Source organism: Cuculus canorus, chromosome 2 (genome assembly GCF_017976375.1).
Source record: "Cuculus canorus isolate bCucCan1 chromosome 2, bCucCan1.pri, whole genome shotgun sequence".
NCBI lineage: Eukaryota > Metazoa > Chordata > Aves > Cuculiformes > Cuculidae > Cuculus > Cuculus canorus.
The window spans coordinates 34577523-34838114 of NC_071402.1; the positions used below are offsets into that span (position 1 = coordinate 34577523).

General features: G+C 39.1%; 1 protein-coding gene across 1 annotated transcript; it reads right to left on the reverse strand.

Moving 5' to 3' along the window:
- Window positions 1-5257: 5257 nt before the first annotated feature.
- Window positions 5258-197219, reverse strand: KCNB2 (potassium voltage-gated channel subfamily B member 2). Its single transcript, XM_009570903.2, has 3 exons — window positions 196942-197219; window positions 181218-181912; window positions 5258-16314 (listed from the first exon to the last, which is right to left on the reverse strand). Exons 2-3 carry the CDS (start codon window positions 181794-181796, stop codon window positions 14152-14154), a joined length of 2742 nt encoding a protein of 913 aa, XP_009569198.2. The 5' UTR covers window positions 181797-181912; window positions 196942-197219; the 3' UTR covers window positions 5258-14151.
- Between the last annotated feature and the right edge of the window lie 63373 nt (window positions 197220-260592).

Here is a 260592-nt window from a genome sequence, read left to right on the forward strand (position 1 = left end):
TGAAACTGAATCTGGTGCTGTTATAAACCCAAGCTTCCAAATGAAAGGGAAATCACTTACTGGTGTTTAAAAGTGGGAGGTTGGTAGACTTTTTTAGATTTCTAACAGTCTGTTTTAAATAGCTATCCTGACAGGCAGTATCTCTGAACGTGTGCATGGTAACAAATTTTTATTAGGTTTATCCTGATCAAAGATATAACAATGAATGCCAAATTAATTTGTAACATTAAAATGCTCCCAGAATTACAATTTTATTCATTCAGAGCTCTAGATACATCGCTGACAGTCCCTGTGATTTAATTCTGCAGAAGTCACAAATAGCAATTCCAAGGAGAACAAGACATGCTGATTATCCAAAAATCGCTTTCATTCTTAACGGTGGGGAAATACTGAAGTGAAACTTCTCACAGAAAGCAGAGGTAGCTGCATCTTTATGCAGCGATGCCTCTTTTAATTAGTTTTTTCTTTGTTCGTTTTCATGCTGAGAACAAGGGCTCAGACATGAAAAACAGTAGCTACTCTCTTCTGTTACTATTTAACACTAAAGAATTGATTTTTTTTTTTTTATATACAATAAGGTCTTTATTTCTTTTGATTACTGGGAATCCTATTTTGTCCTACCCGAGAAAGACAGTAACTTTCAATTTAGTTTTGAATTACTTACAGAAAAATTAGAGCTTTACTCCAGTTCTTACTGAGGTAAACGTGCTTGTGGAGCATGCTTGAAGTGATTAAACAGGGCTTGCTTATGTGGTCCTGGTGAGAAGAAGGATCAAGCAAGCAAGAGCGGGTAATAATTAAAGCAGTAGTTCTACCATTGCTGCCATAATAAAATTTTTGTTTTGGAAATGAAACATTTCATGCCAAAATGAAGTTACTCTAGTCTACATATGCTTTAATTTACTCCCAGGTAAATAAGCTTCATAGCTGTCACAGTTAACACTTCCAATTTTTCTATGTGCATGGAAAATGATGTCCTGGTGTACAACTTCTTTTGGTTCAACTATCAATTAAGCCTTGAGAAGGGTGAGATTCTCCATTCCGCTGTGCCTTAGTGAACTGAAAAATCTCTTCAACTTGCAGCTGTCTCATACACATATATGAGGTATGGCAGGGTTTTGGTTTGCAGACTACTGTGCTAAGACAGTGCCAGGTTCCATATATGCCCTCTGTGTATTTATGGGTGTTTGTATATGTATGTATGTGGAATCACTTGCTCCCATGGTCATCAGACTTGCCACTGGAAGTTGAGTCACAAATATAAGGTGTTTCTATCATGCAGCATCCAGGTGAGGGACTGGAGAACTGAAGACACATTTCCTTTCTAAGAATGGTACAATTATGCCTGCTTCTTTATGTATTTTAATTAAATCATTAAACCAACAACAGTAAGAGTTTAAAATGGAAAAGGTGGTAAATGCAGGCAGTTCTGTGAGTGTCTGAGTTAATGAATGCTACTTCTTTATATATCCGTGCTTTTTGGTTGGATGCTTTAGTGTTTAATAAGGTTGAAACGTTTCCTGCATTTGACGCATTCATAATGTCTCTTTTCACTGTGGATTATGCAAACTCTAATCAGTGTAAAGTTCACTTTGAACCCTTTTCCCTAATGAATGCACCGAGTTGTAATAATCTCTTAAGAAGCTTTTTTAACTTTAACAGCATGGGTATGGATACTGTACTGATACCTCACAGTCGACAGCTCATCTCCTGCCATCTAATAAAACCAAATCAATATGGGAAAAGATTATGAAGAATAACTGCAAATGCCATTTGAAAACTGTACCATAAGAGACCAAATCATAAAAATAGATTTCTTTTGTGAAGCAAAACAATAATTTCATTAGTAGTTTAAATAACAGTGAGTGATAACATAACTCAACCTGAATTTTTTTTTGCAGTAGGAATACCTGAACGGTAATTTAATAGAGATTAGTCATAAATTGTTGCTTTGCTGATTTCCAGTAGGAAGGATAATTTTGTAGAAAACAAGAGGATAAAGAGTGAGAAATAAAACAAATAATGCTTAATTTTAAAATTTATTCCTTTTGGCATTGTTTATGTTTAGTTTGTCTTTACTTCCTGCAAGTAAGATTTATTTTACAGTTACAGTAGTTCAAGATAATGCTTTTTAAGATACAGATTAATGCATTTGAAGGCACATTGGTGGTAAATATTTTTGTCTTTCTGGCCTTGCTTTTTGTGGTCATGTCTTCATTAGGGAGAAGAAAATGTGTGTTTAACTAGATATTAGTTCACCTGTAGCAACTAATGCTAGATAAAATCATCATTAAGACAAAGTCAGTTTGAACATTTAAGCCAAGTTAACAGCTATGAGTAAAATCTTGTTCCCTCTGGTGCTGTTGGCTAACAAAACTGCAGACTGTTTTTTTTCTCATCATCTGATTAATAGTGTCTCTTTTTCACTTTGTCAAGCATCACTAACTTTGGGTGTCTAAACAGTGAAAATCCTCTGATAAATTAGTTGCCATGAGACGATAATGCAATTATTTTATATTTTCATGAGGATTATGTAGCCTTCTTGTTTGTGCAGCTGAAAAGAAAGAGTTTTGTAAATGTAGTGTTCAACTTTGAATCATTTAGCTACTCAAAACTTGCATTAAATCAGGTTCTCAATCTTCATTTGCTCATAGTGCTTTGTTCAGTAATAGGATTTTATTTACACGTAATGACAAAATATCAAAAGCCCTGGGGTGGATAACAGAGCTGTAATTTTCATACATATTGAGTCATTATGATTGGATTTTGGGTTGATCAGGGCTTCTTGTATAATGTTAGTTTTCTATAGATGATAGCTTTGGGAGTAATTTCAAATCTTTGAGTAGAATTAAGTTTGGATTTAAAAACAAGCATTGGGAAATGCCAAGATGGCCAGGTCTGTGCTGGAGAACAGGCTGTGCTTCCCTCTGATTGAGGCAGCATGCTACAGATTTCTGATAAGGGCCGTGGACCCTTAGGTAATCCATGAGGACGCAGGAATAGGCTCAGTCCCTTCCAACACCAGCCAACACCCAGATAAGCCCTTGAAGGAAAGGTAGTAACAAAGGATAGCATTTGATGCCTGCTCTGTGGGCTTTCAGTGGCAATATGAGAGTTCCCACTTTTTGTTCTAGTAGAGAACAGAAATATGAGTCAAAACAACTATGTTTTTTTTTCAAGATGCAGCTATGATTTTGATTAGTGTTTTCATCATGAACTGATGAAGAGAAATTAACTTTAGATTTTGTAATTCTGGAATCACTTCAGTGTACAACTGAGGAGAAAATACTGCTGAAATATTTAAAGGTGGCTGCTTACCGACCTGAAATTAGTTTGAAAATTCAGTGCCTGTTTATGAAGGTAATATCAGTTGTGGATTCTGTTATGCCCATAGATTAAGTCTGCTGGTATATCAGTGCTTGGATGAAAACAGGAAAGTACTAGAAGTGCTCTTTAAAAGGTAATTTCAATTATTTTACCAGGGTAACGTTTATTGGCTGACAGTCTAAAAATAAGTCAGCTCTATTAACAACTGATCTTGAATATATCCATTAAAAGTTGGTATTCCATTTGAAGAAAGCCACAGTTTAGAGAGGTAAGTATGAAGACTCTTTTCAGAAGACCAGGGCCTGGAAATGGGCTCTCTGTCAGGTAGTTCATTACAGGTAAGTAATGAGGTTTTTTGTAGATATTTTCACTACTTGCTTATGCAGGTAATTGAGGCCTCTGGTCTGTGATGTACTCTGAAACCTTTAAAAAACACCCAACCCACTACAATTAACTGTCTCTATGACAGAAGAATGGACATGGATTTCTAGAGACAAAAAAATGGTCTGAACAAATTTTACTCAACTTTTGATTTAGTTTTTTTTCTACACTCAGTGAAAATTTGCATTTAGAGAGTCAGCAGAAACAGAATTTAATCCTATATGGTAACATGAGGTTTAACATAATGATATCCTGACTACTTAGGCTGTTTTATTTCCTAATATTTATATTAGAAATGCTTGACGTTTTCCTCTGAATAGATTAGGGAGGGGTACTTTTATGCTAACCTACTGGCATCTCAGTATTTTTGTCAGCATGATCTCTATCTGGTCTGCCAAGAATAATCCCAACCATATATCACATTTGCAGCTTTGCAGAAAATAGTTTCCCTGCTTTCCATCTACATTGTGTTCAGCCGCAGGTCAGATTGTACCAATAAAATAGTGGAGATTTTCTCTATTTTATTTCCTTGCTAGCATCAATTCCATTCCTTTCTTAGGCTGCTATGGAGCTGGGATGAGATACTGGGGCGCTAGATATTTTTTTAAATGAGCTCCACAAGAATAGAGGGGGAGGAGAAGATTGGAAAAGATGAAATAGCTAGAACAGACAAATCTCCTAATCTCATGTCGTGATCAAAGAGATTTTTAGCTGTGTCTGAACTATGGTGGTGTATCCTTGTCCCTTGACTGTCCAGACTTAGCGATAACTGGATAATGTTCCCATTCTGTTTCTCCTGTGTGGCTTCGTCTCCTTTCTGTGCAGTCAAAATTCTGAGGCTCAGAGGGCTTGCTGCAGGGTGGGAACATTTGGGCAGCTGGAATGTGCACCTAGAGCTGCAGTTTTGGAGGTAACTTTTGGGTACTATGGATAGATGTGTGGGCTGCAGACTTGGTTATTCAATAATATATAAATATCAAAATCCTTTCTTTCAAATGCAATTATTCAGATCAATGCCAAGCAGAAGAGACTGGGAGAAGCAAGAAGAAGGATGTGGTGTTTGTTTTTAAGGAAGGAAGAGGTTGGGAACATGTTTGAGGTAAAACAGGAAGGCGGAACAAATTAAGATTTATATACTGTGCTTCACATTAAGGGAAGAAACCCTCTAGATTAAGAGCTGAAGGGGCAAAGTTCTGCAGTGCAGTCAGCTGTGTCTTGAGGTATGTATAGCACAATGGGATTGTGAGGCTAAAGTGTGCCACTAAGTTTTTTCATAATAAATATAATCAGCATGCTCACCAAAGGGCCTAATTTGGTCAATTTTTATTTCATTTTTATTCATTTTTATTTCATTATTTAATTGCAGTGCCATTCAGATGTAGAAATTGGAAGGACATGACTCATCTTGAAAGAAAAAGAATAATTCCCAGTATAAAAATATTTGCCCACTTTAGGCAAAAAGTGCTAGGTTCCATGCTAGATTGTTGCTTACTAGTAAGTTGAATAAGACATTGCTTTACTGACTGCATCTGAATATTAGGCTGAGGTACCTAGGCTTGACCATCCAAAAAAAGACCGCTGAGTGTTTTCATGCTTCTGGCTTTCCGTCCTGTAGGCAATAATGTTTACTCACTTTTATAAAGTCTTTTGAGGTTTTTTATCTACATTGTGAGGAGTAATTAGCAGTAATGCTGAACAGAGAGAGGGAAAAAAAGGCTTAGAAGCATTGTATTTAATTTTTTTTTAAACATAATGGATTCTGACTTTATTTGCATGGTCAAATGATTTATTTCTGTAAACACTATCTGCCAGAGATCATGAAATCTAAAAGACACTATGGATTATTGTTTTTGGTATATATGCAATGTTCAATGTAAAGTGGTTTCATGCAGAGAACTGAAATGAGACACAGATGATTCATTTACACATTTATTTACTATCCTGCTTATTAGACTGAAATGGAGAACAATGCAATTATTTTACAGACATTTGACATAAATTAAACAGATATTTTGATGTTGAACAATTGTACAGACTACAACATGCATATTAATATGTAGATTGGTGCAGAAATATTTAGTTGATCAGCAAAATCTAGTATGACAAAAATAATAATCACATTTCCTTTTTTATGAAGTTAAAATGTAGCTGATATGGAGACATTGATACGAATACCACTAGATGTGAGAAGTTATTAGTCTAATGGAATCAGATGGTTAGCTGAGAAAATAAAGCTATTGTCAGTCTTACCTACAAAAAGAAATTAAATCAAAATGTTTCGAACAAATACAATAATAATGAAACAAAGCATGTTTGATGTGGTTACCATTGCAAAATGCCCTATTATTTCCCTGCCCCACCCCCAGATACAAACAACACATGAAGCAAAAGCAGTATGTTCTCCCACAAAATGACTGGGGCATTTTGTAAAGGCAGATGGATGATATTAGACAAGACTTATCACATATGCTTTTATCTCCTAGTGACAGTTCTTTTAAAGAAAGATACATTGTTAATATAGCATTTTATGATGAAATGTTGCTAATTCTGTAAAATTGAACAATAGTGAAGACACTGCTATCGCGTCAAGAGAACTTGAAAAAATACTGTTGTGCTTTTTTTGTTTGCAGCATTCAGAGCATTCACAGAGGAATACAAAGTAAAGTTCATTAAACTCAACAGAACTAATAATAGTCATGCTACTGTATCTATGAAACTAACACAGTGATAACTTATAAACATGAATTAGTACATATTTTTAGTTGATATTTACAGTGATCTTAAAGCAATAGGCTATGTATTCAACTCTCAGGTTCTTTGTGCACTAATCCCTCCATTTTTCAGCTTATCAGCGTGGCTCCTTTGACTCTTGAAAGTTATATACATAAAACTCTGCATAACTCTTTGAAAATTAAGAGGTATAAATCCAGAACTCTGCATCCTAGCAGAAGTACCCATGATTGTCCCCAACAGTGTTTTTTTCTTTTTTAAAATTTGTAGTATGTGTTAGAAACTGTTCCTTTTGCCTAAAGCTATAATATATTGCTCCATCCTTCAGTTTTATACAGGCAGAATTCCATTGGCCTTCTGCTTAAGGACTTCAAGAACAGGCATAAATGTTTTGTATTCTGAACCTCCACTGAGAGATGCTATCTGAGCAAAACATAGAGCAAAAATATCAATGTAAGACTTTCACCATGAAATCATTAAAAAATGTAAAAAATTGAATAGACTTTTTGTTCCTTGCATTACATTTTACAAGATATGTTATAGACATCAGAGCAACTAAGCACATGTTCAAAACCCTATTAGCCCCCCAATTTAAATAAATTTCAACTGGTGTTCAAAGTGGCAGATTGACACAAAATACTGAAGCTGGGCCTCTGATGCTCTGTCAACGCTTGGCCGTTGCACAGGCACGTGCTTTTATTTATACCAGTATAAACTAAGAGTCACTGTTAAGTGATACAGGGCTACTTGCAGCAAGTTAAATCCTTCCACTGATTTAACGATTTTGAAGTAAGAGTCAATGTAGGGCTGTCTGCACTGTCTTAATCAAATGTAACACCAACTTTAGAGTTAACTGACTATAGAAATATGCAGCATTTAAGAGTGTGGTCCGAGCTGCAACCCACAACTATCCAGGGCTTATCAAGAATTCACTGTTTTACTGTTCCACCTGGGTTAAGTTGGAGAATACACTGGGGACTATTTAATCTTTGGCTATATTTTACTCTTTTTATGAAATACCACTGGTGGCAATGGCAGAATTTCCTTGAGTAAGGGATTTAGCTAAGACTACATGGACTGGAGGTAATAAAATGTGATGGAAATAATCTATGTCTACATTAGCAATCAGTACAACACAATAGAATCAGATTTGTTGAGGAAAACAGTTTCTGCTGACATTTTACTCTGTGTATATCAGGAGTGCTATAATTTTGGACTAGCTCTAGTCTGATGCCAAGGCCTGAGTGCTTTGTGCTGGTTGCAGCACAGGAGATGGCCCTACGGAACAAGTTTTTCTGGTTCAGCTTCATCTAAAAGTAATCCAGTTTGCATGGTCCAATATTGCTTTCTGATGCGAACCAAAGCATAAGAAACAGGGATAGCTGAGAGATTGATGTCAAGAGAGCTCTCCCAATTTCCATCCAGATGCCAGTGTAAACATAGCCATAGACTTCCAGATATAGAAGTGTACACTGTTCCTGCTGATGTTATTTATGTATAGTATGTATTTAAATGCTTTATCTGAGGTAAAAAAAAAAGAACCTAATGAAATTAATTACCTAGACTGCTCTTAGATTCGGGGTTTACATTAACCACAGGATTACAGTCAATGTCTAAGGTAACGAGATACTACTCTTCTGTTTGGTTCACAGGCATAATCAGGATAATCATACCTTTTTGAATTAAATGCTAGCTAGTATCAAGTTCTTTGCTCTTTAAAATGAGCAATAATATTTGTGTGCTACTTCCTTGTTCTACAATGGGATCCATCTGGTTCTTTGTTAGGTGTCATAAAAAAAAATAAATAGCAATCAATAATAATATAGGACTATAGGGTATCACTGCTGTTCTGGAAGAAATCTGCATTGCACTAAAGGGTAATGCTACTTAAATATCATAACACAACATTTCCAAACAATATTATTAAAACCTGCATCAGAAGAAATACAAAGACAAGTGTGATAATCCATCTGCCAGGTATCACCCATATATGATTACTGAACAAGAAACTTCTACACCATGCAAACAATTTTGTATCTGCCTGCCAGTCACCTAACCTTCGTTTGTTTAGGAAACCAATAGAGTAGCTGTGAAGGATTTGGCTCCCAGAACACCTGATCTGTTTTAGAATATGAAAGCATTTCAGCTGGAGTTTAAACTGAGTACCTCTTAGTAATAAAAATATATTGGACAAGAGAGAAATGTTCACACTTATGCTGATGGCTTTTTTAATAGCATTTAGCAGTCAACTGCTTTTACAAAAGCTCTTGCAAAAGCACTGAACAAATGCACTGAAACATCTTGCAGGTTGAGGGGGACGCTGGAGAATTCAGAGCATTTGAAAACTAGAAAACGTGTGAAGCTGTGATATTGTATGGCTGCAACAATAGCAGAGAGAAATAACACTCAGTTCTTCTTGCTCCTTGATTCAAATGCAATGGAGTCCATCTGGCGATTGGCACCAACCAGACTACCAAAATGCTTTCCTGATAAACAAGACACACACAAGACACGCTATCATCTTGTTTGGTGGGTTGTCTTCTAAGCATTCCCAAGAAGAAGAAAAGCTTGGTGTTTGGAGGGCAGTGGGAAGAGATCCAAAGATTGATAAAGATAGGAACACACTATCTTTTTCAGTAAAGTCTTCTGAGAAAATGATTACAAATCAGATGTTCATGTGGCAGGAAAGTAGGTAACAGCATCACTGAAAACCTCAGTAGAGACCTGTTGATACTAGGGTAAAAATTAAGATGGAGTAGGACTGGAATGAAATCTTTTGCTACTCACATTTTGACCTCATTAAGTGTGAACAAGGATTATTTTATATATATTTTACTATATTTCCTGTTTATATAGTATATTAAAACATACCTTGTTTACTTACAGTTTTCTGCCTTTCTTCCGCCTTTGCAGTATTTGCATTTCTTGCTCGATCTGTGCTGGCTACTTTGAAAAAAACATATTTCTTGCATTTTTTTGCTTTAAAAATATTTTTGCATGATCAAAACATTACTTTTCTGTCCAAATGAATCAAAAATATATGAATGAATCAAAAATTTTATGAATGAAAACCCAGTCATATAGACCCTGGATGACTGTATTTGTGATAGCGGTTGAAAGACAACTGTCTTTTGTACTGGACTGTGGTTTGCAGATGAGATTGGAGGAATGAATTAAATAATGTGAAGGTAAATCTTGTTTGAAATAGATCTAAGGAAACAGAAGGTCAGTCCGCATGTACAGGAAGAGACCTGCTTTTTAAAAAACTGTTTTTTCAAGGAATAAAAATCTATTGCCCAGTGTTACCTGTTAGGAAAAGACTCAAGAAGCCAACTGTTGTTTTGATTTATGAATGCTATAGGCAAAAGTTTTTTACATTTTTCTTTGTACAATTTTGGTTAAGTAATATTGTGCTAAAAAGCTCTTGACGTCAGTTGCTCTAGTGTTAGATCAGATATCACCTCTCTAACATCACTAGCATTTGAATTTTGAGACCAATTTTGAAGTGAGGACACAGTGCATTAGATTGCTGCATTAGCACAGAGGCTCCTATATTCTATACAATGAAGCATTAAAAGGCCTTTTGTGTTTTTATTTAAAAAAGTGGTTTTTATATAAATTCTGTAGTGCAATAACTTCCTACACCATGTTACATTCTTTGCATTATATGCTTCCCCTGTAAACAGCTTTCTTGTATGAACTTCCTTTGCAGTTTGTGCGATATATTATTCCCCCCACCCGAGATTTGGATTAATGTGGCTATTCGGAAATTGTTCTGATCACTCTGTGAACATGTTTAAATGTGTACATTTGGTTTCATCATTGAAAAGGAATTAAAACATTAATTCAGGATTCTGCAGTTAGTATAAAATATAAAAAATAGACTGATTGCAAAGCTATCTCCCTGAACAATCTTCAGTTTCCATCAATACGAAGAGTCAGACTCCTTTCAGGTGCACAGGGGAGTAACTTCATCTTAAGACTCCTTAGGTTGTTTTGAAATTCCACAAGCATTGGAGACTGACTCCAGAACTCAAAACAAGCCCTCCCCTTACTGTGGTAAATGGGTACTAAGTCTGAAATGGCTTCAAAGTTTTAGAAAAACAGAAAAATATACCCAGGTAATTTTGCATAATTTGCTACATGGCAATTCATGATGAATGAAGTGATCCTGGACTTCACTTCTTACACCTCCTGTACTGGAATGAAAGCTAAGTCCAGTCCTGCAACTGCTTGAGTAAATGTTCTGATCAGATACTATACATGAGATAGGTGTTCAGGAGTGGATCCCGCGTACACAGTCAAGACCAGAAAATCCAACTGTCTAAACCTGTGCTTCTGGAAATAATATTCAGCATAGTCAAAAATATATAATGAAATTATACCAAAAGCACTTCTAAAGCTTGATCCTTTCCAAAAAATACATCTATTAATAAGGAAAATTGCATTTCTTTGCTTGTACAATTTCAAAATAAATGTGCTTCTCTGAAAACATTTAAAATATGGCAGTCATTAAGGGCTTGGTCTTCTCATAATTTATATAATTAAAGCTCCTGTTGATTTTCATCAAGAGAGAGAGACTCTTGCCATCCTCATTTATATTTCAATCAGTCCCTTTTTCCATCAGACTCCCATTGGTTTCAGGGGAAATTCATCTGCATAAGGACTGAGGCTTTGTTTTTACCATACTGAATTTTTAGTGATTTTAATAGTGCAGAATCAGGTTTGCACAAAGTTTAGCTCAGGTGAGCTTTAGGAATTGAATTGTTTCTCCTGCAACATGTTCCCTATGGCTGGACTCCTCCCTTTCCACCAAGTGGCATGGACCTGAGGGGGCTTTTCCAAAGCATAAGGGTCACCTGGGAGAAAAAGCACAGAGAAGGAACACAACACAGACCTCAGTCTTGCCAGAACAACATCATTATCTTGAATGAGATTTTTCTGTGGATCCAGAGCATGGGATCAGATCCCATTTGGACTTAATTTGGTCTTCGTTAGTTCACTAGGATGTAAAGGCAGATCGAACAGGCCCATGTGATTTCATAAAACTGCACATAGAAAATACAGACCAACACTTTAGGCATATAAAAATTGACTGGCATTTAGTTTTAGTCACTGAAAATATCTAGGAAGAAAAAAAATAAATATAGAAGATTAATGACTATAAAATACTTGAGCTAAGTTTTGAAACAGTCAGACACATCATGATTGAAAAATGTTAAGCAGAATGCCATATAAATAGGTAAAACAATGCAGCAACAAGTAGCAATGAACTGCAAGTAAGGACCAAAAATGTTAAAAAATCTATTTTGAGAATTAATGACCAGACATTGTTCAGAAAAACTAACATTCTATTCCAAGATTTTCAAATGACTGAAGAGAAACCTCACTGTTATCTTGTTATGGAAATCAAAAAACTGTTAGAAATATAGACTTTTTTTTCATTTTGTTTTTTTAACCAACGGATTGCCCTGTGCTCACTGTTTTACCCAGCCACCACAACCCATATTCTGGGGTTTCAAACTTGCCTCTTTTCCATGGGCCAGGCTTGAGTGAGGTTTGTGGCATCAGCCCAGTCATTTCAAGCAGAGGGTAGTGTTGCAACTAAAATGATTGTTCTTTTACATTAAATGCAGTAGGTGTCTAACTTTTACTCACTTAAGTGACAGAAAATGACACATAAGTAAAAATTAACCTAGGTCCACCATGGGAAGTAGAAGCCTGCTGTTACAAACCACATGTTGGTTGGTCTAAAGTGCTTTTAAGGCTTCCATTCTTGCTGTCTCAGTATTCTTGCAATGCTTGCTGCTACGGGGCTCACTTGGAAGAAGCATTCGTTCCCTTCTGTGCATAGGTGAGAGGCGCAATCTCTGCCACGAGCCTGTGGAGGAGTGGGGAACTGATGCTAGAATTTCTAAACACCTCCTCAGACTTCTAACTGCTGGACCCTCTGGCTATTAGCTGCAAGGCTGGACTACTGCTCTTACAAAACTGTTGTAATGGAGCAGAAAATCAAAGGACAGCAAAAAAACCCCCTCCACCTATATTCTGTTTTCCTAAAAACTACCCCAAAAGAATATTTTGTAGGAAATGCCTGTGGAGCAGCATACCTTTGCTTATGATTAGGATTAATTAACTGAATAAACTTCTTATGATTTAGGGAATTAAAGTGATCTATGGGCTTTTTATATTATAGCATGGTTACCTATTGGTACCGGAAAAACTTAAGAGCTTTTTTTCAGGCAATGGTTAGATGGGTACTTTGTAAGGAAGGCTTTGGTTCAGCATGTTTCTTTTACAAAGCTGAAGAATATCAGAAACAAAGCTGCTTTGGCAGGATTGACATTTCCCTTTATTTAAGTATAGGGGAAAGCCTATATTCTGCTTTTGGAACAGCCATGGGTGTGTGGGCTGAGGCAAAGTTGTTAAGTCAGGTGATACCTTCTTTCAGTCCAAATGATTGAACTGAAAAACACAGACAAGCTTTGGGGCATGGAAGACGTAGGGCAAGTTACATGTACTTGAAGCCTATTTTTTTCCAGCTATGCGATTTGTGATAATGATAGGTACTACTTCCTCCTACAAAGCTTGTCTCTTGCCTCCTTACACCATAAGCTTCAACAACATTGCCATTATTTTCTTTATATGCAATGCCATGTATAGGCATTTCATATAAAGAAAAGGGAAAGAGAGCTCAAAGATCATGTAGAAGCAAATATTGTTAAATCAAAAGGAAAAAAATAACATGGGTAATATATTTTTTAATACCAAGTTAAAAGAAATATTCTAAGAGATCGAGAACTTTGGGATATGTCTATGTAGCCATTTGGCACTATTTATTGCCACAGAAATAACTCTATGGTTATTTTATCTTAAAATGGAACATTTTTTTTTTTCTCAGTTATGAAGTATTGGCAGTTTTCTATAAAAATATCAAATGCTTCAAGTTCTGGTCATTAAATCTTTGCTTTTCCTCACAGGATCAGTAATTAAACTGACAAATGCAGTAACTAAAGTTATGCAAATAAAAAAAACCCTTCATGATTTACAGCACAGATAAACTAAAATACTGCAGTGCATAATTAACAGATATACTCATGAGCTTTTTAACAGAAAGCAAGATATGTGAGATGCTTTAGGTAGAAGTTGCAATTTTGCAACATAAGTCTGTACAAACCCTCCAGGCAGCATGCTGTGAAGGAAGTACCTGTGTCCCAGGAAATGCTTTTTCCATAAATCCTTGTTAACAGTACCTTTCCCCCCAACCCCAAACTATTTACAAATATATGCATTTTGCAAGCTCAAAGCACCTTGTTTCACATCTTTATGAACACATGCATTGACATTTCATCCTTTCATGTGCAAATTCTAAAATTCATTGTAACCAAGAAAAGAAAAAAGTTAAAAGAGATCAAATTCTGTCTACAATCATAAGTGAAAGGATCAAAAATGTCAGATGTTGCAGAACACTGGCTCCTAACAGAGCGCTCTTTATTTTATTCACTGTTCTTGAGTCATTTTTTTCCTGTTTTTTTTCAGTTTGTTACAAAAAGCGGTCTTTTTTTTTTAATTAAACAGTATTTAAACTAAACAACTCTTCATGCCACGCAAAAATAATATTTTATGCACTTTTTTGAGGCTTTCCTTGTTTTAGTTCATAGGCATTACTAACTGTGTTTTAAGAAAAGGTATTTTTATTGCTTTTGTAACTAGTCACATGCTAGTTTCACGTGTGGGACAGTAACCAGTTTCTCCGGGACTTGAATGGATTTCTGGGGCAAATAAATGGTTTTCCATTCTGTGGCCTTCTTGGTTACTGTCTTTCTTTACCTCACCCACAGCATGGTAAATGTCTTGAGTACAGTTGTGGCTGACGCTTTTGGGTGAAGAGCTGACCTGTGGCTCCTCTGTTAAATGGTTGCCATCATTGTGTTTATCCCCACAGCAATTTGTCTTGATATCGTGTTGCTTTTCATGTTTTATACCATGTAACTCCATAAACTCTTCTTCTTCTCCAGTGTCTATTTCAGTGAAGCTCCTCCTCTCTTTTGAAGGGAAAGTGAAAATCTTTTGTTTGGGAAAGAGAGGGGATGATTTTTTAACAGGTCCCTGACAAAGTGCAGATGCATCAGCACCAAGTAAAGGTCGTTCACCGTGGGGTGAATTTTCTTCAAGGAGAATAGTGCTGATATGCTGAGGGGTGACCTGTGTGAAGTCTGCTCCTGCTGTTACAGGCAGTGGCCTTGCAGTGCTCGGTGGAGTTTGTGGAGCACCACCTCTATTATCTTTAAAATTAACTTTAAGTGATCTAGATTTTAATGGGTTGCTACCTTTCATGGAACTTTTGGGACTATCCATGGCAGTGTCTAAATGCAAATGACCATGCAAAACAGTTTGGGATCCACTGCCGTCACTGATAACAGCTCTGTCAATTGGATTATAGTCAAAGGTGACATCGGTTGGAGAAAACATTTTTTCTTTTGTGAATGGTATAAACTGAGAACTCCTTACTCTTTGGTTATCTTCCAGGCCAACAGCATCAGCTGGAAATCTCATTTGCAAGCGCGAGACAGGAAACAGAGAGAGGGGAGACCTCTCAGTTTCTGTGAAGTCGGTCGCACAACTGGCAAAACTGTCGATACTGGATGTGCTTCTCATGTCTGTTATCATGTCTGTAGGTCCAGTTGCCATTGGATCTCTCTGACCTGTAACTTCTTCCATTTCTATCTCTTCTTCATACATAGGTGGCTTTGCTGACTGGTCTTGGTAACCAGCATTAAGATTAGGCTGAGACTGAGTTTTAGTAATTTCATTATACAACATCTCCAGTTTTTGGGCACTAAGGTGCTGTGGGCTGGAGGATGCTGCGGCGTTGTTTAATTGCTCATGAGAATCTTGTTGACTAACTTCTTGGTATTTGTTCTCATAAGACTTGTTTGAGCTTGTTTCAGACATTGTCCTTCTGGCCCATTTCCACCGGCTTGGGGACAGGTGGTTGTCATCAGGTGTCTCCTTTGGATTAGCTGCTTCTCCCGGCTTACCTGAATCTACTGCTACATCTATCATTTCCATACTGCGTGCAAAGGCATCTTTCAAGTTCATGGAGACAATGCTGCCATTTCTTTTAGCTCTCTCAAGTGCTTCTCTTCTCTTAATTGCCTTCTCCTGTCTTTTCTGCTCCTTGTAAAACTCTGAGAAATTGTTCACAATAATTGGTATAGGCAGGGCTATGACCAGCACTCCAGCAATACAGCAAAGTCCTCCAACTATTTTACCTAATAATGTCTTCGGATAAATGTCACCGTATCCTACAGTAGTCATAGTGATTGTTGCCCACCAGAATGATGCAGGGATACTGGTAAATTTTGTAGCATCTTCATCCTTTTCAGCAAAGAATACAAGACTCGAAAATATCATTATTCCCATGGCTAAAAACAATATCAACAAGCCCAATTCATTGTAACTCCGCCTGAGTGTAAAACCTAAAGACTGAAGGCCTGTTGAATGTCTGGCAAGCTTAAGAATCCTTAGTATCCTCATAATACGAAATATCTGAACCACACGTCTGACGTTTTGGAACTGCAGGACACTTTTGTTGGACTCTGTAAGAAAAATAGTAACATAGTATGGCAAGATAGCCAATAAGTCAATGACATTTAATGGGCCTTTGAAGAACTTCCACTTATTTGGTGAGGACAGAAAACGCAAAAGGTACTCCATGGTAAACCAAGCAATACACACAGCTTCAACGTGTGCTAGCTGAGGGTTGTCATTTGGCTGCCCGAATTCATCTATTTCTTGAAGCTCTGGCAGTGTGTTAAGAGACAAAGCAATAGTGGACAGTACGATGAACAGAATGGACACAATGGCCAAAATCTGTAAAACAAAATAAACAATGTTTTGGTTAGACTGATAGAAGTGTATTTGTCAGGGCTGGCTTAAATCCTTTCAAATATGCATGTGTCAAGTAAACTGTGGATGGTGGAAGTTGTTTTGGCTTCTGCACTCATTATTCTGTTTTAATGTTTTGATTTTTGCAGAGAGGAGACATTAGAATCATCTTAGACATGGTCAGAACATGATGGTTTTACTGACTGCAGTAAACGATTTCATTTCGGAAAGCAAGCCATGACTGGTCTTAGCGATTTTAAATTACAATGGGAGGTGATATGTATTATTGCAAGCTGCCAAGTGAAAAATAGTTCCTGCTAATGTGCAGAACATTATTGGTTTTCTGCATGAAGTGTAATTATATAAAACATAACACCGTGCAGAGTAGAGACAGAAATACCATGTGTAAACTGTCAATTTAGTAGTAGATAGTGCATACCTTCCTAAATTATGAGCCAAATTGTTCAGGAGACAAGTCTGGCTGAATTATAATGTCTAGACAAATTTTGGGTGCTACAGGCATTGAAGGTACTGGCCCTGAATTAGGTTGAGAGCAAGACATTAAAAAGTAAGCAGTAGTATCAAGGTGAACCCAGTTTCTCATCATGACTAAAATGCACAAGTGGATGAATGCTTCCTAGAAATAATGTTCCAGTTTCTGTCTAAGGAGATAGGTCTGAAATATTTTGTCATTCATTTTGATAAAGTTCAGGCACCTCCATACCTCACAGCCTTGCACTTTGCCTGGACTAGTGGGTCATTCTCATTTACAGGACCAATATTATGGAAAAGAATTGAATCTATCAGAGAACCTAATGGTTTTACTACAAAGTTTATTTATTTCTACTCAAAAGAATATAGGCAGCTTTGAGGTGATGTGAAGTATTCAAGCGATGCAAAAATTATTATAACACTTTACTTAGAAAAATATATTGTGTTGGTTAGAAGTCCCAAGTAAATTCATGTTTCTGTTAGAAATACCAAAATAAATTGTTCTATTAGTAATACTAAAGTAAATTGTTTTCTCTTTTAAAGCTCAGTTTAAGCTTATTCACAAAAGCATTTGCTCTCATTTCTCAGAAATGGTACTGTTAAATCCATTTGGTGATGTTTGGTATGCTTCCAAGGACAGACTAAGTCTGACAAAATAACTGTAATACCCAGGAAGTGTGAAATGCAGCTAAGCAGAATGCATGGGTGAGGAGCATAAGGGGAGAAATTGGTCACAGAGGTGATAACGGCTCCAGAGATAGAAAGGCCACCTCACTCTAACTTGGAGAAAAATAGCAATAAGCCTGTTTCAGCTATGGGTTACTAAACACAAATTGAGTTCTCTAAGCACTATCTGAAATTGTTCATGGTATGAGAGTGCATATTTGGCACCATCTCATACTTGGCCTTTTTTCAGGTAATAATAGTACAGAACAGGTAGCACTTTTCATATTTTCAAGTACTCCAAACAGATTTGTATCTCTCCCTACTGGGGCTGCTTCTGTTTTTCTTTCTTTTCTTTCTTTTCTTTCTTTTCTTTCTTTTCTTTCTTTTCTTTCTTTCTTTCTTTTCTTTCTTTTCTTTCTTTTCTTTCTTTTCTTTCTTTTCTTTCTTTTCTTTCTTTTTTTTTAATTTTTTTTTTTATTTTAACCATTTTTATTGGAGGAGTAAGATCCATTTATTTCTCCTGCCAAGTGAGTTGTGTACCACCTGTCTTCATCCTTCATACAGTCTGTTCAGAAAGTATACCTTGGCTAATCTATCCTATTTAGAAGGACTATGCATCCCTTTAAAACAACAGCAAAAGAAGCCATTCTTAGTAGAGAATGAAGGCAATAAAACATAAGTAGGCAGGGCTGATTAATGGAATTAGTGAAGTCTTCTAGCTAGGACAGAGGCAGACAAAAGGCAACACTATTGGAGAGCAATAACTACCTTTCAAACTGTGAAATTTTCCTGTATCAGATTTCACTTTGAAAAAGTTTGAAGCTTAAATAAAGCATATTAGGTTCTCCACTTCACTGAAATTACTATGAAATAACTAATGCAAGCATGAGTTCTCCAGCATACTCAGTAACGTAATTACACTTTCAGAATTCCAAGAACAAATAAACATGGCACACATCTGAATTGTTGAGCTTGCAGTTTCTGTCAAACTGATTGCTTCCTCATTGGGCCCAGCATCACAATGTAAATAACAGCATAGGAAAAGCTATACAGTACCAGGACACAATTACTTGACGTGCGTTGTTCTTAAAATAATAACATATCTGCCCCAAGATTGTCATCGAACTGGTTTTAATTAGAAAACACTGGCATTTTGGTCTATCACAGGGATTTTATTTTATGCCTAAATGTTCACCAGCATACAAAAGCTTCTGGGAAAAGAGGTGAGTCAATGTATAGCACGTCTTCTTGGACTGTGTGACAATGCTAAAACTCCATGCATTTCACAGGTCTCAAATACAAAACTTTCCTATTCAGACCTATCACCTAGGGCGTTTTATTGACAACAACCATCTATCTGTTTGTTACAGCCATTCATTCACATGCTGGTAACATGCAAGCCTGAACTCTGCCAGCTATTTGAATAAATTCTACAGAATAGCAGGGCTGGAATTGTTAATGCTTTATATATATCACTATAGGCATAAGTCTTTTCTCAATGAAAAAGATTCAATGCAAAAGAAAGTATTTTGGTTTCTTCTCATGTAAGAATCTCAAGCTTTTTTTTTTCTGTCTGAGACTCTGTTATGTAATTAAAGTTGTGCATCATTCCACACACAGTATGTCTTAATTATTGCAAATGATTAGATTTTACAACTCATTAGGCAAAGAATGGCAGGGGATCACCGGGAAGAACAATGAGAAAAAGAAGTAGAAAGAAACTCCCTGTTCCGCGTCTACATAAAGCACACTTTGCAGATAGCATTATCCTGGTAAATCCTCATAGACCAGATGTAGCTTATATTAACAGAAGTACTGAGTATGTAAGAAAGCCATGTAGCAATCAACTCAACTAGCTATGCTGATAGAGAAGAGTAAATAACTCCTCTGCTTTACCAGCAAAACTTCCTGTGTTCTGGGCATATTTCTGGAACTGTATTCTGGACTGAAATGCCTGAAAAAAAATGCGTATTCCAGGTAGCAGTCTATGACCACAGTTTAGCTATGTAATACTTGACATGCTATAATAAATATATATACTGCATTTCAGAATATAAACAACATTCTGTTTAAATGAGAGATTCTGTCAGTTTATGTCAATTAGCTATGGTTCAACAAAACCACATAAAAATCCAACTCATTAAAATTTAAAAATATTTCCTTATAAATTGCAAAATGCTTCTAAAAGAATAGATATATTTAAATACCTTTTCTATGGGCTGGATATGAGACATCTGAATCTGCTGCTGATGCAATGCATAATAGAACACTCCTCCAGTTAAAGATGCAGTCTTAACAGGCTTCTCCACATACTATTGTTCTGATTTTTGTGGGGGGAAGAACTGGCAGCAATCTGAAAATTTAGTGATTTCCTAGTATGAAATTGCCACTAAAATCTGTATTTTTAACTGTGCATTCATCTCATTACTTACTATTGCCAGGACTGTGAGGATTTCTATGTAGAATGAGCATATGATTGAGGCAGAAAGTACAGGTGTAATGATTAATATAACTTTCAACCTGTAATCAGCTAAAACTGTATCAGCATTGTTGTTTCCTTAGTTTTTTTTGTTCCAGGGTAGGATCTAGATAATTAAAATAACAGATAGCAGTACAGTCTACTTTTCAAATCTCTAGCCTCTACAGGTTCTGAAATTTATCAGACTCTTACATAGTCTTCTCTTTCTGCGTTTAAATGTATGGTATTATCTATAAATAATACCTTCAAATACTGCTCTGGCCATATCTTTAGTTCTGACTTTAGAGAAAAACTCAGAAAAAGTAGTCAATTTCCAGCTTTTCATGCATGATGAAAAGTTTATAGAATTCAGTTTGAATCAGCAGCATCCTTTGCTGTCAACAGACTTCATATTGTGATGTTGAGTTTGCAACAGAAAAGGACAAAAAGTTCTGCTCAGCAGGAGCAGTCTTCTAAATCTGCCTAAATCTCTGTGTGTTCTGTTCTTGACACCTGAGACTGTCCAAATGAGATGCTCACTGGAGCAGCAAAGATGACACTATAAATTAGCTGCCTTCCAACTATAAGCATTATCACATAAGGAATTTCAAGAATAGCCAGAACATCAGTCTGAAGATATTTACGGAAAGAGGCCATAATACTTCCCTTCAGTAATGCAAAGGAGATGCACATTTTTTATGTTTTTATAAACTGGATAAGTAGAAAGGATATTTTACTGGCCTATAATAACACTTAATCAGCACAGCACCATGGCACTACCTTCACTAGCTGCCACCGCTATTCCATGATAGACACTGCAGAACAAGGTCATGAGATAGCATCTCTGTCCCTGGTCTCTTCATTGTCTCTCTTCAGTGTGTCCCTGAGACTTCTCAATTACAAGTATCACTTCTTGCTTTTGGCCCATGATTCTACATTGTGCCATTCTGCAGAGAGGACTGTACTCAGCTCACACATGCCTGCTGGCAATTCTGCACTCAAAATCTGTACTGGTGTGTCACAGCTCAAATCAGGAACAGTCCTGCAGGCTTAGAATTCTCTTAAATTGAATCTGAGGTTTCAACAAAGCACACTGAAAAAGTTCAACAAAGCAGCATGACATTTTGCTGATAACAAAGTATGGCCTTTACTGTCTAGTGCTCTTTATTAACATAAGGTCCTTGGCCAGATGACATGAAAAAAGAGACAAATGGGGAAAAACCCTGCTTGGATTTGGTTCAAACTGGAATGTGATGTAGTTATGCCAAGCCTTAAGCATGTCCAATCTAGTAATTCTTGGAAGTTCTTCAATACTGAAAATTATGTTAGAATAATAGTGTTTTACACGTTTACAAATACTCCTCATCTTAAGTCATAGAAAATGTCATTGCTGCTTACAAAAATTAGGCCAATTTAAATTTATCCTAAAACTATTACTGAGAATTAAATGAAACATCAGCCTCCAGTTGGATCAAGTACTCTGACCTCAGCCTCTGCTTTCTTATCAGTAGAGCTGAGTCAGTACTTGCAAGAATGAAAACAAAATTTCATGATATAGTAAGAAAGAAGTTGATATCATTCTGCAATATAATCTCAAAACAGGCATCCTCCGTAGTTATCTCACAGGGAAAATTAGCACTGCTTATGCACATCTACCCTTTCAGACTACACATTTATTCTCTTTATACTTCTCTAGCATAACCTCTGACTACAGACTCCTAGAATAGGTCTAACAGTTCCACATAGAATAGAATGTTTAATTTTTGAAAAATAAGATGGAGGAGAGGGAAATAATTTAACAGAATAACATAAATTTACTTCAGTTTACAGCTCTGTCACAGTTGCCCTTTCAGGAACACATCTGATAATGCTTCTGACAGGCTGTTTAATCACTGAACAGCTTCTCTCTGCTACTCTTGATCTCCTTCCTTGATGACATCGTTTAGTATTCTGACCTTTCATTTCCACTTTTTCCTAGGTAATTTTTATTAATACTTTTAAGGACTCAATTTGAATGTTCTTTATTGATCTTTCAGGGATATTCATTAAGCCTGACATTAACCTCCATATATGACTCTTAAGCTCTTCGTATTGTACTTACTATGATACTTAAGTGATGAAGAGTCTTTTCTTTTTGTCTCTTGGAACCGGGATGAATGTCACCTCAAAAGCTTAGTCTAGAAATGCGCATTTAGGAGATTTTCACCAACAATGTCACGACTACCTTCATACATTCCCTATCTTATTTTTAGATATGAGAAGTGGCTACTAGTTCATGAGTAGATGAGCAGCCACTGCTCCATCTTCAGTTCAGCTTGACACACCTAGGTTCCCATTAAGGTAGTGAATACAAGTACTTCTAGATATTTATTCATGGTTCTATGAAGTTCAGTAGATACTCTACCTAAGCAGTCATTTCTAAAGTGGTATATGTCCAGGAATGTGCTGTTCTATCAAGATCATCCAGACTGAGAGCGACTACATGTAGTGGTGAAGCTGAGTGCAGGTAGTCAAAGGGACTGCCTTTGCTTCTGCAATGTGATGCCCTTCAGGTCTGTCCCTGAGGAGGCTCAAGGAGGGTAGTAGTTTGCTTCATACCAATGCCAGTATGCATAGGAGAGTAATGATGATAACAGCAGTTTGATCATAATGATAATAAGTGTAGCAGGAGGAGTAATAACAGGTAGTTAAAGCTGAGATTTTACCCGTAGGTCACTCAAACTTCTTCAGGCATAGCTATAGCTAAGCAATGTATTTTGAAACTGGCTCCGGTAGGTTTACCTGACCTGAGTAACTACGACTGTCTTTGGTACATCCTTCACTTCAGAAGTTCAGCATAAAGACTTTATGTATAATTGATATAATTCCTGCTTGAGAGCCCTACATGAACTGCAGTTTTTCACAAAACCTTTCCATATCTATCCCTCTTCCGCTTTGTGCTGACCTTCCCATTTCACAGACTTAGATTTACCCTGGAAGACCTAGAATTTCAGAGGAGATAAATCTGCTTGGGAAAGGATCTTATGTTCTTTGAAAGCAGCCTGATATACTTCTGCTTTTAATTAACAGCAATAAAGTACAACTCCCCTGCTTTCTGTTACAGGTAAATTACTGGGGTTTTGTATTTATGCTCTTAGGATAACAATAATAGAAAATATCCCTCCTGCACTCTGTGGTGGGCAAACTGCATTTAGTTAATGACTTGATTATTGCTTTAGGGAAGGATGACCTTGGGATTTGCGCCATTTAGAATTTCAGCATCAGGATTTAGTAAAATGTGGCTTTGAGCATTTGATTATGGCTGAACATAGAGATGGCTTGGTATAAGGCAATCTTCCAGTTGATAATATGGGAGAACCCTGGGAATGTGGACTGCGTCTCTGTAAATCTGAACACAGGGGCCATTAAAGTCTATTAGAACACTAGTGGCACATTAGCTACATAGTGGAAAATCAAGTACAACATTGCTAAAATTTGCTGGATGTATTTATTAAAGTTTGTGACCAAAAAGTGGTGATAGAGATATTGGAGACCAGAAAAATTGCACTAGGCACAAGTAATAGGCAATGGATTGCAATTGTGACCATCAGCTGGACCTCCCGCACTACCCCGAAAAAAACTTCTGTAATTAATTAGAAGCAAAGTTGAGGATGACACTGGGAGTATCTGTTAGACTGGCAAAGATGGGAGACCTTAAGTCATCACAGATGAAGGCAGTCTTCATAGTTTGGAAAGAGGCATGTGTATTCAGTTTGGCATCAACGGAGACAACCCTGAATACTGTTTATTTGGCACAAAGCTAATGAGCATTAGTTTGGCCTTGTTAACAGATGAAAATCCATATCAAGTCAGTTCTAATATTTTTTGTTGGAACAGCAAAAGTCTATCTCAGCAGGAGACATGAAGTGAATTATTTAATGATAAACAGCAAACTCCACACTAGTACTTAATGTAGAAGAAAGGCAGATCCAAAGTCAATGTAAGCAAATAACTTTATTTTTTTTCGCTAGGAATTGTATAAGCCCATGAATTTGTCCGTCACATTATTGACAGAAGTGGAGCTAGTACCTGCTTGAAATTACAGTGTAACTAGTATAATGAATTAAATCATTTAATGTAATGTAGGGTACAATGAAAACAAAACTTATATCTAGCTAAAGCTTTATTTGCTCTATATGAATGGGAGAAATTAACTCCACATCACAGATAACTACAAAAAAATTTCCAAGAGTCATGTTAAAGGCTTCATTTATAAAATAGCTTCATGTCTGTGGAGTTTTTTGACACCCCTAAATATTTTTAGATGAAACAATGTGCCCGTGTGTGTAAGGAAAGTCAGCTAAATTTATCAAAAATAAATATGATGCCTTTAAGGAAGTCCCAGCATGTCCTCACTAAGAAGTTTTCTAAACCTTTTGATGATCATAAGTGGCATGTTTCTTATGATTAGCTTGTGTTTTGTATTAGCTGTCTTAATCTTCTAAAAGTGAAAGCTGACTATTGTTACTGAGATGAATGTAGTAGAATCTTCAAAATTTCCATCTAAGTCATGACAAAGAGCTGGCTATTTCCAACTCTTTTGCATAGCAGACCATATGCAAGTTCTGTTCTGCACACCTTGCATGCACAAAACTTTGGCTTCATTACGAGGAATTTCACCTTCCAAAAAACCCCAGAACACACCCCACCCCACCTTCAAAATCCCACACAAGGTTATATTCAGCAAGCAGCTGGGCTGATGGTCAGACTCAAAGGAAGCTAGGCTGGAGGCGAGGAGCTGGGCGGTGGGACCGAGCACGGAGATGGGACTCAGCGAGATGGGAGAGGGATGGTGGGACCCAGTGGGATGGGAGAGAGGGGCAGTAGGACTGAATGGGATGGGAGAGAGGGACGGTGAGACCCAGTGAGTTGGGAAGAGAGGTGGTAGGACCCAGTGGGGTGGGGGAGAGGGGCGGTAGGACCCGGCGGAGCAGTCCGGGCCCGGGAGCTGTCCCCCTCTCCGGTGCTGAAAGCGGGACGCAGCTGCACGCTGTTGTGCTGCACCTACATTCACTGTTAGAACTCGTGTCCTATCAGCTTAAATACATGAAGGTATGGAAAGTATACAATTTATAAATATAATACTGGAAAAATAAAGATAATGCTGGCACAATATTTGTTTCTCAGACAAAACACCATTTAAGTAAGCTGGAAAATATGTCTATTAAATAACTTATGAGAAACACCTGACAAATCATGGTGGAGGTAAACAAGTAGGGGGAATGAAAAATCACAAACCAATTATTGAGCTCTGAGAAGTTCTAGTGCAGGCCGTTAAATGGATATAATGGGGAGAATCAACACACCTGATGTACAGATTCATTATGACGCTACTAATTTTGACACTACCATTCAACTAGTGCAGCCTCAGCAAGTTTGCAGATGACACCAAGCTGAGTGGGGTAGTTGCCACACCAGAAGGACGAGATGTCATCCAGAGGGACCTGGACAGGCTGGGGAAGTGGGCCTGTGAAAACCTCATGAGGTTCAACAAAGCCAAGTGCAAGGTCCTATACTTGGGTCAGGGCAATTCCCAATTTCAATACAGAATGGGGGATGATGTGCTTGAGAGTGGCCCTTAGGGGTGCTGGTTGATGAGAAGCTCAACATGAGCTGGCAATGTGCGCTCACAGCCCAGAAGACCAACCATATCCTGGGCTGCATCTAAAGAAGCGTGGCCAGCAGGCTGAGGGAGGTGATTCTGTCCCTCTATTCCTCTCTTGTGAGACCTCATCGCGAGTAGTGTGTCCAGTTCTGGAATCCTCAACATAAGAAGGACATAGAACCTGGAATGGGTCCAGAGGAGGGCTACAAAGATGGTCAGAGGGCTGGAGCACCTTCATATGAGGACAGTCTGAGAGAGTTTGGCTTGTTCAGCCTGGAGAAGAGAAGGCTACGAGGTGATCTTATAGCGACCTTCCAATACCTGACGGGGGCCCACAGGAAAGCTGGAGAGGGACTGTTTACAAAGGTTTGTAGTGATAGGACTAGCAGCAATGGGCATGAACTGGAGAGGGGTTAGATTTAGACTAGACAGAAGGAAGAATTTCTTCACTATGAGAGTGGTGAGGCACTGACACAAGTTGCCCAGGGAAGCTGTGGCTGCCCCATCCCTGGAGGTGTTCAAGGCCAGGTTGGATGGGGCCTTGAGCAGCCTGATCTAATGGGAGATGTCCCTGCCCTTGGCAGGGGGATTGGAACTAGATGATCTTTAAGGTTCCTTCCAACCCAAACTTTTCTATGATTCTATGATTCTAACTTAAAACAGAAAGCTGGTGAACTCTTTTCAAAAAGAAGTGCCTTGGAAATAAGAAATGAAATTTCTTGGTTCTCACTGTTTCTATCTGCCATTTAGTTTTAATGGAATTTGTTTACATCTGAGTCCTCAGATTATTAACCAGGACCATTTGCTGACAACAATATTAAGATTATTGTTTAGACTATTCTCATTTATCATCTTTTTACCATTGTTTAAGACTATCTTTTAGTAATATAATACAGTGAGTAAGGATGACTTCCCACCTGAAGACTGCTGATATCTATCAGAGAGATTTGCTGCTCTGCCTCACTTGAAATTATGACAGGCACAAAATTCAGACATAATCTTTACTCACACTTTTAAAATGATTTTTCTGTCTTGGCTTCATATAAATCTCTACATATATTGCAGAACTGCAGCTCTCTATAAAACATCTACATCAGCCTATAAGTTTATATAAAGTTTATGCCAATATTTCCCACACTTGTGGAATCAGAGAAATTGTTAGGGAAATGAATCCAGTCTGTTTTTTCCTCTTCTGCAATACAGTCATGTGTAGTTAAAGGCCTGCATATCTTTAACTGTCATCTTTTTTTACTAACTCTAAGGTGACTTTCTTTCTTCTTTTTCCCTGTTTTAGACATCTGCTGGAAATACATGCAATATGATACTACACAGGCTCACATTTATAACATTTAGAATATTAACTACAGATTCAATAGAAATATAGGAACCTTTCATATCATACCATGTTCTAGCAGACATTTATTAGTTATGCTTCAAAGACTATACCCATAACCATGGGGACTAGGGAGTTACTTGACATAAAGGAAAAGAAAAAGAAAAAAAAAGAGAAAAAAAAGAGAGAGCTCAAGCTGAAGAAAACAGATGGACTTGTTTATCATCCTTTAGGGTTTTTTTGCATTTCTTGGAGGGAATTAATCCTGTCACATTGGGAGAAATTGCCATCTATACATTTTTCTTTCACAACATAAAGGACTTAAGGGTTTCAGCTCCTTGAATTAATAAAATTTACTACAAATATGTCTAAAAAAGAATTTGCATTTAACTTTTGAGTCAAGTCCTGATATATAATATTTTTATTTTATGCTTATCATGTTATAAATCATTAAAGAATATTAAATTCCCCATCATTCTTATTTTCTCTTTACAGTATGTTGTATTAAGAAGATATTTAATATGCTTTAATTTCCTTTACAGTAAGTTTAATTATTCTAACTACACAACAATCCTGCCAAAGCATACTGATAACACAGTCATCAAATAATACAATGATCACTTGATAAACCATTCCCTATATCTTCCCTATAAAAGAAGGAACTGCGTAATTGTTCTATCTCCTACTGCTGTTTTAAAGATTTTTTTCTGTCCATGGTTAACTGCATATTGCTCTGCATTAACTTTTGAATTTTATAATCTCTTCTTAAGAAAAGGATGGGAACCGATGGGAACACACTGCTGGTAGAGCTACTACGACAAGACTGATTGTATGAATCCGGGAACAGAGCTACATATTTTGAGCAGGCTTCCTTGCCTTCCTTTTCAGGTTTGCCTTTCAGGTGGTAAAAGTGTTTTTCTCCAGTGACTTTGAAAGCTATGCTGCTATGAGTTTTACCTCCTGCTGTGGCTACACAGACAAACTTTGCAAAGGTAGGCCCTTGACTGAGAATAGTTGTTCGGTGGGGTTGAATATTAAGTGACAGAGTTCACATCCAGAATTTGGGTAAGAAACTTTTCCTTTTGTTAGATGCCCCTCCAGAATTCCTTTTGAAACTTCATCTGTAACACTCCAGTTTCAAGCTTTTATTAAGGTGTGATCTATTCTTTAGCATATTGACAGAATACCAATGCTTACATCGTATTTATTATAGAAAGGTGTCAAACTGTAATTGAATCAAGATCTGATGCATGAAATATGTTCTCTATTTTTTAACTACTGAAAGGTGCTTTTGTAAGCTCTAGCACACTAGATAAGAAAATGCCTGTAATTTATGTAAACCTTCTAGATTAGGGCTGTAATTTTGGCTCAGCTTTTAGCAGGAATGACTTGAGCCGGTGCTGAATAGGGTGTTCACACAATGACCATCTCTCCTAAACTGTGAACTGGCCAAAAGAAGGGCTTGAATATTCACTTCTCTACAGAAACGACTGATTTTGTCTGGCCACATATAAATATCTATTAGGCTTCAAACACTCATGGTCACAGGTTCTGTTCTCTGTAAATCAAAGTGAATTTTGCTGTTGCCTTTAACAAGAGTGCTCAAGCAGATTTTGAAGATCATGGTAAGCTTTATTTAGAATGGCCTATCACCAAGGGAAGAAGACTGTGTGAAAAACGCAGGTTTTGGACCTCAGCTGTGGAGCAAGGAAGCAAAGGAGATAATTCTGACAAGCCTTAGTCTAGGGTTCCACAAAAGATGTTTTGATATTTTTCCTATTTCGTATTTTAACCTGTAGATGTCTCTGTTTTATCATGCAGTTGTTGACAAGGACACACTATTCCTGTTGTCACAACACATAGTCAGTATAAAAAATTTGTTTCCCATGGAATGAATGTACTTGAATATAAAAATTGGAACTTACTACTCTTGGCACAGCCTGCTGATTTTCTGACCAACCTAAGCCCCTGGAAGATATAGTGAGAGCTTTAGCTGCTAAGCAACTCTGAAAATCACCCTTACAGAAATGTCCTATAGAACATTAAACGGACAAAAGAAGAACTGGTGAGGGTCTATAGACATTGACCTGAAAGTGTAATAAATTTAGTACATCTTTCTTTATCACATGGAAAGGCTCTCAGAAGCAGCTTGCAGAACGGTATGGAGTATTCGATTTCTACACAATGTCTCAGGAAATTCCAAGTTGTGATAGATTAATTATCTTCTCTGCTTCACAAATGTGTAAGATAATATTATTTCTGCATCTATAGCTATCAAGACTAATAAAGTAGATGATTTGAAACACACCTAACTGAAAAAAATGAATGTGATGCAATTTTATTCGGAGATTTGTATTTTCCTCATAATTTGAGAAACATATAGGATATATACAGTTATTCTAAAATCTTTACAGAAGAGATTGTTAGTTTTTAAGTATATTCAAATTCTATTTCTTTAAATATATATGAAATGAAGATATATGATTTCACAAATTAGAAGTTCTTGAATTTTAGGAATTGCCTAAGAACATTTTCTTGGCTTTACCCTTGTTGTCCTTTGGCAGTAGTCCACACATTTAATAGCAGGACTTAGGTTTTCTTCGCTCTGTTTTTCTAGGTATATTGATATTTGAGATCTGGATTATCTCATCAGAGAGGAAAAAACTCTAGACTGGATCTGCACTGAGCTCAGAGTTTCTTGTTTATGGGTTGTTCCATCCTAGTCAAGTGCTCCCTTGGTAGACATCCCCACAGGAACTGATAGGATTTGTGGTTATGCCTTATACTAATTAAACTGTGTAAGTGTATTATGCTAGAGAAAAAAAAATGTTTCCTAGTTTAGATAGTACCTGTGCCCAAATGAACCAAAGCAGTATGTTGTGGCTTTTTTTTTTGCCATTGAGACCAAGTCTGCATTGGAAGCAGGACTTCTCCAGCTGGAGAGAGCACTGCATCAAGGACCAATATGCATTACAGAGTTCCCCTGCATGTTCACATTTCCACACACTGTGCCTATTTCTCCTACCGTTAAGAAGACCCATAGCTGAGCTACTTTCTAGTTCATGTTTATGCTCCGAATGCACTGTGATGAGGGCTGCGGATGGCCAGTCTCTAAAAGTCTTTAGTCCAGTATCACAGGCTGCATCTCCTCAGAAGGTGCCGATTTCTAGGAGCCAAGCAGAACATGAAGTGGTAGATTGAAATATCAGGCCTTACCCTGAAATGACTTTATAATTAGACATAGCTGTTCACCAAATGTACGGACAATAAGGAGCTGATTGTAGAAGGGGAAATCAGTGTTGAATAGTTGCAAAAGAAGGACCAAATTGTCAAATCTTTCTGTTTGTCAAACTGATGGTCACAAACCAGAAAACCCAGGGGTTTCCATGATGGCAGCTATACAGCAGAGTTTCTACAGCTCAATCAAGCTTAAGTCAAGAAACAAACTGGAAAATAAATTTGTCAGGTATAAATAGCTATAATGCAGCTATTTGCAGCAAGGTTATGGACAGTAAAATCAATCTTCAAAGAACCCTTGCACATGGAACAAATACATTATACTTTGGCTGCTCCTCAGGAAGTATCTATTGTCACTGGCAGTTTCATAATATATTTTTTTCTCTTAACTGCCAGCATCCAGTAATTTATGATAAAGACTTGGAATGGAGGCTTTGGGGTATTTTCAACTGCTTCTATCTACACACTGATTACATGTACTTCTACTTATCAAAGCCACATAAAAACCCCTACCACTATCAGAAAAACAAAAATCTGCTGTACGGGCAATGTAATTCTTTATTTTCCATAATCTTTATGACAAGGTATAGCACCTCATTCAGCAGTCATGAAGATAAAAATTTTTGCTATTATTCAGTCAGAAATGCTAATCCAAGCAAATATTTTTGAAAAATCTTTGGCTATGGAACGTATATGAGGAAAACATGTGACTTGTAGTAGTTTACAGAGAATCACGGCAGTACTCAGAGGACAGCATAATTCAGGCACCAGTCAGTTACACCTGGAATAAACTGGAATCACTATGTAAAAGGAACATAGGTAATACTAATATATACTGTTAGATATGGTTTCTCTGAGGTATAAACATACACCTATGTTCCTTCAAAAGGTTTATTTGTTATTGATCTTGCAGATCATAATCACTTCTGCTTTATTCTGGGTCCTTCATGACCAATTATTTTGCAGTAAATAATCTAACAAGAAACACATTTTTATGTGAAAATACCTATTTCATCATACCTATAACCTAACTGAATTGATGTATTTCACTGCTATTAATAGAAACATGGAAACCGTACCGAGGCTGTGGTTTGGGGTTTTTTTGAAAATAATTTATCTTAGTAGTCATGCAAATGCATGCTTCTATAATTGTCTCATGCTTCTTTGAAGAATAAGAAATGGGAGAGAGGTGATTGGTTGCTTTCAGTACAATACATTTGTATTATGACAGAAAAGTTAGTGTTAGTCTGAAAGCAAATAATTGGCAATACTGCTTTTGCTGTGATACAAGATGCAGACGTGCATGTGATATGGAGATTAAGGAGTCAAAAGCACAGGAATATTTGAGGTGATTTTAAAAAATTGGGATCTTGACTTGTGAACGGATTTTTTCAGCATCTGAGAAAACACTCCTCAACTTTGAGCTCCTGTTTATATTCCCCTCTAACAGAACACATAACATCTCATCTTCTGTTGATACTAATATTTCAAAAGGAAACTAATTTGACAACGAAACTGGGATTGTTTAGTAATATGGTACTATATTAACTCACAGTGACTGAGGGAAATATACCATCCTCCATCAGCCCTAACATCATTTGTGGATACATTTATGCTTGGATTATTAACTCCCTGCCTAATTTCCAAAACCTGGTTCACTTCCAGGCTCTTTCTGTCAGTAGATAATCACCTGTCTCTGAGATGAAGACAATATTCTTGATAATATACTCCGGGAGAGCAACATGGGCAAAATATTGAAGTCTAAAAGTAGGCACAAGGATGTTTACACCAGATTTGCCCATGACCTCCACTTCTTCACAGAGTCCTTTGCTGCAGGAGCCCCCACTGACACTTCTAAAATGGGAGGGACTGTTGAGTGACCTGTGTATGTGCTCCAGCTGAGCCAGGACAGACTTTTTCATCACTGTCACAAACACGTTTTCAAATGTACATAGTATAGCTACAATTTGACGGTGAATCTGATTTATGAGAGAAGCCACTCATATAGCAACTGTGGGATGTTACTGTGCGTATTTAATACATCTGTTTGGGGGAAGCAAGTTACACGTAACTCAACAAGATAAAAACCAATTTCTATGGATTTTTATCAGCAGGAGGCTTGTTTTAGAGCAGCATGATTTGGGTAAGAAATTCCCCTAAAGGCATGTGTAATCGTAAAAGAGGGATACAGTTTCCAAAGGACTCTCAGTGGAAATCAGTGATCCAAACAGTAAAATGGTGCCAGTAGAAAAAGTGAGTAACAGATGCATTTTCATTGTTTGATCCTTCCACTTACAGTTAGTCTTTCAATATGATTAACATCACTGCTAACATGAAAACATGCAAATAAAATCACATTGAAAGTGTTAAATGTCAGCTACGTTAGTAGGCTCACTGCTTACCAAATCAGGAAACTGGGATGAAAAGGATTAAGTTCTTTTTCCTTCACTTCAAATGAAAGCGTGTCTCCCCTGAAATATTCCATCAAACAGAAGAAGTTGCATTCCCTTCTCTAATACAAAGCATTGTTCTTAAGGGGGCGTGCAAGAAAGCAGCAGAGGGACTTTCTACAAAGGCATTTAGTGATAGGACGAGGGGCAATGAGTATAAACTGGAGACGGGCAGATTTAGACTAGACAGAAGGAAGAATTTCTTCACTATGAGGAGGGTGAGGCACTGACACAAGTTGCCCAGGGAAGTTGTGGCTGCCCCATCCCTGGAAGTGTTCAAAGCCAGTTTGGATGGGGCCTTGGGCAGCCTGATTTAGTGGGAGGTCTCCCTGCCCATGGCGGGGGGGTTGGAACTAGATGATTGTCAAGGTTCCTTCCAACGCAAACCATTCTATGATTCTATGATTCTTTTATTAAAAGTCATTTAATTTCTAAGTCTGTAGCAGGAAAGAAACACAATGTTTATTTCGGAGTTCCCAATTGCTTTTGAACTTGACAAATGACTTAAATTATTTGCTTATCAGATTTAGTTTAGGAATGAATGGTACTTTTTTCCCATAGGGCGTTGCAAGTGCTAAATGGTTTCATCAATTTTCCATTAATATGTAAGTCAGTATTAGTGATAATTACTAAAGCAGAGGCATCACATTAACCTTTTGGTACCAGAAGTTGGGATTACCATATTAGCACTTAAGCAACATAAGCCTTGGTCCATTGGTGACAAGAGATTAAACTGCAGCATGCTGTGCCTACTGTGAATGAATTTACTACACCTGGTCAAATAGATTTTCTGCAGTGCACAAAGCCTTATCCACATCCACAGAACTCAGCTGGAATATCCTCACTAACATCATGAACCAAAGGCCCACATAAAGCAAGTGTCAGGGATCAAAACCTACCTCAATTTGCAGTACCGTGGAACAGCTCAAAGGAGTGATCCTGCAGCTGTTCCTTAAATTTTCCCTTCTCCTATACTACTGTTTTTTTGTACAGAGTGATAAATGTCATGTTATTTAGATGCACTGAAGGATAGAAGTTAGGGGTAGATAAGATGCATTAAGGCATGTGGAATGCCGGTCTGACAATATCACATAAATTAATATGCTTTTTCCAGGCTGGCAATGCTGGAATTGACCCAAGTAGAGAAAAAAAGAATATATTTGTGTGGCTGTAATGTTACCATCATAATATATATTTTTCGGATAAATAATTAATACATCAAGATATGCTTCAAAACCTGATCACCACAGTAATCCTGCCTGTAAAAGCTCCATTGCTTTAAACTAAAAATCTTAAAAAAAAAAAAAATCTTTAAAATTTGACTTGCTAGAATTATGGTAGCAGCAGTACAATTTTAAATCCAGTGACTGAATACTTTTTTTTTTCAGTGAGATATCCGGCTTAAATGGTTCTCATTCATTTTTTCTTCAAATAGTACTTAGACATTGCGAGCTAGAAAAGATGCAACAAATATATAGGCGTAGACATCTTATATAAAATACTAACATTCCCTATTATTTATCAAACTCGTAAAAAATGTAATAGGAATAAAGTTATGAAAGCAATTTGTTGCTCTGAATTATTATTGCCTTAGGCTTTGATGACCTGTGAGTTATCAAAACTTACAGTTACATCCTGAAATTGAAAACCAGCTGGCCTTCCTGATTAATTTTCAACAGAATCAAATGGAAAGGGCTCAAGAAGAAGGCTGTGGAATATCATGTCTACTGCCTCACTTCTCCCTCTACATTTCCAGTGCATAAACCTTTTACATAAAGACTACCATGCAGTAGCTGCCAACTTTACATTGGTCTTATAAGGATCAAATAATTATTTGTGGCATTTGATAAACTTTCAGAGATCGGTTCCCATTTCAATCACAGCATCTTGCCAGCTCTCTTTCTTACACTGGAATAAAATACATGGTTATTGTTACTCTTCATGTCCTGCCACACAGGTGCTTGGGGATGTGCTGGACACAGTCAAAGGACCTGCATTGGTATTCTGACTATCAATTTTTAAATGGTTCTGGAATTGATACCACACTGGACCACAACAGCACCACCTCTCCAAACTACTGGTTTGCTTGAAAGTATTTTGTGGCATTAGATAAGTTGTTTTCTTTACAATTCATTATTTATCATGTTACAGTGCATTGATGGAAGAATGTAGTGGGCTCTTTACAGACAATTGGCAGACTCTTGTCTAGATGTAGATTCAACCTTGATATTCAAGGACACAATAAACAAAATGGAAAGACAAGAAGATGGGGAGTCTATTTTTACTAATCAAATCTTAGCATCACATATTATCCACTTTACATGGTTCTTATATGAGTGCCTTTAGAGAGAATGAGGGCCTTTATGAATTCAGGGCACTGTGTAGCAGTACATGCTCTTTACATGGTTAAAAAATACAATTTATTAGTTTCAATGATCACTAATTTTACATGCAATTTTTATATACAAGGGCTTTTTGCAACAGTAAGAAAGGTAAAAAATACCCTTTGATTAAATGAGAATAGGGTTATCATATTAATAATAATTTTCATTTCTGCACAGTGAAATAAATACAATCCTCAGAGACAAACGGAAGGCTTGAGATGGGTAAACTGGTCTAGGGGTCCTGGAGTGGCTAATATTAATTCTGTTTACTTTCTCCCATATCTCTAACAAATATCAGATTATACTTCCAACAAATTGTTGGCCTTCCTTCTCCTCCCTCCTGAAAGGCACTTGTTTGCAGTTCTTCCAAAACGATGAAAATATGACTAATGTATTTATTTTATACATCTTACATGGCAGAAAGAAGCTGATCCCATTTGAATAAAAGCCTGTTAACAACCTGGAAATGAGAAAAAAAAAACCCCACCTCTTTCCTCTGCTCTCTATTAGCCTGAAAAGCTGGAAGACTGGCTTTATTAGTTATCTCAATGGCCCATCTTTTCACTACATTTTGTTAGCTCATTAAAATTCCTGTTTACCAATTTATTAGCTTCCTTCTCAGAAATTTATATGAAGACATAACCTGTATGTGCATGTATTGGTGTGTGGCTATCTATCTTAACTACAGCATCTACAAAAGAAGAAACCTTAATGACCTTAATGCAATCAGGAAAGGAACTTCTGATTCTTTTCAATACAAATGCCTTATTAATGGCTTTTACAGCTGATCTGCTGAATGCTGAGTTGAAACACATAAGAACAGCTGATATCATGCTGATAGACAAGAGGTCAAATATCTACAGGGTCACATATGTTACTGCTGAAAGCTTAAGCAATTGCTTGCACGAGTGGTTATTTATAGTGTTGAACAGTGAACCAAGAGTATTGGTATCTGATCCATATCTCTGATACATAAAGCAAATTGTATGCCAACTGAGGGAACAACAGATGCCCACGAAGCTCATCTGGTTGACAGATGTAATTTGAATAAAGTTTATTAAATATTAATGGCCACTTAAGCGGATTTCCTCTGCTAGTTTCTCCCTGGAACAGTCATCAAATCCCAAATAATCTGGGCTGCATTATAGTCTGTGAAATATGCCTATACTATTTCAAGGTCTACAGAAGGTTGCTCCTCATTTCTAAATGTCCACAGCTGTGGAAGATAACTCACATTTGAAGCAGAAAGAGATCCTAAGTAACTGTGGAACAGGAATCACTGGCTGTAAGAATCAAAACTGCACAGTAAGAATAAAACCAGTGCCAGACCATAAGAGGTCCTGGTTAGATCAGAAGTTTGAGTTCATGCATTACTTGTATCAGATCCCCTTTAGCACATTTTTAGAGTTGATAATCCTACTTTAAAAATTGTTATTGGATGCAAACACATGCTGCTTGGTTATGAATAAAACAACAATCAAAACACTATGCCTGGTTTATGAACAGTACAAAAAGGACTTTGCTTGGTCGAGGGGTTCTTAATCTGTGTAACACTAAACTGCCATAAAAGATGCATAGTTAATGCCTAGGAAGCCAACAGCTTCTTTCTGAGCACAAAGATCACTGGAAACTGCTGCTGTTCCTCCCAGGGTTACTATAGAGGTAGTATATAGGAAAAATAGTATTGGGGACTTCCAGAAGCCTTTGTGCTTTGTTACAGATAAAACTATGCAGTTCAGAGCAATGGGCAGTGCCTCCCCAGGACACATGCAGGAGGTTTTGCAGTGTAGAAGCAGGAATTTTGCATACAACCACCCACTTAGCATAGCATATTTCGTGGTATCCTTTCATAGCAGAGAAAAATACATTCCCCAAGTGTGAGCTTAATTTTCATAAAATCATAGAATCATAGAATGGTTTGGGTTGGAAGGGAACATGAAGGTCATCTAGACCACCCCCCCTGCAGTGAGCAGGGACATCTTCAACTAGATCAGGTTGCTCAGAGCCCCATTCAACCTGACCCTGAATGTTTGCAGGGATGGGGGGGGTCTACCACCTCTCTGGGCAACCATTTCAGTGTTTCACCACCCTCAGTATTAAAAATTTCTTCATTACATCTAGTCTAAACCCCTCCTCTTTCAGTTTAAAACCATAACCCCTTGTGCAATTGCTACAGGATCTGCTAAAAAGATTTTCCCTGTTTTTCTTTTAAGCCCCCTTTAAGTATTGGAGGCAATACTTAAAGGGAACATTTGAATCACAAGTAAGAGACTGGAGTATTGGCTGTGACTACCTGCAATTACCATTTCAACTCTCTCTTGCAAAGATTTCATGCCAGATCTTCACAGCTTTTCATATATTTGTGTACTTTACAGATAAGGAGGACAAAGATAGCTGCTCAGACTACTTACCTCTCACTGTCTTTTAGGTACTTAATCTAAAATGTGCAAAGTGTACATCTAAACCAGCAGAACATTGTCTTAAGATTAGACTCCACAGCAAAGTCACCAAATCTCAGATTTACTCGTACAAAACTGCAATTTACAAATCCCTAGATTTCATGAGAACAGCAGATGGTGAAAATACATTTCTAACTAATTTCTGGTTTATGCAGAGGGTTGAATTCTTTTTGCTCTCTGTATAAATACCCTTTCAATATGATTCTAACATTATTTCCAAAAGCTGAAATTGTTCATGATGTCGTTTTTACCTCCGTTTAATTTTGTATTGTTTTTGAAGTGAAGAACAAGTAAAGCTTATCTTCACATATTTCAAATGCAGCACCTGTCAGCATTCATGTACATAAAATACGTATATATAAATCATAGAATCATAGAATCACTAGGTTGGAAAGGACCCACTGGGTCATCGAGTCCAACCATTCCTAACAATCCCTAAACAATGCCCCTCAGCACCTCATCCACCCGTCCCTTAAACACCTCCAGGGAAGGTGACTCAACCACCTCCCTGGGCAGCCTGTTCCAGTGCCCAATGACCCTTTCCCTGAAATTTTTTTTCCTGATGTTCTGGTGGACTTTGAGGCCATTCCCCCTTGTCCTGTCCCCTGTCACTTGGGAGAAGAGACCAGCTCCCTCCTCTCCACAACCTCCTTCCAGGTGGTTGTAGAGAGCAATAAGGTCTCCCATCAGCCTCCTCTTCTCCAGACTAAACAACCCCAGCTCTCTCAGCCGCTCCTCGTAAGACTTGTTCTCCAGCCCCCTCACCAGCTCCGTTGCTCTTCTCTGGACATGCTCCAAAGCCTCAACATCCTTCTTGTGGTGAGGGGCCCAGAACTGAACACAGTATTCAAAGTGCGGTCTCACCAGTGCCGAGTACAGAGGGAGAATAACCTCCCTGGACCTGTTGGTCACCCTGTTTCTCATACAAGTCAAGATGCCATTGGCCTTCTTGGTTAGTTTGGCAAGATCCGCCTTTCGTGAACCCATGTTGACTGGGCCAGATCATATGTGCACGCACACACACATATACATATGTATGTACGTATGTACACTTATACAGAGTAAGATCGCTGTAAAACATCTTCAAATCTGAAAGACAAAGGCTTAATTTAGGATCATTTGGAATTGTGGGCTACATTGCTGGCATGGTGCTAAATGCAATTTACTAAGCCCTTTATGCAATGTTTTATTATACAAAAAACTGCAGATGTGCCAAAAGTAACAAAGCGGATTGGTCTGGAAGATTTAATGAATTTATGTCAGCTCTGAAAGCCTGAGTCAAACATCATATTCCTGGAGCTTAATTTGGATTGTTAGTGCTTTTTAAAGTAATTAAGAGCATAGAGTTAGGAGACATTTAAACCGGAATGGAAATACTCTACTGGAAAATACAGTTTTGTCACACGTCTTTTCTGCATTGTGTTATGTTTTGCAGTCATTTGCATGTAGAACTCTGAAGCACTGCAGTAAAAATGTGGGGCTACCAACCTCAGGATACACAGCAACTTTGAAGGATTAGTTCTTTTGAAAACCAAACCCCATGCTACCAGATCTTCAGTGCCGTTAGTTCTGAACTAACTAGATTAAACCCAGCAATTTCTACACGTGACAATAAATTCTACTATTTTTCAGAATTCCCACAACATAGAGATAAAAGGAGGAGAGGGGCTCATAAATAACATGTGGAAAGCAGTTACTATAATTTTTGTTTTTTGTTTTTTTGGGGTTTTTTTAATTTTTTATTTTAGTGCTGAAAAATTTCCAGTCTGAAGATCAGTTTTATGTTCCATGTAGAAGAACATCTTGTTACTACCAGGTACTGAAAGTCTCATCCTCTGACTTGCTAGACAAGGCAGAAATTGATTTTAGCACAGAAAGTAAAAAGCCGGAGCATAATTATCATAACTATAAAATGTATCTGAAGACCACTATTTCTTTTTTTTGTGCGTCAAGTGGTAATAAAGATAATAAATTCAAATGCACTTTGGAATGAAACAATTTAGCAGATAAGATGAATAGCTGGGTTTCCTGGAACTGAGAATGGCCAGAGTGAAAATAAGAATGAAACACAATTATAATAAAAAAGACTACTCAGGAAATATCTACTGTTTGGAATTTCCTGAAACTCTTTTACACCTTTTTCAATGCTGTGCCAGGCTGATGGCTAATAACATTTTCCTTTTTCTCATAGACATCTTTCTCTCACTCTTGTTACCTGAAAACTGATACGGAGAATACATTATATCAGTCAATGAAAAGTCTCTTTAACTAAATATATTTCCCAAACATTTGTAATGGGGTTTTCTGAGTTTAAACAAGAGAACAAAGTCCTATCATAATAAAATAAACTTCCGCATGCTAATTTTTCATGGATTTTATTGATATGGTGAAAATAAATCAGATAGGCAAACCTCAAAAAGATTTGAGGCCATATCCAAAATAAAGTCACAAGAAAATCAACCAAATGCAGACTTTTCATTAGGCAGAGCTGTGACGGGGATCTGGGGGAACCACACTCAAAGTGGTTGTGCAGCAGGATTGTCTCACTGCACCGTCACAGAAAGCTTTTCCCTTTCAGTCCTGATGTCTAGCGACAGTGCTTAATGCCAGCAAGTAACAGCTATTAACGCAGCCCAGGATGGGCACAGGGATTGACTGCGTGTGCCGAAGTGCAGAGACAGGTATAAGCCAGGAACAGATGAGGCTCAAAAGAGGAAAAAGAAAATAGGAAGAAATATGCTGGGACAGAGAGATGGGGTCTTTTAGAACAACATGCTGTTTATCTTTGAGATATAGACAGAGGATCTGCTAGAAAAGTTGGGAGACTTTGATTAACTCTATTTGAAGCAGGGATAAAAGCTATTTGCTCACCACTGTGTTCACTAAACAGTTCCTTTTTAGCAAGTTCTGTTTAGAAAACAAATAACTGACATTTCTGAACTGCCATTGGTGCAGTATGATATTTCCCCATGGCACGTGGTTTTAGAAATGAACTTGCTTGCCATTGGCTTGAGCATACACTTCATTTTCTGAGTCTTATATATATTTACATTGCAGGACTGTCACTCTACAGCACATACCTAAAGCCCCAAGGTCATTAATCACCTGATATGAAAGATTTAAGGTTACTGGAATAGAACATTGTCACCAGACAAATTACAGTACATTTCTGACCTTGTGTCTTAAATATTTATCATTGCTGTAAGTAGATTTGCTGGGCTGTTCTTTTTGAGAATATGAAGAAAGCTGCAAAGAAGGAAAGCTTGTAACTTGTTCTATGAATAAATAGGGCACATCAAGATCCATCAGTCTGATGCCTTCCCAAAGCAATAAATTCAACTTCAAAAGGAAAAATCTTTCCACCCTCAGTTGCTGATTTAATTTTTCATCATTGTACATGTATGATTGATTTTATGGTTTAAAAGCAAATTCTTAACGACATAATTTGGCAGTCAGTAGCATTAAAAAAATATCTTTACAAAATATAATGCTGGGCCTACTTTGAAATCTATGTTGTTATGCTCACATTTATTTCCAGACTTTATTAAGGCGCGTAGTTAAGAAATCCCATCAACTCAACCAGAACTTCTGAACATAGATTTGTCACAGTTGTCTTTCATCCTGCCCAATTTTGACTGTGTTTCACATACGCCAGAGAAAACATCCTAACCCTAGAATGAAAATATCCTCACACTTTTCCTTTTGGTTGCTTCTTTCAGGAACAGACACTATGTTGTACTTTATGCTATACAGTACATCTCAGATATGAAAGATGTTGTGAGACAATACACTGCAGAGGTCAGTCCCCACGGAAAGAGAGTGGTAAAATAATTAGAAAGGGTAGTGTATTTTTTCCAAAGGATTGTCTGCAAGAAAGCCGGGTCTGAGCTGAGGAAAATGTGGCATGAAACCTAAGAGATTTTCTCCTTTCTCTGAGTTGAGTGACTAATTAATCAGAAAGCTTCCTCACCGGCTTGATAGCTATTTGGACTGCTACTTGAAGCACATTGTTAACATTTGCCAGAAGAGACACGCTTAGAAAAACCTTGTTGATAGCATTAAAAGTTTGAATAAAGCTGTGTAAGTGTGTTGCATACACACACAGACACAGACTCTGCTTTCAGTCACACTGCAGCACAGAGGCTGTGGATATTAACAGAAGCAAAGCTTGGCCCTTGATTACAAACCAAAAGAAGCAGTTCCAATACTGTACTTATTCTCATGCCTTTGCCTGATCATCATTGCCTCTTTACATATCTGCAGCACACATGCAAAGCTTGCACCCCTGCAGTGGCAGCTACCTAGTCAGCTGGAAGACTTCTGAACAGCAGCAGCTGGTATTTAATGCAACCCTCAGTCCTGGGAAGGTCTGGAACTTAAAGCTTGACTGGCCACAAATATGACAACATAAGAGAGAGAAACTGGAATGGCATATTACTACACACACCAAAGAAGCATTTTATCTGATTTACATGTGATTGATGGAAGTATATGCTATTTTGACAGCCCATGCAAATCAAATGGATCTTCCTATGTCATGTAGTTTGCTATTCAAAAGCACAAATAAACAATGTAATGTTAACAATCCTGAAATACTTTTATGGAAAGGACAGGCATCCAAACATCATCCTTTATAACATAACACAAAGAAAAAGTCCCAGCCCTCATGTCTGTTTGATTACTCCCTCTGACAGTTCCCTCTAATGCTGAGTAGTACCCAAAAAAACCATTAGTTGATGCTTTTTTTGGTATGTGTTTATGTAAAAAAGCAGTCAGTAAGTTATATATACTCAGCATTGACACCAGTGAAACTCTTATCCTCCTGTGCTCTATCGTAACTTTAAGGTGCTGTGCTTCATTACAATTTTAGTGTCTTAAGATCAGCAGTTGACCTTTTCCTACGGAAAAGGAAAAAAAAACATGCTTATTCCAGAAATTATACAAACAAAAATCGCCTAGACCCTAACTGGTGCATGTCACTCTCCATACTAAATTTTCTAAAACCACAACCTGCTCCTAGGTATTCATTACTGTTAACAGCCACGATCAAGCCATAACCCAGAAAAGATTTGTGGAAGGATATATTTTAAGTATTTGAGAGTAAATACATGAACAACTTAATTTTCAGGCTTGAGTAAGAGAAAAAATAATCTACATAAATCTTGCTCTATCTCTCTAGCTCTACTTCTATTATTTTAGGATCTGTTTCTTGAACTTCCGAAATTCAACCCCATATCCAGATCTGTGCTTGTTTTAATGGCCTAGTATCTAATACATGCCATTTAATAAAGTGATAATCTAATAAAGCCTAGAAAAGGTTCTCTTCTAAAATGCTCTTGAACAAACATCAGACAGTTTGTCATCCTGTACCAGGAAAGAATGAGTAAGTGCTAAAAGTGGCTTCACATCCTTACTATATATAGAAATCCTATTACAATTACCCTTAACTGTCCTTTGCCTTCCTGTAGTAGTCTTCTCTGTGTCCTCTGTACCTCCATAGGTAAATACAATAAGGTGCCAGCTTGCCTGTGTATGTAGAAAGCAGAGGCAATCCCCATCCGCTTTCAGTGTATTAGTTCATTTTGAAGTACTGTCCTTATTTTCACCTTTGTTTCACAGTTTGTATGTGCAGTAACAGTTCTTTATGCTCTACCTATTTTTACATTTTGTCAGCTGAATCGTTGCTCAGAGTATCCCCCATTGACGCATCTTGTATTTGGAGTACAAAGTACTCGGAGAAGAATCAGGCAGCATTAATACCTTCACAAAGCAAGTCTGTGAAGAAGTCATGGCCTGCATAAGGAGTGAAGGTAGATATTAGTGAAGGCACATGCCACAGATGGATAATGGGTGTAATAATCATCAGTGCATCTAATCACATTTTTAGCAGTTCTTTAAAAGCCTTCTTTGTTGCCAAAATTTTTTCTTCCCCTTGCTCTGAGTACAAAGCTTGTCCCTTTTCCTTCTGAAGATTAATGGTCAGTTAAATGCTCATGGCTGAGCAAGGCTCATTAGAACAATATTCTCTAATCATCCCAAACACTGCCAATCTCTCCTTATTCTAAGCATATAATTTTGTGGAAACAAGATCAGAGATTAATTGAGTCAATTAGCAGCTAGATTTGCAGACAGTTTGGAAGACCTGAGATTTCCCACTTACTGTATTGATTTGTGTGCAAAATGGTAGCTAATTTTCCACACTTCTAGGACTGGCAGGCATCCAGTCTGTTCTTTTTCCATTCTAATGGCTAAGAAAATGTCACTTGATCTTTGCCAATAAATTCCATTTTTCTAATCTTCTTTCTAAATCCAGTCACTCTGTTCAGGTACTTGGGGTTTGTTAAATATATTTTTCAAAAATCAAGCTATGCTGCTAATATACATGCCTGCCCAATCTTAAATCTAAGACATTAGCTGTAAATCAGCAAGTTGCATTGGTTTTCCAGCTTAAAACGGGCCAACGTTTGTACTAATCGCTAACCTGTAAATTTCCGGTGAATCACTGCTTTTCACAGAAGCAGATTTACTAATATAAAATTCCCCGATATATACATATATTTTAAAAGCTTGGGCTTGAATAAAAGATGCTGGTCTTTTTCCAACCTTCCCTGTGCTCTCTTTCCCCACATCTGTTCTCTATTATTCTTCATCTCAAGGCAGAGCTGATGCAACTGATGGAAAGCTTTTGGCCACTGACACAAATCAGGACCTGGGTTTTGAGTATCCAGAAAAGCACTGCTACCATCTTCCTGGTGTGCCTAGACATACACAGGGAAAATTTAATGAAGCTAAACACTGCTGCTTTAAGGGTGAAAACTGCAGCAGAGAAAGTCTTTTCTATTTAATCCTTTGTCTTCCATTCTAATAGTGCTTAAGTACTTCCCAATCATTAACAGTAAAAAGCTCTTATTATGTCTCTACAGGATGCAGCACAAATCAACCATTTAATTTGTAGGCCTGTTTGTGAAAATAAATGATGGGGAGCTTTCACTTGGCAGAATAAATAGCTCCGTGGCCAGCTCTGAAAGCAATAAGGATATGGGTTCCTCTCTTATGCGGTTGATGCTCTTGGGCTGTATGGGGCCTTCATGTACCTGTACCTCTTCTTGGTCACTTCCAAGTGAGGGTGGTTGCTGCAGGAAGTCAGGGATACCCAATCACATCTTATCTTTGGTTCAGACTAGAAACCAGACCCTGAAAGTACTAGTAAGCTAGCACAGCACTTCGTTAAACTGCTCCTGCTGGCCGATGTGGCCTCCCTTATTGCTTCCTTTCTTCTTCAGCCACACATTGGAGACATTCTGCTCTGCCCTGTCCATCGTGTCACGCAAGCTCTGCTGTCTGCTTTCTTTCTCCACTGGGAATCAGTTGCTCTCTTTTCCTTCCTCTGGGGTCCTTTTGCCTTTTCCTGCTGAAATTCAGGGGCTTCCCTCAGCTCTATTTCTGTTGTCTCCTGACACGAGTTGCCACCTCTCTCCTTCTTGCCTTTGCTCTCCTCACTTCCCACTTTTCTCTGCTCTCCCACATTTTACAAATGCTCATTTTGCTCTGTCACATAACCAACTACTTCAGGAAAACTGAAGACCGTTCCCAGATCTCCACAATCCAGCCCCATGCTGTTTCAAGGACTCTGTTAATGCTGTTGCACATAATCTACTAACAGGTAAGGTGAGATGTCCTCACTGCTGAGGAAGACCATCAAACCGTATTCTCCTCTTGCACAAGCAGAAGGCATACCCTTACTGCAGACTCTCTGCATTTTTGTAGACTTGTTTGACCTGAAGTGTCAGTAACAATGGTTTTGGACGCAACTTTTCACGTAAGCAGCCGACTATTGTGAAGATCAGCTTCTTATGCCAATGAGTAAAGGAGTGGACATTCATGTGTTTCTACAAAATGCTGTCACACTGCTCCATTCACTTCTGTCTTAAGACAGAAGCTAGTGAAAGAGAAATGAAGGAAGGAGGAGAATAAACTTCAGTCTGATCCAGATAGCATTTAAATCATTGAGAAGTAGCTAACTAATCTGAATGGGCTTTCATAGGGATGAAGGAAACTTGACTACCGAACTGCAACGCCTCCAAAGTCATAGAGCATAGCCACCTGATACTTCTAGCAAATGGGACTACAGTTCACGAGGGCATCAGGCACCACTTACACCAGGTCATTCTTTGTTCCCACTGCTCCTGCTGGGAGGATATTCCTGAGCATTATAGCTCTGACAGAATTGTTCTCTTAGTTTCCTGTTTAAATTCATTGTTAACAAGTGTATAGCCATGTGTTCTTGAGCCAATGTGGTTAAAGCAGCTTTCTTCCTCCCCGATACTTATTTCTGTTGTTTGCTTACAGATAGTGTTCAATTTGGAAGGCTGAGACCTTGTGAAGCTAGGCAAGTCCTTTAGTCTCTTGCAGTAGAATAGGCTCTCCATTGCCCATATTCTAATATTAACCCTTTCTTGCCCTTACTTCTATTACTCTTGCTTAAGCAAATAATCAGATCCTCAGTGTCCAACATTTTTGCCTAGAAGCATTTTGCTGTTCATGTATCTTCAGCCTAAAAAGAAACTGAGAGACTTAATCCGCTTGTTTAGTATGGTTCCCTAACAGCCTTATTATCCACCTCCTCGGTTTTCCATTGTACTGGCAGGTACTACAGAGCTGATTGCTTGAAAGAAAGAAAGAAAACACAAATAATGCAAGACTGCATGAGCTGGTTTATTAATGAGTTTCCTCCTTGCTTTCAAAGTGCAATTCAAAGCTCTGGTCTGGTTATTCATGTAAGTTTTTATTCCTAGGGATTACTAAGTGAAGGTGGTGGGAAATATGCTATTGTAAGACAGCACAGCTTTCATTTACTTAGTGAAGATAACAGATTCTCAGCTACTTTGTGTAGCCAGATTTGCTTAATTCTAAATTATCTATCACATTAGCTTTAAAAAATATGCGAAACCTTGTTTCAAACCCCAGCAGTTTTCTGCCTTTTCCTCATCTGCTAGAAAAAAATACATGCTTGCCATTTTCTTTTCAGAAAGACAGAAGAGCATCCTCTGTGCTGGTTTCTTTGAAAGAAGCATTTGCAACTGACTCTTTGTCTCCTCCTGGCCTCCTGGCCTCTGTTACCAACTGCCCTTTTGCTCCATGGCAGGCAGATATTCTTCAAGGTGAGAAAGCAGTGTAAAGGACCATTAGGGAAATGGGAAACTTCCAGTGGGATGAATGAACCAGGGTCAGGTACAGCAGAAGTTGTGGTGAAAGTTGACCCCACAGTTGCTATGTGACAGATAGTTGAGTAGCCACTTACTAAAAACAGCCTGATTAGCCTCTGTCTTTGTCAAAAGAGAATCAGCAATTGTATGAAGGAGACATTTTAAGTCTTGACACTATACAGAAGAGCAGCAAACCTTTCAAAAATTATGCATCTTGTAATGCAAAATAAGTTTCCTACTCATTTTAACCTCCTAAGTCATATTATATTTTTCAGTACACAACAAACTTAGAAGTTTTCTGTTTAGTGAAGCTGACTATTTTGCACACAATTAGGCGTTCTAAGGATGAGGAATAGTAAATTCAATTTTTTATAATATCATAGTAGACATTCAGTATTTCAAGTACAGAAGAGATGCATCTTCAGGTAAAAAGACCTTGGTTTATGAATAAAGGTTCTAAACAAAGTACAATTTCCCCTTTTGACTTCTTCAAAATACTCACACCCCCTGAAGTTGTAGCAAAGACCACAAGCCTAAGGTTTGTACCTATCTCTTGAAGTAGTATTTGTCTTTTATTTCTAATCTCTGCTATTCTGCTTCAATGCTAATGGGATTTCAAATCAGTAATACATTTGAGTCCATCTGGAGTGAAGAGCATAACCCTCTCTCGAATCAGTGGGATGTGAGGAATTTTCTGAAGTGAAATGAATTCACACGTTTTACCCAGCTGTACTGTGTATAGGAGTGAATATTAGTGGTGAACTAGAGCCCATGGTCAGAGGCAAAATAAAGTGCCTGCAACTGGATTTTGGTAAATATTAGTCATTTAAGTCCAAAATTATATTAAAAATATAAAGCTTAATGAACTACCTGGAGTCACCTAAACTGTACAGGTGTCTTCCCTTTGAAGTCTCCTTGGAGAGACTGCACATGGGCAGAATGACCCTGTGTGAACTGCTACACTAAGCTGCCTCTAAAGAAACTAAGTAGACCAAAGCTTAAGACCAGCAAGATCAGGATGAGTGTGTTGCAATGTGCCCTGCTGTTCTGCCCTGCTGCCAGCCCTCACAGAACTTCCAGAAGTTTTCTTCTGGTAGAAACCAAGGCATAGGGGACCTGTGATGCAGTGGGAGGGAAGGCTGCAGTCACTCTGGTCTCATCCTGATAAGCAGCCAGGCTGTTGCTGTGGTGCACACTTAAACTTCAGGATAGGACAGTGCTTTTGCATCCCACAGCTGAGGTGCAGTCTGAGGTCTGGAGCTGCCAGACAGCTTTTCTTTATTCTAACAAGATGTATCTCCTTTGATATTAAAACCCTATAAAGCAGCAAATGTGTCCCCTTTGTTGTGATCTCTGTTTAAGAACCTCCTGTTTATAAGGTGATGAAATATTTTTGGGTTACTTGTTTCAGCTCTGATTGTCTAAACTGAACCAACCTCTTAGCAACATAAGGAATTAAAAATTCCGCTGCATTTATTTGCCCATCTTAAAAACTATGCTGCTAAACAACACACTGTAATGTAAATGAGAGGACAAATTAGCATATCAGACCACAGACAGCCATTCTCCTAAGAGCAGCATGTTTAGATACAAATGATTACTCAGTAATGAAATAGCAGCAGTAGTGATGATTTCCTCAGTTCTTATAACACAGGCTCCAAAAAAGTGTAAGCTATGTTCTCTGAAAAGCTAATTATCCTAGCAAGAGCACTTTCTGCACTACAAATAACTTAATCCCTACAGAAATAACTGAGCAGAAGTGAATGTGACAATGTTTTTCCCACAAAGGCGTTCACTCCAGATTTTTTTGACCATTCAAACACTGGAAAAGCTTATTTTGCCCCCTTGAAAATAAATACATGTTGATAAACACTTCAGATTTTGCAAAGTTCTTGACCTCTCTATTTAGTTATTCATTACAAGGACCATTTAAATCCCTTTCAGGTTTTCCAGGAGACAATGCTTCTGATTTTCTGTTTAAAGTTAGTTACTCATTACCTTTAAAGCACCTTAATAAATGCTTATAAAAGGTCTTTAAAAAAAAAGTCCTTAAATCACAACAGGTACTGGACTGAACAGTTCTTCATATAACCTTAATGCAGTAATAAAAATTAATAAAATAAAAATGATCCAAAGTACATTGCTGTGTAATAGCCCACTGCCTAGTAGTAAAGGAAATGCTTACAGAGAGCTCAAAGGCTTCCCAAAGTCAAGAGGTACAAAAGGGAATCTGGCACTTGTGCACTAAGCTTTCTGGTCAGAGACACGCTGCACAAGACTGGACAAAGTGTTGACTGCCACTTTCCAAAGGCTGCTCAAAGGCAGGATGCTGAAGCACAGAAACGTGTTGGAGGTCATTGGGAAGACGTTGACAAACCAGTCTGCAGAAACTGAAGAAGGTTTTTGTCCCAGCTTGATTCAATCTTGAATGCTAAAATAAGATGTAATTGATTTTATTTATAAAGATATCCTCCCTCTTTCAGCTTGCTCTAGACCAGGCACTCAAACAGCTGGACAAAGTGCCATTATGAGAAGAGCCTGAGTACCCTTGTGGTGCATGCTGAGAAACAGCCCATCAGCCTCTTCCAAACAGCAAGAATAGTTATATATAAATCATCACCACACCCAAATTCTTAGAAAAGATGCCTGCCAGCCTACAGAGTGAAGTTTCCAGTTACCACAAAGGGAAAGAGAAATGTTTTCTAGCGGTGTGAGCTCAGCATGATTCTATGAACTACGCTCATCTCATTGAGTAGCTGCAATTAACCAAAGTCTCTAAGTATTATTCTGTTCCCCCCGGCATTAGCTCTGGTTTTCACCAAGCCACTCAAACAGCTCACAGATGTATCATTGAGATGCTGAAATGACTAATTAATAAAACTCTTACCCATCACATATTTTTCAGGTGAGGAGCACAGTTGGCCCTTATTCACCCTCTCGGCTATACATCTTCTTAAGTTGTCTGATTAATTTATATTGCAAAAGATGAGTAGAGACTATTTTAAAATTAGCAAACTAGTTTGTCTGCAACTTTTCTCCCCAGAGTAATTTTCTTCCTACCTCACCTCTTTCTGAGACTAGCAACAACACAGGTGGAAACCGAATGAAAGGGCAAAGTCCTTGAGGCTTGCGGTAGCTCACATTTCCACCTCCTGTCTTACTGTTAGGAAGACAAATGTACTTTGTCCCCACATATCAAAATGGACAAGCCAACATATTCTACCAGGGTCGAAAATAATTGTCACGCTCAGCTCTAGCAGTTACTTAAGAGCCCTTCTTTCTAGTTGCTGCTTCTTTTGCTTCTTGGCTTTGTGTATTGAAGGAACCCATCAACTTTGGATTTAAGTATGACAGTCACAGATGCCATTTTCTTGTATCTAAAGGGCTAGCTTACCTTAACATAAAGCTAAAGAATTTCTTTAAACACCCACCAATCCACCATGCAGCTAAGAGAAAGGGAGCAAGCAAGACGCTCTTTTGACTTGTTAAAGAACATATTCCCATGGAAAAAACAGAGACATCTAAAGTAACACTGTACCGCACTAATTACTCACTAAAAAGTTGCTATAAAACATTTCAACTCGGCAAGTTATAATATGATCAGAAGGGTAAAGGGATTCAAATATTTAACTTTCAAGTGGCAGATTGAGGAAGAGGAGATATTCACTGGATGTGAAGGCTTCATAGTACGCAATTTTCATACTTAGTGTTATAGAAAGGATTGATAGAACTAATCCAAACTCTTCACATTGAATTAAACAACATGAAATGAGAGGACATATGATTTATAACTATAGAATTATGGATAAGGTTAGAGCTTTATGCCTAGGGCAATGAGTACGAGAAATCTTAATTTCAAACGAAAGAGATCAAAGGGCATGATGGAAAAAATAAGATACTGATAATAGTTGGTAAAAGAGTTTGGTGCTCCTTTGTTCCTCAGACGTATAGGTCTTACAGATCTGCCTGTGATATTTGACATAACTGCACCAACAGAGAAAAGAAATAGCACTTTGTTGAGAGTTTATAGCCTTTTCATAACACTGGCATGCTGCACTTGGTTTTCAGTATGGCAATTAGACCAACATAAAACTTGAACTGAGATGGATAAGACTTTCATTTAGTTTTCTCTTGTAAAATCTGATCCCTATTTCTTAACTGAATAACAGAAAAAATAAAGAAAAACAGAGTAATGTAATTGTTTTGCAACCCATTAGATGAAGAAATATGCATGCCATTGGCTAAGTAACAGCTTTCTGGGAACTAATGAATGCTCAATTTCAGTCTGGTTGTAATGCATCACAGGAATATAGCAAAAAAATAAAATACTAAATACAATATGAAAATCAAAGATTTGAAGTGAAAGCAGAGGGAATTCTAAAAACAGAATATGTTAGTTGAATGGCAGATGCAGCCTCCTGTGAAAACAAACTTTCATTGGTTAAAGTTAAGACTGCATTTTAATACCACTTTACTTAAAACAGTGAAAACCTGTGGGCAAAAACATACTTTGATGTCTTTCAGACTTAATCCAACAAGCTGTTTAGTTAAATCAGTGCAAGTTTTTCAGCAAACCTAAGCACCATGCTTATGATTTACAGCCCATCTTCAGCTTTCAAGACTTCATTCCCCATGGGCCTTGACCATGGAAATGCCTGATACCTCCCCAACAAGCTTTAGCACTGAAGGATGACAGCTAAAGCAGGGGGCAAAGGCATGTTTTCCTCAGTATCACAGCCACTGTGAACGTGAAGCCTGGCTGCTGTGCTTGACACTGTTCCCTGTACAATGCAGAACCAAATGAAGGTCACAGTCTTCATCTTCAAGCCATCTCCTCACTGAAACTGAGTATTCAAAAGTTGAGTTAAGCACAAGGATGTAGACCACAGCTGACGACTCTTCTCCTCAAGTGTATATAGGAATACAAGGAATAATATGGATAAAACTCATCGCTACAAAGAATAGGGCTGACACATTCAGATGTTTGAATAGGAGCATCAGAGACCTCCGACCTGAAACAGAAGGTGTATTTATTTTACCTTGTCTTCTTACATGGCTGTTAACAATGTCTCTCTATGTGTTTTCAAAACAAAGCTCTCAAGTACTCGCTTTTGTCTCTGGGGAAAGGGTAGGAGAACAAACACTGCCCGTCAAGCATTAGATGTCTTGCTTAATGCAATAGAACAAGGTGTTTCAATATAATGACAAACATAGCCTGAAAACCTATAGAGAGACAAGAGAGAGGAGGTTAAAATGTAAAACTCTTGAAAGAAAAGAAGAGGTAAAACTATTGGGATGGAGGAGGAGGCAGGAAGGGAGGGAAGAAAAAGAGTGAAGGAAGGGACTGAGAAAAACATTTTTAAATAGCTTCCCTGTATGTCTCTCATTTTCTGTTTTCTCCATTCATTAGCCTTCCTCTTAACTGACATACGAAGCGTTTGACTGTGCAGGACATGGAATGGGAGGAATGAAGAGAAGTGCCTTTGAACCATATTCAGATGCAGAAATCACCTATGTCTGTCTTCTGTTTTTCCATATCAGTTACCAAGAACAAGTAGGTGGGTTTTTTTTGCCATCTCTGGTTCCATGGTTCTATTAAAAATGTTTTTTTTCTTTTCATAATGTGTAGTCCACTTGTATAAGAAAGTGCCAGATGGCTCTGGACAGTTCATAATGCCCTTGAATGTGTTTTGTTACCAGGGCAAGGCAGATTGCTAGTCTATCAGGACATGCAAACAAGGAATTGTTTGACAGAAGAAGTCACCTTTTTTTCCCATGGTACTTACAAGGGTCCAGCCTTAATAATTAAGGAGACTGCAACCATCTCCCCATTCCCAGAGCTACTGGTAGAATTACTCTCAAAACCCCATCTTCTGCATGGCCATCCAACAGTGTGCCCAGGGGCTGGGAGCTTGGGACTGATCTTCTGCTGAAGATCATATTCTTGTGCTTTGGCTCTTTTTGCTATGAGGGCATGTAAGGTGAACTTTGGCTTTAGCCAGTGCAGACTTAGAAACTGATCCTATTACTGATAGAGAAATGACAGTGGATGCATGTAAGATTTATTGTAGGTCATTAATTCACTTATATTTGACTGTGTGGAAAAGGTGCTCAACAGTTTTTAGGAAAAGACCAGTTGTTCACCATTTGGAAAGATCTATGGCATCACACTGCATCTCTGAAGACTGGACAGATAAAATCTAAAGTGATGAGGATTTCCCAAAAAGAATTTATCATCTGAAGCAACAGTTACTGAAGAATTAATGGTGAAAGAGAGAAAATTATATTGATTCATGAAACAACTTCTTTGGAGGGACTTGTGATTCTTCAGAGGTTATATCGGTCAAATAACAGGGAATTTGCAAAATCTTTATTCCAAGTGCTTGCTCCCACCAAATTGTGATAAAAATCTGATAGTTAAAAGATTTACAGGATGGCTTTAACGGAAGAATAGCCTCACTTCTGATGATCTCAGCTTTTAAAGTCAAGTTCAAAAGTATACAAGACAGAAAATATATTGCCCACTTCAATAAGCTTACATTATAGTTTCAGGATGCACAAGATGAGAATCTACTTGTAGCAAATAAGATTGTAGCAGATTTTAAACCATTCTGGCTAAATTTAATGAGGTTTAGCAAGCTTTTCAGTCCATGTTTTTTCCAAAAAGTAGCAGCAAAACTGAGGGGAAACAAAAGCAATAAAAATACTTACTGAGCATCACTTTAAAGTGTTTTGGTTTCTTGCCTCAGATGCTGGAAAAACATGGAAACCATTACATAGGGCAAAAGAATAAACTATGGAGTTGCTGGAAAATTATTTCTGATGATAAGATGTCTTAATCTCTCCTCCCCATGTGAATCCAGCACATACATGCTTTTTACTGCAGTAGCCATTTCTTTGCTTTGACTGATTTCAGCAGAACTGAGCTGCCAAGAACTTTTCTTCAGATAACTGAACTTGCCGTTTCAGAGTGTCATTCATCTGGGCACGCACTTTGGCTTTATTGCAGAGGACCAGTAGGACTGACAAGTCACATAAACATCAGGGAACTGCTGTGGTCATATTGCCTGGGCACATTTCTGCCCAACACAGTCTGCTCTAGAGAATGTGCTGGCTCCATCTCTGCTCACTCCCGGTCCTATCACCCACTGCTGGAGTTTCCCCAAGAAATTCCCCAAGCTTCCCTGCTAGCACCAGCTGCTGGGGAACCAAACATATTCAGACAGTCTGTTGTATTACCAGAAACTATGATTCATTTAAAAGCACAGGGGTGAAAGGCAATTAGAATTCATGGTGACAGTAAGGTAAAATTCTTCGGGAGAGGGAACATTAGGAAAGACATACGTTTCTCTCTGATGTGTTTAAGCTACCAAGACTATTTCTAGATAAAAATAAATGATTCAGCTTAAGAATTTTTTGCCACTCATTATTTAAAGGGCATTAGTTCTGAGGTATAATTCACAATGTTTGACATAATAAATTAGTAAGATCCTCTTGGAAAACAGACCCATAGAAAAGGCATGCAGATGGAGGTCTGCATGCTGCATTGTTGTACATCCCGCATTATTTACACTTGGTAACTACTGAAACCCTTAAGCTTTAAATCTGCTCTTTCTCTTATAAAATACTGTGAGATTAGGAGAGCTGCACTAATCAAGTGCTAACGTTAAAAAAAACAACACTCATTGTGAAGCATCCCATTAGGGCCAAGTGAAAGATGTAGGAATCATCCCAAGTCCTCAAAGGCAGAGCTTAAGTATATTTTTCTTAGGTTAATATGACTTCTAAAGTATTAAGGTAAATATGTTTCTCTGTACCTTAGTAACTGTTGCACAGCAGAATAATGCCTTAGGTAACATTAACAAAAAGACCTAGTTCATTTTACCTCTTCAGAGTCTTTGGGATTCACACTCATTTTATCTCTAATGCATCGTGAAAATAAATATTAGTTTTATTTTTTAAAGCTTCTTCATCTTACAGTGGGGTAGACTAAGGGACCTGGGTGTAGACGCACAATGAAGCAGAAAATGACATATGAATCTCTAATTTTCAAAGTTATCTATTACAAGTCCAGTTGTGAATTGGAGACATAAATTGTTCACAATTTTTTTAAACATAAAGAAGTGTTCATTTACACCCTTCTGTGCCTAAATACCTTTGCTAGTTTCCTTATTTGCCAAGAAAAACAGCAAAGTTACTTTTGAAATATTCAGAGTTGTACTAGTTTTGTAAAAAAATCAGTTTTCATTTCTTGAAAACTTTTCTTGCTGATATTTTCTAGGGAAATGCATTAATCTGATATTTGGAAGTTACATTCTAAAACAATTAAAAATATACAATGAAGTCCATCTTTTTAAGCAAAACAAGACATCTCTTTCATTCAAGATGACATTTTTCACTTTAATATTTTAAAACATGATATTGAAAAACCTACAGTTTCTAAATTAACATATATATTTATATATATTTTCACCAAGCCCCAGTGACTGTAGTGATATATGTTTCTAACTTGTTTGGTTTAGTGGAAAATCTATATCCTCTTTCTAAGTTCTCCAGAGATAATAAGAGAATATTGCTTAGAGAACTGCTAATGTTTGTTCACCAGAGTCTTGTGACTGAGGTCCTTAACCTGAATATGTGGTACGTTTTACCCTTGAAAACAGAATTTCTAAACATACTAATATTAATAGCATTTCTAAACATACTTTAAAGAATATAACTTCTATCACTATTATCTTACCTCTTTATCGAAGGCAAAGTCCATGAGTGTTTAAAATGAGGCCAATTTTGCTACATTAAGAATAATGAAGATCAGCTATATTGAGGGTAAGACTATGCCTCCTCATATTAGCTACTTAAGAAGGAATAATAGAATTAACAAGGTTTCCTCTTTGAGCCTAATTATGTCAATATAATATAAATTGATTTTAAATTACCAGATGGCTGGGTGGCTGGAATTTGGAAGGAAAATTTTACCATAAACAGGATGTGCAGAAGCCAACAGGAGCTCTGTTACAGATTCAACTGAGAAGTATGCTCCAGTTGTGCATCAAGTTCAAGGTTTTTTACTGGTCTCCTGACTAGTAAACATTAGTTGGATTCTGCCATGCAGCAGGGCATAACATTCAGAATATTGAAGGAATCCTCAAGGAAAGGAAGTACAGCACAGAATCATTCACTGATTAAATGTTCATTTCAGTTTTGGTTTAAGCATGAGCACGATTAAGATGTAACTATAAGAATAAACAACTAGAAATGGAAAACAGAGATCTGCGCTCCCTTCACTAGAAAATGTTCTTGGACTGGAAGTCAGTGCTAAGTAAAAGTTACATAACAAGAACTGGTTTGTTTTTCTTCTTGTTTTGGTGTTTGCTTTCTTTTTGTTTTATTTTGTTTTTTTCCCATGTGAATAATCACGAAGACATAATGGAGAATTCCCCAGAATATCTCCAGCCCTGACATACTCATTTCAGCAGAATGCCAGAGGGCTAATGGAAGCTAGAAGTAAATGGGTTGGTACGCCACTGCCGATTTTTTTATGTCTTTTACAAAGGTTGAAATAGAATTCAATGGAAACTGCAAAAGCCAAGAGTCATCTGAAAGGCTAACATTTTGAAAGCAGGAGTATCCATACAGTATAGTATTTTAGAAGCTCTAAGTATAAAAGCATATTTTCAGTCCCCCATAAAAAGTACTAATTTTAAGAGGCAGAAGCACTTTCATTTTGCCTTTGCAGTTAAGAGACCTCGGCAGGTCTGAAATTCAGAAGAGTGAATTTCATCTTGGCCATAAAAAACACATGAAATGAATATTTCACATGCAGATTCAGAAAAAGATCTTAGCAGGGATGGACCTAAAACCCTTTTACCTCAATTCCCAATTCAAAAACACATCTGTAAGGCTGTTGTCTCATTTAAAACCAAGGATTTAGAAGCGTGTGATGGATATACCAGAGGAATAGTTACAGAAAGCTCTCCAGAGAGGTCAGCTTTCGGGCCTAACAGTCTTTAAACTGTTGCTTTGAGCAGCAGGGATTATCAAACAACTCAAGATATTCAGTGTGAAGATACAGTTTTTGATGCCAGTCAGATATATGCAAGTGTCAGCTTTCTCTAGCTTTTAAACTTTACAATTATAATGAACAGCTTGGAAATGTGACAGTCAGAGCATGATTCAGTGACCTAAACACGGATGTTATTTTGGATGCCCTACAGGATCCCGACTGGCCTCCAGCTGCTGCTCTAGAAGGGCACAGGTCTTCTGTTGCTCCAATGTCACATCTGCGAGACTGATGCAGATGCTCTGGACACCCCCGCAAGGCAACTCAAATGACATTAGATATCTTTATTTAGGCAACTGAATAGAGTCCTCTATGCAAAAAGAATGCAAGCAAAGGGATCCAAAACAGATTCCCCAGATCCATAATTATTTTTAAATTGTTGTAATTACAGGATGCTCACCAGTGAGTTCAGAATGCTTCAGCTGGCAATACTGTAGTATGCAAAGTGCTTTTTCAGATGTTTGCAATTAATTAGGCACTGGAAGTATTCAGTAAAGTCTTCCCTCTGATGAGCATTTACAGAGAGGGTGGCATTTTGGTGCAACTCTTCCACTAACAGGCTGCTTGGGAAACTGCAGTGTTTTGTGAAAATTTTGGACTGACTGCTTCAAAACCTTGACAATATGTTTAGTCTGCATAAATGAGGGAAAACATATTTTGTTTTGTTCAGCATGCTCTGAACTTTCACAGTTACATAATTATCCGCTCAGATGGTCCCACAGTCTTATTTTGACTGAAAAGGAAATTGAAATGTTGGTAAAATAAACCCAGGCTGGAAGCTTGGCAGCTCTGCCATTTGTTAGCGAGAAAAAGACCCAGGTTCAGGACTTTACCGTGGGATATTTTTCACTGCAGACTATCCCCTGATACAGGGATATAATAAATGGCTGGATTATGCTTTCGCGGTCTTGTCTTGAAGACAGAGATTATGAGAGGGTTGAGTTGCAACCTTGGGGCATGCTGAGATGCTGGTATTTCATACTACCCAGAATCTGAATCACAGTGCTTGATCTGACTTTTGAAATGAAAAATCCCAGGGCTTTGTTTCCAAACTTTAACGTCTCAGAAAGTCTCATTCTCTCTTGCCCGGTACCTTGTATGTAAAACTATGGTGACAACGACTTCCTTTGCAAAGCACTTAGGTGATAATAATGTTCTGGGCTGTTTAAGAGACAGGTATGATGAGTCTAGAAGGACAAGTATGATTTCAGCAAAACCAAATTAATAAAAATAAAAGTAAGTGAAAAATTTCAGATGCTTTCCTGTCATATATTTGGGTAAACCCAGTCTATGCCCATGAAATGGATTTCAGAGTTGCCATGTGGGAAACTTTCTGCTGGGAATTCACTGAAAATGACTGTCACTTGTTTGTTCTGCATAAGCCCATACGTTAAGGTGTACCTCTCTAAGAAATGAAAGCTTTTCTTCTTCAGCTCTTTGCCTCAGGACTGGGTTACTACAGATATGTCTAGTGCCATATCAGCCAAAATAAATATGGTCTAAAAGTATAACTGCCCTGCATCTGTAGTCATTTTATGCCCATCCAAAGAGTGAAACCTATTTCTGAAACTCCACCTGTAAAAGTATTATCTTGCATCCCTTGTCCCCAGCTGTGAATGCAATAATTGTGCCAAAGGCAGCTGAGGCTCACATAATTATTTTTTTGTGTGTGCACCAACATGTCTGGTTTTGCTGTTTACCATTTCATTGATGGGCTCTTGACAGACAGTTTATTCACCAAAAAATCCAAAATGTTTCCTAATGAAGCAGCAATATAGAAGTAGGCTTTAGGCAAATCTAGAAGGGAATGTAAACACTGTATTTTTCCTTGCACATACACAGTGGTGTGACTGCTCAGTATCCATGGATGTGGAAAATGCGATTTGCTAGAGACTTCTTAACTTCTAGGATTGCTAAAGAAATGCATAACTTTTGGCTACTCACATCTTAAGTTTCACAGCGTAGCTTTACTGCTTACTTCTGATTCTGGTTTCATACTTCCCTCCTTATCAGAGGGGCGGAATAAAAACTGTCAAGCCCATGAGGTGCTGAAGCCCTGCCTGTCCCTGCTCAGCCTTCCCAAGACTCTCACCTTGCCACAGCCCAGAAAATTATTTCAGCCCGCCGGGCTCCCTCCACCCTGCCCAGGACCCCTGGGGTCACCAGCCTCTGCCTCAGCAACGTCGCAGCAGGGATGATCTCCAGCTCCCCACAACCCCACCACCGGCTCTGCTGAGCCAGGTCCACTTGTGGGCCCACAATCCACCCCAGCCTTGGCTCACCACTGTTCCCAGAAAGATGCCCGATGCCCAGGGCTGGGGATGCCATGGTGCCCCTGGCTGCCCTGCTCCTGGCTAGGTGGGAAGGGATGAGCTGCTCTCTTGCAGTGCCCTCACAAGAGCCTCTAATCTGTTATTAATAATGGAAAACATGACAGAGAGAATCAACACATTCATATGTCATTTATTGGGGAATTCCTAGTTCTGAAAATGGTTTAAATTACTGTAGCCCCAGTGGATAATCACATCAGTCGCGTTACTGAAATACTACCTTTTGTACCATTACTCCATGTCATTTAACTGAAGCCAGGAAATAAGTTCACTTTCTCACAAAATGCCCTGTGCATCCACGGTCTCAGAAGAACACTAAAACCTTGGTTAAAACTACATCACGATCCTGTATAAAGAAAAATAAAATTGAGGGGAACAGAGAAGAGCAGCGTCTGGGGCCCTCTGCATATTCGTTGAACACGAATTTTCAGAGGCTGGCAGCCAGGTGTACACATGGTGTATCTCCCAGTGGCTTTCTCTGGTGTGTTGACTCTTCATCATTTCTCTGTCCCAGTGCAGACCGTAAACTGGCCTCAGCAGCTTTTTTTATGCCAGCTATTCCGCAGGTCCAGTGGTGGTGTTTCTGGATTAAAGACACTCTTTTTCTGCTATAGGTCTTGATTTGAGAGATAAAGGCTTTAAAATTCTCACCTAGAAGTTTTTCCGCCAGTGGGACACAAACATCAGGGCTGCAGGAACACATCAGGATATGCTTTTGCATGACACTTCCCTCTCCTCAGAGCAGGATAAAGTTAACTTTAAAAATATAAACTGTTTTTATACTACATAATGCTCATTATTAAACATGAATTGCAAATAGCTGTTAGAGCCTGGGGCAGTCACCAAGCCCCAGCTGATAAATGTTGCTTGAATGAAAAGACATTTTATGTTATGCTCCTGGCAATTAAATAATGATGTGGACAAATCTCTTGCAGGGTTACTGCCAGACTCTACAGAGTTGCACATTTTTTTCAAATAGCAAGTTATCAATAGGTCAAATCACTATTTTTTGGCCTAGAATCATATCCCACAAGGATAAAGCTTATTTTCTTATAACTCCTACATGACACCGAAAAATTTTGTTTGATTGAACACGCGGAGCTGAAGTAAGAAATAGATAAATAGACCCTGATATACGGTATGACTGATGAGTGATTTTGTTTTGTGAAAATGCCCCAGGGCCTTTGATGGGACCAGATCCTGCGGTGCTAGATGCTATGAACATGTCACAATATGACTCCATCTCCTCAAAAATTTTGCAGTCAGAAAAGGAGTTTGCAGCCCAAAGCACGCTATAATCCCTGTTCTACATCCTGATGAGTTAGGCCAAAGATGTGCTGTAGGTAAAGGTGAGAGGGGAATAATCACTCACTTCACTTTTGTGGAGGCTCTAGTATTATATTATAAATGCCACGTGATGACACAGGATTCTATGTAGGCAAGTTTGCTCACATATCCCGTAGCTGGAGCTGGGGAAAAAAATCTTCTCAATGAGTAGGTTAAATTCTTTAGCAGTTTCAACTTGTAATATTAATCATAATGTTAATGATAATAAAGTTCATGCTAATAGCAGCATTCTATAATTTAGGGATCTAAATATAGCAATTTCCTGAGGCTCTGAACAGTGTGAGGTATTAGTCTTTCCTGACTGGTGTACTGAAAGGGACTTTCTGCTAGAAGCAGTATGAATCATTGATTTAATATATGTAAATTCTTTAGTGTAAAATCTTTCCATGGTTTACAAACTGGCTGCTTAGACTTGCAATCTACATTTGATGCAGCTATAATAAGGAGCTACGCAATACTTTTCATGGTGGTATACCATAAGGGGAAAGGGTTACATGCTGCAGGTGAATGGTAGAAGTTAAGTGTTCCTCTTTGTAATGTGATATTAATGAAAAACAAAAGCAATCTCTACAGCACTCTGATTTTACATTTCTGAGTCATTAGTTTTCTAGTACAATAAGCAATAAACATCATTGAATAGGCAAAGCATAACAAAGAGATTTGGCTGAAAGATTTTTAAGTGATTAAACAGCAGTGATCAGCAGGTTTCAAAACGAGAAATCATTTTAAATAATAATTTGAACAGAATTGCTTCATTTATTAGCTTAAATTTTCTGTTCCCAAGAAATGATGTCTCACTTCCCAAAGAATACTTATACATGCTGTTTCTCCTATGGTGAAAACTAGGAAAAAGAAGATGCCCAAACATCTGCCTTATGTAAAGGCTATTACCTAGCCAAAAAAAACCAGAACAGACTGTTTCTGTTACAGCTGTAATATGCTGTTCCTAGAGAGGCGACAGGAATATGTTTGCAGAGCACACAGCATGCCTGTGGAAAACAATAATCCCCTTTACTTCTTAATCTTAGCGAGAAAGGCTATAGCTAAGAAGACAGACATAAATTTAGCCAGATTCAAGAATTTAATCAATTTTGGGTAAGTTTAGATCTCCCTTCACGTAATCTAGCAGCAGGGTGGTGAGACGGCAGTCTTATAAAAGGACATGGACTACTGAAGAAATGAGTTGGTGACCACAACCTGACCTCAAATTGCTTCTACATAAGCAACACTCTCCTGGTTGCTGGTTTCTGTAAGGCAAAAATTAATCCAACAAATCTTAGCTCCAGCCTGCTGTTCACTGTTCCTAATCAATGGCAGCACAGGGCTTCTCAACCTTTGATCGCGGGGAGGGACACGGGCACCACCGGGGCATGCTCCCTGCACTGCTACCCAGTAAACTGCTCAGAGGCATTGACTGGTTCTGGGGTCCTGGTAAAAACAAACTTATAGACATCAGCTCTGGAATCACATGGCTTTCCTCTCCTTTCTTACATGCAGAGAACAATTTCTCCATTTCTCTATATCCCTTTTTTTCCAAGAACTTAACCCATCTTCACAGAGTATTTATGCTAGTAATAACAGCAGGCATTAGCAGCTTTGCCTGGATGCTCTCAGGGTAACAAACAATGTATGAGACTCCTGCTGGCAGGCTTTTACTCATTAGCCAAGTGAAGTTTGTTCACAGTAGTCTAGAGAGAGCAACAGCACAAATCCCCAGCTAGTAGTATGAATTCTAGATGAAGCAAAGCACAGACCCTGCAGCTTAGTCAACCAGTGGTATTCTGATACCCAGTCCATGAAGCATTAGGAAAGAGAACAAAGGAGCGAAGGGAGAGTAGATGTTACTTTGGTGAACATATAAATAAAATCTAGAAAGCATTCCAGTATTTGCTGGGGAAGGGTGGACAATTAATGCCAAGATTATGTCTATTACTGTATGTATATACAAGAATGCAGCCTAGTAGCCTGGCTGCTCTCCAAGACTCCCAAGGTCTGTGGGTGATTAAAATTCACACAGAAGTGTGATCATAACTAAGGGTTCCATAGATTATCCTGTTGCACAGTTTGATTAATATTTTATTTATTTTATATATATACTACACGCAAAATTATAGGAAATATATTTATTTTATACCAGTATTTTACTAGAAGAAAGAGCAGAAAATAGAAGAAAAACATCAAGATCAAGAACAATTATTTTTGTTATGATTTACCCATATTCTCATATTCTCCCATACTGCCCTATTTAAACTTTAAGCTTAGCTTTCCTGGATGTCTGTACACTGCACAAATGTACCTGTTTCCTCAGTTCTCCGTAGGAAATCTAAACTACAAATTTCAAAAGCTTTTTTACTTCTGAATAGTGGTGGGTCAAGTGAAAAGTTGAAACATTATTTTAGAGTGACTGAAAAGCAAATGTAGAGCTGGACTTCTGAAAACTATCAAATTTGAAGAAAATATGAACTATTAAAAATCCTGATCTAGAACTGAGTTTTGAGTTATGAGACAATTTATAGAAATCTCTATTTCTCATCACCATAAGTGAATTACAAATTTCCATTTATTTAAAAAAAGTTTTTGGCGTGTCATTTTTGGTTTGGGTTTTTTTTAAGAAAGTGAAAGTAGAAGTGGCACACAGCGCTTTTCTTCTTTCCAACAAATTTACCAGAAGTTACAGAGAACAGTTTAGATGGAACTACATTAGTATGCACAACCTTTTTCTATCAATCATAATCACTGTCCCCCCCATAAAATACACTGCTTAGAGTCCTCCTGAGTAATAGCATGCAAAGTTTGCAGGACATAATAGCGCTGCCTCAGTCATAACGTCAATACAAATGTCAGAACTCAGTCTTATCTAAATTGTCTGTTCTAATAACATAGCCTGTGACATTTTGCCTGAGCTATACCAGGAATCTGTTCTTTATGGTTCCATAACAAACTGTTTTTTTCTCTTCCTTTGTCAGTGATGGGCTAAAGTGCTTGATGGATAGACTAGAAAGCAGTTTCTACATCACTGAAAGTACTTCAGTGATGTAGCTTGACAGATAAGCTGTGGAGTGAAGTCAAGATCTAGTGAAGAGTCTATAAATCCAGTAGATTTCCAACTTCATATTAAAATATGTCAGTTCACAGATCAGGGCTAGCACACCTTCTGAAACCATGAAGCTTTGTCTTCTTCTGTAGGCAGAAAATGTGTGGGAAGCGAGCGCCTGAGGGAAAAGTATTCTGGAGAGATAAGGCAAGGTGGAGAAAGTGGGAGGTTTGGGACAATGAAACAACTGACTTGCTAATTCAGGAATGAAGCTCAAAGTACAATCATTCAGCTTGACGTCAGTCTTCAACTATTGCTTTGTGAATGGTTTGAACTTTACCATATTCATTGGTCTATGTGAATCCCTATCAAAGTCTTCTCAGCAGGTGTGGGGATCTAAAGTGATCAAAAGGAGCCCAACTATGGGAAACATCAACTCTATAGTCCATTAAGAATGTACACTTCTGCCCTGTGATCTAACACATGGTTGAACATGTCACCCTTCACTTTTCTAATGCTGGTTTTAAGTTTTAATTTTAATATCATTAAAATTCTTATGCAATTTACTTCAGATATTCTTAGTAGCAATAGTAGCAAAATGAGGTATAAGAACGATGATGTCAATGTGCATTTTAAATTGATAATAATGAGTTGCTGTTGTATCAGTCTAGCAGCAATAACAAAATAGTAACCAGTCCTTAGTACAAGGTAGTTGCAGATCTGTGCCATCTATATCACATTAATCACTTCTCTGGACTAGATAGATTGCTTTTACTTCTTCCCCTTTAAAAACTAACAATTCTTACAGTACACTTTCTTGTTGTAAGCAATTTTTCAGTATGTCTTGATACTGCAGCTATCTGAACTGCTCTGTGGATGCCATTAGCCAATACTGGTAAGACACTATACTCATTCTCCTCTCTTTCAAGTCATATGGGTGATTAAGAATGTGTCCTGATGGTCATAGGCCCAGTAAAGAACCGGGAAATTACAAATACATTTCTTTAGTTTGTCTCATAAAGACCTGTGGCAGGACAAGAGAAGTTCAGTCCACATGGTTGCTATGAAAGCTACATCTCTACAGACTGCACAACTGAAAATACAGCACAACCTGTTATATCCTGGAGATAGGATTTTGTTCTAGCATTGCTCTTTGAAGATATTTTGTGAAAGCAGCTTCAGCAGCAAAGTGATTTTGCTTCTTCTAAACTACAACAAGCAGTTTGGGGATGCAACTCATGCCTTTGTTAACACACTTGCTTAAACCCCAGATATTCTTAATTTTCTAGAACATTTTAGAAGAAAGTACTGTAGTACCAATGCATCAGCCCTGTACCCATGGAAATGCATGGGAATCCTGGCCGAATCAGTCTTAGCTGGATCAACGTGTCTCTGCAATACCTGCAGAGAAGACAGCAAATACCTATGGAACTTCTAGTGCACTCACCACAACAAATGAGCTAACAATCACTACCCTGTGAAGCAAAAGGCAAGCCTGAGAAAATCATTTTTCTTTGAGCAGGGTGGCAGTGTACCACATGAGTGTTCCAGCACTCATAGCCGTTAAAAGGGGCTTTTAGGATTTAATTTCAAAATTAATATGTGCTTCCTTTAAAGATCAGTTGGGCTTTGCACGATTTCATCCAAAGCCAAAATCCCCCAGCCCAATCTCCCCTTTGGTTCTAGCAACAATATATTTCTCACATTTTCTTTTAGGCAGACAAAATGGAAGTGTTGGACAATGATCTTTGGAAGGAAGCAGTACTGCCTGGTGAGAAGAAAAAATTCAAGGAGTGGCATCTCTCATCATTAAACCCAAATAATCTTCTACCCAGTAAATGCTCTAGATTCCTAGTGAAAAAGGATCACCACCACTACCACCACACACCCCACCACACCCCCTAGATCCACACCACTAAATCACTTTCTGTCTTGGGAGAGTTTATTCTAGGGTATTACAGGCATGAAATCATTAATGCTCTACATGACAAAGCAGTGGTGCTACTGTAGCTGTGACAATCTAAAGATACAGGACACAGGGTTTGTGGAGAGAGACGGTATCTTCTACTAAATCAACCAACAGTGTGAAAAAAACAGATAAGCTACTGGGAGTGAAAAAAATTGCTTTTTCTGATGACGTTATAAAACCTTCTTTCCAACCCTTAAGAACTGCTATAACTGAAAAGTGTTTGCCTAAGGATGATCACCATTTCTTCATATTTGATTATTCAGTGGTCATAGATTAGCTGTTTCTACAGATCATTTAGTAATACATCATGTTTTAATTACAATGATAAGAGCAAACATTTAATAAAACACGAAAAATCAAAGAGAGTGTTGACATTTATCCTGGTATTGCCAAGATTTGATCCAGTTTTCCACTGTTCTTGCTAATTCCAAAGGATTTGTTCCATTTTTCATTATTTATTCTCTCAGACTGTGGTTCATAACTGAAAGATCCATGAAGAGAATAAAAGAACAAAAGGCGGAAGATAATCCTTTTTGAAACAGGGGTCAATTATTCATTGGGTCAGCTGCTCTAATGAATGATGCCATGTATATCTCACTTACCAACATAAGACTAATAGCAAATATTTTTTCACTCAGTGCAAATACTGTAAATTGTGTGGATAATGAGTTTTTAATGATCAACTTCATTTGGTGCAAAGTCTTTGAAATGTTCCAGTAAATGTTGTTTACATCATGAAAAGTGCACATTAAGTACAGTACAGTTTACTACTCTGTACTCACTCCCTGCACTTACAGGAACACCATTTGAGATGAGATTAGGAGATTTGAATCCTGTTGTAACTACCTCACAGGAAAAAGAAGCTTTATATCAACATCCAGTGAAAAGGAAAATTTTGGTAACAATATAAAGTTAAGGTGCTACAAAAGACCCTAGGATTTCTTAAGCATTTTACCCTATGCTTGAATGTAACAGGCTACAAATTAATTCCAGGTTAAAACTGAAATTGTATCTATACGAAACCCAAAATGTTTCATTTTGCTCAATTTGCTGTTCTAGAGCTAATCATGAACATTTGGCAGATTTTTTTTCAGAAGGGGAAAAAAAAGAACGTGTATATATATGTATAACATAAATAGACATTTTGTTAAGGATAAGACAGAAACATGGAGAATGAAAGTCAAATTTTGAGTCACCTTCCTATGAAAGGAATTTTTAACTGGTTCAGCCAATTTTACATGTGACGTGACCCCCTGACTATGATGGTTTGGTATCCACACCTGCTTTCATTGGAAATCAGGAGCATTTTATGCTAATTTTAAGGGGATCCATTGTATCTTCCATTCTGAAAATGCTGTGTGCAACCTGCATAACTTAAATTCCTTGTTTCCAACAGTGTTTGCTGACAAAGTAAATTGTAAAAATCTATCAATTACAGCAATGTCAGGGTCAAAGTACTAATTATACCCTTGACTCTTGTATGGGGATTTTATAATTGCATGTTGTTAAATATAGCAGTATAATTTGAAATGTTTTATTTAGACAGAATTAAACAATTTTGTTTTCAACTTCTTAGTTTTATAGCTTATTGTGTAAATCTTTTTTTTAAAAAAAGAGTAAATTCATTCTGTATGAAAATTTTTCCATTACTAAAATGCTAAAAAGTTAATTTGGGTACTTTTATTATGTTTTTTATAAATATAAATTTTTCAATGGAAAAATATTGTCTGAAATGTCCCAAGTAGCTCCAGCATTAGACACAGTAAATAAAAATTGCATGGCAATTAGTACTCTTCTTCTAAGGAAAATTTTGCATGACATGACTTTTTTATATTTGCTAGTACACTGAAGAAAATCAGAGAAACAAAAGTAATCTGAATTATATCTCTCCCAGTAAATTACCTTAAAGTTTACAAAATACTTATTCTTGGTTCCTATATTAAATGGTTACAATTCTTCCCAGTGTCATGGCTTTCCTGATCCTGGTTTCCAAAAGTTGCTGTTAGTCTGTTTTCACATAGCCTTGCTATCTAGTGATCACAGGTTTCCTTTGCTGTGATTTTTCTCCACTTCCCCACCAAGTGTGTTTATCCTTAGACAACACCTCACCAGTGCTCATTGCCACTTTGTCAGCAACTTGCAAATGCCCATTCCAGTACTTAAAAGAAACCCGGAGAGTCTAATATTTTGAATGAAAGTTTCTCAAGTAGCTTAAAATGAGCAGTAAGGTGCCTACCTGGCTACATAAAAGAAATTGAGAATTAACTCTTTATTGATTGCTAACACATTGATTAAATGTTTGCTGGCTGTCCTTTCACTTCCACTCTATTCCTTTGGCTATGGCTGATTACTTACTCACCAACCTTTTGAACTCAATCAGCCAGCACAGTAATTATCAGCAGTCCTCATAAAGCCCCACTAACTTTCTAACAACACACTACGACTATTTTTTATGGGCCTTGCAATGATGAGCAAAACACACAGCAGTTTCCCCCCACACTTGAAATGTTTCTTTTTGAATGCAAACAATCTGAGCCACAAAAGCAATTTTGCGTTCAAATTGATGATATCTCCTAACTTGTGCGGAGAGCTAGGGTTGCAGCAAGGATTTCATCTCTGTTCCTCTGGGTGACTTGGAAATCACCACATCCCTGCAAAAACAAACTCAAATGTTGATCTGTTTTATACTAGGTACTTCGAAGTCTGGCAGGTTGAGAAATTACAAATTTGAATTGATCTTTCTACTCTTTCTAAAAAGCCAGGAGTATTAGTGTTATACCGTCTTTAAATTAATGACATACTAGTTTTTATAGCCTGTTTCTATCACCAACATAAAAAAAAAGACCACAGACAGAGCAAGCCTGTTTGTTCTATACTAAAGAAGAGACTGTAGTCAATATTTTGACTGGGCCTGTGAAGCATAACACAAATAAGATTATAGAATAAGCAATGATGCCACTGGACAAGAAGGTGGGTTTGTAAAACAATAAACAATAGGTGAAATCCATTAGGAAGACAAGGAAGTCATAACAGTTGGCTGGAGTGAAGGCTTAACAGCATTCATAAATTAGCTGATGTTTAAGAATGTTATTTATTATGCTCTGTTTACAGCTTGTAACAGCTCCGATTTAATTTATCGTAACAGTCCGCCTCAGTCATCACCCTTCTGCTTCCTTTCATTAGATTAGAAAATTCAGTTTTGTATACCTTGTTCTCCCATGGAGAAACACAAATTTATTTTCCTCCTTACCTTTTGACTACAATATGCATTCTTGCCTAGATCCTCCTGACTTTTAGTAGTGTAATATTTTACCGGACAGCTCCCCACCACCTCAAGCATGTGCCCATGAGGAGCGTAATGCATCTTGATTTTTCTTCCTGACAGTAGGATATTGAAATCAATTTCAAAGATAAAAATGCCATCCAGTTTGATTCATCAAGTGGAATAAAGCCCTCTTGCTGAGAAAGCCATTTGAATGCGGGTTAACCGTGACCTGTGCTCCTCCACAGTCCTTGGAACATCTGGCCATATGGGCTGTAAGCAGATTAATCCAGGGCTTTGCACTCTCCTCCTTTAAACAGCTTAAAGGTTGCTGTTTAAATAGCACGGCATGCATTTTTTTTAAAAAAAGATCAGTAAATATCTAAAATAACTGGGACCAGATGAATAAACCCTCTTCACAGGAAATTTTCAGAGGGCCTGAAGAAACAAAATATTTGAAAATTACTTTTTTTTTTTGTAGTTCTGTGTTTTAACTTGATATATTTAAATTTAATCTTTTGCAAAGTTGTCAAATCCTATCTAGCTTACATGATTGATCCAGACATACCACTTCCACTATTCCTGCTTCTGACAATTGTAATAGACAGTTTTAAAGTAAGGTTAACCAAGGAGCTGTGGGTAAGAGGCACCTGTAGTAACATCAGCTTGTCTGGATGAAGCCTTTATGCCTAGATGAAGCATCCCTCCCAGGGTGCTGGTAGCAATATATTTACTTGTAACTTCAGTTGTAGCTCCAAAAAGCTGCAAAATAACCCCTCAAAGCATCAACCACCCAGCTGCTGTCTGTTAGTGCCCAGAGCCATGTCAGCATCTCACTTGACATGGCCTCTACGGAGCAAGCAGGGGGACTAGGCTCTGGCTACCTTCCTCACACTTGCTGATGCTTTTGGCTGCAGGAGCACTTGCAACCGGATTGTACTGATGTGCTAGAGGTCATGTGGAGGACACCGATGCAGAGGCTTTTTTACTACTTTTTTTTTTTTTTGCAACAGCATAATAAATACTGTGTTTGCTCTGACAACTTGTATCTTAATTAAACTGCCTTAAAATTTGTGTTTTCTTCTTTTTCCACTGAAAATGGCAAGCTCTCCACAGATGAAATGTTGATTGTTCTTGAAAACAGAAGCAGAAAATAAATGTTATATCTTTTAAACTCTAAGGTTTTCTACAGAAATAATTATTTTAAAAACAAGTCAGGTTGAAGGCAAGTTCCAATAAATGTCAAGTCAATACCGGACACCTTTTATAGTCATCTCTGTTTCTAGGATTTTATTTGGGAAAAGCAGAAGCTAAATCTCCCAGCAACAAGCCCTTGACTTGTTTGACATTATACTTCCAGGTTTTGCACTGCATCTGAATTCATATTTGTCTGTTGATTTTCAAGCATTTCACTCTCAGATGTTGCACTTCACAGTTACTGCATTAGTGATTTAGCCTCAGATGGCTATGCTTTATGCGTGTAGTGGTACGAGTCTCGGCCAGAATAGCTGTTTCTCTATGTGAGTTTGAAGAAGTCATCATCTTCTTCACAGGTGCTGGTGATCTCTGCTGCTCTGCAGACAGGCTTAAGTCTTATTATCTTAATTTTGAATAGCTACTAATTTTAACATTGCCCATCAAGATTAGTTCTGAGACTAAATCCTGTCAGTTACCAACCACAGTGAGTTTAAGTGTCTCAACTTTTAAGAGAGGAACATCCTTGTATAACAGTAGCTACTGGGAGGAACCTCTGCTGATAAAATTTGAAACAGTACTACGAAACAGCTTTTAAAGTTGGAAATCTTATTAACATGCAGAGCCACACATTGCCTATTACTCTGCATTCCTAGTTAGAGTGGGAATTATTAGCAGATAGCACTAAATTAAGAAAAATAATGATATTCTGATTTAGTTATTGAACTGTCTCTATTGAAGAAGACTTCATCATTGCACTGACAATCGCTGCTTCTCATTGTGTTGTGCATCTTCTAAGAGGAGACATGAGTGAGAGTTAAGTGCCAGAGTATCCACCTGAAGCAGATTAAAGGAGCATTACCACAGCTAAGGTAGTCTTTTAGGGACTAGATCTCACCTCTTGCACTGTGTATACCAAAAGGCCACCTTGAAACAGAAAACTGGCAGCAATTCACAAAATTTTGGCCTGATCTTGATACTGACAATTCTCTATTAGCCAGCTGAGATCAGATGAGAGGGTAATGCATGATCTTTGTTGATGATTAACAGTGGACTTTGTGAAACAATGAAGTGGCAAGCAATTCTTTATTTTACATAAAACATATGCAGCATTGATATATAAATTCTCTCTTTCCATATAATTTGAATATGATTATCCCTGGAGCATGGTGGGAGATAATTTTCCCACACTTTGGAAGTTTCTGATTTTATATTTTTCCCATTCCATCTGGGTAAAAACTAAGACCTTTCCAGTGAAAGTACAAATCTCAAGACATAAGAGGTTAAGATTCTCCTCTAAAATGGAAGATAACACAGATGAACTTCCTTCAGCTCCCAAATTCTGCCAGAGATTTCTATTTTAGCAGCTCAGTTGTGATTCCTGATTACTAGATTACAGATTTGGTATCTCTTGCTGTGCCCTAGTAAATAGTCAATTATTTAAACGTGGAATAGTTCCAACAGATGCTATTGCAAGAACCACAGTCTACAGTGGTGCATTCAGGCATCTGGGACATTGGAAACCAAGGGTCAAGTCCTCGTACCACGGAGTTTTAAAATCATTATACAAAGGATTAAATTTATGCTAGGCAAACAACAATATCACTGGGTCAGGGGAAGATAAGTTCAAATGCTTGTTCTGGGCTATATCCTATCCTAGAATGGAATTAACTCCATCTCTGGTTATTGAGAAAATATATTACCTTTTGAGTTTCGGCAGAAGTGAACTCATATCTTACATTACTGCATCCTAAGAAGCAACCGAGGTCCTTTCAATTTAGTAATGCAAAGGTTCAATTGACAGTGTTACAGACACTCTGAAAACGATGAGGTATTTAAAACAGCTATTTTGTGGAAGGCTTCAAAATGCAAGTTAAAAAGAAAGCTGCCATGGAGCTAGGTATTAAACCCAGAATTTCTGTTGGGGAAGAGACTTCTCAGCAGTTAAATCCAGAAAAGGTCCATGTAGGTCAGCAGAGCTTTCTAGCTTGATACCTGCATGGAACCCAGCATGTAATAGAACACAATGGTTCTGTTGGAAGGCACCTACAATGATCATCTAGTCCAAATACCTAAATCCCTTGGCAACTACAATCAACACTCTAGAAATGTAGCCATAGTTAAAGTATCTTTGATTGGACATGATACTGGGGGAAAGGCATTTGCCTTCAGCTCATGATGTGACTGCCACCATATTTACAAGGCTGCTAGAAGGCAGACTGTTTTGTAGTGTAACTCCACTCATTTTGGTAAACTGTCAGCACACTGATGTTTGACCTGCAGGCTACAGGCTTTATGTGACTTTCAGGGTCAGAGGAGTGATGGTAGCAATGGATGGGGCTTGCCCAGCGTTCAGGGAGCTGCCAACCGTCAGCGCAGCCACTGCCTGCCTCAGCACAATGGGGATGCACTCGCCTGGCTACACCTGGGGGCCCTGCAATCTGTATGAGTTTAGCAGAGCAGGGGGATGGAAAGCACAGGATTATCCCGTACAAAAAGCAATGATTCACAACAATTGGTCTTGATTTATTCTTTCTGAAACACAGTGATTCTGCGGTATGAATAATTCTTTGACTACTGTGAAGATAATGTCTTTGTTCAAAGTGATATCCTGCAATAATTTATATAAACACCGTAAATTACATATTTGCACTGTATGACAATTTTATGTCTGTGCCCACTGATTTCTCTCATAAAGCAAAGAAATAAAACTTAACATGCTTTTCAGATACATCACCAGCTGCCTGCCTAATTTCTTAAAAGAGAACAAAAACATTGTAGGTGACAGTCAAGAAAGGCAAACTCAGGCACTCCCAAATCATATTTACCTTCCATCACTGCCTTTTCTTTTCTGATTCATCTATAATGAATATCCTCCTCTCTTCATTAGATTCAGTTACTGTTTCTTTGCCTACAGTAACATAATCTGCATGGTTTAAAAACAGACTTCATTTCCCTCTCTCTACTCCTTTCCCCTCACCATTAGTATAATTGGGATGAAACTTTGCCCACGAGACCTACAGATAGAGTTCCCAGTAATTAGTTGTCAGAGGAGGTTAAAAGTGAGAGACTTTTAAAGCAGAAAAAAATTAACCATATCAGCTGTTCAATAAACAAACCTGGGTTTTGTGAGGCTTTGAGTGCCTGCCGTGGCCATGTTACACATGAAGAACTAAATGCAATGCCCAAAGGCAGAGTAAATGCATTTGACAAGGCAGGATGCCTTCATTCGGCCTCCCCCTTGATAGTTGCTTGCAGAGCAGGAGCAGGGCCGTCTCCTGAAAGCCACGTTGCAGTGGCTTCTCAGCAACTGCTGCTGCTGCTGCCACCAGTTTTCAGGAGAGGATGACAGCACTCACTGAGCTCCTCATGGTTCCCAAAAATATCACCGTAAGTTGCTCGAGTGCCTCTAGAAAGACAGAAAAAAGATTTGGACAAGAGGCAAATTGCACGACTTCTGTACTGTTTAAAATAAATCTGCCCCCCCCCCCGTGATTTATCTTTCCCAGGATTATTTTTACAGCCATGGATTTCCCTCACTTCCACCCCCAGTGAATATCCAAAGTAAGACTTTAGTCCTAAGATATTTGGAAATCAAACAAATCAAGATTCCTATAAGCTGGTGTCCTCTGGTTAACCTGTCATGTGCAGGAAGCAACTTAATCCTCAGCTTTTGGAGTGCATCCAGTCTATAGAAACATGTGAACTGGGAGGAGCAGACTGGGAGGCAGACTGAAGTGCAGGGGGTAGGTGCTGCTGCTGCTCAGCAGCGCCTTCAAAGAACAAAATCCCCCCAAGTCTGTGGGTGCTGCTTCTGGATGGTTTGGCTTGTAATGGAGAAAGCATTATCACAAAAGGAGCAACTCCGTGTGCTGTGAGATTAGGAACTGCCATGGATTTGCTTTAGTTAATGGTAAAGAGGTCTTGTTTCTGACGCTGAGGGTTAGCAATGACAGAATAGTCCAACAGCACATTTAATGGTATTTGTTTCTGCCCGAAGCAGTCCATTTTGTATTTGGGGTAAAAAAGAGCAAGCTTCTAAGTAGTGGTTATTCCAGCTTCCTTGTCTTTCTACAGCAGAATCAAATATGAACAGTGGGCACCATCTGAGGAGTATTTCATAGGAACATATGACAGTAAAGCAATCAAGTGATCCCTTCTCAGACTAATACTGCCTGCTATTTGTCAGTATTTCATATGGCAGTAGCTGCCCCTGCTCTGTTGCTATATATGTGCCTATATCCTATCATGCTATTCCAGATAGAGGGGACAACACTGCCTCAACCTGTTTTGACCGCTGACTCTGCCAGAATGAACCGAAATGCTGCTGAGAGCAACAGAGGAACATGCCAGAGATTAGCAAAAGGAATCCTTTGTAAAACAGCAGTACACAAGTCCTCTGAATCCATCTTCAGCAGTACCAAGCAAGTCTGCCCTGTGAGCTAAGAGCACCAGCACCATGAGGTACATCTGCTCTTTGAGCTGCACAGCTTGTCAGCAGCTCTTTCTCAGCCCACGGGCCATCAGGCACAGAAACCGGAGCCAGGCGCCAAACACAACTGAGCCAGAGCTGGCAGCTGCTGAGGGATGCACTGGTCCAAAGTCCAGAAAGGCAGGAAGACGCAAGGTCTGGCAGTCCTTCCCCCAGGAGAAGGCAGGGCAAGGATCAAGGAGCAGAAGCGCGTGGGCTAGGGGAAGGATGAGGAACAAGGGCGCAGCAGCAAGAGGGGCACACAGCTACCGCCAACACAAAGCAAGCTGAGGTGATTGCATCCTGCCGCTACTGCAAACACACAAAGCCAGCTGAGGTGATTGCATCTTCTGCCAGATGAGTCGGGCACACATTTTAACTCCTTGGTACATTTTGCTGAAGAGCTGTGCTACTGGGCTACTAGCTTAGGCAGAAACTGTTACCTGACAGTCCATGATGCATTAGCAGAGAGCTGATGAGAAAGTGAGGGAGAAGGAATACAGCCCGAACAACTTGGCTCTCCTCTGCTAAGCCTAGCCTTGCTTATGGAGAGCTGGAACTTTTTTTGGCAGAAAATGGATGAGATTTATATTTTTTGGAATGCTAAAGCAATGTTTTCACAGAGCGATTACTGCAGGATTTTAGGAACACAATCAGAAAGTTGGAAGGAGGCCGAGGATAAAGCACATATGGCCAAAGTCTTCTGTAAATAGGCAGGTCTGGACTGCGGCCACAGGTAAGCAAGCCAGCCTGTGCCGCCACCACCTCCAGTTCTCATCCACCTTGCTCCGCAGCCTGGCAGCATGGTGAGCATGGTCTGCCATAAATGAGGGTATGGTACCATGGGGTATTCAATGAGGCCATGCTGCTATTAGCTGGTGTCCAGACCAGTAGCATACAAACGCATTAGGACCAGCCTTTTAAATAAAATTCACTCGAACTTGTCACGGCCCGCTTTAAAAGAAAGTGAGCTCTTTATCCCGACACAGCATCACAGCAATTCAAAATTGCTCAGAGGGAGTGGTGTAAATTATATCTTTTTAACTAAATAAGATGCATACCCTTAAAACACCGTATTCCAATGATTAAACAACCCATAAGGGACAGAGCACAGACAGGAAAAGCTGCAGCCACAAAAGTTACCGGAACAGTCCATTACTCTTGGCAGCATCATAACAATTTGCTTAACCCAAGAGTAAAAACAGCAAGGAGAGCCCTAATGCTACCTGGAGTCAAACCTGACATCAAACCAAAACCACTGCAGCTGCATGTATTGCAAAGAGAAAAGGAGAAAAGAGAGGAAAGGAAAAAGGAGAGAAATAGTTACAAGAGAAATAGGACAGATGAGAGATAGTCACCACCTTAGGAACTCGGCATGTGGCAGCATGTGTTTCTTTGTCCGTCGGGTCCAGAAGATGGTAGATGTCCACACACAACACAAACAGACGACAAAGACAAATAGAACAACAGAGGACAGAGAGAGAGAGGGACTCTCTGTCCCTGCCCCTCACCAGATCAGGTGGGGAGGCTCAGGCATGTCCCTCCTCCCTAGACAACTCCAAACATGCTCTCCAGCACTTCTGGCCTTGCCACTGGGGCCGGGGGCAATCACCTGCTTTGAGACATTCAACCCATGCCATGCCGGGTCCATACAGGACTCACCCATATTTTTTGCCTCTTGACACCTAACAAAGCTTGCAAACTCCTTTAAACCCTCATTCCTGGTCTCTAATCTCTTGCAGGAGAAGCAGAAGAAGGAAAAGGTTTTTTCATTACAGAAATCCTGCATAAAACACTACACTTTAAATAGTTTTTAGGTAAGATACTAATGTAGCTGAAAATGACTGAATTACGTAAGCTCTAGTATAAGATTTTTCACATTTCATGAAAACACAAGTACAAACAGCACATTCGTTATTCATGACATGAATCTCCATAAAATCCTAGTCTTGTAAAATGTAATGTCAGGAAAAATCTGATTAAATGGCACTGTCCTCCCTCAGGGAAAACCGACTTCAATTAGAAGAAATTGTGTTAAAATCTGCATTTCCTGCTCCATTTCATCTTATGTATCATTTCAATAACTTCCTTTATGTTAAGCTAAAAAAAAAGGCAAAAATCAGTGAGTGGCAGGTGAACATTAAAAAAGATATAAGCATTTATTACACTTACCCCTTTAGACTTAATGTTATTCAGTTGCCTAGTTTCAGTGCTTAAGTGCTTTCTTTGGGCTTAGTTTTGTCAGCCTAACATTTTTATTAATCTGAATATTTAGTTATGTTAGTTTCTGGCATGACTGGAGGTAACTGCTTTATTTTTGAGCCATACATTTGGCCAAGAATAGCCCTTGATCTGGACAGTCAAGGCTATTTTGAAACTACGTTAAGTTTTCTCAGGTATTAAGTGAGGTATCTGGCTCTTGATTAATAAAATTCTTTGGTGAGTCTTCACATTAATTGCATCAATATTCATTTAGCTTTGGTTTAGGAAGACAGTTGTTGTATTATGAGTGATTAGATGATTACTGAGAAAGTATTAGAAGATTATAAACTATAAGAGATATTTTGGGTTTTTTCTGCCTCTGATTTGAATCTGTCTGTTATGCAGTTGTGAATTCCAGTCATTATGTTCCTATTATTCAAGTGAATATAGTTGCTACTGTTTGTCAACATACAAACAGCTTAAAAATCACTAGCTAAATTCATGCCTTAGACCACTGACACATATGGCATAGGTATCAAGAACTGAAGCATGCCACTTGCCTCCTTAAAATACTGATGCTGACTGCTTATTTTTTATTGCATATGCTAGACTGCAAGGGAATATGTTGCACCATATGAAGTGCGTGACATCTGCTATCGCTAAAAGATATTAATGAGCTTGCACATCTGTTCTCCTTCAATTCATTGGGCTCAATGCAAAACTGTGAAGGCTGATGCAAAAGCATCTTTCATTGACTACTTTATATTTTCTGTATGCTGGAGTCATCTAGGGACAGATATGGGAACAGCTCAAGGAAAACTCAGGTGAATATATCAGATAAATGCAGCACAGCACCAGATGAGCATGAAGAATATATAGTTACATACATGGCATGACAGGAGCAGATCAGTAAGTGAAAAGACTTGGTGCTGAGTATCGTACAGCCTTGTCAGATGTAGTTGAAGGATTTTATTTCAAAGTAGAGTTTGTCTAGTTCCCAAGACTGAAATTCTTCACCATGCTGGGGCTCAAAGCTCTTCAAGGCCAGTCACTGCTTTGGACTCCCCCCTCAAAGCTGGCATGCATTAATGAACACTTGGAGGGGACTCATTAGAGTACCTTCCAGTTTAGCTTCCTCCAAAAGAAATTACAAATCCTATACTGTTTTCCAAACTAACCCAGAAAATAGTAAAAAGAGATGATACAGTGATTTGATTCAAACCAACCAAACGAAACGTGGAAGCATTTTTCTAAAATAGCAATGTTCCTGGCTATGCCACCATTCATGCCTCATCTCAGCTGATTCTACTCGAACTCTCTCCTGTATTTAAGAGGGATAATTCATAACAGAATGAGAACGTTGCAAGAAAAAAAAAATATTCAAGTTACATCACTGTACGTCTCCTGAAGTTCTCCAGAGGATTAACTCTCATTTCGGCAGTGTTTGTTCCAGTTAGCACCCTGTCAGCTGCTAGGCTGAGTAAGCAGTTGTGAAGGTATCATGTGGCATGTGTTCTGCAGCTAGAACAGGTGAAGGGGAGAGTAAAAACTACAAATTGTTTTGTAAGGCTATAGTATTGGAGTAATGGCCAGTGCTAGAAAGCTTTACTGCCTGAGAAAAAAGCAGCAGGGCATGAAAGAATCAAAAGCAGGAACTTACACAACTTCTTCAGGGCTAAAATGGTATCTTGTATTTAGGAGCTCTTGGCATCACATATCCTTAGTTACCCATGGAAACTAGTACTGTGTGAGTCAAACACACACAGCTGAACAAAAATAAACACAACTGAAAATTTTCATTTGAGTTGATGCAGGCAATCATTTTTCAAATGTGTTTTCTTTGGCAAACTGAGAACACTATAAGAAGAATTACAGAAGGACTGTAATAATTTTGGGCCATTTATGATAAAAATAAGGAAAGTAAGGAAATTCTGAACTACTTTAATAACAAGATTCAACTGCCTTTCAAGTACCAGGGAAGATGTGGCTATGCAAATCATGCACGGTACCACCACACTCTGTAACTCAAGCAATAAGCAGGCCATTTCCCTGTCAGATGGGAGCTTTCTGCTCAAATCTTGTTTGACTCATTCAGTGCAGTAATTGCAATTTAGATCTCTTCTGAAGACAGGACTCTAGCCATCAGAATGTATGTGCAGTATTGGCAATGAGGAGCATCCCTCAGTCTTTCCTCTTGAAGCTGCCTAATTTTGGTTAAATAGTTGCAAGTCAAGCTAAACTGAGTGTCAGTTATCATGGAGAGAGAGGATGATGCTGACCCTGTTGCTCATGTGCTAATAAAGATGGGCCATCACATTTTCAGTTAAATCTAAGAGGTTTTAATTCATTTTCCTGCCAGCTTTTAATGAAAATAAGCTTCAAGCAATGAGAAAGTAAGTTTCCCCCCCCCCCCGAAAATGTTCATTCTTCCACATCTTTTCACTTGTCCACTGGAGACATGGATGTCAATTTCTTCATTTGCACCTTCTATGTAACAAAATCAGAATGAAGATCCTCCAGTCAGTAAAGTCATTGCATAGATGCATGTGAAATGGAGTAAGTAAATTACAAATTGAACATCTGCAAGGTGATCATTTAGTGAAGCTGAGTAAGCCGCCTCAGGAAAACACAAGACGTTTGGCTAAATTACTCTGAGCTGCAGTACTTTATACAGAAATGGGCTCTTAGATGTCATGTATGTGGTTCATATAAAGACACATACCCATCACAATCCCGGTTCTAGTAAGGTGAATATGCAGACCTTGTCTCATTACTCTGGTTCGTAAAACCAAAATAAAGACATATATGCCACATTCCATTTACTACCTTTCCTAAAGAACATTTACTTACATCCCAGTGTGGACTATCTTTAAATCCTGGCTTGGAAGGAATATCCACCTTTCTAAAACTCTCACCTGTTTTACCACTCTTCATGGGAACAGCTCTCAATTCCCGTTCATGTATGAGAAGCACACTATTAGGAATAATTCACCAGTCTATCAGCAAAACGTTCTTATACAAAGAAATCTTCCACAGGTCAGTTCTGTAGCATGAAGACAACTCTTTGAATCAGCACTGAAGACTTCTTCTGTGTGTGACTTTAACGGCTTGATGCACTAGCATCTTCCATTTTAGAGACTGTACTTCATGATATATTTATTATTGGTTGTTGGTCAGAAATAACTATTAGGATATTTTTAGACACTTCAACCTGTGTATACTGTATGTAAAGAAAATAGCTTTAGGTTTAACTTAGCCTTCATAGTTCACTTTTAGTCCTATATTCTTTTAATACAGGATGATTTGGCATATTTTTCCCACTATATGAAATTTCATGTTATGACTTGCCAAGTTATTTTAAAGAGATTTAGAAAGACAGATAGTAATATCTTCAGAGGCTGAAAACTCATTATGTCTGTAGGAGGGAAAGAAAGAGAATCTGAAAACCATTTTCCGGAAGGGACTAATGGTTGTGAGCATGAAGAGAACTTCAGAACACTTTCAATGATATTTACAAGAATGCATTTTGCATTTAGCTCTCGGAAGAGGCTCTCACATGGGTCAAATGTGTCTTGGCAATTTATCAGCAAAATGCAATTTGAGTTTGAAGTACTCTGAACTAAGGTTCCCAGAGTCTCAGTTTTGGCCTGAAGAGAAAGGCTTCATTTCAGTAACCACAGACTTGATTCTCTACTTCCTTTCCGCTAATGTCACTGACTCAGTGACTATACTCCCAAAGTGATATAAAAACCAGTTCCTGAATGTCAATACTACTGCAACTATGACTAGGACAACAGGTTCTAGGAAAATAGGAGTAAATGGTGTCTGGACTTCTGTCATGTCTACATATTGAAGAAGACAGAGGCAAAAGCAGAGATGAGAAAAACACTCCTTAGACAGGGACTTTTACTGTACAACCCCTCACTGTGGCCTAGGGCATTTTGCTCAGTTTCAGGCTAATCTTCAAAGGCAGATGAAGTTTGTGGATGAACAACCTCTGCCAGCTGGTCAGAAGAGTACTGAACAGGCAGTACTAAGCAATGACCAGAAACAACAACTAATATAGCTGCTAGGCATGCTGAGTTGGATGAAGTCCAGAAGCATTTAGATGCTATGAGGAAATAAAAACTTAAAAAAAATCCTACTCACAAAGTTGATAAATCTCTTTACAAATTGCAGCGTACAGTTGGGGACAGTTAGTGGTCCAGTCACTACCCCTGTTTATACATGTGCTTTTAAAACAGCTGCTTCACAGTCACAGAGGTTGCTGTCCATACCTGTCACTCCTCATTTTCTGAGGAATCCGTATGGCAATTTTAATGTCTGAGACCCAGTTCTGGTAAAACACAACTTCTGTTAAGTTCTAATGCTCAAATCCTAAAGAAAGACACTGCTTCCTGTTCATAGCAATTTTGAGGTATTCTTCTATACAGATAGAAGATATGTGGATCTGCTGGAGGGTAGGGAGGCTCTGCAAAGGGATCTGAACAGGCTGCACTGCTGGGCCGAGACCAATGCATGAGGTTTAACAAGGCCAAATGCCGGGTCCTGCACTTGGGGCACAACAACCCTACGCAGTGCTACAGACTGGGGGAAGAGTGGCTAGAAGGCTGCCTGGAGGAGAAGGACCTGGGGGTGTTGGTTGACAGCTGACTGAACATGAGCCAGCAGTGTGCCCAGCTGGCCAAGAAGGCCAATGGCATCTTGGCTTGTATCAGAAACGGCGTGACCAGCAGGTCCAGGTTGGTTATTCTCCCTCTGTACTAGGCACTGGTGAGACCGCACCTTGAGTACTGTGTTTGGTTCTGGGCCCCTCACCACAAGAAGGATGTTGAGGCTCTGGAGTGTGTCCAGAGAAGAGCAACGAAGCTGGTGAGGGGGCTGGAGAACAAGTCTTACGAGGAGCAGCTGAGAGAGCTGGGGTTGTTTAGCCTGGAGAAGAGGAGGCTGAGGGGAGACCTTATTGCTCTCTACAACTACCTGAAAAGAGGTTGTGGAGAGGAGGGAGCTGGCTGCTTCTCCCAAGTGACAGGGGACAGGACAAGAGGGAATGGCCTGAAGCTCCGCCAGGGGAGGTTCAGGCTGGACATCAGGAAAGAATTTTTCACGGAAAGGGTCATTGGGCACTGGAACAGGCTGCCCAGGGAGGTGGTTGCATCACCTTCCCTGGAGGTGTTTAAGGGACAGGTGGATGAGGTGCTGAGGGGCATTGTTTAGGGCTTGCTAGGAATGATTGGATTCGATGATCCAGTAGGTCCTTTCCAACCTAGTGATTCTATGATTCTACCAATGTGGCTTGATGATGTACACTGATATACATAAACTCATACTATACTTTACATACATCCAACCAAAAATAAGTGCCATTGTTTTATTTGTTAAATAGAAAGAAATAAAATGTAATCCTAATTTAAAGAAAGAGCACATAATAAAGTATTGTTTCTACTAAGAGAGTACAGCATTTATGTTCTATTTCTTTTTGCTTCCAACAACAAGAAAGGACAAAGACTCCATGAAAGACATGGTATGTTTTAATTTCCATATAATAGTCCTTATCAAACTGAAAATTATTTTGCACTGTCATTGAAAATGATAACGGTCTGCCTAAACCTCAGGTCCTTAAAAAAAAAAAACCAACTATGCAGTGGAAAGGATATAGAGGTAAAAATGCTATATTGGTAAGAATAACATAAGTAAAATGCTATTGTTTAGGATAAAGACAATCTTTGTTAAAAAAAAAGTAGAAAAAAATGCCTCTGCATGTTCCTATGTTACTACATAGGCATTTGGTGAAGAAAAGTATCTAAGTCTCAGTCAAGCACCACTAGTAAACACATCATTACATGGAACTCTGCAATTACATAGAACAGTGACTTCCACAAAATTTGTTTTAGACTGGTCTGTTCTAGTAATATATGTCTACTATCACCATAAGCAACTGAGATGAAGAATTCATTTTGTGATTGCTAGCTGAAAGAAGATGCAAGAGTATAGGAAGTAATTGTCTGGATCATTACTTTATTTATTTTTTCTTCTTTTATAAAATGGGTCTGCAAAAACATAAAACCAGAATAACACAGTGCATTGACTACCCAATGTTGGCAAATGCTAAGTTATAGAAGAATTCTATTAATGTCTATATATCTCCAAGTAGTTAACTGATAAAATGCCAATAGAAAGTGCTAAGAATAAGTAGTGGATTTTCTGGGTTTTGTAAAATCAATAAAACTCCTCATTGCGTACTGGAAATGGGTTCTTCTTTGCAGTCATCCACCTGGAACTCTTCTCATGCTCTCTGTAGAAGTGAACAGTTCGTATAAGCTCACCCACAGAACCATAAAGTGGGAGGGCTGGTGGGAATGTCAGTGAGATGTGTCAGCAAAGAATATGGGGACAGTTAGGAAATATGAAATGTGGAAAGTAGGCATGACTGCACACTCTCACTCCCTGCTTCATTGAAACCAGTGATACACAAACAGCAGTCATCTTAATCATACTTAAGACTCCATTTGAGTAACTGGTAACACGAAGTAACAGTCCTTTATGACAGTCCAAGAGAATTGATCCTCTTCCAAAGCTTATGAACTCAGTAGAGCTGGTTTGACAAAAACTACAAAACTGCTTTCCATTAAAAATACAAAATAAAAATAATTTGAATGAAGTATTCTAAATCTTGTATAAAATACAATTAATACAGGGCCTGATTATCTTATGCAGTTCAGGGTGCATAGAGGAAGGGAATAAAATGGCAGACATTTGCACTAAACAAAGGATGTGTGGTTCTTACATCTATTTTGACCTGTATATTTAGCTTCCAAATATGATACCCAATATATCCAAAACCAGCTAGATTAATTAGTTCTGAGCATCTGAACTGACATATTCACCTCAAATTTATGATGACGCTAAGCAGTTGCAGTTTACAATTCACTTCCAGAAATTTCACTACTTAAATAGCAAAAATTTTTTTTTTAAGCTTTCTAATATAAATTCAATATAACATAGAAATAATGTTTTCCTTTCAAATAATTTAGAGCAGTTGAAGACTGCTGCCAGCGTGGCTCCCAGTGTCTCACAAGGCATGAACGGAACTATTTCCTGAGCCTCACACTTCCCTGGTCTTAACAGTGTAAATCAAATTACAAACTCAAGAATTGCAATCACAGCTTTGGTAGCACAGCCTAGCTAATTTTCTGTGACATCCTTCTGAGAACATTGTGTTTTCCTAAATACTGGTAGCTTATTAGACTTATCAGGTAAATGAGCTTCTTTTACATCATGAGATGAATATTACTCTGGAAGTAAATCAATACCAAGCCTTGAATAGTCAACAGCAAAGATCCCAGAGTATTCCTTTCTTTCTGCTGCAGCATTTTATTCTGAAATGAACGCAACAACTTTCACAGTTAATGGACTGTGTTGGTGAGCGCTGCTCTGCTCCTGTACAGATCTGTGCATAAGGCATTGCAAATAGGGCTGATCAGAGCAGGTGAAGTTTGTCAAGGGCAACTCATTTCAATTGACACTGTATTCTGGTGCTGACAACTGAGGGCTAACGTTCTGATTACTTAATTTTCCTTTCATTATAAACACCTTCTTTCCCCCCTGAAGGTCCATTCAATCTAGAAAACCAATGACCCTTAACAGTACTGGTGGGTTCTATGTGGTCAATAAATATGCAAGATGGCTTTGACTCGTATCTTCTCCCTGAAGTTTCAGATCTTTCTGGACTCTGCTCAATGAGTGAGCAAAAGTACATGGCTTCGGCAAGCCAATAGCTGACATATTTACAGCGATGGACAATTCTGTTCTCTGATATGTTTTTTTGGCCTCTGCACAGCAAACAAATATCTTAAGTGGGAGTTTTTCCCCCAGCTATCTGCAGCGAAAGAACAGAGATGAGACTGAACAACAGAATTTGGATCTGGATTCAAGTTTCAAATCACCAGTAGAATGAAGATACTCTGGTACAGTTTATTTCTGACCTCTTGAACCTGCAAAATTAGATCTAATTAGGAATGAGGACATCATTACTTTGTTTAATGCCACAATATCCATGGTGGGGCCCACAATTTAAAGTAAGACTCTGGTCAGCACTAACCACGTCAAGCCAGTGTTTTTGTGCTAATAAATGATGTTAAGAAGCAGAAGTAAAGAGCCCTATTCATGCAGGTATTTGACCCCAACTCTGGCAGAAACTGTCAGTGCTGTGCCACACAGAGAAGCCCTCCACGCTGAATGTGAACACACGTGCACACAGTCTTCAGCAAGTAACCTCCCCATGATAAACTTCATGGGGAGGCATTCCACAGTTTGTAACAAGCTTGCACATACCAGCCTTTAACGGGATGACTGCTTAAAGCAAGAATTTGATTGTTTGGAACTAAAGCTTTTGGCCCAAACTGCATGAGTCTGTTCATTTACAACATGTAATGCTATGTTCAATCTAAGAACATATTACCTCATCCATCGAGCAGTCTCCTGTTAAGTGTGCTATGAACTAATCAGGAATATTTGAAATAGTGGCACTGGAAATAGAGTAGGCCTTAATTTTACAGAGTCCCGAGGGACATTTGAAATCTCTGTGAGGTCAACGCTCTAAACAACAAATATTGATCTCAATGTGACTTATAAACATATAACCTCATAAGAGCTCTGTTTAACAGACAGATTGGAATATTTGGGACCTGCATGCTTGGAGTTTATATGCCAAAATACAAATGACAATGTGTGTGGCAAGTGCTAACAAGGCGTTTAGGCATCATAGAATCATACAATGGTTTGAGTTGGAAGGGAACTTAAAGATTATCTAATTCCCTGCCATGGGCACGGACATCTCCTACTAGATCAGGCTGCCCAAGGCCCCAGCCAACCTGGTCTTGAACACTTCCAAGGAGGTGGCATCCACAGCTTCCCTGGGCAACCTGTGCCAGTGCCTCATCACCCTCATTGTGAAGAATTTCCTCCTTATATCTAGTCTAAATCTTCCCTCTCCACTTTAAAGCCATTCTCCCTAGTTCTATCACTACAAGCCTTTGGAAACTGTCCCTCCCCAGCTTTCTTGTATCCCCTTCAGTTACTGGAAGGTTGCCATAAGGTCACCTCAGAGCCTTCTCTTCTCCAGGCTGAACAACCCCAACTCTCTCAGCCAGTCCTCGTATGGGAAGCAGGGATCCTTTTCTCTTTCCCAGCTACATATTCTTAGGCTGGCTGGGTAAAGCACTAATGTGCTGTCTAGACATTTATATAGAGGCTGATTGTTTGTACAATGATGTGTTACATAAATGACTAATTACCCTGTATCTTACATGAGCCATCTTTGACTGCCATATATTTTATTGAGATAGGCATGTTAAGAGGCATAAACTCTATACGGTAAATCCTGAAAAGTCCCGTGTAACTTGATTTTCATAGATAAGAAATGCAAAACAGTCTTTTCCATGTACGATTTTTTTCAGGAAGTAAGTAAATCCATTAGAGAAAGAAAGCTTTCTAATGCAATGACAGGGAGCACAGTCTAGTCATTTGCACGTGGGACTGAGACGCATAGATTTTTGTTTCAGGCACCACTGGGCAGTTCTCTTTATCAGATCTAATTTACTCATCTTTTATCAAGCCTTATAAGAAACGTCTTAATCAGGAAGGGAGGGATTCTTCCTACCTAATGTCAGCTATCTGAAGTTAGGCAGATGATACTATCCTCAAGGCGAGAAGAAGGGTGCCCCCTTGAATTACCTGTGGCAGGATTGCATTCATGACCCTCCAGAACTTCCCGTCTCTGGCTGTTGACTATCGAGAGACCACAGACATCTGGCTTAGAACCTGGTTTTAGCTTTCTGAAGTGCGATGGGCCGAATCCTGTATTTCTTTCACAGACTACTAATGACAGAGGCTAACCAAGGATTTAAGATTTGGATTTGGAGACTAAGTTTTCCACCAAAACAGGACTACGTGATGCCTTTGATTTTGTTCAGTTCATTACAGAGAAAGGATCTCACAGGTATTTTGACTAGTACAAAGCTTAGTCAGGACAAACGGTTGAAAATTTCCCTGCGAGATAGAAAACATGCAGCTGATATGACTGATCCTGAAGGCAGCTGAAAACAGGAGACACTTAACAAGGTCGGCAACTTTGCTGTCCCAGCATCTGGTAAGCACAAAACCTGACATGAGAACAAAGCTATCAACCTGCAAAAACCAGATTTTCCTTATTGTCAGCAGGAGGTACTCCAGACTGGATACCTCACATTCATCTGATACTCTGCAATGCAATTTTGAATCAAAATAGAATGAAACAATAATAATAGGAAAGCCTTCAGACAGTTGTCTAGATCATGCTCGATAACTCAGAGTCAGCAAAGATAATGAGGAAATGAGAATATGAAAAAATGTTTAGTTTAAACAGTAGCATTTTTTTTTTGTTTTTTCAGTAAGAACTCCTTGAAGTTACATTCTCATTTGGCCTTCCTTAAACAATCTTGAACTTTGTCGTGTCCTTTAAATCAAACAGATTGAAAGCTTCTTTAAAACACAAAGAATCAATAGCACTCAGAGATGCTGTGGTTAAGATGGAAAGCAGTGCAGGGTACATAATGTTACATCACCCATCTAAATTGTTTAATCCTGATTAATACATATACAAAAACATAAGGTTACATTCTATAATACTGGTTAGGCTAAATATACTGAGATCAGGTTTTATTATTCCCAAACAGAAAGCTCTGTGTATTAAAAGAAAAGTAAATGCGTGTATTTTACTAAAATGTATTTGGGAGCATACTGACCAGCTTTAGTAAAATTACAGAGATTGACCTCGATGTGACTCAAGCCAGCTCCACAAAGTGTTCTTTTCTTATATTTTCCATTTTCTTTCCATGTAGATCAAGTTAATCCAAATGTAAATAGTGTAAAATATAATGAATAACTGCTGTGAGGTCACAACTGGGTCAAAGATGGATAAAGAAGAAAAGAACTAACCTGAAGACCAAAGGCAATTGTATTTCCAATACACTGGTTTAAAGGTGGAAGAACTCTATAAATTGCAAATGAAATTTGTCAGGTTGAGGCTGATATGACTGGCATCCTTTTCTGACCATCACAATCTAAATTCAGTTTGCTGCTATGTGCATCTACCTATGTGAGAAACACTACTGAAGTGAAAACACAACATGCTATATGGGAATTGATTTATTGTCATCATCCACAACAAATGCATTAACTCATCCAGTTTAATGAATTAGTTTGATTCAGGTTCATTGATTTTCCTTAGTTTTCTGGGCTAGGTAGTAGTGTCACTTCATTATAACATACCAGGAAAGTACAGCTATTCAAAGACTGGTGCCGTATAATATTCTCCAGTTCTGAATGACTGAAACACCTACCTTTAACACAGTAACAAAAAAATACAACTGCTTTTACACATTTCAGTGTCAGGAATTCCTAATATAATTCATCTACAAAGTGTAGCTTTAAATTCCTGCTGATGAAATGCATAAAACAGAAATTCGATTAAACTATGTCAGAGGTGAGTCTTACTTTTCCACAAAGTTATCGAAGTCTAGTATTGTCTGCCTTGCTAAATATGATACATCTTCCTCTCAGTTTGTTGTTTTAATTTTCTTGCCATTTAGATAGTCAGTCTTCAGACAGTAAAATAGCAAATACAATGAAAGCACAATACTGCTGGAAAACTGCTTACAGGGTCTGTGCAGGGGACAAGACACAGCAGGCTATTTTACTCTAAGCCAATTGCTGAAGATTGATCCTAAGAAAGAACATAAAGGGAAAACCGGTAGTAGGCTAAAAATCCAATCTGATGCTCCAGTACGCGTCCAAATATCTGCACTTTAATGACTTCAATAATGGAGGAAATGACTGCATCATAGGTAATGCTGCCCTGGCTAGTACAGCCTCTTCTTCCTCAAAAAGGCATGCAATTGACTTTCAGGACTTTCAGATTTTTTACAAGAGTTTATATCCTGTGCTTTACCTCACAAATCATTGTACTGGATGAGATCTACATCCTCTGATAAAGAGCTACCTCAAGCTTTGTGACTATCAGAAGAAACTTGCACAAACTCATCTACTTTAAAGCCTTCCTTTGATATTTCTTCTGCTTGATTTTAAACCCTTAGGTTTTAGAGGCTTAGCCACCTATCTAAATTTATTGGTAATGGATTATGATAATTGTCCCTGAAAATGAAGCCCCACATGAATGGACCTCAGCACACACATACTGTAACTTCAAGTGACAAAAGGACTACTTCAAAGCAGTGGCCTGATGTTACTGCTGTCAGGCATCTCCACAATGACCTACGTGCCAAGATCACTTCTTTTTTTTTGCAGCTGAGACAATCCTTTTCACTTGGAATGTCCTTCCAGCACTGAAGGAGTGCAGCCATGAGTAAAGCACAGCATGCCAATGTTTGTCCAGAAGGTGAAGATATGGTGCTTTTTTTGCAGATTATGCCACAGACAGGCAGTGTGGAAGATGAGCAGGAACAGTTTGGTGCACCCACTCCAGTTTGAGTAGCCAGACAAGTCTCTGAGGATCTGAAATTCCTCTGTCCAAGTTGTGTGAAGAGGGAACCAGTATTTTGTCAGCAATTTTATATGCTTCATATTACTGGACTGGATCTTCAACTGGTAAAAGTCAACATTAACCAAGCTGATATATTTTGACCAATGTACATCCCATGAGTATACGATCCATTGTATTTTCCAGTGTTGAAATATTCAAAGCAAAAGCATTAAAGTACTTATTATTTTAGCATCTCAGTTCAATTTGCTGTAGAGTAATGACAAAGTTATAACTTCTCCTTGATCATTAGGTAACAGAGAAAAAATCAAGTGTGTCTTTGAAAGGGAAGATAAAAATATAAATATAAAACTTTTTCTGAGAACTTATACAGTATCACAGAACATTTATCCTGAATTTCTATTTAAGAATCAGGGTTTGCTACAGTGAGTGAGCCCAGGTGCACTGGCTGATGTCCACTAGAATAATTACATCCAACCCAATATGCAGTCCTCTCTTCAGAGAAGCAATGTATTTTCTCTTCGTTCTGACACATTGAATGGTGGTGGTGCCTATTATTTCAAAGCTGCACCTTGCCTCAGAAACAGCTGCACTTTCCTGATAGCTGAGGTAATCCTTGTACCCACAGTTCGTATTGTCTTTCAGACTCTGCTTTGCTTCGTAGAACAAACTTGCATATTGCATATCTGTTATAAATGTGCTTGCTCTCTTTTGCAAACGGCTTTGAGAAGCACAGAAGAGCAAGTAAGTAACCTGGGTAATACTAAGTCCTTCCAGGACTGTAAACAATGAGAAAGCATAAAGGGGGAGGAAGATCTCAAGATCCTAATAGCCAGCTTCTGTGTCCAGACACACCATTATAATATCTGTTTGTAAGCTTGGCTGAAAAAGTAGATAATAGGTCACATTTCATCTGCCCCAGCCATCAATCAGTGAGATGTGCACAGACCTTAAAAATGCATAATTTTCCCTGAAGACAACAAAATTCCTTCAGTCCTTTTTCAAGTCTAATATCCCACCTGTAGTAAGTACAAAATAGCATCCTTATTACTCAGCCTACCCCTACATTAGGCAAACTATGGTGTCACTAATTACAGGTTAATATCCTTAACTAATGTGTGAATACCTGCAGGGACTTAACTTGAGCAAAGTGAAAGGGTAACACAAGACTATGATAAGACTATGATACAAGAATGATCTAACCATCCACCAGTGTTCTCTTTTTTTTAAGTCTTCCAATTTGATTTGTCATCCTCCTTCACTTTTTCCTTCATCAGCTAGAGCTTTCTGTCTCGATGCTATAATTTCTTAAGCTGGTTTCATTATCAAGGTAGGTTTGGTTCTAAATCCATTAAGCGTCTTAAGATGTTTAGCCACATGGTGTGGAACAGGGTACTTTGTTTCGCCATGGAAGAAGTGTAATTGTGCACTGGTGTCTGATGCCATGCTATTTAAAACCACGGGCCTGCCTCCATTGTCTTCTTTAAATCAGTGTCTTCCACTTTTTAAAATTTTCTTTCTTTTAACTCATGTCTGAACCTAGTTCACATCTTTAAAATGACACCAAGACAAAGCCAAATTCACAGAACCACAGAATGACCTGAGCTGGAAGGGACCCACAAGGATCGTCGAGTTCTACTCCCATCCCAGCGTAGGACAATCCCAATATTTACACCGTATGTCTGAGTGCGTTGTCCAAATACTTCTTGAATATTGGAGCCGTGACTACTTTCCCGGGGAGCCTGTAAATCCATGGTTACGAATTCTATTCTGGTACATGACTGGCTGCTAGTAAATTGTGCCATTCTTAATTTTTATGTCATTAGGATTTTACTAGACAAGCTGTTATCACCCATGATGCCATCATGAGGCAACAAAAGCTTTTTATGAGAACAGTGTACAGGAAAAGTTGTTCCTACGTAAAAAAAACATTAACAAATATATTTAATCACTATTCAACATATGTGAGGGAAAAAGAAACCCAGACGCCTGTTTGCCAAATGGAAAAGGACCAAGTAGGTTACAGGGGAAAAAATATTTTCAAACTTCTGACAAGATTTTACAATTAACAAAGAAATGTGACATTAAATTAAGCAAACAAGAAAACTATTCAATTGTTCTCCTTTTACCATCATTGTTTATTCCTCCTAATAGTCCTGTTTACTCCTTTTCTGCCTCTCTTGATCTGATTCGATTGAGTTGCCACCCCTTTCTTTGGTTTTCATTGTAATCTCACACTTGGCCAAGGAACTGAACAAAGTTGTTGATATGTAAATAACAGCTTTGAAGATAGAAGTACCAGATTGTTCCTAAAAAGAAAAAATGCAACTGCTGCTTTTTTTTTTTGACCAGAATGAAAAAAAAGTCTTGATGTATAATTCAAATGGAGCCTGAAATCAAAGATTCCATTATCTCTGAAAAAAAATAACAACCCAGGTATTTCCAGAGAGCTGTGGAAATCATAATAAGAGTGCAAAATGTTACAGTGTAAACGTTGTTGACAAAATTGCTCATTTTAACCCTATTTCAGTTTCCATATATTTCATTATGAGTAATTTTAACAGGATATTTTAAGAGATGGGATGATTTTCTCCTGCATAAAAACAACTGAAGGCCAGATTCTGATGCCTTGGCTCCCAGTAAGTGGTATCTGAGTTACAGAGTCACAGAGCCAGAAGGCACCTCTGAAGGTCACCCGATCCAACCTTCCTGCTCAAGCAGGGTTACTTAGAGCCATTTGCCCAGGAGTTTGTCCAGATGACTTTTGAATATCTCCAAGGATGGAGACTGCAGCATCTCTTCCGGCAACTTGTGCCAGTGCTTGGTCACCTCCACAGCGAAAAAGTGTTTTCTGATGTTTAGACAGCAACTTTTGTGTTTCAGTTTGTGCCTATGCACAGTTCCTCTGATCCCAAAGAGATTCTCCGCTGAATTACAGAATTTCTGACAGGTAGGTTCCAAAGCTCACTGAATATCTGGTAACTTCTACACGTCTGGGCTTTGACCAAGACCCTATCCGCTCTCTGACAACCTTGGTGTAGTCTAGTGTGCATTATTAAGGGCGTATTTCTGTATGAAATCTGAACGGTTCAGAAGGATAGCCACTTTCACTTTTCAGTGACACACTCTAATGCTTTAGTCCAAGCATGCATTTGGTGTGTAGATAACATGCAGCTTATAAGTTGCATTTGCACAAATGTCATGAAATGAGCCTTAATAACGAAAGGGGCTCAATATTCCCTTAAAAGGGAGTAATTGCTGCTGATTCATGCTGGCTCCAGATCTTGCTCCACAATACCCAGCTTGCCTGTGAAAGCTATCACTTCTGATGGAGAAATATGTTTACAGGTAAGGAGGGACCATTTGCAATTATCTACACTGAACAAAGAGAATGCTTGTGTTATTTCAATGCCAAGAACACTTCAGTTTAATGGTGTTGCCTTGATACTGTGAGTTGGGGAGTATTCATGGTGCCTAGTCACAGGGACTTAAATATGGTCCAAAATTATGGCTGCCAATCCAGCCACTCTGAAGGGAAGGGCACCACTCTTGCTAATATTGTCTGCCTGAGCACTTTGTGTCAGGATTTACAATTTTCCTGATGTTAGGCAGGACAGATTGTTTGACATGACAAACAAATAGCTAATGCACATATATGGATCAACTGCAGTAAAACCAGAAAGTCCTGGATGTATCAAAGTTGGTTTAAATACACAGTACATAGCACTTACCACCTTTAGACCAGCTTGTTTTGATCAGTTTTCTTGCACAGACAAGGGACAAAGGCAGGGCTCTCAAGAGGCACATGAAGAGTACGACTGTTCCCCTTCAAACTAACAGACAGTGAGCTTTGGGTATCAAACCTAGCTGTGAATCTACTTGCATTAGGTTCTTTACTTTTCCTGAGATCGCAAATATTCCCACCATCCTAGTCTGTGGCTTCAAGGCTGAAAATGACTTCTTAGTTTCTTAATTTATCAGGCTCAAGCTGGCAGCCAGATACTTAACTTATGAGGCACCTATGCCAGGTGCTCCCATATATCCTATGTCCTACACCTCTACCCAAACCCATCTATGTTCTTTTTCTTGACATCTCTCACTGAGTTCTTCTTTTTCTTGCTTATGAGTCTTTCCAATTCACCACATCTTTTAATGAAAAACGGCACTCGTTTTCTTTCTGAATATGCATCTTCTTCATCTACTGGTGCGGAAAGACTACAAAGATATCTTGTTTTCCTATTAAAAACAGCATTGTGAAAAACTTACAGCGTTGCTAATCATGATAATGCTATAGTCTCATGTTGCTGGTAGTCACTAAGAAGAAAAATCAGATTTTAAGCAATATTTAACTTGTTTTTTCTACAGCTGTATTTTAGAAACAAATCTAGTTAAACAGCATATGCGCCAGACAAGAAAAGGTGTCTTTATGTTCTTAATTTTGAATTAGTGCCAACTTCATCAGACAATATGAGCTATTTATTTTTATTTATCTTTTGAATATCAGGCATCTTGACTGTTTATTACAGGTAATCCTCACCCGTAGTTTATCATCATGCAGAACTGTAACCCTTTGGAAAGCAGAAGTCAGAATCACCACCAGTTTTCAGAATACGGATAGGATCAATAACAGGTCGAACTGTCTCCATCAAAGCAACTTGAAGAGGCAAAGCGGACTATTTAGCAGATGCCAGTACATAATTTGTGAGCTACCTGAACACTACCTGAGATCTTTCCCACAGTCTTCTCTGAAAGGTGAATATTTAACTGTTTCTGAACACTGGAAAGGAGTCTCTGACACACACTTTCACACACTAAGACTCTTTACGCAGCTCTTAGACAACAGATGGCTGCAATAGTGGATGTACTCATTTCCACTCATTTACCAGTGGGTTGCAAGATTTAAAACCAGCACATTTTATTCATTTTGGGTAGTTCAAACAGAAAAATTCTGAATCATATTAATTTTTATTCATAAGGAGAATGAAGCCACCCAGAAGCCACCAAGTTTCTTTTCCCTTCTTCTACAGAAACTCAAGTGTTTTTCCTTCTGGCATATCTAGGGCACGTCTTGCACTAGCACTGGCATCTAAGAAAGTTGTGCTTGTTTCAGGCAATAAGATTTTCATTTAACTATGGACTTCCTTGGCCCTCTGTGCCCATTGACTGAAGCAGCTCAGAAGGACACTCCATCCCAAAGCATGGGACAAGCACAAGGCGGGAACTACCATATGCATATTCTGCAGGAGACTGTTTGGACCAGAGCATCATATTACGTCTGTCTGAAACTGCTCCAAAACTATGTGCTCAAGTGCCAGGCTGAATCAGTACCTGAAATGAATTCTCCATCTGAAGCAATTCAGGCACTCTCTAGTGGGGTGTTGGGTTTTCTCATCTTGTCCTTGTGCTGCAAGAATGCCCTTGGCCACTACCAAGCAGTTTAGAAAGGAGCAAACTTCTTCTCACAGTGTTCATTTGGCTGAAATGAGAATTAAATACTCTTCTCATCTCACAAACCCCCTCTTTGTGTCCAAGTCCAGGATAAGAATAAAGAGTCTGAAGTTTATGCTCTTCAGGGCAGACTACAGCTAAAACATGTGAAGTTTGAGAAATTTCAAGCTGCTTGCTTTTTTTTCCAGCCTGAGTTGAGTTAAAAGCGGCTTAAATCTCTGGACTTTAAATTCATCCACTCCTAGAACATATATTTATATATTTAATGGCATATAATAGCAATAATCCCATCTCTGAGTAGACTGGAAGATTAAAGCTTCTGCCAATCTACTGAGCAAACAGTCAGGCTGCAGCATCATACGTGCCCTCGTATATTCCAAAGCAAACAGAGCTGACTTTTGATTAAAGCACAACTTGGACAAATAAGTTATGGAGCCAGTTATAGTCACATGTTAGGTTGCCTCTAGAAACCACAGAAATTAACCTGAAGAAACACTGGGTTAATTAAAAAGAAACTATACAACATTAGGCACAGAATGTATTTTTTCTGTCTGAGGATGCATAACACAAAAGAACCTAAATCTTGATGTAGCCTTCCTTACTACTATGAGGTAACACTTACTACTACCATAAATATAATTTTACATGCATTGATTTTGATTCATCCCAAAGCGATCTCTGTTATGGAGACTGGGGTCTGGATTATCAACTATTAGTACCACCATGATGTTATCATGCGGGGAGCATAAAGTGATTTGCACTGAAAGATCTCAAAATACTCATATTGCATTCATCACAAATCCTTAAATGTTTTTAACTGCTTATCTGCAGCTGCACATCTGTAAGATTTTTATCCCTGATTAGATGGATGTCTAGTGTACCTACCATTCTTAAATTGAAAGAAAAACGTGAGTGAATCTAACGTTATAATTGTACTTTAAACTTAATCTTTCACAACAAGGACTTACAAGGATGAGAAATGTGAATTCTTATTTATTTAATCTTATCAAATAAGTGCAAAAAAGTGGGTGCAAGCCCACTAGTGCCACTTATCATTCGAGGACAGCCTTTTGTGAACCTTGCAATTAAAATGGCCACGCTAGTAGGAAGCAACTATAATTTGTCTATGAATCATAGAGCTATTCACAGGAAAGCTCTTAGCTAAGACAAAAGCCCTGCTGTCCATTATAAACCCATGAATTGCCTTCAGATAAATGCAGCTTGTCCTTCGATGTAAAGCTACTCATCGCAATCCACCCATCAGCCTCTATTGTTCGCCCTAATGAAAAAGCACTCTGTAACAGAGAAGCTGTCTAATTCATTACAGCAGAGACCATTTTTTCCAACCAACTGCTTTGTACTGAAAACCATAAAAATCCCCAAAGCAAGTAGAAATAGATTTTTTTCCAACACAAAATTTAACCTTAACTTGCAAATGGTAAAAACTCCTTTTTCTTTAAAAAATAAGTAAATAATAGTGGCATTCCCTTTGTGTGTATGTAGCAGAAAGGTAAATCTTAAAGAGATTTCCTCTGTATCATCTTTAAACAGAATAGGCTCATTCTAGCTTTTATGTATCTACAGAGGCTTTGAACAAGAGGAGGCAATCTCTTTGGCTGCATTTATCTTTCTCCTGGCTCTGTTCAGTTAATATTTGTCCAGTATTTGTTAATTGCTACTAAAGATGCTGCATCAGGTAACGCATTCAATTTACCTACTGCATTTGAAACCACAGGATGGAAAATGTATCTATGGATATGCCACTGTAGAGTAGCAACAGTAGCTTTGGGCTACAGCTGCTAAAAATAACTTGCTCTGTGTTGCAACTCAGGTATGAGAGAGTCAGACCATTCACAAGAACTGCAATTAAAAGCATCAAATGCGATGGAAATACCCTCCTTCTTCACTCTGGCAATTCATTTTTGATGAGTATGTGCAGTGGTGGAGTTTTTATCTTGTTTTGAATTTCATGAAAGACAGAATAACTCTTTTGATTTCTTTGCTGAGAATCAGTATTTTTAGAATTTAAACAAAAATGGATGTCATTTTTATTCCAGACAGACAGCAAGGAAGAAGAAAACACAAATTTTAAAGGCGAAACAATGTTAGACTGTTGGCATTTTTTTAACAAAGCAATCAAAACAGTAATTCTCATAATAAATAAGATCTTTTTAGCATTTATATAAAATGTGGCCTACTGCAGAAATTTAAGTAGCATCTTTTCTTTCACATAGTCTTTAGGGGGAGTTTCATCTACTCTTACTTGTACTGAAGCATACATGCTTGGCACGTAGTCCTACTGAATTTGAAGAAATTCATGCAAGTAAACCTCTCATCGACCGGGCCTCATAGTAAATGCTGAAAGTGACAGTCAAACGAAGAGCTGAAACCCTGCCTGAAGATCTTTCTGTGAAACCGGCCTTTAGGAAATCAGGTTAGTCAAAAGCAGTAACTCATATCAAATGCTCGTACGATCTTGGAGTGGGGAAAGCAGCTCTGACAATATGGATGGTTGCACATCGGCAGCCAAGGGTTTTCCTCCACTTCCTTCTTCTCAAAGAGCAATCCCAAAAGGCACATGGTTAACATGGAAAATGAAGCAGATTTGGCTACAGACTTTCCACGAAGCAGAGCCTGGCCATATTCCCATATTTCAACAAGCAGAGGCACCAGCATTTGAGAGGGAGTTGCTTTCATTACAGAACATGCAGGAGCATGTAGGGAAGCTGCCAGCCGAGGACTACGCTGGGGCTGGTGGGGAGCTTAGCCCCAGGTCCCAGGCAGAGGCGAGTGGCACAGCCGTTCTGCTCGTTTGACCGGCCACGAACCTTCCTGCAGTCAAGGCTAGTGCCCGTTGCTCTATGCTCGAAGGAAGGAGCTTAAATCAGCTACAGCCCTGCACAAGTTATTTGCCCCAGTGCTCAGTCTCCTCTTTACCTCTTTTACCAATGGTTTGGCCTTTCTCTGCCTCTCATGAAAGGAACCTGGATACTGCTGGTGGCTATTGCTCTACTGTTTTCTTTCTGGGGATATTCACACTATAAAAGCGGAAGGGATCTTTGCTCCACATTAAGCAGCAGCAGCATAGGCAAAGGCTCAGCTGTCCCATTAAAACCAATGATCTAGACAAGAATTAAGAATGCCAATACAAACACAATTCTTTCTCTTTCCAGTTAGAACAAACTAAGTAATATCTTTTCCCTTCCCATCTTGTACTGCAAAGTAAAACAAAAGAACTTTTGTATCAAACTGGTTTTGCAGCAGAATATCTCTCTAACCTGCAAAAAAAGTTTAATCTGTGACAGACACGCAAGAAACAAAAGGGAACAAAGACCTGTCTGCAGCTATATTGCTGCTTCCTTTCCCTACAATCACCCCTGATGGGGACTCTGCTGAGACCTGAGCTCCAGTCTACAGTCCCAGCCCTGCCTGAAGAGTTTTCAATTAGCATCTCCTGCAAAAGGAGACACCACTGCACTATGCCAGTTCCTTACTCTTGACAGCTGATGTTTTAGTATTTATAAAAATGTGTTTCAGAGCTCTAAATGCCAAGGAAATACATATTGAGATTTTTCTTACCTTGACGTTTAAGGCACTCAGTTGAGGTGAGAGAATTATGGTTTAAATCAATGCAGGCAGCACTGAACATAGCTCTTCCATGTTTTGCTTGACAGAGTTAATTACTGGACACTGAAAAAGCAGAAGGGACATTATCTGTCCCCCTGTGAAGCTACGTCTCCTTCTTAATAGCCTAAACATGCTTCCAGATGAAAGAACTTGAAAAATTTGATCCAAGTTCATGTAGTTTTTGAGCTGTACAAAATAATGTTTTGGCAAAATTTCCATTTGTACTACCTGTGAATTTAAATCCCACTTTGCTATACTGTTGTGAAGGAACAATTACTTACAAGGAGTCATTAAAAAATAAGCAGTACATTTTTTCATATTTTTGTGAAAACTGAACACATTTTTCATGTGAAATATTTCCTGTGTTAAATTCATTCTCACAGTGTTGTTTTCTACCTAAGTTCCTCCATACTAATCAGTATCCACTACATTCAACATATTCAAGCATATATTCTGGATGATAGTGGTTTAGTTCAACTACTACATTATTCATGTGAAAACATATGTTGCATTAACACTGCCGAAGTGTTTATAAGCAATATGTCTGGGAAAAAAAAGAAAAGAAAAAAAAAAATGGCAGAAAAAAATGATCCACAAATTAAAAACAAGACTTTTTGTAAAATTACCATTAATAAATTTGGCACAAAATGTAGTAGTGCACTAATGAAATTTCTGATTACACCAAAACAGAAGGCAATGTCCATAAGTACAAATCAAAACATCATGTTGGAGGAAGAAAATAGGTATTGTTAAAAAAACAGGGATTGGATAAAAGGAAATATGGCAAAGCCAAAGGTTGCATTCACAGGTTGTCTGTACAGCTGAATGAAACATGTGGCAGGTAAAAGAGTGTGACACTTAGAGGCAAGAAAGAGAGTCGGCAGAAGTCGCAACACTAAGTAATGAAGTCACACATCCAAGCTTGCATCCTAAGCCTGAGGAAGCACCAAGAACACAGACCTATGCAGCATCAGGCCAGTGAGCTAGGATCGCAATGCAGTGCCTTTTCTGCTATGAACAGACAAGCAGACTCTTGTAGATGGCACCACGCAGTCAGGGACTTCCTGCTCAAGAACTGTTCTTATACAAACATATCTTACATTAACTTCAAGAGAAAAAACACTGCCAGGGTCGCCTATTCTTCATAGCTATCATGTAGTCAGGGGTGACTGCTGAGGATATTTTGTGCAGCTTCTAAACTCATCTCCGATCCATTGTTTTTCAAGAACTTTTGAGGTCAGCAGAGAGCAACATGTGCAGCAAGAAGATTTAGTGGGCAGATTAGCCAAGTGACCTCAGAAAGGGAACAAAGTGTGTTGTACTTTCAATCAGCATCTTTTTAAATCTCTGTTAACTAACATTGAGATATTTGCTTTGACATGAGAGTTTGCTGCAAGAGTTTCCATGGTAATTCTTGGCCTTTCAATGGTGGGGACAATTTCAGCTAGTCACAGTGGGCAGGATGGGGCTAAGGATATCTTCCTCCCCACTCCAGTGCCACTGTAGAGAGGAATATTTAATATAGAAATTCCCTCCATGTGTTTAAATGACACTACACTAGGAAAAATACTGGCCCCACAGGTTTGGGGTTTTTTTCAACTCTCCAGACTACTTGCTGAACAGACCCCAGGAAGAGCTATTGTCCACCTTTTTGGCCATATGAACTACATTCACTAGTATTGCTCCCTGAATACCTCTATAGTACAACTATATTCAAATCACATTTGGTCACTGGTTTGTGCAACTGATCTGATTGTATTTCATACACATTTTTATTATTAGAGTGTTTTACTTTCCTGCAATTGGGAAGAACTGTAAACAAAACCAACATGCCTATAAATATTATGCAGATAGTAGTACTAGAATGTAAAAATTGCACCTATTTTGCAATATATATGTTAGATACGATATTATACATCAGTGGGCATACCATATATACATGTATAATGTATACACCTGGGTATGCCTATATGAGAAAATTATGGAAAGGCTATGAATTGTTTGTTGTAATAATGAAGCAAGTAAACACTCCCTTTAATTACATCTGTGATGCAGAGCAGCACAGGAGTGAAGATCCTCCTTAATAAGTCTGTAAATGTTAATGATATGAACCATCTCTCTGCACCACTGAGTGGTTTTATAGCCGTGTATCATCGTGACATATAAAACCTCCAAATTTCTATCAGCATATTTCATACTGATATATGCTACTTGCTAATTGGTTTCTGAACTTCCATTGGTTTCTGATATATAGTACTTGCTCCTTCCTTTTTATTCTATTGTATTGAATTGAGTGAAAGAAACTCAGAACAAAAGGCCAGGGTCAAGTTCGCACAAATATTGAGTGTGTGCTGCAGAGAGAATTTCCATTTTGCTGTCATCAAGGCTGCTGTCAGTTAGCACAAAAGCACACTGCAGGGTACTTATAACAGTCAGCCCAAGAAGGCTTTAAGCACGCAAGCTTACAGCTCTGACAGGTTCAAACCACAATTTTGTGTGATGGGATGTTATTCTTTGTGGGGTTACTCACACCCTTCATCTTTGGGATGGATACTGAGAAGTACCATGCAGTAGGGGAAGAGACAGGGATCCACACCAGACTCCCAGCGAAGCAAAATCTGCCCCAACACATTTACCAACCTGAGCAGAACCACAGTATTGTCAATCAGAAGACAGTAATTGCTGTGAGGCTAACAAACCATTCCATGTGGTTAAAACCGTAAGAGAAACAAGCAGTCTTCACTCAGCTCCTCACGGTGCTATCCAACGCCAGCCCTCAGGGAAGGCACTCAGGATGCCCAGGGCTGCACCTGCCTGACTCCTGCAAACTGCAGAGATGCTTGAGGCTCTTGCGGAGTGACGATGCAAGGCAGACCAAACCTGCCTCTCACATACCTAATGAACTAATGAAACAAAAGGAGGTTGTTCCCAAAAGCTTACCTTTCTTTGAGATTTTTCTCTCTGATCTCTTTAATTCTACTGGGAGTGGATGAGCTGTGATTTTCTTGTGACCTTCACAGGCTGTCTTAAATAATGTATTTATCTGAGATATAATCAAATATGGCAGCCAACACGACTCTCTGGCTCCCTAACAACTTGCTCTGGTTTCTTTTTTATTCATGAGGTAAATAGTTTATTTGGGTTCTTTTCTTGAAACAAAGGTAGTTTCTTCTGTTATTCATCTCCAAACATGAGCTACCACATATTCAATAAATATTGAGTCTTAAAGTCTTCTCTGAGACAAATCTCTTGTTGGCTTCAGTATATATATACAAATAGAATGGTTAGAATATGAGTAACAAGGAAGACTGAGGGGAGGATGATACAAACAGAAAAAACTCTCTGTCTCAGGAGCTCTAGTATCTCTCTGTAAGATGCATGGCTCACTGAATCCATGGGACTGAGAGAGACAGAGATAGCTCCCTGAAAATGGAAAGAAAAGACAATTTGGTAAAAAAGGATTCGACAAAAAAATAAATACAAAATCTGTCCCACAAAATATCAGAATCCAAACCAGTTCCATGTGTAAATAGCATATGTGTACTATTTGCTCAAGCTTATTTAAGTTTTCATGAGGGATTTCATCCTTAGGCTTTTCTGTTCAGATCCCTGGAAGCTCAGTCAACATGCATTATTGGATGGCACTTGGTTTAGAGTCAGGCATGTCTTCTGCAGATATAAACACCTTATGTAAACTTTTCAAAGAAGGGGGAAGAAAGCACCCTTACTTATGAAAGCAAGCCTTATTTAGTTGTGGACTATTTCTAATAAAAGACACCATAAGATTTATTGAATGAACACAGGATACAGTTTTTTTCCCAAATCTGTAATTTTGGGGCTCTGTTTTGTCTTTGAACACAGCACATGATTAATCTCACCGTAGGATTTACAAAATCCGCTTTTAGCCATAGGATATACTAAAAAAATTAAAAAGAAGTGAAATGTGGCTTGCGCTAAACTTAGCAGTTCTGGCAATTAATCAACTTTATCCATTGATTTAGTCAAGTAAAATAGTTTGCTAGATAACCATAAGAACTGTTACCGCAATTTTTAATACTGATACATATTCAGCTAAATGGGCTTTAGAATAAAGAGGCCAGTGCGATTTATTTGTAATCCCGTTAGTTGCTTTTTTATTTGTTCTTTCAGATTGCAAAGACTAACGAATATGATACTTACCCAAACCCTTGGATTATTTCCATGCAGAAGATTTGAACTTAATGCTCTATCTGTGTAATAAAATCAGATGGGTTCAAATGATCCTGGTACAATGACGCATTCTTGACACTGTCTACTTATTTGAAGCATACAAGTGTGGTAACTTATGCCCACTCTTTCTCTGCCTGCACATGATTCGGTTCATGTCAGCTTTTAACAAAGGCCAATATTATGCTTATCCTTTGACCATGATCAGCAGTGAATTGAGTTAGTCACATTCCCTTTACTGCTCTCAAGGTGTCTTAGCTATGCTTTTATTTCAGCATCTGCTTCTAGATGTATTTAAATCAAAATTAAAGGAGGAAGGGGCCCTAGAATCCCACATCATATATTCTTCAGCAAGGAGGAACCCAAGTTTTCATATCCTATGGAGAACAGTCTCCAGCCCAGTTCAATCCCTAAATGAGCCTTTGTCTGCTTGGATTCCATCTCCATTGGCCTCTCTTTTCTCATGCCATTGTTTTGACTTTCAAGAGCCTTGAGCCAAGGAACTCAGGAGAAGATCTCTGAAGAGACTACACTGAGGAAATACGCATTCCCAACTGCTAATAACATTCCTCTCATCTATTTGGGGTGTAAGGGACCTACTAAACAGCCAGGACTGTCAAATGGATTTAATGCAGAACAAAGTCTGAACTTTTAAAAGAGGAGAGGGAACAGAAAGTAGGTGGTTGGAAATGATGTTATGATAAAATGCCATTTTATTTTAAGGATAAGGATGTGAATGAAAATATTTCACAAATGTAAATATGCCGAAGGGGATGCCTAATATGATATTTGACTCTAAAACCTGGTTTTAGCAGAAGCAAGCAAAGACTCTCAACTTTGAAGCAACTGGAATCCTAGGAAGTACAGGCATAACTCCCTGTCTTCTACAGTGTCATATCGTGAAAATGCTATTCTACATTTTAGAGTATCCTTTTCACCAGTAGCTTTTACGCTATTTTACAAAGCATGTCAACATCACGGCTCATGTTTCATTGAGAAGATGTAGGATCAAAAACCGAAATGGTTTGCTGAAAGCCACTTAAGGTGGGCAGTGGTCCAGATTTTATGCAATTGCTTTACCGTGTCTCCCCTGCTTGTGAGATTGTGATAATATTGACCATCATTACCTCCTGCTGCATACTACTGTCCTTGTCATCCTATAACTTATTGTGCAAAGATACACTGAAAGATAAATGAGATGCTTGGCTACAAGGCTGAGTAGCAAGTGCTTCTGTGTAAGAGTGAAAAGAATGGCTGTGTCATAGTACACACAGACTGATCTAGAAGATTAACAGTTACTCAAACTTACTTCTGGTGTCAAAATACTCAGAACAAGTCCAGATGCAAGAGTGAGTCAAGGGCTCAGCAATATCAGCTGCAAAATGAAGACTGCCAGCATGTTCTCAAATACTGGAACAAAAATATTAGGCAGGAAGATCAGAAATAATGGCTAACTTTGGGTCAGGTCTTAAAGTCTTAATATACCTGAGCAATTCCACTCTGATCTTTGCAGAAGCATGTGTACCAGAGGCCTTTTGTTTGAACTCTAATAGCTAATCCTTTTGTTTTCCCCTTCCAAATTAAAAGGAGCTTTCAAGAGTAGTAATTAACTACAAACAAGAAATGCTGCACTTTGAACTCCACTGCTGAAAAACTCTAAACCAACTCTGTAAGTTTTTTTTTTTTGCTCTTATTCCTTTCATTATATTGGGGCCTCTACTTCTTTGACTTATATAATTATACACATAGCACGGTTCTCTTCTTCCCACCTCTTGGACTAACATTTATATGTGCTTTTAAAGTGTTACTAATGAAGGACCTGGATCCTCACTACGCATACTAAGGCCATAAGGTTTCTTTTTAGATTCTATGCTTCAGACTCATATTCTTTTTACACTAGATGAAACAAACTCTTTCCAAGGTTACCCAGTAAAAAGAAGAAAAACAACGTGTTGTAAAACCCAAAATAAGTAAGCTATATAGCAGGAAGTACAGCATCAGCCAGAAAAACATCATTGCTTATTATGAGACAAAAATATTCAACAACCAGTAAGCCACACTGAAGGTAGACAGAAGGAAAGATGAACTCCATTAGAACATGGAAACTGGTAAAATTAAGCAAGTTATTCAATGCTCTCCCACTCTCTGAAAGCTACTGTTATCCTTCCATGTGATTAAACATGGAACAGCTGCAGCGTAGGTCACTATAAAACTAAAGAAAATTGTCAGAGGTCATTTAAAGTAACCTGTATAAATATTATGAGGAACTGCTATTTCAGCAGTACGTGGTCATTGCCACTGGTTTAAACAAATACTCAGTTATGTTGTACTACCTTGGGCTTAATGTTTTTCTAGCCAAGCTTGCCTACAGTTGTTCATTTCTCATGAAGCAACTGCACCAATTTAAATAAATCAGAAGTGAGCATTTCACTCCTCCATTGCAAGGGTTCGATTGTTGTTTGTTTGTTTGTTTTAAATGTTACAGTACAAGGTCACAGAGATCAAAACTAGTCTCAGTAACCTCCCTCATAAATTGACCTACTGTGCCCCAACGGGCTAGAAGGCAAATAGATGCAGCTCCTTTCCACAGAAGTTGATAACCTAAGGAAATGTTACCCTACTCTTTTCTGATTGAGAGCAATGCATATGGTCTGTTAAATCATTGCACAAAGGTAGGTTAAAGTTTGGGGACAGTAGCTTGTTCAGGGAAAGATTCTTTCTAGATCTTTCTGGGATAGATTTGTCAACTTAGACTTTTTTGAAGCAGCAGAATTAAGTGTATAGATTATTGGGTCTGATGCAAGTAGTGCTAAAACCAGCCAAAAGGTTCATTTTTGATGAAAGCTGTCTGAATATATTCTCTTTTATGTTGGAAGGTGATGTCCATGTGTCCCTTAACTGCCTTTTGTCATGCTGCTCTGGGTGTCTGCGGCGTGAGCTGCAAGGCAGGATATACCACACATGCAGTGTGCTCATCCCCACCTGCTCAACCTCTCACTCCTGGGTCTCAGGCCTTCATTGCCACAGGAAGTCTGGAGACGGGCTTCCAGCTTTGCTATGGGGTATTTAGTCCCATCTGGCCAATGTTTGTGATAGTCTGCTCTATGAGCTGCTGTTTCACTATGGAAATCTAAGCTAGATAACTGACTAAAGTGTTTAGGTTATATAACTTAATGAGTTATTAAACGTTACCCAAGCCCGAAGCCCAGGAAAAGGAGGCAGCCACTTCTGAATCGAGCAGAAGAAAATATTTTGCTAACTGAAGACGGACCACAGAATCTCATGTAAGGAAAAAATAAGATGGTTCCTGGATATCATGAAACAACTTATCAAAACAAATCAGAGCACTGTTAGGAGCTTTAGAAATCCACTCAAACGACTGAATATTAAAAGAGTACTTTTACAAAACCTTAAGTCATACAGATTAACATGTATGATCTGTGACAAGGACCGAGACTTATAAAATCCCTTTTACTCAAGGCCACTTTCAGGGCCCAAGGACACTACCATCTGGAGAAATGCAGTTATCTAGTATATACTGCTAATGTTATTTACAACATTCTTCCACCAAATAGTCAAAGAAACAAGGTAATCCCAGATACTTCAGTATATTATTCCTCAATAAAGTTAATCTGTTCCATAACTTATCTGACTTCTCAGGGTATCAGAGAATAAAGTGGTCCAATGTAGCATATAGAATCTTTTATAATTCAGCAGTATCCATCCTTCTTAAAAATTCTCCTAAAACATCTACATCAAATTCAAGAGGTGAAGTTGTCCCAGAACAGAACTTCAGGCTATAAAAATAAATCTACAACATAATTATTTTGAGGAACAACTGGCAATTAGGAAATATTAAATTCAAGGACATGGTCAGGCATTTTATGACTTTGCTAAAAGTCAGAGCTATGATTTACTTTTTCTGTTTGACTAGGTCATCAGATAAACAGCATAATTAAGAATAATAATAAAAGCCTTGAAGTTCAGTAGAGACACCAGCCAGCTTTCTCTCACAAAGAGGAAACATTTTGTTCAGCAACCCGTAACATAAAATACATTTCAGTCAGACCTCATCATAGAACCCATAAACCCTAAAAACTTTTTTCCACTAATTTCTTCTTTGCATCAGTCGTACTTAGATTTTTTAGCCAAAAATTTGCATTTGGGACATCATTTTTTTGTCAGAAATGACAGGGTCATAAAATAAATTCCAATGTGAGTTCCTGTGCAAAATTAACAGATGAAATTGTGTGTTAGGTTTGTTTTCACCACCGCAATCATTAAGTACAAGGGTGGCTCATTACGGAGAGACAATGTTTAATCATCCTCAAAATTCTGCAGATGGATTTACGTCTGTGCATACTCTCTTCTGTGATGCTTGATAGCCAGGCACAGTCTGTTCCAGCCGTCTCTAAACAGGACCCAGTTCAGCAGGCTACTCCGATTTAGCAAAGCATTGAAACATGTGTTTGTGTCTTGTTGGTTTCAGAGGGGTTTACGCTCACACTTAAAGCTAATAAACCCAAACCAGGGCCACATGGTAATGGAGATTGGCTTTATGCATGTGCGTTGATGCTTTGGTGAGCTGGAGTCCACCACAAGCTATAAGGACTGTGCCAAGATACCACAATTCTGACAACTGTGTCGGGATTAGCAAGTGCTGCTACTACAAGCGAAAGAGTGGGAAGAACAAGACCTGGAAGAATCCCCAGAGTATCAAAAAGCAGGAATAAACAATGAATAGCCATTTTCTTCACAAGATAAGAAGACATTCTAAGAAGAATTAAAAATATGTATCAGCTGATGCTTCCCATTTCCTTGTCACATTCCTGGCAACAACCTGAGGCTAAATTATGCTTAAGGGAATCTTAATTTGATCTAATGTCTCAGAACAATTATTTCCCTCCCAAAGGGATGATGCACGGGGGAGGCACTGCAGAGCTTTGAGGTTCCTTTTCTCAAACAATACAAATGAGCAATGACGCCCAGGATTTTGCTAATGAGACTTCATTCCAGCCTTGCCCTTCAGCTTCTCAGCTGAAGAAATCATGAAAAGCATAACTGAACTTCTCACAAAAAGGAGCCTCAGTGATGCTAAACCTAGCACCAAAGCTAGATTTCTAAGTTTTTGCTTACTGGTAGCAGATTTAAATCCTGACTTTAGGAAAAAAGTATGTAACTCATTAGACAAAAATGTTGGCTACTATAATTCTACCGTTACTATTGGAGGCATATGGAACATGGGGCTAGTTTTCTTTATTTCACTGTATTATTTATTGAAAAAAATGCTAAAAAAAATCCAGAAAGAGTAACAAGATTAAGATGCCTGTTCTCTCTATCACTGCGTGCTTGACATTGATCACATCTATTGCATGGCCATGAAGAAGAGCACAGTTGTTGCTTGATGTGATGTTATGGCAGAAAAAGGACGTGTTATATGGTTACCACTGACTCGAAAGAAGCAACCAGAACACCTAAGCTCTCCAGAGAATAGAAAGCAAACCACAACAACAAGGCAAGAGACTCAGGTTCAGGCTCAGTCCTCAATGGGCCCATCACTTTTCAGGCCAGTAAGGTCTATGCAGTGCTCATATGATATTTGGGCCATGCATCATACAACTGATTGCTCAAGCACTTTACACTGACAAAGCTATTTACTGAAAGTTAATGATTTCTTAAGATAAGCCACTATGTAGGTTCAGAAAGAAATGATAAAAGGTGAGATAATGACAGTGCATGATGAATGGAAAAAAAAATCAAATAGAAAAATACAGTGACTAAAGTTAGATGTCCCTTTTCTGAGAACTCACACATATCTGGTCTAGGACCTCCCGTGAAGAACAATGACTCATATGAAGTACTGCAAGGGCCTTTCACTGAGTATTAATGAAAAAATAAAGACTGATCCATCTTTTACCCAGAAACAAAGGTCAGAAACCAGGCCATAATATTGTCAGAGCTCACTGGAAAATTATGAAGCACAAAAGGCTGTAAGTGGTGGCAGTAAACAAAAAAATAAATGGGCAGGTGTGGATCAAAGAATAAAACTTTTCTGTAAATAAAAAATGTGTCAAAACCATTGAACAGAGGAGAGCAAATAAACGATACATTATTATTTGAATCCTCTGAGGATGGCAGATACAGAACATCCCAATGTAAACACAGAAATCCCAAACAAATGACAGTAAGATGATCCAGACGACCCTGAAACTTGTAATGTTAATGAGACTTCTTGCTCTTTAACCTTGCACAAAGATAGTGACAGAGCTATAAGGCAAAGCACATTTCTCCTCAAATTAGTATTATAAAGAAAACAAGTTGCTAGACTTAATTTTCTCTGACTTTTTTTAATATAATCTAACGTATTAAAAAAAGGAAACTTTAATTGGATTATTTTTTAACACTACTGAGTAACAAGCTTTGAGGGCTTTTTCTACAAGGATAAAATTAAAAGTAATTATTTAAACTTCCTCTAGCTGAACAATCTTGTAACAGCTTGCTGTCTCATTTCTTTCCCTATGTTTTTAATGAAGAGACTAGATACATTTAAATCAGGTTATAAAACTTAGCAGGGCCTGCACCTTTTCTTATTCTGCTTTTAAGAGACTTGCAGATTCAGTCATGCTCCAAACACAAATCAGCCAATACATAAATAATGACGCATTATTATTTTATTATCATTAATAAATAACAGCAACAACAAGAAATTTTGCCTGAGTCAGCAGTCCACAGTTTGACTCCATGACTGGAGTTTATTCTCTGATGGGAAAAGAACCAGTAAGGATGGGATGAAATGTACCACAGTATGAGAGGCATCCATTTCATCTTGGTAAGACCATTTTTCCCAGGAGAATGTTGGAGCACGAGAACTGACTTGATGCGGGAAAGCTATAGCTTCACGTGTACACCTGTGCTGCAGGTTCACTCTTGTGGACATGCAGAAAAAGCACAACTGCAAGTTATCCAGAAATAAACAGACGCTTCTACTGCCTCTCCCTATCTTCCCAGGGAAAATGTGGTCTTTCAAATACACTTGAAAATAGGTCTTTTTTCACGGGGAGGACAAATTCACAACAGTCAGAGACTAGTCCATAATGTGGGCATCTGAGAGAAAGGCCTTGTCATTTAGCTACAAATAAAAGTAGGGGATGGTCAACTTCTGTCTGGCTCTAAGTAAATAACGAGGAAGATTACTGGGCACAGCACAAACTAGGAGCTGAAAAGAGGATTAACATGATGTTTTCCAGCAAGACGGCTTTTTCCCCAAGCTCTAGAAAAGCTACATTAAGAGTAATCTAAGCTTTTATTTCTAACAATGCCAGGAGAAGGTTTCACAGCCAAGAATCCATTTCTTCTACCCTAGAGCGTGCTGAAGGAGTTTGCCTCGCTTCCCTACACAGCACTGTCTACTGCTTTGCAAAACAAGTACCGGGTTATCAGACAGGAACAATAATCAGAGTTATTTCTGAACAACCACGATATTTAATCATGGGATTTGGAGGCGTACCTAGTGTTGTAACAGGGCAGGGGAGCACTGCCAAATCTATGACTACTCCAGTTGGCAGCGGCACTATTCAGGGGTGGCAGAGGCAGAACTTGCTGTATTTCATGCACTGAGGTATTGCCAGGATTTGCAGACAAACCCAAAGTGTCAGAGGCAGCTTAAGACTTAGAGGGTGAGAGTCAGAAGTCAGATGCAGCTGCACAACTGTATGCCAAAACTAAGTACCAGGTATTTCAAGACAAAGGCCTCTCATTCAACCCGGTGCAATTCTGCTTCACAAAAAAGCTGTCCTGCAGGCTGGGGTGCTTTATCACCCTTGGGATAGTCAATGAGACTGCCAGTGAAGTTCAGGCTTCCACCTTAGACCTCCTTCAGGCCTGAATGGTTGACCTGGAGAGCATCCAGTGTGAAATAATCACTGAGAAAAAGAATCTGTTTTCCACTGGGCAGATGTCTCCCCCCCAAAATACATGTAAGTTTAGTCCAACTCAACAAATAATATGACATATGAAGACGATTCTTTCTTATTCCACAAGTACACTGCATAATGGTGGTGGTGGTATTAGGCTGATGGTTGGACGGGATAATCTTAAAGGTCTTTTCCAGCCTTTATGATTTTCCATATGTAAGGTTTTGCAACCTTCATGTTTGGAAAACACTTCACGTATATAGAAATATCCACATATAGAGGACTTCTCAGGCATAGTGAAGTGCTTGAGAATGAACAAAAAGAAAAAAAGAAATTAAAATAACATGATCAGGGAAGTCTGAGCTCTGGGAGATTTGAACCGAATTCAAAACTCTTTCAGTTGAGATGTGTTGGCACAGGACCATAGTTTGCTGTCAAGTACAATGTACTTGCACAGAATGAATGTTTCCTGCATTCAGAGAGCCTGAACACACTGGAGGGCTTAGAGGAAGCTTGGAGGGGTTTCAGACATCATGTTTTCATTACCATCTTTGCCTAAGTTCATACTAAAAAATCAAAATGAGTACAACCCATCAGAGGAATAGAAAAAAAATGAGATAGGAAGGAAAAGGGGAGATAAAGGAATACCTATAAAGCTAAATTGATTCTAAACCCATGTATTAATTTTGGAGATAATCCACATTATAAGCACAGATTTAATGCAATGACCTATACTGCAGTAATCTCATATTGTCCACAAAGATCAAAATTAAAGACATGGATACAATGGATACAACAGAATGATCACATCACCAGTGACATAAAATAAAAGTAGCAACTTCGTCTGTGTTAGAGGATACGCATGAAACATCAGGCATGAAAACTAAAACCAGATCAATCCTAAAATGAAAACTCATGCAGAATCTCTTAATCAGACTTCTTATAATGTTACATTTCAGTAAATTGTCAAAGACTTTAAAAAGCAACTGCACTGCTTGATGGTAACTGAAACCAAGCGATCATCAGCACACTGCCGTCCAGTTTATGCAAGTAAATGTCACACCTGTATCTCAGAGAGGCAGAGTGGCCTTACTTCAGAGTGACAAACAACGATGTCTTCAGATGGCTTTTCAATGCTTTCTTGGAGGAAAGGGCAGGTCAAGTTTGAAAAGTTCTAAAATAACAGCATAGAAAAAGGTGGCAAAGTGAGGGGAAGAATAAAAACATAAATCAGGATGGTTTGCTTTCTATTACATTTTTTTCCAGGGCTATTATCAGTGTTAGATTTCCAGTGGTATCAGTCATATATCTCAGGAGAAGCCTTCCTGCCCTCTGTGGCTCCAGTACTGTCATGACAACCTGTCACCAGAATGCTGAGGGAATGTGTAAGGGAAGGTTTCCTTTCAACCAGCCTTTATGGTTCAACCTTCCTACACTGTTCTCTGTTGTCACCAGAGATGCTGGGATTTGAATCCCTGCACTGAAACAGGCATTGATAATTAAATTTCCACCAAGGGTTATAAACTCTTCCAAACCTATATTTAGCCCATTTGCTGTAATGTTTTGATAGACCACATGATCTTCAGGCAACTGAAATAGTCATGATTCTTCCAACTCAGCTGAATAGCACTGATTTGCCCCGATGAGCAATGCAGCAGGGCAGCTTCCTCCGCGTGCCTTTTGCTGCCTTGTATGTGACTGATACTGTCAGGTGCAGGAATGTTCCTCATGTACTTCAAGTAAAATTAAAGGGCTTTTACAGAGGATTTCAGCTAACCTCCCACACTAAGCTGCAATTTCTGAAATAAGCTCAACTTCTGCAAATGAAGAGGAATCCAGACACGGAGCTCGTTAAATAAGCACAATCTGAATCTGAGGTGGGTTTATGGTTTTGGGGCTTTCTTTCATTTTTTTGTAAACAACTTTTATCACCTGTTGCAAATCGACTGCCACAATAACAGATTGGGTTTTTCTGCAAGGAGCTAGCTAGACATTTTAGGAGTAAACTGATTATTTGTGCATGCTGCATTTGCAATTCTTTATGTTTATGAGTTATTAGCCTAGTACTCTGAAAGACTTGTCATCCTCTCTTAGAAAAAAACATTAGAAGATGTTACATGTACTAAAATATTATGCTAACAATCTCAGTCTGACTACTTTTTTGAGAACACTTTCTTCTCCTAACATGAACTGAATCTTATAAATGTGGCCATTTTCTTCTTTAGAATGCAAAGATCCTGCTGTTTCCCAAGAATATAAATTTTAACTCTTCTAAAACTTAATACTAGAATTATTCCACCAGGGTCCCGTAATGACTTAACATTATTTAATCATTTCCTGTTGGTTCTGACTTGCCTTTAGTGTGGTAAAAAAATTGCTTCCATTCAGGAAGTCTCTTTCATTTGTTTTGATATGATTGATTTCAAAATTATTAAAGATCGAGGATTAAAAGTGCAGGAATAAGATACTTAGGGCTAGATTCTGATCTTTTTACTCATAGGAGTGAGTCTGTTGACATGAAAGTAACTATCATGGGGGAAGCAGATGTTGGAGAAGGACCTGGACCCCAGTGTTCATCAGAAACTCTGTGACAGCATCCAGCACTCTGTCTCGATTGGACCACCTTCAAATTTCATCTTCCATCATATCTATGAGATGGTTTTGGCCTACTGAGGCTGAAGGTCTATAAATTTATATAGATAAAGACATTTATTTTGTCACATTTGAAATGCTTATTTGCAACTACATTGAATGCTGTGGATTTTTCTTTCTCCTTTGAATCCTAATAGTGTCTAACAGGACTTCAAACATTCTTGAGACCATCCCTAGAAAGCTCTCTCTCAGGATCCCTGTGAAATGACTTACTCTAGGTCCCTTGGCTTAGATATAGCTTAGCTTCATCTCTCATGACCTGGAGCTTCTGTTAGGTCCAATAAAGGTCCAACGAAATGTTGTTCAGTGGATGCCAATACAGATAAAACGTTAATAAGTAGTCAGTAGTCTAGTATGTAGCCTTTCTGTTCAGAGCAATCTTTCATTAAAGAATGACAAGACTTTTCTAAAATTAGAAATGCAATTTTAATTCCAGAGGCGGAGCTGGTCACCCTGTTTGGACTACCCTCATACATAATATATACTTGTGCACATATTGGATGCACAATCTCCTTAGAGAAGCAGGAGATCATTTTGAGACTTCTTTTAAAAGTGGACTGCCAACACTTTATGGTGTTTACTGAAATGTTTGGAGGCTTTCCAGTGTGGGTGGAAGCTCAATTGTGCTAGCTAACAAGTCTTTTACAGAACTTGGCACCACTGCTACTAACATGCAGTGGTATGGAAGAAACATCAGTTAAATGTAATTCAGAAGCACTGTAAATACTGTACCACATTGTTTGTAAACAAGCCTCAGCAGGTAGAAAGTTTGGACTGAAGAAGTCATTTTGGGAAATTGGTCACTATTGAGAAGACCTGGGGAGAATTATTGTGAGAGTCTGAGGGTTTCTTCTCTCTGAATGAGGCCTTTTTCAGTCTTCAACTCCTACCCAGCTCACCAGAACTAAGTTTTTCCTGCAGCTGTCCTCTGTGCTCTCTTGACTTTTCCCTGGCTGCTATTATTCTCTGCTTTCCTCCAGTTCCAGCCTTTTTGACTCTTTTTTTCCCACCACAAGGCTCCTTGGTCACCTCACTGCCATCTGGCCCCTTTGCTCTTCTTTCCTTGTCGTGCCTTTTGTAGCAGTCTGAGCTTACTTTATCTCACCTGGCCTCTGCTGAAGATAGGGATCTGACCCAAAATAGTCACCCACACACTCTCTATAAGCTATAGGGAGACAGGCATTCCCAGAGCATGAGAGTCCATCCTAAGAGATAGATACATCCAAACTCTCACATTAAAGACAAATCCCGTCCCTAGCAGCTATGGTTCTACCACCTCCTTCTCCACTACCTCCCAGCCTGCTGCAATTAAACAATGAGAGTTGGCATTGAGGGATAATCCCCTGGGGCCAGTCTCCCAGGTGTCTTTATGTAGACATCGATTTTCATAAACTTCCAGGGACTCGTGTGTCCTTGGCAAATTTGTTCAGAATTTCTTTGCAGTGAGTGAGGATAATGGAACTGATGGAAAGAAGGATGGAGAAAATGACAAATGAGCAATACAACTGTCTTTAGGCAACCGAGGCAGGAAGTATCTGAATAATTTTTTCTAAGTTACTCTTACTTTAGCTCTACATTCATTGATACTTCTTCATCCACACATATAAATCTAGGTCTTCGTTATGTCATATCTCCACTTTGCATTTATTTTTTCTTCCTTTTTGACCTCACAAGTCTCGACTTTTCTGGTAGACATCACAAGCTCTACTGCAAAGAAATAGTTTTCTTAGCACTTTGAACATGATTAATCTGCTCTAACAGCCGTTCTTCCACTCTCCCTTCTCCAACACATGAAACACAATCTGCTTAACATCTCGTAGCCCTTCCCCATCCTCTACTAATCCTTTCACATACAGGTTGCAAATGCTCATGTATGTAGAGCCAATGACACCTAACACAATCAGTTGGCTTTCAAAGGGGCACCTTCATCCTACAACTTTGCCATGAACTCTTTAAAACTCTTCTGTGGGGACTGCAATTTCCCAAACTCTCAATCAGTGCTCTTACTGTGTCCAGTTTTGAGTGTCAGGAGGGAGCAACACAAACGATCAGCTGTCTAAAAACATAACCTATAAGGAAATATGTATCAATTGCTCAGTCTGAGAGATGGCTGAGGTATGACAGGATGCAATTTATGTCAGATTAGTAAAAATGGGCTGCTGCAATCAGCTTTCCACATCTACTGTGGAGATGACAAGATGTAACAGCCTCCAATTTCAGAAAGGAGCACGTAGGAAAATCAGAACAGATTGCCTGGGAGGGCTGTGAAGACATCATCACTGAACGTGTCTAAGGAAGGATCAGATGCTTGTCAGAGGAAAAGCAGGTGTATTTGATTTTTTGCCCAGAGGATGTGCTAAGTACTCTCTTCATGTCTCTTGTACTTTATTACTTCATGACTGAAAGATAAACACCAGCTAAGTGACTTCATTGTGCTTCCTCAAATATCTCTATACAAACCCCATTCACCATAATCCAGGAGAAAAAAAGTCCAGTGCTTGTCATAAATTGTGCTCTCTTCTTCTACCTGTTCAGGCATATTAACCCACATCATTTGGATCACCTTTCTCCTATCAGTTCATTGATCCCACTGACTACATTAATAAACATAAAATCCACAGCCCTACACTGTACAGTACAAATGGCATTCAAGAAACACAGCCAGGAGTGGATGGCAGTTCACCCTGAAGCCAGTTACATACTCCTCCCAAAACAGGATACAGAGTATGTAGAAGCAGCAAGTCAGTTCCAAAGTACTCCCCAGATGCTCTCAGAAGTGTTCACTGTCCTGCAAGCAAGCTTGGCTCATGGCAGCAAATATGTTATTTATATTTTTCTTTTTTTTAATGGTTATTTAACTAATTATTAGAGAAAAGAAAATCTTATTGTCTTACATGATGCTCTAGTTCAAATCTTGTTGCTGGGCTATTTGCTCCATGAGCCATTTCAGGAGAAGTTTAGGAAAAAGTAATTACCTTTTTTTCTTAATTTTATTTTTTTCTTTTAAAATGCAGTAGTAATAGCAGTGCCATAGCAGTGAAAGACTGCTGTGCCCTAAAGCATGCCCAGTTTTTTCAGCTGTCATCAGCTGTTCTGATGCAAGATGTTATATCTCCTTAGACCTTCTTTCTGCTTGTTCTTAAAGAAGTTCTTATTTTTCAAGCACACAAACAAAATGTTTCACCAAAAATGGAGAAGAAAAACATTGTAATTCACTGAAAACTTTTTACCACTGAGAATAGGACACAGCCTTGTCTTTGGACATCTTTCATGTACATATAGCTACAGATAAATCAAACTGAACTGCTCACAAATAACGATCTTAGATGACATTTTTACAACACTAAAATCTCCAAGACTCGTACCTTGGGTTTTGGGAACAACCGAGGCTTTATCGCTTGGCAAAGCTCTGCTGAAGGCTGCCTGGTAGGACACAGTAAATTAAATCATCCTTCAGTTGCCTTGGATGACAGAGGATGCCACACGCCTTTGCCACTGAAGTGGATTCCTGTAGACACTGAGCTGCTCACTGGCAGCACGGAGGTGGTCAGAAGTGTCCAACACTGCCTCTCTCTCCAGCAGATGCTCTCTGATCACAGCCTCAGTATGAAGCTTATCCTGATTTTCCTCCTCATGTGGCCAAGCCAGGTCCACTCGTCTCATCTAATCTTTTGCTACAGATAATGTGCAGCCTTCTGGTGTCACCACTGTTTATTCTACCTCATCCTTCCTTTTCTAACAATGAGATGATCTGGAAGAAGGGCAGCTTAGTCTGCCAACTAGCATTGCTTACTGGGATGTAATATGGTTTATCTCCTCTCATACTAGTCTGTAAATATTTAGAAAAGAGAACTTTCCTTCAGATGTCTGTTTTCTTTTCACGTCTGTCCTTCATCTCTGACACAGCACCTTGGATGAGTGAAAATGATAAATGCTAAAGTGACATTTTTACAGGACAGATAAGATCAACAGTTCAGATTAATCTTCGTGAAAATGAGAGAGAATAGGGAGGCAGCTGTTCTGGCACTGGCACACCTGATACTGTCGGGCTACATGAAAAAAGTTTGTGCAAATACTGGTAATATCTTCCCTAGAGGCCATTAACAGGTGATTACCCTCCATCCTTCTTTGTTTATGTTTATGAATACATGATGCATATTTGTGCTTAAGTGAAGGGGTTTTGTCACTCATGTTGCTTCTTAAAAGCTTATCTTTAAGTACGTCATTAATGTGAGCTAATTTGGCACTAGAAAAGGGAAGTCACGTGAAGGAAAACTGCAATATAGTAATTTTGGCTCTGAACCACAAGACATCTGGACACAACTACACACTTGGCCCCATGTGGGCACCGCTTCTCTGCCTGAGACCCCAGCTAGCCAGGGAGACCCAGCCAGAACCGTCTGCACAGCACCGATCTGTGGCTTACCCTTGCCCACACTGACAGACCCATAGCAGTCAGCACAAAAGATGAGGACATCCTTGTAAAGAAGCAATAACAGAAGACTGAGTTGCATGGAATACCCTCTCTTTTGCCTTAGCTATCAACTACTTCATTAAAATGTTCAATGTTTAAATCTAAAACTGGGATAAAAATTGGAAGATAATGGCTTTAAGCTTGCTGTGATTATGCCTAATCTATGAAATAAATTGACTGGTTTAATATTATCCATAGAAAAACTGCCAAAAGGTGTTTCAGAGCAAATCCAAGAAAGCCAAGATGAAAAACCAGAAATTTCAACAGGAGTGAAAAGAGTGGAGGACATGGATAGGATTAATAGGACACTGACAGTGCTGTTTTTGATGCGTGACCACTGGGACTAAAGGAGCTGATACGCAAATCAAGATGTATGAAATCAGCAGCTGCAACATTTGAAAAACTTCATCATTAAAAACTGCTTAAATAGCTGAACATCAAACCTCAGCACAAAAAGAAGACTGAGGAAAGTTATTGTTTATTTTTGCCAGCTGAGGACAGGTGTTAGAGATTGAGAGCTTTTATGCTTTCTATATATTTTTTTCACCAAACAAATGTTTGTTTAGTGATGGAATCATCTAAGTTCAACTGTAATATGAATTCCAGGTTTGATTTTGCACCACTCAGTTTTCCACACTGGTTATTTTATATAGTCAATGCCAGCAAAAGCAGCATGAAGTAAACAAAAATCAGACTACATTGATGCCCAGAGATCATACTGCCAGATATCAGAGTGTTAACTGAGACTTGCTGGAAAGGATACATCACCTAGTTTTCTCACAAAATAAGGGAAATTCAAATATATCCTTGTGTTTACTAAAAAGGGTTAACTTAAACCAGAAAGGATTGAATATGCTATGTGAATGAGAGAAACCTAGGTCTTCGTGACTAATCCCTACCTGAATCTCATTTGAAGCCTCTTCATTTTTTTCTTAAAATTATTATGTTCTTATGAGTTTAAAAAAAATGCTGCTATACTGCAGAATGGTTTCTGTATGAATATCAGAAACTTTTATATTTGCCTTGGAAATATTTCCTAAATTTGGGTCAAACAAGTATTTCATTTCTTTCCATAGTCATAGAACCACTGAAGCAGACAGGGACCTCCTGAAATCATCTGGTCCAACATCTTCCTGCTCAAACCAGATCAGGTAAAGAAGGTTGTGCTTGACCATGTCCAGCTGCAGTTTGAGTACCTTCAGTACATAATATCTATTTTATCACTCTTGTTTTACTTACCCATCTTTCTTACCCTTTTTAACCTACCATTCTCTAGCTCTATGTTTTCTTAAATTTGCATTTAAGTATTTCTTTTACAAAATTACACCTACCAACAGCCACATATCAGCTACTTGAGAGCTAGATTTTGTCAGGGGACAGACACAGTGCATAACACAACTGGTAACACAAGTCATTACAAGACTGCTCCACTTCAAGACAGTCCTGTGACGATGTGGTGGCTGGAACTCCAACCAGTCTCTGAACAGTTGTTTCAACAAGAGAGCCAGTGGAATAGCAAACATATGTTTTCCCCTGTATGTGAACTGTGGGTTTGGTAGTGTGAATCATTACATAAGCGCTTTTATTATCGTACACTTAACTTGCATAGCTCTATCATGCATCCCCCAACTTACCCTAAGGAGATGTGTCCTTCTTAAATTCCATTTCTTTAATCTCATTCTTGAGTATATCAGCACATACTTCACAGTTCAGACACAACATTTCTACATTAAAGGTAAGATTTCAAATTAATAATGTATTGGAAGCAAATTTCTCAGTGAATCAAAATAGCCAAGGGCCAAGTTAACATTTCTTGACTCCATTCAGGTGTCAGACAATCTTATTCATCTCTTATTTGGTAGGAAATACTTCAGCTGGGACATCTTTTATTTGGTTTCTATTGATTCAGGAACCAGACCTCAATGAAGCAAAAGAGGGGCTTTTATAATTTGTTACATTGGTTTCCATTTCCTGCACTTGGAGCATAACAACCCTATGCAGTGCTACAGACTGGGAGAAGTCTGGCTAGAAAGCTGCCTGGAAGAGAAGGACCTGGGGATGTTGGTTGACAGCCGACTGAACATGAGCCAGCAGTGTGCCCAGGTGGCCAAGAAGGCCAATGGCATCTTGGCTTGTATCAGAAACGGTGTGGCCAGCAGGTCCAGGGAGGTGATTCTCCCTCTGTACTCGGCACTGGTGAGACCGCACCTTGAGTACTGTGTTCAGTTCTGGGCCCCTCACCACAAGAAGGATGTTGAGGCTCTGGAGCATGTTCAGAGAAGAGCAACGAAGTTGGTGAGGGGGCTGGAGAACAAGTCGTACGAGGAGCGGCTGAGAGAGCTGGGGTTGTTTAGTCTGGAGGAGGCTGAGAGGAGACCTTATTGCTCTCTACAACCACCTGAAAGGAGGTTGTAGAGAGGAGGGAGCTGGCTGCTTCTCCCAAGTGACAGGGGACAGGACAAGAGGGAATGGCCTCAAGCTCCGCCAGGGGAGGTTCAGGCTGGACATCAGGAAAAAATTTTTCAGGGAAAGAGTTACCAGGCACTGGAATAGACCACCCTGGGAGGTGGTTGAGTCACCTTCCCTGGAGGTGTTTAAGGGACGGGTGGATGAGTTGCTGAGGGGCATGGTTTAGGGAGTGTTAGGAATGGTTGGAATCGAGGACCCAGTGGGTCCCTTCCAACCTAGTGATTCTATGATTCTATGTGTTTTCTGCACTGCTTTATCACTCCAGTTAAATTAGAGAATAGATTCCAGTTAAGTTAGAGAATAAATCTGTGCACAACTATAAGGCAAAAACCATTTAAGATAAAGATGGTGTACAGTCTCCCCTGAAGGCCTTCACATAATTATTGTGGATTTCAATTACAAACAATTCAAACAACTGTAAGGGAAAATTTAAAAGAGTAAGTAGGGCTAGTTAGGCCAGATGTAAACAAAGTTATATGTCTTACAACTACTATGGGAGAAAAATATTTAATGAGTCTGCTTTTAGGATTAGAATTAAGTCTGAGCTGATATGCTCGCAGGTTTGGATCTCAGGATCTAATCCTGTGATCTTCTATACAAGTGTTCTCAATATACTCAATGAAAATATTTCCTGTTACATGAGTCTTCAGAAATGTATCTCCTACGAAAATAAAAAGAAATGGTAGCAGCAACCAAATACTGATGGCTTTGGGAATAACAACATAGAAGAGGATCTTTAAGAGATCATGATTAACGACTGTGAATAATATTTGATGCACAACAGAACAAACAAGTAAACATTTAAGTGGGGATGAAGTTCCATTAAAATGGGGAAAACTGTGCAGTCATTTCCCTGACATGATTCTAAATTGTATGGCATTTCAATTCTACCAACAGTCAACAGATTTTCTTCTGCTCTTGATGCCTTTAGAAGCAATGCAACAAGCCAGTATATAAGACTGGAGTTTTAACGGCAATGTAAGAATGAAAATGACAATGTTTTTATAAATTGTATGAACTTCAAACTCGCATAACTTCACGAAAATGAATAAGAATTATTAACAACTTCTTTTAGTTTGTGTAATCCAAGGTTTAATAGAAAAGAACTGCTTAAAACTTCTATGTAGAACAAAATACGAGAATCTATGGCATCTGATTGATGCTATTGAATGTCTGTGTCCAGAGACTGAAATACCAGAATTCTATTGCAAAGAAAAAGCAGGTTTCAGGTAATAAGCTTTTCTTACCTTTCTTCTAATGTCTGCATAATAATAAATAGTGACACTTTTGCCAAAACTGGAAAAACAGAAAGAACAAAAGCTAAATTCTGTTCATGCCAGGTCAATGTATACGCAAGTTTTGAAGCCTACATGGTGCCTTTTGTTTGACCTCCTATTTTTGACTGCAGAAAATTATGATCATAATGGAGACAGAATATACCGACTGAGCAGGCTGAACCGAAGGTTTCTAATGCATGTTCAGAAATAGCCTGCATATATGTAAATAGCACCTACATGCATATATAAAGCTTTATGCAGGTTTCTTGCATCAGGGTTGACTTCATTAAGTCCTAAAAATAGCCTTGTAAAAGCTTTCTCCTTACAGGAACATAAACAATACTATGTTCTATTATGGGAAGTGGTAGGCTGGTGTGCTTTTACAAGCCTAAAAGAAACTGATGTGGCCTTTAAAATTTTTGACTCTAAAGAACTTAAACCCAATAATTAATTTATGAAATGATCATTTCAAGGAAAATAAATACAATTAAATAGTTATTTAACCTTTAGGACACTGGAGCTCTCCAGGCTGCCAGCAAAATCAGTGCTTTGGCAAATATACATTGACATCTACACTACATACTTAGTCTCCAAAGGGTTACTTTAAGTATTATTAAGCAACAACCGTCAGCTTGAATGATTGCAACATTAACAAACAGGTTCTCCTTGGCAGCTGGGAAGCCTTATATTTCATGCCAAGATGACATCTGCCATTTATAAATGCTTGAAAAAGACAAAGAACCTCCACTGCAGTGCTGTAAACTCATGTCCTATACTTTTTCCTCTGATATCCAGCACTTTGAGTTTCAGAGCTATTTACTTTTAATATATACAGAAACACCCAAGTCTAGAAATTATAAAGACAGACCTTGGCAAGGTGACAGTGACATTTGGTACTTGCTCTTTTTGCTACCATTTGCTACATTTTTAGGCGCAAAACCCTCTCAGGATGGAAACTCTCAGTAGGAAATGATGTCTTCCAGCCAACAAAATGGCCCAATGAACTCTGCTTTAGTATACAGGCAACATAGTCACGATCTAACAAGTTCTGACAACACATGCAATAGTGTCTTGTTTTCAATTTGATTTCTGTTGATCAGAAATAACTCACAAAAATAAATAATTTGTCCACAAGCCATTCTAGCAAATTAAAATGGAAAGATACCTGAACTTGCCCATTAAAAATAAGTGCTATGTCTACAGAAAGTAGAAGGAAAGGAAACCTCTCATACCAGCTTTGGAGGCCTCTGCAGTACAGGTGAGAGCTCACTCAAGTACAAATCAGAGAAGCCTCAGCTGCTTTCTTTCACACACATATCTGCCATTCAGTATGAGGACAGTTAATGCATACAGCCCAGTGCATATTGCCTCTATGTTCTCTCCCTGTTCCCTGCTCTCAGTTTGTAGCTGCCTTGGGTGCAGGAGGACCCAAGGAATGGTTCTGCCAGGTTTTTCTGGCCATGTAGAGACCTTCCTCCACCTGCTCTTTCCCCTAAAGGCAGCACATCTATTCTGCAGGATCACAGTGGAGCACTTAGCCTGGTTCCCTGTCTGCTACAGGAGTATATGATAAACTCATGCTACTTGTCCCAAGAAGTATTAGGATCAGACTAGAACAAAGCAATATCTGTTAAGAATCCATATCTATTTCCATGTATCTTTGCTGAATAACTGTCTGTTAAATATATAATTTCATCTTGGATTTCTCTCTAGTTGCTTGGCTGAAGCTCTCTCCACATTCTTTTCTGCCCTACTGCGCAAGGTTTCTTCACAAGTAAAAATCCTTCCATGGTTTACCCAGGAGCTCAGTGTGACCCCATGCAGCACGACAGTGTCTGAAGGCCTTCTCCATCACACAACAAGTATGGCTGTTTGTGCATCACTTCCTTAAGGTAAGAGCTTTACCTGTTGGACTCTTAAAACTTTGAGGGAGTTACAGAAGTGGTGTTCACAATTATTTTGACGTCTTCTTCAGCAGGGCTTTTATGCACTAAGAAAATTAGAAGTATGAATGAACGAGCTCGGTATTGACTGTCACTATGTGTTATTATGTACCCGCCTGCTCAAAACAGATGGGCTGCAGGAAGAACTGGTGATAAGCTTAGATTCTGGGTACACTCTGATTAGTCGATTGCTCCCAACAAAGGTTGAAGTTTGGGGCTGTGTCTGTCTGAGAGGCAAACAGTGACCATAGAGGTGGCTGCACCTGTTTTGTTTTCATTCAGTTCAGTGGTTGCTTTTGACTGGAAGTATAATAGCTTATTCGCAAAAAGCAGGGATAATCTTGCTTCCCATGACTGCAGTTAGGTTTTGGAATCGCCATAAAAAGCAGCCACAGACTGACAACTTCTCCAGGGGCTTTATTTTAATTGTAAGACCTGAGACCTGCTGAACTTTCCTGTAGCTTCCACATAGATCATAATTCATTTCTATTCCTACTCAGTCTCCTAACAGGACTGGATACGTGAGTGTGAGGGGGAGATGTACAGTTGCTGGAAGCTTGTACACAGCCTGAATTCTCATAAAATAATAACAACAAATGAAAAATGCAATAAAAGACATGACATGGCTTTTACTAGCTAAATCTAATTTATAATCCAAAAGCTTCCTTTAATGTAAAAACTCATCACAGTAAAGACATGGTTATCAAGCTAATAGTAAGTGCAATGAAAGCAGAGAAAATCTAGAGACATATTGTTCAGATCTTGACAGTCATTTATTCTCCCCATAGAACTGCAGTGCAGAATGAAATTTGCTTTAGTTTTTCTCATGTAATGAAAAAAAAAAAAAGATTTAAAAGGTCGATTTTTTCACTCATTTTTGGTGGAAGTTTTTTGTGGAAGTTATCAAATGGTGAGATTCAGCTTGGTACCAGCTCACTTCCTGAATAGCTGCCATAGCTACAAAGTCAGGAGCCAGGTCTTGAGAAGAACACAAGTGCCTTAAACAGTATTTAGATAGATTTCAGTTATCAAAATCCAAAATGGCAATGCAAAAATTTCCACTTCATGGGCTTTGCACGACACTGTATTTGCTAAGCACCTTCCCTTCTTGCACCTATCCAGTGCCCCCTTTCTGCACAATCCCTGCAGCAGTGCAGACACAAGATGACATACAGAAATAATACACACCAGCACCCCCACAACTTCCCTGAGGGTATCACTCACCACTGACAATATTTTCTCATGCAAAAAGTGCTCATATCCACACGTCCTGATGCACAGAGCTACCTGCTATGGGATATGGTGCTCTTTGCTTTTTCTGAAGACCTATGTCTCTGACTCAATGGCTATCGACTAGGCTGGGATACAATTTGAAAACTTATCTCCTAAAATGGTTGTTACTTTTTTTTTAAAAGAGGAAACAAATGTTTGTTTTGTTTGTTTTTCCCATAGCGCACAGACTCCTCTCCTTAGGGGAGTGGCTTGGACTCTGTTTCCTTCATGGACAGGCAGCCCTGACTCAGCCAGAAGTTCTAGAGAGCCATGACTGATGCCAGTGTCCAGCGTTTTCTTCTGGTGAGCTTCAAATAATCCCTTGTTCAAAATGGAAACATTTTGGATTCCTTTTCCATGTCTCACTCTCTCCATGAACTCCATACGGATATCAGGGACAACTTCTTTGGAGTTTAGGAGTTCTAGGATGACATAAAGTTTTGTAGTCTACTCAGTGGACTAAACAGGGTACCCAGCCTCCTTATAATCGACAACCACATAACCTACTATGGAGGCAATCTCGAGAGGTTTTGGAGCTACTATGGAGAACTCGAGAGGTTTTGGAGCCCCTAGGTCATCATTGGAAGTTCTGCAAATGTTCAGTGCCTCAGTTTCTCATCATTGTAAAACAGTAAGGTATATTTCTCTTCTACTTCTTGTCTGCTTTACCTGTTTTGTGCCATACAGCAAGACTTCTATTCAGAGGAGTGCACTGTGGTACTTACTCACTGATTTCACAGAAACTACCCATCAAACTTGTCAACATAACACAGGGTAACTTCTAGTTTATCAGCTCTTTAAGATGAGGTACAGTCTGTTCTTATGGGCTTTAATAGTAGTAAAAGAAATAAAGACTGAATTTTCATAAATTCATTTCCTACGATCAAAATGTTAAAAAATCCTTCAACTCTTTTTACCCCGGCCACTCTTTTTCTGCCCAGTCTATGCATGTGACCAGTGCTGAAATATCACTTCCTGTAGGATCGTTGTAACAATTTAGTGTATTGGATCAGATCAACAGAGCAGTTCCACGGAGATGTAGATATCCAGATGACTGAATGCACTCTAACACAGACATTTCAAACTGGAGAGCCAATCAAATTTGTATGTGTATGCAACATTTGGGTCTTCTGTTAAATCACTGTACAGTTGCAGTTTTTATACAGCTGCTAAATCACCATGCAGTTACTGGTTTTCTATTGCCAGATTGTGTGGCTCAGAGCTGTCTTCATTGACTGTAGCAGGCACAAAGGTACTATTGATTGCAACGTTAAGAGATCCCTAACAGTGGGAGATTAACGAGAAGTATTGGTACTGGATGCTAAATACCTCAAACCACAATTCCCCTTCACAATCATAGCTTTAATATACTGACTTCCCTGGAAGTGAAAATAATATACTGACTTTCCTGGAAGAGGAATATCTTGACTCAGAGATAAACATCAGTCTACGATTTTTGCTTTGGATTTCAGAATGACCACTGTGAACCATGAGAACCTGCTCCCCAACTACTTCTGCTAGTTTCATGTCATAAACATTCTAAGCTGATGGAAGCAGATGTTCATTTTCACACTGAGGTCACATATAGGTTCCCATAGAGTTTTTGTCTGCAAGGAAAAGTAATCTGATCTATTACATAAACAGAACCGCGTTTTATTGTTGTGTTTTCCTGTCACATAACTAGAGCTCAGGTACATACGAAGCTGGAAGTTATCTGTCCAAGACATATTTGGGAATGAGATCAGGCTGTAAATATGTCCTTGTGACACCAGATAAGCTTATGGAAGTCACTATGGAATGGGAAAGTAGCAATGAATTTCAGGAAACAGTATTACAAAGCGAGGTTGTAGAAAGGTAACATATATGAGAGAGAACACTGTGTTTTAAAGCCATTGACTGTCCTTTTTCTTGGTATGTTAGTCCAATAATCTCCAACTAAGAGTGCCCTGAATAACAAATGTGAAAAATTGGATGGTACACGGAGTATATGTAATAGGGAGGGGGTGGAGATGCAATTACTGGTAACTACTCTGAGACTGTACAGAATGCAGAGCGTAGGCTATTTGGGCACTTTGCCATGATTCTGAGTTAGCACTAAAGTTTTGCTAGTAAACCATGACAACCACTGTTTTTATTAGGTTCAGCAATAGAAATGTATCAGCTTGCCACACAGCATTAGGATGCAGAGGACTTTAAAATCTGGGATGCTGTTGCAGCCTGAGGGTGGGATGAAATGGCTGGAACAAAGAATTGTTGCTAGAGGAAAGGAGGTGTTAATACCCTCAGAGGATTTTTAACACACCAGTCAAGTTGCATGACTGAGAAACTCTCATTTGGTCCCACCTCAATCTCCATCCCTGCAACACCTGCAACATCTGCAACTTCTGCAACTCCTACCCTGGAAGCACAGCAGAAGCAACTTCCTTCTCCTGGTGGCATCTACATGCAAGCAGAACTGAATGGCCCAACCAAGCAACTGCAGTTGGCTCGGGGAACCAGGCTGGGGATGAAGGGGTCTACATGCCCACCAAGATGCCTGCTTGTTGCACGCAGAGTCTATGTGCAGAGGCACCAGAGGTGACAGTGCTCCTCTAACTTGTTCCTTGGCACATGAACCCATGAATCTGGGAGGCCCTGTCTTGTAACACAACACATGGGTGTATCCACCTTAGGTTTTCTGCATTTCCTCTTCATTCATCTCCCCCAAGGGAGCACAGGTAGATTTATCCAGCCTCATTGCTGGAAAACTGAAAGCACTTGCAGGGTTTCCAGCCTACTTGGAATAGGGAATTTGAACCATTTACACTCTTTACTTGTCGGACATGTATGGGTTATTGCTTTCTATGGAGAAAGTGAGATTCTCAGAAAAAAGACTATCAACATTAAGTCACACAGTTAAATACTTCTCCCTGAACTGTGCATGATTTAGAAAGTACAGCAACCTGTCTCATGTGAAATAGTAAGCTATATGATGATAGCAGTTTAATTAGCAGGAACAGGACCTTTTCAGTTGGCATGTGACAATTAGGACAAAATTCACCAATTAAATGTTCTGATTGGAAGCTGAAAAAAATTAGCCACCATAAGCAAACTAATGACCAAGCAACATGCCATTTTGGGAGAAAGGAAGCAAAGATGTGAATTTTTGTAAGCAATACTGAATTCTGAAAAGTTTCTGAAAAGCAGGAGTCAGGGGCTCATCCAGGACAAAAGACGAAATATTGCTCCCACTTGCTCTTTTCCAAAAAAATCTGGTAATTCTTAGAAAGCTTTAAAGTCAACAGAGCAGAGGATAGCTCCATTTCTGAATATCATAATGCTTCCCTAGGGAAATACTGTCAATCTGTATTTCTGCAATTCCCCAGACAGAGAATAGCCAGATAAATTGATCTAGCACCCTGTTATCGCAAAAGCAGAGTCCCGATGCACTTTCCCCCCAGCTCTTCAGCTCCTGATTATAAACTTACGCTGTTTCTATTCACAACGCCTGGTGCTTGCCTGGCCTCACTGTAAACTGATTTCATTCATTATTTTTGGAGGAAACTAGAATAATGGGGCAAAAGAATATTAACAATTTTCTTCCAGGCTGGGTAGTTGAATTGTCTCCTCGTAAGGTTTGATGAGTGCTATAATAGAAAAAGCAGGATTGTGTGGCTGGGAGCAAGGGATAGGAAGAGGAGGAGAAGAGCATCAGAGAAATTTGCTCCTTTCAGCAGCAAGCAGCCATCAGACCAGATGCCATCAGGCCTCTAGCTACACATTCAGCATCCCTTCAGCCAACAGCTCTGTTCCTGCAGCAGGACGAAAACCTGCAGCAATTACTGATTTGAAGTATTCCCACTGACCAGGGCACTGTTAACTACCTCTAATTGCTGGCAGAAGTTCAAGTGTCAGTAATTCCAGAGCAGAGGTCCAAGAACATATCTCTGAAACACTAGCTGCAGATGGCTTCATGACTCTATCCCGGTGGGGGGCGAATGGCTGCTAAATCAGGTGGTCATGCATGAATATGCTAAAAGAGCTTTAAGTTTGGGGACACACACTCTATACTATGCTCTCAAACACACATGGCTCAAAGGCACAGAGGCAAAGTCAGCTCTGGCATTCAGCACTCTCAGTACAGCCACTTCTTATTTAATGACTTGCTTGAAATAAGGAATTCTCAGCCAAGCTGTACGCACAGTGATAAAGCCTTGTAAAAATTACTTGAAGCACAGCTGATTCATTCAGTGGCTTTACAGGGCCAGGGAAACTGTCTGAGTCAAGTCCAGGGTTTATACCACAGAAGCACTCAAAAGACAGAGCTTTGGAAGAACCTGTCATGGAGAGGAATAATTTGTGTCATCTACTCGCCTGCAGGCGAAGCAAAAGACACAGACTTCAGTTATTTCTAAGGACTGTTGCACTTTTTATCAGTATGTCAGTTACATGAATCGATTTGGGCACACTCGTACACTGTGAGGTGGTCAGGGTGGAGTGCTCGTAATCGGCTTGTTGTCAAATAAAATCTGCACTGAGATTACTGAGTGCACCACGTACATGTGCCTCATTCAGGTGGTTCCTTATATTATAAAAAGATCCATCTCATCATCTCAGATTATGAAAAGAACAGGTATCCAACCTGAAAAGTCCACTGCTTTTCATTTCATAGTTTAATTTGGAAGGTGTAAGTTATCACTTTGCTATATATCACGAACAGTACTAAACATAAATACTGACACTAATTTTGGACTTCTAAGATGTAATAAAGGCATTCTACAACTTTCATTGGAAAGCACAATTCCTATCGACAAATTCATTGACTATGAGGAAATTAAGTCCTGTAATCAATTACAACCAAGTAACGATATTTAGGTCATTATTAATTGGTTAAAGGTGTAGATGAAATTTTAGTGTCATGAGGAATATAGTTTCCACCTAGAAGGGCAATTCCCCTTGTTCGACTCGGAGCCAAACACAAAATGCAGCAAACTAAATTGTTTTTAGGGCTAGATAATTCCAGCAACAATTTCACATAATGAAGACTCAAAATAAGGGCTGCCACTCAGCAAAGTTTCACCATATCAAAGAATGCCTCGCATTTAACATTGAGGAAGGTCAGATGCATTCTGAAATGTAACGTCTTTTCCTCCCAGGAGAGACAAGTAAGTGTAATAGCGCATACTTCTCTTAATCAGGATGTGCATAATCAGGATGGTGCCTTATTAGGATATGTCCCAGAGAACCTGTTTAGCTTAATGATAGTGAATGGTAATGACAACTGTTTAGCTGGGATAATATTAGCAAAAATTTCACTTAATGGGATACAAGCAGATTGTGTCAAAGGGTTAAGTGGTGTTTAACTAAGTGTGAATTTCTAAGCCCATGTCCCCGTATAAAGAAATTGTCGAATAATAATTAAAGGAAGAAACTGAAATGAACTGTAAAAAGTAAAATTTGTAGCCTCATGTTTATAGGCAGCACTGGATTACTATGTAAACAAAAAAAATGTACTTCAGAAAAATAACTTCATTTTTCCTTCCTGGACAGATAGCTGTTTTTCAACTGTTTTCTTTACTTGAAATAACCGATAGATAGTTTTGCAAAATAACTCTTTAGCTGAGGCTAATCTGAAGCGGTTCATTGCAAGGGTTAGCTCTTCTACATGTGAATGGCTTTACCTGGATAAAGAGACCACATGATAGGTTGCTGGTATTTGGCTAGATGAACATGATGCAGAATTGCTTTCACAACGAGAAAAGCCGATATATGAATTTCATTATCTGATGATGCTCTCCAGTATTGGCTTAAGACTTAAAGTTCAGTGAATGTTCATCAGTAAATCCACTTGCCAAGAACCTTCATGATGAGAAATAAGCAGAGCTGCACTGGCAGGCAAGCGGCATTTTCTTTTTTTTTTTGTACTTCAGTGGTATTTCGCAGAAAACTGTTTCTAATATTAACTCAGGGGTCATTGCTGCCTCATGACTGAGGTAATGGTCAGGCTCCACACCAGGGAGAACAGATCTAGCACACGTCTTCCTCCTTCCCTCATCCCCTGCTGGCAGCCACCCACAGGGGGAGGTCCTGTAGCTGCTTCCAGTGTCATCACACATGGGTGCAAAATATCGCTGCTCCTGACATAAGGCTGGTCCTGAGTATGTCTCTAAGACACTGAATGGGGAGAAAGAAACAAACTGTGACTACTTTCTCTGAGGTAGCGATCCAATGCCCTGCCTCATGAACAGGGCTCATGGGGAAGCTGCAACTGAGCCCTTCATCCTACCTAATATAATATTACATGACTTTGCATCCTCCAGACATCTTGCATGGCTGCTTCAAAACAGGATATCTTAATATGGGGCAACAAATGGTTGATAGGTGTCCTCATTAATGAAAATTTAGTATACTATTTCTACTCTGATACGCCTTCTTTGGTATTTTGGAAAAAAAGCTGGCATTTAAGAATCGCTGCCAAACAAGATTCTTAAAGATTCCCCAGCAAACTATCCAGATTAATATTACTGGACTGTGTGAGGGATAGCTTGCAAAGTATGTTACCTAAATACTTCTTAGCTGAAATTAGCTGTTAGCCTGCATGACTGCTCCCACTCACTTCGTAATTGCTTCCATGACATGTAATTAGATGCATAATACAGAATCTACTTGCACAGGTGAAAACTTACTTTTTAAGACTAAATTCCATATGTGCTACAGTTTTTACTACTATAGCTGCAGAATTCGAGTAGAAACACCCCTAAACATCACAGGGACTCATAGCAGGAGCTAAGCTGTAGTCAGGCATTTGTCATGAGACATTGCTTCTCCTCCTTAACTGAATTACTAAACAGATCTATGTAAGATCAAGGCTTGGACAAATTACCTTTTGAATACCAACATAAATACAGTGTTTGGGGTTTTGCTTTTAATTATATGACCATCCTTGGGCAAAGAAGGATTTCTGGTAAAAACTAAATACAGAGACTGTTTATGCTACTGAAAAAAAACCAAAAGAGGTTTGCCTTTTTTAGGATTTTTCTGACTGAAAAGTGAGTTTTCTAGTATTTTATATGCCCTAGTCCTCATCATTAGCAAAATAAATTGTAACATTATTTATTGATATGGAATACAAGGACATTTACTTGGACGGCTCCAAAACTGCACAGTCTCTATTATAAAATTCATTTGCACTGATTAATTTGTCTGTTTATGTCAATGCAAATAAAATGTTGTCCATTATGCATCGTTCCAATTTTTTATTCTTGAATGGACAAAAATATGTGGATAAGGTAAAACCGTTTCATTACAAACCCATCCAAGCCCAATTATTTCATGTGAACTTTGTGTTTCTATCAAAAAATAATCAAATTATATATAATTATAAATTATACATAAACTAAAAATATATCAAATTATAGCAATATAGAAGTGAATACATTTTGATAATGATATATCACCAGGATTACACTGTTTTGAGCTAATAAAAAAGCAATGCAACACTGTTGCTTTCATTCAGTTGCTTGTTCTTACTTTTTTTTCAGAAAGAAATTGTTTTCTTTATACATTTCATTCTGGTCTAGAACTTGAGAAATTACTCTTGATTTGTCTGACTGTCTGTACAAAATGTATGGCAGCAGAGTTATTTCTGATTTACCAAGCAGAAAACCAAGAGGTATGATGAAAAGCTCTAGCTGTAGAACTTCTCCTCATGCAGCAGGGGATCTGGATGCGCCCCATTCATCACTGGGCATTATTTGTCCCTCTGAGCTCTGTCACGCAGTGGGTTTGAGTGTGTGATAGTGAGATGTGAACCTATTGAGCCTCTGACACACAGTCTGTCTCTTTAGTGGGCAGCTGCAAAGACTAAGACTAATAGTTCTGAAGTCTCCAGCTTCCAGTGTTAGCTAGAAGAGCAGACATCACAAAAGTGAGAGTTCATCCAGGAACAAAATACATTTACTATGCAGAAAATATAAATTATGTATGTGAAAAGTAATGCGGCTAATAGAACATTATCACATAAAATAATAATTCACTGCAAACAAACTTGTGAGTCCATGTGAACCCAATTGCTTCTTCTCCTGTACTTATTGCATTTTATTGGCTTGACTGAGATAAGAGCAATGCCAATTTTCTTGGTGTTACCATACGCTGAGCACTTTCAAATGCATGTGTATACTTTCACACTGCTAGAGCCATATAGATGTCCAGCAAAATGAATAAAATGTCACACCAACCATCAGCTCTGGCACGACTGCACATTGCTGTGTTACTTTTCTAAGTGAAAAACTGCAGCAAAAAGATTCAGTCTGTCTGATTTTTGACTGTATTTTACAATAACAAAACTTCTTAAGCTTCTGGCAGGATAAATACAGTAGGTCACAGTCGAACTATGATTAACCCTCTGGATTATTCAAGCATTCACTCTATTGTCTGATGACATTTCGTAATGAAATGTGGTTCCACAATTAAGTAAACAAGACACGTCTCTTTCTGCATAGACGTTTCTAAGTAATGTCCTGAAACGCTTCTGCATTGCACAGTGAAAATAAAACAAACCCAAAACCAAACATGAAACCAAAGCAAGATTGGAATGATGGAAAGGCACACAGACGAATTACAGCTGTGCAAACTCCAAAGCTTCATAATCTTTAAGGACTCTCCTGCACAATAGTAATCTTTGTTATGTGTTGGTTGAGTTGCTCAATCCTTGGATAAGCCAGCCCTAAGACCGCGCCTGCGGAGGCAAGCGCTGTTGGGGTGGCAGGGGAGGGATTGGTTCAGCAGCCGACTCGTAAAGTCTGATTAAGTGATCTGCCTCTGGTGAAGTCCTTCAGTGACCTGCCTGCTATTTCTGTGTCTAAGTCATTTGTGAAACAGCCCCAACATGTGATGCCCTTGCTGACGCATGCACACTCCAACTGGGCAAGGTGGCTACTGGCTTTTATCTTATAGCTAGAAAAAACCCCTAAGCACACCTATTTCCTCTCATTTGTTTCTAATCCAAGGACTGAAAACGTCACGCTAGATTGGAATGGGAGCTTCATTAACAAACAACAAGAAACCAGAAGAAAAGAAAAATTAACAAGATTACAAACTAGTTTTAAGATTCTTTGATTAATTTGAAACAGTTTCCTTCCCACACTGTAAGCCCATTTAAGAGACTCACACTACCTTCAAACATTGTACCCAATCTCTCTGATTTTTCACTGCTTTCTTGTGTATACTTAACGGCAACGGGCTGACAAAAAAAATCCCCCACAGAATAGATAAGATGTCCATACTTCCAGGAGGAAAAATGTTCTGGAAAGGAGATGTCAAAAAACTTCAGTTATTGACAACTTTTGTCGGCGCCACAACAAAAAAATGTCCTTTCATTCTCAGAAATATGATCTCTTGCACTCCAGATAATTCAGTAGCTTGCAGTGCTTCATCTTCTCTTTCTGGAGTATTTATCTATTTTGGTACCAGAGCTACAGTTCTGTTAGACATAATTAAACCAGGACCTGCACACACAGAGTGATTCTTTAATGAAGAGTCTCACACTTGAAAGTACTGACACATTTTTTCCTTCAGAGAAGAAGAAAATGAACACATTTCTTGAGTGTTTTTAATTATGTAATGAGGTTAACATGATTCATGAAAGAACAAAAAAGTACTTTTGCTTAGCTGACTAAGTCACTAGCACCGTCAGAAAACCTTCCCGGCAAAGACGAGCAGGCTGATTTTCATTATTCAGTGCATTCTTTTGCCTGGTATCTACTTCTGTGCCTTACACAATTCAGAGATAATTATGCTTCCCGTTGCTAGCTAGGTTGGGGGCATCCTTATGGCAACAAGGTAAGAAGGAGATGTTAACGACACTGTGCTTATGTCATTCATGTTTCAGCCTGCCACAACCACTGTCTGTGAGCAGTAGGGTTGGCCTGTGCATCCACTATTACATACTGAAAATCCTTCCTCATGGGATAATCTGATGGGCAAAACAAGTACCCTTGTGCAACAGCACACTTTGTGGCTCTATCCTCGACCTGTTCCAACAGTTCCATATCCTTCTTATATATTGAGGATTCAAGAACTGGACACAATACTCCAGGTGGGGTCTCAGGAGAGCAAAGTAGAGTCTCTCTCAGCTTCGAAATGCTGTGACTGAGCAGTACTGAGAGAGGCTCTGTCAGATCTGAATTGATGCTTTCATCCTGATGTAATACTTAAAAAAAAAAAAATAAAAATTATCCAGAGGGTCACAAAGATGATCAGAGGGCTACACCATCTCTGCTTGAGGACAAGCTCAGAGAGTTGGGGCTGTTCAGTCTGAAGAAAAGGCTTTGGGGGAGACCTTGTAACAGCCTTCCAGTACCTGAAGGGGGCCTACAAGAAAGCTGGGGAAGGACTTTTTACAAAGCCTGTAGTAATAGGACTAGGGGGAATGGCTATAAATTGGAGAGGGGAAGATTCAGACTAGACATTAGGAAGAAATTCTTCACGATGATAGTGCTGAGACTCTGGCACAGGTTGCCCAGGGAAGTTGTGGCTGCCCCATCCCTGGAGGTGTTCAAAGCCAGGTTGGATGGGGCCTTGGGCAGCCTGATCTAGTGGGAGGTGTCCCTGCCCATGGCAGGGGGGTTGGAACTAGATGATCTTTAAGGTTCCATCCAACCCAAACCATTCTCTGATTCTATGAGTATATGTCCCCATCTACCTTAAAGTATTTGGAAATTCCATCAAAAGAAATACAGTGTGAGACCTACTTTGCAATGGCACTGAGAAAGAAATAAAGGGTTTTCCCATTTTAGCAATTCCTAGAAATTCACCAAATCCAACCCCACATGAGTGTAGACAATGTGAAGTAGGAGATTCTTCACAGATAATGATTCCCCTCACCCTTTACAAAGGTGACAGGAGGCTTCTCAAAATCTAGTAACAAGCAACATCTATATTATATTACAAAAAATTCACACCCACAGCACGCCAAAGCAAAACAACACAAAAGATCATTTATTTTTTCCAGTGTGCTGTTTCACAAGGGTACTTATCTTGCCCATCAGATTATCCCATGAGGAAGGATTTTCAGTATGTAATAGTGGATGCACAGGCCAACCCTACTGCTCACAGACGGTGGTTCTGGCAGGCTGAAATATGAGTGACATAAGCACAGTGTCGTCAACATCTGCTTCTTGCCTTGTTGCCATAAGGATGCCCCCAACCTAGCTAGCAACGGGAAGCATAATTATCTCTGAATTGTGTAAGGCACAGAAGTAGATACCAGGCAAAAGAATGCACTGAATAATGAAAATCAGCCTGCCCGTCTTTGCCGGGAAGGTTTTCTGACGGTGCTAGTGACTTAGTCAGCTAAGCAAAAGTACTTTTTTGTTCTTTCATGAATCATGTTAACCTCATTACATAATTAAAAACACTCAAGAAATGTGTTCATTTTCTTTTTCTCTGAAGGAAAAATTGTGTCAGTACTTTCAAGTGTGAGACTCTTCATTAAAGAATCACTCTGTGTGTGCAGGTCCTGGTTTAATTACTTTCCAACAGAACTAAGAGAGTGGTCATTACTAGCAGTAAGATATCATTTAAGTCACCAAGCTGGAAACTACATCTTAACCTGGGCAGTGTTAATGACTCTTGTCACAAAACTTTTCTTATCACACACTTATCAATAATTTCATACTGCAAAAAGCTATAGGTATTTTGGAAAGTTAAATGAGAACCGGAAGTTGAATAGCAAAACTAACCTCTTCAGCCTCTCCTTCCCTGTTTACATTAACTGAGTATTTTCAGCATTTTATTTCAAGCACTGAGTGTAAAAATGAAACACGCTACATCAACTACAATACAGTGAATCGCTTCTTTCTGTCCCCCCAGACAGACACACTGTCCTCACTATTGGGGGTGTAGATGGAGAAAGTAAATGCCTGGAACCAGACTTCTGGATTTTGGGTGCTCTGTTTTATAGTGGCTACGGCTGTAGGACACCTCCTTCCAACTAATTTCCTCTGGAAAGGTAATTATTGCGCCTGCAAATTTCTGGATAGTCTGCCAATTCTGATGATGGCATACTTATATGTTAAATAAAACAGTGGTATTCACAGTGTCATTCAAACACCTGACCAACATGACCCAATTAAATCAATTTTCCATATAGCGTACTCTGAAGAATTAATTAGATACAGAAAATTCCATTAGCAATTACTTAAGTGACTTGCATTCCTAATTTTCTGCACACTGACAGAAAATGTATTCGAGACAATGAATAACTATTATGTCTTCTGGTATCTACTGTAGTGCCAGTAATCACGCTCAGTGTGTTTTTCTCTAACTCTGAAATGAAATCCTTCAGTCTCCTACATAGTTTAGTATCAATTAATATCCACTCCCTTCCAAGTACTCCTTGACTACTGAGGGTAGATATGAGGGCAAGTCACTTAGAAAGATCAGTCAAAACCGAGGGAAGGGTTAGGTGCCACACTGTAAACGGCTGAAAATGATGTTTCTAGCAATCATTTATTAAGCAAAATGTGAATGCTTTTGTGGTCTGTCTCCTACCTAAGGCTGCAACTTCGTAATCACCATCTATACAAGAAAATATTCATGACCTGTATTTTGCATCTGGTTTGCAATGCACTGGTGATGGACATCACCATCTCGGAATACTTTTAACCATCCTGTCAATAGTGGCACCACCAAATCAGGCCATATTATCTAGAAACAAACCCTGCATCTTGAGCTTCCCATACTTTTCCTTGATAATGGGTTTCAGCTCTATCAGGCCACAAGCAGATGAAGGAGACGGAGGTAGAGAAAAACTATGTTAATCTGTTTCACATAATATTAGTCCTCTGAAGGGCAAGCACCTAGTTGTCTAGGTTTCTCTGCAGTTATTGATGATACTTCCAAAGGGCATTTCAGCCCTATTTTAGAAAAAATTACCCTTCATGGTGGAACACTAATTATGATGCCATAAAATTCTTTTACTTACTCCTTCATCCAGAAGGAGATTGTTATAGATAACGGAGTCCCAAGATTTCTGCTTCACTCTGCCTTGCTCCTTTGAAAATGAAAAAGTTCAATTCCCAGGTTAGTTAAGAAGCAAAACCAAAGTAATATAAATGTTTTGTATGAATGCAAAAACCTTCTTCAGGAAAATGAAATTAAAAACACCTTTCCCAAATTTTCAGTTTAACTGTGCCCATGTAGAGAAAGCTTTTCCTTACTGAAGATCAGGGATTAGTGGATGCTTGATAGAACAGAAGTCTGAGTCTGAGACGATTTCACAGGTATCCTCTCAGCATTTAATTTGCCCTGAAGGTAACAAGCAATTGAGAGTCCATGGTAAAGGCAGTCTGGTTCAGTCAAGGTTCCAATTTAAGGTACTCCTTCCTATCCACAAAAAGCACCTGTATCTGAGGCTGAATGCTACAGAGTCCTTTAAGTCACACTGACTGTCAGATGGGATTATACTGGATTACACTGGTTGAAGCAAGCGTTACCTGAGAAATGGCTCCTTATGCTACATAAGACTAGATCAACTGACTGTACAATAATAGAAGCAATTTTACAAGGAAAAAGAAGTCTTTATTTAGAGGACTACAGAACCTTAGAAAGACACAGTATGTGATTATGAAGATGAAGCCTTGTGCAGACTTTATTACTTTGTCAGCTAAATTAATAGAAGCAATGAATGAAGGGAGCACGGCAGAGGCTATTTGAATTTTAGTTATGCATTTCAGTGTCCCAAAAGAAGTCTTACTTTCCTAATTAATACAAATTACTCTGGATGTAAATGTCATCAGGAGAATTGAAAACTGGCTGAAAATAGAAACAAAAGGTGTTGACGAATGACAACATATCACATAGTTAGAATGTGTCTACTGAGGGTTACAAGAATCAAAGCGAGCCATGGTTATTGCTAGTCTCCCCTTTAGAGGAAGGAAATACTTACACTAATGAAATTTGCGCATAATGTGAGACAGAGAGGAGTTGAGTATCCAAGTGTTAATCATAAAGCAACACAAAGGGATCTTTAAAAAATTATAAACATGAACAGATTGATGATGAATTATGATATACTCTAGACCAATGCAGAGCCATACCTGAGTAGGAATGTACTTCAAGGCTTGTCTATATGTGCAAAGTTACCAGTGGAGCTGTACAGAACAATTACACTGGTAAAACTACCAGGATACGTCCCTTGCACAGCCATTCCACTCTGGAATAAAAAGTAATTCTTTGCTCTCAGGTCAAGTGATGCTTATTCCAAAAAATCACTTCCCAAGGGAAGTTATGCTGTAGTAATTGGATGCAGCTGTGCTGTGCATTGAACTGGGTGAGTGGGTTATGCAGCAGCTCTGCCATCACCGTGTCTGATACACCAGCAGGATGCTGCAGCTCCCCATGAACCTCCATAGAGTGGACTCTGCATTCTCCTTAGCTATGCTGACAGGTCCTCTGTTTAGAAAGCCCCTAAAACCTAGCAAGAAAGAAAAACAGGAAGGATAACACCATAAGCTGCAAACACAACAGGCAGTAGCTCAGACATGATTTTGCAATGCAAAATTGCAGAAAAACTGTGTTGGTGGGTGCAGAGGGATTGCAGTAGGAGAAAGGGAGGTAGGTTGAGGCTCCCTGCAGTGTTTCTTTTATATAACCCCTTAATGTGGCTGTCCCAGCCACGTGGCACCGAGCTTTGCTCACTGTCAGAAACACTCAGTGCAACGGAGGGACATTTGAAGAGAAGTGGTGGAAAGCGCTGACTCATGAGGAGAGACCAGAAGAGTTAAACATGTAGCTGGCTAAAAGCAGGCTGAGTGGGGAACCCTGTAATGCTTTATAAATATGTGATTCTGGGGATGAATTTTCTAGGAGTGACACTAGAAATCACAGCAGCCAAGAAAGGAAACATTTAGAATAAAAGCCAGCTAAAACTTTCTGACAAGGAACAATATAAGCCTTGGCAACCCCTAAATGAAGAGGAAGAGATGAAACTTCATTTAGTATGTGTGAGATCATGTAATCTGATTTCCTGACTTGAAGGAAAGGTGAATTAACAGCAGGAATCACATGGAGTGGAAAGCAGAAACACATAATATTTAACTCTTACTATAAAAAGGTCAAAGCTAAGGTGCTAGTCCTTTCTCTTTAGTGCCAGGGGGCTGTGCAGACACTGAGAGTTTGAGGAGTGCCCTCCCCAGAAGGACCATACCGTACCTGGATCTCTCCTGCAGCACAGAGAGCCAAGGGCAAAGTCTCATGCGGAGGAACTTTATTCCCTCTGCCTTGCACTATTTAATGTCAAATACCTACTGTGCAGACAGTTCTACAATGCTCAAATTAATTGAAAAGGATCAAAGTTTAGATACAAGCTGCTATTTCTTAACTGAAAAGCCTGGCTGACCCTTGAGACAGCATTACCACTGTCATGAGCACAAAATCCTTCTGCCACTTCTCAACCTTTACGTATGGCAGACACACAAAGGGGGATATCCCTCTCTGCTTTGGCAGACGCAAAACTAAGGGATTACACCTACCTGGATAATAAAGTGGCACTTTGATCTATCTGTCTTGCTAATATTCCATGCTGCAGCATGGAAACTGTTCTCAAAATAGGTTTCTAATTTCTGTAGAGATTAAATGCAACCAAGCTACTTTATTTGCCGATAATTTATTTAATACCTTTTAGCTGTGCTGTCACATTCAGTACAGTGAGTTGGGACACAGAGATATCAGGTGTCCTGTAGAAATTGAGAGAATTACTAATAAAAGGGGCAGCCTGCTTGGATTAGACATATATTAGTACTGCCCTTCCAGGCTGGCACACCTCTAAATCCTTCTTCTCTAGCTGTCACCAACTACATCCTGCCCTTCCTGTGAGCATCTATCTTATGTCTGTTAAATTCCCATGCCATGTCATAGCTTAGCTTGCTTCCTCTGAGAGAAAGGACCAAAATATGTTAAGGATCAGGGTTCGTGTTACCATGAAAGAAGGGAAAGTCCAGTCCAGCCTTCGTAAGGAACCGGCTGAAGTGTTACCTAATGTTAAGCATAAGGGACCACCAGGAAAATTTCCAGCGGAGAAGCCAGAGAAGTAAAGTTTTCTATGTCTCATTCAGTAGTTCTAAGATCTTAAATGACTAAAGCCCTTACTTTTTGGGCAGCAGCGTACCCTTTAGGATCACAGATCAGAAAAGCATACGCTTTGAAATTTTCCCAAGATTCCTTAGAGGTGTTTCTACAAGGAAGAATGATTTTACCTTTAGGTTTAAACCCTGCAAAACAGAAATACTTTATTACTATCTTATAATCTGATGAGTAACTGTTTAAATTAGAAGTAGGAATATTTTTACTTCAAAGCCATTAATCTGAGCCTACATAACTGCAACTGGGCTCAGAAACAAGTTGCAAAGAACTCAGGAAATTAAAGGTGTATAAGACAGAGACTCAGTACAAGATGATTTGCATTTTGCATTTCAGAAAATAAGGAGCATCCCCAAAAGGGAAGTACCTATCTCAATATATCAAGTATGTGCTTCATATCCTTACTACTCAGAAATATAAACTAGAAAAGTAAACTTAAACAAGCAGATACTTGTCTGTTTTGCCAAATGAATGCATCTTTTAAACGACAGCTGGCTAATTTTTGAAATCAAGGATCAACACAGAACAATGCTCAAACTAATAACCGAGTTACATTTGTCAGAATTGAGTGTCCAGAAACTAATTACAAAGGCCCTTCCTTGCAATAAAGTAATTCAGCTACTGATGTGTGTTTTCCAAAGTGCTGGAAGGAGTTTGAGAGACTAGTAAAGCAGCTTGGTCAAGCCCTTCCTGCTCCAGCTCCAACTAGTGGGGAATCTCCACCGCTGGGGCAGAGGAGCAAAACAATATCTATGATGGAAATTTTCTATTTAGTCAGTATGTTACTTTCTGCAAGACGTGACTGAAGTTAACTTGGTTTAGTGTGAGCGAAGTAGCTAGAGATGCCTCCAAGTCCCCTTCTTGTGTAGGGCAAGGTGGATATAGGTAGAGAGGAGATGCGAGGTATACACACTGTGAGAACTCCATGTGGCTCATAATTATCTATCACTGATAAGCAGCTGCCCATATTGTCTTTTAATTCTATTTTTATCTGGTTTATCCTATTTATTACGGTGGTCTTTATTACTCCAGACATTTCACAAAATGAGCAAAGACATTCTCCCAGTAAACATCCCTTCTCGCTTATGAGGAAGCAGTTGTTATTTCAAGTAAAGATAGTGCTATAATTGATTTGAAGAAATGTGAGCATTGTTGGCCAAAGGTTACTTATACAGTAAGGCCAGATGATGTGATGGTCTGGTGCTAAATACTGCTTGCTGTAGGCCCATCTGTGTAAGAAATAATAGAACAAATATTAGAGGGTCAGACAAGTGACTCGAAGCTAACACATGCTATGAACAGATGCTCGCTGGTAAAGACTGGTAATTCATTCATTTTGAAGTAAACTGCAAATCAAGGACCTATGGAAATATGGGTAGTAGTGGATTAAAAATTTAACAAAAACGCTTTTGGTTTCCTAATTCCATGATCTGCCACATCCCTCTGTCTGTCCAAAATGCATGGATGTTGTAGAAAAAAAATGAAAGGGTGGGATGTTATAATGGTTTACAATGAGATTGCTGTGCAATGTGGCTGACTTCTACAGTTCCTAAACAACACCAGTTGAGAAAACCTCTGCTTTTATATAAAATCAAGCCAGACATATTTATCATTGGTCAGATAAAAAGCAATTTACATAGCTGGACTGAAAATGCAAACAAAGGCCTTACTATGCCTGAAAAATGCCATTTACTTTTAAATGAGGTTTTTCTACCTTGTGAGAACTAATTTGAGTAATAACAGAAAACAATACTTGATATAAAAATCTACTGGTTTGCATTCAGACAGTTTTAGGCAAAAGAAAATCCACCCTCTGAGAACAAGACAGAATACACAAGAGACATCTGAAAGAAAAATGACAAATTATTCCAAGGTTTTATTTTTACTTCTACTCCAAGAATGGAACATGCTTTTTTTTCTAAGCTCCAAGTATCAGTTGGTACACATCTCAAATACTGATGAAGGGAGGCTGGTTCTGAGAAGTGCTCTCTAACAGTGAAGTACAGTGCTTGGTACCTGACAAAATTAACCATAAAGTGAATATATTTAACAGCCAGAGGAACAGTTTTAAGTGCAAACTCCTGAAATAATAGAATATAATTCACATATTTTCCTAGGCTGCTGGATCTGTTACTTATTTTAACTGTATGCAGACTCAAGCACAGAGACACACATCAGAAAATGCTAAGTAGTTCATCATTAACTAGAGTGCTAGATTCTGTGCAGGGGGAGACCACAGGAAAACTCCTCCCAGCTTTGAGCACAGCATGTTTTGATGCAAAGCGACTGGCAACAACACAGCTGGCTAGAACAACAGTAGTAGTACCAGCAGACTTTGAACTACAACAGGTTCCCACATGCAGCTCTACTTCTGTCACACATGATCATCTCCGTGTCCTGAACATGAATGAAACAATTTCCTCATCTGGATGAAAAGAATAGAGGAGTAAACACCATCGGTGTATGGCAACAGCCAAACCAAACTGATCCATAAATTCTCCCTACTACACTGGGATCAAAGTAGGAATGATGGGTGAAAGTATCTTCTCTCACTTCAGAGCATGTGTATCTCCCTATTAATAAAGAAAAGTATTATTAATCACGATGTCCCACTATCTCCTAGGCCAGGTAATTAAAAATTCCCATCTGGCTGGTGTTTGGGAATTTTCATTACAGGCCTTTCATATGTCTGATGTCTCACTATCTCCGGAGGAGTTTCTTACGCTATTGGCAGTCATTCCAGCTTGCCTGTGACTGTGAGACTACGCACAGCATCAAATGGGGAGGAAAATAAAATAAAACCCCACTCAGCAAAAGCAAATGTTGATAAGTGGATGAAACCTACATTGAAAAAGAGAAAAGGAAGAGTCATTCAAGATGCAGGCTGTGTTGGGGAAAGCCTGGTCCCCAGGGGTCTAACTGGTCGGCTGGAGAACCATAAGAGAATCTACAAGAGAAATACAGGAAGAATCAAATAAGACTGGTTTTGGGTTTTTTTTTTGTTTTTTTTTTTTTTAATTAAAAACAGAAAGCAACCATAATGCAGATCAAAATTTCATCCCTCCTCCCTTTCTCCCTGTAATCCACCCTCAGTGCTGAAAATGCCATGTCAACCCCACAGATGTATTTGCCTTTCCTGCTCTGTGAGCTGGATCCAAAGCCTCCTGGAGACAGTGGTTTCAGTGTGTTTTACAAAACTCAACGGAGTCTAGGATCTGATGACCCTGTTTTGTGGAAAAATCCTTTCCAATGTCATGAGCTATCAGAAAAGAAGGAGGAAAGGAGTGAAAGAGCCCACTAGCCTCTTTCGTCCTGCTATGTGACAGAGTGAGTAAACACATAGTTCCCTTATTCCTGATTGTACAGACCAAGATCTGAGAAGATCCATGGAGATACCTGGAAATTTTTATTATGGATACTCTGCAGTTCCTTTTAACTAGTGGGGACAAACCTGAACTGGCTTTTGCAGAGTAGCTGGAGCAGCACAGAAATCGTCCCAGGCTGCAAAGCACAGAAACACAAAATCACAGAATGGTTCAAGTTGGACAGGAACTCTGCAGGTCACCTAGCTGAACCCTGCTGCTCAAGCAGGGCCACCCAGAGCTGGTTGTTCAGGACCACGTCCAGACAGCTTTTGAGTATCCTCACGGAAGGAGACCCCACAGCCTCTCTGGGCAACGTGTGCCAGTGCTTGGTCACCCTCACAGTGAAAAAGTGTTCTGTGATTTTCAGAGGAAACAATGTGTTTCTCTGTGTGCCCATTGTCTCTGGTCCTGGCACTGGAAAAACCACAGGGAAAACCCATTCAAGAAGCTGGATGAAACTCAAGTTTGAGAATTTGGACATTGGCTTGCTGCTTCTTCACTTCCTGTAGTTCCTGAACTGGTTAATTTAAAGTTAGCTTGAGTTTGCATTTAATCCATTTTAGTCCTAAGTAAATCTAAGGTCCATAAGATAATCCATCTCTTTTGGTTCCCTTAAGCAGTAAGTCAGATAAAAAATACACTTTTTCTGATCATTACAGTTTTGTAGATAAGTGTCCCCAAAGTTACGTTTCAGTTGCAGATGTGCTGCAGTCAGACAGGCATAGCCAAAAAGTAAGATATAATAACATTACCTATGAGTAGATACCTATAGATTCATATTGCGTATCCGTGAGGCAGTGGCATTTTCAATTATATCTTTGACCATAACAGCAATTGTTTTAAAAGAAAAATGTTTGCATTTATATTGCATTCATGAATTTGTTTTCCATTGTGTTAGCAGTTTTAATCTTGCTGTATCTTGTATAAAAAAATGCTCCTAATAGGAGCAGTCAGGAATATTTACATTTTAATTAGTAAATATTCCAATAAATGGGAACTTATTATTGGCAAAAAGCAGGGAAGAAGAGTGGCTTACTTCTATTTAATTTAATGGCACCAATCAGCTCTTATAACTGTAGCTTTTATACAAACAATTTACCATGTAAAATTATTTTTTGTCATGCAAATCATTCTGAGATACAAATTTATTCACAAAAGACTGCAAGCACTTCTCAGAACAATAATAAGCTTTAAGTGCTTTATATCAGAGATTTTTTTTCCAAGCCTGGAAACCACTGAAAGAAGAAACAATGCTCAGAAAAAAATCAGTTCAATAAGATTACAATCTGAACAAAACGGGTTTAATTCTCATTACTTTCCACCACTACGGCAGCGTTAAGGATTTCTTCAGCATCACTATAATCTATGTTTTCAGGCCCTGTGAGGCTCCCTTATAATATGGATACTGGGTAAAATAGCCTTGATGCAAGTGCAGACCTCTTCCTCCTTGTTTATCAATCCCTACTAAGATCCATTTAGTGAAAAGGAAAGAATAAAATGGATATTCTAGTATAGTGCTTCCAAAAGCTCCTGTTCCAAAGAAGAAAACAGAGGTAAAATTGGTAGAGGGAGCAAGTCAGGCCTGAATGATGGGAAGAGGGGAATGCTTCTCAAGAAAAGTCAGCTTACAGTATTAGTTGGTGAAAATATCTAATCAGGCTAGCATTTGATGCCTAGTCCTCACACAGGGTATATGGATGCAAAGTGTATAAGCCAAGACAAATGTCTGAAAACATCTAACATAGTAGATAAAGTAGAGCTGAGAAACTCAGAAGGCTGTGAGAGCTCCAAAGGCCCCCTGAACGCCCAGGAGGTCTGCCTTCAGCCCAATAGCTGGTAGAGGCAGTAACTCCCCAGTACAGAGGTATCTGCGATTCAGGAGAAACCAAGAGCATGGTCACTTGCTTTCTCCAAGGACCAAGGCTTTCATGTTTGTGTCAGTCTTCTTGTGCTCCGTAAAACACGAGCCAGTACATTGCCACTGGAACCTTGGCTGAAAGGTTTACAATAGATGAGCAAGCTAAGGACATGCAGGCTAATCCTGTATTGTCATCACATTGTCATTGGCAACAAGAAGGTAAGCAATTATCTGAGCCCACCAAAGGCAGTTTCAACCTGGAAAAAAAGAAATGTGAGCTTAATATTGAAGAGGAAACCAAATTCCAGACAAACCTCTGAGACTTCTTCTAAAATGATTAACCAGAGAAAAATAGCTCAAAGAAACTAAGCAGGTCTTAAATCACATTTGTTTCATTTCTTCCTGTGTATACTTTCCATTATTCCTTCAAGAAACTTTAACTGACATCCTTGAGGTCCTATTTGGTGTTTCCAAAGACGTCCACCTCTACCCCCCAAAGACCTCTCATTTGCAAAAGGTTACTCAGAAGAAGCTTGAAAACCTCTAGGGTAAGAACAGTGCAGATGCTAAGGGTCATAATTCGCGGGTCAAGTCTGTTTCAGTAGTAAAGTAAGCCTACCTAAAGGAGCAGACAAACCTCACTCAAAATATGGGATGCAAGATATACCTGAACTTAAATACATCTGGTATCATCAGTATCATATTTTTCTGCTTGGATCTGGGTTTAGAACAGACACATTTTCTTCCAGTTAATTAAATCAACAGGCAGGTCAACCTCAAACCCTTCCAGAAAATGTAGGATGGATTTAAAAAGAAAACAATAACACAGTTTGAAGAAAATGGATTAGCCATCTGACTTCTGTGCATTTGGGCCGTGTGTTTAAGTTTCTTCCCACAAACATGACAGCTAGAAAATCACTTAAAAATTACAGCAGAGATTTTAACTATCACTTGTTCCTGAGCTTTTCACATTTGAGTATCAAAGGGTTTGCAAACAACTGTGAAGATGTGGCAACTCTGTATGTAGCATGACTTCTGGATTTCCCCAATCTCTCCTCATGAGTCTACAGATTCTTTGGTTCAGTCCTTGAAGATGCAACATGCAGGAACTCCCCGGATCTGCACGTGGATTACAGCTAGTTGGCAATACTCTCCAAAACCCTTTCATCGTGAGAGACAGTTCAGTGCCCAGAGCAAACTGCTGCTTCCATAACTGCAAACTAGGCAAGTGAGAACAATCCATCACTCCACAGCTTGGTATGACACAATACAATGTATATTTTTCAGAAGCATCACCTCATTAAACAATGCCAATCATTTAAAGGTAAAGTTAAATGTTTTTAAGTAAAAAAAAAAAAAGAAAAATGTTTTACAGAAAGATTAGCTGAGGGTATGTGCAGGATTAAATGCTCAACTATGAGAAACATATATAATTTTGTTTAATGGCTGCAATTGCATATACAGTAATAAAATTTGAATTATCAAATGGCCAATTATGCATTTAACTGGTCATTTTCGCTTGCAGCAATTATGACTATAACATAATCATAGTAACTTGCCTTGTTATTGTCTCTTTGTTTAGCTGAAACACTGCAAGTCTACAGCTTTGTATTCTAAAACAATTTATGTGGAAATCAGGCCTCTACTCATCTATCACAACCTTGGTCCAGCAACTGTGTCTTTCTTTTACAGCATCTGATATTGCTACTTACATTAAGACAAGGTAAAGTGACTGACTCGAAATATCTTTTGCCTGTAATGATGTATTGCAAGAAAAACCTGGAAAGTTTTTTAGAAGACAATTAAGCTCTTTACATATAGTTGGAGGGCTGCCATTCACGTATATTTGGGGAAATATAGTAGTCACCAAGAACAGAGTTTCATTGCAGATTAGTTATATTACTTCATGGTGATTAGAGACAATAAAATACAATGTCAACATAAGCTCACAGGATACCATAGATTTCATTAAAATAGCACCAGAGTCAAGGGAAATGCTGCCACAGGGCTTGAGGAAACTTTGGGTCAGATTTTGCAGCATGTGTATATGGTTTCTCAATGTGCGAGTCTGACCAGGAGATGGAGAAGGATGTTTATCAACACAAGCCTCTGTTTCAGCATTGCAGGAAAGCCAGCATATGGCTAGGGGGATCCATGCAGCAATTCTGTTCCCTTTGTGCTGTGAAACCCATAGTACTGGAGCCGTCAGGGAAGGAATCCACCTGTCTGATGTCAGCTATACCACGCAGTCTCAAAGCACTGGGAAATGCATGGTGCATGTGACATGGCTGGCCCATACATGTCACATGTAGGGCTAACAGAAAATGTGGACTCATGTCTCACCTCTATATGGTGCCAGTACATCCCATGTCTCCTGCAAGGTTGGGCTTACATTCAAAGAGAAGACCCTCAGACAAACCTGGTATCAAGTGCAGAATCAAGCCAGTACCAATGTCTGCGTTATAGAGCTGATGCATACGCTGCATATGGTGGGCAAGGTGAGAGCAAGCAGACTGCCTTCAACTTTTCAAACATTATAGGATCCTGCCTTTTAAAAAGAATGCAATGAGATGTGTTAAGTGAGAGGAAAAAGACACTATTAATCTTTCTTTTTTTCCCCCCTTCCCCTTTACACACTTCCTAGGAAAAACTACTTGTTTTTCCCTTTTTTTCCCCTGACGTATCCCATCGTTTGGGTCCATAGTTTCTTTAAAAAAAAGCAGAATTAAAAGGTCATAAATATTGAGTTTTCTTCCCACTTAAAAATACAGAGCAGTTGAACTTGACATTAAAGGGCTATCCAAAACCAGCCATTGATTTTCAGATAGTAGATAGGAGTTCTGCACTCAGAAAAATGGCAGAAACCATGGAAATACAGATGTGATATTGAAAGGATTTTGTTATTTTCCCTAGAATATTAAGTACCTTGGGAAATTGATGTGTTTTTTTTTTTTTTTAAAGCATAAGAAACAGGCTAGTCTACTTTTCTGTTTTCGTAATCTTCTGCCATTGTATGCAACTTCCAAACTTTTGGTAAGCTTTTACAGAATTTCATGGCACTGTAATAATTTTCCTTTTTGTTAGAGAATTTACAAAATTCCTCATTCCCCCTGAATCCAAGATCTGCATTTAAAACATGAATGACCATTTAAAATACATTTTTTACTGAAAAACTATTAAAAACAAATACATCTAAATGGAGCCCAAGTAAATCTAACGTCCTAATGTCCCAGTGCCTCTGGATGCTGATATCATTAACCTCAAATAATGACAAAATGGTGAATAGCTGCATGTTGCAATTCAAACTTTAATTACTACAAAATTTTGAAACAATACCCTAGTACAGTCCATTATTTGATATCACCTGATTTAACTTGGCTTTAAAATCATAGAATCACAGAATCATAGAATCATAGAATAGTTAGGGTTGGAAGGGACCTTAATGATCATCTAGTTCCAACCCCTGCCATGGGCAGGGACATCCCACTAAATCAGGCTGCCCAAGGCCCCATCCAACCTGGCCTTGAATGATTCTCATAAATCTGCAAAAAGGCCAGTTTTACACAGTTATCTTAAAGGATTCACATATACTTTGAGCAGAAGTCAAGAAATTAATTGTAAGTACATGTATATATGTGGGTTATTTAGTTTAAAAAAATATATTTGGGTTGCAGACCTTTTAAAACATATATTTGATTATTTTTCCATAGTAGATAGTCTTCCTAAGTAGATTGCAGTCATCTGTGTCATATAAAGAGAAGACGAGCATGTTTGCAAGGCAAGTTGGAAAAATGCTAAGAGACAACAGACAAGACTTCTAAAGACTCAACAAAATTTTAGATTAGCAAGAGAATTCAGTTGATAGTTACTGAAGAGACATTTCAGTTATGTCTGTAGAAGTATGTGGCTCTTAGAAATGCTGAAAATCACAAATTTTTCATGGGCACTATGCAATTACCGTCCTAAACACATCTTTCACTTTTTCTGCATTATTTACTAGCCTGATTGCAAACTCTGAAATCTTTTTGCGTGGATTATATTTAAAATTTACAAAGTTAATTTGGCTGTAACGTCAATGTCATTTTACTAGTGGGGAATATGGGCTTCATCCCCATCTAGAAGTTCTCTGAAGTCCATGCGCACAGAAAACCACTGTCAGAAGGGGGCTGAATGGTCTCAGTGTGCACTGAAGTGCCTCCAGCTGAGTACTGCAATGCCTGAAATTCAGTTTTACTGCCCAAGTTGGGGGACTGACAGTGCTGGGGTTCAGGGTCCAGGTCACCCCTCTGGGCACCTCCTGAAAGGCAGGCAGAGGAGAAGGCGTGCACAGCTGGCTGACTGCATTCAGGTTTATCTGCACCACTGCTGCAGTCATTGGGCATTTAATTATTTCATTAGGTTTATAACATAATGTAAGTCATTTTAAGAATTAAACTGCTTAACTAAGCAAATCTCCCAGGGGTAGTACTGGCACAGCATTCGTGCCCATGCTGAATGCCTTGGGGAGGCACCCAAAGATTCCCCAGGAGAAAGAGGAGAGCTGCTAGCACATTTATGGGCTTTCTGGGCAGATGCTTGCCGAAGAGTCACCATTCTGGGGTTCCTAGGCACTAGATTTCCGTTTTTGCCCTCTTTGCTCTTTGCTTCATCAATCCCAAAGCCGAAATGATGACTATTTCTATCTGTGTGCATGTTGGATGTGTCATTTCCTGAATAAAGATATAAATGTACTTATATATTAAATATTTATACAATGTAAATTTATAAATGTTAAAAACATGTAATATATGGATTTATACATTAAATGCCTATGTCTATATATATGTTTTTATGGATTATTTTTTATACTGTGTTCTTGTCAGTAGAAAAGTTATTGAATATTTTGCCAGGATTTTTCTAATCTCTAATAAAGTATGCATACCTGACAGGCTGCTTCTTTCGCTGTACTGCAGTCTTTGAAGACTGCATTGTTTTCAGCATCAGACAAATACAAGGATTGTGTGGCTGGGCAAGAGCTGGCAACATGCAAGCAATGATGCTATTGTTTTTTGGCTAAGGTTTCTCCTTAGCAAGTATTTCTTCCCCCCAAAGCTTCTAATTCACAATATTTTTAAGTCTAATTAGTTCAGCTCATGACCTGTCATATCAATAATTTATTTATATACGAAGCAAAGGGTAATGAAGCTGCTTAAGAGCAAGAACAGATCACGGTTTCTTCAAAGCCAAAAGGTAACTTAAATTTCTTCCTGAAATTTTGCACATAGGTAACAGCTCAAAGGTTGTCACACTCAGAGCACATTTTTACATATTTTTTATTATAATATGAGACTTAAACTAATTAAAGTATTTTGAAACAGGGCAAACCCCCTTTCTGCAAACCACTGAAACAGCTGGGTACCCTACGGTGAAACCATTGTGGAAAGCTCCTATTTGGGATCATAATGCATCTGGAAATCTGGGGCACAGTGTGCAATTAACAGCCTACGGCAAAGCTCAGCAGGCCCCAGCATAGGAAATCTCAGAGGTGGCTGGGAAGCCCTGGAAAGTACTAAGGGTCAGATTGCTCACCACTGACATCGGCAAGCACGTACTTATATAAACAGTGGAGTGACTTCAGTTAAATCAGTTGTGCAAGCAAGAGCTGGTGTGTGGGATGAGGGCTACATCACCTAGCCCTGCGTTAACCCTAACAACATCCTGCACCTTTCCAGCATCTCTTATTCTAGGTTTTCAAACTCAGGTACTTGCAAGGCTGCTGTTATTATCACCCAGTTGGCATCTAGGACTAAAATTTGAGTTCATACCTCTTCCTTTCATTTACTGCAAGCAGACTGTTACTAAGTTGCAAGAGTGTGAGCCTGGGAGGAAACGTCAGACACCAAGCATCAGGTAGGGAACTGCACAATCTTACAGCAAATGCTTTCCAACAGGGAAACTGAGTCATGGGAGACGGAACAATTTCCTAAGCCAAACAGTGAGTCAAAGAAAGGGTCAGAAAAAGTTTGCAGAGTTGTGAGTATGTATGCCTTGAAATAGCAATTGACGATACTCTGTTGTGATACCGATGGCCAGAATTGCAGAGGCTAAAGTCAGTATTTCAGTTTGTGTGCTTGAATATTTAAATTTGTATCATCTTTTATGGTTATGACCGGAATGCCAAAGATCTGACCGTACCACCTTTCAATGGTTTCACCTGGAGCCAGACATGTATGTTGTTTAACAAAGCCCTAGCATCTTGTTACTTGGGTTTTGCATAGCTGGGCTCTCTTCTGGCCTTGTTTTTGGGAGTGCTCATGTTCACAGTTGCTGGGTGGGATTTTACTAGCCAGTAGGGTGGGAGTCAGATCAGCTGGATTTGGTGACTCTCCATCACCACCAGCAGGACTTCAAACGTCTTGCTTTGAAAAACATGGCAGATTTCAATAAGAATATCCTTTACTCAGAAAGACAAGGGGTAGAGAGGGAGTGAGGAGATCCTGAGCAGGGGGACGTGCATGCCTGCCATTCCTTCAAAGGGAAGTTGCAGCCATCAAAAGTGCTTTTAGGCTGTCAAGGCAGAGTATCTAACGTGTTGTGCCACAACTGGGTTGGCACTGTCATTATTCTTTTATGTGGCATCCTCCTTCCTGCCCACGTACTGGCATTAGCTTGTCTGGGTGTGCAGCAGCAGCCACTCACTTGCTCACGGGGGACCAACAGGCCCTGAGCTCAGGGCAGAGGTGGCCATAGTGGCGAAGCTGAACCCACTGCACATGACACAGCCTCTACCCATGGGGATGCAATGATGTGACATGACACATTGACTGCCCACTCTATGCTCCCCCAGTACAGCAGTCTGCTTGTAAAGGCAAACTTGGGCTCAGCAAACCTGCAACTCTGAGAGACTGCAGCTTTGCAACGAGCAACTGATTAGCACCTACTAACGATGAGGGCAATTGCATTTAAAAGTAGGCTTCGGGTGGTATTCGAATCTCTAACTTACCTAAGAGAAATCTGATATAATTATCTAATCCTAATCTAATACTGTGCATTTATAAAGTTTCTTTCTGGCTCTGAAAGTTCTTTCTGAAAACAATTAAGCATCATGAGAAATGCATGGCACTCCCTCCATGCCAATTCAAGTCACAGTTGGGAGAGTTTAAACTTCAGTGTTACTTAGATGTTTTTACAGTTCCTTCAAACTCACATAAGCTCAGAAGGCCAATACACTCACAGGGAACAGAACCACATGCAGATCTTACTTAATACTTAAGCAAGTATTTCTCAAACTCCTCATGCAGGTTAGATCTAAAGTGCTGCAAACTGATTAAAAATGTCACGTAGTCATTTTAAATTTGTTTCACATTGCCAGAGGAATGGTTGCATGACAAGACAGTAACTTATTTCATGTAGAAGTAAAAATTATCAAGAATTAATTGGGCTGAGCACAAGGTACTCCTTGAAATTTGTGTAACTGTCTCCTGCTTATAAAGACAGGCCAGAAGGTCAGATGCTCATGCACCTTCATGAGGGGGACAGATCACATATGAGTCGTTCTGAGGACTCCTGTCACCCTCAAACAGCCAATCCAATCTTTCCCCTGCACTAGGGGAAAGTCTAGAAATCAGAAGACTGGATAATCTTTCACTGTATCTGCTGATGTGATAGAGATGCTATAGCGACACGAGGAAAAGACATTAGAGAAAGGATAAAAGGTACAAATGACAAATAAGTTATGGAAAGAATAAATCCAGCTGAGCAGATGGAAGGGAAGAAAACCCAAAAGGTTATGGAAACTCTTGGAGAAGACAAAGAGAGGAGGACTTGCAGTGCTGGAGGGAAGATAGGAAACTGGGCTAGTGGAGGACAATCCAACTGGAAGAGACAGGGGACAAAGATGAAGCATGAGGAGATAGGACAAAAAGAAAAACAGGAAAAACAAGAGAAAAAAACCAGCAGAAAACTATGCTGACAAATCCCTGCTTCTCACACTGTGTCTCCGTGACTCCTCTGTGAATGTAACTGCTTTTTGAGTGTGTGCTAGACTTAATTTGCCAGGAATGATAGATTTCAGAAGTTTAGATTTCAACATGTGCTGTGAAATGTTTCCTGCTCAGCCATTCCTGTAGAGTGGGGAGAATGGCAGGAAATCATTGCAAATAACAGCAAGTGTTATTTTGAGGGAGACATAATGGCTTATTTGGTTTGACATCCAAAACAGATATAACTGCGACCAAAGCATTTAAATGCTAATCTGTTATTTACAGCGGGTAAACAAAAACTAACGTGCATAAAATCTGTGCTGCTTGTGAGTGAGAGCTCTAGAAGCCTGAAATACTGCTTAATTTAGAGAAGACAGGCATTTGAAGGCAGAATTTATACCTGAAATATATAAATATCAAGAACAAAACTTAGGTAATCAAACTTCTTTTCCTGGTGGTGAGTTTGTATCAGTTAAGAGTCACAGAAAGGAGTGATTTTTCATTTGTAGTGTTATTTCTCACAGATGGAAATACACAGGCAAATATTTTCCTGGAGTAGTTAACACCTGTGCGGTCTTATCAAAATGTACCCTACATGTGATAAAATTTGATAGATTACGTAGAGATCCTGAATTAATTACATTTTTCTGTCTTTTGTATATCATCGTGCTCACAAAGCAATGGTAACTCTGATCAAGAGCCAAGGAGGTAAAAAGCAGCTCTCTGCATGAGTCTGGAAGAAATGTGCTTCCCCGATCACAGGACAGCCTGTTTCTTAAGACACTTTCCTGAGCAACTGAGAAAAGCTTGGAGAACATTTCTAAAAACACAATGCCTGCCACCAGGCACCGAAGACACCAGTCACAACCAGAGGTCACCAGGAATGCTGCTGCTGTCAAATGGCTCACCGAACTGCAGTGATGGAAAGAAACGCCAGGTTTCTTTCCACTCTGCGATGAGTCTCCTTAACTCAGCAACTCGTGTTAGCCTCCAGTCATACTGCAGAACAGCAGGTCCTCAGACATCATCTTTCTACAGATAAAAGGAATGGAACTGAGATTTATGTTAGTATCACAGGGTTTTGCCTCTGTTGCAAAGAGATTTGTATGAATTTATAGTTTCATTAAAGCTTGTAAAAAGATGAGGAGAACAGAGAAGCAAGAGTAATTTATTGTAGTATATCAAAAAAAATGACTTGAAGTCCTTCATCAGAGAAGTTTTCCATTAGCTTCTATCAGGGCTGCCATGTTGTATGGATACACAGGCAAAGAGGGGAAAACCTCAGACTGTGCTCTCCACAAATGGAACTTAAGAAGGAAGTATGCAATTTAAGATTCATCTAGCAGCTTAAAATTTAGCTTAGAACTTTATTAGTCTTCCTAGCTTCCTGCCTTCCTTCTGTAATGTTACTTGAAGTATTCCATTCTGCCCAAGCTTGTGATTAGCTTCGCGATACCTGTGTTTGCTTCCTTTTTAATCTACTTCCCTTTCTATTACACCTGCTTGTATGCTGAAGTCCTCAATGCACACATAGACAAATAATGAAAGAAGTCTCTACAATGGACAAAATGTGGTCACATACCTAATCTCAAGCAAGCATAAGAAAGTACAAGAACAGAAGGAAACTCATCTGCCTGCTCCTTCTCTTTGTAATGTGGTGTGGTTTATCTGCTTATTATCTACTCACGTGGCTTTTGTCACGCAAGTCTCTGAGCTCCTGATAACCACTGAGTAACTAGTACAGAAAACATGCTTTTAGAGAAATAGAAAATTAGGTTTTATTTCTCATTTATGAGTGACTGCCAAATACACAAAATTTAATCTTAGTGCAGCTACTAGGACATTCTGTAATGTTCTATCTGGATCTGACTTTGACATGGTCAGACTATCTGTGGCAGAACTGGTGTTAGTCCTGGGCCTTCACTTTGTAACTTTGCTTTGTCTTTTCCCCACATGCACTGTCCTGTAAGACAGAAAAAAACTATAAGTCGTCTTTGTATGAATAACTGCTTTCTTGCAATCTTAACATGTCCTGGTTTATTAATACGTAATATATAACCCTGGAGTATAAATGCAGAACTTCTGGTGGGCTGGAAACTTTCCTAATCCCCTCAAATGGGCAATCATTTGCTCTATGCCATAGGTGGTTATTTGTTCATGGGAGGTCTTCTGAACATCACTTGTCTAGTGCTTGCTGTTTGTTCTGTGACTAAAAATAGTGAAGAAGTGAAGGCCATGTCTTTCCTACACTGAGCCTGTGCAAAAAATTTACATTTAAGACATCTTCCTAGGAATCTCACAGCATAGTTGACAAGTTCAGAACCAAACTCTTATCCACAGGAGAGAATTTAATCATTCATTTGACAATCATCACCAAAATCTGATGTTCTTTGTGATATTCTATTGAGGTTTATGTCATACACTTAAAAGCATTGATAGGATAAAAATCTGCAGACATTTTATCCTCTGAGAAAGCTTGCAGCTCAGTTTCAAGTAGACATTCAAGGTATTCTGGAGCTGTCTCAAAACTACTCTACAGGATAAAGAAGCCAACACAGTACTTGGTATTACATTTCGAGTCAATGAAGTTACTATATTACTTCAAAATGTTTAATTATGCCTGTGTGGGCTTTGACATTGCTCTTTCAACTGACAAACATAATCTCAGAGTGTGTCTAAGCCTCTCCATACAGATCTTACAAGCTTTACTCTGTTGTCAATACCCTACCTTGGGTTTCATGACCTAGGTTCAGTGAATACTTCAGGACAAGCAGCACATGGCATCAGACATCTTGATGACACCAAACCTTGCACACTGCTGTTTAATGACCTCTTGTATTATTTTCGTCTGTTGACTTTCTAAACCCATCAAAGCAGATTACAGCCACTTACAGTGTTCATGTCTTCTGAGTCCTCTGCTCAGCTTAATTCAGGAAGGAAATCACCTTATCTGTCAGATATTCACTGTACCCCAAAATCTCTCTAAAATACATCATAATCCTTCAGATGGCCTAAGAAAGGATCCCTTTTCAAAGACAATGACACAATCTCTTTTAAACAACTTTTTTGTTCTGATATACGTAAAGGACCAGATTTACTTCTTCCTCATCCTATTCTGTGAGTAGGTCACTGATGTCAATAGTGTAAGGTACGAATGCAGACAGCAGGCTATCACTTTTAGTAATCCAGCTGGTTTAATTCCCACATTTGTAAAATTACTCTGAAGCAGTACAACATAATAATGTACAGAAAGAGAGCCCAGGCAACACAGGCACATGCATTTCTCAGGCATAATTCTTGACAGTTTTGCATACTTATACCTGGGACAAAATTTGCTGTGATGAACACAAACGTGTTCGTCTTGCTTTAGACAGCTACTTCTTTTTTAATTGGAAAGGTGATTACAGAAGCTGTTGTTGCATCCCTGTCCTCTGTTGTTGCCCCTTCTCAGGTGAAGAAAATTTGACTGGAATAAAAATATATGTTAAGGTGGTAGCAAAGTCAATGCCTACCACTGCCAAGTATTATTTCAGAACATGCGATCAGGATTGTATGGGATGAGGAGAAATGCAAGAAATATTTTTTCTTTCAACCCTTTTCCTTGGACATATCTTTGGTCTGGATGTATATTCTGTAACCACCAATTCATACTTCTGAAGAGAAGCTGAAGCTAAAGCTAAAGAAAACTTCTTTAAGTAGCAGGTGATGTTCTGCATTACCAAAGAGGTTAATGTGAACAATATATTTAGGTATTTTGTTTTCTTCTCAAAGAAAGATGACATGCTGCATTTATGCAGGAAAATTTACTGCCACCTAACTAAAATTAGATAGTCCACGTTTATGCTTCGAGTTTATGTCATTATCCCAGGAACGGTGTGGGAGTTTAAACCTGTAATCTCTGCACACACAGGGAAAGGATGAGGGCTATTCTGAATAAATACAACAGCCACAGAAATTCATGTCTTAGCATTTGACTCATTTTTAATGAACTTAAAGCATAGGTGCTGGAAAGCAAAAGTGGCTGGGAGAGGAAGGAGAAGTAAGGAAGTGCACCATATGAGTAATTAATGTATCTGCCAGCCTGCTGTTTAACCACTCTGGAGTCTTCTAATAGTATTAGCTGACACAGACGTGTGACCACGCTTATCAGACGTCACTGACGGGCTAAGAGACGCTGTGGTGGTAAGCCCCGGCACTCCAGTGTACACTGAATGCTGCAGCTCTGAGTGAGAGCTGATTTAGCTCCTGCTAGTCATCTTTTGAGATGGCCAGCTGCTTAACAGATAACAAAACATTGCCGGGTGTAACAACTCTTGATAGATTTTCTGATTTTCCTGAACTTCTGTTGACAACTTCTGCTTCATTGCATGGATGTTTTTTTTAAAAAACAAGCTCAGCACCCAGAGACTTTGCAGTCTACTATTGGCAAATTATATAGGGTATGGTGAGGCAACTGCAACTCTCAGTACATGACACCAGTTCTCAGTAAATTAGTTGTGTGGATTTGTCAGACAATGACAATTTTCAGTCCTAGCCCTCAGACCTGTTGTTCCATGGCAGCTTTGCATATTGCAGCATATCGCATACTATCTTTGCTTCCTACAATAGGCCATAAATTCAGAGAGGCAGGAAGTAAGTACATAATTCAAACCCAGCATCAGTGTTATTTCATTTGGAGCCTATCTCACTGCCCTCAGCTGTAATGCGTCTTTCCAGAACCAAGCTCTTACAGTGAGCTCATGTCATAAAATCAGGTGAAAGGCAATATTAAAATGTAATGGAAAATATCATCATTTCCTTCAGATGCCTAGTTCTCATCAATATGTAAACATACCTTCTCAATTACATGACACGTCTGTCAGTCTGTAAACCTGAGATCCTATATTCCAGATCTATCACAGGCATGCTGGTTTGGTAAAATATATCTATGATGATGAAGATATGCCTTGAACAGCCTTAGGAGCAACTGATGAGCCTATCAAAAACTACCTGCTCCTTTCATTTGGTCAAACCTCTGTGAAAAATTCTTAAGACAGTGTTTAATGGATGTCTGAAAACTTTCAAAAGTTCCTGAAAGGCTGGATCACATCTTACAAAAGGAAAAACAACTATTATCTCACAGAACATATGAACAGAAACCATTCATCTAAACACTAGAATACAGCGAGACTCCATTATGAGGCCAATTCTGGATTAGTAAAGCCCTAGTTCCTACTTATCCTACATTATTTCTCTTTTATCTTTCAATCAATATAAAGGCAGAGTAGACCAGATACAGTGGTTCCTTTGGTTTTCCATGACATTAACAACTGTGCATCTCTGTACATATCTAGAGTCAAGGGTGTTCTTGTTTGTGCATGGGTAAATATGTGTATATATGGTCATGACAGTGGTTTTTCAGTAAAATTAACAAGGCAAGCCCTGCAGGCCTAATGAGTTTTTATTGCACAAATTCTTGGCAAAAAGTTCCCATTTCTTCCTATTTAACAGCTTGGACTTGAATTAGCCCCATTTGTGTCCAAGTCAAAATATAGTTTACTATTTTCAGCTACAATAGGAATGGTAGTCCACAAGGAAGAGTGTTTCTCTGATTCGGTGACTCAGTGCCTTGGACCCGTCTTTTACTGTGGATCTGGAGCAAGGCCAGAACAGCATGTTTGAGGTCAGTGGCTGGTCCTTACGTAGTCAGAAACAGCCATGAATAAGACAACTTGCAAAATGTAGTAATTTGTAAGTTTCATCTAGAATTAGAAAAAGATATAATTTCTGGGATTCCTCTGCTGTCAAACCAATCGCCATTCTTTCATTCTGTCAGATGTCCTTTGATCTTTGTCCACTGTTCTGCCATTTCCTTTAGCACAGTATTTTTTTCATCAGGTTAGATTTCAACATGAGCAACAGACCAAGGTTTTCTAGTTGGAGTAAAAACATTTCTTCCATGTGCTTTATACTGCCGTTTCAATGCACAACATGTGTTAAATCCTAAGAATACATCTGATCTGAACTATATATCTCATGGCTAATAAAATAAAGTTATAGCAATGTGATTCACTTGAGAAAAATATAGAACACTGTCTGTCCTTATGTTGCTCAACAGAAACAGTAATAGAAAAGTTTATGCAGTCTAGAAAATTATTCTCACAGCAGAAGACATGTTTAGAGACTGAATTAAAAATGGGCACATATGCTTTTATTCCTGGAAGCGTGACATCCACAGCACTGGCAGTTTGGGACCCAGTGTAACAGATTCTTAAGCAGTTTCCACCCTTCTGGAGTACCAGATTAATCCTCCACAGATGAATATGATGTAAATATGAAACACTTGGCTCCAGTTTGAAGCAGTCAAAAGTGATTTGCTGACTATACTAGCAGCATTTCAACAGGCTCTGAGCTACCTTATTATCCATGTCGGCAAACTCTCAGATGGTCAGCGCCAAAAGCTTCTGCTCCCTTCCCAACAACACAGCAACTGCTGGTGAGATACTCAAACAAAACAGCACTGACCTCCCCCCAAAATCAATTAAATATAGCAGTTTAATTTCAGATTCTGTGTCACCGAATCAAAGCCAACCACCTGAGGGGACAAAGGACCTGGCTGTACTCTTGAAGTATTTAAAGTGTTGTATCAACTGTGACAAGGAGCTTTGAGAACAGCCATAATCAGCAACAACATTGTGCAGTTATGCTGCTTACATGGTGTATGTGCAACGTAATTTTTGAAAAGTAACTAATGAGAAGAAAATAGTATTTTTGTGATTTCCATTGCCAATCCATGCTTTGATCTATACAAATACCCTACCAGATACTTCTGGTAGGGAAGATTAATTTCCTAAGTTGATCACACAAAATAAAGCTTGGATGACAGCCCTGAAGCTCTACAAAAATAACCAGACGATAAAGTCATTAATCTTACCAGAGACCAGTCATATATATACGAGGATGTATTTCAGTATTTTTTCCCTTATAAATAACATGTAAATCATCACATTGTCACAACGTCTCTGAATTTTCCCAATAGTGTGATAAAACTTTTTGACATATTTTCTATTTGCATCTGCGCCTATAAAGACCATTTAACAGCACTATTCTCCTGTTAGAGTAATTCAGCACGTATTTACTTAGTTTTTTGACATTTGAAACCTTTTTAGCTTGAAGGCAGATGAATTATTAAATCTATCTATATGAAACTATCAACAGAATCAAGTCTGAACTAAGTGAGATTTTGAGGACATAGAAAAACAGTGGTTCACTGTTTATTTATTTTACAGAAGGTCAATCAAGAGAAAAAAAAAAAAGCACTGTATCTCATTTCTGTTTCACCAAACCAATAACTGTACTCAAATGTTGAATTTTAAGAGAAGACTTGCAGTTAGGTAGATGCTTAAGTTCAGACCAAATGATAACTACAAAATTGCTTTGTTGGTATACTGCAGTAGAGCAGCTTTCAGAAAGGAGCATGTCTTTTGTGTGACTAGCTTCAAACTTTATCTTTAGAAGCTAAAGACAGTTTAAAATTAAAAAAAAAAAAAAACCCACCAAAGCATAATTATTTCTTTTGCTGTCTCCCAATATCTAAGTCTAAGTTCTCCGGAAGACACATTGTTTGCTGCTGTGCACTTAAGTAAGACACTGTAGCCCATCAGATGACAGATATCCACTCAGATAAATTTAAAACCCAGTTATTTCAGCACAAATTGAAGATGGTGTTTGCAAAGAATCTTCAAAGCATTGTGCCAAATTCAGCTCTTTCTCATCAGTATTTTGGAAAAGCTGCAGCTTCCATCCAAACTGAAGAGAATGGAAGAAGCTATGCAGACAACTGACCTTGCTGCCTGACCGGATAAGAAAATTGAGAGATCTCTTGGACTAATACAGTGAACACGGAGCAGGACACGAAAACCTCCTTTGTCTTCCACTCCTCCTACCTCTGGTGAAGTCAAGCATGCTGCTGTTAAGCTTTTGAGAGCTGCATTTGGTGATGCAGTACTGGAAGACAACTTGGCAAATCCTCATTTGTGGAGCAGGTCCACACCGCCAAACCAAGGAACCCACCCAAGCCTTGGGCTCCTTCTGCAGACAGTGGATAAACAACATATTAGCTAAGGCTGTACATAGCCCCACTGAGCTCCTGTTCTCCCTGGCTACAAACAGCTAGAGACAACCAGACTCATGCTTTGAGCACCTTGATTTGGATGCTGGAGGTATAAGGGATGAATCCTTTGCTCTCCTGCAGCCGGCCTGAGTTTGGAGAGCCAGTTCAGCCCCAAGTAAGATGACTCCTGCCAGCATGATGGACAGCTGAATTTAGTCTTAAGGATAATGCAGATTTTGTACCTAGTAACATTGCCGAGTAATCCAACCAAGCAAACACTCAAAAACACATGGAATACCTCAAAATTAACGCTCAGTACCTACATGATTTAGATGCCAAAGTAAAATCCGATTAATGTACCATAGTCAGGGGGAAGTTTAAATGGAATTCCTCTTCCATTCTTTACAGTTTTTTACAAGCTAAAAAACAACCCTTGGAAGAAGCACTCCTTCCCCAGACTGCTATTTCAGCAGCAACTGAAAAAGCTGGAGTAACAGGAATTCAGCTACCAAGCACTTAAGGAAAAATATTACGAAGTGTGGCACCCTGGGATTTGGGATTTATGTTAAAAGTGTTTCTGAAGGAACTGCTTATCTTTTCTCTTCCTCTCCATAAGATAAGTGCTGGAAACTGCTGAAAAGGATTATACCTGAATACATACATATACAGATATATACATATGTATGAAAAAACAGAACTCATGTTTTCAAGGCCAGACCCAGTGGGAACACATGGCTCACATCAAGGCAAGACTGTGGCTCTCTCCTGGGCTACAGCCAGTGGCGAGATGCTGCTCAAGGCATTCATCAGGTCACCCATCCTAGCAACACCACTGCAGCATTGAGACCGTGTGACTGCTCTGCTTCAGGGCTCACTGTAGGAAACCTTTCCTGTGCTCTTTACCTCTTCTGTCTCCTGAAATTATATATAAGATCCCATTCAGGGTTTTTTTTTGGCTTTATACTATGCCTTTAGCTATTGTAAGACTGTGAAATATTGGTGAATGGGGTTACTCCCTATCACACATCCTTTTGATTCCCCTTTTATTTGCACAAGTTGTTAGACTAAAGAGCCAGACACCATGTCATTTTCCTTCACACAGATCACCTTATTTCCTATTGTTAAAGAAACCAAGCCACCGCATATTATGTCAAGTAATGCTGTAAGATATAGAAAGAAAACTACTATGTTTTAGATTGATACCTTGACTTCTGTTTCATTTCATTGCACTTAAATACTTAAGTCTACTGGGTAATATATATTCCCTTACTAACCCTTCTAAAAATCTTTACAAGGGGACTAAAATTTGCTCCAAAGACATTTGATTCTAAAGGACAAATAACTGAGAGATTATTTTTCTTTAACAGATTTCCTAATCATGTGCTGCCTTTGCTTCACTAGCTGAGCATACAGTGAAGTCCTCTAACAGCTGCCATATTTCAGTACCTGTATCCTCCTAGAATGGATTTTTTATGAAATCAATGGCAGGAAATAAAAGTTGAAATGCAAGAGTCCAGTTAAAAAAAAAAATACGAGCTCCAGGATTTATTCTGTTCTAAAGCTAGCATGAAAAACCACAAATTTTATTGATGCAACCATTTTGAAAAATGTGGGGTTTATCTCCTGGTACAGGGAGTGAGGGAGGAAATTACTGGACTGTAATATTCTCTATAGTCTTGAACTTGTTCTCTATGGTTGTCATCTTTAATCCATCCACACATCTGTCTGAGAAACTGCAGGGATGGCAGCAATGGGATAATTGCCTTCCAAATGAATCTTGGTTTTTAGCTAGCCCCCAACGAAATCAGCATCTGTGGGACAGAACGAGTGCTACTGCACAGTATGACAAGGAAGGCTTCTACATCAGCTTTGCCTGAAAGCAGACCTAAGACACTCCCTAACATGGATTTGCTCAATATTTGCTTTCCAGAAGGACAGTTATGATTAATGAGGGCTCATTTATTTGCTATTTGTCAGCGACTCACACTAGCATTCAAAAGAAAAAGCATTCTCCTTTATTTCTCAATGAAAACATTTTATGATCCTGAGAAACGCTGGTGGCTAAATGCTTTCAAGCCACAGGGAGAAAAATAAAAGAAAAGAGAAAACACAATAGACTCAAAAGAAAAACAATGATATCTTGTGTAGATCCTATGATGCAGCAGAGATGCTAAACAGCCTGTCAGGGAGCAGCACAGCACTATCTTCCACGTTGCTGGAAATTGGCCCCAGCTGTGCTTTGTCACCGGCCTCGTAACAAGGGGAGCTGCTGTGATTTGGGGGAGGATGGTGCATTTTTCTTGAGAATTCTCTTGTGTCTTTTTATAATGACATTTCTGCTAATTAACTTCATCTCTGAACTGCACAGAGTAACTGCTTCCCCTTCAGGTTGCAGAATGACAAAAAGCCCCTACAGTTGCACCTTGTTTGATCAACTGTTTGTGCATGAACAGCACAAGGACACAGCTTGAATAAACAAACTCAAGCAACTGAAACAGAAACCAGAAATTAGCAAATAAACACAAAATTAAGCTCAGGGGCCAGCTGACTTCAAAATATCCAAAATTCGCTCAGCAGCACCCTCTTGCTTAGAAAACTCCTAGCACACTGCGGCAGTGGTACATGAAAAAGGATGAAGAGTTTTTCCATAAGAACATAAGTGAAAATGTCCATGCCAGAGCAGAGCAAAGTCTCACTTAGCACTTCATCAGACATCTGAAAGCATCCAGTGCCAAAGAAAGAGTATAAAAGAGGAGAGCATGCGGAGAGGATTTCCTCAGTACATACTCCCACACTCAGCAACCCACGACCAGGGACTTCCAAAGCTGGAGGTTACAGCCATCTCACTATCTATGGCAGCATTTGAGGGATCACTCTTTGCACTTATGCTGTTTTCCTTGTTTGGACATGAGTTCTACTTTCTGATATAGCTTATTAATTTGCAACAAAAATTTTTGATCAGCTGTTTTAGCATGACAACTTGTAGAATTATTTTTTTTAAAAAAATAATGTTTAATTACAACAGTTTTGGTTTATTTACCCCCCCTATATTTGTTTGCTCCTTTAAAGTTGATTCTAGCAAATCCCCTAAGCTTTGAGAAATCTTACATTTTGAAATTAAGTATTTCCATAGTTGGTGCTTTTATTTTTTATTTTTTGAATGATGACAAATTTGCAAACTATATGCTCATTTCTAACAGCTTTTCTATAGCTATATTTTGAAGCATATATTTATGGGGTCTAAGCATCTGCTCCTTATATCATACCTTATCATGTGCTTTTTCCCTTTTCAGCCTCTTCAACTTCCTTCAGCTTTTCACAATCCCTGTCCTCACTCAGACAAAAAAGTGGGCAGTACAACTGTAGGACTTCATTCTTCCTGGTTATATCTGGGATTATGGGTACCTCCCAGCAATGTGAACTCCTCACTCCTAAAGTATAACTGCCTTACTGCAATGGTGGGACCTACTCTGCATTTCATGAATACTTTTCAGCTTGATATTACAGAGCCCTTTCTATTAGGGCTCTGAAACACTTACTTGGCTAATACACTCGAATAAAACTAGGCATTTCACTCCATGTACTTTATTTTTTGAGAGTTATACGATTTACATAGCACCTTAGTATATATTTATGTGTCTGGTTTTACACATCTGCCTTAACTAGGACTTTGCCAGTAACTTACTTACTTACTTACTTACTTACTTTATTTATTTATTTATTTATCTCGCTTTGTCCTATTTTTACTTAGGAAGACAGCTTTTATTTTACTTTCTCTCTAGTAGATCATCACCCTTATTTTGTGGGCTTCTTCACCTGTCATATTTTCCCTACCATTTGTCTGAAAAAAATTCTATAATGTCTTCAGTTCACTTGTTTGTGACATAGAGAAATGAATAAATGCAATGTTAGGTGAAGAATTTATCCTAGCTTACCTACTAGATCAACTCTGTTTTTCGGAATGCCTGACTCAGCCTTTTTCTGAGTCATGCAAGAGTGAGATATTGGAACAAGGTAATAAGAAAACTAAGGAAAGTTAACTCCATTCACAGGTTTATATGTATTGTCTAAGAAAATGTCTGGCACTATTGAACTTCCAGAAGCCCAGCTCGCATGCTCTAACAGCATCAACTACTGTAACCATGTCCCTGCTCAACTCCAGTTGCTGCACCTACATGTTCTTCCTCCCTCCTACCCATCGCCTACTCAGCCTACAAGCTTTCTGAGATCAGTGTGCACGGTGATTCTCTATTGACTGCTGCTGCAGCGCTATTGTAATGAAGGTTAGTTGTGACTACAAGTCACAGTGGAAAGGAAACAAATGTCCCATTCAGATAGCAGTTGCAGGATAGGTCTGATAAATTATTTACTGCTCTGAATGTCAAAATTGTTGTCTTGAGTCAGTATGCATAGCCTTAGCCCTTCCCCTGTCTAACTGCAGCAAACTTTGTTTCTTCTCTTTTACAACAAGTTAAACAACAAAAAGGAAGATACAGATCTGATAGGAAGTAACTTTGTGTAGAAATCAAGTATCACTGAGAATGTCATTAATATTAATATGACTGTAGCACCAAAGGGTGATGCAGCAATCCAGCTGTCAGTCCCGGGGTAGACCAGATGGACTTAGCTTAGGAATTTTTCCCCTTTAACCCATTTCAGAATCCAGAGAAAGCTGACTGCACTGATTATGAATTTAGTTTGTCCAAAGTACATTGGAAGAGTAGGCAGGTCGCAGCATCTCAGAGGAGATGTTTCACATCTGCTTTACTGAACAAAAGGAATTTTCAAGTCAAAGGATCAGGGTGGAATTAAGAATCAATGACTATGGATAATTTTCTAAAGCAAAATCTGGATGCATCTGAAGAGTTTCTTACTCTTTTATCTCTGCTTTTAGGATTTCTTTTGGTTTCCCCATCCACAAAGTCTTTTTTATTGACTTTAAGTGAAATATTAACTCAGTTTTCAGGATACATTATAGAAATCTGATCAAAGGCAAATGGATAGCATCATAAGTGGCAGTTAAATTGCATAAGTATAGTGTAATCTATAAATTTTCTTTTAAACAATAGCACTTAACTACATATGTCAAAAGACTCTGGGATCAAATGACATGTACACCATGACACAGATACACCCACAATATACTGGCTAAAATAGCTTATTTCCCATTAAAAGGAATAGAAACAAGACATCTGAGTCCCTTAGGCTTGTAGGCTTAAAAATCTCTGCCAGCATTTAAATGACAACACTAACTAATAACAGTAATGGAGGATAAACTCTGCCTGCCTTAAGTGTAAAATATGTATGACCAGATTTCCACAGAAAGAAAAGATGGTCCAGATGTAGGGGGCTATGTGGGATCTGAAAGATTTGGATCCAGCTTCCTGCTTTGTCATGGAGTTTCTGTGTGACCTTAAAAGCAGCTGTAGCGTACTTCAGTTCCACGTTGCACAACAGGGCTTCCCTGGTCTGTCAAATGACTGTAAATCTCAAATCACTCAATATTACAAGGCACTCAGTACTAAAACAATGACATTAGGGACAGATGAGAACATGCATCTACTTGTCTGCATTTAATTTGTAAGGAAGGCTCATTAACTTTTCTCCCCAAATACTATAAAATGTTCGTGCTTTCTTTAATAGATGTGTTTTCACGCGAGAGGTAGGCTTGTGGCAAGAAATCTTTGCTAGGAATGATTTAGACAACAAAAATACTGACAATATCATCTTAAATTTTTCTCAAGGACAATATGCGCTTCTCTCTGGAGTATCTTGTGGGCTTGTGGGGTGACATGCTTATGTGACCCAGCACAGCAACAAAGCACCTCACTTTGCATGGTAACTTTTATTTGGTTATGCCTAACACATATGCATGAGCTGTCAGTAAACATGAGGGAATTGCTGTCCCTTCCTTAGTTTAAAATTCTGTCCTACAAAGTTAGAGAAAACTACTTTGCTTCCATGGAAGGAATAATCTCACTCACAAGCAGATTAGTCATGAGACCTCCTCTTTCAGTATATGTCTGTCTCTGTGCTGAAGTTCTGGGCTATGAATTAAGATATGGCAAACTGGAGAACCTTCTTACGAGATCATGTGGCCACTACCTCCTCGTTTTGACCGAAAGGTCTGATAATAGAAATTAAAAATTATGTGAGCACTGAGGGTTTTTAAGAAGAATCGAGCAATATTGCCATGGCTTTTAGGTACCAAAACCCTAATAGGAGCTAGGACTTCAGCACATTCAGATACTCGGTCACTATTTTTCTTTTACTCTCTACCTCATCCTTGTTCTTTCCTGCAGATCTCTCGTAGATCTAGGGAAATTAGACTGCATATTCCATTTTTCATGAACCGTTACCGTATGAAATAATGTCAGCTCTACAACTCAACTATTAGGTTACTTAGACAGGATGCAAACTTAGTTGTCTAAATTGCACGTGTTATTTCAACCAACATGCATCTTCTTGCATATACAGGCTTTCGGTTTCCCTCCTTTGATGCATGATAAGCCATCCAGAGCACTGACACCCTGCTCTGTCCCCAGGGTAGCTTGTGTGCAAAACAGGCTCAGCTTTCTCAGATGCAGGTTGCCATGCACAGCCCTCAACTTGCCCAGTGTCTTTCTGTGGAGAGGCTGCATACAACAGCAGTTTCAGTGCAGAGGCTGAGCTCTCAACATCACGAATTCTGTTAGCCTGGAGGGTTTCCTGTGGTCAAAGGACTATACTGGAGAGATATACTACTGCGCAAAAACCCCAGCATTCACTGGCACAACTGTGGCTACAGATTTTGTGCAGAAGGGGTAGAAAAGACTGCTTTTGCTGTTCAGATGCACCCTGGCTCTTTTCTTACTTCACTTTGATCTATTATCTTGCTCTCATTTTTTAGAGTACTGTAAATCTCCTTTAACAGCAACTGTGTTTCAAAATAGCACTCTTAAGCCTAGAAAATCTACCTTGTCTATGACAACTCACCAAACAATGAATGCCAAAGTATTTGACATAGTTGTATAAATTTATCAGAGTTTTTCATCCACTGAAAAATATATGTTCTTTTTTTTCTTACACGTTAGATCAATGCTATGGCAGTGCACACCAGAGTCAACAGGTGTTTGTCTTTCTGCTACGAACACCTCAAAAGAATCAGGTGAACATTCCTCTGGGAGGAAGATTTTACTTTAGAGAAGTTTCAGAACAGTTTTGATAATATTAAAATCTAAACATTTTAGCAAAATTAGTAGAAGTGTTGTGTGAGTCTTCCCTATAGACCTTAAGAAAACAGAAAGAAGACAGCACTGTGGGTTTTTGGTTGACTCCTTTCTAGTTGACTCCTTCACACACGTATAGTAGGGAAAAGAAAGTTGTATTCATACAGGCATGGGAAATGAAAAGGGGAAATCCAGTTAAAAACCTCCATTCTTTTGAGTTTTACTCATATACCTCTGTGCAGGTTCAGTGCCACTTCTGTGCTGTAAAAAGCTATTTGCTTATGACAGAGCAGTGGAGGAAGTGCAAGAAAGAACTGTTCTTCCTATCCATCATCACACAGATCAAAGAATGGTTACCATGTGTACCGTTATAGTCAAACTGATCTGCCCCACGGATTCCCTGGTTAGCATCTACAAGCATTAATCCTCCTGTAAAGACCACACGAGTTCAGCCTAGTTCTATCCATCCTATCCCGATGGATAACACTCCTTTTCACTTAACTGGAAGATGAAGAAAGGATCAGAGCTTTTGAAAGTTTTCCTCCCATCTTCCCTTTTAAAAATGGAGGGGAAAGAAGCATCAAACCCATTTGCAGTTGTGCCTCCTGCTTGCAGTGACTGACATGGGATCTCCCACAGCTTGCACACCGACTTTCAGCTTCACTTCACAAGCAGAAGACATCTGTGCCTGCATGGCTCCCTTTGCAGCTGCACGGTCCCTTTCCAGAGAAGCCCCGGGGAAGGATGCCTCAATGAAAGACTGGCAGCAATGAAACCCTGCTAGCAGCTGTGCTATTAACCATTTCTCTGTCACACAAAGCCTCCTTCTCAGGAACCTGGGCTTAGGTAAGGTTTTGATTTTAGGTCAAATTAGGGAGGAAACAGATGGTGCTGCAGTTTAAAATGCCAAAATTAAGCTAATGTAAATACAGTTTTGCTGAAACATATCAGACACATTATTAGGGATTCACTGTAATAATGGATATTTCCAAGATTAGGCTTATGTTTTCAATTTTATACCTCTATAAACTAAAATATTTGGTTTCAAACAATGACAGAAATCAGTTTGAGATGCCTGTGAGTCAGATATACCAGCTCTCTTCAAAGAAAATAAAAGTATTTCAGAGGAGCTTATTCTTCATACAGGCATTACTAACATGAGTGACACAATATTGAAATAAAACTTGTCCCACCATCCCATCACTGCTGGTGTTAACATTCACTGAGAATGCTTGCTAAAGAGCATGTCTCACTCTCATCTATTCTCTCTAGAATACATTCATCAAGCAGATTTTCCTTGGGTCCAAGATCTCTCATGTCCAGTTAGCTACTCTAGTTAAAAACCTCTCTTCAACATACTTATTTCATCCAAAAGTACACTTACAAGTATGTAACAAATTGCATCAATTCTTCCTGAATTCAACAGACTGAAGAAGCTACTGAAAAGCTAAGAGAAATTATTCAACATTTCACTGTTATTGCAGCAGCTACAGCAGCATGGGTTAATTTTCCATACATAGTTCAGAGTGAAATCTGTGCATACTAACCTCATCATCAGGCAGCAGGATATACCGACTTAAAATTCAGATTTCAATAAACTAGTATCAGGTTCACTGAAGCATGTATAAGGGTTAAACTGAAGGTTGTATATTGGCTAGCAAAAGTACTTAGGAAATACAATATTTACCATAAGAAACTAAATGCAGCTAGTAATTAAGAAATAATGAAGTAAGTAAGAAATAATCCGTTTGTCTGTGATCTTGGGCTGAATTTAAGAACTGGCCATATAGAACCAAACGAAATGTGAGTGATTTGACCAAGTTCACATTGGAGCAGACGTTGAGCTGGTTGAAATTTTCTACTATTTTTTTTCAGCTGAACAAGTTGTTTTCCATTAAAAATATCCTTCCTTCCTTCCTTCCTTCCTTCCTTCCTTCCTTCCTTCCTTCCTTCCTTCCTTCCTTCCTTCCTTCCTTCCTTCCTTCCTTCCTTCCTCATCTACTGTTTCTTTCAGAACATCCCATCTTCTTTTTCCTCTCTGGGTAAGATTCCTCAGTTCAATTTTCATGGTGTACCCACCTCATCTGATAAAAATACAGTCATGAGGAGAAGTGGGAAAGTCGGTGTGTAAGGCTAAAATGTGACCAGGACACACATCTGCTTCCAGAGGTGGTGGACTGAAAATGGTGAAAATGTTTCACTTCTGAGTGCTCACGAGAATGTCCTAATATTCAGCTAAGACAACACGGGGACTTGATTTCAACAATAACTGCATCTAATCTATCCCCTAGCCACTACGTCTATTAACAGTGGTAGGAATGGTCTAAAGATCTTTGAGGTCAATGCCAGTGTTTCATAGAATTCAGGGGCATTGGCCAAGTTCTCCTGAGCTAGAATCTCACAAAATGAATTTTCATACAGACATAGACCATAGAACAAGATACCTTTGGAACAGGTTTTTCAAATGGTATTTAACTTCACAAAATAATTTATCTCATTTTTTTAAAATCTTTTTTTTTTATTTTAAAGTATAAAAGCTTTGTGAAAATAATAGAAATGGAAATGAGTTCACAGTTCTTCTCAGAACAAACCTGTAACACTTCTATGTAATCTCTCACAGACTGCCAAAAACTACCTTAACTACTTTATTACTTTAACTACAGCAATATCCACTGTTCTCCAGAAAAAACTCCCCCAAAGCCAAACACAACAGCAGACATTCCAGTAAAGCAGAACAAACAGGTCACCAAAGCAGCCTTCAGTAAGCAATACAAGTGGAGATTACAGTGCTTGGGAAAAAAATTATGTGAATGTGAGTTTGAAACAAAACTTGAGTCATTGTCTGTGACAGAAACCTGACTGATTGAAGAAGTATAAAAAACCTGGACCATCTCTGGAGATTACCAAAAATACCATCTCTAACAAAAACATTAAATCAAGGCAAGCTGGACTGTCCCAAAGCATGCCAGCAGCCACTTCTTCCAATGGGGCATTCTGAGAGTAGTCAGTGACACCCAAAACATATCACTACAAGTTGGCTATCCTTGGGATAATGCTTGTCACGTGCCATACATAAGCTATTTAAAGCAATGGCTAAACCTTGTGGTTGCATTGTGAGGGATCCAATGAAAGATGAGTGAAGACACTGACCTTCAGATAATAAAAGTGATTTCTGCAGTGAAGCTCATTATGCCCTTGGTGAAAAAAAGATCTCCCTTTAAGAGATGTTTTGCGAAGAACTTTGCTCTTGTTGGACTTAAATTCAACTTGCTTTTCAGAGACTAGAACAGAAAAGCTTAGATAATCCTAGAAGTTTTTTTTATTAGTCCAGTGAAGTGCCAGTTTTTAGGCAGGAGCTTAGGGGAACATAATACATTTCCCACAAGGAACAGGCATAAAAGGTTCCAGTGAGGAATGAACCTGAGCTTCAGAGACGAGGTAAGACTCGCCTGACCTCATGAGTTCACCTTGTCAATCAGAAAAAAAAAATTCTCAGACTTCAAGTTTGCATCCTGTGTTCTGGCTCCTGCCTTTCCCTGCATTTTAGAAGAAATTCTGTATGAATATTTATAACAAGAAGCTACAAGATGACTTGAAAATTCAGCAAATACGATTCAAGCAGTTTGTAGGTGCTTAAGTACTGAGAGAAAAACACCGCTCTGATTGCCTCCACCATCTCACACATTTTCTCATTGTGCAATATTATGAGTTTAAAAAAAAAAGGCTCATCTGTCAGTATTATAGGTATTTACAGATATTATATGCATGTCTAAAAGTTTCAACAACACCAAAGACACTTTTTGGAAGTAAGGTCTAGTTTGTTAGTAAGTAGACTTAATGGTTATAGTGTCTAAGTGTGCTTTTCAAAGACAACTTGCCCCTTTCCACTGTTGCTCAAAACCACCAAAAGACCTGTCTCAAGTATGGTGTGTGAAGTACAGATACCCACTCACCTATAATGCCATAACACTCATGTGGAAAGATTACTGTGCACTTAACCAAATGACTTCAAATGCATGGCTGTCTTCTGGGCCCCAACAAGGGCTAATCAAATACACTTAAATGGAAATATGCTTACTTCTCCCACCTGAAAAACTGGTCTTACTGCATGACGCTCCAAAGAGAGAGCAGACTGTGGTGGCTTCATAAGAAGACTCCATTGAGATACCTTTTTGATCTCAAAGTCACTTTGAAACAGCTGTGCCAGTGTCACATGCTCATTTTCAATATTCCCTCGAAGGACCTGGGGTTCAGCGCTATGAATCAAATATTCATGTATCTTCATCGAATAGAAAACTCATGAGCTCGCCATATGTCATGATAAATACCATGGATTTTATCTGAAATAAGTAACATGCAGAAATCCCTTTGGCTTCCTGGTCACCTGGGAGCAGCTTTTTGCTCTTCTACATTTTGTCACTAAATTAGACACTCAAACAGAAAGGCCAGTTTGCATATTTTCACATAGATTTGTTATGTTCTCAGTTTTTCAAAAGCAAGACAGAGCCTGTTCACCCAGACAGTAAGTGCAGCCCTTCGCTTCCAACAGATTTGGTCTGGATAATCCTTCAAATAACATCACCTTCACCTAATTTAATTTATTAGTGTAGTGCCCTCACATCGGATCGTTTCCGAATCTCTCACATGAGAGAAGACAATGCACTGGCAGCTGCTGATGAACACACAGAACGGAAACACAACATTTTTAGGACATATGATCTGCCTTTGGGTGAAGGGAAAGGTACAACATGTGGGTCTGTCTGTTCAGGGAGGACATGGCTTAAGTGACATGTCACAGCTGAAAATCCAGCTTGTGAGATGCCTCTGATGTTACTGAGGGGCATGTCGTAATGCACAAAACATTACCATGCTAACCAGAAATACTGCAGTACATATTTTAAAGGTATATGCAATTGATGCTGGTCTATACTCAATTTATGGTAACAGCTATTAAAAAAAAAAAAAAAAAGAAAAAAAAAGAAAAAAGATATGAGTGGTAGTAAAAAAAGCAGTCATCATAAACTTAAATTGCACTACTAACTTAAGAAGGACACATGGGGCTGGCATGAATTGGAATAATGCTCTCTAAACATTACAGCAAAGGATAGCTGTTCTCATGTAGACTATACCTGCAGGTAATTCACTTTAATCTCTTATATTCTAAATCCTATGACATTTCTCTGTGCAAGAGTTACTATGTGATTCTCTGACAGGTGTTGCAAGTGCAGACACACCCTAGTCGTTAATTTTAAAACTTTGTTTTGCAAGACTTTACTAGTTACATATTATTTCCAAAACCAGAGAATTTATTTTTATATATTATTTTTAAATAATATTTTTTTAATAATTATTATTTTTTTAAATAATTATTCTCGTCGTTTTTCCCCCTTTAACAAGATTCATCATGAATCCTGTTTACTTTTTCTTATGTATCCATAAAACCAGAGTCAGAGAAGCACCTTTTCACAGCACCAGGAAGGAAAGACCCCTTCCCTCTGCTCATACAGTGATATTCCCTGTTGCCAGTGCTTGAAGCCAGCTGCAAACTGACTGAATATGACTCACTGCATCTTTGCCCCTGGCACTGCTTCAAAAATTTAAGCATCTGATTTACTGAGATTTAAGTGTCAATAACAAACACATCAGTTGAAGGGATGTTTTACTCATTTTATTCCTACAGTAGTTTTTAGAAAGTTCTTTTAATAAGTCTACAGCAAAGCCATTTAGCACACCACTGGTACAATCTCAGTACTGGAAGGAATCCGTATGTAACCAAGGTATTAAAGACCTCTGGAGCAAGACAGCTCAGATGGTAGCTCTATTCCCAAGAAACTCAGTCTAACCTAAAATGCTGAATCATGGGTTACATGATACTTCATATAAGAAGTATAAAGAAGTTAAATAACCTTTTAATGATCAACTCAGCTGTGAGCATACACAAGCTCTTAAACCAAAATCAATTAACTACTGCAAGTCTACTGTGTTCCTGGATAGAATATCTATTGAAAAAAACAATATATTCTCTTCCCACGCAAGACATTAGAACACTTTAGTTATTAAATATGAATGACTAGGATCAAATATAATCTCTTTCTCTTTGTCGTGCAGTCACATTGACTGACTTTATCATTTGGCACAAAAAAAGCTCTTCACCTTAAAAGCAAAGAATGATAATAAGTCTCCTGGCCAGAAACAATGGTGAGATGAAGATGATTATTTATTACCAGTGACCACCTTGTGCTTTTTCATAACTTAGTTTCAGCAGTCATTTATTTTTAAAGTATTAGGAATGATAATGCAAACTATAACACTACTGGTAGTACATTCAGATAAAGGCTCATAACAAGATTCCTCGCAAAAATAAGTTGAAACCAGAAGTCGAACAAGTTCAACCCACAGACCAGCAAGAAAACACCATTTATCTTCAGTAAGTGTTTTCGTGCTCTGAGGTGTATGGTATACAGTACAAAAATTGTGGAAATTAATACAGTTCAAAAGCCATTTCTCACACTTTTAAAAAGAGACAGTTTTAATTCTCCTGTCATCTTTGTCCTTGGTCTAGTTAGATGGAAAGTACATAGAATATAAGCTTCTGCAGGGAGAAACATTAGCAAAATCAGGATAACACAGAACATGTGAACCTAAGCTGAGAAGAGGACATAAGTAAGAAAAGTGTTTTTTTCATATAACATTACAAAGGATGTAAACATAAGAAAAAGCACTTCTTTCACTTGTACACTTTAACATTCTTAGTGCAAACAGGCAGCTGGTGACATCTCTTCTTTCGTGTCATAGCTCTTCTCTGCAATAGAAACAACCACCTAAAAGTTTTCCTAAAGTCTTCTGAGCACATATGATGTGACCTTCAACACGAAAAGAACCAGTAGTGTATCATTAGATACAGTCTAAGAGATAACTTATAAGGACTTGTCTTGCATGTCTTATAAGACTCAACTCTGTTCTGAAATCATGCATAATGACTCTGGTAATTTGCGCTTACCCCAAGACCACTCTTAAGTTCTCCTACAAAGTCTAAATAGGTGTAAGAGTCAGTGTCAATTAAATGACAAATAAGAATCAGGACCCTAAGGTATAATAGGTGGTGTCCTGCCTAGGAAGGTCATTGTAGCAAGCCTAGCCATAATGTAGCTGATAGCTAAATAAATACCAGTGGCCCAAATCCCCTCTTTAGGAATTTTTTCACCTAGGGGATTGCAGCACACAAAATCCTCACAATTTCCATTCAGACTTCGGATAATTATACCTTCTGTAATCCACAAGGAAAAAAGAAAACAACAAAATAAAATAAGTGAGACAAATTGAATTAACAGAGAACACTTTCAACCCCATCAGGTTTCACATAACTTTAAAGATGGCAAATCCCATGCTTCAGAGCCACAAAGGCCAATATTTTACCCTTCTGTGTATGTACATCAACAGGGGTTATGTCAAAAGTCAAGGACAGAGTGCAACTGAGTAGCAGTTTTCATAATGACCTAACTTATTTATACTACTCTTTATACTTGATCAGTTAATAGTCACACTGAGCTTTAAGGAAATATTCATGTGAGAAAGAATGACTTGCACAAGAAAGACTTGTAGAATCAATACTTAGCAATTACTTTCTACTTGCATCCAAAGGACCAACCAATGATATAAAATACCAAATGGAAAATATGAGACATATTTATTGATAACATTACTGTAAGGTACTTAATACACTGTTGTAGATGAAAGGTGATTGAGTCAGTATGTTTAGGCAGACATAGTCTCTCCATTTCTCCTTGATATTCCACTTATTTCTGACCTCATTCACTCTATATTTATAGGAGATAATCATCACTACAAACATTCCATATTTACTTAAGATTTAGTGCAAATGAGTTTCATAAATATAACACAAATGTGAGAAAAAAACAAAACAAAACAAAACAGGCTCTTGGATTCCACAGACAAGAATGAAAGGAAGAACTCCTACATCAACTCTTTGAAAGAAACATTAGATTTATGGGTTCACTTGATTCACAGCTGTTCCAAAGTAAGGGTTCACTCCACAGAACCAGATAACATAGACGCAGTTTAAAAACACATCAACCAGGCTAAGTTCTTCCTTAATACCCCAATCGATCAAGATGCTGTACTGTAAGCATCTACGCTACCCATCTGCAGTCAATTCACATCTACTGAAGTCAATGCTCACTCTGTTATCTCCCATTCTGGACTTATATACTACTGATGGTATAATTTCATATCACCATTGGTTAGCACTGCTGCTCTAAGGAAGCTGTTATAGGTCCAGAAACCATAATTATGATAAACTTAATACTCTTTCTGTTTTCCAGCCAAAAAATATAAGGTGAAAGACAAGACTTGTAATGAAAAAAATGGATGTGCTGTGACCCCATGCTGGAGAAGATCTATTCTGCTTCAGACCTCTCTGTCATAAAGTTTCAAACTATGGTTTTGGTTTGTTTTGCTTTGCTTCGCTATCCTTTGGTAAAATAACTTTGAGTTTTCACAAAATGCTGTTACACAAGAAGTGTAATTGAACGCCTGGTCTGAAAACTCAATTTTACTCTGGAATTGAATGATGCCAGATTCTCAAGGAACTCTGTGGCTCAGGGACCAAGCTTTGTGACTCTTCTGGGATGCAGAATGCACAGAATTCCCATTCTTCCTAATTCTGAGCACTGCTTATCATTTCACATCACTGGGCATGTCTGAAATGGCTGATCTTTTGGAAGACTTTGGCTTAAGCCTACTTAAAAAGCTTATGAATGAGAACACAGGAATATGGAGGTAAACCCTCTATTCCTCAGTTGAAACCTCTATTGAATTCAGAGAGAGCTTTGCTGAAGTGAGGACTTTGCAAGAATTGCTGTGCCTAGAACATACTCCTTGGTGACCGAGATGAGGTGCACACCTGAATTTACTAAAATTAAAAAAACTCACACAGCAAAGGGTGCCTTTATTGTGCAACAGCACTTGACCTACAGTATTCCTTTTCTTACAAGCTAACCATAATTTTCATTTCTTGCCACAAATACTTCTTGTCCTTCCATTTTATTTTCACAGAACCTATAAAATACCTGCTGTTCATACACTGTCACCTTGCCATTCCTCATCTTGCTGTAACCGAAGTCAATGACAAGCCTTTACTGACCTCAAAAGGAAAAGGTACCGAAAGGCCTAATCCAATGCAGGACTCCCCCTTAATTCAGTAAGATTTGGATCAGACCTAGAAGGAATCTTAGCAGAATGAAGAAGTGGCAAGACACAGCCATATATCAAAACCACACCTGAGTGTTTATCTTGCATCCCTAATCTTTTACGTGAAAGGGATTAAAACTAATTGCCGGGCTGCTGCACGGGATCTGAATGATTGAACAGGAATCTGTAGGATACCTATTCACATTGACAGGGTTTCATGTCTTTCTGTAGAAGTCTGAAAAGGAATAAATATTTGAATTTGAGGCTTAACAGTAATATTTTTTCATTTGGTTCCCAATTTGCTACTGTTGAAATCCCATCATCTTTTCAACTCCTATAGAGGAAACAAGGGGTTCTTATGGTTATGAGGTTATGGGGAAGGTTCTGCCTCTTATTTCAGGACAAACTAGCAACTTTCCCCATAACAGAGCAAAAGATGAGAAAACTGAAAGATAAGTTATCCATACACCTCAGACAAAACCTTGCCACAGAGACTAACACATTCTGGCTTCACACTTTTTGGAAGCACATCTAAATGAGTCCAGCATATTCTGGTTTATATGAAACTCTGCATGTTTGTTTATGTTCCTCAAATGTGAACGCGCTGTGACCATTTTTGCTCTCCTTATGTCGCTCAGCCAAGTTCCTGCAGCTGTCTCTGAGATGCCATGGCTGTATCTGACTATAATTTTGGCACGTATATATATTTACAGACTGTCACTAGAAAGAGAAACCAAGTACACGTAATAAGGTGACTTTCAGTTGCTAAAATCACAGAAATCACATCAAATGGCACTAATTTAGACAGAAGGCAACTGAAAGAATGAAAACCACTGCCATATATACAAGTGCAACATCAAACTTCCTCTAGCAAGAAAGCACACAACTATAACATACAATCAAGCCAGGAGATGAGGGGAAATGAAAATAAAAAGGTAAAAAATAACAAAAAAATGGCCACTTTTGTCTGCAAAACCTGAAGAGAAATCTGGCCTGAGTGTCCAAAATAGGATTTTCTTAAAAGCCTGGAGTTGGTCAAATTCCCTTCAAGCAAATCCATGACAGGTCACCACTAAATCATGAGAAGAGTTTGGTCAACGGCAAGCACTCTTGCAGGTTTAACCATCTTCTGTTTCTGCATTTATCTACCAAGCAAAAGAATGTTCAAATCCCAATCACAGTCATAGGCAAAGAATCTAAGAATCAGCATTGTAGTTTCGCCCTATTCATCTGGTCCACCTTACTGGAGTTTTAGGAAAACACTAAGCATGTCTTACACCCTATAGGCAATTGCTTTTTTTCTCTATGTCAAAAAAAAAAAAGAAAATGAGATAAGATTTCACAAACACATACTTGGGTTTTCTGGACCCTCAAATCTGTCTGCTGAGTATGGTATGGGTTGTAAAAGAGGCAACACTAAAGGCTCAGCAATCTCCCAGTTCCAATGCATCTTGTCCCAGCCTCTGGTTCCAAGAGGAGCTCCTCCTGCCTGTGTCTGGGAGGAAGAGAGCCCTGTTACAGACCAGATCAACAATGATTCAGGCTGTGCAGGACTCAGAAGCTGGCCTGTGACTCCTGAAGGCTTTGTAGCAGCTGTGTCACGTATGTGGGGGGGGGGGGGGGGGGGGGGGGGGGGGGCTGATGGATGCTAGCTTGTACCAGGGGATCCTGGTGTGTAACATGGCCTCCCTGAACCTTTTTTGGCACAACTTATGCCCATCTGCTTCCCCTCTGCTCCTTCTCCTGGAAAGCAACATATGGCCCAGAATATGAATCTCAGAAACAGAACCTGTATTTTCTAAAATATTCTGAATACCTTCTTTTTTCTCCTATAGGCATTTATTCCAGTTATGAACCTTATATTCTGGCAGAATAAATAATTTCGTTACAAGAGGAAGTCCTTGCTTAAACAGTTAGGCAGCCCACAATGAAATACTAAATTAAATTAAAAAAATGTGTATTGCACCTCAACAGTAAGAAGTTGCTATTGCAAGAAAAATCTTTGCCAGGATTCTGGTTTTTTTTTGTCAGTTCCATCATTATATTTTAATACTTACCTTATTCCAATGGTGTTGCATCCAACAGCAAATCAATAACAGAAGAAAATTAAAGACTCGTTTAAACTTAACATGAATATATAAACACTGAACATTTTTGCTCCAGTTCAAACTGGACACAAGCTTCCACAATTTTTCTCACATTAAATAGCACCTCACATCACAAACAGAACAATGAACTTCCTTAAGAAGATCTTTCTTTTCAATACCAGTAGCAACATCTGTGTGTACAGTCCCACTTCTCTAACAAGGGTAAAATTTTCCACTGTAAGTCTTCTGCCAGTCTGTTTAAAGACAGTAGTACTGGAACAAGGCTTCATCTGAAAGTTACCTAATTTCTGACTGAAGAGATACAAATTTTACGTATCTGTATGCATGCATGTGTGTAAATAGATATATATATATAATATATACTTGTTTATATACATATACATACATACAAATATATGTATGTATATGTATGCCTATATGTTTTAATATTTTAATACAGAACACTCTTCTTGATCACAAAAATGTAGTATAAGAAAAGATACTGCAGTCCTTGCTGAATGTAAAACCATGCCAGACGGTGGCTGTTGATACTATTCTTGGATAGCCTACCCAGCACACCTTACGAGACAACGATCCACATGGATGCAATGCCTGTAATAGGACAAGCAGCAATACTGAAAGGTATGTTTCTCATAACCAAATGCTTTTCTCACAAAAAAAGTAGGTAGTGTTCTCTGACTGTATTCTCATTGGAGTTTAATGTGAAGTCCATTAAGGGGCACACCAATGTTTCTGATTATATGCAACAAAAGTAAAATATAGCAATTGTCTAAAATCAACTGAAATCAACAGGATTCCTTCTGCTGATTTCAGTGAGTTTTAGAACCAATTTCCGTGTATTCACTTCATGATATGTATTTAGATCATTCTCATTGATTCATGCATGTCAGATAGATGGTTCGTGACTCCATTCTCTACCATCTTCACATTAAGCATACTGTTTATCCTACCTTTGCTGCCACAGATGAGTTTGGTTTCTCCAGCAAGTCCCAGAGCTTCTTCCTCTTCTCCGGGCAGCAGGTATTATCAAACTCTTCCCCTTCTCTTTCTCGCATTGTCTCTGCTTCTCTCCTCAGCTCCTCATTCATCTGCTCTTTCTTTTGATGGTATCTTGCCTGGCAGCAAGATTCTAAATATATCTCATCAATCCCCCAGTAATCGAGCTCCTGGCCAAAAGAAAGAGCACACATTTCTTCCATCATATGTAGTTTCCCTGTCCTGTAGAAATTCAAAATGGAAGTGAAAGCCCCTGGGTGTCGATCAAAAAAATATTCATTTTCATTTAGATTATAGTCATCACATACTTCTAGCAGAGATTCATGAGTATTGCAGTCTCTGAGCTTTCCTAATCGTGTCCTTGGAAGTCTGTCCAAAGTCCTCCACAGCACTTCATGGTTGAGCCCACCAACATTTATTTTAACCCTCCGCGAACAGGCTTTGCTCCTAATGATCTCCACTGGTTCTGGAGGCAGAGAAAGGGTAGACCTTGAAGACTTTTTGTTGATCCCTGGTGGAGCCTTCTCAGCCATTCTGAAAAGGATGCAGCTGTAACACCAGAGTCTTTAGGAGAAAGCTCTTTAGGAGCTTTGAAGACTACAAATATTTGTGCAGAGTCCTCTTCAGATAGACAGCTCCATTCCTGAAGCTAAGAAAGGCAAAGAATTAGAATACTGCAATGTACAATATATTCCCCAATCTCTCTCTGTCTGTCTCCTTCCACGCTTTCATATGCAGATGAAAAATTAATGATGGTAATTTGCTCTCTCTACAATGAGACTCTTTTGTGGTAGTATACAGAACCACTGGAACAACTGGAACAGCTAAGAGCACTATGTTTAAGCAAACCAAAAATTCACTGAAGTTTCTGTATTCATGAAAATCAACTGTGACAGTTTATACAGAGGACTCGGTTTTCTGTTGTTTGCTTTGGATTTTTTTTTTTAGAAAAAAAAAATCAGTTTCTGATGCAGCTGTTTTAGCTTAATCTGATTACTTAGCAAATAAGTCATGAGGTGTGCTAATGAAAAGATTATAGGGCTATTTATAAGGAAAAAGTGAGATACATGCTAGTTTTCCTCTTATGGAAAAAGAATCAAATATAGGAACCATGTTTTGAAATGGAATAAAACAATTTGAGCATATCAAACTCTCCTGTGAAACCGAACTGCTTCCCTCCCTCTCCCAGCTCAAATCTTGATTTGCTTTATTATATGATGGCTAAACATTACTTACCAAACTATTCAATCACCATCCTGACAAGTCACATTTTCTAGCAGCTGACAGCGCTGATTTCTTTACAAATATGTCAAAAACACCTGAACTGTTCAGCAGCCAATTGAACAGTAATAACTGTTACATAGGCAAGGACTGTGCATGCTGTTCCCTGGAAGGCTCTTCTGTCTCACCTATTCACCTGTTAAGTTGCTGCAGGGACATGATTGCATGAGAGCAATCAGCAATCTCAATTTTAACAAACTACAAGTGCATCCTCACTCACATCCTCCTAGCGCTTCAGTGAACTATGAAGTACAGCTGTTTGTCACCAGATTTGGAAACAGTATGAAACAGGAATGAACCCCATCCACCACCTGTACTATGGTCAATTATATGATACAGTCCTTAAATAATAATGTAGCAATGGTATTATGGCCCAAAGGGAAGAATATTATGAATGCTTAAAAAAGTTTCTCTTCCAAAGTAGGAAAGTGCTTCATAGTAATTTCCCTGAGTTGACATCTCCTCCTCTTGTTCTCTGTAAATCAAGAATTCAATAGTCTGGTCACCTTTTTTTGAAGTGAAATAACTCCAACTTTAGAAAGCATTTGATGTCAACAAGAATTTCATCCTCTCTGCAGAGTAAGCATGAAGGCTGTGACAACAGGAATTGTTACCTATAAATACATAACACCAGGGAGAGTGAAGAACTATTTGTACTAAAGGACCATGAAGGCACAAGAACAAATGGGTACAAACTCACTGTGAAGAAAGGTGGAAATCTGAAAAGGAATTAGAAAGTCACAAAGACCAGGTCCTCTCCAGCACAGTGAAGATCTAGAATATTTTTTTAATAAAAGTAACAGGAAAAATAATTCTTTATTTCATTGTGTCATCCGAAATGCTTATGACAGGGTTGACTATGTTGCTAGTATAAAATCAAAATTACTAGACTTCATTATTTCTAAACTTTAGAAGTCCCTCCACCAACAAATAAAGTAATAATAAGCCTTAGTCATGTATGATACAGATATCAACAGACTTCCACGTCCAAAAACAACAGGGAAAAGGAAAATACCCATCAGAGTACCATTTACAGAGGTTTTCTTTTTTTGTTGTTGCATGCATAACTCACTGTCTTGTTAACTCCCATGATGGCAACAGCCCCAAACACCACCTTGTTGGCAGATTCATTGTCAAAACTGAACCTACTTTAAAAACGCTAGAGCCAAAATATCGTGCCTCTTCCATCCCCCCTACAGCAGTGCACAGTGAAACTCTCTCCTGATCTCCCAGTAAAACCCAGAGCACCTCTCTGCCTATTTACATAAGGGTTTAAGCCTGTAACATTTACCTTCATTCATGAAAAAGATAATCTGATAACTTCACTTGCAAAGATAAATGTCATATCAAAATCAAAGCCCTGACATCAGTAGGTTTACATAACATGTATCCCCTTCTGTTGTGTTTGTTTTGTGGCTTGCTTTTTTTCTTCACCTTAGGCTGATTTTTAATCTGTTTTTAACCTCCTCCTCATTGCCTTAGATGCAAGGGGATAATGGAGGGACTTCTTAGAAGAGGGGGACTCGGGTCTTCACAAGGTCTCCCCACTTAAGCATCTCTTAGTTGTCTGTAATGTGTTTACCAGTCTTCTGAGATAAGTGACAACCACATAAACACTAAGCAGTTATGGGAGGGTATTTCCCACAGAGGCAGTATTTACAGCCTTTGTTTAAAAAATCCTCTTCAACTTTAATGCACAATGATTTTTCTCCTTTGTTATAAATGTCTTATATAACAAAACACAAGAATTTAAGAAACTCATAGAGTAGTTCTGTTATTCTCCATGAAATTGCTCAAGCCTTCAGGCAATTTCTACAAAGGTTCGCTAGTTTATGCCCTACTGAATCTCAGGGATTTATACTCTTTTTATTTAATATGCATTCCTTAATATTAGCAACACTGAGTAAACCACAGTAGAAATCAAGCAGTTGATCTGATTAATCTTAGGTTAATCATACCCTCATTTGATTTTCTGATGACAAAAAAATAAAGATATCTAAGAATATGCCTGTTTTAGCTTTTACACAGTGTAGTTGCCATACAGATTTTTTAAATAATGCAAAATTATAGTGTCACAAAGATTGGTCTACAGCTGATAAAACATTTTCTGATTTGTCAGTATAATTATTGTTTGCATCTTCTTACTTGAGGGAACATGAATTTTTGTAAAAAGCTTTACAAATCCTGGTTAACTGTGGTTGTACAGAAACCAGGAGTAAAAAAACATTAAGTTTAATGTTCAGAAGACTCGATCCAAGATACTATGTTTGTACATATGTACCAAGGGATCAACAATATGTAGCACTCCACAAAGATCAAAAATAAGAAGTATTATCCCAAATGAAGATTCTTGAAACATGAGTGCTATTTTTTGCTTTTTTCCAGAGGTCCTTTCATTGAAATATTTAAAAGCAGCAGGCTACATAACTTAAAATAAATCTTTTCACTTGCTTCCTAAGTCCCTTTCTTCACACCTTTTGTTTTCTGCTGATGATTTTTACATATTTCTTTCTGCACAGCTTTTCCCCAGGCCTGGACCACACAGCATGTATGCAACTGAACGTTTAGAAAAATGTAAGCAATAGCTCCTACTTTAACTACATAACATTTTTAACTCTATAATTCACCGCATATACTTCACACAAAATCACCAGATCATTCATTATAACAAGAAATACAAGTGAGGTTATGTTTACAATTAATTGAATAGCCTTTCTGGATTTTATCTACTGCAATTAACTCTTCAGACACTGTAATTTTTGTCCTGAGGAAGTTTAAAACATTTTTAAGTTTAGTTTAGTGCCCTAGCCTTTTGGCTGAGTGCAACTCAACCATGCACTTTGTCCACATGGGCTAGTGAGAAATGTGATTACCCTTCAGCAGGCAGGCAATGCCTGCCTACTGCTCACCAGCACCACTGAGAAAGACACAAATTCTAACCACAGATATACAGTAAGAGCAATTCCTGATAAAAGTGATTTTCTTTCCTTGCATTAATAAAATTACCACAAAATACCTGTAGTATTGAATAAAACTCTTCCGAACCAAAGCCAATTCTCCACATCAAATAAAAGTCAAAATTGCAAAGACCACTACACAAGAAGCTACAGAAAGCTAGAATGAAGGTGTCTTCCCCAACACCATGTCCATACAGCTTTTAAGGGTGAGATTCCCCTGATACCAATCCCTTCTGCTTTAAGTGAATGGGTAATTATTTACATTTCTTTTCACCTTTCTCATTCAGCATTTGGCCTGCAATATTATTCAGCATATCCTACAGGAAGTCCAACACTACATGCAAAGTGATGACTTTCCCTCAGGGAGCTCTCACTACTCTGCCTCAGTGCTTCCACAGTATCCCACAGTTTCCCTTCTCAACACCACTAGAACACCATTATTACCATAGCTTTAAAATGGAGAAATGAAGGTCATAGATGCCTGAAGTATCCCATAATTTTGACTGGCCAAACTGAGATAGCTGCTTTTTTTCAGTGTGCTTAGCATTTTTATGCCATTTGATGGGCATGACTACCTGAGCAGATTAAACACAGGGAGAGGAACTCAGTTGCCTGGGCTCTCATGTCGACAGAGCATTGCCTGTCACACAGGCACAATTAGGATTCTCAAAAATGACACAGAACTGGGAGGAGTGGCTCATACACCAGAAGGCTGTGCTGTTGTTCAATGTGACTTAGACAAGCTAGAGAGTTGGGTGGAGAAGAATCTAACAAAGTTCAACAAAGGCAAGACTCAGGAGGAATAATCCTCTGCATCAATACAGGTTAGGGGTCGACCTGCTGGAAAGCAGCTCTGCAGAGAAGGATGTGGAAGTCCTGGTGGATGACAAGCTAACCATGAGCCAGCAATGTGCTCTTGTGGCCAAGAAGCCCAGTGGTTTTCCAGGGTGCATTAAGAAGTGTGGTCGAGGGAGGTTTTCCTCCCCCCTACTCTGCCCTAGTGCAGCCCCACCTGGAGTCCTGTGTCCAGTTCTGGGCTCCCCAGCTCAAGAAAGACAAGGATCTACTGGAGAGAGTCCAGCAGAGGACCACAAAGATGATGAGGGGGCTGAAGGCCCCTCTTACGAGGAAAGGCTAAGGGAACTGGGTCTGTTTAGCCCGGAGAAGAGAAGGCTGAGAAGGGATATTATCAATGCTCTTCATAGCTAAAGCATAGCTGTCAAGAAGATGGGGCTCTTTCAGATTCTTCTCGCTGGTGCCCAGCAACAGGACAAGGGGCAACAGGCACAAACTGGGCAACAGGAAGTTCCACCTGAACATGAGGAAAAACTTCTTTACCTTGAGGATGACAGAGCACTGGAACAGGTTGTCCAGAGAGGTTATGGAATCTCCCTTTCTGGAGATATACAAAACCTACCTGGACGTGTTGCTGTGCAACCTGCTGTAGGTGACTCTGCCTTAGCAGGGGTGTTGGACCAGATGATCTCCAGAGGTTCCTTCCAATGCCAACCATTCTGTGATTCTATGATTCTATGAAATAATTTGCAGGGACGGATGGAGAGTTAGCATGCTTTAGGGTCTGCTTGTAAGAAGTGTTTTGTCCACAGACATCTGCTGAGTTGAACTGCATGCACAGAGGTCATTGCGCCAGCTGGCCTGAGGAGCATCGGCCACTTCCACGGACTGGCTCAGCTGTACCCTGCATACGCAACACCTCGGTTCAAACAGATTCATGTCAAAGCTACTTTTGCATGCCTTAGTCATAAACTTCCCTCCCAATCTTTGCTATACAAATTGTGCCAAAGAAGGTAGAGATGCCACACTACATAAGCACCCTTCACCACTGAAACATGTCCTCACTGCGCATTTGAAGCAAAAAAAGTACGTGGTATAAAAGAAAAAGCCCCAGGAAAGGGGAGCAAACTGACTTTGTTCTGTCTTTTAAACGACAAAGTTTTTCCATTTTTGTCTGATGCTCTTTTGTCAAAACTTGTCATGTTTTTTGCAAGGAAATATTGTATTAATTAATTTCCTTGCTTTGGAAACCAAAGGAAGAAGTTTTCAGAATTTGTTGAAAGTATGTCTTCAACATTTTTCAAACAAAATCTAGATTTCTGATTCTAAACGTACTGATGTTTGATTTTTTTTTTTAGAGGTTAAGAAAGTTCTGAGACATTTTAAAACTATTAAACAAAATAATCTGGATGATCCCACTCAATGTATTTTATTTCAGGTCTGGAAAAATCTAAGATCAATGTTTTTTCTTTTTCTCAGGCAAAAAAATTCACCGAAATCGAGAAAAATCTGGGGAGATAATTATTGCATTGACTATACAATGCAGATTTGCAACAATTTCTGGAAAATTCTAGGTTTAGCTTTTTGTATGCATAATGTCACAATAAGTTCACGTTGGACATTATGAAAAGGTTCTTCACTGAGAGGGTGTTGGTCAGGGCACCAGACCCATTAGAGTTCAAGGAGTGCCTGGTCGATGCTCTTAGTCATATGGTTTAGGTTTCAGCTTTGGGTAGTCCTGCGAGAAGCAAGGAGTTGGACTTCATAATCCTTATGGGTGTCTTGTAATTGGAGAGACTCTATGATTCTACAAGCCCTCAGAAAGCCTGTGCCCACCTTAATATCTGACTCTTAGAACCTTTAATCTGGCATACATCAAGTTAATCAAGAAAAGACAGAGCAAGTTAGTTGTGACAAACAAATACATTTCTACTGAGTAAACAAACTTTTAGAACTTTATATGCCGGCATGTTTTATTGTGTAATTCTAATTTTTACAACTTCTGCTTTGCTATAACATCTCTGCTACCACATCTCAACTATCAAATGTCTCTTCATTTCAAAATATGAAGACTTGCAGTTTCTTAAGGGTGAACTGTGTGATACTTAGTAATAACATTTTCCCTTAATTTATGTTTAAAAAAAAAAATGTCTGAGATGTGTGCTAAAACTCTGAAGATAAACATCTCGCTCAAATGAGGTGCTTTTTATCTTCATCTCCCACCTTTACACACCTCATACAGTTAAAGATTGGCAAGCTGAAGGCAAGAAGTGTCAGAAAATATGTCAAAGTATTCCTGAGCATCGCGTGTATCTCTCAGATTCATACTCATATGCAGGAACACGTGCATGCATGTGTTCACAGGAAAGAAGGAGCTGAGCTTTGATTGCCCAAACTACCAGTGACAGTACTTGAGCTTAAGTTCTCAGTGTGAAGCAGATGAAACCACTTGAAGCCACACGACCTAAAAGGGCAAAGACAGAGCCTGAGCCTGTCTCCCATGGCTGGCTCATGACAGACTATGACCTTGGTCGGAGCCATTACTCATGGATGGTGGAGACTCTACGAGGGCAGGGTACTTCCATTAGCACCAAATCACATCTGTAGTCTTGAGAGCGCTGCTTGCAGCTATGGATTTGTTGGTCTATGGAAAGTATGATCTTGCTTTGAAAATAAATTGTGTAAAACCAGTTCTCGGAGCATTACTTTGGCTAAAACCTTGGTTACATTGGTCTAAAATGATGATTGTTTCTATTTCATAACAAACCTCACAGAGGATTTATTTCTAGTATGTGACAAAACTAAATACTAGCTGCACAAAGCCTCAGAGATCTGCAGGAAACGCTCAAGAAAGATGAAGTCTTTTACAGACAAACTTTTCAAATCAACTGTATCAGTCTGTCTGCTAACTCCCAATTCTCACCATCTTAAGTACAGAAGTGTCTTTTAGATGGATGAGCTGAACTTCACCAAGGAGCAGCAGAGGCTTTGTATATTCCCTAAGAGCCTTGGGTAAGAAAAGCCAGACAGAAACAGGCACGGAGACAGAAGACAGAAAACGAGGGAGAGTATGATTGATAAAATGTTTGTGAAATCTTGCAGTCACGTGTTTTCTAAGTACCTCTATAGCACTTGCAGTTACTTACTGGAGCTCTTACTCAAGATAAAGTCTTGTGGGTGGGCCCTAGACTCCACTACAGGTGATGTGGACAACTTTACACTAAAAGGCTGAATGCTCTTGACAGCATTCAAACTAATTTTACCTGAAGACTTGTTCAGAATTTAGGACTCAAGTGGCCTTTTTGAGTAGGACTCACTGCAACCTGAGCTGAGATTCAACCCTCAGACTGCAATGTCTCGAGACAGCAATGAAAGTGGCTTTGTAGTCCATCCCAGCACTGAATGAAGATACCACCAGCCTTTATTTCAGACCAGCTCTGAGTTTCTGTCTTTCCTTATTAGTGGTGCTCTGCTGTTGGTGCTTGTGACAAGTGTGGCCATATGATCCACACAAAACAACGCTGATGCCGTCCTGCTCAGTTTACATAAACAGTTGCATTTCCATTGCAGCTCAGGTTGAAGCATCTCTTGTGTAGTATGTAATTGCCTGTGGTGTCCGCACTTTACTGTTTATGTTTACAATTGGTTGCTAAGGGCTCAGTTATTGCTTTCACCAAAGACACTGTCTTTCACTGCGTATTCAGCCTTCCTTGGAAATTTCAGAGGCGGCGAGCTGTCACAGGGAAGTATAAGGTCAAATGGCTGATCATATTCTTTAATTTCAAGCAACCAGATATTACAGAAATGTGATTATGCAAGATCCTCATTTCAGGGCTAAAACAGACTACATATTTATATCCTGGCTCGCACTCTGGATCTGCAGTTTTCATTTGTGCTTCCGTAGAATTCTGTGAGAATGTAGATATATATGCACACATATATGGTACCATAATAATAGTAAATACATTATATTAACATATTTGAGCTTTAAATTGTTATTTATTCATCCACTACTTGATTTTTTATTTCTAATTGCATTAGAGTGCATTAAGATGATGGAAGAGTTTCTCATTAGTTCCTTGAGAAGGCACTATTTCAACCCATTGTCCTAAAACAACTAGTTTTAGGGCTTTTCTAAACACGTTCTCTTCTATAATCCTCCAATCTTCCACTGCTCCCTACCAATAACATAGCTACCAACTAGGTGAAAGCACTGAAGAACTTCATCGATGTCTTTTTGTTCTCCTGAACAAAAGACTGTGCAGCGTAGTACTGAATAACAATTCTAGATTTCTAGGCAGGGAAACATTACACAATATATATTATACAATATACATAGAGAATGATGCCTGAAGCAGTGAGGTACATTGAAAAAAGGTCAGATTTTATCCCTCTATCAGTGAAACTGCATCTAAAACTCCGCTGTGGCACTTTATCCAGAATCTTAGTATAATGTTTGAATTTTCTAGTAGAGGATAAACACGCAACCCCATCATCCTAGATCTACGATTAAGGAAAAGACGGTCATATTCTTAAGTGATTTCTTTGGAAATGAAAACATTTGGGTCCAGTTTCTGTCAAGTTTCATTTTGAACTCTTTCTAACTGGACTGTTCACGGATTCAGTCAAGGAGAAGTGAGTGCTCTTCTTAGGAAATCAAGTTGAACACTGAGAAGAAGCCACACTTCATTTCCATAGTGATTATTAGTCCTACCACAAGTGGAGACAGAGTAAGTTTTGGAAAGCAGGAAATCAAGCCTAAAGGCAGCTGATACCAGGAGTATTGATATTTTTGACCTTCACACTGACTTGACAACAGAAAAAAGTGAGGGCTCGCTATCATACAACCCTACACTACTGTTGCTGTAATTCTGAAATCAAGACAGGCTAAAAAGAAATTTTTTATAAAACTGCCACTATACATTAATTTATTTATGTCTATCAAGCCCAAATGTATTTTTAAAAGCCACAGCATCCTCTTCAAACCTGTGCTTCATCAAAGCCATTAGTTCAGGGTTTCTAATATTAAACATGCAAGACCCAAGTTCAGAGAAGAGGGTGGGAACGTCTAAGGCAGGATCAACACAATACTTCATGGTCTGAAAGAAGATATTCTGAACTTCCATCCAGACCCACTGCATACTCAGGATCAAAAGGGACACAACTTGCCCACGTAATATTTTAAGCCTGCAAACTTCCTCTTATAAGAGACATGCAAAACAGTCCTTCAGAAGAACTGAACAAGGTCCACTCTTCAAAAAATACACCTTGAGGTAGTGGTAGCAACCCATTGGTCTGGTTGCTTGCCTGGTCGGTAAGCATTCACACAGGGACCGCATTCATCCATGGGGACTCAAACCTGTGGTTTACGTTTTGCAGGCTCCTGCTGTGACCAGTCACCCCCAGGATGGCTGCAGAGATGGAGATCATCCTTCCTGTACCTACTGAGCAAGAATGAGCCAGCGTGCACTTGAAAGGTAACTGGCATGGGTCTGAAGCTGATTGGTACAAACAATCCTTTGGCTGGGGGGAATCTTGGATTACTAGAGGTGAAATATTTGTTTGCGTCATGTTAATCTAAGAAAGGTCTAAAAGCTTTATTTCCTACTTCTGGATGAGTACCCTAACCACAAGGCTACTGAACAAAAGCCAAGCATTTTTGCTTCTACAAGGTGATCTATAAATATGTGCACATTTTCAGAGCAGACAAACATTCTCAACCCTTCTCTGGTTCAAAGAGCAGAAGATAGCAGCACTGCTAGTGCTAGTTTAATGAAATGCCTAAATAGAGACCAAAGTGACTATCACTAGCCAGTCCAGTCCTGAATATAAATGCTAGCACAAGGCCTACCCAGTTAAGAAGTTTACTCTATGTGAGTAATAATGAGAATGAAGAAAGCTTGAGATGGAAACATCCTAGAAGGCAATCTACCTTCTAGATGGCACTGCTGTCAAGGTAGATCAACTTTCTGTGCTATTAATCTCAGCAACCACTGAATAAGCACATACAATAATGTCATTCATAGCTTTGTGATTTCAAGGCTAATTACTCCAGCTCACTGTTTTGAGTCTGCTTAACTACATTAGAGGGTTTCTTCTACCTGCTGCAACCAGCTGGCACTTTCTGCTCAAACTGTCCCAGGATCTTTCTGATACAATTTACAGTAAATGTATGGCCGTAAATTATAGCAGGATTATTCAGTCATCTAAGAGAACATCCAGTTGAGATGAGGACATCAGCCCTGCAGGGAAATCAAACCCTCACACATTAAGAGAGCAAAAGATACAACTGAAAGCTCTGTAGAATGGGCCATGGTGGCCTCATTTTGAGTTGTTGCGTTTGGTTGTGATTTTTACTTGTTTATATTTAAAATATAGCTAATTTTCTAAAAGTTAACTATTGATGAGGCTAACTATTTTATGAACTGCCTTGAGATGTCTTATGAACACTCTGAGGAAAATTTATTCTTTATTTGGACTGTACTGTCATAACTGATTTCTATTTCTTAACTTGTTAAGCAATCAGGGAGAGAAGCTCATCTCCAGTGTCATCAAAGAAGATTACGTTTGAGAGCTTTGTTCAGTTAATTATCAGCACAGCTTTGCATTAATTTCCTTGTTACACGGTTTTACCTAAAGAGCTGATGTTTATTTTCCAACAAGCTAATACCCGAATATGATGGCAGCATGAAGGATACCCTGCAAATGCAAGCATGACTTCCAGGGAGAAGCACCGACCAGCATAGAGCCTTCTCCTGTATCATGTGCCAGTGCTGTGGAAAGGGAGCTGCTCAGCCTTTCCATCTAGACTCAGACCACATCTGCCCTCACGCAACTTCACAGGGTACAACTGCCCCCCACCATCGTATTATAGGAGGTAAATTGGTAGGTTGCCATTGTTCCTTGTAAAGACTAAAATTGCTGCTTATCACAGCCTACTCTGAGATACTCAGAGCTGCATTATGCCAGTGTGACATATATTATTTATTAGCTAATAGACTGTTGGTTCTGACTCTCTAGCTGCTGCCAGCAGTGATGCTACTGACTACATTTTGTAGTCATCCAGAGGAAGAATAGGGCTGTATAGAAGCCAGACACCTAAGTCACGTCTGATCTGACATTACGTCTAAATATAGATTTCTTGCACTAGAAACAAATAAATTAAAAAGCCCACAAATTTTAGCAGCCCACGACTTTTCCATTACCATTTCCATACTGTTCACGTAATCACCATAATCCACGAACAAGTACATTCAAAATAATACCCATCACTTACTGATTATGCAGTTAACATCATCATAGTTTCCATGCTGGTGAAAAAAGTAACTCCTTGGTTTAAAAACTCTTCAGTCTATTCCGACCCTCCAGCCTTGGAAAAAAAGCAATGTATTGTACAGCAAAACAAGTGAAACTTCAGGACGATGATGTGTGAATTGCACTGAAGTTTCTGCATGTTCTATAATAAGCACCAGGAAGGACAAAAGCAGAATAGCCTTCCAGCTTTAATTGAGAATACAGGCAGGTTAAATTTAATAGATTTTAAATATCTTGAGTGATACATATTATAGCTAAGGCATTTATGGTATTTAGTGGTCTAGGAAGCTGCACTGGGACTGTCTTTATACTTTTAGCTAGCCAAGGAAAGAAACTTCCAAGATACTTTCAATAAAAATTGAAATGTTCAGCTTCTCTTTTTATATTTTATAATTTGAATTTGAGCATTACTAAGCAATCTACTATAGAACACAATGTTCTATCTAAACCTGCAAAATACTTGAGAAAAACTTAAAAATAAGTAAATTCTTTCCAAATCCTTTCCATATAGGTAGAGAATGATAGGTAAATAAATTTAGGAAACTATAGGATTGCACAAAAATCTACAACAGAAAATTTAGTCTATAATGTCCCAAGCAATTTACTTTCACAGCATCCCACAGAACACTGTACATCTTAGTCATCTCTGCAATTAAAATTTGGAAATTTTATTTACAGTTAAAATTATTAAGAAGTACATGTCCCAAATATTTATGATAAAATCCAAGAAACTAATACCCAGTGCCACCCTCTCAGCAATAACCACAGGAGAAAGATGCCAGTTACTTGCAAGAAATAAAGAGTATTTTCTCTTAGGATGCTTACATCCTAGTGAGAGTAGAAACAGAACAACCCGACAAAGTAAACAGCTGCCTCCATGCATCCAAGTTTAAAATACTCAGACATCTATTAAGTAAAAAAAACATATTTCTAAAAATGAAAGCATCTCCTATAGTAATAGTATAAAAATGGGAAAGTCCTTTCAGAGGCCATTGTTATTTAATTCCAGGAGCTGTGAGCACACTGTTTCTGAGGTAGAAGGTATTATGCAATAACATGATGAGTTAATAGAAATGACCGCTGAAAACACAAAAAAATCATTTTTCAAATGCATATCTGTCTACTCTGATGAAGCTGAAGTGAAGTGTCTTGCAACTTTAAGTGCTTCCCTTTCTGGCTCCCAGCTTTCCCTCTGGGGCTCTGCCTGTTGGAAGCAGCAGGTCTGTTCTCTAGAAGAGCAAATGCCTTCAGAGGGGTCTGCAGTGGGATCCCACTGCACTGCAGTGCTCCAAGTCACTGCCCCCTCACCAGATGCCTCATCTCTCATTCACTAAGACTCTTTTCCTCTAAACCATGCAGACTTGAGAGTGGACAGCCCCTCCCCTACATGCTGTTTATATAAGAACAACATACGGAGTAAAACACTGACTGAAATGTCCTCCAGCAGGTAGCTTTAAATATAGTAGTGCCATGAAAAGTATTTTACCTGTGTATGTAGTGACATGAAGCTCAAGGAAGTCACATAAGATCAAGATTTTCTTCTAAAAGCCTCAGTAGCAAGCTGTTTGGCAAAATCCCAAATGTTGGCAAGAAAGCTATTGCAAACCTCGACTCCTCACCTTGCCTTGAATGGCAAGTCAGAATTTGCCTATTAACTTTCACTTAGAAAATAAGGCTGAGTATGAGTAAATAAATTCATATGATATGACATTGTTACAGCAATGGGACGTTTCAAAATGTTGAAGCCAATGGAAATGCTCAGACTAAAGTGTGCTGCTCCAAACAACACTTCTCCCTCATCTCCAGCTGAAGATGTTTTTGTTTTTACTGTCTGCATACGTGTGAATGAGGCCAGCCTGCTGACTCCAGTGGCAGTGTCCAGCTGCGAAAGAAGTAGGCGAGAGCAATTCAAACGCTGTTGTGAGAGCTGCCTGTGGAAGCATCATTTTTCTTAAAAAAACCTAAACACAACAAAACCATAACAAGGCAGCTGCAAGTTCCTATGAGGCTTAGGGAGCAGATGCCTTATCAGTTGTTGTTTGAATGGAAAAGACAGCGATTATAAGAACCAGCAACAAACTTTTTCTGTCTACTGTACCTCCTCTCTCTGGCAAAGATTTCCAGTACATCTCAGGTGATCACAGAGCAAGCCTCCCAAGCAGCACATACTGACTCAATCTGTTACCTTAAAAGTTTCCAGTAAAACTACCTGGGCGGATGATAGTGCTCCAGGCTTGGTAGGATGTTTAGTTTCTCAGAACTTGCTCAGTCTCGGAGGCTCAGTGCTAGCTCTTCAGTAACTCATCAGCTGAGCCAACTTGAACTCTTAGTGTTTTTAAAGCAAAACTTCACCAGACAGGCTTTTCCCACTCCCAAGCCTGTCTAGTCTCACTGCTGTTCGTCCTCCTTTAAACCAATCCTGGCAGCTCTTCAGAGCTACAGGATGGGGTCACTGAAATCCTTCACTTAGGTGTCCTTTTAATAGTAAGGACTTGATGACTGTGTATTTGCAAAGGAACGTTGCTTCCACCTGATGCTATCGACATGTCATTTTTTACACAAACGTTTAAAAAGTGACAATTTTGACAGCGATGCTAGAGATGGTCTCATCTGTAATGAATTAAAATGTCCAAGAAACCATAAATATACTGCTTATTTATATCTTAATCATTATGTAACTTGACTTGAATGAAATCCAAGACATACTATAAATATGGACAGTACACACATAGGATACAAACTAAGGTCTACCTTCGCCCGGGCAGTGAAATTCTGAGAAATGTACTGAGTGGTTTGTACGAACACGTTTATAAAGACACTAAGGTTTAAATCTGGGAGACATACGGCTCGCTACATATCTACAGAAAGCATATATGCCAGTAGGTTTCAGACTAGCACAATGCTACAGTTTTTCTTCTTTGATAGAGGAGATTTTCAGTCCCCGGTGCACGGGGTAATTCAAACGACAGCGACAATACGGAGGGTTTGTATCATCAGGTTCCCACAAGCGGCATTAGAGCATCGGAAACAAACGATGAGCCTTTATCTTTAAAGCTCACCCACGGCAGGAGGTAGAATACTACGAAATGTCATTTCCCCCCGTTCTCTTTAGCAGCTCTGGAGGAATAAAGACTCCAGCCTCGGTTTCCCAAGCGCTCCAGCAGGAGGGCTGGTTCTCCTCCCTCGCCCAGCCCCGAGCAGCGGGGAGACCCCCAGCTCCGCGCCCGGGGACAGAGGTGCGGACACCTCGGTCTCTAAAGACAAAAAAATAATACAAATAAAGCCAAAAGGCATCCCTCGGCGGAGGAGAGAGGGATGCCGGTGCGCTTACCTCGCTCGGCGGGCGGCCGGGGCACCGCCGGGGGCTGGAGGAGGGATTCCCCGGCGCTGGCAGGGGCTGCTCGGGCTTCCCCGGGCGCTGCGCGGCCGCCAAAGGCACGGCGAGAGGTTTGTTTTGGTCGCTTCTTGCCGGGGAGGGTTTTGCTCTACATTCCCGGCTCCACATCACCGCCCACCCCGGCACGGAGAGGACTGGGGGTGGAAGCACCGCGGCGAAGGCATCTCCCTCCTACCCCCGGAGCGAAGCCGCCGAACGAGCAGCGCGGCGAGCGGCTGGGGTGGCGGGGAGGGGAGGGGACGGGGGGATGATAAAAGCCGAGCCCGCGCTGCCCTCGCCGCGCTGTAATCCCCGGCTGCATGCGAGCTGCCGGCGCGGCCGCCCGTGTCTGCGGCTGTGCGGGCGGCGGGGGGGCACGGCGGCTCCCACCGGGGCGCCCCGGGCCCCCACGGGCTCCCGCGGGCCGGGGACCGTCCTCACGCTGCTCACCGCTCCCGCAGGAACACCGGGCAGGGCTGAGCACAGCCCCCCGCGCCCCTGCCCGGGCAGGGCACGCACACGGGTGTCCAGGCAGAGAGGCTCTATGGAATGCCACAGGCGGGGGATGCGAACACGCTCGTGCACATGCACACACACACACACGCCTGTCCAAGCACAGAGACCTTATCAAATGCCACAGGCAGGGGATGCGCACACACTCGTGCACACACACTGGTGCACATGAATGCGCACACACACACGCCTGTCCAGGCACAGAGACCTTATCAAATGCCATAGGCAGGGGATGCACACACACTCGTGCACACACACACACACGTCCAGGCATAGAGACCTTATCAAATATCACAGGCAGGGGATGCGCACACACTCATGCACATGAATGCACACACCCCCCTGTCCAGGCACAGAGGCTCTATCAAAGGCTACAGGCAGGGGATGCAAACACGCTTGTGCACATGCACACACACACCCACACACACACTCCTGTCCAGGCACAGAGGCTCTATGAAATGCCAGAGACGGGGGTTACACACACACTTGTGCACATGCATGCACACACAGAGCCCACATTGACACCCTTTCCACGCAGGGGATGCACACACACACACCTGTCCAGGCATAGAGGCTCTATCAAATGCCATAGGCAGGGGATGCACACACCCTCGTGCACATGCACACACACACGCCTGTCCAGGCACAGACACTTTATCAAATGCCACAAGCAGGAGATGCACACACACTCATGCACATGAATGCACACACACACACGCCTGTCCAGGCACAGAGGCTCTATCAAATTCGACAGGCGGGGGATGCACACACGCTCGTGCACATGCACACACACACTCGTGCACATGCACACACACACACCAGTCCAGGCACAGACACCTTATCAAATGCCACAGGCACGGGATGGGCACACACTTGTGCACATGCATGCATACACACAACCCACACTGACACCCTCTCCAGGCTGGGGATACACACACACACACACACACACACACACAAAAATACACCTGTCCAGTCACAGGGACTCTATCAAATGCCACAGGCAGGGGATGCAGTCACACTCATGCACATGAATGCGTGCACACACACGCACACACACGCCTGTCCAGGCACAGGTACTCTATCAAATGCCACTGGCAGGGGATGCACACACACTCGTGCACATGCATGCACACACACACTACCCACGCTGACACCCCCTCCAGGCAGGGGACACACACACACACACACACACGTGCATACATGGCCCACACTAATGCTGCTAGACAGGGGATCCCCCTCTCAGACAAGTATACAGCCACATGAACAGTGCCATACAGGGAATAAGCACACTTGCTCATGCTCCCCACACACCTCCTTCCTAGATGGGGAATGCACACACACACACTTCCATATACTACCCCTTCCCCACATATACACCCCCCACACACCGCTTGTGGTGTGGTACATTCACAGTGGTACATTCACAGCACCACCCCTCCCATCTTTTCCCCTTCCCCTTCTAATTCCCCTTCCCTTGTCCAGGAAGGGCACAGGCATACAACATACAACACACACAAGAGTTCCCCAAATCCAGCTGGCAGCCTAACAACCCCAGCCCAGCTTCACTGTAGGTGCGTTGGGAGCCTGCTGAAGGCCAAGCCCCATGGCAAAGGTTCAGTGCCTACGGAGTCAAGACCCCCGTATGGAGTGGGGACTCACATGTTTTTGTCATCAGGTGTTGATGGGGTAGCAGACTGCTGTCAAGACTTCTGCTACTCCTGCTACCTTTTCCTCCCTCCCATAGAGTTTAATAGCTCTCCTTTATTACTTTTTAATGGAAAGTCCTTTATCATTCCTGATAATGGGAGGAAGTGTCTCTCATTCAGTGATGTCCCTCTATATTTCAGGTATTGGATTAGAAAGCTGTTCTTTTCAAGCTCTCCTCTTTTTCTCGGGTTTCATAATAGTTCCTCTGTAGCTTTGCCCTTGGCATTTTGTTTCTCAGGTTTCATCTCATCCTATAGCTCTGAAATTCTGCATTGTGTTGCACATTTCACTGCTGGGATGAAGGCTTTCCAACACAATGTTTATCACCTTCCCCCTTTTTCTTTTAATACAAAGATCTCCTAATTCTTTTGAAAGCCATCCAAGAAACAGATTGGGCAGTATTGCAACCAATTACAACCAAATAAAAATTAGGTGAAACTTTGAATGCTCGTTTACTGTGTTTATTTCTCCATTTTATGTACTTCCTTGCCCACTGACTGGGGAATACGCAGTTGTGTGATTTTTAGAAAAGATCAACCATCTTCTCTTGGCCTGCCTTCTGAAGTTTCCTGAATGGGTACTACAGTAGTGGAACTCTTAGGTGGTGTTGATTTTAGGGTTAGTTTTCTGTGGAAATAATTATTCATGTTGAACCGTCCAACAGAATGCACTTTGTCTGAAATCTGAACATGTGTGACACTGATATCTGTGCCTGCGCTACTCAGCTTAGTTCACCCTTATGGTCAGTCAGGGAAATATTCTTCCATGTCTTAGATATGATAAACAAAGCTCCATAGCTACCCATTCCTCTCCCCAGTTACTCTCCAATTGAAATGTAGGTATCTATGTATTCCATATATTCCAATCCCTGCGTGTGCATGTGTCGCCTTCCTAATTTTTTAGCCTGCTGATCAGATTCAGCTGAGTGTGAGAGGTAGGTAAAACTCTCAAAGACAATTAGATTTCTACAACTTTAAGAAAAATAAGTTCATTGGAAGAAGATGCTCCATATGTATCCCTCTGTCCCCAGAGCATGGCAAAGGTGGTATTAGGACTTCATGTGTTGTTACATACCTTAAAATCTGCATATATATGTGTGTGTGTATCACATCTGTGAGAAAAGCTCAACTGGAGTTTGTATTTTCTTAGCCATTGCAGTCAGGAAAGCCTACAAGACAGAGCTGTAGCAAACCATTTAATTCATTCAAAATGCTCATGAAATCATAGGTTCTTGGGAGCTCTAGTGCTTTTCATGGTGTAGTAAGTGGTTTTGAAGGCTGTAAGTGTTTTACAGAAGCAGTCTATGTTTTCGTGAGATTTTAATATTTGATTTTTAGATATTTTTTATATAAAGGAGACTCATTTCTCTCTCATATACAGCCCCCATACTCTGATTGGAATTGCTTATTGGGAAAAGTGACAGGAAGAGCAGTCAGTAGATGCGTTCCTGCAGTTCTCCAGTTATGCTGGCATGCGTGCTGTGTAGACAATGCTCCTGAACAAGCAACTGGTCTGCTTTCAAAAAGGAATAATTTTTCTCTGAGTCCATATAACATGGTTTAGCCCCAACCTGGTCAATTTCTGCAGCTAAAACCGAACAGTTGGGCTCCCAATTCCCTTCCTCACAAACCCCTAGGGAAAGAGAAAGGAGAGGAAAAAGAGACATGGGCTGAAAACAAAACTAAAATGGCTTTATTGAATACTAATAATAAAAACTATAACAATAATAATAATATATGAATATATGAAATTGTGCCTCTCTCCACCCAACTCCCCCGATGACTATATGTCCCCACAAATGCTGCAGAGAAAGTTGGAGAAGGAGTCAACAGCAGGAGACAGCTGGACTCAGGAACTGGATTCAGGAATGCACTGATCCAGGGCAAATAGACAGACAAAGTCCTCACTGGATGTCAGCTATCACAGAAAAGAGAGAGAGAGACACCCTTGTGCGCTCTCAAGTTTATACCAAGGATGACATAAATGGGATGGAATAATCTGTTGGTCAATTTGGGGTCACCTGCCCTGTCTACCCCTCCCTGCAGGTGCGACCCTTCTTTGTCTTTGGCTTAGGGTACTGACCAGTTCAGGGATGAGCTTGGTTACTATAGGAATAAGTATAAGCATTGGCCTTTCTGCATAACAGTGCCCCCTGTTATCACTTCTAGAGAAAAACACTGTCTGAAAAAACATGCAGTTAACTTTCAGAAAATTAATATACTTAGATATGACTTAGCTGTAGTTAGAAAATTGATTCTACTTTAGCTCAAACCACATGACCACGGTAAAAGTATTTTTATTCTGGGAAAGATTTTTGCACAAAGAGGTACATTGTCGTACCTAGATACCTGTTTACTTCACTGTATCTACATTATTCAATTTTCCTTCATAAACAAAATGCTTACTGTTCTTGGCTTGCTCCTTCTCTAGGCTTAGGGCTTTCCTGTTCACAAATACTCATCTTCAGCTCTTATACGAAATATGTTTGGAAGCTGAAGGGAAGACTTTGTGGTTCCTCTTTTTTACCAGAAAAAAAAAAAAAAAAGAGCAAAATGTTTGACGATGCTGATGACCATCAGTGGGAGACTGTGTGGGAAAGATTTACTTCAGAGGAGTTCTGTTTTGGTTGGTCAGGTAAGAGGAAGAAAGACACAGCTTGAATGAAAGAGAAATCTCTTTCCTGCCATGTTTTTAGTGGCAAAGACTTTTCTCCCTTGTTACAGCCGTGTCCCGCAGGGCACCTTTCACCAAAGATCAGCCTCATAAACATGATGGACCTCTTCCTTCTCACTTCATGCCTGGTTTGCATAGAGCCTGGTTTGCATAGATGAGTCCACTAGGTCTGTGTGAGGTGGTTCTTCCCAAATACCTCCCTGGAGTGAGAGGAGGGGAAGAAGAGAGGAAGGCGTGGATTGAGGGAGATGACCATACTCTTGTAAATACATAGTTAAATCTTGATATGCAGCAGGAAAAACATTCCAAATAACAATCTAACACTTGCAAAACCAAAATTGTCTTCACTGCTGACTGCCTTGACCACACTAGTGAAATCATGTGACTCCAATGCTAAAATGTAATGTCACGTGGTCTGGAAATGTCTCCTGATTTCACAGGGATTACTCCAACAAATGGTGAAAAGAAAATGTTTCTGTTCTAGGTGAAGAGCAAACATCATCTAAGTGCCCTTTCTGTCGCCCAAGACTTCCAAATAAAAACAAGTCAAACAAAAGCGGCTTCTTGGCTAAGCTTAATATTCTATTAAAATAAATCACATTGTAAATAGCATCTGGCAATAGCATAGCCCACCAGAGTTCAGACCAAGTCTGGTCTGGATTAGGGACTTCCTGAATCATGAAATAGCTTTCCATTCTTACCAATGAGTGGTTAGGGGTTTTTTTCTCCCTCTTTTTCAGGCTTTGGTTTTATTTTATCAAATTTCTTCAACTCACAAGAGTATGTTTTTTATTCCTCTTGCCACGGATCAGGCTCCAGCACACTTTTTCCAAGTCTCGGGTTCTAGAGGGGCTCCTGGAAGGGGCTTCAGCGCTTCCACAGGGTGCAGAGGGAAAGCAGTCTCTCTAGTGTTTAGAGGCTATCTTGTAGACGCATCCAGGAATAGTGTGTTGCTGCACACAGGAGAAATAGTGGCAGTTTTTTCCTGTCTTTTGCAGTAAATGGAAACTTACAGGGCTGGGTGTCACAAAACCAGCAGTGAAACTGAGCAAGAGTGTAGCCAGGAAAGATCATGGGCAAGATGCCATTGTCAAATTAGCCACAACTTGGATGGGTTCTAATGGAGGTTTTTTGGCTGTTTGTAGAAATCGGTTCATTGTTCCTTTCTTCTCTGCGTGGATTTTTTTTTTTTTTCATTGTTATTATTCTGCACAAAGCTGCACAATTGGTAATTGCTGTCAGGATTAAAATCAATTGTAGGCACAACATAGCACAAACAGAAAACAAACTTGAACTAAACAAAGGCATATCAATATGATTACAGTTAAATCAGAGTTGTACAAACTGATTTATTTCAAATTTGGGCATCTCCTCGTATGTAAAAGTCAAGCAGATAAGATTTACTGACTGTCCTTTTTGTCAGGCAAACAGAATGCCTACTGAGTGGCTCCTGGAGCTCGAGCCTGTGACATTTGGATATAGAGCTCTCCTTCACTGAATAATAGAATCATAGTATCATGCAGGTTGGAAAAGACCTTTATTATCATCAAGTCCAACTGTAAGCCTAACACTGCCAACTCCGGCACTAAGCCATGTCCTTAAGCACCACATCTACATGTCTTCCAAATACCACCAGGAATGGTGACTCAACCACTTCCCTGGGCAGCCCATACCACTGTTTGACAACACTTTCAATGAAGTAATTTTTCCTAATGTCTAGTCTCACCCTCCCCTGGCACCACTTGAGCCCACTTGTTCTTGTCTTATCATGTGTTATTTGGATGAAGAGACCAACACCTACCTCACTACAACCTCATTTCAGGTAGCTGTAGAGAGAAATAAGGTCTCTCATCAGCCTTCCTTTCTCTAGACTAAACAGCCTCAGTTCCTTCAGCTGTTTCTCATAAGACTTGTTCTCCAGCCCCTTTACTTCACCAGCTTTGTTGCCCTTCCCTGCACATACTCCAGCACCTCAGTGTCTTGCTTGTAGTGAGGGGCCCAAAATTGAACACAGGATTCAAGAAGTGGCTTCAGCAGTGGTCGTGTATAAGGATATGATCACTTCCCTACTCCTGCTGGCCACACTGTTTCTGATAAGATGGCAATAATTCCCACAAACTCAAAAATGTTTGTTTTTTTTAAAACCTCCTGTAATGGGTTACTTTATCTTACTTTTTGTTAAAAAAAAAAAAAGATCATTTTTTGTAATGTAATATTCATAGTTTTGTAGAGGTTTTTTTGAAAAAAAAACATGAGCTGAATGTCATGCCAAGTCACAACCTGAGAAATGAGTCAGCTTTGCTCATGAGTCCTGAGTAGCATATATCCCAGGTTTAAACTTGCTCTGTTGTTGGTTTCTAGAAGTTGCAGTAGCTTGATCCAAGTTTATGACAAAAGAACAATTGAATAAAACCCAATCCTGTCTTTCTAAAGACGTGGTATTTCCTGGTAGTAATACATAGGGGGAATGAGAGGTACTTATAGCCAAAGGTATACTTAGAATGAGGCTTGCCTGGGTGATCAGATGTTGCCTTCTAGCCTTGAACTTTGCAAGTTCTGCAATACAAAAATGTGTTTCCTTAAATACCACCTCAGAGGAGATAGTTTTGTGTTTTCAGAAACATCAACTGTCTCTTTGACTGTCACGCACAGCTGTCTTGCGCAGTGCTGAGCGGGCAGGTAGAGATGAGAGCACTGGCTCTTTCCCTGTCCCTGTGGAGGCAAAGTCACGCAAACAAGAGTTCTCCATTCCTGAGAGGGCTGTTATGGAAGATGTCCTTTCTGAGTTCCTTTGAACATTTATGGTACCTGCTTGGGGTTTACGTAGCAGGCAGCAATTCCGTCACTCTGGTGAAATGGGAGCAAAAATTTTTAAGGCTGTTCACTTCAGATTATTTCTATTCTGTGTCAAATATAATTTAATGATAGATTACTTAAAAATAATTTGTTACAATAGTTTAGGCATAAGAAGGCGGCATTTTCTGTGTAGGTCAATGCTGAAAGAAAACAGCAAGGACTCGAAGGAGGGATGTTCAGCAGCCACCCAGAATTACTGGCTGAATACCTCTGCTAGCAAGGGAGAATGAAACATCCAGGAACAGCGGATTTTGCAACAGGATTTTGAAATTAAATCTCAGGAGTGAGATGTAGAAAATCTACAGACATTACCTTTTTTAATGAAATGTCTCAATATCACTGGAAAACCCTGACCCACTATTAAGCCTGTTTCTCCTGCTGTGAATAACTCATTGTATAGAACATAGTTCTGCTCTTGACTTGCAGCAGAAAACAACCAGCAAGCTAAAAAACTCCACAAATTACTTTCAGCTTTTTTTTCAGGGTTTATGCAGACTTTTTTTTCTATGGGATTGTAAACAAATCTGATAGAGTAATAAGTTAATCTAATTGCTTTTTCTTTAGCCTTCACCTCCAATAGTTCCCTAAAGCCCTTTTATCCTTTGTAACGTCTGGAAGAGAGTACTGCCACAATTTGTAAATGCAGCACTTAGCCCAAGTGGAACCTCATTGAACACAAACAATATTGAAGTTGTTTACCAGGTAATGGTTTCAATTCTTAAACTTTTTGAGAAAGAACCATGCTTTTTCTTAAAGTTGTCTGAAAAGCAGTTTCCCACTCATGAGAACTCTTAGGTTTTCCAACCAGAGTGGCAGCAGCTGAACTAACAAAAATGTCAGCTTCCCTAAGAAGCTGCAGACAATTTCAGTGCTGGAGGGTGAGCCCAGCCTGGGCACCAGCACAACGAGCCCATGTTAGGTTTTTCAGGCTTTAAGCCTGAGATGTACAAGCTTCAAGGCTTGGTGAGTGAGAAGTCTCCCTGGCTTAAACATAACTGCTTTAAATTGGAAGAAAGCCCTGAATATGTGGATGGTTCAACCCAGGGTCCTGCCTCAGAGACATCTGAATGTAGAACAATATATGGGGTTCAGCCCTAGCACGAGGTACTCCAGAGACCTACCAAGCAGATTGCTTGAGACCTGGCAAGCAGGGTCCTGAGCAGATTAGATGATTTTTGGGTGAAGTGGTCCTTGAAAAGCAGCAAGGTTCCCAGTTCCAAGGCAGTCTGCCAGGAAGTAGAGTTGGTTTGGAACTAGGCTGTGGGATGATAAAAGTTCACCAAACCAAAATAAATTTAAATGAGCATCTTGACACTCACATAATGGCTTTGTTGGAACATTGCAAGCAGTCCTATGTTCATAACTAGCTTCAGAGATAACCAGTGAGGGACTGACGTTCTTAAATATTTTCCTAAGAGCAGTGCACAATTTTAGAGATTCTTATTGTGCAAGTATGTGTTGCTGCTCTGCTTTAGATCCTGCAGACCTGAAGATCACGGCTCTGTGTTTGATTAATACCATGGGGTGCTATTTAAGTCAAGAAAAACTAACTTTTTTAAAATTACATGTCAAATTTTCAGGCTTCCCTGCAATATATCAACTCTCAACCGGCAGGTTACATGCCATAATCTTTTCTGAAATATTTTATTAGACCTTTTTATACTTACTGTAGCTGTTTTTTAAATTCCTGTAGTGTAGTCTAAATGGCATTATGTTTAAGAACCCCCAGCCCGGAGGTGTAAATTTACATACTCACATTTTACTAAACTGGCTAGGACACATTTCTTATTGTTCCTATTTAAAAAAAAAAACACCAATAAACCAACAGCAAACGACAAAAACTAAAACTCTTGTTCTTCAATTGCTTATGTAAGTCCTTTGCAAATCAGTAGAAGAATTAAAAAAACACTTAATGGGTACCACAATGAAATACATTGTTTTGAGGAGCATGAACTAACATGGTGACTTAAATGTGGAAGATGATTAGGACTGGATGCAGAGTCATGCAATTTCATATTCTTCCTATAGAAGAATATGAAATTCTTCCTATAGGTTGAGCAGGTTTGTTTTGGGGCGGCTCTTGTTTTAGTGATTTACCTCTAATTTCCTTCAATTGCACTCAAAATGTATTCCCACAAGCTCTGCTGCTTCACACTCCTGAAATACCCCTCATCTTGCACAGGTAAATTCAGTATCCTCCATTCATTCTTTCCCATTCCCTAGTTGCTAGTGACATATGCTCTGAGTGATTCTGAACTGTATGTGCTGAAAGGCCAGTGTTTCCACTAAATTAAGCAAATAACATTAAAGGTGTATTGCAGTCTCAGCAGAGACACTTATGTGGGTTCCTCTCCTCTCACTATTTTTCAGGAAAGTTGATAAGCTGTTTTGAAATGGGCTAGTGGATTCAGAAATGATGGGAAAGAGATTGTGGAGAGGAAAATGGACCTGAAAGTCAAAGGCATAGATTTTTCCCTAGGAAGTCAGGCTGAGCTGTCATATGCAGACCTGAGCAGGCAGAAGTGTTCAGTGGACCCTTTTGCTCACTGTCATCTGGATACTTGCTTGTATCACTGAAAAGTGACTTTGAAGAAGGTGAGAAATCCTACAAAATCAGATTTGAAAAATATTACATTCATCTTACATGGGTGGAGATTACTGCTGAAGATGCAAGTAGCAAGAAATCAGGCCCCATACTTTCTTAGTGACTCATGCAGAAATAGACTCGTGTGGCTATTATTAATTTGCTTATTAATTGAATTTACTTACAAATGACAGACAAATATATCAGTTTATGAATTGTTTGCCTGGTGCACAGTTCTTGCTTTAAATATTCGTTACTCTGATGTGCTAGTTCCATATTTTTCTGGGATCATGGCTATGCATTGTGGGTCTCATGTTATAATTTCACTCTCTCACCAGGTAATTCTCAAATCTGCCGAAGTCAGAATGACAACATGATTTCTGTAGCATAACACCCTGCTTTCTGTCCATCATTTCTATGTTCTGTTGTTCATGCAATAGACTGCTCTGCTAACTGTTGTCCTTACCCTAATTGTCCATCCTTCAATTTTCTGCTACTTGTTTTCCATCAAAAATTCCCCATCGTATTGAAGTGTGCCCAGTCAGCTGTAGTTGACATCACGGAACTGCTTTAATTCATAGTTGATACATGAATATCTGCATTTTTACGTATATTTTGGCTAACACCTGTTTTCTTCCAGTACAATATTTATGTAAAAATAACTGCTGCAAGCGGAAAGACACTAGTCTACAGTACCATATTTTTGACCTTTCAATAATAAATTGCAGTACTTAGATGTCACACATGCTAGTAGAAATGCACAGGGCCTACTACATGTAGCTACGAAGCAACAATCCTCTTGCCGGTGCTCTGCATTCGCACCGCTGGGAACTCACCCTGACTATCAGTCTGCTTTTGATTCAGAAAGCATCCGTGTGAGTAAGTTGTATCACAAGTTCAAAGTATTCTTTGAATGATTCTAGCAAATCTGTTGCTAAGAGGCTGGGGAAATTTACTTCAAAATAAAGGTAAATTAGGTGTGCTGTGTTGTATTGGCAGTCAGCCTGCAGTTTGTGTTGGACATAGCTAGCTTTGCCTCCAGCTGTCGTATGCGCTGGTTATGAAAGTGAGAACCAGTTTCATAAAAGTACCAAACATGCCACGCTGTTGTTGCCCAAATAAATTATGAGGCAAAGAAACCCTGTGACAGAGAAAATTATACACGTGCATTTGGTCTGGATTAAAGACCTGATTAAGAAGACTGTGTTAGTAATTCAGCTCATAACAACAGGGAAGGCGAAAAGCCTATGTGTCCATTTGAGACAGAAAGAGATTGTGACTGTGGAGAAGGAGGAGACTTATGACAACTCATTGCTAGCTTGATCCGCCCACAGAACTTGTTGTGGAGGGATAAAAGTAAGCTATGGGGATGATATAGCTCTTTTTCTATGCTTTCCCATCATCATTCTTCCTGGCTAGCTATTATAGTGAATACACCCTCTCTTACTCTCAAAGATAGATGTTAAAATGAGGTGTGTTACATAAAGTGTGGCTAATCTATTAGAACAGATTCTTGGAGTTGAATATTTAATTTTGCAGGCAAACACAAGATTCTGATAATAAATGGGCTTTGCTGTGGGTACTGCAAACTAGATATACATTATCTTCAGACTGATGAATTGTTGTGAGCCTCCAAGCAAGAAACCATTAGGTCACAAACTTGTGCAATCAAGTTAGGGTATTCGTCATGAGCCCCCAGCATAAATTTTCAATCAGATATTTCTGTCTCTCAAAGAACCACTTATTTAGAGAATATGACCATTATTCGAAGGAATTCCTGCCATCGTTTAAAGGCACAACCGTCTATTCTATATATTGAAGATGAAATTACAATTTTCATCAGTTCTGAGGTAGGAAAGTACTTTCATTTCTTTCTTCTCGTGTGTGAGAGACTGACTTTCCCTGAAATGAAAAATAAATCGAAGCAGACCAAGAAAGAGAGCACTAAGATCTGTTTCTAATTCTATAAACCAAGGTAACTACTTTAAAGTCCACACTTGCTGAAAACACATGGATTTGCTGAAGTAAAAATCTATAATACTGGACTTCTGGTTGGGTGCTTCAATCAGTACACAGTCCTTTGCTCTGCTACTTTCCTCATTATTTAGTTTGACAGGAACAACATTTAAACCTCTTTATAAAGAGACTGCTTTCCAGAAAATATTTTGTCTCTTTCAGTTATTACTAGTGAAAATGCCTAATAGTTCTCACCATCTGAATTTTTTAAGCAGGTTCACTCAGTGTAACACAGATCTACATTAGTCTACTTAGCTCCTTTTCACAGAATAATCCTTTAGTGAGTGAAAAGCCCTAAGGCAGCAGCTGGTTCCAATTTTATAAGAAAATCTTGTGGTTTTCATCAGGTAGTGGAAAAAAATTCCGTAACTTCAGAGAAAAGCAGCAGTGTAAGTCATTAGGCCCTGGAGAATTCACCCCAGAGAATATATAATATATATTATAAATATCCAAATTTCTGAAGAGATTTCTCACGAACATTACAGTTTAGATTCCATACTAATGTTGAGACGCAGATCTTTAGGCGATTCAGCTTCATTGCTTCTGGTGTTCAAAGAGTTGTCATTTGCTACATTATCTCCAAGTAAAATATGTGCTGAATGCCACTCATGCTTTTCATTCTCATACAAAGAGAAATGCCTCCAGTTGTGCCTAGAAGAGCAGTTATGTATCTAATTTGGCTGGTGTGCAGGGATTTGGTGTTGAGAGTGACAAGGCATTTGGGACTGGGCAATTATAAAGACCAGGTCCAGCTGGGGAAACCTTCACATTCCTCCACACCTCATAGCACCTGCATTCATCTGACATGGAGCTGCACTGGTTTTCTTTCTCTTGCTGCGCAGACCATCTCATTTCTTCTAGGATTATAGCTACATAGTGCAGCAAAAGTCCTAGAATCACTGTAGCAACAATATGTAGGTGTAGTAGCATGACTGGACACCTTTCAGTACAGGGCATAGCTCTGGTATTTTATATACTGCACAACTATAATATATAATTTAGTTCCACACTATGTCACTGCTTCAGGATAAGTATGAGACTCAAAAGGTAAAATCCTAATGAATTACAGTTTAAGTAATGGTATTTGAATTGGTTTTCAGTGAACAAGAATGTCCACAGCATAATACGCTGCTGTTTATGCATCACAGATGCTGTCACACTGTAACTGAGGCTGCCGCTACTGCTAGTTAGATTGGAGATATCAAACCATTTATCAGACCATAACTGAAGTCCTAAAGAAGAAATATTACTTGCCTGCCTTCCTTTTAAGCAAGTATTCAAATCAGATGTTTTAATTCTTATGAAAATATGCCATTTTTCTAAATGGTTTCTTGGTTAAGCTGCTTTGTTTTTAGAAAGAAAGGTGCCTAATAGTGAGAACTATATGAGCAGGACAGAGCATATAAACTGGAACAAATTAATACTTTAATTAAATGTACATAACGTTCACCATAACAATCAATGGTTCTCTAAGATTTCATGAGTGCCCCAAGAACCATGTATTAAATCAAGAAGATTTCATAGTATGGTGTGTTGGCAGATGTTCATTAGAAGTATCCAGTTATGAAGGATGTATGTATTTTCTCAAGTTCTTTAAAGATTAATCGTTGCACATATGCATCTGCCTTCCTACAGGAAAAAGCCTCCTTATACTGCAGTGGTAAATATGGTTTTGGTATGCTCAGTTTTGTAGGCTTCTTGAGTTGGCCCAGTCTCATTGCCGAACTTCAACCTACAGATGAGGGTTATGCTTTTCTATAATTAGATAAGCAATTCTGTACAGTCTGGCTCTGCTCCTAGATTATATACATTATGACTCTTTTGAGCTTCCTTATTACATTACAAGTATAATGAACTGTTATCAATACATTGGTTCAACGTGACATTAAATCAGTGCAAGATTTCATTACTTTGAGTCTGAGCCATTGGCTATGCTCCATCTGAGTTGCATAATAGTGCTACCAGCTCAAAGCCACTCTATAAGTGAGGTAGACACAGCACAGGGACAACTTCCAGTGAGGGAAGGCTGTCATGCTGGCTCTTGGGGCACTGTGACAGGCATTAGACACACCGTCAAAGAACAGACAACATGTGTGTAGCATGATGAGTCACAGCTGTCTTGAAGCTTATGATGACCTACATAAATGTATGTAGGTGTTAGCAACTCTGACTTAGTAGAGGCTGGAAGCTTGGAGGCTTCAGCTGCTAAAATTCATGCTGGTGTGCTCATGCATGCTTTTACCGGAGTTGTGTAGTGCACTCTGGCATAAGTGGGAAATGAGCTCAAGATGTTTAGCTGGGCATCCACACAAACATCAAATTGCTTTGAAAATAGTAGATTAGAAGAAACTGCCCACTCAAAATCCGTTTTCTGGATTTCTTTATGATGCATGAAACAGCTGAGATATAAGAATATGAATTTATGGTGTCTGGTACTGTTTATGATACGTGAAATCTTTGGGTATCACAGGAAGGAACAGAATCAGGACTATGATCCTTCTAAGTGATTTTTAAGTGTCCTCTAAACTGTCCTATGTGCTTTAAAATTCCTTTTGTGTCCAGGAAAGAGACGTGTTAGCACCACTTACGACTTTTGGAGCTCTTTTGTGACCTGTATCTTGGTCCCTACTACTGCACTCAATTAAGTAAAGAATGGATGGACAGTATCACATGATGGAAAAAAAAGGCTTAATTACAGAGAGCTTAATTGGTGGAATGACTCTTTCCAGCCTGAAAGCAGAATAATTTGATTAATTCCACTATCAATACTGTGCTCTCACATGTGTAATCTGTATGCAAATATAGGTGCAATCTGTGAAATGGCAGGTACTGATGCCAACTTCATTAATCAAACAATCTAAGAGTTCAAGGTTAGTAATGAATCATTTCCCCCATCATCCTTCATTCCACTTCTTGGAGTTTAGCAGGAAATTAGCCTCTCTGAGACAAAAAAAAAAAAAAAAAAAAAAAGAAAGACGTCGCAAAAATACTCCTCCAGGCATCACATAAATTCTTTTTTTTCCCCACTCAGAAGAAGCATCTCCTCATCTCATTCACACATATTTACAGGAGCTGGGCATTTATATGTTGATGGGGATTTTCTTTTGTTGCTTTTTTTGGTTTGATTTGGCATGGGAGAATGCACTGCTGCTTTACCTAAGGCAAAATCTGTTGTTAGTGTGCCCTTCTTGGTGCTCTTGTTGTTACGTTTGTGTCTTGTTGTAATGCCTTGGCCATTGCTGCAGGCCTGAAAGCTTAGTCTTTGCTGTGTGGTTTTAACCATTTTACTGCAGTTTTGTGGGAAGAGTTATATACGTTTTTAGTCTCTCTTTCTCATTTTAAAATGGTGAAATCAGATTGCAGGCAGTCAGCTGAACTTGCAGGGGCTGGTGAGGTGTAGATCTATGCTCATGGCTCATTTTCACTTTATTGTGGAAGAAGTCCCTTTCAAGTCCACTTTATAGCACTCACAATGCTATTTCAGTGTAAGACATAAGGAGATCAAAATGCAATATGTGCCTATTGTGTTACTCCCATCACATCATATATTAGAGTGAATAATTGGTGCATGTCTTCAAACAAGTTTCTCTGGATCAAAAAAAAAAAACAACCCAGCATATTATCTTCTGTAATTCCTGGGAGGGAAACTGTGATAAAGGACACATTTTGTCTTGGAAATGTTCCCTTTTTCCTTTGAAAACAGGAAGATGAACTGCAAAAATTTCATAAGTTATAGTTTTTCCTAGTTGCAGTGAATATTTGCTCTTTTCCAAAGGAAAGAGGTAATGCCTAGGGAAAACAAGTTTTCATATTCTAAGAGACAGATTATTGGGCTGTTGTCATTGTAATAAAATTCAGTACATCAAGTGGATGGCTTATCATTTAGTGAAACATGGCACAACATCGATTGAAGCTACCCATTAACTCAGGACATCAAACATACCCTTGTGACACTGTACTAGGAATCACTGTTGAAATTGCAAAACTTGCTGGTAATAGCAACTGAGCTCAAGATAAACATTGTCCTTAACTCATGTAGTAGTGACATTAATGGCTCATGATATCACACAGTGATCAAAGCCTTAAGGGAAGACACAGACACAAAGGGGCAATTTTCTTAGTGATCTATATCCATTTTTTATCAAAGAAAGTACATCGCATTTGAAATTGGACGGATGTTTACTTTAAACTATCTAGAGAAATTCTGATCTGTGGGCTTTTTAATTGTCTTTTAAAGCTCTGCAGAAACCTAACCGCTGATGGCTCTAAACACAAGAGTCATCAGTGTTTTGTCCATTAATTATTATAGCAAGAAAAGCAAATAAATACATTACTGTTCAGTACCTTTCGAAGTGGAACCTTTTTCTGAACCTACATTTGTAAAATGAGTCCATAAATTTAGAGTGTGCTTGGGGCCCTGACCTTGCAAGACTTATTTAAATACTCCTTTACATAAAGTTTCTTCTCATAATAAATCATTAAGAAGCCAAATATTCAGGGTCTGATTCTCTTCATGTGGATGCCAGCGAAGTGCCAGCTGTCCTGTTGTGCCCCTTGGGGGATTTATCTGATGACTGATCACCACCTTTCCTCCCCTGTCGTTCCTGTCAAGGGAAGTCAAATTTAAATTCAGCTTGGGATTTGAGGACTTCCCATAGACACCCTGCCTTTCTCCCCATCTGGCCATTGCCATTCATCTACTGACTGTGCTCATGTCTTGGGAATATTTTGGCAACCTGGCAACTCACAACAGATATCCCATCCATAACAGTCCTCTAATAATTTTCTCACAATCCTCCAAATCAGACAGAAGAGTTTTCTGCCTCCCAAGATTTACGGCTGGTACAAATGCTACTTTGCCATGACTCCTGTGGTAGTCACATTGAACCTTCCTATGTTATTTAATGCATTAATAAATACTTCTGGCTGAAACCAGAGATTATAAAACCAGCACATGAATAACAAATTCAGCCACATTACTTTTTATATCTGGATTTGTAAGTCCAGTGTGCAGATTTGGTGGACCTAAAATGACGGCTACATAACATACCTTTTGATAACTGTTCATTCATTTAATATATAAATATTGTTCTGAGGCTTTACACAAAGCCCTCCAAACTATTTTACATCCTTCATGGGAGAGCACTACCACTACATGCAATTCTGCTTCTTTATGGAATTTGTAATCCTTTGGGGGAAAACATATTACAAAACAAAGGAAATAATAAATAGTCTTTGTACATGAAAGACTCTAAATTATCTCCTTCCAGTCACCAATTCTAAGTTGTTCTAAGTAGGAACTTTCTTTCTTACTTGCCGATACTTCAAGGAGTGTCCGAATTTTTAATTACCTGAAATCTGCAATAGATAAAATAAGCCAGTGGAAGAAGTAAGCTGCACACAGAATTCCCTTGTTTATGTACATATATATATACACACATGAAGGTGTTTAGAAAATGGAATTGTCTCTTATACATTCATAGAAGTGCCAAGCACCATACTTGTCTGATGGTAACATAAATAAAGCTTTGATGATACTAGTAATTTCTAGAGATACTCCATATCTAGGACACTGGTACGTGATGTCATAGTTTTGTCTGAAGTTTTTTCACTTTTTATCTTCACCTCATTTGAATGGCTCACCAACACTAAGTATTGCTATTTATTAGTTTCATCTGAAGAGCAGTTTGTCAAGGAAGATGAAGCTCAAGTTTCAAAGTACTTGATTTCCTCTTGCAAACTGGAAATGCAAATGTTTGCACAGAAATATTTGTCTAGTGATAAATGTAGTTTCCTAGCCCTTACCTTTCATACATCATCTCTGGTGATCGGTAATAGTGAAGTAGAAGAAGCACATGGTGATACCAGAATCTCAATGAACCAATAACAAGAGTAATATGCAAGGCTCAGTAATTAAGATCCGGTGATTTCTCACATTCCCTTGAGCAACTTGTTAACTGGAGTAACCACTCCATTTTCCACATGCAGCTGAAGAGAGGCCATAAATGAAACCACAAAACAAAAATATCATCACTCCACCTGTTCAGAATCATTTCTCACTACCTGCAAGTTACACACAAGGAATGTAACTGTGGAATGCAATGGAAGGGCATTCCCAGCTTTGGAGGAATTTCTCTCACAAATGAGTGCCTGTCTACATTTTGGCTACTTTTTGGCTTCTTCCCACCTCACTGCTACACACACAGATACACATTGTGGTTGGTAACAAATAGCTCCATCCTATTGTTACTCAAGCAGGCCACGAGGATACAGAATAATTTTTTTTACACCTGCTTCTTCTTTTCATGATTGTCACTTCCAAAAATAGTTTTCTTATTTTAACACACGCATGCTTTATTGTACTAAAGCATTTTGAAGGCACAGCCAGGGACCAAATATGAAAATGGACTCTCACCAAGTAATTTCATCACCAGACATCACAGTGGCAGAAAAACATCATCAAACACTCATTGCTGTTCATATTTTTCTGGGCTGGTTTGTACTGAATTCATTGCAAATATACCTATCAACACTGAGTGAGTAAACTGACACTCCAAATTATGATCTGGGAGATGCAAATATTACTTTGAAAGGAAAAAAATCACATCTTGGTTATGTAAAAATGCCTCAAATTGACACTGGAAGAACAAACAATGGAAGTGTTAGCAATTAACGTATCTGAAAGATAGCTAATTCTTTATCATATACAATGAAATCCCAGAAGAAAATAGAAAAGAGCTTAAAACCTAAAATTTTTGAAGAGCAAACTCAGGATATAATGTGACACACAGAAGTGTTTTATGAAGCGTTATGGTTCTGTATCTGTTTTATTTTATTCCAGATCTCAGAAGTTAAGTCAGAAAAACTAGAAGGTTTAGGAGGTGTGATTCTGCATTGACTGATAATTCATATAATATTAATTACTTGTCTCTTGATTAATAAGCAGAGCTTAGCAACACTCTCTGGCTTTACTGGGAATCAGCTCATCTGTGGCCCAAAAACCCCATTCGTTGTTGTCTGCCTTCAAAATCAGTCAGATTTTTGTTCCAAAAATTATACACACGTTAGAAGATATAATAAATTTTCTGCATGATAACCTTAAAAAAAAATATAAGCTGAAATGTATGTAAGAACACTTTTCGGAGGGCAATTTTAGTTTTTGTCATTTCAAAATCTTTTGATACAGACATAAAATGCCTAATTTTGAAAATGCTACTACAAAGCCACATGAAAGTTGTGGTTCAAATACACCTTCATACCTAAACCCTCAGTCCTAGCACAAAGTCCAGGTGGGAGGTTAGACACATTTTATGGGAAGTGAAGTCTATGTAGTAATACTTGCTAATAATTACTATAATAATTACTATCTAGTAATACTACATAGACTCCACTTCCCATAAAATGTGTCCAACCTCCGAGCTTGCCGAACTGCTCAAATGAATTAGCTTTCACAGTGCGTCATGGGAGTTGGGTTGCCCCACTGTCCAACAAAACAGGTGTATGAGATCTAATAATTATGAGTTTTCATTGCTTTGTTGATTTTCTGGTTTTGTCCAAAAGTTATAGTTTTCCATACAAAATCGTGAAATCTGATGTTCAGAAAAGATTTTCCCTAAAACTGTCGATGAAGATTTCCAATTGACTCTAGCATTCATGTCATCATAGATCATATTTTGGGAAAGAACTTGATTTGTACTACTTGCTCTGTGGGAAGCAATTAGTATTTTTTTGGTAATGGACATAATGCATCCATAAAATACACAAAATCCATTCCAATAACTTCAGATTTTCATTTGCTGAAACCAGACTTGTATTTGGCCCATTATACTTGTCAAGTGAAGAAAAGAATAATGCCTTATGTTGTCATATGGCACTATCTCAAATTGTTTCTAGCTATCAACACCAAAATCAACTGCATCCAAAGGGATTTGGCTCAATGCTTATTAAACAGTAATATTTTTGTCAACAGATGGATTTTATACTGCTGATAGAAAGTCACTAGAATGAAACTGAAGATTCCCAGCCATAACAGAATCCTATTTTAACCTTGGTTATTTTTAAAAACCCAGTTTAAAAAACATGACAAGCATCAATGCTTAATGCAAATGCCTAGCAATGTGTGTTACCTGGTAACCAAATGGATGGTATGTGGAGAGGGAAGTGACAACACCAAGTGAACATATGCCAGATCAACTCATAGCAGATATAGAGGTGGTCACCATGGATTTTGCTACATGGAAAGAAAAGATCAGCATGACCTAGTATAATTTCATGGGAGAAGAAAACATGATTTTCCTTTTACACGGTTCTATGAAGGCAGAGGACAGTCATAGTCTCTGATTTTGAAAGCTGCTGGAAGTGTCGCTTTTGTTTGTCCATGAGGAAGAAAATTTCACACAAATAGTGAAGAAAATGTACCACATTTGTCCAAGAAAACAAGCTTGGAAAAGTGAACTCTGTCATAATAGGAGAACCTGGACACAGTACGAGGTTCCTGACTGACTTGCAACTCTTGTTCTGTTTCATTGGCCAAAACAGAGAACAAATACTTCTCTTGGAGAGATAAGGTTTTACTTTCTTTCAGTGGGTTCGAAGATATTTTTTTTTGCCCTATGCTTTCCTAAAAAATTATACACAAACATGACTTGCTGGAAACTCATAATTTCAAAGACACAAGGCATCCATTTTGGTTGGGAGAGGCAACCTGAGAGCTCTGTCACACAGGGATTTACCAGAATTCCTGTTCTAAAGCTAAAGTAAAAGCTTGAGGTATGTCATAATATCCAACATAGATCTTATTTCCCTAAAAACAGGAAAACCAAACACTTTTTTTAAAGAAAACTTTTCCTTTTAAATATATTTTTTTTAAGAATTATCAAAACAGTCTACAAGATAAGCAGAAAAAAATTATGCAGGTAGGAACTAAAATATTGGGGCATCATAAAAATATTCCTCTTTAGGAATAGGCATTGGTGTATATTTTTTATTTCCTGGTGATGTAGAGGACAACCGCAGTTTATGCTGCCTTTGAAGTGTTTGGGTTTGCAAAGCAATCTTAAAATAACTTCCAAAAATTGCTGGTTTTCTGAAGCTATTCTTAGCTAATGCCTTATGTTACATCATTTTAGACTGATGCTGGGAGTAGAAGTGTCAAAGGCCTAGGTGAAAGGAAGAAAAACAGCAAGTGCCAGACAGTCTGCTGTACCTTTACAGAAGTGATGTGCAATTCTGGACCTTCATAGTTAATTTTTTAAATCTGTACCAACTGATGTAGTCTGCACTTTCGTAGGAGCTGCAGAATCCAACCTGTCCCAGGGTTACTGGGGAACACGCTGCAAATAGCCAGCTTAGCAACATTGCTTCAGAAGGAAGAACAAAGTCCAGCTGTTAGCAGAGAGGGCACTAAGTTTTATCATAATAGCAATAATTAGATAAACACCAAAGCCTGGAAGAAAAAACAGTGCTTGTTCCCTGAGGAAATGCTTGTTCACAATGACTGCTTTCTGCTTCTCTTGTAAGACCATGGGAGCACAGATTGTACTTGTGCAAATCACAACTGGCAGAACTTACTTTGTTAAGATCCATATCTATTTGTTCTTCAGTTATTTTCCAGATTTGTCAGTCTGGTCCTTTTATTAAATATACCCCAGATAACTAATCAAAAACCTTTTAAGAATGTTTACATGCAAAGACGAGGAATAAATTATTCAGTATCTGAAATCTAATCATACACAAATTTCTGGAAAGTACTTAACTACGTGCTTACATCCTTCCTCAGGAAAGAAGTAGGCATTCAACAGAGACATGGGTCTTGTGCCATCCGGATCTGCTGTACTGACCAAGCTGCGGCCCCAGCCTGGGAATGAATTTCATACTGATAAATTGCTAATTTCCAGAGAGGCTGTGTGGGGAGATAGAGGCAGCAGGGCTGCAATTTGCAAGAGCAAATTCCCCAGACCACTTTTTTGGTGCTGCCATGTCCCTGTGTTTCCCTTCCCGCCTCTGCAGTCTCTAGGAGCACTTGTTTCCAGACCGTCCTGACATCAATGTTCAAGAATTCCCTTTAAAGAGATGTGAGTTTGCTGGTTCTATCACCAAGTTTTCTTGTATTTAGGTCTGGCTCTCACCTGAGGCACGTAAGTGATTGACTAAATGCTTTTCTAGGTACATGCTTGATAACAGTTAAGCACTTGAAATCATTTGTCTGTGTCAAGCCCTGTACTGAGTGAAATGCTCTCTGTTCTTAGATTTTAGCAGGGAAGTCCAAAACATGGACCTGTCAAAAGAAGAGTCTGCTACTGGAAAAGCGTATTAAAAAAAATCAGAGTTTAAAAAAAGTGGTGTTGCTTTTCCCCCAACATTTGGAAGACGTGCACCCGCTTTTTTATGCTAGATATGTTCTGCTAGTATTCTCATGGTAGTCCTACAAATACTAGCAATTGTAAGTGGAAAATATTTGCAAAACCTTTTTTGTCTGGAATCTGTAGGCAGAGACCTTGACCTGGTAACCATACAGGGAAGATTCATGTGCATGCGGGTGTCTAAACCTGTTCCCACTGTTCTTTATGGAAACCATTACAGAGCCACCATGGTTTGTTTAATCCCTCTGTAGATTTACTCTGATCTTAGCAAAGGGGGACATTTTTGTCATTGCATGTTAAATGGATGGAGTTGCTTAATATTTTTGCTAATGAGGAAACCAAACACGGAACTTCCACTGGAGCCTTTGGTCACAGGGATTTGTTTCTAGCAATGTGTCATCTCCAGTTCTCAGTTACATAGATGGCATTACTCAAGTGACAAAAATAGGAAGATTATTGCTCATGTATGTATGCATTGGAGTTATTTGCATGAGATTGACAGGGAATGCCTGCCTGCCCTTATAAACAAGCCAAAAAAGGAAAATACCATATGATGTTGCAAAATGGCACGTGAATTACCTCACTTTCTCATCTCAGTTTGTCTCTCACTACGACTCATGTTATAGACACAGAGGAATACTCTAAAGCTTGAAATGGATCTACCGCTTACAGCCAGAGGACTCTTTTAAGCTTGCTAATCCATTGGAAAGATAGCTCATTCCTTTGAGCAGTGGACACTACCAATTGAAAACAATCTCAAGGGTGAGGTTTTATAAATGAAAACATATATACATGTACAGAAATACATTCATATATATGTGTGTGTTTAAATGTTTTGTTTATATACATAAACATACATGTGTGTATATATTTGCAATGTGTATGTATCTTATACATAAATATGTGCTTACATGGAGAAACTATTCCTACAGAATAACGTGGATATTAAGAAAAATTACTTTTCTGCAAGAGTTGTAACCAAGTGTTATGGAGCTTCCAGTAGGAAAGTTAAAATGCCTGTACAGTGACAAAATCATTTACTTAATTTTAATGATCCAAAGTAAAGGAGAAGCAAGGAGTGAAAAATGGAGCAGAAACCAACACAGAAAATGTTATTTTTAAAACACCTGCAGGTTAAGTAAAGCTGGGCTTGCCATTATTGCCATATACATCCAGTCTTGCTTTCTGAAAGGTTGAATATCTTCTGTGAGAAGCTCATAAGATACAATATTTAGTGTCTAACTATAAAGGGAAAAGAATCTAACAAATTCCAAGCATTAGCTGAGCTGGGTGCATGCCTACATGCATGTCTATGGGTGCATGTGCATATGCATACACATAAGGATGAAAAATAGGAAAAAAAGGATCTGAATGACCTAGCCAAGAGAAAGGGATATTTGTCTAATTTTTGTTTAATGGCAGGTTGCTAGGAGCAAAATTTGCTGATAGTCTTTTCAAGTAAAAATCTAAAGGAGTCACTGTATTACAGCCCACTGTGAGAGCTGAAGGCTGTCTGCTTTCTCTGTGAGCTGTATTTCAGTTGAGGTCATGAGAAATCCTAGCCAGTAGTAAGCATTATTGAGAGGCTTGCTGGATGTTTATGGCATCAAGCTCACAGCAACCGAGGAGAAGGCAGAAGGTATTAATACAGGAATTATTTACCGTCTTCTCAGGCAGTTTCTGTTGTGCTTTGTTTCTGAGTATTCCTCTGATTCTTTTCATTTCATCTGGGATCTCAGTGTGCAATAGAAAAAATCATGGACATCTAACTGCCGAAAAAAAAGCTCTCTCCCGTCTTTCTACTGCCTTTCAGACAAATGAGACGCACAGAAGAAATAATTACCCTGGGTCAGTGCTTCTGTATCCCACTAATCATAGTTTCTAGAAGGCTGCTAGGAGGACTGAAAACTAAATATAAGCTTTTCTTTGTGTTATCTCTATCATCTATTATAACTTATCAGACAGAGCAAATTTAAAGGCTTGACACCTTAGATGCAAGACAAGAGCATGCTAACACACAGTCATTTATGGAAATTTATTAGGTGAGTACTTCCTTTCATGCTCTCTGGCACACGAGACTGGCATGTACATCAGTTTGTTTTATCCTTTCTACAGCCCACATTTCTAAATAACAACTGAAGCAGTCCTGAAGGCAAAGACTTGGCAAGCTTAAAAAATGCAGTAGATGGTTACACAGGCAGCAAGAATAGCCAGCTGTAAAAGCAAACACTAAGAAAAATAAAGTGGTTTAGATGCATAACCCCCTCAGATTTTATAGCTCAGTTGTAACAGTATTTATCAAATTATCTGATAGATTGTCTTAGAACAATTCTGACTGTGGCCTGCCCATGAGCAGATTTTGTCATCCTTCACTGCTTCTGCATCTGCCTATCCCTCACTCCTAATGATATATTTGCTCTTCTTGATGGACTCTGAGATGATTTCAAGTGTTGATTTTCATGGGGGAAGGGAGTGACATAGAGTATTAAAACAATTGATATATAAACATGCAAAAATGGTACTGGCAAGGACAGGCACCGCCTGCTACATGTATTTTTCCAAAATAAATCTGAATTTATCTTCACCTACATTGGTAACTTAGCCAGAAATACTTTAGTAATATAGCAATACATGAGATTTGCAATTTAAGAGATCAGTGGTACCAGGAATTTCTCGCTCTTTCTTTGACACCGACTAGGATAAGCCACTTCAAATGACTACAGAATAGCATACTGATGTCATGACATTTTCCTAGTCTCTTGTTAGCAATACAGAGTGATGATCCATCACATGGGACTGCCTAAAGCAATTATGCCCATTTTTATTTATGCATACATCTAGTCCTACTGTTTCAGACTCTTTTCAGCTTGTGAGAATAGGCCCCTCAGGTTACCCAGCCCAATCCCTTAAGTCAACCCAACCTGTTATGGAAACTCAGAACTTCATGGACTGGGTGAGGGGAGCACAGCTTTGCACATTGGATAAATCACTGCACATTCCTACTCTCTTAAAATCTGTTTCCTTTCAGTTTCCATGTCTGTCTGTGTGTGTATATGTTCTATATGGGGGTCATGACTGTTTAGTGTCATTACAAAAACAGTTTAGCAATCTGGTATTTGTAAAGGAAAAAAAGACTGTTCTAAAGTCTTTTTAAGGGGTCTCAAAGGCTCCAACACACATTGTTAAGGACTTGTTTCTGAGTGTGGATTAATCATTTTGCTGGCTCAAATGCATTTATATCCTTGGACTTCTACTTTTGGAAACAATGATCGGAGAAACAACGAGAGAGTTCTATGAGTTATGTTCTGTCTGCCATCCTTAACATAAGAGATACTTCCGCTGGACACTACAACCTTCAGATCTGATCCACCTTCAACTACTGTGACAATTATCTTTAATTTTCCTTTGCTAGAAAAACTGCTGTGATTGGAGAGATTAAATTTTACATAACTAGATAATGTTGTACAATTAGGTGTATTATGGTGAGGGTTTAATGTAACAATCACATCTTACTAATCTGTTGTTAAAGAGCTTTTAAAATTATTTATTTTTAAAGAATTCTGTGGTTCCTGATGGAACTGATAGATCTATGTTAATACAATTAATTCAATTTCATTAAGTTCTATGTCTAATATTTATGAAACAGAATGGTCATATATTCAAGTGTTATTTCAATACCATCTAATTTCTTAATGAACTAGACAGTTTATTTCCATGTGATCTGACAGAAATGGTTTTCAGCAAATACTGTTCCTATGAGAATCATTCATTATTTTTCTTTCATTCTCTGATAAAAAAATACTGACAATTTTAGAAAAGCTAGAAATATGTCCAGTGGCTGAAACTCTTGCAGAAGTCTCACTATTGATCATTATTTTTATGACAATGTCGTATGTTTGTCACAGTTAAATGTAGTTCAAGTAACACTCTACAAACATAAAGGAGATTGTATTTTATTTTTCATTTAAATTCAACTGTAGATGTACAAATGAATTATGAAGAACTGTTGAAAACAGGTTAAGTTCAAAAGCCACATGGTTGACCCATTTTACTTCAATCGCCATGAAAAGTTAGAAGTAGTCATTTAAACCTAAGACTATTCTGATTTTGCTGCAAAGATGCTTTTAGGGCTGGGTTCGTATTCATCATATGCTACTAAATTATACCATTTTCTCCACAGTGAAAAATCAAAACATTGTTTTCAAGGATTTGGTTTTCACTGTTCAAAAAGCAAAGCCTGCAAATAGGAGCCAGCTGGTGAGCAGCACCAGTTCAACGCTTAGAATAGCTGCTGGTGTATCAGAGCTCCTGCGCATGTTTGTGATCCTCAGTGCAGCCAGGAGGGAGGTGGGGTCTTCTGGCAACCGTGAGGAGATGTCAGGACACTGAAAGGTTTAATGTTTCAAAGCTGCACCAGGAAGGTTTAGACTGGACATTAGGAAGCATTTCTTTACCAAGAGGGTGATCGAACCCTGGAACAGACTTCCCACAGAGGTGGTCAATGCCTGAAGCCTGTTAGTGTTTAAGAGGCATTCGGACAGTGCCCCTAACAACATGGTTTAATCTTTGGTCAGTCCTGAAGTGATCAGGCACTCGGATGAGATGATTGCTGATTCCAACTGAAATTCTTCTCTTCTCTTCTCCTCTCTTCTCTTCTCTTCTCTTCTCTTCTCTTCTCTTCTCTTCTCTTCTCTTCTCTTCTCTTCTCTTCTCTTCTCTTCTCTTCTCTTCTCTTCTCTTTTCTCTCCTCTCCTCTCCTCTCCTCTCCTCTCCTCTCCTCTCCTCTCCTCTCCTCTCCTCTCCTCTCCTCTCCTCTCCTCTCCTCTCCTCTCCTCTCCTCTCCTCTCCTCTCCTCTCCTCTCCTCTCCTCTCCTCTCCTCTCCTCTCCTCTCCTCTCCTCTCCTCTCCTCTCCTCTCCTCTCCTCTCCTCTCCTCTGAAGGGCTTTAGGGAATGCTGATATCCAGGATACGTTTGAGTGCTATTATTGCTGAGGCATGGCCAGACTAGCCAATTTACAGAGGTATAGGAGTTGGTTTTGGTGAGTATCCTGTAACCACCTTATAGTTTAGTTCCTTTGAGTAAAGTCTGCTGGATTCCACCTGATAAGATTCCAGTCACAGTACAGAAAAACTAGTATTTGGAAGCATGGAAGCGATGTCAGAAATTTAGATTCTAGTTATCTAGGTTGTGGTCTGCAGCTTCACTGAAGCTCATGGGAATGAGATGTAAACCAGGATGTGATCCCTACAGCTGCCATCTTGGGTTATCTTTCAACATCTAGAAAATAAGCCAGCCCCTTTTAACATCCAGAAACTCTGTATTTTATGTGCATATCTATTTTAAGCTTGATGTTGGAAAGGCAAGTCTAGACAATATTGAATAAAACCAGACCTTTATGTACACCATAAAGAAAAATGGAAACTGTCTCCTAAGGCTAAAACTAAGTATTAAATATGACATATGAAAAAAATCTCCATTAAATGAAATTGTGCAGCGGACTGCATTATTAATACTAAAATTAAACATGAACAAATAGGACAAGGAAGGGAATGAATAAATAATCCATTTTAAAAGGTCATTTGAATAGTTCAGAACAGCTCTACAGGGTAATTTGTGAAGGAAAAATATTTTATTTCCAAGCTCTATTGAAATGAAAACATGTTTATAGCTATATGAATGATAATGTTATGTGGAAGTATAATACTGGAATGTAAGTAAGAATGTTACCAGCTTTAAACTCTCTAAAACTATGGACACAGTGCTGGCAAAGTGAACACAGACCTTTTATCTTCCTAAGTCAGACCAGTTAAACTCCATACGGTATTCCAGATAGGACTTGAGAGACTTCAGTTCTGGACGTGATTTTGGTACTCCCCAGTCCCTGACTGAGTGTACATTGTTCATAGTTTGGTATTTCTTGGTGTTTTTTTCAGTAAGAAAAATAACTTTATACACACAATTAAGTCTACCTTTACACAGTGCTGATAACTGAAATTTAACTAGTGCACATTTAACACATAAGGCAGAGCTGAGCGTATTTCTGTGATTCAACATATGTTATACTGGCAAAACTTTCTGAATAAATATATATGCATGTTCTTGTGCATGTCCTTCTAAGCTGTATACCGCACAGGGCGGTACCCTGTTGGGCATCTAGAAATCCCAGACAAGGGGCTGCAGTGCCCTTGTAGAGCAACTCTGCAGTGCACACACAGGGATGCTGTCATTCTCATATATCCAGGGTGTACAGGACTATCTGTTCAGACAAAGATTCATAATGACTACCATTTTTGGACTATATGACACCAGTAGGTCTGCATCAGCATGAAAATATAACTGACTTTCATTTAGAGGCTATTCCATCAAGAAGAATCCTGTCTTTCTTTGGCTTTGGTGTGGTTTAAGAATGATCACATTAGCTAAATGTTCATTAGCTAAAAATTCATGTCAATTTATTAAAGCAATTATTTTTACCTGTGCTCCAGGATGCCTTCAGAATACCCTCCAAATTAAGATTACCACATAAAGAATTTACAAATATATGTAGTTTATTATTTTCTTTTTGTGGATTGTCTCTGAAGGTATGCCATGATAGGTATTATGTAATCTCCTGTTTATTGCTGTTCTCCACAAACTCTGTATACGGTTTGAAGGCCCAAAGATGCTACCACTCTGCAAAAAAAAAAAAAAGATTTACAATATTTCTGCCAACTTCAGTCCTCAGGGACTGGATAACTGAGTCCATCTCAGTCTGAAATTAGGAAAGTTCCCATCAGTATGGATATGGAACTAGAGTCTGGACCTGATCTGGTTTAAATTGTTCTATAGATCTAAAAAGATCTCTTATGGATCTTTTTAATGAAAGTTTGAGCCTCAAACTTTGGAACATGCAGAAATTCTCCTGTAGTTGACCTCAACTGGATGCACAACAATAAATTGTGACGTTACATTGGAAAATTCTTAAAACACTCCAGATGGCCGTAAATCAGGAAAGCTGGTGTTGACTGCTGGCACTGAAAGTAAATATTTGACTTTAGGACAAGACCTTAACCTTTTAAATTCATGTATTAAATAAGGGTAGACTCACCCAGACCACTGGGATTCCCGTAGGCTTGAAAACTCACTAATGTTTACGAAGTACCTTTCTGATTTGGCAAGAAAATACTATAGAACTTGAATGTTTTTATTACTACAATGATACCTTGAACACTTTCAGGTTCTTGAATACCTAAAATAGTTGATGAAGACAAATGAGCTGATTAAACAAAAGGAAGCTTAATATAGCTCTGTAGTGAACACCACCAGTAATTGAAGAGGAAATGCGCAAAAGTATATGCCATTTTAATTGAATGTTAGAAAAATATACGTTTATTAAAAGGTTACTGTGCCTGAACATGCCAGTATTCTTTGCAATGTATTAAAGCTCTTGAATAGTCTTCTAACAAAGGGAGGTTATTGCAAAATGCTGTAAGAATAGACAGCAGATTTTACTGAATTTTTTGTGGTCCCCACTGAAGACTACTCATCATTCTAAATAAGTGGAAGAGGAGGAGACAGGCTGCAAAACCCACCAAGATAAAAAGCAGAATGTTCTGTATTTCTAAGTCTGAAAAATACTGTATTCTAAGCAGGTTAAAGAAATCAGTGAACTATCACTGGACATCTATTTTCAGCAGTTTTTAGGTTACAGCTTAATTTTTCATTCCAGACTGACTGACAGAGCTATTTGAAGAAATAATACTTAAAAAAACTAAACTAAAAGCAAAACCCAAATAAACAAACAACCAAACCCAAAACAACCCTCTTTTCTGAGTTGTCACAGCGATTACCGCTGATTTTGAATTGTGGCTAAAGCCAGCAAGAGATAAACAAACAGAAGCAGAGAAGGGGGCCTGGGACAACTTGCTAGGACAGGAGATGGGGCTGCACAGACATTGCATCTGATGGAGCACGTGGAGGAAGAGCTTCAGGAGCAGAACATCTGGCAGTGGGAAACATAGCTGGTAGTACCTGATGGGTGGGCTACCATCCTTCAGTTATAAAGAGATTTTTGAGGGGTTTTGGGGAGTGGAATGAAAGCAGGGGTGTATGTGAGAACTCTGGTCTGCAACAATGAATAACATAGTCAATAATCTCTGACTTCTTTTAGTTGCTATATAATGTGAAGACAGTAATGCATTACATATTGTGCATCTCATCTTTATAATTGAAATGATAACCTTGTCAGGGACAAAAGCAGTAAGAAAAGTTTTACCAAAACATACTTTTAAAGGTATAGGTACCATGCCTATGTCCACAATGTCTTATTTCTTTCAGGCAGTAAAGCGTGACCAGTTGATAAAAGCTACTTGACTAGTCCAATTTTTCCACTGAAATATTGAGTGAAAAAGAAGCAAAGTAATAAATAATGATCAGATTGTCAGCTCTGCAACAAAATATTTTCTTATAATTATTTCATTTTTCTAGCTTTGTTTCAGCTAGACTTTCTCTAACTTTCCAAAGATTTCCTCAGCATGAATTCCACCTTGTTAAACTGTGAAAACCTTTCTCCATGTGTAGAAAGTGTATGGCTCGGTAGAGTATGGCGGATTTTCTATTTTTATTTATTTTTTTAAGGCTTGATTGTTTTGCTACCATGAGATTATGCCCCCCTGCAGAGGAGCATGCTCTGCCTCTATTCTAGAATTTTAATAGTTTACTATTTTTTGCAGTCACTGGGATTGTTGCGGTTTCCATTGGTGTAAACCAAAACAGAATTTGTCCTAATGGGTCATATTTATTCCTGCTGTAATTCCACTTAGTTTAGTGGCTTATCTTAAGAGTGAATTTATCCTTAAATATAGTAACATTTGTTTTTTATATAGAGCTGAATTTTGAAAAAGTATTGCAAATAACAACATTTCTTTTAAATACAGCAGATGGTAGCCTAGATTTCCCTAACAATACTGGAAGTAATAACAGTTTTACTTGTTCTTGCTTCAATGCATTTCAACTTTGAATCAGCTTTACCATTCTCAGAAGGTGCCTTCTTCATAATCTGATTTAGACTGATTACAGGCACTTGCCTGAAAGCAAAAGGGGGACAAGGGGAAGAAAACCATCTAAGGGGCAAAATCAACTAAGATTCAGTTCTATTTATAGACAAGAACACTATAATAAGATGCCTTCATTGGCAGTTTTCTCCACGTTGAAATGACATTATGACTATTTACAAGATTTGAAATTAAGTATGGAATATTCAAAATAAATTAGCCTTTACTGGTCTATTCAATTAGATCGAGTGCTACAGCATATATACATCTTATTCATGTAGGACCAGAGTGTTAATGACATTACCTATCATTTTTAACAAGGATGTGTCAAAATAAACTCCTGCTGTATGTTACAATGTGAATAGGAATACTAATAAAACACACTTGCTTAGCATTCTTCATCTTTTGTGTGCTGCACAAAGAAAAAAAAATCCGAATTCTTGCAATGCTTTTGTGAAGAAGGGGAATACCAGTTACACTAATCCAGGAAAAATCTATAGCTGCAACTATGTGTATTTTTAAGGTGTGATGTTGTTAACACCTAGTGAATCCTTAAAAAACCCTTCCTCACCCATTATCTATGTTGTTACCCAGACAACAATTCAGAAGTGCAGGAAATCACTTAAAAATGCAGAAATATAAAAGCCTTCAGAGGCCTTCATATGCAGGTGTCACAAAACCTCTAGAACAACCTTCCAAAACCTAGCTAGAAAATACAAGAGTATTCTTTTCTTAGAAGCAAAATGATAGTGTACATAATACCAATTGTCTAAGCTGAAAATATAATTAGTACATTCATAAATGTACGCAATGATGATTTTTTTTTTTTTTTGTTATTGCTACAATTAATGCTCTGGTTTAACTGTTTCCAAACTGCAGGTAGAGCCAAGAAATTTCTAAAATCAGCTTTTTACTTGCAGAATACATTTTCTTGGTGTTATCTGGTCTCTCCCTCCTGAAAGGGCAGACAGTGAAAGGAAAAAAAATAAACATTCCACTATCTCATAGTGATATTTTCAGATGCTGTAGGTGCATATATGTGATTAGTATCTCTTTGTGGTGCAACGGGACAGATCACTTCAGATTACAATAGCTTGCCCTTTTTATTTATAGCAAAGACTTAAAGACAATAAAAAGCACCTGAATTCAGACTCCGTCCTAGTAAGATGAGAGATTTCATGTTTAAGAATCAGATGAGAATCCAGATGGGGACTGGACATCGCCTTAGCAGGACTGAAAAATGAAGACACTGTTAGATGTGGGAACACACACTTGAACCTTTGCCCAGTTTTTTTACCCAGGATTTGTAAGATATGAACACCTTTCTCCACCTATGAACTGGTTCTATGTACACCCCATGATAAGGGGATTAGCAAGGGAATAAAATCCCCAGCATATTAAGTCTTTCTATGGGTTGTGAGGTCCAAGAGTCTTTTGGTAGTTGCCCTAAGCAGGTGCCTGGAGAAAACAGGACAGTATGTGTTTCTCCAAGTACTCACCCAGACTTCAGCTCTCAGCAGCATAAGGACTTCCATCAGGAAGATATGGTGTTTGTATATTCAGAGCCCCCAGTGGAATCCTTTAACAAGAAGTTGACCATAAACCTGTGTAAATACCTTCAGTTTCCAGCAACAAGGAAATCCACAACTTACTTGTGTTCCCCTGCATGAAGAGCAGACTCACGCTGTCCATTAGGGACTTGCCTCTTCCTAGCATCACTTCAGGTCCACTGGCTCTGATGCTGGAGCAGAGAGGGGACAATGGGCTCCTCTTCTCTTCCCTGCCATTTTAAGGACCTCTGTCATACCCTCCTTCTCCAGACTGAAGAGATTTAGTTTGATTAGTCATTCCTCACATGGAAAATGTATTGTGCATGTGACCTTTATTTCTATGTTTCTCTGAAGTCTGCTGTTGCTGTTATACCTTTCTGGAGATGAGAGAACTAACCATAAGAGCCACAGGAAAAACTCTCTTCTATACCTTAGCCATTCTATGCATCAGACCTCATCGATACACAACATAACATTGTAGAAAGCTTAGACTGGGCTCCCATCAGTGCAGCCCCTTCTTCAGTGTTCTCCAGCTTCTGTGGGTTGCTGTTGTAAGCAAAGTCAGGTCTAACATACCACAACTGTTTATCTGAAGGTGGAAAGCACACAATCGCTATGATGAGGTCTTCATCTGGGAAAAAAGGTCTTCAAATAAGAGGCAGTGAAATGAACTTTTGCAAACATAATTTATCAAAATGAATGCAAAAGAACATTACATGCAATCAAAACCAGGTGTTAGTGTTTCACTCCACTTTGCATGGATTTACACAACTATAGTTGAGGGGAAATTGTCAAAATGATGGTTTTGGGCTTCCAGAAAAGGAATCGTAGGCCATAGGCTTTGGGTGGGGCTCACTTCTGTATAAATGCACAAGGTTGCTTTAGCTTTTAGGATATTTAACCTGCATTTTTTTATAGTATTTCTCTTCAGGGTTTGTGAAAACAAAAAAAAACCAAAAGAAAAAAAAGGAAAAAATGATGTGAGGAAGAAGCAAGGTACCCAAAGTAGTGATAAAAATAGAGAAGATTATTCAAACTTCCAGCCTAGTGGCATATCTTATATCATCTTGTGTTTGTGATGCTATAAATGTGGAAGCTGTTTGAATTTTCTAGTGCTAAAAGTGATTAAGTGTTCACCACAATTAAGTTTCTTAGATCCAAAACCAGTGGAGCATGTCCTAGGTTCATCCCCAAGAAAATAGACAAAGAAATGCAGACAGCTGCCTACCTGACCACCTCTCATACCGAATATATTGGCTTTGCAAACAATAAAACATATCACACTTGTGAACAAGCTGCTGAATAGGTTCATACTGCATGAAAGTGGCTAACAGACCACTTTCACAACAATTCCTGCATTTAAAGTAATTTGTGGGATCTTCAGCTGATGAAAGATATTTTCATTGGCTGACATTTATGAAAAATAATATACTTTCTGTATTTTGTATTCATAGAACAGAAGATTAGTGAGAATTGCTTGAAATACTCCAGAGGAAGTAAGTATAGATATAGAAGTTTTGGGCTGCTTTCCCTGTCTTTTTCAGAGGCACATCCTGAAAATGGATGCTATGTCCAAGGATGTTGTTTCCGAAGAAACAACACAGTTCACAGAATCATAGAATCATAGAATAGTTTGTGTTGGAAGGGACCTTAAAGACCATCTAGTTCCAACCCCCACTTCCATGGGCAGGGATACCTCCCACTAGATCAGGCTGCCCAAGGTCCCATCCAGCTTGGCCTTCAACACCTCCAGGAATGGGGCAGCCACAACTTCCCTGGGCAACCTGCGCCAGTGCCTCCCCACCCTCACGGTGAAGAAATTCTTCCTTCTGTCTAGTCTAAATCTGCCCCTCTCCAGTTTATACCCATTGCCCCTCGTCCTGTCACTACAAGCCTTTATGAACAGTCCCTCTCCAGCTTTCCTGTAGGCCCCCTTCAGGTGCTGGAAGGTTGTATAAGATCTCCTTGGAGCTATCTCTTCTCCTTGATTTTTCTCTTTTCCCTTAGGACACAATCATATGCAAAGCTTTTTGCCCTCTTCATGCCTAGCATTGCAAACACATTAAGCATTCGTTTTCTTTATAAGATGCAGCATAGTTTTCTAGCTGCAGCATTTAATGTCATAGCATTTAGTGGCCGTAATTTTATACAGCAACCCCTTGTTAGTCAGGCTGCAAATCACACATTCAGGAAAAAAACGCATCAACCTTTAGGGATGAATGAATGGTTCTGGTGCAAGGCTGCTAGAAGTGCAGTCAGTGTAAGATCCCTAAACCAGTCTGTACAGGTCCCAGATTTATTTATTTTATTTTCTTATTCTTTACAGTTCAATAGCCTATAGTTTAATACCAAGACTGATAGCAATCTAAAAAGAAAGAAGAGACGTTTCACTTGTGAATCTAACATCAATCATCTTGCTGGAAGCATCCACAGATTATAAGAGTAAAATGGACCTCTATCTGGGGGATGAACAAGTCATGAATATGTTTCAAAATGAAAGGGGAAAGCCAATTTTCAAAGACAAAGCCTACAGTGTTGTAGAGGCTGTGCAATTTTAGTCCCTTCCTTTAGGAAGGGACTACTTCTACATCCCTCAAGTTCTTTCTGGATGCTCTGTACTGTAAGACCCTATGTCTTCTCTTTACCTACACCTGTATGTACAAAATAATAAATAAAAAATGGTAATAAAATTGAAGGACTGCCTGAATGGAACAGAAGCAAAACAGGAATGGAATGAGTAGGTTTAGGCTAAACAGCATATTGAAGCAGGAAAAGCTACAGCTGTGACAGCACAAAGCAAAGAAGAAGGGAGCCATTTTAATGCAATCAATAACTATAAAGTGAGGAGCTGAGTAAGCCATGAAAGAGAGAAGTATGAGGATGCTTCCTGTTAAGAGGTATGGCTATAGCTACATTGGGGACAACCACCATCCATCAACAACTTGCTAATAGAGAAGAGAAACAAGATACTTTTTTACATACAACCTGTTCCAGACAAAAGACACTTTGGGTTTCTCTTTACAAAATTACTTATGGGATAGTAGAAATAATTTGCACATGATCAGGAAGTATCTAAGAACTAGAACTTTATGTCCCACTCCAAAAAAAGAGTGGAATCTCTGTTAGGAGACACAGCTGAGGCGCCACCAGTAACTGATCTGGGGGTGGGGCATACTCCTGGGGATCATTTCTTCGTTCATTTTAAATAAGCCCCTCATATGCTGGGTATTAAACTTCTCTCTCAGATGGGCGTCTCTTCAGGATAGGAAAGAGTTCAGCTGAAACCATCAAGTAAATCAAACCAGGTTTATTAGCCTGTAATGAATGGTATAGGTGAACAGAATCAGGTGAGAACAAAAGATTTACACAGAGCAAAATGGGCACCTACTGTACTACGAGCAGCTGTATAGCTAGGGAACTCATATAAATTATAGTGTATTGGATTTCAGACAAGGCCACCAGATTTACCCAGCACAAAACTGATGAATTCAGAAGGAAATGAGAAATATTACTGCAGTGCATAAAGCACTGCAATTCAACCTGTAGGAATATTCCCCTCGCACAGAGCTGACTGTGTTACTCATTTAGGTGGGGAGTTTCAAAGCAGTAAGCCAAGTGACACACTTGCATTCAAAATACCTCCCTTACAGTCCTTTAACAATGCAAATCCTAACAGTTATTGTGACTTTATTTAACAAAATCTTTTTTTATATGATTTTTTTTCCCTGCTGTGTTCTTGTTGCACAATCTGTATCTGATTGCATTACAGCATCTGGTTTCAAACCTGTTTTCATAGTTGGTGGAAGTTACATAAGTGGAAACTACAGAAAGTGTTCTTCCTTTGCCAGTTTTTAATTGGTTTGTGTTTGGCCTGAACAGGTATAATAAGTTACTTACAAGAAGGAATGGGCTGGATAGCACTTTCTTTTTTAATTCGCAAGACTTGATTTGGATTTAAGGGAGACATAGAGAAAAGACAATCATTTTTCTTCTTTTTCTTAATATTAAAAATGACTCTGTTAGGTTTCACAGCCTGAAGAATTTAATAACTTGAATAAGGTCAATGACAGAGCTAAAATTAAGAGAACTGTGAAAACTGCCCAAAACCTAGAAAAGAAATCAATAGAGAAATGGTACGTGTCAATATGTTTCTATCTGTCTAACAGACAATGCAGAGCTCTGACAACAAATGAAGTACATTAAATAAAGAGGCAGCAGAATTGAACGCACAGTTAGGTGTATGTGTTGAAAGAATAATAGTGCTTGTTGCTTTGTAGATGATCATAGCATCAACATTCACACAACAGAAGACACGGGTACTTACTCTTTTTTTTTTACAGAAGACTTGTATGTAAACTGGGAATATTTCAGGTTTTCTGTGAAATGGACTTCGTTATGAGAAGTCTTAGCTTTACCTGACCCTTGGGTGCCAAAAGGGAATTATTTAGGTGTCAGAGTCTGCTCCAGCAGGAAAGCAGCTCAGTACATGTGTGCTGCATGGTCAATAGTCCATGAACAGGAGGTACACATTCCTCTGAATGCCAGAAGTAGCTCTCCCATTCATCTTAGCCTACAAAATGTCCTAGCCAGAGAGAGAGATGGGCACAAAAATGAAAATTAAAAGTGATTACAGTCCTTCATACACTAGGAAGTGACAGAAGGTTGCAAGGCCTGTCAGTCTTCTTTGGTGAGCCAACAAACACTGTGGTGCTCGGCAGCACTGCTCGTTGTGTAAGGCTGAGAGCAAAACCCAAGATACCACAGAGCCCACCTGTCTCTCTTCATGAATGACATATTCTGTGACTCCAGTGGGCACTCAGTGTCAATCTGCCCTATGAAATGCTCTGTGCCTTGCAACATCTTCCCCCTAGAAATCAAGTCATTGAGTCTTACATAAATAATATATTTGGAGATTACTTTTATAGAAGAAATCTCTTTTGATCAAACAATTTTTGCTTGACAATGTATTAATGCACAAAGAGATTCTTTTTTTTCCTCATACTTTCATACTAGAAGTATGAAACTTCTAGTCTTCATACGTCATTTTCTTCAAAGGTCATTTTACAAAAATATTTTCGTACCCTGTTTTAAATGACCTAACCTGCTTTTTCTGGGTCCCTTTAATGAAGCTTAATGAGAAAATTTCTTCATCTATACACAAAGCTGTCTATCTGGATTTATTGTTCAACTTATTTTGGCATGCAGAATTTACGTGGAATCACGTAATCAGCTCTTCTAAATGAAAAAAAAAAAAACCAACCACTTTTAAACTGCAAAAGGTTAATGAAGTCCAGACATGACTGTCAGATTCCAAAGTGGGGAAAATGTCAATTGCTGTTACTTAAAAATGTCATTATCACGTCTTTTTAATTATGTATGAGGGACACAGTTATCAGAGAGCCTGTTGGCTTCCATAATGTGAGCAAATGAAAATTTTTAAGAGTGAGGCTGTAAGTCCCTGACTAACCCCCCTCTCCCTTCTTGCTGCCTGACTTGTGTGTGTGTGCATACTAACACATGTATATACATAGACTGATGAAAAAAATATAAATAGAGAATGTGAGGGGAAAAAAAAAGAGGATTCATAATGAAATAATGAAATAAAAAAGAGGAATGAACTGAAGAGTGTGCAGAAGAGAAAAAGGGAAATAAACTCAGGGAGGACTGATTCTCAAGAGAAAATGTGAGGAACGGAGGTTGGTTATCCTCTTCTGTAGTTTCTGAACTTCATCTGCCTAAAACTGGGGCTGACAGATGCCAAACCCTTACTCTGAGCGTGATGAATATGCATAACTTTCTGACTTCTTTGAGAGCTTCCTGGGTCAACTCTTTCCGTTGGCAGCTGCTGGGGACGTCAATGCTCAGGAGGGAGGAAAGAGAACTATATGAAAATGGCACTGGATAAAGCAAGGATTTATCACCATGATTTGCTATTGGTCATTTAGGAAAAATATCAAGCATGTTTAGAAAAATATATTGGAAAAGTGCATTTTGGAAGAATGTCAGGTGCGTTTCAAACTTTGTGGCTGGAAATAGCAGTTCCTCACAATTTTGCATCTGCTCTCAGAACAGAATGTGAGGACTATGAATTCACTGAGGCTAAAGCAGAATAATATCTACCTGCCTGATGCAGCTCATGTTCGTTCAAATTTATCCACCTCAATACACATGGGCAGTCAGAATTGTTTCCATGCAAGACTGCTCGCTGTTCATAGCAGCATTAGGCTTGCAGCTATTGATGGGTGTTTCTTTAGAGGATTGAATGGCCCTAAAGAGCCATTTGCCCAAAGCAGGAGGGCTACATTTCTGACTGACATGACATTTTGCTGGCAGACAAGTTTTGTTTTGAAAAGTTTAGTTTCCTTACTGCTTGAAAACCAACAACTTCAGGATATAAGACAAGAGCGCGGGAAGGGATATTACTTTTTCTTTGGAAAGAAATCTAGTTCTCCAGCATCATCAGGCATCAGTGATTTTTAAAGATATTCCTCTGCTATATTTCACCTTCTCACCACTATGCAGCTCCCCTCACTGTACCCAGGGGACAATAGTAATTCCTTGCTTTGCTGGAGCCTGGGTTGGTTGCCTTCGTGGATGCACTGGAAAGCACATTCTACATCCTTTATCTAAGCAAAGCTTGCAGATTTAAAAATGTATTAAGTTAAAATGTATTAAGTTAAAATGTATTAAGTTAAAATGTAAATACTTTCCTGTAGAAGTATTTATTGTCAAATGGCAGATTTGAATCCTGAATCTGACTTCTGTCTTAGCTCCAGGTGATGTTTCCCAGTATAACTCTATTTTCTGTTGCTTTAACTTTTACAAAACATAAAAGACACACAGTGAATAAGACTGAAAATGTGAATCACCTAGACCAGATGCTACTAAACAGTATCATAATGATGACTTGACAGGATTTTTTGGGTTGTGACATCCGTGTAGATGTCACTGCTTGGGGCTGTAGCTGCTGTCAGCTCCATGAGTCACAGTGCTGCTGCTGCCAGTACAGGGTAGCTGTCTCACTGCAGGCCACTTTTGCACTACAATTTACAAACAGTCCTAATGTATTTTCTGGAAAGGCCAACAGGCCCCGATCTGCTGCAAGTATAGTCCATCTGTAGTTCTTGCACCAGCACAGCTTGCAAATGGTTCAAGTGCAACTCCCATGCCAGCGCTGTGCTGCTCGGCTGTGCTTGCACAGAGCTGGATATGCTGCTCTGAGCCCTGCTTGTGGGGCACAGCACACCAGCCTGGCTGCAGAAGGGCATTTTGTTCCACATGGGCATTCTTCTTTGAGGCATCAATTGCTCCTGGGATATCTCCAGTCCAGACTTAGCACACATTAGGGTGCCAAATGCTCTCCAGGATTAGGAAAGTCAGCTACAGTTACCAGGTAGAGAGAACAATGTTCCCAGTGAGTTGTAATTTTCACTTAAGCTGCTAAAATCACCTGCAGTTGGTATTTTACAGACTCAGTATTGAAATAGCTGAGAAGGTGCCTCCTCTATGCAGGAGAGGATGAAGGCGTTGTCTTCCAAAGGCTGTTATTTCCTTTTACCTCATTGAAGAATGATCACAGAAATATACTATTTCTCTTTTTAATTGCTTTGTTTTAGAAAACCTGGAGGACTACAGGGTCAACCTATTCTTCAGTGACAACTGGCTTGCAGAATCACCATGTGATACCTCCTGGCCCATTTTCTGCCTGTGATTGGAAACCCTCAATAGGGTAATAGGAGTTGATCATTGGAACATTTTCATTGTAACCGAAGACAGACATTACAGCTTTGCTATTGAACATGCTCATCTCTTCTCACTGTTATAAAAGTATACATTGGCCTGTTTATTTCTGTTCCAGGCACCAACTCTTCCCCGTTTTTGGTTACATTTTCTAAGGGTAAATTTTATGGTATAGGATAGTGTAGTGTACTTTAGTGTAGTATATTCTAAAGGTCTCTGTTTCCCAGCTCTTCCCATGCAATATATCTTTACCTTTTAATAACAGAAAATACATATTTTATCCTTTGCAAAATCCATATTTTCTCTTCTAAAGCAAATTTGATGATGTGTCTGTAAGTGGATATTCTGCTTGAACAAAATGTTGGAATCTTTGGCCCTAGATTTCTATGAAGTTAATTCTTGAATCTTTGTTAAAATGGGTTTACAGTTGTAAAGATCAATATAGGGAACCAATAAATGTCTTGGGCAAAGTTAGAAAGAACACTTGTCACCTAAATACTAGATTTCAGAAGAGAAAACATAGGTAATAAACACCAGACCCTCATTCCTCCCTTTCACTGATACGGTATTCTGCACTGCTCAATAGCAAATCTCACAGAACTACGTAACAAACAGTGCAGACTTTGATGTGGTGACAACATTTAAAATTAACTATATGCCATTAGTTAAAAACAGTAGTTCAGGCTTTCAGTGTTTTAAGGTTTCATTCCTTGTCTTCTCTAGAAAAGTTCAATTGTTAATGTGATTGCACATTGATGAGAGAAATTATTCTCACAATTCTTTTTGTTCTCACCTCTTGTATTTTCTGGGAAATCTACATCACACAAAAACCGCAGCAGCTCTTTTTAATAAGAAAGAGTCCTTTTGAGATTCCATAGCCAAAGCATACAAAGGAGCGGTGTGCTGAGAGTTCTCCTCTTTCCAACTTCAGTTGCTATATTTTTCTTCTCAAGTCCGTTGGATACCAATGTACTAGAAGTAAAAAATTATAGAAATAGGCTTTTTCACTTTATCAACTCGACCGGTGTATGATAACATGCATAGGTTGGGTGGGAGTCCTTTTCTTTCTTTCTTTCTTTCAGTGATCCTGTTTGGGGAAGAAAATGTTCCTACTTTGGGTAATAACTATTTTGAGCTCTGGAACAGAACTCAGACTCTGAAGAAATCATTTATATTACAAAGGCTCACTCTGTACTCCCCTAATGCTTGGAGGCATATTTCAGCTTCCAAACCAAAATCTTTTTAATGTTTTTGAAAAACAAATTAAGGGGTTTTACTTGGGCTTTTCAGAAAGAAATATGTATATACATGTACGAAAGCAGAATTAATATACTATTCTCTCTGAACCAGAGAGAAATTTGGTCTATCCTTCTCTATTCTTCAAATGGTTCTCTGAAATATATTTGACCCTCACACAATGTCGATGTAAAAGGTATTGTATTTCTTAAAGCCAAATGGGAAAATGATTCATAACATCTTATTCAAGAAGACGACTGTGCTGATGGTCTGGCTAACTACATATCTATTTCCAAGTGTACTAAATTTAAATGGATGTAATCATAGTATTTAGTACATACGTGATGTTGCATGATGGCTAGACAGATTGGATGCATTCTTGCCATAGAAGAGTCTAGCACGAGGCTGAGCTTATTCACCCAGTTTAGATCTCCTGTCGTTCAGACATTTTGCATAGATCTTCAGTCCCTTTGCAGGCCAGAGACTGTTTGCAATGAGGCAAATGAAAAATTTACTCAAAAATCAAGGGTGCAATACAGTATATGTCTCTTCATATTATGAAAGGGCTTTCTATTCTATTGCCTGAAAGTAGAATTTTGATATTGATTTGGTAAAGTCTCGAGTATTCTATTTGCTTTTCCAAAAAAGACATATTCCTCTGTTTGAGTTGATATGTTATCAAGGTAGCTGTCTGTTTGTCCTTCTTAAATAACCAAAGGAAAGAATGAACCTCCTGTATTACAGATAAATATAGATCAATGGGACAAAAATAAGGGGAGGAAACCAGTTTGGCAGTATTTTAAGACATCCTTTCTTTTCTGCTGTTAGTCTTTGATTCACATTATTTTAATTGACTTAAATTTAATTTATGTGTGTGCAGTTTGACACTTCGAATTATAATTTTAAAGTTCTTTCTTCATGTTCTTATATGCTTTCAGTGTTTGAGAAGGGCACTTGGCTCATACCAGTTTGCAGTACCCTGACCCCAACAAACTATGTGAGCTATGCTTGCCATGGGAAATGGCTCCCCACTGAGCAGCAAGGCTTGCAGCTCTGCTAGAGGTGACTGAAGATGCAAAAAGGAAAAAACAAGAGCAACACAAGAAAAGGAGAGTAAACCACCCAATAGCTATTGCTTATTAGGCTGGGGAAAGGTGCTTAGGGGGGAAAATGAGATGCTACAGGAGCCCTTTCAGGATAAGCGAATCAATGGGAGTGATGGATAACTTGTCTCCAATCTATCTTTAGGGAAAGAGAAAGTGCACAGATTAACTTTTTTTTTTTTTTAAAAAAAAAAGTGTAGTAGCTAATTTAGCCCTTCTAATTAAACTGACTGATCACTTCCTAGGTTTTATTTTGCCCCCACTTTATTCTGCTGAATGGTTCCTTACTTTGAAAATCCCATGAGGTTCAGTGTGATTGGAGCTCTGTGTGAACCCAGACAGACTAAGCAGCTCTATCTAGCAGGTGGCAAGTCAAATGCCATGTATAATTTTGCATTTTTGCATGCAAATTAGAAGAATCATTTTACCAACCGGGGAACAGTTACTAGTAGAAATATTTAGATGTTACGCAACAAACTTAAAATAAGGAATATCAAAATACACCTGTGACCATTTCCCAGGAGTGTTTTAAATAATACCAAAACTGTATGTTCTTCTGGGAAAGTCTTTCCTACTGTTTTTGTTTTGTATACCCATTTTCGAAATAGCTGCTACCCACCATTCTCATGTGTATATAAAGCTGCACATGCACAGGGCAGATAACTGCTGGGGCAAACCAGCAAGTTAGATGCTTTGTAGATCCCACCAGAACAGGCTCTGTTCTTCCAGCCCAACCAGACTTAGAGTGGTTTGAATTGTTTCTAACATTATTACTTTATTGACTTCCACTTGGGAACTGTCTGTCAGAGCAATACTGCCTGAATGACAGCAGAGGCTTTGTGCTCCTGGATGATCTGAAAACCTGTGTAAAGCATCTGCCCAAGGATTTGGGAAACTGATATGGTATCAATTAAAGAAATGTACTGCTGCTATGCGCAAAGCATTGTAAAACCTGTGCCTTAGAAATTCATTACTGGTACAGAGTTATGGGAGATGTGACAGTAGTTGTTCAGACTGTAGTGCTGAAACATTATAAATTGGTCCAGAAAAACTAGCCTGTTTTTCTCTTTCTATTTCTGTCTTGGGCATCCGCGTGGGATTCCCTCCCACACACACAGTCCTTTCTGCTGGTGGTGGGTAGGTAGGAAACAGAAGTGGAGACACCTTTGTGTGAGAGATGGATGCAGCTGCAAATGTGTCACTGCTGAACCATTTGCACATGACTCATAACTGCTTAAGTTGGGGGAAGTTTGGAAAGAAAACTCTTGGTAAAATTAATTTTAAAAAAGGCTTTTCTTCTTACACTGCTCATCTCTTGTTTCTTGGGTACCCCACAATTCTGCTTATTTCAGGGGCAAAAGGTACACTGAAACACTGGGGTTTCCCTTCTGAAGACAGCAATTTTTGTGAGAAGTGGAAAAGTCCTACTTTTATTATGGTTTTCATATATGGGTTTTTGCTTTCCAGTATTAGTTTGCAGATAACCTGAGTTGTCTCTATCTCAGTTTTGGACCATTTTATAAAACGAATTAAATGAAAAAGGTCACCTGGTTCACAAAGCTGTCATCTAATATTTCACATGTGCAAATTCTACAAATATTTTAGAAGATATGTTGTGGTTTAGTTTTTTGTCATTTTGGTGGGTTGGTTATTTGATTGCTCTTCTTTTTTTTTTTTATTTCATCACAGGTGTAGTGCAGCTTGTTGCTTTGCAAATATCTCTATGGTATTTGGCAAGGTAACTAAACACTGGCCAATGCAAATCCATTTTTTAAGGTTACTGGGGCCTTAGAGCACAGGATGCTCTTTAGCTCATAGTGTGTGGCTATTAACTGTAGACATATATTTCTGAAGGAGCAGGAAAAGGCTATGGGGCAAAAAATATTTTCCTGTACAAGGCGTGCTCCAAAACTGGTGGGTGTGACTGTAAAATACGCAGATCTCATCTGTGTATTGATATCAGGCCAAGTTGACTACATCGGACTGTGACACAGCAACATTACACTTCATGCTGTTTCTCAAGAGTGAAAGACAGACCTATGCTCTCCTCTTTTTTTGAGTCCCATCAATATACACTTTATACTGCTGTTAGGATGGTCCATCTATGATACCAGCTCATGCACAGGTAACAGAGAAAATATAGCCACACACCTGTGCATCAGGAGAATATGAACTCTTCTGCATAATCGACACAGATGAAATGAGACTTATCCCATCTCAACTCAGACATGTTCTTGAAAGGTTAAAGTCAGTAGCAATATGGCTTTGCACTTTATGTATGATCAGTGGAGAGGAACTCGTCTGCAGGAGGCTGTTCTGGTCTTCACATCTGAATGCCCAGCAGAAAGACGTGTCTCTTTCCCTTACCAGGCTCTTCTTTCCCAGTAATTTAGGTATTCATAGAATCACAGAATCATAGAATCACTAGGTTGGAAGGGACCCACTGCGTCATCGAGTCCAACCATTCCTAAGACTCTCTAAAATATGCCCCTCAGCACCTCGTCCACCCATCCCTTAAATGCCTCCAGGGAAGGTGACTCAACCACCTCCCTAGGCAGCCTGTTCCAGTGCCTAATGACCCTTTCCACGAAAATTTTTTTCCTGATGTCCAGCCTGAACCTCCCCTGGCAGAGCTGGAGGCCATTTCCTCTTGTCTTGTCCCCTGTCACTTGGGAGAAGAGGCCATATCCCTCCTCTCCACAACCTCCTTTCAGGTAGTTGTAGAGAGCAATAAGGTCTCCCCTCAGCCTCCTCTTCTCCAGGCTAAACAACCCCAGCTCTCTCAGCCGCTCCTTGTAAGACTTGTTCTCCAGCCCCCTCACCAGCTTCGTTGCTCCTCTCTGGACACGCTCCAGAGCCTCAACATCCTTCTTGTGGTGAGGGGCCCAAAACTGAACACAGTACTCAAGGTGCGGTCTCACCAGTGCCGAGTACAGAGGGAGAATCACCTCCCTGGACCTGCTGATCACACCGTTTCTGATCCAAGCCAAGATGCCATTGGCCTTCTTGGCTACCTGGGCACACTGCTGGCTCATGTTCAGTCAGCAGTCAACCAGTACCCCCAGGTCCTTCTCCTCCGTGCAGCTCTCTAGCCACTCTTCCCCCAGTCTCTAGCACTGCATAGGCTTGTGCCCCAAGTGCAGGACCTGACATTTGGCCTTGTTGAACCTCACGCCATTGGCCTCAGCCCAGCAGTCCAGCCTGTTAAGATCCCTCTGCAGAGCCTCCCTACCCTCCAGCAGATCCACGCTTCCACTCAGCTTAGTGTCATCTGCAAACTTGCTGAGGGTGCACTCCATGCCTTCATCCAGGTCATTGATAAAGACATTGAACAGGACTGGACCCAGTACCGAGCCCTGAGGAACCCCACTTGTGACTGGCCTCCAGCTGGAGTTAACTCCGTTGACCACCATTCTCTGGGCCCGGCCATCCAACCAGTTTTCAACCCAGGAGAGTGTGCGCCTGTCCAGGCCAGAGGCAGACAGTTTCTGAAGCAGAATGCTGTGAGAAACTGTGTCAAAGGCTTTACTGAAGTCCAAGAACACTTCATCCACAGCCTTTCCCCCATCCAGTAGTTGAGTCACTTTGTCATAGAAAGCAATCAGGTTAGTTTGGCAAGACCTGCCTTTCATGAACCCGTGTTGACTGGGCCTGGTCACCCAGTTCTCTTGCATGTGCTTCATGATAGCACTCAAGATTACCTGTTCCATGACTTTCCCCAGCACTGAGGTCAGTCAACAGGCCTGTAGTTCCCTGGATCCTCCCTGCAACCCTTCTTGTAGACGGGCACAACATTAGCCAGCCACTAGTCTGGTGGAACTTCCCCAGTCAGCCAGGACTGCTGGAAGATGATGGAGAGGGGTTTGGCCAGCTCCTTTAATACTCTTGGGTGGATCTCATCCAGCCCCATAGACTTGTGTGTGTCTAGCTGGGCAAGCAAGTCTCTAATCACCTCCTCTTGGATCATAGGAGCCACATTCTGCTCCTCTAACTCCTGGGTTTGTACACAAGGGGGACAACTTTCCTTGCTATTAAAGACTGAGGCAAAGACATTAAGTACCTCGGCCTTGTCTTCATCCCTTGTCACTGTTTTTCCTTCTGCATCCAATAGGGACTGAATATTCTCCCTAGTCCTCCTTTTCTTGTTAATGTATTTGTAGAAAGATTTTTTATTATCTTTCACATACTTAGCCAGTTTGATTTCTAGTTGGGCCTCAGCCCTCCTGGTTTTTTCCCTGCACGATCTCACTTCCTCCCTGTAGTCTACCCAAGATGCTTGTCGCTTCTTCCAAAGCTCATAGGCATAGCTCATACCTTTCAAGAGGTGTCATTTCCGGAATTTGGAGGCCAATAAGATCACAAAACTTGATGCAGTGTTGTGAGTGGGAATGCCACTGGAAGCTTTCTGCAGTGCTTTTTGAAATATTCGGTATATTTTCAGTGTAAGAACTGGAAGTGTTGATTTCTGAATGACAGAAAAAGACTCGAACGCTACACCTGTATTTCAAATCAGTCATCATTCTCTTGCCTTAAAAACTCCTTTCATATAAGGTATTTCAGTAGAAGAATGAGAATAATAGGGTGCTAACTATAACACGTTTAAACGAAGATACTTTAGATACCTGCTTCCCTCAGTGATTCAATTGCAGCTATAAGAGAACACTCAGGAGACAGTTTCTCTGTACATCACTTTTACATTGCAGTTTGTTACTGCACATGATAAGTCATTTGAATAAGCATGATTTTGTCTAAAGATTTGTTCTTGAATGATTAATAGGAAGGTATTAATGGTTTCTTTGGCACATCACCCCACTTGCTTTTGCTTCTCCTGTTGAGCTTGTTAGGGAGTTGTTGAATTTGGCAAGCTGGCAGAGGTGAAGTTGCCGCAGCTCTATGCCCCCATGTCCAACCAGTAATGGGGCTGAGCACATATTCCCAGTAGGCAAACACAGACCACATACTTACACCACACATATGCATATATACACTGCCAGCCACAAAGAGAGCACAGACAGAAACAACGAGCACTCACACAGAGACAAACAGCACCGATGGCCTCATCTTGTCCCCCAGACTGGCTGAGCAGGTTGGAGGCACACTAGTGAGAACATACATACACATATGTGCAAAGAGGGTCTTTCAGCAGCTGGACTCGAACACTCAGTCTGCCCAAGAACTGCCTCCATATCACAGTCTTCCCAGTTGCTGGGAACTGGACATATGAGCTCCTGAGTCTGCAGCTTAGTTCCAGTGAAATTCCACAATGCTCTTCTCAGCAACTCCTAAAGTGTCCCACACTTCCTAGGCATGTCACAACACCCCACAGTCATAAGGTACTCTGGAGAACCTTTTGTTTGATGACTAGTGCTGGGTGTTCCCCAGCCTGTGGGGCTGAGGATCCCCTGGGAGAGCCCTGGGGGAGAGTGGGTGGGGAAACCTTTCTCTGACCCAGCTCTTGGGGGTTCTCCATCTGCCCATGTGCCTCTGTGTTCCTCTGTGTGTGTGGAGGTGGGCCTCTAATCACATAACCACATGGCATGCAAGCAAAATCTCACTACGGTAAGTCAAAAGCATGAAATGGCAACTTTCTCATGGAAGACATCTCAACCCTGACAGCAATTAGAGAAACGAGACCTTGCCTGCTCTGGATACCCACGTTTCCAAAGGAGAATGTGCATCTGCATAGAGTAGCTACGTGTAGTCTTCCAGGTGCCAAAAGGTGGGAATGGGCACGGCAGTGGCTGCAACCCTCTGCAGTAACGCAGCTGCCACCTCCTGCTTTGCATCCCAACAGAAGGGGCTCTGCCAGGCCCCATGTGCCCAGGGTGGCTGACACAGCAGTGTGTGAGAGGCTGGGACTGTGCCAAAGGAGGCTGAAGGAAGAGTTTAAAGCGTCCTGTGAGCTACGACAGGACATCAAACCTGATGGCACATCCTCATCTATGTTGTCATCCACACTCATTAAGTAATCAGTTTCTGACCTCCTTTTAGCTCTCATTTATGCAGTCATCGCTCTGTAAGGGATTTCAATATATGAGGATTTGCATAGACCATGCTAAGCAGAACTGATCAAATAATGAAGAAATAGCTTGGGAGACTGCTCACTGAACAAGAATCTGATTATCTAGTATCTGCCCTCTTATTATTCATTGCTTATGTATGCTCCAACAACTGAAAATGTGGTATGTATAAATATTTTAAGAAAGCAAATTTCAGGCTTTAACTCATGACTACTAACATCAAGGAATTATTCTGTCATTCATCTTTTGTTGGAGAAGAAATAAGCTGTTTTTTAACAACAGGGTTTTGTAACACCACCTATTGCTGCAGGTGCTGAAGCTCTGCCTATGTCTGAAATGTTATCTTTTCTTTCAGTTCTGGTGCATGAGATCTATCCAAAAAAAGGGAAGTCACTTTCCAGCATTGCCAGTTTAAATACTTGCAGTTATACCTCCAATTGTAAGGCAACACCAAGTGACATTTTAAGTGACTAACTACAAAGCAGAAGTGATTTGATTAAATCCAGCTTTGATTAAGCACTTGAATAGTCACTATGAGCAATTTATGAATAACCCATGGATCAAAAAGGACAACAAATATGATTGGTTGAACCCTTCCAAGTTAACAAATACATAGGTTTAAAGCAGGATCAGGGGCAATTTGTGAACAGAGAAGAGTGTTAATTCTGTCAGTTAATTGGTCATAGTAATGTGATCAGCCCAAATAACAGAGGAGAAGAGACAGAGCTCTTTCAAATAATAAAACTCCTTTTTCTGCAAGATCTGAGAGACATCCAAGAGTTGCACTAAAAAGCATAGTTGAAACAGCCCTGTGAAGAATATATTGGTGCTACTAGCAACACTGGCAGCTGATGGGAATTACTGAGCAAAGGTCAGGAGTATATAATTGTGCTCCAGCAAAGAGCCACAGGGCAGAGCTGCCAGGGAAGTCTTCCGGAACAGTCCTATGGTGGCTTTGGCAGGTCACAGAGCTGTCCCCGAGATTAGCGGACTGCAACACAAGGCTTTTGGAGCTTCACATGGTTTCACCTGGACTTCAGTCACCCTTACTCAGTGCCCTCTTTCTTCCCCATGCTCTTCCTCCAGTCTTAGCTGGATTTCAGGGGTAATGCTTAGCAACAAAATTGATATGTTGAGGACTGAATTTTCTTCTACAAATACCTCCAACATTTTCATTGCAAAGTGACAGCAGATGACACCCAGTAAGCAGATGAGAAAATCATGGACAGACTAGTGTCCATAAGTGTCCCAGAGTGTGGGACAAAGGCAGAAATGAGTAATTCCTAACATTTGAGTAGCTTTTAAAATGGGTCAGTGTACCTGGATATCCACAAAAAACATTGTCAAAACCTTTTTTTTTTTTGTGCAAAAACCCGCACCGCTTCTGACTCTAACAGCTCTGACTCTAACTCAGCCAGCTAAAGAATGAAAATACAACACCAACACCAACCAACAGATCATCCAAAAGAAATAACAAAAATCCCAGCTCAAACCATCCCCAAAGCAAGTTTTAGCCCAGAAAGGGAGGAGAGCCAGAGACACCATAAAGGCCATTAGGGCATAGTTTCTGGCATATGCAAGCATACAAATAACAGCTCATGAAGTCTGAAATTGCCAGCAGGTATCTCTGAATGACACCAGACACCACTGAATGCATAATACTTCCGGATGAAAGTGTATAACTACAGAAGAAATATGTTCCAAGATAGATCCCTGGCAGGACTTTGAAATTACTTAGCACTGGAAATGTTGTAAGTATTTAGTCACTGAAATAAAAGCCTCGGGTCAGATGTCTAAGATGCCTTTGGGAGGTGCAACTGTATGAGGTTAGGAAGCAAAAGTAAATCACTGGTCAGCAGATATAAACAGATCTCTTTGGACCACATCAGGACAGTTTTACTGGTCTATTACAACCCTGGGATGAGCTCTTGTTTTTATAGTAGGGTTTGTCTAGTTAAGCTCTAAGTTCAAAATTTGCAATTGTTTCGTCAGAGTCGAAAAGCCTTATGGAAAAAATACAGACAAAGCTCCTGTTTCCAGAGACTGTGAGAATCAGTTTGTATTTCATTTCTGTAAATTTTTTTTGAGTCTCTGAGCAGTTAATTAGTCACACCTTCCAACCAAGGCTAATTGTACCCTGACAAAAGTTTTCATTAAAGGGAAGGATAAATAACTCCTTAACCTCCTGTTTGTCTCCACAGATGCATCCAGCCTGCTTTTCACTAAGCTCTTTATAGACTTCCACCAGGGTATTTTGGCTGCTACTGTACCTGTTCTCCCAATGAATTCTGCCCTGCACTTGGGCCATATATTTACAAACAGATTCATTTTTCTTGGTGTGAGAGTGCCGAGCATGAAGTGCTCCTGCATTTGTGCTACCTTTTAGCAATCCTTGTTAAAAGAAGAATGCAAGAGTTAGGAAAATGTCTGTGTAATTTCCTTCAAATATTAAAAGGTTGCTTTGACTCACTGATACAATGAAAACTATGATAAAAGGAATGGGAGATGGTGTGGTGACGAGCCCGTCAGTGGTTCCTGATGTAAATGACCACCCAGTCCCCCTGAGATGGGTGACCAACAAGGAGGACAGCATGGTGCAGAGAGCATCTATGCTCCATGAGAATCTGTGGGAAAAATTCCTGGAAGGATATGGGCAAAATGAGGAGTGATTGCTCAAGAGCTGCTCTGGAGTTACACTTCTACACTAATAACGTTATCAACATTGTGGTGGTTCTGCAGCTCCTCTCCTGTCCATCACGTGGTCTGGATAGCTGCAGTCTTGCCTGCAAGCGTAACCTGGCCTGCACAAGAGAGGAAATTAACTGTGCTGGGGTATGGTTCGTCATAGTGTTGCACTGCATGTTTGCTTTACATTAGTAAAAGCATCATAGCCTTAACTCACGTGGTTAAAAATCTGAAAGTAGTTAAAACCTACTTTTCTAGTCAGAAAACTGTAATGAAGATGTGAACAGAAAAGACAACCCCCACCCCCGACTTAGTTAGCAGATACATGACTTTTTTCCATATCAAAAAAGAAAGAGATATGACAGGATTAGGTGTGCTGGGACTTTAGAACTCCCTCACAGAAACAAACAAACAAAAATGCTTGTTTGCTTGTAAGATTTCATCCAACCTGCTTTGCTTACTGTAGGACCTTCAATACTATTCAGCTTTAAAACTGTGGCTCCTCCCTCCCTTCCCAATCCCCCCTAGGTAAATACTGAGGGGGTCTAAGGAATGTGGCTATTTTTATGTTCATAAAGATGTAAAGCCTTCTTCCAATTAGGAAAGGCAGAATTGCAAAACATGCTGACATATGCACATCACAGCTACTGCCTTCCCTGTCTGAACCCAATACTTCCGTTAGCAATTTTTGACCTCAAAGGTTTAGGGGCTTTTATCAGATTAAGAATTATCCCCACTCAATGAAGGATTTACCCTAGGAAAGGTTTATTGGAGCACAGACATACTTTCTGTGAGTTTGCCATATGTTATGATATGCTGCTTACCCGGCGTGTCAGGCCAGCTCTAAGCAGTTATCCCTGTATAGCATTAAATGCTTTCCATCTTCTATCTCTGTTTGAAGACAGAGGTCTTGAAAATACATATTTTCTATTTTTTTCCCAATTAAACAGTAAGCTTGTATGAAAAAATATTAAAATCATACCTTAAAAGTACATGCAGATGTACTAACTTTAAATGGGACTCTCAAAGGCTTTCAGGATCTTTGAATGTCCCGAGATCCATTTAAACCTCCATGTGAGTCACTTTTGCAACTCTTTGGTGACTCTGTGTCACCCTCAGTTTCCAATTTACTTTGAAAGATTATTTCTGTAGCTGTAAATCCATATCAAACAATAAATTGCAACTGCCTTCTTTAAAGCACAACTCAAGCAAGTCTTGATTCACTAACAGGACTTCTTTCTTTTTAAAATTTACAGCCAATTTCACTTTGGTTTTGTCTCTTCTCTGCTGGTAACTAGGATGATAACATGATTGCAGCTGTGTTTTCAAATCTGCTAATTTGGCTTCACTTTCCCTGTCTGCCTCTGTTCTGAATTTTTTTGCAATACTTTTTGGTCAATGAAATAAACTGACTAAACTAGGAAAAGAGAATGAGGTCCGTGCAGGAAAAGCACAGAGCCCTGCAAAATTTGGCCTAGCATTATTTGTAGCAACAAGCCTTATTACTGAATATAAATGAGTGTCATGAGAGTAAATTACATTATCTTTTTGCTGAGGGTTTTTTTTGAGATATTTCCTTAGTGATCCTATCTTACCTACAGTCTGAGGATGCTGACGTCTGGAACTGGATAAATATCCTAACTGAGGCACTTCTCTTTTTAATTAATCTCTATACACCTGCTGGAGCCAAAGCAGTCTCTGATTGTCTCTAACTGCGCAATCCTGCCACATTTGTATTAGCTTCACTTCTAAGATTTGTTGTTTTACAGCCATGTGAGAAGATCTGGATGAATTTCTGAGAGAGGGAGATTGGGAATTAGGGATTTAAAATTTTAATTAATCCAGTTCAAATATAGAGCAGAGCTCCAGAAAGAGCAAAACACTTCCTTATTTCTGCGACACAAAAAAAATGAGGGACAAAAATGCTAATTTAGGTAGGCCATTATGTTTGGAAAGAAAAAAGAAACTATTGATCTGCTAATAATATTTTTGCCTTAGGAATGCTTTGAACACAGAGTACAATTTCATACAGAGTATTTCATTTTGGTATCGTCTTCTTCACTAGTAACAATGCATCCAAATGAAAAGAAAGAACAACGGTAACAAATACAGGATTTGTTCACTATGTCTGAGTGCTACATTTGCTATCAACACAGGAACTCTGAGAACTCTGAGAAAGTCGAACCGTGATTTAGTGGGTGGCATCTTAGATGAAAGATAGTAACAGTCAAAATAAAGACATCCAAAACCCAGTGTGAAGTGCGTGCCCATAGCAGCATAGCTGCTATCTTATATGCCTAGAATGCTCTACTTTACTGAAATGGGATGAAGTTCCTTGCCAATTTTGGATCTTGGAGTATGTGAATCAATTTTCCTTTTTACATTCTTTTTTTTTTTTTTGTGATAAAATACAAGACAAATTATGTGAGCTGGTTTTGTAAATCTGAAAAACAAAGCCATCACCATGAGAAAATCCTGTTTAGCAAATTACTTAAGACACGCAGATATCTGTAAAATGAAGTCTCTTCTGTAGTCAGAGGTTTGAAAACATGCAGATAGAATGATATCAGCAAGAAGGAAAGTGGAGATAGATTCAAATATATCTAACCTGGCTTAATTGATTTAGCAGAAATGTATTTGATTCTTCATTACCTTGCACATTTTCCTTCTCCCTCTCCCTTCCCCCAGCCCCCTATTATAGGGGATAACCATTGCGACTCAGCATTTTCAGTGTGCTGGTCCTCACACCATCCCATGACGCGCCTCAAGTCAGAAAAATAACATCAGAAAAATAATGTTACCTTTCTGTAGGACAACAGTCCAGGCTCAAACAAACTATCAACTTAATTCGGTTTACAGAGCTATCATGTGTCAGCTCTAGTAGCTAACTGCATCTAAGCTCTTAACTTCCAGAAAACTCCGGGCCAGAAGAACAAGCTTAAACCCTGTGTAGGGAGGCAGATACTCTGTGTTGAGTGGAGAAGAAAAGTTCCTTACGTACTAACATGCATACTTGAAAGACTATATGTAATAAAAAATTCAAAATTTGCATCCCTAAGGAATATTTCTAATATTCCTGGAAATCCCTTGCGAACTCACTCAAGTCCCATCAAGCTGCTAGGAGTTATGCTGACTATGGAATTCTAAAGCTACATTGGCAGTGTAGAAATCAGCCTAGTGTCTAAAGTGAGTTTGCGAGTCTCTGTCAGACATCAGTGGTGGCAGCCTTTCGCATGCTGTCAGCCTTTTGCCTGTTGAAGCACTCATCAGGACATGGAAAAACAGTTCTCAGGCACTCAGTGTGGAGGTAAAAGCAGCGAGTTTAGGAAATTCTTGTTGAATCTCAGATGTTGGACATCTAGGAATGTGCAGATTTATGCAGGTAAAATGGAAGGACATTACTTTTTAGCATAGACAAGGATAATAGGGCTTCAGTCCCTTCTACATTAATTATTTCTACAGTCAATTTTGTGGGGAAAATTGTGGCTTGTAATGACTGAAATACTCTATTCTACTTTATTCTATTCCTTGTACTATCCTCATCATCACCGTGTCTGAGCAACAGAAGTGCGTCCTTGCTTTACACAGTGGGGAGAAAGGACTGCGAAAGACAGCAACCACACCAAAGAAGGTCAGTGAGGTTGGTAAAAGACACTGAAACAGAGTTCCAGAGTGGAGCCTTCAGGCTGTGAAATGAGTTTCTGGGACAGAAACCATGGCCTCTCTTTGCCAAAGCAGTATATTGCAAAGGTTTCAGCCCAAGGACAAGTTTCAGCTGGTACCAGCTGCAGAATGGGAGGTCAGTGGGTGTTAAAAGACTTCTTGTCTTTCCTAGTGGAGGGGATCTCTGCAGGCTGACATAGCTCTCCATATAATATTTGGCATCCCTAATACATAGGAGGTCACTGTACTGATGAAGACTGTGTATATAGTACAGGACCCGTACCTTCAGGGGCTCCTCAGACATTTTTTGTGCACCAAAAGCCACCTGGTCATCCAAGTAAATTTCCAGCCCACTGACCTTTCGAGCCTATTAATGTCAGTGTTCTTGAGTCCTTTTGTATCACTAAGACACAATTTATAAAAGACTTACAGCAGATTAAAACATGGGAGAAAAACTACCACACTGTTTTTAAATATATCAGTAATGTGATGTGTAGTGCTGCCCTATGGAGAAAGCGTATACAAGTAAGTCTGCAGAGCAGAAAATGCAGCTACCAGAGGATTACTGAGTATATGAAGCCTGGCAGAGGAACTAACAGAACTGCAGTTTAGAAGAAGAAATACTTTTTGTGAAAAAGAAACATATTTCAAACTGGGCGATCCACCTATCTTCCACTTGAGCCTTATTTTTAGCTGACCTTGGCTGTCATTGGTCACATAATAAATTAATCTATAAATATAGCTAAATTTGCATTTGATATGGATTGTGTCTATATAAGGCTCAAGAAGAGATGTATATTCTTCCCTGATGATTTATGTGCCACTCTGCCAATTTGGAGATTGCATTAATGCAGTTTGGGTATGGATTTGAAATTGGAGACAAGTGAAAGTTGTTTTGGTTTAGGGAATATTGCACTTTTGTATTTGATTTCTCATGTATAGAGAGGTGATAAATAACACTAATAGACTCTCTCATCTGTAGTTTCCTCTCCATTTTGGGGGGCTAAGTGCTACTATCAGACCCCTATGCCACAGCCTCTTCCCTTGGCAGTCCCAGCTATTCCAGGAAACAGCAGCTGATTTAGTACTTTGAGTGTCATGTGCAGAGGGGACCGAAGGTGGACGTGTTAATCTGTGTTTCTCCTTGCAGTGCCCTGCCAGCTACTGAGAGATTTCTGTTCTCCTCCTGTTGCAGCCGCTGTTGCTGCAAAATGAGCTTCTAGTGTATTTCTTCCATGCAAATAGAAAGCTCACTGTTTGGGAGGTGTATCCATTTCGCCTGTCTGACACAGAACCCTGTAGGAGGTGGTTTGAAGAAGCTTTATTTGATAATTATGCTTCTTTATCAGTCTTTGTTTCTGAGCTGGAATAGTAGTCAAAGAAATTTAATGACACAAGTAAAAGACAAACCCTGTGATGCAGGCTTCTTAAAGTATTTGTACGTTATCTTAGATTTTTTAAGTTGTTTGAACAGGAACATCTTGATACACATAAAACAGTCTTTGAAACTCTTCTGGTATCTGAATTGCTTTGTTGCCATCAAGTGGTTTTAAGGAGGCATTTCACTGCATCATGGTTTGATAAGCCAAAACAATAGAATTTACCAGATCAACCAAAATTTAAATAGGTGGATTTAAAATGCAAACAGAACTTCTGTGGTAGCTTTTCTTGGGATAACACTGAATGGTTTGAGGAAAGTGAGATTTTTTTGCACTGCAGCCTCAGTGATTATAAATTACCACTGTCAAACAAGTTGTTAGAGAAAACGCATTTATTTATTCTAGCTTTTACTTTCTTGGCCAAGCACAACATATTTACAAGTGAATGTTATTGATAAATGTTGTTACGCAGCACTGTAACTAAGGCAATGACTTTTCTGAAATGCCACAGCGTTTTGTTCAACATCTGAATTCTGTTAAGGCAATGCTGATGCCGTTTATGTTTTAAGGAGTTTTTGTTTTTCTATTGATAGCTGTTCCTTAGAATTAATCTCACCCTTATTTCCAGTCTTCTGTCATTCTCCTTATATTGACAAGTCATGCCTCTTAAAGTACCATGTCCTCATTATTCACTTGTATTTCCTTCCATAATTTAAAATACAGAAGAGATTTACTCACTACAGAGGTGAAGAGATTCACAGTTTTAGATTGCAAAAGCCCCTTTGTAAAGCAACAGAAAGGCCTGTCAGCTTATCAGTTTTGTTGGTTGTTGTCCAGCTCACTAGTGAAATTTCTGGAGGAGTATATTAACACTACACAAAAGTAAGGAAACTCTTTCATTATGCCTATGTTTTTCCCAAACATAGCACAATGATGACTGCTGGGATTTTGCTACAGATGGAACCGGGAACAGTCAAACTTACAAGAGATGAGACTTAAAGAAAAAAATAAAGTTCTTAGCATAATCCAGCTTTAGACTTTATGTAAGCATCACACAGACCCAACTTAAAATCTCCTATTTATATGTAGACTGACAAAGAATGACATAAAGAAAACTAAAAGAAAATGATGGACCTCTTATTCTAATGAAGCTGTTTTCCTAATAATACAATAAGAGAGCTGAGGATGTTTTTAAAATGCTGAGTACTTGCACTGGCAGAAGGCTGGATAATTTATTGATACAGTAATATTTTTTCTATTATTTAGCCATTTTTGTGTTCATAAATTGAGCACTAATAGATTCAATGCAAAAAAACCCTACTATTTGGCAATTACCTGCATTGATATGTAGAGTCCTTGAAAACAGCTGTCTGCCAGTATTTCATATCTGATGTGTATTGTTTAGTTTGAACATGTAAAGCAAATTTGTAGGTGTAGTTTCAGATATCTGGGAGACTGACTAGATTTGATTCTTAGAATCAGATTTCCTACTTGTGGAGGCCAATTTACAAGGCCTAATGACTTCCCAAGAACAGGTACTAGTAATTGGCTTAAAGGTTTTTTTCTCTGCAGACATCTCCCAAAATCATCCTGCTCTGTTTGCTGGCAAATGAAATGAAGTGGTCCAGGTGGATGAGGAGCCCATATAATTTTGTATCTTAGTAAATTTCAGCAAAAAATATCTTGTTCCTTTAAACGCAAGATTACTTTGCTGTTAGCATGAGAATTACCTCAAGCTGTTCTGGACGGACTAGCTGGACTATGGATAAGTCACTCAGCATTGTCATGTCCTGAGACTATATGAATGGTGCCTCCCCAGCAGTGACTCAAGTGAAGAAGTAAAAAAAGGGAATACTCTTCACACTGTTTCAGAAGAACTCATTATTTTCTCAACAATACATCAGGTGAATTGAATAACAGAACAGTAAGGAGCATACAAAAAATCCTAAAGCTAGGAATAGGCAAAAGTATTCCAGGACTCAAGATTTTAATAGAAATTTTATTCTAGTGAGTAATGTGTGTGTGTAACCTGTAATACCCGAAGCATTAAGACTATCCCTAGCACCTTAAGGGTTATAATTTGGTACATTTTTATAGTATAGTTAAAATTCATCAGGACTCAGTACATCTTTTTTTCTATGTAACCATCTGTCCATATGTATGTGTATATACATATACACATGCTATGCGTAAAATTACACAAGATCTGAAGAAGAACGAAGCATAAATTAAAGCAAGCTGGAACTCCATGGGCATTCCTATTCACATTGGCTTGCCATGGTACCCACATCATGCCAGGGCTGTGTTCATCTTTCAGATACAACAGGATGTTACAGAATCACTAGGTTGGAAAAGACCTCCTGGATCATCGAGTCCAACCATCCCTAAATACTTCTTGAATCTGCTGTATGAGCTGGATATAGGCTTAAACAAACACTGTCAGACCTGTGTTGGTAAGAGGCATGTATATGCATGTGAAAAAAATAGCCATTTTCTAGTTTCTGATTTCATATGGCTTTAAGGGCTGGGAGCCTGTTTCTAATATAGTTCTCTAAATATACTCTCATAATAGTGACTTACACAGTTATATTCCCCTTTCCTTCCTTTCCCTTCCTTTCCCTTCCCTTTCAATATTATAAAATATGACTTATAATACAGAATATTTTGAAAGTTTATGCATGCAATAGGAGATGTAGAGATTAAATATATGTTTAAAGGACAGACTGGTATAAAAAGTAGATAAGGGGATGATACTTAGATATTGAAAAGACATATTGAAAAGGCAATGTTGTGAAGAAGGCTGACTAGCTACTTCTGATTAATAAACTCTTGTTCAATAAAAATGATAGCAAGTCAAAGGTAGCATATTTAAAATTAAAAAAGTCAAATGATCTAGGTGCATAAACAAACCCAAATTATCCACTCCCAAAGAATACAGAATAGAAAGCAGAAGACCTTAAAAGTCCCAAAGTCTCTTCTCAAAAAAGTATCATATGTTCACGAGACAGAATTGAGGCAATGAATTTCATAGGATTCAAAGGGGAACAGACATTTATCTAGAGAAGAAAAACATTCCCATTTATATTTGTATTTTAGAAGATGAGTGGGCACAGCCTTGTGTTGAATGGTGTATTAGTAAATACTAATTTCCATTTCATTTTTAGTTTATAAAGCAATGGAACTGGATAACTGAAGAGAGGCACTGAAAGGTGGGATTAGTGAAAAAGATAAATTAGGCAGCTCAGTTGATAAATAAGCAGAGAATTTTAAGAAGAAATAATCACCTGCAAACAATGGCAAGTTTGTGGGTTTTTTGTGCAGTTAAAAATACCTATTGAGTCAAAAGAACTGCCTGCTTCTGCCCATCATCCCATAGCACCAGTGCAGAATGAGACATTCACTGAACAAAGTGTGCTTTGTCGCACAGCAAAATGCAGACTTGAGTCACTCAGTGAGACCTGGCATATGCCTGGAAGTACATTGCTGCCGCCCATGTACCTAGTCCCTACCTAATACCTATAGTGACAAACAAGTTTCCAGTCAGGAGTGTGTGATCAGATCCATAGGTACAGGTAGCACTTCGTGTTTGATTGATTACTGAGAAAGCGTGCAGGCTCTCTGGAAAGCCACTGAAGATGGACTGCTCTGTAGGTGCTGAACAGGCTGGGAATAAGGTGTTTAAATGAAAGGGTTGTAATTAAAAGCTTAATTTGGGTGGTAGTCAGAAGGAAGAAGAAGCTTGAGTGTAGTGGGTACGGAACTGGTGAAAAGAACCTGCCAGGCTGTTATATGGAACAGGCAGTCTGAGGACAGGGGTAAAGAGAGGCAGAAAGATTGTACAGCACTTGAGAGAAAAAGTAAAATGCATTTTGGCTACCACCAAAATCTGACTAAGATGCAGTGCTGAACAAAAGACTGAACCAGGAATGCATACTACAGCTCCTCATCTTACTCATACTCTTACAATTAAATAGTACCTTAGATCTGAAGATGGGATGTTCCTCGTTGAATTTCATGAGGTTCCTGTCAACCCATTTCTCCAGCCTGTCAAGGTCCCTCTGGATGGCAGCAAAACCTCCTGGCATATAAACCACTTATCCCAGTTCTCTGTATTCAGCACAGTGGCTGAGGGTGTGTGTTGTCCCATCATCCAGACCACCCAACCATTCCTATCAACCACTAAACCATGTCCCTGAGCACCTTGTCTACCCGTCTTTTAAATACCTCAGGGAATGGTGACTCAACCATCTTCCTGCGCAGCCTCTGCCAGTGCCCCATGAGCCTTTCTGTGAAAAATTTTTCCTGATATCCAGTCTGAACCTCCCCTAGTGCAGCTTGAGGCCACTCCCCCTTGTCCTGTCCTGTGTCACTTGGGAGAAGAGGCCAGCATCCTCCTCTCTACAGTCTCCTTTCAGGTAGTTGTACAGAGCATTAAGGTCTCCCCTCAGCCTCCTCTTCTCCAGGCTAAACAACCCCAGGTCTCTCAGCTGCTCCTCGTAAGTCTTGTTCTCCAGCCCCCTCACCAGCTTTCTTGCTCTTCTCTGGACATGTTCCAGAGCCTCAACATCCTTCTTGTAGCGAGGGACTGGGCCCAGTATTGACCGTCTGGGATTCACCACTAGTTACCAGCCTCCAACTAACCTAGTTCCACTGATCACCACCCTCTGGGCCCAACTGCTCAGAAAGCTTTCAATCCACCTTACTGTCTGCTCACCCATTAACATCTGTATAAAGATCTTATGGGAGACTCTGTAAAAGATCTTCCTGAAGCCTAGGTAGAACATATCCACTGCTATCCTTTCATCTACAAGGTCAGTCACTACATTGTAGAACTTTATCAGACTGGTGAAGCATGATTTCTCCTTTTCATCAAAAAAACCTCACAAACATGTTGATCACTGGAGTCTTGCTGTTGTGAGGTTGGGGCCACTGCTCAGGGACTGGCTGGGTGTCAGTCAGCAGGTGGTGAGAAATTACATTGTGCATTTCTTGTTTTCTGTATCCTTTTATGATCAACTTTATTATTGTTATCATGGCCATTACCATTATAATTATCATGGTCATTCTCATTCTCATTCTCATTCTCATTCTCATTCTCATTCTCATTCTCCCTTCCTTTTCTATCCTATTATACCGTGTTTATGAGTTTTACCCTTTTTTCTTCTAATCTCTCTCATTCCACTGAGGGGAAGTGAGCAAAGTGCTGTGTGGTATTTAGCTGCCTGCCAGGTTAAACCACAGCAGGCTTTTATACAATAGCTACCCTGTTGTATAGTTATGTGTTTTCCCATGTGTACACTGAAGAAAAAAAACAACACAACCCCTCCCCACCCCCCGAAATACAAAGCATAACTGAAAAAAAAAGACACAATTTATACTGAACCATCCAAAACAAGTCTGCCAGATTCATTCAAACTTGCTATAATTTAAATGTGTTTTGCAACAAAATATGTCCTGTTATTGCCACATATTGTAACAGTTGGGTTATCACTGGAGTCCTCAGGCTGGCAAAACTCTATGTAAGTGATGGGATGTTCTTCTGACTGAGTTCCTGACACAGGTACCTTCTTAAAACTGTAGTTGGTGGAGGGAAATGAGGACCTTATTTTTCATTTCATCCATTTCTTACTTTTGGAATGTCTCTCTTTGGATTAAAGAACTAGCGGATAGAGTAAACTGACAGATTGCAATGGATGATCTCCATCAGGAATACAAATGCAACAAATGTCTTTTTTTTTTTCATCATATTGGAAATATGCAAATATTCTTCCAGAGAGATGCAGACTTTCTTGAGAGATAATCTGATGATCCCTACTCTGGCTTTCCTCTTTTAAGTACAGCTCAGCTGATGAGTCAGCTGTTCCACAGTCTCTTTTGCCATCTGTTTTGATTTAGAAATTAGTTTAATTTACAGATATTATTTTGGTCCATTCTTCCTTTTTCCTGCTGTTTTTAAAGGAATAGATTTCCAGTAGGAAAGGATAAAAGAGAGAGAATCATTTGATAAGTAAATGTCTGTAAAATATATAGTCATTTACTACTGTCAGAACAACCTAATTTGTCTTCCTCAATTGTCCTTAGAAGAGCATTTGGCTACTTTAGATCTCATAGAGAGTAATTGTTGGGTATGTTTTGTTGGCTCAGCAAGACAATTCTATAATAAATGAGAGAATTTTGAATGAACTCTCAATTTCTTAAAAATCAGACATTCAGAGAAACCATTGCATTGACAGGCATTTGTGCCAGTGTATCCTTATAGCTGAGGGAGGTATCTTTATCCTTAAGAAAAATCAACTTTTCTTACGGTACCTAATAAAAGCAGTATGATGAATTTCATGGTGAGGGTTAGCTGTCACTGCGCCATCAATTGTGGACAGCCTACTAGAAGAATAGCTCCACACCATCTCATGGCCATGTTTAAGGCACAATGCCTTCCAAAAGCAGTGCTTGGTGGTCGCACATCAATGGCACAAGGCTTTTGTGT

What these genes read in the sequence shown, in the direction of transcription:
- KCNB2 (XM_009570903.2), bottom strand. Translation starts at nt 181,796, where the DNA reads ATGGCTGAGAAGGCTCCACCAGGGATCAACAAAAAGTCTTCAAGGTCT. An exon ending in ACTCATCTGTGGCAGCAAAG is followed by an intron (nt 16,315 to 181,217) that starts GTAGGATAAACA and finishes TTTGTTTTACAG; the next exon opens with ATTTTGGCCATTGTGTCCAT.